The sequence below is a fragment of the Phodopus roborovskii genome, unplaced genomic scaffold (genome assembly GCF_943737965.1).
Source record: "Phodopus roborovskii unplaced genomic scaffold, PHOROB, whole genome shotgun sequence".
In the NCBI taxonomy this organism is placed as follows: Eukaryota; Metazoa; Chordata; class Mammalia; order Rodentia; family Cricetidae; genus Phodopus; species Phodopus roborovskii.
This window is the reverse complement of record NW_026125391.1, coordinates 15,658,312-15,946,669: the sequence shown is the minus strand read 5'-3', so window position 1 is coordinate 15,946,669 and position 288,358 is coordinate 15,658,312.

Genomic DNA, 288,358 nt, shown 5'->3' with positions numbered 1-288,358 from the left:
AGTATTTGGGAGGTAAAAGCTGCTGACTGTGGTCTGAGAGCCCCTTCATTTAGTCTGTATCTGAAAGCTCTTATAGTAAGGCTGGGTCTGGAGTGGGAACTGGTATATAGTGGTTAACTGGATCCCTGAGATACTTCTGACACAGGCCCCGTAGCTTTTCTAGCTGCCTCTCCATTCCTCCTTAAAAAGCGCCGCCTCTCACATTCACAGTGTCTCTGTGCTTCATAATTTCTTCTGAAGCCTCATCCAGATGGGTGTGTGTTGACCACAGCTTTTTGTTTACTGGCTTTGGCCCAGCCAATGTAAGTGGGATGGAGCAGGACCATTTAAGTCATTTTGCTTTTGCCATCATTATACTAGCATATGCCCATGGACGGCCCTTTTCTTTTGAAAACACATTTGTGGTATGTGCATTTTAAGGGATGAAGTCCTTTTATCAAGGCCTGTTTTATATCTCCCCTAGCTCTCTTTGTGGGCTTTAGTGTTTGGCTGATGTCAGGTTCAGATTTCAGGTAAGTGGGGAAGAGGAGGTACAGGCAGTTCCCACTTTTTTGTCACTGTGACTATCTCCACTGTACTGCCGGTACCTCAGTGGCTGCTGCATCAGTCCAGACGGTGGAAGCTGGCAGCCTATCAGCAGGCAGAATCATACTCCATGGAGAGAACATCTTCCTTTAGGGTGATTGAAGACCTGGTTTTCAGAGTCCATCTAAAGATGGATTAATGTGCTACTGAGGGTTGGTTCTGTATCTTCATCAGCAAATGAGGCCAGCTAAGGGGCTGTTTCACATTAATCACACACGATATCCTGGAGCAAAGTGGAAAATTTAGTACTTTGAAGATATTACTGCCACTTTTTTTTTTCAGTTTTCTTGGTGGAATATAGCTTAACTCAGGTAAAAAAATGTACAGGAAGAGACAAGACAGGAGAAACGAGGGGACTGAAGGCAATCATCTTCTTCGGGAGAAAGCTCAGCTCAGTGCTTGTCCAGGAGGCCTAGAAGGCGAGAAGTCCCAATTAAAAGGGAGAAGTCAGTGTTCTTCAAGAAGAGAAATGGGATGAATTCAGTGTAACAGATAGCATGAGTAAGGGACTGGGATCCACTTACAATACGGAAAAGAAGGAGGTGCTTCTCATACAAACGCTGGCCACCAAGGCCAAAATATTCTACCAAAGTCAGAATCCAAATATGCAATTTGTATTTTAAAATTTAAAATTCGTAGAGTAGAGAGTGAAAACAAGGATGCATTTGATGCATTTTCAGTGGCACAGGGGCTATGATGGCACCACACAGCAGGAAGTCACATTTGGAACTGTTTCTGCTGTCACTTCTGGTCCTGGGGTGTCTGACCACGGTGAATGAATCACGGTACCTTATTGATTTCCTTAACTCTGCTCACACATTTACAAACACTCCCTCACCATCCCTTCTTTCCTTCACCCTCTAAGAGCAGCTATTAGTGCCCGGGATAAAGAGAAGGAACTGATTCAGTGCCCACTGTAGGCTGTGAGGTCACATGGGAGGCAACTGAAGCATGTACCTTACTTATCCTCCCTCAGCCAGGCTCAGCCCCCATGACCATGAGCTTCTCATACTATCTCTCCTGTGTTTGCTTATCTTTTAGAAGCGAACAGACCCTGAGAGCAAGCATATTGTGTTAGATAAACATCAGTCAGTTCCAGTGGCGACTCAATGCATTTAGAGGCTGAGAGCTAGTAAATGAAAAACTCCTCTCCTCCATTGTGTCAACAGGCAGGCCCAATCCATCCCCACTCTGCACAAGTCTGGAACGCTTGTGCAGGGAGGGCTTGCTCTCCACTCTTTCTTCTCTGCATTGGAGGACATTGCTTATGTTGGTTTTGAGGTTTCTTTCTCTGCACTGTGTGTGCCCGTGTGAGTCACTCCTCAGGTGTCATTAGGCTTGTTTCTTGAGATGGGGTCTCTTGTTGGCTCACCGATAGGGCTAGGCCGTCTGATCAGCTGTCTTATGGGATCCTCTCGTGTCTGCCTCCCTAGTGCTGGGATTACAAGGCTGTGCCTCTGTGCTGGGCTTTCTTTTGTGTATGAGTTCAGGTGATTGCGCTCATTCTCATGTTGCAAGGTACACCCTTTAGTAGTTTAGGCATCTGCCTAGCTCATCAGGACTTTCTGAGGAAGTGTTCATACTTGGGAATGGTGGCCAGAGGCATGGAGCTTCCCACATTGGGCAATACTGCTCTTCTCTTTCTGTTTCTCTTTCTACAAAGTTCCTTTTTTTTTTTTTAATCAGGTCTTTGAACTTGTCTCTTAGTTCTTCTTTTCTGCTTCAACTCTTTCTTCACTTCCTCAGAAATAAAACTGAAACCATTCTGCATTCCTTCTCTATTCCTGGAATTGTAGAGTCATGTCTCTTAAGTTTTCGTATATTGACTTCCTAGAGCAAGCTACCCGTTTTCTCCATTTTGTTCCATCATTCTTTGTATTTTCACATCATCAAATGCAGTTTTATGCTTCTTCCTATTTCAGTCTACTCTCTGGTCCTTTAATGACTTCTCCCCATTTGATTGACAAGGTGGGGTAGCCAGCCCACTTATACTTTTTTTGTTTTGTTTTGCTTTGTTTTTTATGACTCAATTAGGTAGACAATTTTAAGCCTGGGCCCTTTTCCTCTTCTGAGGTTTGAGGTATAGTTCCTGTTGGCTTCACTATCCTTATTTTTCCTAGTAAATTATACAAAGGTTATACAAAAGTTATTATATAAAGTTATCAGGTTCATCTAGAGAATTTTCCCAAATAAACATGTCTTATCTTCCTAATATTTCAGGTTTCATCTTGCTATTCTAGTGTAGGGGTGAAGAACAGACAGAAATATATATGTTCATTATAGTATGTTATCTCTGTTATAATCATCTCCTTTCCACCACTCTACAGATTGAGACCCTCTTCTCTAGAAGCTTCATTTCCTGAGTTAGAAATACATCAATTTGTCCAAGCCACTAGCTGCTAGCTGATAAAGAGGCTGTCTTAGTTACTTTTCTATTGCTCTGAAGAGATATCATGACCAAAGCAACCTATAAAGGAAAGACTTTGTAGGGGGTTTACAGTTGAAGAGGGTGAGTTCCTGACCATCATGGTGGGGAGCATGGCAATAGGCAGGCAAAGATGGAACTAGAGAAGTAACTGAGAGCTTACATGTCACAGACAGGTGTGAGGCAGACCGAGAGAGAGACCAGGGAGGGGATAGGGTAGGCTTTTGAAACCCCAAAGCCCACTCTCAGTGACACATCTCTTCCAGCAAGGCCACACCTTCTAATCTTTTCCAAATAGTTTTACCAACTGGGGACCATTTGGCAGCCATTCTCTTTTAGCTGTCACCCAGGTAATGGGTTTAGAAAGCACTCCACTGAAGTACCTGGGATCAAGATGTGAATGGCACACAGGAAGGGGAAAGGAGCCTGTCTGATGAAGGAAAGCTCATCAGGTGCTGATCTGAGATTCACCATATTATAATCAGTACTGATGCCCTGCAATGGAACTTACTGAAAATTCAAGTGAGAAACGCTTTCAAAAGTCAGAATGTCTAAAGTAATAAACAATTAGCTTAGTATACAGTAAGTGTGTCCAGTGAAGCCTGTTGCCATGGATGCAGTGTTGCATACCTGTACCACTAACACATTTGAGTCTGAGGCCAGAAGGGACATCTGTCTCATGTTAGCTAAAGGATCCTTAGGTCTTATTTATAGGTCTCTTAATTGTATCATGAGACTACACAACAGTGATTGCATTTGCATTTGTCCACATACATTTCACGGAGTGGCATATATGGCTACAGAGGATAAGAAGTTCAAATTCCATAGGGCAGATCAGTAGACTGGAAATTTAGGTGAGAGTTGATGTTGCAACATTGAGTTGAAAATCTCCAGGGCAAATCACACAGCCTGGAAATCCAAGAAGGGCTCTTAAACCCCAGTCTTTAGGTCAACTCCTGTCTTTTAATTTTAGTTTAATTTTTAGTTATGTGTCTCTGTGTGGCTAAGTACACAGAAGTGCAGTTGCACCATGTAAGTGAAAAGAATCAAACATGGGTCCTCTGCAAGAGAAGTGCTTTTTCTAAACCACTGAGCCATCTGTTCTGCCCATCAAATTTCTGCTTTGAACAACTTTGATCTTAAGATATGCAGTGGGAAGGACGAGCCAGAAGGGCAAATTGGAAGAAATCTCTAAAGCTGGTTCCATCGAATGTAAATCTTGTTTAAAAAGGAGCTTCCCAGTAGGGCAGGATAGTCTTTGACCAGGACACTTACAGCTCCTGAGGCTGAAAAGGCTGAGGCTCTAGCACAGACAGATGGCACAAAATTTTAGAAAATAATCCATTTTCAAAGTTTCTGTAACACTGAACTTTTTTTTTTTGTATAAACAAGGTCAAATATATTTATTCATTGTAGAAAATCTTCAATGAACAACCTCCAAGTGGAGGCTATAGTTTGCATAGATCCTTGGTATATATAATCAAATAATGACTAAATGTGTGTATGTGTGTGTGTCTGTTTGTGTGAGTCTATATGTATATGTGTGTGTATCTGTGTGAGTCTGTGTGTGTTGTTTTTTGTGTGTCTCTGTGTATCTATGTAAGTTTGTGTGTATGTGTGTTTCTGTATATATGTCTGTCTGTGTATGTGTCTGTTGTGTGTCTGTGTATATCTCTGTATGTGAGACTATGTGTTTGTGTATGTCTCTTTGTATGCTTCTGTATGTGTGTATATATTGTGTATGTGTCTGTGGAAGACTTTGTGTTTGTGTCTGTGTTTTTGTGTTTATATATGTGGTTTTGTGTGTGTATTTGAGTATCTCTGTTGTCTGTCTGTGTTTTGTGTGTTTGTGTATGCATGTGTGTATGTGTATGTCTGTTTGCATCTGTGTCTGAGAGTATATTTGTTTCTCTATGTGACTATAGTATATATGTGAGTCTGTGGGTGTGTTTGCTTCTCTCTGTGTATTTGTATGTGTTTGTCTGTGTAGTGTGTGTCAGTCTGTGTGTCTCTATGTGTTTCTTGTGTTTGTGTGTGTGTTTGTGTGTATTTGTGTTTATTTCTGTGTGCCTTTGTGTATGTGCTTGTATATTAGTCTTTGTGTGTCTGTGTCTATGGCTCTGTGTATGTGTGTGTGTGTGTGTGTTTGTATGTGTGTATGTGTGCTTGTGTGACTATGTGTGTTTATGTACACATATGTATACATATATATGCATCTTCTTTCAGAATAAGTGTCTTTTGAGGAATCTAGAGAGATCAGAACAAATCCCTTTATTTTTAGCCTAGGGAATTGAGGCAAAAAGAAATGCTGAGTCTGGTTACAGTGTTCTTTTCAAATGCAAAACATAAAAAGCTGATTGTCAATGACGAGAACTGGGTTCATTTCTGGTGAGGTGTTATACCCAGGCCAGATAACAGTGATTGACTCTGTATCTCTCTAGTATTGCTCTGTAGCTGAAGGGGACATGATTAATAAGTTTAGAATATATGGGTAGAAGGTTTGAGGGGCAGGCTCTGCTTATGGTCATGTGTGTAGAGTATCTGATGATAGAATCATCTCCTTTGTGTCTGAGTCTAATTTCTCTGATAGGCAGATCTGTACCAGCAGTAGATGGTAGAGGTTGAGTGAACCATTTTTTGAGTATAAAGGGATCATCTGCTCTTGCTGCCTTCAGTCTGGTGATGGTGGTAATTTCTAACAAAAATATTTACAGAAAGCTTGAGAATTGGTGATGGCCTGTCAATGTGATTGCTATCAGAATTAAGACCAATGTGTGACTATCTCCAAAATTACTTCCCAGAAAGGCAAAACACTTTCTTTTAAAAGGGATTTATTATTATTATTATTATTATTATTAAGAGGCTTATTTTTATTTAATCATGTGTGTGAGTGTTTGGTTCTGTATGTGTACATGAATGCAAGTGGCTGCAGAGATCGGGAGGCTTTGGGTCTCAGAGTTACAGATAGTTGTGTGCCACCCAGCACAGGTATTGGAAGTCAACCCTGAGTCCTCTGCAAGATAAAAATGCACTTTTAACTGCTGAGCTATCAGTCTAGCCCTGTATTTATTATCTTTATGTGAGTGTGCTTCTCTGAGTTTATATGTAACACATGTGTGCAGGAGCCTGCAGAGGCCAGAAGAGGGCACTGGAATTGTACCTACAGGGGGTTGTAAGAGGGTCCTTTGGGACTGTAGTTATAGGAGGCTGTGAACTGCCATGTGGGCATAAGATTCTTTTTATTTATTTATTTATTTATTTATTTATTTATTATTTTACATATTGATCCCAGTTCTTTCTCCCTCTTATCCTCCTGCGCCCCCTCCCATCCCATTCTCCACCCACTCCCCAGGGAGGGTGAGGCCTTCCAGGAGGGATCATCAAAATCTGTCAAGTCATTTGGAATAGGAACTAGGCCCTCCCTCCTGCCTCTAGGCTAATGGAGTAACCCTCCACTGGGAATGTGCTCCCAAAGTCCTTTTATGTACCAGGGATATAACCTGGTTCCACTGTCAGAGGTCCCTTAGACTGCCCAGGCCTTCTAACTGAGACCTACATACAGAGGGTCTGGGTCGGTCCTATACTGGTTTCCCAGCTATCAGTTTGGGGTCCATGGGCTCCCGCTGATAGCAAGTATTCTTAACCATGGAGCCATCTGTCCTGCTCCTCAAAGCATCTTCTCATGTTGATCCTTTTCCTTGATTACTGAGTTGCTAAGCAGATGATTCAAAACCTATGACTTCAAACTCGTCATATTTCTTTCCAGATACAAATATCTTAATTCACTTAAATAATTACTTATATATTGAAAAATAATGTATTGAATCCACTCCACAGGAGCACAGCTGTGCAGTGACTGTATATTCCTTCTTTATTTGCATCTTTATAGTAATCTCTTGGGAAGCCTTTGGTGTCCCTAGTTCACAAAGTATCATATGGCCTTTTCCCTTTTTTTTTTTTTAATCTCAGAAGGACCAAGCATCAATTCTATTACTCAGATATGTAAACATTTGACCTAATGATTTCACATGACTGTGGCTGGGGCTGGTATACATATTAAAGGTATTGAATTTTCCCATGGAATCTGGTTGTAACTACAGACAAATGCTTTGTCAGAAAGTGGAGTGTCACAGTTCTTCAGAAGCCAACCTTGAAAATTAGGGACAAGTAAGTTATACATTCTTCTTTTCCTGTTTATAATGTGTTATAGACTCATTACCTGCCCACAAACCCTTAGCTCTTTACTCATGAGTTCTAGTTTGATTTTGAGATGGGATCTTATTACACAGGCCAAGCTGGCCTGGAACTCTATCCTCCAGGTTCAAGTTCTTAAGTGCTGAGATTAGAGGTAGGTGCTGCCGAGCTTGGCTTGTCCTCAGAACTTCTTCAGTATCTGTGATATTTCTCAAGAATTTTAGCTTGAAAGAGCCATTTTATCTATTAAAGTATTTTTTAAGATTCATCAATTTTAGCATTTTCTGTTTTGTTTTGAGACAACCCTGTGTATTTCAAGCTTCCCTTAAACTCAGAATTCTTTTGCCTCAGGCTCCTGAGAACTGGGACAAAGGCCCAGTACATGAGGTTCTCAGTTTCCTGAGTACTGGGGTTACAGGCAGGTCCTGCCCCCCCCATGGTTCAATTGCAACAGTTCTATGATTCTAGGGCCATCTTTTCTTTTTCTAACATTTCAAACAAACCCATACTTTGCTCGTTACTAATTTTTGTGCTTGCCTGATGTTCTATGCTCTCTTTCATCTTTCCCCAGGGAGCTCTGAACACAGGGCACACCTCCTACCTTCCTGCATTGTTTACTACCCACTCGGATGTTTTGCATACTGTCTTAAATATTTCTAAATGAATTACCTTCTTCTAAGGTGGCAACCCTGGGACATGGATGTATTTCAGCCTGAGCTGGAACTGTAAAATTTGGCTAATTAGTTAAGTAAAGGCCAGATCCAGACAACAGAGGGGACCCATGTCTGAGGAAACATAGGCTTTTGACTTAAAGTTCCCCTTTGTAATATCATGGAAGGATGATTTTTGTTTTCATGGTGGTAAGATTTTGTTTTGTTTTTTTTTTATTACAAAGAGAACTACACAAAGATTTTTATAAAACTCTGCTTGGACTTTTGAGACACTGGTGAGAATTCGGCTAAGTTTGAAGATGCTGCCACCTTGCTCTGTCCCCATATCTGTGAAGTTTTCCATCTATTCTGAGGCAGATGAAAGATGGTTGCTACTGATGTAGGTAAGACTCTTAAGTACCAGCTCTCTTCCCAGTATATGTTGACAGTGACTGGGAAAAATGGAAGAACCTACAGTTATCCCATGATCCCTATGGTCCACATTCAGATACAACAAATCCGTGGATGTCCAAGTCCCTTACATGAAATGCCATAGTATTTGCATATATCCTACTTACCTCCTCTCCAATACTTTGGATCATCTTGAAATTACTTACAATACCTAAAATACAGATACTATACAAATAGTTCTCATACCATCTCGCTGAAAGAAAAATGATAAAAACGATCTGTACATATTCAGATAGATACAATCATTTCCCCAATGTATTTGATCTATACTTGGTTGGGTCTATGGATGAGGAACCATGCACAGAAGGGCTGCTTGTACACAGTTCAAATACGAACCCTACTAGACACCCCACACTGTCCCTTGCTTAGGAGCATATTAAAGGAAGGACTGCGTGTTACTCACCTCTCATTCTTTACTCACGTTGCCTGACTGCTCAAAAAACCTTTCCAGTGCTCTCTTACTCAAATAAAACCCAAAGGTTGTGTCTTGGCATTTTAGACTTCCAATTGGCATTTATACTTCAAATTACCTTATCAAAAATAGTACTCCTTTTCTGTCTCCTTACACATCACCTGCACTTTAGACACATGGGTCACTCACTACGGTGCTTATATATACCACAGTACATTAAACTCTCCCACTGTTCACATGTGGTTAGGGGTATGCTTCCCCTGTCCGAGATGTCATCAGTGCTATGCTGTGATTGGTGAAAACACCCCTTTCTTGTCAATATAAGCAGGCAGTTCCACTTACCTGGTGAGTGGCTGGGACATACTCTCATGTGCTGCCTACCCTGAAGTTATGAAATCAAACAGCTACAGGGACCCAATAGGTACAAGTGTTATAGTTTTTATGTAGGTATAGGTACAGGGGTCTTATCCACATAAGTGTTACAACTCCTTTAAAAACAGTTTTTATTAGCACACATACACACATGGGTTTCACTGTGATATTTTCATGTATACATTTTTTTTAATCATATACATCTCTCTTGGATCCCCTTATTTTTCAAACCTGTTCCCAAAGAGCTTCTCTGGAGTGGTCTTTTCTGACCTACTTTTAGTAGAGCAGGCTGAGGTGACACCACGAAGAAAGAAACAATGCTGGCAGCAGCAGTCCTGTGGTGGCAGGGTTAGTGTTGACAGGAGGGTAGCGGCAGAGACGTTAAACCAACCAGCTGCTTTAATGGCAGCAAAGGAGGAGAACTATGGGGACCTTAAGCTGCTTGGATACTTGCAGGGGTGGAGCCATGGAAACTGTGAGGCTCTGACAACCAGGAGGACAGGAGCAGAGCTGCTGGGATAGCTGGTGGCCTTGGTAAATGGTAGAGGTGCAGCAAAAGCGGTATGGTGGCAGGGTGCACGGATAGCTGCAGAGGAGGTGGGGCTGCAAGCCTGCTAGTGGACAGCACAAGCCCCAGCAGCAGCAAGAAGCATGACAGTGGTGGCGGCTGTGGTGGCAGCTGCCACAAACTATAACAGCAGCCAAAGTCTGCAGAGCCTGAGTACTGAAGCTCCAAAACTGCAATTCCAGTTATTATCAAGTGCTGGAGTTCTCAGCCTAGATCTACCTCTACAGGACTTATTACACTTGTGGAGCCAAAGGTTCCTGTGCAAAGACCTTGGAGGGATAAGGGTTTTAGCAGCCAAGACATGCACTAGTCCTGTGACACCTAGCAGAGCCACTTGCTGCTGTCTCTGTCAGATGCCTCTACTTGTTATCAAATGCAGAGTGTCACAAAAGCTGCCAGAGACAGCCCTGCAAGAGCTTCTGCTGGCCTACTCACTGTATCTGTCCAGGCCCAGTTAAAGGGCCCCAGCTAGCTGATGGGTGGCATGGCACAGACCTTGCATGGGCTACAGCTCACCAACCCTGCTTGCTACATCCTCAGCTATGTAAGGAGGGCAACCAGGACTACTTGAAACAAAACAACAAGAAGTTACAAACAAATCATTAAAGTAATGAAAGAAAAACTATATATCCAGATTCTATATGAAGACAAAGTGTCCTTCAAGAATGAACATGAATAAAGGTATTCCTTACTGCCAGAATGCCAAAGGATATTCCTGAGGCTAGAGATAAGGGATACTAGATAATGGTCATATCCTCATAACAGAACAGATAATATTTAAAGAAGCCAGTGCAAGAGATTGCTTTTCTTTAATATTTCCTCTTAATTGTCTTATATGAATCATAACTCTAAAATGATAGTACACACAATAATAATAATGCAAATAATGGAATGATAATGGCCATAACAGATGGCTTCAGGGTTTCTGTATTTTACATGAATGATGCAATAGTAAATGTAAGTAGACTGTGAAAAACTAGGGATTTATGATGCACTCCTACAGCAATGACTAAAATAAAATACAAAGAAATATAGACAATTTTAGCAAGATGGAACAATGGTCTGGTTTTATTGTCTTTTCTTTAATAACTAAAAGTCAATATGAATTGTCTTTTCTTTAACAACTAGAAGTCAATATATGAATGTCAAGTTCATATGAAGGGTCAAGTAATGAAGGACAGGGGGATGAGTGAACTAAGCTGTACAGTTTCCCCAGCTTATTGCCTAGAGTTTTCAGGCATTGGTTCAGGAAAGGGGAAGTCAGGAGAGCCCTGCTGTCCATCTGAATTGAGGACTCAAAGCTGAGAGAATGGGGAGGGTGAAGGGCCTATGACATTTAACACATGTATCAGGGAGGAAAGAGCTGTACAGAGAGAGACCTCTGCCTGTAACAACAGATATGCTGAGCCTTTAATTGAACACTGGTAAGTACACGCTAGAAGAAATTAGCAAAAGTTGGGGAAAGAACTAGCTAGATAATTATAGGACTCAGTATGTGGAGCTTACATTATGGCCTGAAAAAAAATTCCTGTTCCTAACAGCCAGAGTGGAAAGTGTGATTTAATTTGAGAATTGATAATATCTTCAGAAGAAGATTGTCTCAGTACTCATGAGAAAAACATCATCCTAAGCTAAACAGTTTTACCTAAGAAAGCTTAACAGTAGCCTATAAAAGATTAAACTGTTGCAAATAACTCAGCTGTGTTAAGGGCACAACATATATATAATTAACTAGCAATTAATTAACTGTTACCAAGTTACCAGTAAGGTTTTTCCTCCCGGGGCTGGTCTGGTCCCACCCCCTTGTCAACCCCAATAAACACACAGAGACTCTGTATTAGATACAATGCTGTTGGCCTGTTACTTGTTTCTTATCAGCTAGCTCTGTCTTAATTATTAACCCATTTCTATTAATCTAAGTACTTCCACGTGATCTCATCTTACCGGAGAGAGGGGGCTGGTGGTTCTGCTCTCTCCAGTCTCTCCATGTTGACTCCTCCTTTCTACTTCCTCAAATCCTCCTTGTCTCCTAGTCCTGCCTATCTTGCTTTCCTATTGGCCAACAGTGCTTTATTCATTAACCAGTATGAGAAACATATTTACAGAATGACATTTCCCATCATTACCAGGCATTTAATTAACTATTCCCAGGAGAAGTCACTTCCTGTTGCTTCTAAACTAATTACACTAATATGGACTGGGTGCTTTTGTTCCCCTAAAACTTGTATGTTGAAATTCTAACTGCAGTGGAATGGTGTTTGTTTGGAGTATGAACTGGATTGTTTACTTCATTGTTGGTATGAGAAAATACCTGGTAAAAGCAGCTTAAGGAAGGGTTTATTTTGGCTATCAGTTTAAGGGGTTCACAGTTTGAGGTCCAGCCCATGATGCAACAGAAGTCATGATGGTAGGCACCTGAGGCAACTGGCACACTGTATTGCTAGAGAGACAAGAGTTGGTGCTTTCTCCTTCTTATTTCAACCAGGATCCCAGCCTACAGAAGCATGCCACTAACATGCAGGGCTTGTCTTCCAACCTCAATGAACACAGACACTCAGGGAGCTTTGTGTATCCTTGGACATTCTGGGCCCCGTTAAGTTGTCAGTGTCAAGAACCACAGGAATCTTCAGCAGATGATTTGATTGGGAAAAGAATTACTAGCTGTATAAAAGGGACCCCAGTGCTTGGTCACTCTCATCTACCATGTGAAAATACAATTGGAAGTTGGCAGTCTAAAAACAGAAAGACAGTGTCACAAAATCCTATTCATGAAGGCTCCCTGACTATAGGCCTCCTGCCTCCAGTACTGTGAGAGATTGATTTGTGTAGTTTGTGCCTCAAAACATTTTTTCTCAGCCATACCAGACATGTAAAAAAGTAGAGAAATATGACTCATATTTTAGGATCATAATGGTTAGAAACCAAAGTATAATGCAGATGCAAGAATTAATAATGGAGGTATTAAAACAGTCATTTTGGCTGTATGAGTGTAAGGAACTAGAGGATAGTTGTGCAGGTTTGGTAGTGATCAGGAGACCACAAGTGGCTAAAAGACACAGATGTGTCTAAAGGGAGGAAATGGCAACATGTGAGATTAAAAAGTGTGCTGGATGGGATTAAAAGCAGATTAGCTTCTAATCTTGACAATTTGTTCATCTAAATTATCCAAATAAAACAAAGAGCTACACAATAATAAACTGCACATGGCCTTCTAAGAGGCCAGAAAACCACATTTGGAATTCTGAATTAGCTAGCTACTCAGAACAGAAAGAGCACTTAAGGAAATAAGGCTATGTATTCTCAAATTTTGATGAAAACTAAATAAACCCATGGATACAAGAGACTCCATCGGTCATAGAATATGAAGGAACTGGCATCATTGAACTTCAAAATTCAAACTTTAAATCTAGTGATGAAGAGGAAAATTTAAAAGCACCCAGATTAAAAGTTTACAGAACAGGATAAGAAAGACAGCAGATTTCTTTCTTTCTTTTTTTCTTTTTTTAATTTGCTTCTCCCCAACCCACTCCTCAGAAAGGGTAAGGATTTCCATGGGGAGTCAATAAAGCCTGGCACATTAAGTTGAGGCAGGACCAATCTTCTTCCTGCTTTGCTCCATCAAGGCAGAGCAAGGCATCCCACCATAGGGAATGGGCTTCAAAAAGTCAGTTCATGCACCCAGGATAGGTCCTGGTCCCATAAACAGTTAGGCTATAAAACTGTTGCTCACATGCAGAGGGCCTTGTTGGTCCCATGCAAGCTCCTTATCTCTCAGACTAGAGTCCTTGAACTCCTGCAAGTTCAAGTCAACTGTCTCTGTGAGTTTCCCCATCATGGTCTTGATCCCCCTTGTTCATATAATCCCCCCTCCCTTGATGGGAAATGTCATTCTGTAAATATGTTTCTCATACTGGTTAATAAATAAAGCACTGTTGGCCAATAGGAAAGCAGGATAGGCGGGACTAGGAGACAAGGAGGAGGGAGGAAAGAGTAGGGAGGGGTGAAGATGGAGAGATTGGAGAGAGCAGAACCGCTGGCCCCCTCTCTCCAGTAAGATAAGACCACGTGGAAGTACTTAGATTAATAGAAATGGGTTAATAATTAAGACAGAGCTAGCCGATAAGAAACAAGTAACAGGCCAACAGCATTATACCTAATACAGAGTCTCTGTATATTATTTGGGGCTGGCGTGGCGGTGAGACCAGACTGGCGGGGAAAACCTACTGGAATCCTGTAGCTTGGCCTGATGCTTGGATGTGGATCTCTGCATCTGCTTACATTAGTTACTATGATGACAGTTAGAGTAGTCATCAACCTGATTACAGGGAAAGGCCAGTTTAGGCACCCTCTGCACTATTGCTAGAGGTCATGTCTGTGTCATCCTTGTGAATTCCTGGGAATTTCCCTAGCATCAGGTTTCTCCTTAACCCTGTAATAGCTCCTTCTACCAAAATATCTCTTTCCTTGCTCTCCCACACCATCCCTCCCCCAACTCCATTGTCCAGTTCCCTTATGTTCTCATCCTCCATCCCCTTCCCTTTACCACCTTCCCACCCCTATTTTCCAAGGAGATCTCATCTATTTTCCCTTCCCAGGGTTTTCCACGTGTCCCTCTTAGGGTCTTCCTCATTACCTATCTTCTCTGGAAGCTATGGATTATGGTATGGTTATCCTTTACATCTAGTGTCTACTTATGAGTGAATACATACCATATTTGTTTTCCTAGGTATGGGTTACCTCACACAGGATGATTTTTTTCTAGTTCTTTCCATTTGCCTGCAAATTTCAAGATGCAATTTTTTTCAGCTGATTTTTACAGTTTAACACTTTATTGCGTAAGTGTACCACATTTTCTTTATCCATTCCTCTGTTGAGGTACACCTAGGTTGTTTTCAGGTTCTGGCTATTAAAAATAATGCTGCTATGAACACAGTTGAACAAATGTCCTTGAGTGTCCTTTGAGTATCTGCTCAAGGGTGGTAATGCTGGTTCTTGAAGTAGATTGATTCCTAGTTTTCTGAGAGACCACCCTACTGATTTCCAAAGTGGGATAGCAGATTTCTTATGGAGATAATGCAAAAGAGAAGATGACAAGGACATATTTCTAAAGTATCAAAAGAAAAATACCTCAGTAAGTTAAATTTCTATATCAGGAAAATAAGTTTGAAAATACAAAGTTTTTTTTTCTGATACACAGTAGCTGTAAAACATGTACTGTGAGCAGAGCCTCATGAAGTCATCCAGTTATAACCAGTTAACACCAGGAAAATACACTTGGACTATAAATTCTTAAGTAACAGAAATGCAAAGAAGTTATTATAGTCAGCCAGCAAAGGACTCAAATATAATCATAAAGTTGTATAAAAACAAAATCAAACTAAGCCATCAAACAGTGACAAGTGCTGGCTAGAGCATGTACACGTGTGTTTATGTGTGTGTGTGTCCCTATACACTACTAGTGGGGTGTAAAATCAGTACGTCATTTCATCAAAAAGCTAAAACTGAATGTGCCATGTAACCCAGCTGTATCACTCTCCTAGGTATTTGACCAAGGAATCTAATGCAGTTTATAACACAGATACCCACTCTTCATGTTAGGCCAAGTTATGGAGTTAGCCCAAGTGTTCAACAGTGCACAGATGAAGAAAAATGAGTTACACACACACACACACACACACACACCACATCTCATCACAATACACATCTCTCTCTCTCTCTCTCTCTCTCACACACACTTTGTAAAGCCCATTACAAATATGTAATAATAAAAAATACAGAAAATTTGGAAAATTTAACAGATAGCAAATGCCCTAGTTCTGTGTGTATTTCTATGAAAGTGGATTGCTGGTTAAATTAGTGACTAAGTAGTAAGATGAATATTGAATTCAATCATATTAATAGTCATGTTAAGTCTAAATAATTTAACCATTATAATCAAGAGGTGAGCTGTAAGATTGGATTAAACAAAAGAGCAGGGTATTTTATTTATTTTCTGCCAATATTTGCTCTTCTTTAAGTATAATACATAGGTATAGGAATAAGAATGAGAATATATATGCATCAATGAATACTAAGTTTATCTAAGTTGGAGATAATTTGTTAATGTCAGATAAAGTAGACTTCCAAAGGAAAAAATAGTACTCCAGAGAAAGGGATGGCTTTCTTTGTTTTTGTTTTAATAACAAGAACATTTTCCAATCATGGAGAAAGTATAATAATCACAAATGCTTTACTGCCAAATATTCAGTTTCAAAATACATAAAGTAAAAACTTCCAGCACAAATAGTTTCATACGTAAACCTACAGATACAGGAAAAAATTTAAAAATTCCCCTAATGTAAACCTGACAGAAGGGTAAAGGCTGGAGCTCAGTGGCAAAACACTTGCCTGGTTTACACAAGTTCTGCTATTTAATCCACAATAGTAGCCAAGACGAAAAACACAAGACAAGATGAAATAAAAAACAAAAAACAAACAAAACACCCACAAGAAACCCTGACAGAACATTAATACCTCATGGCCTCACCGACCTTTAACCTACATGCCACCCAACAACAGACACAGGTCGTTCAGCAAACTAGATGTTCTCCTTGACCATAAAAAAACCCTCCTAGGACTACTGTAATTGTCATCATAGAGCCTTCATCCAGCCAAAGAGAGGGAGGAGTGATAATATGAGCAGGATGGAGAAACCCACAGAAACAGCTGACCTGAGCTAGTGGGAGCTCATTGACTATGGACTGACAGCTGGGGAACCTGCATAGGACTGAACTAGGCCCCTGAATGCAGGTGATAGTGGGTGGGTTGAGCAGTTTGTAGAGACATTGGCAGTGGGACCAAGATCTATCCCTAGTGCATGAACTGGCTTTTTGGAGCCCATTTCCTATGGAGAGATACCTTGTTTAGACATGGGGGGGTTGCCTCAACCTGATGAAGGGACAGACTTTATTGATTTCTGTGGGAGGCCTGGAGAGAGGGAGAAATCGGATTAGTATATAAAAAAAGACACCCTCCCAAAAAGTCCTATTAGGTTTCAAATGATTAACATATTACTAAAAATATTCTATGATGCTAAAAACAATAGTTGAGAGATTAACAGAATTCTCTCTGGGAAATCCCCAAACATTAGAAAACTAATAAATGAGACAAAAGCCAAGACACAAAGGGAAACTACAAAAGTCATTTAAACTGAGTCAACGTGAACATGTAACATAGCAAAGTGTGTAGGAAGAAAGAACTAAAATAAGAGTTATGGGTAAACTCACACCAGAAGGAGGAAAGCACTTGTGCACCATGGCATTAGAGTACAGAAGAAAACCCAGCTGAATGGGATCAGGAGAAAAGAAACGAATAACCAACTTACTGACAGTAGGACATGAACACAGAGCTGGGCGGTAGGGGCACACACCTCTGATCCCAGTACTCGAGAGGGGGAAGAGGCAGAGTCAGGCGGATCTCTGTGAGTTCAAGGCCAGCCTGGTCTACAGAGTGACTTCCAGGCCAGCCAGGGATATTACACAGAGAAACCCTGTCTTGAAAAAACAAAAAGAAAGAAAGGAGGAAAGGAAGAAAGAAACAAAAGAAATGGATACCCCAGTCAAAGAAAATGTTAAATTTGAAACACGCTTGGAACAAAATGTCCAGGAAATCAGGGACACTATGAAAGGATCAAATCTAAAAACAAAGAAAGACTATTAAAAGATGAAAGGGAAAAGACCGAGTAACATATGAAGGCAGACCTATTAGAATTACATCTGACTTTTCAATAGAGACGCCACAAGCCAGAAGGGCCTGGACAGATTTGATGCAGACTCAAAGAAAACACAAGATACCAGCCTGAATTATTATACCAGAAAAACTTTGACTCAGGAAAGAGAGAGGAAAATAAGGTATTCCACGATAAAATAAAATATAAGCAATATCTACCTGTAAAACCAGCCCTACAGAAGGTGCTAGAAGGAAAATTCCAACCTAAAGAGGTTGACTATACCCAAGAAAACACAGGAAATAAATAATCCCAGACAAGCAAATCAAAAGGAGGGAATTGTGTGTGTCTTCCTCCACAACCACCACTACCAAAATACTAGCAATTAACAACATTGCTCATTGATTTTTCACTATCAATGGTTTAAATACCCCCAATAAACAGACACAGATTAACAGAATGGATATGAATACAGGATCCATCCTTCTGCAGTATCCAAGACACACCTTAACATCGAGAATAGACATCACCTCAGCATAAAAGAATAGAGAAAGACATTCCAAGCAGTAAATGCAAGAAGCAAGCTAGTGTAGCCATTTTAATATCTGACAAAATATTCTTCAAATGAAAACGAAACAGAAGAGATAAGGAAAGGACACTATATACTCATCAAAGGGAAAATCCACCAAGAGGACATTGTAATTCTTAACATTAATGCCCCAAACACAAGATGCCCACATTTGCAAATGAAATACTTCTACAGCTTAAATCACATATTGATCCTCACAAATTGATGGTAAGTGACTTTAATATCCTACTCTCACCAACAGATGGGTTTTCCAGACAAAAACTATACAGAGAAATGCTGGAGCTAACATGTTGTAAACCAAATGGACCTAACAGATACTTACAGAACATTCTACCCATACACAAAAGAATATACATAACTTATCTCACACCTCATGGGACTTTTTTCAAAATTGGCCATATACTTGGACACAAAGCAAGTCTCAGTAAGATAAAGTTGAAATAACACCCTAAATAAGGTGGATGTCTGTGGTGATATGTTGATATATTATTTATGATTTATTAAAGCTTGCTTGAGGATTCAGAAAGGCAAACTCAGCCTCAAACTATAAAGATCAAGCAGTGGTGATACATAACTTTAATCCCAGCAGCCAGAAGCTAGGAGGTGGTGGTATACACCTTTAATCCTAGGACTCAGGATTTAAAGGTAGGTAGATCTGTGAGTTCAAGGCCACCCAGATCTGCACAAGATTGATCCAGTCCTAAAGAGAAACAGCTCACACAAAGTCTCAGCACCTGGGTTCACATGCCTTTAATCCCAGTACTAGAGGATGGGATCATTCTCGAGCCACATTGAGGATAGGAAGATATCCAGTCTCAAGATTCTCTAGCCATTCTGAGGAGAGGCAGCAGGTTCATCCCATTCAGCCTGAGGTACTGTAAGAGCTAGTGGCTAGCTATTTTGCTTTTCCGACTTTCAGCTTGAAGTTTGAACCCCAATATCAGTCTCTGGGTCTTTTATTCATATCAAAAACAAGAGAAAGCTTATAAACTCAGGGGGGAAAACCCTCATTATTGAATGGTAACCGTTTAAGGCAGAAATAAAGAAATTAAAGACTTTCTAGTATCTAATGAAAATGAATACACAACATACCCAAATTTATGGGACATGAAGGAGGTTCTAACAGGCAAGTTCATAGCTCTGAGTGCCTACATGAAAAGAATTTGAGAGATCTCATATAGTAACATAACAGCACACCTGAAAGCCTTAGAATAGAAAGAAGAAATCACACCCAAAATGGGTAGGTGACAAGAAACGATCAAACTCAGGACTGAAATCAATAAGACAGAAACAAACAAACAAATACAAAGAATCAATGAAACAAAGAATTGTTTCTTTGGGAAAATCAGTAAGACTGACAAACCCTTTGCCAAATCAGAGAGTGAAAATCCATATTAACAAAATCAGAAATAAGAAGGGGATATGGCAATACCCCACATGAGAACTCTAGGAAATCCTGAGAGCCATTAGGACAAATTTTTATTTTCTTAAAACAAAACAAAACAAAACAAACAAACAAACAACAACAAAAAAAAAAACCAACCTTGGTTTGCCTTAGACAATTATAGTTCTGGGAAGAGGCCATACATAGGCTTCCTCAGTGTCGTTATTAAGGATTTTTTTGTTTTGTTTTGTTTTTGTTTTTCAGACTGAAAAACTCTTGGGTATGCCTTTATAATTGACTTGAACTTCCTGTCTCACAACTTTCAATTGTTAGCATTCAGGCATTATGCTGGCCTGCCCCTTGGGGACTTGGCAGGATATACTTGCCAGCACTCAAACACTCTGACTAGCTTAGGGTCCTGGCAAAGTCACCAGCAATGTCTCTACAGCACATATGCTACATCCCCTCAGAAAAGGCAGGCCTTACTCACCTCCTGTCTCTTTCTTCCTCTCTTCTGCAGCTCCTGTCTCCTGTCTCCAGATGTCAGCCTCCCCCTCTCTCTTCCCCATTTCCTGTTCTCCTCAACAATAAACTCTCAACATGAGCCATGAGACACACCAGGATGTCTTGTACTTCCATCTGCCTGCTGGCAGGCTGAGGGACATTGGGACCCTGTAACCCAGGTCACTTGAGACAGCCTCACTTTTTCAACTAAGGGATCACTGGGCCACCTACACAACACCACCAGAATTGGCAGGTTTACCCTCTTCAGGTCAATGTAAATGTTTCCCTGGATCCATGGGAGTGACCACTGAATGTCTGTCACCCCTCTGGTGTTTTTGGAAATGGAGGAACCCCCAACCATGACCTTTAAGGCTATGGTTGACCCTCTTAGCCGATTTTTACCTCGGGTCACTTCCCACAAGTGAGGCCTACTCTCTTGAGTGTGGTTTCTTGCCTTTGGCCCCACCTGGAAATCATGGTACCAGGCAATCGTGGCTCCCTCAGATTCAGAGTCGTTGGCCCCTGTTCTTTGCATGATGACACTCAGGACAGCCTGTGCCCATTTAATCTGATCCTTTCTGAATGTCTGGGATGCTAGGAATTGCAGGCTCTTGGGTCTTATTTCTCTATCTCACTCATGGGAACTGCATTCACCTTTGCAGTCAGATCTGACCCAAATACCCCTTAGATATCAACTCAAATGGCCACTTCCTGGCATCTTATATCCAGATATTTTATGGGACCTTTGCAACATTCTGCCAGTGATGTGATAGGTGGAAGGAGGTACCCAGTTTTCAAACTTTTCTCTTATCTTTGCTCCAAGCCCTCTCTCTGTTCTTTCTCCCTGTTCCTCTACTTAGCTCTTGCTAGTTATGAAGCCTATTGAGCTGTATTTACCCTTTTCAGTAACTAAACCCTCTCAAAAAGAGAATAAATGGATCTTTTGTATGTCTAACTCTGCTTCTTTCATTAAATAATCCTGACGTTAGTTTCTGAAGCAGCAGCCTGCCTCTGCCCCTGGAGCAGTTACATGTTGCCAGGCCCCTTTCTGCCATCTGCTATGTGACATGCGCACCCTTTAAAAGTGCCTGCCTGGCAGAGCTTGTTCTTTTTTTTCCTTATCTCTTCCCTCTTACTCCTTCATCTCTAATGTCCTCTCTTGTCTCCTCTCTCTTACTTCTCTTCCTCTTGTCTGCCTGCCTCTCTCAAGTCCCCACTCCAGTGGGGCCTAGTAGTCTTTCACTCAGTTGCTCTCCCCGTTCCAGTAAACCTCTTGCACTAACTCTGTTGCATGTGGCATGTTTGTTTAGCAGCAAACCTCGGCAGGGCCCATCAAAGAAACCCACTTCACACAGGAACCCTACCTGTCTGCTCCACCCACAACAGAGCTGCTCTCTTCCACCTGAAGCAAATCTTCTTTCTCGTTCTTGGACAGCTTTGCCTTTCATTCAATACTGGTGATTGGATGCCTGGAGGGACTAACTGGCTCTCACCATTCCCCTGAGTGTGAGACTGGCCTCAGTATTCCTTGGATCAGGCAGCCAGGAAACTGAGACAGAATTCTCCACTTTCTTTCTTTCTTTTTGTTCACAAACTTGCTCATGTCTGTCTGCCGTCCCTCTTTAAATGTCCTGTCTGCAATGTGGGAGTCAGAGATGGAGACAGTCCTCAGGAAACAGAACAAACTAACTGTTTCTTTAAAAACACACTTGTTAAAACGTCACAGGAACTTCACCTCGAGTGAGGCCCAGCTCTTGTAAGCTTCAGAGGACACCAAGAATCAACTGCCTTGTCCTCAATTCTGGAAGAATGAAGCTTCACCTGCAGCTGCCCTCAACTCTACTGGATTGGGAACCCCATACGAATGCTTTCCTTCCTGACCCCTGTCCTCATTCTCCAATCCTTAACAACCACACCCTGCTTCATCATTTTCTTTCTCTATACATCTCCAAAATTCGTTCAAAAATCTCTGATCAAACCATTTACCAGCTATTGTTACAGGACTACCAACTGTTAGCCACAGAGCTGGAGGCGCAAGATTACCAACATGTCCAGGCGTCAAGAACCAACAGCACCTCAGGGGTATCCACATTCCCCCAGATTTGGAAAAAGAGATGCACAGAACGGATTTTAATGCAACCATTTACTATTCCTTTATTTAAAAGGTACTAACTCTACAACCACTGCCCGAAGTAATCAACAATCTGTGTTTCCTGGTAAATTGGATGGGAAGAGGGTGTCCAGGCAATGCTGTGGTGATGGGAAAGGATCAAGTGCTTTAAGATTTGTTTCTATAAAGATAAGAAAGCTTAGTTGGTGACAAAGAAAAGTGACTTAAGATGTTTAAAAGAAAGAAATATGATCCAGATTTCTCTCTCACTGTGCTACTGCTATATGAGGACTCCAAAAGTTCACAGTTTTAACATTAACTTGTGGAATTCTGATAAGCTACTAGTGTGACAGAGTCCCATTGCTGTACTACCTTTTCTGTAGTATGGATTTGGATACAGATTGCAAACAGTAGGAATGATAATACGTCTAAAACTTATCTTTTCACAAATTCAAAGAATTATTGTAAGCTCCAGGGAGTCAACTTGGATCCTCCTAGAACAGCATCTTGCCAGGTCCAAGAGGCACCAGACAGTTCCACAGAGCCTTGGCAGCAAAGTGAAACAGCCAGCTATTCCTAGACTTGGCCAGCACTCCAGCTTTCTCAGGTCCCCCAAAGATTGAAATGCCCCCAGGTTATCAGGAAGTAGTTTCGAGAATTCTGGCACCCTCATTCCTGCCTTACCTACTTATTTACCTCCCCATCTTTTTATAATAAACAAGGGAGGGATGTTAGCATTCAGGCATTATGCTGTCCTGACCCCTGGGGACCTGGCAGGATGCGCTTGCTAGTACTCAGGAAGCATTCTGACCTGCTCAGGGTCCTGACAACGTCATTATATATGTCACTACAGTGCATGTGCTAGGTCCCCTCATAAAAGGCAGCCCTGCCCACCTGCTGTCCCTCTCTTCCTCTTTTCCAAAGCTCTTGTCTCCAGAGGCCAGCCTCCTCCCTTCAATCCCCCCTTTCCCATTCTCTCTTTCTCTCAATGTGAGCCCTGTTGCATGCATGATGTGAATCTTTCTCCTGTCATTTTTTTTTCTTTAATACCAGTACTCATTCTTTATTCTCTTTTTAATGTTTTTTTAACGGTTATGGAAGTATCTTTTCTAGTTGTATCTGTTGTTCTGTAAGCCCCTTGTACCTAGATGAACTCTCTTTCTCTGTGTTTGGCAAATTTTCTTCCATGATAGGACAGCAAGAAAACAAAGTCTTCTGAGTCAACGCAAAGCTCATATGAACTCATGGAGACTGGGGCAGCATGCACAGGGCCTGCATGGGTCTGCATGCACAGGTCCTTTGTGCATGTATGATGGCTTCCAGCTTAGTGTTTTAATGGGATTCTTAAGTGTGTGATTGAGTGGGTCTCTGATTCTTGTGCCTTCTCTTGGGCTCTTTTTCTTCTGTTGGTTTACCTTGCCCAACCTCAATGTGATAGTTTTTATTTTATCTTATGTTTTATTTTGTTACATTAAAAATGAATTAATGAATGAAAGAAAACCTGGCCACTAGGTTAAAGGTTAACAACAGAACTGTTACCTATGTCTGCTGGAAGAGGGAAAATTATTTTTTTTTTCCATTGGAGTGACACTGGGTAATCAACCACTCCAGGGCAGGTCTCATGTTCAGGAGTAGTTGACCAACATATAATTGGACCTCACAGTATTTAAGTGTATGTGTGCTTTTACTTGATTTAGTGTTTGTTTGTCTTTTTCTTTTTGGATGTGATTTTATTTTGTTTTCTGGGTTTTGGGTATTTTGGTGTTGTATTGGGTTTTTTGCTTTTTTTGACAAAGAACTTAAAGTTTTTTTTTTGTGTGTTTTTTTTATGCATATAGAGTATTTTTTATTTAATTTTATATAACAAAGTCCAATTAAATGAAAACAAACATTTATACACAATATTTGGGAATTTGGGCGTCGTTCTTTCCAAACTACTTCCTGCTGGTAAGGGGCGCTGTCTTGGGGGATTCGAAGAAGATTCAGATATCCTAGCTGTAGTCTGTAGGGCTGTTTTGTCCAGCTGTTTGGAATGTAGGATCAGCTTGTACTCTGTTTCAGGCGGTCTGGTGTGATCAAACCACATTAGTCTGGAAGGAATCCACATCTTTTCATTTTCTGTGGAAACAAAAATAGAAATACTTTTCCCCAGTAACTTGTTCTTCAACTTAAATTTTGGAGTCAAAGCGTTTTTTTTTTTTTTTTTTTTTTTTTTTTTTTTTATTATTTTACATGTCGATCCCAGTTCCCTCTCCCTCCCTCCCTCCCTCCCTCCCCCCAAGCCCTCTCTCCCTCCTTCCCTCCCTTTTGCCCTCTCTACCCTCTCCCATGCACTCTAAACACCCTCCCCTCCCAACCCCCCCACCACAATACAATATGTAGGGGAATGCCATCCAGTTGGGGTCATGTAGATCTGACAGGTCCTGTGAAGTAGGGACTAGGGCTTCTCTCCTATCTCTAGAATAAGGCAGTTACCCCTCCATGGGGGATATGTTTGCAAAGTCCTTTTGTGCACCAGGGATACATCCTGGCTCCACTGTCTGAGGTCTCTTAGACTGCTCAGACCTTCTGGCTGAGACCCATATTCAGGGGGGTCCGAGTCAGACCCCTGTTGGCTTCCCAGCTATCAGTCTAGTGGCCCTTAGCTCCTCCTTAAGAACTTAAAGTTTGATGAGTAGGGAAAGGAAGATTTGGAGAGACTTTGGAGAAGGGAAGAGCACGATCAAAATATATTTGAATTTAAAGAATGTTTTAAATGATAGAAAATATAACAATAATAAACAGAAAAATATTCTCTATGCCTTCACTATGGTGGCTGCAGTCTCTGCTGTCTCCTCCTCCTCTTCCTCCTGTCCTATTCCTTTATTTATGCCCATAGTTCAATCATTAGTTCTTTTCATAGTTTCCAAACCTCTCCAGTGTTTTGTTCATGTGCTTTAAAATTTTCTTTTTGATATTTAATGAGTGGTCGAATTCCTCTGTATTTTCAGCCCTGACTTTTCCCCACATGATCCACTCTGTTGGTGACACTTCCTGGCTTATTGGGTTCTTCTTTTCCAGGATCATTTCAGTTTGGTTTCTCTTCAGCAATTCTATCACTTTATTAAATTCAATTTTCATATCTTGGATTGGCTTGCTTATTTCATTGAGCTCCTTGTTTTTGTTTTCTTTGAGTTGTTTGAATGTGGTTGTAATTGTTCTTTTTGATTTTCTGTCTGGAAGACCTTCCAGGTCATCTCAATGGAGTTAATAGTATGTGGTATAGTCAATGTTCTATTGCTGAGAAGAGACACCATGACACAGCAGCTCTTATAAAGGAAAATGTTTAATTGCTTACAGTTTCAGAGCTTTAGTCCATATCAGCATGGCACACAGGCCAGTATGGTGCTAGAGGAGATTAGAGTTTTACATGTGGATCCGCAGGCAGCAGGAAGGAGATTCAGCCACCGGGCCTGGCTTGGGCTTCAGAAAACTAAAAGCCCACTCTCAATGACACAGTTACTCCAACAAGGCCATACCTCATAATCCTAAGAGGTGCCACACCTGATAATTAAGTATTCAAATATATGAGCATATGGGGGCCATTCTTAGTCAAACCACCACATTCCACTCTTTTGTAGCCATGCCATATAGACTTGTAGCCATATCAGAAGGCAGAAAAAATGCATTCATGCAAAGTTCCAAAGTCCCCATCCATAATTTATCACAGTATCAACACTGTTTAAAAGTCTAAAGTTCAGAATCTCTTTTAACTCTAGTTCCCTGTAAAGCCAAAATAAAAACCTAGATCACATACTTCCAACATATAATGGCAAAGGATATACATTATCATTCCAAAAGACAGGAAAAAGCATAGTGAAAAAATACGGGACCAAAGCAAGACCTAAAACCATCAGAGTAAACTAAACTCTGTGTCTCTATGTCTGATGCCAAAATGCTCTTCACATCTCCAAATCCTTTTAGCTTTGTTGTTTCCAACACACTTCTCTGTCTTGGGCTGGTTTCGCTCCCTATTAGCAGCTCTCCTTGGCAAGAATCCAATGACTCTGGCATTACAAACGTCTTAGGGTCTGCAAGGTATTCCAGGATTCATTTTCACAGCTTCACACAATGGCCTCTTAGGTCCTCCAGGAAGGGACACTCCTGACACATGCCTGGCCTCAGCAGCTTTTCTTAGCCACAGAGATTCCGTAACTCCTTTCTACTATCCTTGACTCTAAGGCCAGAATCACATGGCCAAAGCTGCCAGGTTCTTCAGTTTGCTGGGCCAGGAACATGACCCTGTTGTTAAATACACTTTTACTAGTTTTCTGTTTTCTATGGTTTCCTTTCTCTACCTAAGCTTGGCTATCCTAAAACTTGCTCCATAGGCCAGGCTGGTCTGGAAGTCAGAGATCTTCCTGCCTCTGCTTCCAGAGTGTTGGGATTAAAGGCTTGTACCACTATGCCCATCCCTAAGCATTAAAAAAAGTTATTTTTCACGAGTTGGAGGCTTAGCTTGGTGGTGTAAGGCATTGTGCATGCCATGGACATGCTACCACAGTCTCTATGAGTTCATGTGAGCTTTGCCCAGTTGATTTAGAAGGGCTTGTTCTCTTGGTGTCCTTTATCTCTTCTGGTTGTTACACTCTTTCTGCCTCCTCTCCCACCGGGTTCCCTGACCCCTTAGGGGAGGTATTTGATGGAGGCATGTGTGTTTCAAGGTCTCTCACCTGTAGCATAATGTCTGGCTTTGGGTCTCTGTATTTGTTCTCATCTGCTACAGGAGGAAGGTGATGGCTGAACAAAGCACTGACTTATGATTATTTTAATTTTATTTATTGCTAAATTTAAAAAATTTTTGCTTTTACCCTAGTCTCAGGTTCTTGGTTGCCCAAGCAATGTCAGGTAAGGGTTGCATCTCATGGAGTGAGCCTTAAGTTAAATCAGATACTGGCTGATTACTCCCACAAACTTTATGCCACCATTGCCCTAGAACATTTTGCAGGTAGGTCAACATTGTAGATCAGAGTGTTTGTGATGTTCTCTTTTGGTAGTGTGCAGAATACCTTCCTGTACCAAAGATACTAGCTAAAACATAGGGGCGACGGTTTTATGTAGGTAGCAACTAGACTTCCCCATGTTCAATGAGTTGTGTATGTGTTGTCTTCAGTAATGAGGACTTGCTGTCAGATTTTAGAGAGCAACCTATATATTTGGTAACATCTTGGATAGTTAGGGGATTTCCATGGAACCCCTTTGGCCAACAACTCAATTATATGTAACTCAATCCTGGTACTGGAAGCTTCATTTGGTGACAAAAGATGTCCACTTGGGGGACTGTCTTCTTCAGTATTGGCAATTTCAGTTAGCTTGCCTTCATATGTGTATATATTTTAGGAAGCTTCTATTGTATGAGGTTTCAATATAACCTTTCAAATGGTCCTTAATTTCAGTTGTTTTTCCTGTATTCCCTCCCTCATCTCCCTCCTCCTCCCCACTTGATCCCCCCATTACAACCCCTGCCCTGGCCATCCATAACAACTCCCACCCCATCCATCCATAACAACCTCTGCCCCATCCATCCTTTACTATCAATTCTATTTCTTTTCCTAATGAGATCTGTGTGTATTCCCCAGTCCCTTACTCTACCTAACCCCTGTGGTTCTATTGTTACAGCTTGATTGCCATTTACTTAACAGCCAATATCCACACATAATTGAATACATGGCATATTTGTTTTTATGGGTTTGAGATACCTCGGTCACGATGATTTTTTTTTTTTTTTAGTTCCATCCATTTACTGTGAATTTCATGATTTAAATGTTTTAACAGCTGAGTAATACTCCACTGTCTAAATGTACCACATTTTATTTATCCAGTCTTCTGTTGAAATATAACTAGGTTGCTTCACATTACTGGCTATTATGAATGAAGTAACAATGAACATGGTTGAGCAAATGTTTTTGTGGTGGGATGAGGTGTCTTTTGGGTATCTGTTCTAGTGGTGTAGCTGGAGCTTGAGGAAGATGGATTACCAGTTTCACGAGGAAGTGCCACACTGGTTTCCATAGTGGCTGTACAAGTCCCAGTACCACCAGTAATGGAGGAACATTCTTTGTATTCTACATCTTCACCAGCCTGAGTTGTTTTCTTTATTTTTGTTTCATTGATCTTAGCCATTCTGACAGGTGTAAGATGAATTCTCAAAGTAGTTTGGATTTGCGTTTCCATGATAAATAAGGATGTTGAACATTTCTTTTAGTGTTTCTTAGCCATTTGAGTTTCTTATTTTGAGAGTTCTCTGTTTATGTCTATACCCATTTTAAAATCAGATTATTTGTTTTCTTGATATGTAGTTTAAAACAAGATTCTTTTTATATTTTGGATAATAATCCTGCATCAGAAGAAGAGTTCATAAAAATCTTTTCCCATCTATAGGCTGCCACTTTGTCTAAACAATGGTGTCCTTTGCTGTACAGAGCGTTTCAGTTTTGTGAGGTTCCATTTATTAATTATTGGGCTTAGTGCCCGTATTAATGGTGTTCTTTTCAAAAAGTCTTGTCCTATGCCAATGAGTTCAAGGCTATTTCTCACCTTCTCTTCTACCAGGTGTTATTAGTAGGTTTTTCACCTGCCTGGTCCCAGAGCTGTGCCAGCCCCAAATAACACACTGAGACACTGCATTAGATATAAAGCTGTTAGCCTGTTATTAGAATTACTTATTGGCTAGCTCTGTCTTAAATATTAACCCATTCCTATCAATCTAAGTATCTCCACGTGGTCTTATCTTACTGGAGAGAGGATCCAGAGTTCTACCCTGTTGGTCCTACATGTTGAAAACTCCTTCCTACCTCTCCTTGAATTCTCCTTGTCCTCTAGTCCCACCTATCTTGCTTTCCCTATTGGCAAACAGTGCTTTATTCATTAACCAAGAAAAGAAACATTTATAGAATGACATTTCCCATCATCTCCTCTTTTCTGTCTAAAATAAAAAGAAGGGTTTTAACTTTAACATAGTAAAATATATAACAAAACAGTTAACAAATAAGAACCACAGTTAACAATATTTAGTCTATTAACATTTAGCAAGATTTAAAGAAAATATTCCATCATCTATCCTATCTTTGTGAGTCTAAAGTCCTACATGAAACTTATCTGTAATCTATGACTAAAACTATCTGTCTTTAACTCCATCAAAGACCACAGAAAGATAGTATATAAACTCTAGAAATGACAGAGACAACTTACTGCCTGGCCAGGCACCTAAAGTTCTTCTGCAATGTTTTATCTTCAGCCTATAAGCCATAGTGTGTCTGTCAGACTCCTGAGCAAAGCAGGACACTTTAAACTGTCCACCTGTATTAGCACTTTGTCAGTCACTTTTCTCTGTGTCCTGCAGACTGTCTGGCAGACTCTTCCGTGAAGCAGGAATCCTGTAGCAATGTTCATCTTGTATCATCAGTCACTTTCCTGTGGGTCCTGTATGTCCAGTTTATACAGCATAAAGTCAAACAGCCCCAGTTTCATAGCTTATGGATCTGTTTAAATTGTTTATATATCTTGACTTAATTGGATTAGGTCATAAGAGTTTAAGAATTTGTACATATTCTAGGTTTTCCAGCTTTTTTGAATATAAGTTTTCAAAATGTTCCCTAATGTTCTGGATTTTATGGGTGTTTTTTTAAATAAGAATCTCTTTTTATTTCTAATTTAATTAATTTGGAATTTATTTCTCTTTCCATCTTAGTTTGACTATAAATTTGGCAAACTTGTTGACCTTTTAAAAGAAGCAACTTTTTATTTGATTGATTTAGTGCATTGGTCTTCTAGTCTGTGTTTTCATTTCTTTCTAATATTCCTTGCAATTTTTTACATTAGAGTTTAGCTTGGTGTCTTAGAAAAATGCTGTTTGTTAGATTAAAAAATATATAAAGTTAAACAATTGACAGGGACCTTATTACAAATATTTAAATCACCAGTGGCTTCATGTTAGGTATTTTATGTCAGCTGACTTCCACACTTCTCTGTTTGGTAAGCAACAAAATGTTTTCATCACAGTAGCATTGAACATTACTGACAAGACATTCTGCCACACCTGTAGTTGACTTCAGAAGATTGATTTTAGACAATCATTTTCAACACACCAAGGGTACTAATTTAAAGTACAGAAGAGAAATTACTTTTTATGATATTTTTAATTTAAATTTGAAACAAGCTTGTTTTACATGTCAATCTCAGTTTCCACCCCCTCCCCTCTTCCCTGTCCCTCCCAACCTCCATTCCATCCCCTTACTGGTCCCCAGAGAGGGTGAGGCCTTCCATGGGGAGTCTTCAAAGTCTGTCACATCATTTGGAGCAGAGCCTAGGCCCTCCACCATTTATCTAGGCTGAGAGAGTATACCTGTATGTGGAATGGGCTCTCAAAGTCCATTCATATATTATGGATAAATACTGATCCACTACCACAGGCCCCATAATCTGCCCAGTCCTCCCAACTAACACCACATTCAGGGAATCTGAGTGGGTCCTATGCTGGTTTCCAAGCTATCAGACTGGAGTCCATGAGCTCCCCCTTGTTGAGGTCAGCTGTTTCTGTGGGATTCCCCAGCCTGATCTTGGCCCCTTTGCTCATCATTCCTCCTTCTCTGTAATTGGATTCCAGGAGTTTGGCTAGTGTTTAGCTATGGGTGTCTACTTCTGCTTCCATCAGTTACTACATGAAGGTCATAGGATGGCATATAAGGGAGTCATCAATCTCATTTTTGGAGAAGGGCACTCTGTCAGATTATGGGGTTGGTGAATATCTTTTCCCATTCTGTGGGCTGCTATTTGTCTTGTTGACTGAGTTCTTTGCCTTAAAGAAGCTTTTTAATTTCAGGAGGTCCCATTAATTAATTGTTAATCTCAGTGTCTGTGCTACTGGTGTTATGTTCAGGAAGTGGCCTCCTGTACCAGTTTATTCAAGGGTGCCTCCCACTTTCTGTTCTAAGAGGTTCAGTGTGGCTGAATTTATGTTGAGGTCTTTGATCCATTTGGACTTAAGTTTTATGCATAGTGATAGATTTGGATCTATCTGCAGTCTTTTACAAGTCAGCATCCAGTTATGCCAGCTCCATTTGTTGAAGATGCTTTCTGTTTTCCATTGTATAATTTTAGCTTCTTTGTCAAAAATCAGGTGTTCATAGGTATGTGGGTTAATATCAGGATTTTCAATTTGATTCCATTGGTCTACCTGTCTATTTTTGTGCCAATACCAAGCTGTTTTCAGGACTACAGTTCTGTAGTAGAGTTAAAGTCAAGAATGGTGATGCCTCCTGAAGTTCCTTTATTGTATAGGATTGTTTTGGCTATCCTGAGTCTTTTGTTTTTCCATATAAAGTTGAGATTTGTTCTTTCAAGATCTGTGCAGAATTGTGCTGGGATTTTGATGGGGATTGAATGAATCTGTAGAGTGATTTTGGCAAGATTGCCATTTTTTAGTCAGTTGATCTTGCCTATCCAAGAGCATGGGAGATCTTCCCATTTTCTGGTATCCTTAATTTCTTTCATTAAAGATTCAAAGTTCTTATTTTATAGGTCTTTTACCTGTTTCATAAGCATTACCCCAAGATATTTTATGTTGTTTGTATCTATTTTAAAGGGTGATATTTCTCTGATTCCTTTCTCAGTTCCTTTATTGTCTATATATATTAGGGCTACTGATTTTTTTGAGTTAATCTTGTATCCTGCCACTTTGCTGAAGGTGTTTATCAGCTATAGGAGTTCCCTGGTAGAGTTTTTCGGGTCACTTATGTAAACTATCATATCATGTGCAAATAGTAAAAGTTTGACTTCTTCCTTTCAAATTTGTAATCCCTTGATCTACTTTTGTTGTCTTATGGCTTCAGTTACTACCTCAAGTACAATATTGAAGAGATATGGGGAGAGTGGGCAGCCTTGTCTTGTTCCTGATTTTAGAGGAATCACCTTAAGCTTCTTTCCATTTAGTTTGATGCTGGTTTGCTGTACATTGCTTTCATTATGTTTTGCTATGTTCCTGTTATCCCTGATCTCCCCAAGACCTTTATCATGAAAAGGTGTTGGATTTTGTCAAAGGCTTTTTCAGCATCTAGTGAAATGGTCATGTGATTTTTTCAGTTTGTTTATATGGTGGATTACATTGATGGATTTTTGTATGTTGAACCATCCCCTGCTTCCCTGGGATGAAGCCTACTAGGTCATGGTGGATGATTTCTCTGATGTGTTCTTGGATTCGATTTGCCAGTACAATATTTTATTGAATATTTTTGCATCAATGTTCATGAGGGATATTGGTCTGTAGTTCTGTTTCTTAGTTGTGTTTTTTGTGTGTCTTGCTATCAAGGTAATGGTAGTCCTGAAAAAAGAGTTTGGCAATGACCCTTCTGCTTCTATTGTGTGGAACACTTTGAGGAATATTGGTATTCATTCTTTGAATTTCTCGTAGAATTCTGTTGAAACCATCTGCCTGTGGGTTTTTTTTTGGGGGGGGAGACTTTTGATGACTGGTCCTATTTTATTAGGGGTTATAGGTCTATTTAAATTGCTTATTTGGTTTTGATTTAATTTTGGTCAGTAATATTTATCTAGGAATTTGTCCATTTCCGTTAAAATTTTCAAATTTTGTGGAGTACTTGTTTTCAAAGTATGACTTAAAGATTCTCTATATTTCCTCTATGTCTGTTGTTATATATCCCTTTTCATTTCTGGTTTTTTATTTGCCTGTTCTTTCTCTGTCTTTTTGTTAGTTTGGATACAGGTTTGTGTATCTTGTTGATTTTCTTGAAGAACTAACATTGATTCTTTGTATTGCTTTCCTAGTTTTTACCTTATTGATTTCAGCCCTCAAATTGATTATTTCTTGGTGCTTATTCCTCTGGGTATGAGTTTGCTTCTTTTTGTTCTAGAGCTCTCAATTATGCTATTAATTCTCTAGTGTGACTATTCTCTAGTTTCTTCATGTGGGCATTTAGGGTTATGAACTTTCCTATTAGGACTGCTTTCAAAGTGTCCCATAACTTTGGGTATGTTGTATCTTCATTCTCGTTGAATTCTAGGAAGTCTTTAATTTCTTTATTTCTTCCTTGACCCAGGATTGGGGCAATTGCCCATTGTTCAATTTTCATGAGTTTGTAGATTTTCTGCAATTTGTGTTGTTGTTGAATTTTAACTTTAAATCATGGTGGTCTGATAAGATACAGGGTGTTATTCCAATCTTTTTGTACCTATTGAGGTTTGTTGTATTGCCAAGTTTGCTATATTTAGAAAAGGTTCCATGTGGAGCTGAGAAGAAGGTATAGACTTTTGTGTTTGAATGGAATGTTTTATAAATGTCTGTTAAACCCAATTGGGTCATAACTTCTCTTAGTTCCTTTGTTTCTTTGTTAAGTTTATGTGGTCCTGTCTAGTATTGAGAGTGGAGTATTGAAGTCTCCCCCTATAAGTTTGTGAGGTTTTATGTGAGATTTGAGTTTTAGCAATGTTTCTTGTATGAGTGTGGGTGCCTTTGTATTTGGGGCATAGATGTTCAGAATTGAGACTTCATCCTGATTGTTATCTCCTGGGATGAATATGAAATGACCATCTTCATCTGTTTTGATTTATTTTAAATTTAAAGTCCAATTTGTTAGATATTTTCTATTTCCAGCATTCTCTCAGACTACTTTCTTTCTTTCTTTCTTTCTTCCTTCCTTCCTTCCTTCCTTCCTTCCTTTCTTTCTTTCTTTCTTTCTTCCTTTCTCTCTTTCTTCCATTCATTCATTCTTTTTTATCCCTATTTCAGCTTTCAATCCTTGCACTGTTTGAAGTATTGCAATTTTTGGTTTGGTTTTTCTTCCATTTCTTTGAATGCTTTTCTCCTTTCCTCTTTTTGGGCCTCTATCATCTTCATGAAATTGTTTTTAGGGTTGTTCTCTTCTGCTTTATCTGTGTTGGGAAGTCAGGTCTTGCTGGTGTACAGTTGCTAGACTCTGGTGGTGTCATGTTGATCTTTCTGTTGTTGACTGTGTTCTTATACTGTCGTCTACCCATCCCTTTTTTTCATTGGGTACCAGTGAGGTTTCTTCTTCTTTTCATGGGTATGGGGCCAAGGTTCTTGTCTGATGGGTGTAAACAGGTCTAAAATCCTGATGGCTCTCTTCTTCCAGTGGGTGGTGGTGGGACTAGGGCACTGGCAGACTCTGGTGGGACAGGTTACTCTGTTCGAAGTCCCTAGTCCTCAGGAGGTTCTAAATGGGGCACTAGAAGGCAGGCTCTTCCTGTGGAGGAGGTAGTACCAGGAAGCTGGCAGACTCTGGAGAGCATTCAGCTAGGATAGTCTCCCCTGTGTCTGCACAGACCCCAGGCCTCAGGAGGCTCTGAACAGGGCCCCAGAAATCATCAAAAAATTATTTTCTTAATTAGAGGAACTTCTGCTGGAAAGAATGCTCTATTGAGGCATAACATTGCCAGACTTGTTATAACAGTTTCTTCTTATAAATGGGCAATAAATTCCAGGACTCTTCATTAATTCTTGAAACTGTGGCCACTTCCACTGTTTCTGTAGAGGAAATTATAGTTTTGAACTCAAATGTATCCCCAATCCCCATGTGTTAAAATGCCCCAGAGTGGGGGCATTGGGAATTGGTAAGTGGTAGAATCTAGTGAGAGGCCACTAGGTCTTAGCTTTTACTTCCTGTCCATGTGAGCTGCTTTCTTGTATCATTAAGTTTCTTCCATGGTGTACTGTATTGCCATTGGTTGAAAGCTAGACAGCCAATGGACCATGCACGGAAGCTAAATGTGTGAGCCAAAATAAGCATTTTTGTTTTATAAGGTAACTCCTGAAGTATATCATTATAATGATGGAAAGCTAATACACAGAGCTACATATGAAAATTTAAATTAATAAATTAGGTAAAGCCAGGGGTTCTCAATAATGAATAGTAAAATAGAATTATTTAAAAGTTTACACAAATTTACCTCTTCTCTCAAATATCTTATATTTTTATACTTTTTTTATACTTACGATACTTACGATAAGTGATTCAGTGCTTGTGTGATGAAATGAAGTCAGATAAATGTTATAGGATTGGTAACTCCATAATGGTCACTAGAATACAAGCAGTATAATCTGCAGGCATATGTGACAGTTAATATGTGACTTCCAAGAAGGCAGTGCCTCAGTAAGGACATACCAAATAAGGATGAACTGTCCTGTAAGGTAGCATGATGAGGACTAGCTAGCCTTTGGCTCTTTACCCAACACTTACCTTACAACTGCTGAATATATATCTCACAAGATAAGCATTATCCTGTTTCCAGAAATTTGCAAAGATGGCTTCTGATGCAGAAGTAGTACCAATGGGAATGGGGACATGAACGTTTTGAAACATTTGGGAGACCCTATGAAAATTCACTTATTATGAAAGCAATACACATTTACTATGCATTTAAAAATAAGACCATATAAAGTATGGGGCAGAAAGTTGTGGTAACTTAACATTCACTTTTGAAATTATTGTGACAGAAATATACATGGGGAAGTATTCTGATGTCATGGATCTCTATCAGTGGGTGAAAGGTTTCTTTCTCTTATTTTAAGTCTGTTACCTTGAGAAATTGCTGTTACTGGATTGGAATGAATTTTAGGCTTTCTATTAGAATGTATGTTCACTAAATGCACCATTTTTATGGCTGATTACTAATCCAGTATAGAAATACACTGTACTTCATTTAAGCTATCCTTATTCATGAACATTTGAATAATTTTTCACTATTATGCACTATGTCCAGATGTAACTTTATTTTATGTGCTTTTTTATAGTTTTGCATGGACTTCTGTGTATAAATGTTAGAAGTAGAAATGTTAGTTTATTTAGGACAAAAGTAGGGATAATCAATTAATCAACTTGGGGGTCGTGACCCCTTTGTGTTGAACAACCCTTTCACAGGGGTCACCCAAGACCATAAAAAAACACAGATATTTTCACCATGATTGAAAACAGTAGCAACATTCTGGTTTTGAAGTATCAACAGAATAATTTTATGATTGGGGTCACCACAACATGAAGAGCTATATTAAAGGGTAGTGGCATGAGGAGGGTGAGGACCACTGCTAAATTAAAGGGTCATAGCATCAGGAAGGCTGGGTACCACTGGCTTTTAAAGCAAAAGGCAGGGCGCTCAAGTTCTGACCAATTTTGGAGAATTTCCCTGTTCTTTTTAATGACTGTGGTAAAGAATGAAACTGAGTTGTTCACCCAACGCACTGTGTTCTGAAAGGCAGGTAGAGGTTTGGTCAGAACCAGAGGAATAACCACCAAGGAGAAGCAGGGTCAGTTCAGATAAGAAGAGCAGGCTGTGATAAGGAGCAGACCTGGCCACTTCCCTATCTATCTGGAACATCAGACACTGTTTTCTGGAAAGGGCATGGACCAAGTGCAAAAGGGTGGGGGAATCTGGAGAAGTACCAGTCTGATACACATACTGTTGAAAGACTGGGGATCACTAGGCTTTCTTAGTGTGGGCATTCTGGAAAGTATGAAAGTATAAGAGCAAAGATGCCAGTTTTATTAGACAAGCCCTCCACCCCCCAAAGGAGACATGTGACCCTGTGCAAGTATGATGCTATATACTTCTTGCACAAGGTAATGTTTGAAACTGAACTATTGTCATGCCACTTCACAGATGAAAAACCAGAAGAAAAGTAATTTGTATGGTTCCACAGCTAGGGAATGGGGAATCTAGACTGAAACCCACACTGGGCACATGGAAGGCATCAGATAGGTCTGAGTAGGCTACTGAGACCTTCTGATTAGGAGATGATATTAGAATGTGGATTTCAACAGGGTGAGGGCTTTGGGATACATCACAGCTATCTGGTAATAGCTGGAAGTCTGAAATTCTCACAGAAGAATAGGGGCTTCTGTGCCCAAATCATGGTACTGGTCAGGGGCATGGAACCACACAGGTAGTGGACTCTTGGTGTGGGCTCCTTTCTAATCAAAAGAAAGAGGGCTTGCCCTTTTACTTGATCTGTCGTTGTGTCTTCTGCTCAGAACCTAAAAGACACAACTCCCAAAGGGCATGTGGCCAGATTAGCACTTTATGTGGGACTTACTGGGCACTTGCTGTGCATGTGGCCCCAGGATGACCCATTTGTATGATACCTTTTGTATATTTCAGCTCCATTGTGAATTTCCTCCAAGTCTTGGCTATGACATATCACTCGGAGATAATTCCAAAAGGAAGAACAGTTCCTAATGAGGAGATGATGGTAGTCATGATGAATTTTGCAGCAAGAGTGCATCTCTCTTCCATTCCTTCTGTCATGGGAGTACCGGTGTTGTGATCAGAATTACCAAATATCCATTCCAAACGCAAAGTTGGAGTTGGACACAACCAGCGCTGCTCCGTTGCCACTTTGCTGACTCCCGAGGAACAATATTAACATTCAGTCTTGTAATTTGTCCATTAATTCATTGGTTTCACAGGGATTTATTGACCAAGAGCCAGGCTCTTTGCTGAGTGCTGTAGACACAGGAATGGGACTTAATGTTTCCAGCTTTAAACACACACAAATCATATCAAGGCAGTGAGATGACTTGGCAACCTATAGTAACAAGCAATGCTTCTGGTTTTCAGCCCCCAAGTACTGAGGTGAAAGAGACAAGCATTTGCAAAACTGTAGAAAGTCCCTAGGTTCAATCCAAGCCATAAGCTCACAGTTTGGTTGCTTAAAATTGTCTTTCCCTTTCTTTATGACCTTCAAGGAAAGAAGCCATTGCCTCCAATGTTTTCATCATGCTATTGCGGTAGCATAATTTCTAAAAATCATGCTTTCAGTGGACACCTTAAACCTGATGTCCACAGGAAACATTTGAGCCTTAGCTTCCTCTATCAGCTTCCTTTTGGTTGCCAAATATTCTACTTTTCATTAATGATGGAATGTGTGATTGTCTTCAATAACTAAGAGAGATACTCAGTCTCAAATGTCTAGTTGGCCCCAGACCTCAGGAGAAAACTAGGAAACAATGGATAATCATGAAAACTGGGGACCTTAGACAAGTAGAGTTTTTCTCAAACACAAGTAGAACTCACTGCTTGTAGACCTCAGCTACCACCATAAATCTCTGTGCTTCTTCACAGGGTAAAAACTTGGCATCTCAGGCTAGAGCCACTGACTGGCCAAATCCAAGCCTAGTAGTCAAATCTTAGGTTACAGGGAGACAAGAGAATTGTGAACCAACTCTCATCAGGACACACACACACACACACACACACACACACTTTCTTCAGCACAGTCAGGGTCCTAGTAGAGCCCAACGGGTAGTGTCCTTTACAAAATAGGAGCAACATGATTTATGTGTACCTCAGAAGGGCAGTTTGGATGACACGTTCTAAGTATATAAAGGGTGGTCATTGACTAAAATCCCTGTAGAATCCAGTAAGATAGAGTTTAATGATTTACTGGATGTAAGGAGAGTCAGAAGGGGTGGTGAGAAGGATTGGCATGAGAGTAGGGAGGAGAAGTGGGGGGAGATGTGCTGGACTCTATGTTTCTGAATTCTAGAGCAGGCAGTCTGGAGGAAGAGGCTGTGGTACAGCTTAAAGGAACAGTGGAGATGCTTTTGACTCAGGATGTGGGACTTACCCAACTTGTGTTTCAGTTTTCCCTGTTATAAAAAGGGGGAGTACTCCTTTGTTTTTGTCTCAAAAAGTCAGGTGGAGGGCATGTGAAGGCTGAAACATTGCCATGTTGCCAGACATTGCAATGGGCTTCATAGTTGCTGTTGTTAGTTATTTGAGGGGCTCTACAAATCTCTTCAAGTTTATTAGTCAAGGCTCCATAATTGAGAAATACAAATCAGCTTGAATATAGTTATAGCCACTTATAACAGGTGGGACAGTGAGGGCATTAGTTGAAAACAATATTCTGGACACACTAATTAGAATCAAGAAAATGTTTTTTATTTTTGCAGATCTGGCTAAGGCAATGTTTTCACTGTGTTCTGCTCTTACTTTTAGAAACCGCCAAATCATAAGTCACTTTGACCAGGGGAATGACACAGCATTAAGAAGCTCCCACACTCTCATGAGGGCGTCAACCTGGCTCCTTACATAATGAGGACTTTGGCACCTCACCCAGGACTCGGTAGCTTGCCAGTCCTCCACTCCGCAGAAAAAGGCATCAAGATTACGAGGACAGTTGGGTGTGATTCAAGCTTAGGGCATGGGACAATGTGCAGGCAACACAGCAGGAGGGAGGGCAACTCTTCTGCCTTGAGGAGACCCTGGGAAATTCATGTTTACATGCAAGTGAACAAGCAAATGCTTTGAGATTAGTGGCCTTTCCAATTCCGTAAGACCATGCTGGAGGGCTACCCACGTCTAGACCTGTCTTGGTTTCTGTGCAACCTACAGGGAGCATATGTCTTTCAGAGTTCCCCGAAGGGTCCTCAGCTCTCTTAGTCATAAAAAGTGGAGATGCCCTCAAGAGCCTTTCATGATGCCCCTAACTGAGGGAAACTGCATGGAGCACTTTAACCTATGAAAAACAGTTTGCATAAGAGTCTAAGTTTCCTAAGGGGAGATGGACTCAGAGCCAAAAGAGATCAAGATCAACTTTCCATCTGGAGAAGCAATGACCTTCGGTGCCAGCAATGCAGGAACCAGCTAAGTATTAAAGTCCGGCACAAACATTCCGTTCATTTTTTTATTTTGCTCTGTTGCACTGAGCACAGGACTCTCATTCACAGAGTCTGGATGCCTCTGTAGCACCCAGGGTCACTTTACCTTTACGAGTCCTCTAGCTCCAGTGAAACTAAACGCTTGTGTGTGTCCTAATGTAGTGTTACTTTTATGTTATAGAAATTAGTACTCCAGGATAGTGCTCTTTCTTATATTTCATTGGAAAAGGTGGCTGAATTAATGACACATAATTGAAAACAAATTTGTTTTTATAAGCGTTTGCTCTCCTAGTTCCACTGGGAGAGGTCTTACTGAGTAGATTTTGACCTTAATCCTGCAGATGGTTGTTATTGATGTCAGGTATTGTCCTTGGCATTTTCAACATTTATCAGAATTTCAACAGCAACCCTTCCAAGTCCATGTTATTGCTCCACAATGTGGATGAGGAAACCTGGGTCAGGGAGGTGGCTTTGGCTAGGAAAGGAGTTACAAGGTCCTGGAGGAGCTGGCTTGCTATCGCAATCACCAACTCTTTGCTGTTTGTTGTCACTAGGCTGTCTTTCCCTACACAAAGAGGAGGCTCCTGTACTGGGATTTCTTCTGATTTAAGTAATCCAGGTAAGATCCAAAACTTCATTAGAAATTTCCCTCAACCTTTTGCCAAATGGCAAGTGATTCTGAAGTGAAATGATACTTTCGTGTGAGGGTCAAAGTTTCATGGTTTAGCCTGGCAAGACTGTTCAGTGGGTAAAGGTGCTGGTTGCACAAGCCAGATACTCTGAGTCCAATCCTAGAAACTCACAGAAGAAGGAGAGACCTAAATTCCAAATGCTGCCCCCTCCATACACACCAATATTAAGGAAAAAATAAAACTGAAAAATCTCATGGTTTTATTTCTTTCCCTCTCTTGGTTTTGGACAACTAGTTAGAATGTATCAGGTATGGCTTCCCTTGCCATTTGCTAGCAGATCTTACAAAATGTCGCTGAGAGCAGAGTCTAGTTCACTCTGGCCTTGTCCTCAAGTAGGGAGACACTCAGCCAGTAGCTGGTGGCTTTCTTCAGGGGGAGTTGCCAGCAGTGAAACAGTTTATATCTTTCTTTTTGTGCAGAAGAGATAGCTTACCAATGAAGTAGCCCCCACCCACTTCCCACCCCAGCCCATCAAGAGGAGAGTTTAGGGAGGAGCAAGCACTTCCCATGCTGATTTCTAAGCTCCCTGTATCTAGAATGGTCCATACACTTCCAAAGCAATCTATTGCCAGTGTTCTGCAGAGCAGGTGTTCTGCAGATGTCAGCGGTGGTCAACAACAGAAGCATCCCTGGTACAAGTAGCTTTGGGGAATTTCAGGTTTCTACATAGCAGGTCATCTCAGCACTTCTACAGTGCTGATACAGATCTCATTTCGCTTGATGAGCACACTGACTCCATTGCTATCTTAGTAGATTCAACCACGTAATTATTTTAGGGAAAACAAACTATGTTGTCAGGATCTGGGAAGTGCTTCCTTAATCTTACTTTATCACCTTCTTTCTGATTTCGATTCCCTCATCTTTGTGCCTTGGACATTATCAGTCATTTTTATGTTCATCTATCCTATGCTATTAATTCTCTGCTGGTATAGGGCAGTGTAATATACCTGATGGGTAGTCATAGGATATTTGGGACATGGTGCCTTTTATAATTTAGAGTCGAGCTTGGAAGGTAAAAAAGACACACACAGATAAAACTCCATTCTAAACAGAAAAAAAAAAAAAGGCATTTCTGCTGGCTGCAAAAGATAACTCAAATTAGCTCTTGAGAGTTGAAACTAAAACAAAAAAGTTCTTTAAATAAAGGTTGTCTGCTTTCTACATTTCTTCAAGGAGCCAAATTGGCATTGAGAGTGAAGAAGGCATCTTGTGGATCAGGTTTCTGGGCAGAGCTTCCGTCTGCACAGCTGCCCATGACCTGCCATCTCCTTTGCTGATCTGAGCCCATTGCCACATCACCTTGCTGCGGTTCCAGGAGTTTCTGAGGGCAGCCTCTGCAGGCAGTGGAGGAGGAGTGGGTGGACTCACTCCAAGCACTTAGTCTTAGCTGGTAAAGGCTTTGCAGAACAGTGGAGGGTAGAATGGTGGCACATGCATCCACTGGCCTCTCACCTAACTTGGACATGAGTTTCCTGGCTGAAGAACCCTCTCCTTGGAGTTTGTTTCTAGCTTCTGTCCATTGACCATACAAATAAACAAAAGACTGAGATATTCCAACCCATGCACAGCCTTTAGAGGAACCAAAAATCAGCCATCAAGGCCAAGGTGAGAAGTGATCTCATCCTTAAATAAATGTGTCAATGTGACCTGTGAGGCCGAGAAGATGCAGCCTCTTCTCAGTTGGACCCTGCACTGTTTTCTTTATGGCCTTTGACTGGTTGGATGAGCCTCTCCCACATTATGCAAGATCATCTGGTTAGTCTTTAAAAAAAATACCTTCACAGAAACACCCAGGCTAGTGTTTGACTAAAGCCTAGCTAAGCTGATGCACACAGTTGGTCACACACACACACACACACACACACACACACACACACACACACACACACATCCTCCCTCACCTAGAGATGATAGATCTCAAGAACCCTAGTGTGTGCCTAAAATTATGGATAGTACCAAATCTTATACATACTGTACCCCCAATATAAACACATGACTGTAGTATGTGAAACTTGTAAGTTTCACATAAATAAGATTAACCATAATAGCTCAATAATAAAACAGAGCACTTACAAAAACATACTATGATAAAGGTTATAAGAATGTGCTTTCTCTCTCAACTGCTACAGGATAGGTAGCATACAGGGTAGATACACCCAAAAGAAATGACTTCCACCCAGGCAGGATGGGGAAGGACAATATGAGGTTTTATCACACTGCTCAAAACATGGAACTCAAAACTTTTAAGTTAGTCATGGACTTGCTTGCTTGTATCTTCGGACCAAGGTTAACTAGAAACAGCACAGAAGCACTGTACGGTGTGTGTGTGTGTACTGGGTAGAGAAATAAAATGTATTTCTCATAATGGATTGTAGCCAGGAAGATTTAAGGCTTCAATATGTTCCCAAATTCACTCTTAATCCTGCTACTGCTCCCCTAAATGTTCCCTTGGCCTCCTACTGTTTCCCCACTGCTGGTAAGGCCTGCTTCTCAGTGTCACCTCAGACAGTCTTGCTGCGGAGCTGGCTCCAGGCAGCCTCTCTGATTCCTTCTTTCACAGATGCACATGGGTCCTCACCTCCCAGCCCTTGTGGTTGTGGTTGCACATTCCTCTACAAGGAAGTCCTGTTCCAGGTTTCTGCAGGGCCGACTCCTCTTCGGATCTCTGCCCTACTGCTCCTATTCCTGCTCAGAGAGGCCTTCCTTGCTAGCTCCTATAAGCTACTCCTGGTCCAATCCTCACATGCCCAACCTGTACCCACAGATTTGTGGATTGCCCAGTATCTTACCACACAGTGCTATTTTTATCCCCTGTACCCATCACAATGTGAAATTAGATATAAATCTCTACTTTTTCATCTTTCTTGAACAAAGGTAAGTACAATGCATTTCCTATTCCTGCTCAGCTTTGTCTACTTAGTGCCAGAATAACACTGGCCATGCGTAATATTCCCAGAATCACTTATGGAATGAACCAATGGCTATAGAGTGGACATTGTCCATGACTTATCTGATATCATATAACTGTTCTTTGACTTTTGGAGTGCACCCACTTATGGATATAGGTGGGAGAAAGAAGTAGATAACTGTCTGAAGTGTCAGCTTCCCTTGCTGAGAGACTTGGACATGTGCCCAGGTAGCCAGATATGTTTGCCTTGCAAGTGGCACTAAGAAGCAGGCATAGGACATCGTGGTAGCTGCAGCAGACTCTTCGGTGTTCATTGATGTGGGAAGGGGCTGTGAGGAGCAGAGGCAGTGATGCAGGGGATGCACTGGACTGACATGGTGGTGGGTTGACTCAGTTTTGGTTGTATTAACCCCTCCTCTCTGCACTCGTGAACCACATGTCCCTTTGACTGTGAGCAGCCCATAACCCTGTCTGCGGGCCTGCCAAAGCAGTTGCTGGTGCCAAATCTCTCTTTTCCTCATTCTCATCTCTCTCTATCCTATCTTGTCTTTCCCCTTCATCACTTCAGCCCCTCAGAGTCATCTTCATGCATCTCTCCATCACTATATCTTATACTCATCAGTGGTTCCTACAGCCCTGGCAGGAAGCCAGTGTCTCAGATGAGTGATGGCCTCTATTGTACAGCTTTGCTCTCTCCTGTGAGTTGGGGCATTTGGGGATGGAGATACTGAGAACACTATGTGGTTTTGAATCAGCCACTGGAACTTCTTTAACTCAGCATTCAGTGAATAGAATCATAAGCCCTTGGGTTGTTTGGGACTTTTTAGGGAGTCCATACTCCTGACAGCCTATGCTGTGTAGTTAGGGGTTCTCATCACTATATAATTTATCTTTCAGTAAAGGGCAATGTAAAGGAATAGAGAAATAGTGGAGATCTCCCCATAGCATAGTACCAAAGATAGTATGTGTCTTCTGTATATGAGACAGCAGTGTCTTTGTATGCTTTCGCAAAGCTACTTTACCAAATTCCAAATCCCATTAAGGCTCAGGCTTTCTCCACTTCAGTTTAGGAAAGTTATGAGACTGCTTTAAATAACACAGTTTCAGTACGGCCTTGCCAGCTTCAGGGATAGTCCTTAACTGGCTAATAGAATCTTCTTTCTGATGTTTAGGAACCTGTTATCGTATAATAAATGGAACACACAGAGAGTATTTACTGTGAGAGGCTCAAGCCCTATGTAGAAAGGCTCTAGAGGATGTGGTACTATGAGTTCATGCTCTGTTACTATAACAAAACACTTGAGGCTCAGTACTTCATAAAGAAAAGAGGTATTTTAGCTCACAGTTTTGGAGGTCTGAGTGTTTCTGAAAGCAGGTTAACCCTGAGAGCATGTGTAAGGGCTCCTGGACCTGAGTTTGGAAATAAATAGGCCTGGTAAGATCTGTTGGTCTGTGTACTCCACACCATGCCTCTACCTGGACAATCAATCAATCAGTCAAACAAACAAACAAACAAACAAACAAACACAAAGTCAGCTATCCAAAATTCCAATCCTTTTATCTATGTTTGATTCAGGAGGCAGTTTTGGCCCATGAGGCAAGATGTGAGCATTGAGAAAGTTCTCTCATTTTAAAGTAGATGTAAAAAGAAAATATACCTTCATTCTTACCTTCTGCTCTTTGATTCCTATGTGAAGGCTTGAATCTATAGCAGTACCATCATCTTTACCACCAGTGCTAGCCTGAGAAGAAAGGTCATCATGAAAACCAGAGTGGCTACAGGGGGAAAATGTCTTTAACATATTATTGAGTCATTGAATTAATTCACTTAGGACTTGACATATCTCCAAACTCCTTGGAGTGACATATATATATATATATATATATATATATATATATATATATATATATATATTTTTTTTTTTTTTTTCCCTCCGTCTTTATGACACTTTTAGGTGGCCTTTTTTTCCTTTTGCTACAGCTGGCAACATCTTAATATGTAATAAAAATAACACATTGCAGATGACAGCTTACATACTAGAGGACAACAAGCTACTTTTGTTTGTCTTTGGGGAGGCAAGATAGCATGAACTGTTAGAAAAGTACAGCTCTAAGACTGTGTACCAGGCTGTGAGCTATACGTGAGGAGGTCCATATCAATTACAGATACAGAGGAAAGTCTCAGCGTCTTCTGAGCTTATCTCAGTTGAAAATCTCAAGTTAAGGAACTCAGGAACAATACAGCTACTGTCACAAATCATTTCTTTAAGGCCTCATTAGCTAGTGAGGAAACACAGAGTATTTGGAAGACCTGAGAACCCTCCACACCCATGGAGAACACAAGCCTGGGAACCTTGGCAAATATGCAAGAGGATGAGGAAGGTTAATCCCCAGTTTTTCAGACTCTAGTTGTGTCTGCTTGATAAGAATATATCTTACCATATCTCATTCAGCAGAGAGTAAAGGAAATCTTTGCAAAACATCTTCTCAGGACAGAGAAAGCTGTCCTGCTCCAACTGACTGATCTCGGACACTTGCTACAGGCTTCCAGGACATGCATCAGTAATCTGGATTATGTCTCAGACACATCTGTCATCAGCTCCTTTGACAACTCCAAGAGTGATAAAGGAAAAAAAAAAAAAACAAAACAACAAAAACTCCCCACACTTAGAACAGTGTGAATTTTGATTCATTTGTCACAAGATACATGTATTACAGGTATATTTTGAATCATGTGATTTATTTTTTGGAATGAGGAAACATACATTTTCAAATCTGTGTATAACAACTTAATATACAGAAAAGGCTAAAATGGAAGATGAGCCCATTATCACTCACAGAAGGGCAGGGATCTGGTGTTCCATTGAATGTGAACTGTTTCCTATGTTACCATCAGACAAAGGCAGCTTATGACTGTGATGTATCAGGACAGATGCCAGATTGTTGATAACCACAGCTGAAAACAAAATATGAACATTACCTAGGCTATAAGACACCAAGCAGTCCATTCTCCTGGCTCCTCAGAAACGCTCTGCTTCTTTGTCGGTCGGAGCCTCAGTTGCCCCAAGCTTGCCCTTCCTCTATGTGACAGCTGCAGAGACGTGGTGTCAGTGCACTAGGATTGCATTTAGAAATTATGTCAAAAGATATCAGAACAATAGAAAGTTATTTTGTCACAGTTCTGTTAGCCAGAAATTGATGGGAGATGCCATTATGTATATATGTTTCTCATACTGGTTAATAATAAAGCACTGTTGGCCAATAGGAAAGGAAGATAGGAAGGACTAGGAGACAAGGAAAAAATAGGAAGTAGTAAGGAGGAGTCAAGATGGAGAGTCTGGAGAGAGCAGTATACGGCAGCCGGCTCCCAGTAAGAAGAACACGTGGACATACATAGATTAACACAAATGGGTTAATAACTAAGACAGAGCTAGCTGATAAGAAACTAATAACATAATATCAAATACAGAGTCTCTGTGCATTATTTGGGGCTGGCGCAGCAACAGGACAAGACCAGCGGCGACAGGTAGAAAAACCGTACTCCTTACAAGAAATCTAAATGTCAACATCAGCAGGACTGGGTCTTCCTGCACTTCCTGGACGATTGATCTAGAAGGATTTGCTCCAGGTCTCTCTTCCTGGTTCTAGTGCCTTGGCTGGTAAATAGCACTCCAGTCTTGGCCTCAACCTTCTGCAACTTCTCCTCTTTATTCCCTGCCTTTTATAAAAACTCTTGCCAGGAGATTTAGGCTCCACCGAACACCTGACAAACTCATCTCCCAGACCTTCCTTTACCACTATGTACAGAGACGGTTATCTCCAAGTAATATCACATTCCCAGGCTCTGGGTGTCAGGACTTGGGCATATCTAGTCAATTCACTACAGATAACTATCTCAGAGTTATCCTAGCTCTAAATCTAAAACAAATCCTATCCATAAACTTTCTTCAGAGAAAACAAATTCCAATCTTGTAAGTCTTTGGGAAGACCTGAAGTGGCCTTTACAAAGTGCATTCTACTCCTGTACTGTGTAATGCATCTGACTTACAACCCTATGGGTGTACGTTCTGTGGTCCCTGGCTGGGGACATTGCATTCCTTCACAACTCACATTTGTGAACACCCTAATGTGTTGGGAGCAGAAGAATGCTCATTTACATGAATTCACTGGATCTTGGTAGTAGACCTGTGAGTAAAAACAACTGACCCCTATATTCTACAGGTTAGAAAATCAAGCCTTTGAAATGTTAGTAGCTACTTCAGTCAAGGTTTTCAGAAATACAGAACCAACTATGTGTGTACATGTATATGTAAGGGTGAGGAGAGCTAGATGGGAATTGGTTCATGTGATTATGGAGTTTGGCAAGGCCCAAGCTCTGCAGGCTGAACTGGAAGCTGGAGAACTAGTGGCTGTTGTTCCAGTGTGGGTGTGGAGGCTTGGGAACTAGGGGACCCTTGACATTGTATCTGCAGGCCGGCAGTTTTGTCTTGGAGAGAGGTAATGTTTCAACTTAAGTCCAGAAGGAACTTGGTATTCTGGGTAGAACACAGGCAAGCAGAAGCAAACACTCTTCTTTAACCACTTTGAAAATACCAGTCAGACCATAAAAAGATGGGATGAGGCCTAACAGGTTTGGGGTGCTCTTTTAACTTTATCCAAAACCATTCTCAGACAGCCAGAAGATGAGCAACCAAGTATTGGTGCTGTGACCTGAAGTGGGAAGTTTGCATTCGTAGTCCTGGTGAGCTGAATGTTGAAAAATGACCGGTCCCAGCGTTAGCCCCAAGATCCCACTGCTGGTAATTGGTGAAGCCAGAATTCAAACATTGTACTACGTAATGTTCATGCCTCTCCTCTTGATCAGAGCACTCAGCCACCATGTTCCCTGTCCTACTCTGTTACATATGAGCCTCAGCCAAAATGGCTTCTCTGAATCTCACTGATCTAGAGTCAGGGCAACACAGTTTGGGACCGATTTACACATGCCTCATGTTTTTTGCTGTTGTGTCACAAGTGGTTTCTTTGTACCTCTCATTATATTCTAAGGAATTGGGGGGACCGAGGACTATGTCTTATCTATAATAACAGCCAATGTTATTACCTATGGTAGACCATGAACCTAAGTTGTATGTATCCACTTAATGTAACAATTCCATGAATCAGTTGCTTCTTTTATCTCCACTTTCCAGAAGCCTGCAGACTGGATTCTCATTGGTTTGCACAAAGTGGAACCAGGATTTGAAGCCAGGCAATCTGGCTTCAGAGCATGTTGTCCTTAACATCACTGAGATATGTTCATGAATCCTTTCCACAAACTGGCCTTCATTTTCAGAAGCCATTTCAGAGATGACACATAGGCAGTGGAGCTCTCTTTGAGAAGTCATTATAAAGGATCAAGAGGTCAAATGGTTTGGAGTTGACTAACAGAGTATGTATTGCAGGGGTAGAGTCTGACCTATGCTGTGGCCCTCTCCTGCCTAGGTCCACTCACCCCAGTTCCAGGGCACTTCCTGGGGAATCAGTGTGGAGCCCTCACCTCTCATACACGAGGCTGTCCTTACCTGCCTGATTGCTGCATCCAAGACTGGGCTTTGAAAATGCAGTGTCACCTCACTAAACACTGACTAACTGCTGTTCATTTGAGACGATGCCCCACTGGTCCTGTACAAACAGGTTCTTTGCATAAAGGCCACCATCAGGCTTATCCTTGGGCTGGCACAGTGCCAACTCGTGGGTTAGCAGATTGGCACATCTAGTCTTTTTTCTGGAGATACTGGGATAGTATCTTAGGGCTCCAGGGACTCACAACTGCAGGGAGCCATGCCTCACTCTCTCCAGACTTTCGTCCATCTTTCCTAATGAGGAGGCAATATTTAAGTGACCCTAAAACAAGTTCCTCATCTTAGAGAGCTCTCTAGCTTGTCAACAGAAAACAGGGATTCTGGTTTTCAGTGGGAATTGCTTTGACTTGGCTTCCCTGAAATATGCAGATGTCCGTTCACAGCATTGGGTCCTAGTCTTTTCCAGTGGCTGCACTGTGAGCTCTTTTATGACTGAAGCAGGCTTTACAGTTGTCAGTACCTGGTACAGTGTTTGGGATGTAGGACTCCTTCAGGAATAGTTTTCCCACCAACAAATTGGTAGGATTTCCTCTTGATCATATTGCTTTGTCAAATAGACAAATCCTTGATAAGGCCCAAGAAGGGTTGATGGCTTGTCCCAGCTCTGGAATGAACCAGCAATATGGCCTGCACATTTCTCTATCTGAAGGAAGGACAAGGTCCAATCCCCCTGGTTAGATGCCCTGCAAAGAGAGGACATTATGGAACATGTCATCTGGATTGTAAAGATAAATGTGATGACATGGGTAGACACACTGACAGGGTTGGGAAGGAATGGAAGTTTTCTAGAGCCTCCAAGGAGGTGGGGCTGGAACTGGTGACCCCACCTTAAATCACAGCACTTGTACCAAGGCCCTGATGCTACTAGGATGCCAACCGAGGGACCACTAGAGCTGGCCTGCTAATAAAGCACAACACAGAGGTCCCCTTCAGACCATTCACTCGGGAACATCCTACTTGGGGCCTTCATGGGGAAAAGAAATCTATAACTCTTTGATTTTGATCGACAACAAGGCATTTTCCTTAATAACTTTGAAGTCTTGGAGAAACAAAAAGAGAGACCTGAACTTTGAAAGCCTATCTTGTTTGATGTAATTATCCTCTGGGGTAAATTTCCTTGTTCTGGGAAAATACTACAATTGATATTTGGTTCTTAAAGGAAAAAACAAACAAACATTATCAAAGGCAGAAATCCAAGCCCTGTTTTCCCAGGGGCTTGTGTCATGCACTATCAAAAAACAGCTGTTTTCTTCATGGACAGCGTTGCAAATGTTTTCAATAGGAAAGCCTTTCATCTATAAGAAAGGTTTAGTCTGCAAAGAATAAAGCTGTGATTGTTTCTACTATAGAGGAAACTGGGTGTTCTTGGAGGTGGGGTGGGGCATTGGAGACCTGTCCTACTCTAGGCCAGGAGGCTAGACAGGACAGCTGAAGGCCCACGTGGGTGGGCTTTTTTGGAGCCTGGTTCTGTAATACGATAGACTTGCAAACCTAGACTTTGAAAATGGACTCATGATTTCATTATTGCATTATTGTCTAAGATGAGACTAGCCTCTAGATGGTAGAGGCACCCAACTATTAATTGTGTTGGGCCAACTATTAATTGTATTGGGACATGCCCCATGAGAAGAGATAGGGATTTGGGAATATAGAGACAGAATTGTAAGCAAGGATCAAGGGAGAGTGTAGAGATTGCAGAACCTAGACCTGATAAGGTGGGCTGTGAGGTGAATTTGAGGGTGCCCAGTGGTGGCTATACAGAAAGAGGATTTCCTTATTTCCAGAGCCAGTTTTAACTGTCAGAGCTGCAATGCCTGTCTGTCTTTTATTACCAAATCCTTGTTAAATTTTTGTCATGCATGAAAGCTTGGGCTTAGACATACTGTTGGAAGAACTATAGACCCAGCTGATCACAACACAGCTCACAATATGGGGGGAGCTGGCATCAAAGTGAACAGAGTCCGAGTAGGAGTAGTAGGTAAAGAGGTTGGAGTGAAGTTTGGAGGTGAAGGTGGGGTGTAGATTTTAATGTATGTATGTATGCATGCATGTATATACATGCCAGTCCGGAATTGCAGATTAACAAGGCGTCAGGTAATGGAATAGCCATATATATATGGCGAGACTTTCAAAGATGGAGCTTAGGAACTATAATAAAGCTAGTGGGGACATTGATTCTGCAGGCAGGTTGGTTATGATTAGTCAAATGTCTCTTTTGTGCATAACACACAAGAACAAAGGTTTGTGGGGCTCTCATCTTTTGTGAAAAGAAGGGAATTTGAGGAGTGGTGAAAAGCACTTACAGGGCAAGATGGACTAGCTGGGATGATTAAAATAAGCATGTGGGAGAGGAAATATGACAAAGTCACATTTCCATCTGCAGCACAGCAGAAAGAGCAGCAGAGATGAGCATCCTGCTTTGACTTAGCCCTTACAGTTGCCTAGATTTCCATCTCCCTGCATGACTGGCTTATTTGTTCCAGTTGCCTCTGGTGCTCCCTTCAGTATTCTCTCTTCCAGGAAAACCTGCCACCACCACACAGCTTGACATCCTGTCTAGTGTTTGTTTTCTTTTCAGACCTTTCCAGACTCTATCTGGAGCAACCCTGATCACAGTGCCTGATGGCCAATGGAAGCATGGTCTTGTTATTTCATTTGGATTTGGTGGGTCAGGTAAAAGAGCTTCATGTGGGTGATATGTCCCTTGCAATGTAGTTACTATGATGATTTTCTGGTTATAGACCCACTTCAATGTTACACATTGAAACTTGTTGGAGAAACTACAGAGGGCTACTTGCCTCTCCCTGCAAGTGAGCTGGTGACCTCTATGAGCAGTTGTGGGGTTTATGCTTCTTCTAGATGTGAGGGACAACTTGGGCAGTATCACTTACTGGCTTAAACACTGGAGCTTGGATATCATTTTGGAACTTAAGAGGTATGATAGAATTTTAAAACTCAAGGATGTTAGGTCAGGTTTAATGGTGTACATCTTTAATCTTAGCACCCAGGGAGGAAGAGCAGGTGGATCTCTTGTCAGTTCAAGGCCATCCTTGCCTACATAGTGAGTTCCTCTCTCAAAAACATCAAGAAAACCAAAATAAAAACAAGAAAGTGTAGAATGGCTACATAGGACTTTAGTGGTTTCCTGGTTTATCACATCTACCCAAAGGCAGGCCTATGCAAAGACCTGAAGAAGGTGAAAATTATCCTGGTTTTGGCTATTCTTTGAAGTTTTCTTTTCCACCTTGTGCCAGGGTTTCAGTCTCTCTAGGCTGTGCTGGACTCTGCTGATCATTCCATTTCCTGGTGTTGGCAGAGGCCCTGAACTTCCCTGAAGCTCCTCTTTGCTGTTATTCCTCTGTGGTCTGAAAGGCACTTCAGCAGCTTGTGCATAACTTCTGGTGTGTTTCTGCTGGTACTTTCTGGTTGAAGGAGGAGAAAGAAATCACCTCACTCCACCACACAGATTAGGAGGCCAACAAATGTACTCTGGCCTTGAGACCTGTTTTTCCCCAGCCAGGAAGCCAGCTGTATGCCCTGACATAGCATTGAGGACAAACTTACTTTTTAAGAATTTTAAGGTATGCATCCCTCTTTCTAGAGGAGGATGGGACATATCTTTGCTTCCTAAGTCTAGCTGAGGAGTCTGAAAGAGGATTCTGAGGTATTTGAAGGTGACAGAGCCACCATGGGCCCCATAACAGGGTTTGGATGTGATTTTTAGCCTGATAAAATGTGCATCTCACCTTTCCTTTACATATGTTGCCCCAATCAGTTGCCATACTGGTTTTTCCAGTAAGTGTTTTGTAGGCTTTATAGGGCAAAAGTTGGGGAGGCAGAGCAGTTGAAGATGGAAGGTGCCCCTAAGATGCCCATGTACCCTTCCTAAGCTTTGGTTTCCTTATCAGAAAGATACCCACCAAATACCTACCTTGAGGAGTTACTACAACTAAACCCAATTAAAAGCCTTTTCCAGGGATGAGGGCTAAGTATCTGCTGCCATTGTTCCAGGCAATCCTTGATTCTCTGCTTTTCCAGGACAGTCACATGATCCTAGGGGACAAGAACTGGGGACTATGTTTTCTTTTGGCCTAATGTGAAAGGGAATTCCGGTTCACTGCTGCCTTCGAGGGTCCTGATTATAAGCAGATGAGTTCGAACTTAGCACCTAGTGTATCTTCTACTCAGGAAGGTTATGTTGAACACAGTGATTATGCACTTCCACTCACCCCAGTGTCATGTGTCCTATATTAACCCTCAAGTCTCACAGAGTAAAAATAACTCAGTTTATATATTTGTTTTGTATCAAATAGAGACAAGCTGTCACAAACCTGAGCTCAAATTGTCTGTAGTCTCTCATGTTTAAAGATTTAATCTCTAAGCAATTCTCTTTAAGATGATTAAATCATCCCTCTAGGGTATCTGTCTTGGCACCCTGCTTTGGAGAGCATATTGCTATTATCTTGGCAAGGGAACAGACAGTGTAGGAATTACTGGAACCAGAAGGCCACATCTTGTGTTTGGTTCACTCCCAATGGGAGAGGCAGTATCTTAATCAAATGATTATCTAATGCCGATTGGAGATCTGTGACTTGAGCATTCCTTCTTGGTGGGGGTGGGCTGCTCATAAGACTTAGGAAGCTAAGGACCCTTTTAGGTAAAAGGCTCAGTAAGTTCCTGTGGCTTAGGTTCAGGAAACTCAGAAAATTACAGGTTTTTCAAGGCCCCTCCTCAATGCTATATAAACAGACAATACTTGCTGGGGACAGCAGAATAGGCAGGGAGCTCTAGGGATGTAGCTTTCATGAGTTGTCACCCTGGTGATGCTTGGAGGCTCCCACTCTTCAGTAAGAAGGTCTTATCAATCCATTCTTTGTCAGGTTGGACATGGGTGGAATTGCTTCTATGTCAGCTATTGGTACTTTATCTGAAGTGAACAGTCATTTGCTCATGTCTATCCACTTAAAAATCATACAACAGAAATAAAGCTGTTCATGCCAAAATGCTTGAGATAGGGGTTAAGAGAAAAAGTAAATGTGAAAAAGCTGACAGCATTGGGTTAATAATTAAGACAGAGCTAGCCGATAAGAAACAAGTACCTGGCCAACAGAATTATATCTAATACAGTGTCTTTGGGGCTGGCAAGGCATTGGGTCCAGGCTGGCAGGAAAAACCTTACTTATAACCCAGCATGACTTGGGTGGGCATGTGTATTTACATAATCACTGCTTCTTTAAATACAGCCAGCCCAGAGGGTCAGTAGAAGGGATGGACTCTCTGGCCTGCCAGGCCCTAGGATCAGGAAAAGTAACAGTGCTTAATCTGAGGCCAGGGCCTTGTATTCCTAAAGAACACTCAGGAAACACTTGAGGCAAACTCATGATTCCAGTGTACTTTTCCACACTTACACAGACCTATACACACTACTCCATACGGCCTCCAGCAGAACATGCAGCTCTTAGCTATTCAGTCCTCAGACCACCATATGGAGTAACCATACCTTAGAAGCAGACTGATGGAATTGCAGTTTTGCCCATCTGTTTCTCTGTTATCTGTGAGGCACAGGCCAAGGCTGGAGGCCACAAGTGTACATAAGTCAGACCTGAACTTTACCCTCATGATGCAGGCCAGTGGAGGGAGACAGAAAGCCAGGAACCGTTCAGTGCAATGGGTTCCATGATTAGAGTGGTGCAGGGTCCTTTGAGATGCATGAAGAAAAATATACTAGGTGTGAGCATCAGGGTCACCTTAAAGTGCAGGTGAAGGATGAGGAGATGAAGAGCTAAGGAGGTGGAAAATAAAAAGAATTCCAGGGCAAGGAAGCAGCAGGTGGCCAGGGGTTGGGCAGGAGAGAAAATGGCCTTTAGCAGGACACAAGCAAAGAGTGTCACTTAGTAGGTATTTAAGGACAGAACGGATTCTTGGGAAGAAATAGGATCTTGGTTGTGTTTGGACCTGGAACTTGTGAGAAGCCATTTGATTTAACTCAAGCTTACTCTAAACAACTGTTGCAAGAGCAGAGCAATTAGGAAAAGCCATATTGGATTCCAGATGTCTCATTAAGAGTTTATTGTAGACAAGAAAAGAGTGATCTCTGTGTAGGGAAGGCCTGCTATGTACAGACAGACAGTATCGCCACACAAAGATAATAAAATAATAATAAATAAGAAAGTAAAGTCAGGTGGTTTCACTGAAAACACCTTTACTTCCTCATGAACTTTTATTTTCTCTTTGTGTTAGGCTTGTTCTTTATTTTTCTAAAATGATCTAAAATATGTTTTCCAAAATATTTCTGTTTTAGACAAAGGCAGGCTCTGCAACAAAATCTTATAAGCAATTTGTTCTGTTAATATTCAATGTTATGAAAAATGTGTTTTCAGCAAGCATTTACAGATTGTCTTCTGTGAAGCAGCTAGGTTCTAGACATTGGAGATACATAAGGGGTCAGAACACATCTGATATCTGATGCCACAAAGCTTTTCTTCTTGTTGGTGGTAGATTCTGTACCAAAAGCCAAGCAAGTATGCAAATAACATCTCCTATGGGATTGGTGTTAGGAAGAACAAGATGAAGGGGTCAGGAGAAATAAGGATGCTCTTTTTGGAAAGCCAGGAGCTGTTTCTAAAAATGGCCTCAACTTGAAGTGAGATGTGTATGGTTGTTGTGTGTTTATGTATGTTGAATGTAGTCAATAGATTTGTGGAGGACTAGAGGAAGGCAAGTGGACAGATGACTTCTGGGTTATGGCATAAAAGAGGAGAATTTGCCTATTGAGAAAAGTTATGTTACTGCAAAACAAAGAAACAAACAAACAAAAAACAATACAGGAGCTACATACATGGCACCATGCAACATCCCAAGAGAAAAGCTGCTGTGGGGCCCACAGTGGATAAAGGGTAGAAAGACTGGACCAGTCATGTCATGCCTGCAGAGGCCAAGGCTCAAGTGTGACACTAAGGCTGAGACTCTCCCTGCCATTGAAACCAATAGGAAGCCCAGCAGTGGCTAACCTTCCTAATGCTGCAACCTTTTAACACAGCTCATACTGTGGTGACTCACAGATGTAAAAGTATTTTTGTTGCTACTTCACAACTGTAATTTTGCGACTGTTACAAATCATAGCGTAAACACCTGTGTTTTCTGGTGACCCCTGTGAAACATTGTTCCACCCCTAAAGGGATCAAAACCCACAGATTGAGAACCACTGATGTATACTCTAAATCTAATTTTACAGGCTTGAACAGGAATTGGAAATTGAACCTTTACTTATCAGGCCCAGGTTGATAAATGATATATTTCAGAGAAGAAAATAATTTTAAATCCACCCCACCAGGGGGGAAACTCTGACTGATGTGACATTTATAAAACTAATGTACATTTATTATGCTTTGTTTTTTTGTTATTCTGAGCATTTGGTTTAGAATATCTTGCCCAGTTGGACTTTAGGATTGTTCAGTTTTTTCCTAACCCAATCTGCTACAGTGTACACTCTGCTATTCTTTCTATGTATAACTCACATATTCCCCCTCTCATTTCAACTTCATTCTTTCTTCTTGTCCTTTTTATCCCCTACTCTCTTTACTTCTCAGCTACAACCGCCCATGCAATAGTCTTCAAATCCTGTGGACCATAACAGCATCCCAAATATTCCCCTTCCAGATACCATCCCACTGCATTGCCTTCTCAGTTGGCTTAATATCAATCTTTAGCCTTACTCAACCCTTCCACTCCAGATCTAAGTAACAAACTTCCTAGCCTATATTTTGTTCCTTTATTCTTCAACAGTTATGAAGTTAAAGGGATGAGTGCTTTTAATTGGCTACAATGGCATTTGCACATGGTCCTAAATAGCAGTTTGGGTCACTTCTGGGGATAATATTTTATTCTGGGAGTAATAGGAGGGATCACATCTGACACTGAGTGGTTAACTTTTGACATGTGCACTACAGCAGCTGACAAAAACCAAGAATTAAAATAACCCCAGGTGAAAAAGTACCAAGGCAGAAATATAAAATTTAAAAAAAAAATTGAAAAGTCAAGGCTTATTACACTACCTGAAAAATATACCAATTCCATAGTAATAGTTCCTAATGTGAACAAGTTTGATTAATTCCCCCAAATTTAAAGTGATTATAAGAATATTTAACAAGGTGAAAAGGCCACAAATTCCTAAATGAATTTAAATACAGTACAAACAAGCAGCTGAAGGGCATAGAGGATATGAAACAGAAATTCACAATAGAGATATAAATACTGAAAAAAATCAAATTGAAATTTTGGAAATTAAACCACATTAAGTCCAATAAGAAACTCAGTAGATAGATTTGATCAAGTGGGAGAAAGAATACCAGTGACAGAAGACAATAGATAGAAATTTGAATATTCGGGTAGTGATAAAGTTAAAATAATAAGAAAATAGGAGTACAACATGTGAATTCTGTGGGAGATAATTAAAAGATCAAATTTATAAATCATAATAATACAAGAAGAATCTCAGCTAAAGTCATAAACAATATACTTAATAAAACCATTGTAAGGAAAAACAACCAACCAACCAACCAAACAAACAAAAGACCCAAATGTAGAGAAAGAGGTGACCGTTCACACCCAGGGAGTCTTTAGAGCATCAAACAAATAAGACTAGAAAATATATCTCCACATCATAATATAGCTATAATTCTAAATGCAGAGAATGAAGAAAACTACTGAAAGTTCCAAGAGAAAAATATGAAGTCATGTGTGAAGGCAAACCCATCAGTGTCACACAGATTCCTGAACAGAAGCCCTAAAATTTAGGGGAACACAGAGTGATATATTCCAAGCATTCTAAGGTAACAATTGCCTGTAGTGGGTGCTGAATGGAGATATGGGTTCGAATTCCATTTCTGACACCAGATATCTCTTGGGAAATAAGATTCATTGGGACAAAGATAGGTTGACTGATGTTTATTCAGGGAGAAATCACTTACATCTGAAACAGATGACTGCCTTGGGTTCCCACTCCAAGCATGCCAAACAGATGCTCTCTGCAACCCAACCAGGAACCAAGAAATCGAGCCCAGACTTAGCCTCCCACAAGTCACATCTGCACAATGGGCGTGGTCAGTGCAACAGGTGCAGGCAGGGTGGATATCTCACTACAATTGCCAATCTACATTAGTGTATTAAGCAAAACTATCTGTTATAATTGAAGGAGAAAGAACTTTCTATGGGGGGGGGCGACCAAACACGTTCAAAGAAGTCATTACCACTAGTTCTACAGAAGATACTTGAGTGAATTCTTCAAATCAGAGAGGAAGATGAACATATCCGTAATGCTACAGGAAAAAGAAACCATTTTTAGAAGAGTGACTAAATGAATGATGATGAGGAGGAGAGTAAATGCTACAAAAATTAACAGATAGGAATTAATATATGTCCATTGAATATTAAGGAACTAAATTCTTAAGTCCAGACACACAGACTAATTGATTATATGCCAGCAGACAAGTGCAGCTGTTAGTTTTAATCAGTGAAGACCATAACAGAAAGCCACAACTGATCAAAAGGCAGAAAACAGCTAGTTGACCCTGTGGTGCCCAACCTCAATGGTTACATCTACATCACAACCACTGCACCTAAGGCTCATGGAAGAAGAGAGGGCAGGAATATTGTAAAGAAGTCTGCTGTGAGATTGTCTCCTAGAAATGGCAGGGAAACTTCATCCATAATACCACAACAATATGAGTGTCTAGACACTTGAGCAAAGACAACATCCACAGACATGTTAATATGGAAGGAGGGAGTCCCATAGGGTGCCAACTCTGGACAGACAACTACAGACAACTAATGAATGCCAGGAGTTGGAAAAATTCTTTCCCAGGGATAAGCCTTCTGACTGGTTATCCAATACCAATTAGTCAGCTCTGAAATCGTATACATAAAAGGAACACTTAGTGGACTGAGCAAATTGTATTTATAATTTGTGTGTGTGTGTGTGTGTGTGTGTGTGTGTGTGTAAAACAATTATAATTAAAGAAAAAATACCATGAATTTGAGAGTGATTAGGGTGGGGCATAAGAAAGGCTGGAGGGAGAAGAGGAAAGAGGAAAATGATATAAGTATATTTTAATTTTATTTTAACTTCACAAACATGTTTAAAAGGGTGCATTTATTTGTTGTCCCTAAGAAACATACTTTATGGCCCTCCTCAGAGCCTCCTGGGGACTGGAGACTGCTCACTATGAAGCCTGTCCCAGCATACCAGCTCGTCCAGAATCTGCCTGTATCCTAGTCCTACCTCCACCCACAGGAGGGGGTAAGCATGGGCCTGTTTCTTGCCCACCTTCTGGTGTCCTGTTCAGAGCCTCCTGAGGACTGGGGACTGCACATGGAATAACCTGTCCCAGTGGACCATCCCATCCAAAGTCTGCCAACACCCTAGTCCTGCCACCACCCACTGGAAAAGGAGAGCCACCAGAGTATTAGACACCCACCAGAAAAGAACCTTGGCCCCATACCCACCAGGAGAGGGAGAGACCCCATTGGTATGCATTGGAAGAAGAGGTGGGTAGACAACAGTATAAGAACACAGTCAACAACAGAAAGATCAACATGATGCCACCAGAGTCTAGAGACTACACAGCAGCAAGATCTGAACTTCCCAACACAGATGAAGCAAAAGAGAATAACCCTAAAAACAACTTCATGAAGATGATAGAGACCCTAAAAGAGTAAATGAAAAAAAATCCTTTAAAGAAATGGAAGAAAAGACAAACCAAAAACTGCAAGAACAATTCAAACAGTGCAAAGTTTGAAAGCTGAAATAGAGACAAAACACAAAACAACAAACAAACAAAAACACCAAAAAAACTAAAAAACAAAAACCAAAACCAAAAAACACAGTCTGGAATAGAAAAGCTGGATAAATGATCAGGAACTGCAGATGCAAGAGATGGAAGAGAGAATCTCAGGCATTGAAGATATACTAGGAAAAATAGATTCATCAACCAAAGAAAATCTTAAGTCCAACAAATATGGAAATATGGGACACCATGAAAAGGCCAAATCTAAGAATAATAGATATAGAATAAGGTGAAGAAACCCAACTCAAAGGCACAGAAAATATATTCAACAAAACCATAGAAGAAAACTTTCCCAACCTAAAGAAAGACATGCCAATGAAAGTATAAGAAGCTTACAAACAACAAATAGAGTGGATTACAAAACAGTCTCATTGCCACATAAGACTCAAAACACCAAACATACAGAAAAAAAAAGAAAGAATATTAAGAGCATCAAGGGAAAAAGGCCAAGTAACATATAAAGGCCAACTTATCAGAATTACACTTGACTTCTCTATGGAAACTCTTTAGGCCAGAAGGTCCTGGATAGATATTCTACCAACACTAACAGACCATGGATGCCAGCCCAGACTACTATACCCAGCAAAGCTTTCAATCACTATAAATGGAAAAACCAAGATATTCCATGAAAAAACAAGATTTAAACAATACTAATAAACTAATGCAGCCCTATAGGAAGTTCTGGAAGGAAAACTCCAACCCAAAAAAGTTAATTAAACCCACAAAAACATAGGCAATATGTAATCTCACTTTACCAACAGTCAAAAGAAAAATGGGAGGGGGGATTGGCATACAATACCACCACCAAATTCAAAACAAACAAGAATTAACAATCAATGGTCATTAATATCCCTCAATATTAATGGTCTCTACTCACCTATAAAAAGACACAGGCTAACAAAATGGATACAAGAACAGAATCCATCCTTGTGTTGAATACAAGAACACATTTCAACCTCAAAGACAGATGTTATCTCAGAGGTAAGGGTTGGGAAAAGGCTTTCTAATTAAATGGACCCCCCCAAAAAACAAGCAGGTGTAGCAATCCTAATATCTAACAAATTATACTTTAAAGTAAAATCAACCAAAACAGATGAAGAAGGTCATTTCTTATTCATCACCGGAGAAATTCATCAGCACTAAGTCTCAATTCTGAACATCTATGCCCCAAATACAAAGGCACCCACACTCATACAAGAAACATTACTAAAACTCAAATCACACATAATACCTCACACACTTATAGTGGGAGACTTCAACACTCCACTCTCACCACTAGACAGGACCACCAGACAGAAACATAACAAAGAAACAAAGGAACTAACAAGTTATGACCCAATTGGATTTAACAGACATTTATAGAACATTCCATTCAAACACAAAAGAGTATACCTTCAGCTCCACAGGGAACCTTCTCGAAAATGACTACATACTCGACAATATAGCAAACCTCAATAGGTAGAAAAAAATTCGAATACCCCCCTGTATCTTATCAGACCACGGTGCTTTAAAGTTGGAACTCAACAACAACACAAATTGCAGAAACCCTACAATGTCATGAAAATGCACATTGCAATGCATAATTGCACCATTCCTGGGTCAAGGAAGAACTAAAAAAAGAAATTGAAGACTTCCTAGAATTCAATGATAATGGAAGACATAACATACCCAAACTTATGGGACACTTTGAAAACACTGCTAAGAGGAAAATTCATAGCACTAAGTGCCCACATGAAGAAACTGGAGAATAGTCACACTTGAGAATTAACAGTACAACTGAAAGCTCTAGAAAAAAAAAAAAAGCACTCCTCCTGGAGGAGTAGACACCAGGAAATAATCAAATTGAGGACTGAAATCAATAAGGTAGAAACTAGGAAAACAATGCAAAGAATAAATATAATAAAAAGTTGGTTCTTCAAGAAAGTCAGCAAGATAGACAAATCTTTTCCTAACTAACCAAAAGCCAGAGAGAGAACATGCAAATTAACAAAATCAGAAATGAAAACTGTACCCTACAAAATTCAAAAATTGAATGGAAATGAACATTTTCTGGATAGATATCACTTACCAAAATTAAATCAAGAACAAATGAGCAAATTAATTACACCTATAACCCACAATGAAATAGAAGCAGTCATCAAAATCTCCCCCCCCCAACACACAAACACACACACACACACACACACACACACACACACAAAGCTCACAGTCAGATGGTTAGATGGTTTCAGTGCAGAATTCTACCAGAAATTCAAAGAACAGCTAATACCAACATTCCTCAAAGTGTTTCACACTTTGAAGCAGAAGGGTTATTGCCAAACTCTTTTTACAAGGCTACAATTACCTTAGTACCCAAGCCACACAAAGACACAACTAAGAAAGAGAACTATTGACCAATATCCCTCATGAACATTGATGCAAAAACACTGAATAAAATACTGTCAAATTAAGCCCAAGAACACATCAGAGTAATCATCCACCATGACCAAGTAGGCTTCATCCTAGGGATGCAGGGATGGTTCAAATGTAGTCTACCATATAAAGAAACTGAAATAGAAAAACCACATGATCATGTCACTAGATGCTGAAAAATGCTTTGACAAAATCCAACAACCCTTCATAACTAAGGTATTGGAGAGATTATGGATAACAGGAACATATCAAAACATAATAAAAGCAATATACAGCAAACCAAAAGCCAACATCAAACTAAATGGAGAGAAACTCAATTGGATTCCTCTAAAATCAGGAACAAGACAAGTATGTCCACTCTCTCCCTATCTCTTCAATACTGTACTTAAAGTTCTAGTTAGAGTAATAAGAAAACAAAAGGAGATCAAGGGGATACAAATTGGAAAGAAGTCACACTCTCTCTATTTGCAGATGATAGGATAATTTACATAAGTGACCCAGAAAACTCTACCAGGGAACTCCTACAACTGATAAACACTTTCAGCAAAGTTGCAAGATAAAAGATTAAAAAAAAAAAAAAAGTAGCCCTACTATACACAGATGATAAAGGGGCTGAGAAAGAAATCAGAGGAACATCATCCTTTACAACATAAAATATCTTGGGGTAACACTTACCAAACAAGTGAAAGACCTATATAATAAGAACTTTGAGTCTTTAAAGAACAAAATTAAAGAAGATTTTAGAAAATGGAAAGATCTCCCATGTTCTTGGATAGGTAGGATAAACAGAGTAAAAATGGCAATCTTGCCAAAAGCAATCTACAGATTCATGCAATCCCCATCAAAATCCCAGTACAATATTTTACAGACCTTTAAAAGACAATATTCAACTTTATGTCGAAAAACTAATAATGCAGGATAGCTAAAACAATCATGTACAATAAGGAACTTCCAGAGGCATCACCATCCCTGACTTCAAGCTCCATTACAGAACTGTAGTCCTGAAAACAGCTTGGTATTGGCAGAAAAACAGACAAGTAGACCAATGTATTAAAATTGAATACCCTAATTAACCCCCACACCAAGAACACCTGATTTTTGACAAAGAAGCTAAAATTATACAATGGAAAAAAAAAAAAAAAAAAAAAAAAAAAGAAAGCATCTTCAACAAATGGTGCTGGCTCCAGTCTGATAGCTGAAAATCCAGTATAGGACTGACCTAGATTCCCTGAATGTGGTGTTAGTTGGGAGGACTGGGCAGTCTATGGGGCCTCTGGTAGTGGGTCAGTATTTGTCCCTAGTATACTAAGGGAATTTGGGAGCCCATTCCACATAGAGGGATACTCCCTCAACCTAGACACATGGTGGAGGGCCTGGGCCCTGCTCCAAATGATATGATAGACTTTGGAGGCTCCTCATGGAAGGCCTCACCCTCCCTGTGGAGCAGAAAGGGGATGGGATGTAGGATGGTGGGGGAAGGAACATGGGAGGACAGGAGGGTGTGGGCACTGGGATTGACATGTAAAACAAGCTTTTTTTTTTTTTTTTTAAATTAAATCAAAAAATAAAAAAAAGAAGATAAATGGGCTGGATCAGACCTATAGACTCACATGGGCAGTTCAAGTACTGAATAGTCAGTGAGCTATCATACCAAACTTGACTTCTCTTTAACATGAATGGGATGCTCTAACTCTGCATATCTGAAGGATGACTTAAAGGGAAGGCTGTCTGCTTAGTGGGTATGTCCAGATCACTTGCCTATCCTGAAGGGACAGACTAGGAAGTAATGGATTCCATGAAACATCACAGATGTAAGGATGTATATGGGGTATGTGGTACTCAAGGGACCAGGTCAACACCAACTGGGAGTGAATTCAGGGGGATGGAGAGCATATGGAACTTGGCCTGTAACTGGCGTTGGGAGTCCTCAGCTGGGTGGAGCTTGTGAGGTTCACATATGTCTGTCCTTTCTCTCCTTACTTTGTTCTAGCCCAGGTGGTAAGTACTGGCTCTCTAACTCAGAACCCACTGGAAACTTTTTATTTTTCACTTTGGCCCTCTGCACAAAACTCACTAGTCAGCAAATCAGACTTTAATTCATGGGTTATCATTACTCTATCTCCTGGAATTCTTAGTAACACAATACACAGCAGCAGAGAGTGCTGTTGACAGTGAGAGATACCCTTCTGATTTTCTTATTACCTGCAGCCAATTATCTTCCCAAAGTAATATTTCTATTTCCGCATGTTAGAATACAGGTCTGGTGCTGATTGTGGAATATTTAGATGTGTTACATTCGTTCATGCTGTGGAACATTTGTTTATTGGTGCAAAGATATGTTGTATCCTTTTACATTGCATTTGTTTAACTCTGTAAAGCTATGTTACTTTGCCTGCCTGAAACACCTCATTGGTCTAATAAATACCTAAATGGCTAATAGATGGGCAGGAGAGAAGTAGGCAGGGCTGCAAGGAAAAGAGAATAAATAGGAGGAGAATCTATGTTGAAAGAAGGGCAAGGAGTGAGAAAAGGAGGAGAGGAGGACATGAGGGGCTAGTCATCCAGCCACAGACAAGAAGTAAAGAAAGGTATATAGAATAAAGAGAGGTAAAAGACCCAGCAGCAAAATGTAGTTAAAGAGAAATGGGATAATTTAAATTAGAAAAGCTGGTCAGAAACAAGCTAAGTTAAGGCCAGGTATTTATAAGTAAGAAGACATCTCCATGTATTTATTTGGGACCAGGGTGGTGGTCCCCAATGGCATACAAACAACTATAGCTAAGGCCATGGGTTACCCAGCACATAGAGAAAATGAATGCTTTTATTGCAAGAAGCCATGGGGAAGGAGTTAGGGCAAATGCAAGTCTCACTTTACCCATAACATCCAATTCTATGACCCCTGCCCCACTTGGCCATTTTCCCAGTGTGAACATCTCTGCTGGGAGGATCATCTACATCTAGAAGTTGGGGGGCTCCCTCCCAACCAGTTTCCTATTTCATTTCCTCATGTCCCTCCCCTTTATTACAACTATATTCCCGCAATCTAGGCTGAGTCCAACTGTACACTTACCAGGAAAGTACATATTTGGTAAGTTCTGTGAAAAACTAATTTACTTAATTTAAGCATTGTTCCCACGGGCTAATCATGCATGCCTGATGGCAGAAGTAGCTAATCCTCAGAGAGTGGGGAGTTACTTGACTTCACATGGTCCCACTATTATTATATAGTGGGTATCTTGAACTCTGTGGATAAGAATACATGTTCTTTCTGCAAACAACCAAGTGGTAACCTTCATTATGGTGTTTCTTCCTGCTTCCCAAGGTTCTACTTTTGGCTATAGTCTTTCATAAGCTGCTATCCAATTATTCCAATGTCTATGGCAGTTTACTCTAGTCTGGTTAAAAAAAAATCAGTAGAAGACAGCGAAACAAAAGTGTCAATTCCACTGATAAACTGGTCAGGTGCATCCAAGTTAACTTTGGTTAAATGCTCCATGGACCGCACACTCTTGCCCGTGAGTTCACTTGCAGAAAAAAAAAAAAAAAAAAAAAAAAAAAAAAGACCTAGGTAACATGTGGCAATACCACCACGTGTGGTGATAGAGGAACCAGTGCCTGCAGAACTAGAAACTGAGGACTGTCAGTGATCCAAACGCCAGAGTATAAGACTGTGAAGGCCCACCACCCCACAGCCCCACAGACCCCCTCTAGGAAATGTTGCTGGCATGCAACTTTCTCTTGAGAACAATTTTAAGAAAACTTATCCGACACCACTAAATACAATGGCTATATGAGCCCATCCTTCTCCCGCTTCTATAGAAGTCCAGAGCTGGATGATTGGCAGATGAGGTAAGAACTGACCTCTATATACACATTTTTATTACCTGTCTTTAATATTCATCATTTTTAATAAATTAATAATCATGTATACATTATATGTTTAAGCAACAAATCATGCCTTAGTTATTTATAGATTCTACAGTGTTTTTGAGCTCTCTGAAAATAGAATCTCTAAACATGCTTATGGTTTGACTTTCACATACATTTTTAGAAACTCATTAGACATAAAGACAAGGAGACCTTGCTGCCTATGATTTATGGGGAGAAGAGCTACCCTTTTTGTTAAGAATGCTGGTGTTCCTTTGAAAAGAGTTTTCTCTCTCATAATGTAAAACATTGGATCTGATTTGTTTTTTGTTTGTTTGTTTGTTTTTGTTTTTGTTTTTTTTTTTAAATAAGCCAATAAGTCGGTCTCTTTAGGATAAAGGCCAGTCACTGCTCATGGACAAAATTCTGTTCTACTGACTGCTTGCCCAGAGACATTAAGTGACAAAGAGACATCCCTGTCCATACACAGACAGTCATGGGTCTATGGGTTAGGAGAAGTGCCACTGTGATTCATGCTGAACCATTTTATGTGGAAGAAACTAAGAATCTAGTGGATGCTGGTTTAATATTCACAGGCAAAATGGGTCCTACTCTCATCGCAAAGACTTTCAGGTTTGAAAAAAACAAAAATATTAAAAAACAGGAACAGCTGACCTGAGCTTGTGGGAGCTCACAGATTCTGGACAGACATCTAGGGAGCTGACATGGGACCAAGCTAGATGCTCTTCATCTGGGTGACAGTTGTGTAACTTGGTCTTTTGTGAGGCTCCTAGCAGTGGGGCCAGGACCTGTCCCTGATGTATGAGCTGGCTCTTTGGAACCTACTCCCTATGGTGGGATGCTTTGTTCAGCCTTGATGTGAGGGAGAGGGGCTTGGTCCTGCCTCAGCTTGATGTGCCCTGCTTTCTTGATTCCCATGGGAGAACTTTCCCTATCTGAATGTAGAGAGAGTGGATGTGGGGAGGAGTAAAAGGGAGGGGGGAGGGGATGGGAGGGAAGGAGGGAGGGGAAATTGTGGCTGGTATGTAAAATAAATAAAAAACTGAGGAAAAACACCCCACTGAATTGATTTCCCAAGTTTTCAAGTGTCAATTCCTTCTCCAGTTGAGCCGTTTATACTTCCAAAAAAATGTTTCAGAGCTGCCCTTGTGCTGGAAATATCGTGTAGTGATTTATTTTTCAAAACCCTTCTAAACACACAGGTTTCTAACTATGCATTTTCCTTGTTTATAGCTTGATTTGGACTCTCTAGTCTACAGCTAAATGTTTAGAGATTTTGAAAGAAAATGCCTAGAAAGGTATTTCCTGCTTGGATTTTGAAGAGGCTGGCAGCATACATTTTAAAGCCTGAGTGTGTAATATGTGCTTCTGTGTGGTTTTCCGGGTTGGGTGTGTTTTGAGAGTGCTGGGCTCATTGGACAGGTTTTCATTATGCACTTGGCGATTGTTATGACAGAGAGCACAGCTGCAGTGTTATGAGAGATAGCAGAGTACAGACTTAGGGAAACGTTCAAAACTGTGAAAAAGCCTCAAAATGCATGTAATACACCGATTCTGAAAATATGTAAACTTACAAGAAGAAAAACCTAGAATGATATATACCCCAGTTTTATGAGTGGCTTTATAATCAGGTGATAGGATTACAGCTTCATTTCATCCTAAAATCCCTACAACAGAGTTTGCATTTTTAGTGTGAAAACGAACAATACCACTGGAGTATTGTTCCCTGTGGTATGTGGGAGGCAGTGCCGCCAGGCCTTCTGCTCCACCTCTTCTCAGATTTCTTGAATTCAAACAGGCTAAGTGGACATTTAAAGAACAAGGGCCTGGGATAGGCTCTTCTGACTGTGAACCAATCCGGTGATGCTACATTGTTCCTTCAACAATGGAACAGTCCCACATTGTACTGCACCTGGGCCAGGTTTAGACTGCATTCTTTACACCTGGGACAGAGTTTAGAATCACCCAAACAGCTCCAGTCCTGAGACTTGAAATTTGAATTAGATCTCTTCAAAGCTTTAAGCTTTATATAAGAATCTTCAGAGCAACACTACAGGGGGCCCGTTTCTGTTCATGCATGATTAGACACATACAGATATTTGCTACTGTTGAAATGCACTTGGAAGCCTGAGAGTCAATCTAAAAACATGAGGGAATGAGTGAATTGAGGAACTTCTTTGGACTTAGCATTTTTAACAGGACCTCAAAGGTGAGGATACCAGTTGGCGGTTTTAGCTTGATTTTTTTCCATTTGTAACACAGACTTTCAGGATGTTTTGCCGTCAGAAAAATTTGGTTTCCTTGTCAAAGCCTGTGGAGAAACTCCTGATGCTGTCTACAGACTCCACCAGTTGCTGAAGTGCCCAGGGTGTCTTTAATAACTGTATGCTAGCCTACACTGCCTTTAAGAATCTATTCAACTTCTAGCTCATTTCATCTTGCTAGGCACGTAATCTTAGTTTGTTCTGACAAAGGCAAAACAATACAGTTGACCTATTTCATCTTTCCCAGGAGGAAGCATCCTATGGAATTCAGTTGATTTGATTTTCTCACAGATTCAGTTTTTTATAAGTTTGAGGAAAAATATGATTTAGTAGCTGGAGAGATAGCCTCATTGGTTAAGCGTGCTTGCTAATGGTGCACATACATACACTGAGGCGTCCACGCACGTATGCGCGCGTGCGTGCACACACACACACACAAACACACACAAACACACACAGGGGGATAAATCATGATTTAGTAGATGAAATACTCATTTTATAAACAAAAGAATGCCTTTCTCACTGATGAGACAACAAAGGCATTCTGCAGCTCCCCCAGCTTCTCTGTTCTGATTGCAAGCAGCCTGCATCTTTCTAAGCTGCTGAGTTGCGTTCTGGAGGAAACTGGATTCTCTATTCCCACTGGGTTGGACCCCATACTTCTTCATCTTTGCCAGCCACTTCCTTTTGTCCTCATCTCTTTCTTGTAATTTAGGGCAGCTGGTCCATGCTATGGGTTGTATAACAATTATACTATATTAAAATGCTTGGACTGGAAGAGTTTCATATTTGAGATTCCTGTATATTTTGGAATATTTCCTTGCACATAGCTACAATACATCTTGGTGTTTTTGCTTTTTTTTCCCCTTTGTCATTGCTGTAAGAAAATACCCAACAGCAACTTGACAAGGTTTCTTTTTTCTTTTCTTCTTCTTCTTCTTCTTTTTTTTTCTTGGCTCATAGTGTGGGGAGATAAAACCCACTGTAACACAGAAGGCATTGTGGCAGAATGGTAAGGTTAACACTGCATTGGCATTCAAGAAGCAGAGAGAGAGCAACACTGGTACCCACAATGCAGTCTCCTTCTTATCATTCTGTTGAGTCTGGGAACATAGGCCCTGGAATGGTGCTACCTATACAGGGGTGGCCTCCCCTTGACAGATGTGGAGGCATCTTTTCTAGTGGTGCCAAATCCAGCTGAGTTAACAATGTAGATGAAGCATTATACCTGAGAATTGGTTCCAAGTCCAAACATGACATTCACTTATGTTTCATATACATCTTATGCAGTAAGCTGAATGCAATTTTATTTGTGTGTGTGTGTGTGTGTGTGTGTGTGTGTGTGTGTGTGTGTGTGTAGGTCTGAAGTTAACATAGGATGTCGTCTACCACTCTCCACTTTATTTACCATCTGTCTGTTACTGGACCAAGAATTCATTGATTTGGCTCATTGGCTATCTTGTCTGGGCACCCTTGTTTCTGCCTGTTAGTGCTGGGATGAGTCTGTTCAGTTTTTACCAGAGTTCTGAGAGGTAAGCGCTTTATCCCTGAGAACTGTAGCCCCGCCTCCTGAAGACAATGTTATACAGTACTTTTAGTGTTCATGTGTTTTGTATGCAACTCACCTCTTGGAGTCAGCTATGGACTCTCTCTCTCTCTTGTGACACAATGCTGGTGCTCCAAGAGCTCAGTTTGGGAGCACTTTGGGTTGGGGACTTCTAGAGTAGGAATACTTTGCTTGTGTTTCCGTGTTTTCCAACAGTTCCCTCCAGAAATGCTGACAGCCTGCACTATGGTGCCATCCTCATGTCAGGCAGAACTATTTAGAGACAGTTTTGTAACTTTTCTTACACACAGAGGCATGATATCTTAGTCTCTAGTATCTGTCTTCAATGACTTTCAGTGAGGACAGTGCCATGGAAATGCCTCAGGTTTTTGTTATGCATTATCACAAGGGACAAACTTCTGGTCAAAATGAGTTCACTGCTATGGAAACCTCAGAGATTCAATGTAGAATGTTTCTCTCTCATGAAGTGTGACATGTATTGAGTGTGTGTGTGTGAAGGCCAAAGGAGAACATCAGGTATGGTATCCTTCTCTATCACCCTGCCCTGTTCCTTTGAAGAAGAGTCTCTTATCAAACCTAAATCTCATGATCTCATTCATGTTTTTGTTTTTTCTGCTTAGATAGAAGCCCGTAAGCCTCAGCGATCCTCCTTACCTCTGCCTGCTTCTTTAGCAGGGTTAAGGATGTGTGTAGGGCTATAACTGCCTTGCTTTGTGGGCAAGTTCTCATGGCTGTGCAGCAAGCACTCTTATCCCCGAGTCATCTCTCCGACAGCAAGAACTCACTTATATCCTGTATTTTGTTATTGTATTGTAGTACCATGCTGGAACAAGATCCTTTCTCTTATTCTGATAACTGGTAGCTAGCAGGTATTATTCAGGTAATATGTAGGAGGGTGCCTTCTGCTCCCCCCTCTAGGCTCTATTTGCTTATGAGAATTCAGTAGAAGTAATATTGGAGAATACTTGAGCTCATACAGCCCCTCCATGCTTATAAATCACAACAAACCCATTCAGTCTAATAAGCACTGAAAGTCAGAGGTGACACAGAGAGGCAAGCATAGTGGCTGCCTTTGTTTAGTTTTCTATTGCTGTGATTAAATACCATGGCAAAAAACAGCTCGGGGGAAGAAAGGATTTATTTGGCTTGCACACCACATGATAGTCCATCATCACTGGAGATCAGGGCAGATATTCAACCAGGAGCCCAGAAGTAGGAACCAGGGGGGGAATAAGACCATGGGGGTAATCCTGCTCACTGGCCTTCTTAGCTTGCTTTTGTGTTCAACCTAGGACTACCTGCCCAAGGGTGGCACTACCCACAGTAGGCTATGCTCTTCCACTTGAGTCATTGATTGAGAAAATGCAGCCAGCATGGTGGTGCATGCCTTTAATCCAAGCACTTGGGAAGCAGAAACAAGCAGATACACATAGTGAGTTCCAGGCTGCCACTAAGACTATGCAGAGAGACTGTTGTGAGGTATTTTGATGACACTTGGACTCACCTGAGACTATCAATAAAGTTCACTTTGAATCAGAGGGCACAGCTAGCTACTAAGTGGCCTAAATTAGCCATAGAGGTGTTAGAGGACTGAGGACATATAGAGAGTCAGGAAGTAGTGGAAAGAGGTTTAGAAAGATTCTCAGCCTTTTTGGATTGAGGAAGGAGAGACAGAGGAGGTCACTGGCTTCTTATCTGCTGCTTCTGTGATCATACAGGCTCTTACTCTGATATCTGACTCCCAGTATTTTATTGATAAAGAATAATTAAATAAACTCTTCAGTGAGACTCTGTCTAAACACACACACATACACACACACACACACACAGAGAGAGAGATTGAGAGAGAGAGAGAGCTTGTTCCTTTTCTCAGGTGATCGAAGTTTGTAACATGTGACAAAAATAGCTAGCACAGTGGTGCCACTGCTGTTTACAGCTGATAGTTGTTTTAATTGGTTGAATACCCACTAGGCTGGGCTAGTGCCAAGGCCTAATGAATACCGATGATAAAACTATCACCCATTCATATAATTCAATAGCTAGATCATTACCTCATCCTCCTGCTGCATGTATGTGTGTCTATTTAAAGAAACATTAACCAAAGTCCCAAAACATGACAACAATGTCCATATTTATGTCATGGTTCCTTGGAAGGCTTGCTCAGCAATTACTTGCATTTGCACATCCTTTCCTTATCTTATTCCCATCACCCCAAGGATTAAAAAACATATGTTTTTAAAAAGTATTTCTTACATGAGTACTGTATTTACACCATTTCTATTCCTCCACCCTCTCCCCAATTCAGCTATTCCCCTGTCCATCCCCACTCCACACACATCCTCAACTTTGTGGACTTTCTTCTTTATTATTATGGTTACACAAATTCTCTCTCTCTCTCTCTCTCTCTCTCTTTCTCTCTCTCTCTCTCTCTCTCATATACACAAATGAACCCTGACTTCACTTAGTATATACACGTGATTAGGACTAATTGTGGTTGCATGATTGATTAGGGGCTCCTCTCTGGAGAAGATAGATTCTCCCTCAATAGCCATTAATTTCCTGTAATTCTTCATCTAAGGATGGGGGCAGGGGCTGGTGAGACACCCACATCCATGTTGGGTGTCAACTGGTATCCTGCAGGTCCTGGTTAGTCAATTTTATTGTTAAGACTTCATGGGTATAAATCCCTGTCATTTATAGAAGACACTTGTAGCACACACCTTGATTTACTGGCTCATAGTCTAGAAGACACTACCTTGTAGTGGATATCCTGATCTACTATGAGGGTTTTAAACTCTTCTTTTTCTCTTTGTGTCTCTATTCTGCCCATGTCCTCTGGTGGTGTTTCTAGTCATATTCTTTCTCTGTCTTGACCTCTTCATACACTTTATACATGTTCCTCCTTGCCACACAGGGTTCTGTGGGAAATGACTTGGTCCTACTGATGAATATAGCCATTATTTCTTTTTTTCCCTTCCTTTTTCACTCTTTGGTCATTGCTGGCCTGGAACTTGTTATGTAGACATGGCTAGCTTGGAACTCAAAGAGACCCACCTGCCTCTGCCTTCCCCCCATGCCTGGCATAGTATTTGCCAGTTCATGTGCCACTTCTTCTAACAACAGTACTCAGACTGCAACAAGACAACTGCAAGGGGACGTTGTTCTTAAGAAATTTACTTTTTGTGCAAGTAGTGGCTGTACAACATTTCCCACATTTCCATTTTGCCACAAAAATAATAATATACTCCTCTCAAGATACTTAAAAATTGTGTTGCAGGTTTACCATATTATATCAAGCAGCTTTCAGATGCAGGCTGTGTCCATCTTACTCACTGCTAGTAAGGTCTTCCAGGATCTGCCAACTTCATCTCAAATATGTACAAACAGCAGATTTCCCTGCTGCAGACATGCGTGCACTGCAGATGGTAAATAGTGTTTCCATTTAAAAGTGTGGGCTTATTTCCTGGGCTGTTAAATTGCAAATGCTCGGAAGTGAACACAGCTCCCAATTTCTGTAGCTTTGCCAAAGCCATTGTTCTCAAACCAATCTTAAATATAACTGCCCTTTGAGGAGTTAGAGGAATTCCCAGACAAAGGAAAATTGAATACTCAAAAAATTTTATTTTGTCCATGATGCTATCATCAAAACTTGAGAGAGAGGAGAGGGAGGGAGGAGGGGAGGAACGGAGAGAGAGAAAGAGAAAGAATACCCAGGGGCCCTTCCCAAGTAGGTGTGACCCCTTTGCATTCTAAAAGGTAAATACATCAGCAATCATAACTATGTCAGTTAATTGATATGCCACCCTATCTATGATAGGTTGAAAAAGAATTACATAATAGATATAAGGGATAGCTGCACAGTAGGCTGATGAGCCTGTGTAACAGAGAAGCAAGCCTTAAGAGACTAATACTCACTAAATCACTCAGAAGGACCAGGGAATCAGCTTAGGGAAGACAGCTTAGTCTGCCAGTCCACAACTTTAAAACTAATACCTTCCCTCAAAGGTCTGGTATGGCCATGCACAGTGAGGAAACCTGAATATCTTGATCTTTGTGAGCAGGGAGAAGAATGTTCCAAGTATGCAGGGGTGTCCAATCCCACCGTGCCCCTGAAGAACTCCTCCCTCTGTTGCAAGCAGTGGGTGCTCTGCATACCACCACCATGTTCCAGCACAGGCACTGGGACATCTGTCTTCAACACTGACAACACACACAGGAGCAAGGCTGGGAAGTTTTAGCATGCAGCTTAACCCTCAGTGCCAGGACATAGAGGATGGGATGGGTAAACAGTTCTATTCGTCACATGGGTTTCATCATGGAGAACAGATCCAAGGAAGTAGATGACCTGGGAGGGTGGAGATGACCTGAGAGGGTGAGGATGACCTGGGGGATCTGGGAGGGTGAGGATGACCTGGGTGATCTGGGAGGGTGAGGATGACCTGAGAGGGTGAGGATGACCTGGGGGATCTGGGAGGGTGAGGATGCCCTGAGAGATCTGGGAGGGTTAGGATGACCTGAGGGATCTGGGAGGGTGAGGATGACCTGAGAGGATGAGGATGACCTGGGGGATCTGGGAGGGTTGGGATTACCTGGGGGATCTAGGAGTGTGAGGATGACCTGAGGGATCTGGGACGGTGAGGATGACCTGGGAGGATGAGGATGACGTGAGGGATCTGGGACGGTGAGGATGACCTGGGAGGATGAGGATGATGTGAGGGATCTGGGACGGTGAGGATGACCCGGGGGATCTAGGAGTGTGAGGATGACCTTGGGGATCTGGGAGGGTGAGGATGACCTGAGAGTGTGAGGATGACCTTGGGGATCTGGGAGGGTGAGGATGACCTGGGGGATGAGGATGACCTGGGGGACATGGGAGGGTGGGGATGACCTGGGGGCGCTGGGAGGGTGGGGATGACCTGGGTAGGACTTTGCAGATGAGGTGAAGTTCCCAAAGCTCCAAGCTGGTTGAGGGAGAACCCAGAATATCTGAGCACCTGCTCCAGTCTTTCTTCCTTTGTGTTCTTCTAAAAGATAGGCTGACATCCCTCATCCCTCTGAATAGGATATTTGAAGATATGTTCACAGGTTCAAATAATGATATTTGGGATTCATGCAGGCTCTAATAGAATGACTGCCTTCATAGCCTCTATGGGGTAGATGCACTGCTCAGAAGTGAAGAATGCTGATTTTTCTTCCAAAGGAGCTGGGTTTGATCCCCAACACTCCATGGCAGCTCATGACTGTCTATAGCTGCAGTACCAGGGGAATCTGATGCCCTCTCTTCTGGCCTGTGTGGATACCAGGCACACATATGGTGCACTGACACACATGCTGGAAAAACATTCATACATAGAGGCAGGTGCAGGTGTGAGCCAAGAACGCCAAGGATTGCTGGCAACCCCCAGAAGTGTTCACATAGCTTCTAGAAGGATCCAGCCTGCTGACACCTTAATTTTGGATCCCTCACCTCTAGATGTAAGAAATAACAAAGTTCTAATGTCCTGTTGTGGTTTGTTATAGGTGCCCTAAGAAAGAAAGCCACTTGTGCTATAGCTGCTGCTGGCAGATGAGGCAGAGCCTGCTGCTAGAGAGCTACGTCTAGGCTTCATCAGTGGTCCTGGAGGTGGGGTGGGAGAGATCCAGAGGTTCCTGAATCGTCCCAGGAGGGATGTAACGAGTGATGAAAGGTTCTCCCAGAGAACCCCAGATGTTAGGAGTGTCCTTAGTACTTGTCAGTGTCGTATTTCCTCCTGCCCCCATGTGTTACCTTGCCTTTCAATGCACATTTCCTTTGCTACAAAGGAGCTTTTTGGTTTTGTAGTCCCACTCTTTAATTTTTGTTTTTGTTGCCTTCCTTTGGTGTCATGACCAAGAAGCCATTAATACAGCCAATGCCATTCAGGTTTTCTCTATTTTCCTCTAACAGTTTTATAGTGACTGTTTTTATGTTTGAGACTTCAATCCATTTGGATTGATTTTACTGTGTGGCATAAGACTCTAATTTAAATCCTTTGCATCTAAACACCCATCAGCGGATGAATGGAAAAGACTGCAGTATAGTCATGCAAAGAAATCTTATTCAGCAATAAAAAGAATGACATCAGCGTGATGAACCGTGAGGACTTTGTGCTAAGTGAAATAAACTAGTCAAGAGAATGAACACTGCCTGATAGCATTCCTACAAAAGAGTCAAATATGAGAGCCCAGGAGAGGTTTCCGTGGGGGAGGGAGGGCCACTCAGAAGGTCTACAGTTGTAGTTATGTAAGATGATTCAGCTTTAGAGAATCTCTGTGTAACACTGTGTCTACAGTTAACAGTACTCTATTATATACTTAAACTTTTGTTAAAAACATATGTACATAAATATGTCTATACACACATACATATGTATACACACACACACACACACACACACACACACACACACACACACACACGAATCTGCAGCACCCAGTTAGTGGGGAGAGCAACCATTTTTTGTTGCTTATATCAAACTAGTAAACCTAATATTGGACTGAATGCTGGGATTTCTGAGGAATATGCAAAGAGAAATTGCTGCTCACACATCAGAAGAGATGAGATATTTACTTCCGAGAAACAGTTTGACCCTGCAGGGAGGGAGTAGCATAGAATAAGGGGCTTCTCCCTGTCACACATTGAAAGCTTGTATGTTCCTGCTGTGCTCACATGCTATCTGGGGAAAAGGACAGTGGGTAGAAGGCAGACTCCCTGAAAAACTGAACAATCAACCAAACAGAGCTAAACTGACCTGAAATAGACCCCGAAGTGGAAAAAGATCAGGCACCTTGAAGGCGTGAGCCTCATTTATTCTGCTACCAGTGTCTGCTGGAGCAAGGTGGGATAGGGGATTGTGTTGGCCACTGGCTGCATGGGTGGGGTGGGATGGTGGGAGGGTTTTGAGTTCTAGATAAGTTCCAGAAACTAGAGAAAGGGACAGTGCCTCTCACATCTCAACTGCAGTGCATGCAACCAGACACATCTCTCCCTAGGAAGCAGATGCAGAATTATCTCCCTCAATCCCAGAGGAAAGGCTTCGCCTGGAGTGGTGGCAACACACATTGAGAAGGGAGTCTTTTGGCATACAGCTACTGAGCACTCACTCCACACAGGTCTTTACAGGAAGGCACCTGTAGAGATCCTAAGACAATACAGGCGAGAGCAACAAGAGGCCCTTTCTTATACCCAGGACCTATCTTTTGCCAACGACCTCCATGAACGTCTCTTTCCAACTGCCAGCACATATCAGCAGGAAGAGCTAGAAGCCTGGGCACAAACTTTTGCACAGCTTTAGTAAAGACACATGATGTCCCATTATGCTACCCTCTGAAGATTTTCTAGGTCTTTCCTTTGGAAAGGACAAAATGAACAAAAGTTCTACTTTGCTGAACACAATCTGATAGAATTGAAGTCACAGAAAAGATAACTGGCAATGATAACATCAGATGTTGTGGGGAGGAAGCGAAGGGGGGGTGCAAAGGAGCAGGGGCAGGACACAGATGTCAGAAGAAAATCATTCTTGTCCAGCCCTTCCTAGGCTTCCCTCCAACAAGCTCTCTCACCTCAAGCTGGCCAGGCAGCCCAGCTGAAGCAGAGTAGGCTATCAGAACTGTTTGTAATAAAACCCTGGAGGAAAGCAGCTCAGATTGAGTGGATGATTTTTACAATCTTGAAAGCCACACATCACCTTAAATGAGTTTCTGGGGACCCTGAAGTTAGCCAGGTGGCATCCTTTTATAAAACATGTCATTTATTCAAATTCCTGATTGAAGATTTCTGCCTCTTAAGGATAAATGAGCATTTCATTAAAAAAATATGTAATCTAGTATTTTAGTTTGCATAGGAAAATATGTTTTTCAGTTTATATGCTAAGTACAGATTGCTGCAAGTTTATTTTAGGCATGACATAGATAAAAGTATTCCATAGATAAGGAATAGGAATAGGGAGTGCAACCTTTCTCTCTATATGGACAGCTGCACTCTAGAAAGAACACAAACTAATATTTCATAACAAATCAATAGTAGAGCCAAAGAGATTCCTGTAATTCCTAGAATAAATAATGATGACCCTGAATTTCATGGGGGAAGCAAGAGCTGGGTCACAACTGGCCATTTCTTTGAAGTCTGCTTTGCTGAACACATTCTTTAATGCAAAGGAGGACTGTGATCCTCCTTACCATGGAAATACAACAAAAGGAAAGGCATTTTAACATTTGAAACAGCATCTATGGGATCCTCATAATAAGCAATGACAGAAGCGTTGTTAACAACTTTGTCATCCAGTAAACTGATGGGAGCAGATACAGAAACCCACAGCCAAACACCAGGCAAAGTCAGGGGGACAAGGACAACACAAGAACACAGCCACAGAATCAACTAAGCAGAGCTCATAGGGGCTCACAGAGCCTGGAGTGACAAACACAGAGCCTGTATGGGTCTGAGCTAGGTCTCTGCACATACCTGATAGTTCTGTAGCGTGGTGTTCTTATGCTACTCCTAATAGTTGGAGTGGGGGGTTGTCTCTGACACTTTTGCCTGCACTTGGGATGCTTTTCCTCCTACTGGGTTACCACCTCCAGCTGTGGTATGAGGGTTTGTGTCCAGTCTTATTGTATCTTGTTAGGCCATGTTTGGTGGATAACCCCAGGGGACCTTCTCTATTTTTTTTTCTTAAGGGAAATGGAGAAGTTGATTGGGTGGGGGGGTACTGGGAGGAATGGAGGGAGGGGAACAGCACTTTGGATGTAATGTATGAGGAAGGAATAAAAGTTTTAAAGATCAAAAAGAACTTTGCTAATGAGAAAGAAAAGCTGGTGTCTTTAGATCCAGAGAGAGAGAGAAAAAGGGAGAGAGGGGAACAGGAGAGAGGGAGAGAGGGAGGGAGAGAGGGGGGAAGAGAAGAGAGAGGTAGAGGGGGGAGAGAGAAGAGAGAGGGAGAGGGGGAGAGAGAAGAGAGAGAGGGAGAGGGGGGAGTGAAGATAGAAAGAAAGAGGGAGGGAGAGAGAGGGAAGGGGGAGGGAGAGAGAGAGGGAGAGGGAGAGAGAGCTTAGATAAAATTAAGGTGTCTTGGCAGTCTGGTCATGTCCAAGACCTACTCTCAGACTGATAGACTTCTTTCTGTGTGTGCATGCAGGATCACCATCCAAGGGATGGCACCATTCACAATGGGCTGGGCCCTTGGCCATCAATCACCAATTAAGAAAATGGTGTTCAGGTTTGTTTACACTCACTCTTTAGGAGGCATTTTCTCAACTGAAGTTCCTTCCTCTCTGATGACTCTAGACTGTGTCCAGTTGTCATTAAAACTAGCCACCACAACTAGAAAAAAGTGATGGGCTAAAAGAAAGTAAAAGTGCCCAGCAGTTGAGGGTGGCAAAGGAAGAAAAATGTGCCAGGGTAGCAATTCTACTTCAGACTTGGAATCCCACAATCCTAAATCAGCCCTGTGAACACTTCTGGGTAGCAAGTAATTTAATCTTAAACCAGAGAAAAACAGTGGGTAAAGGCAAAGACTTTCCATGAAGTGCCTGGATCCCTACTCCCTGATGACATCATCTTTCTGAGCTTGACTGCAAAGCTAAAGGGGTAAAACATGTGGCTGACAATGGACCTCTCTGGAGGGCCTACTTAGCTTCAGAGGGGATGGGATCCCAGCACCTACATCAGGTAGAGCTTTCCAGCAGAGCTCAGGGTTCTTGTGACTGGGGCAAACCACTGTGTTAGGACTGCTTGCCATACACCTTTGTCCAGCAGCTAATGTCTGTAAGCATGTGCCATCATCTCCAATTCTCACCTGGAAGATGTGGAAAGGGAGGATGTCAACCTGTTCCATTGTCTAATGGGATGCTGTACCTGATTTATCTGTGTCCTGACTGATAAATGGCTTTCACTGGGCATCACAGAGACTTTTCCTCTGTGTATTTTCTTGGTGCATAACCTTTTACCACCTAAAGCTATCTTTTTATCTGATGTCAACTGAGATTCTTCTAGATTGCTTCCATAGTACTTCTAAGTAAAGCAAATAGCTTTCTATTTTTTGATACTCACACACAATATTCAATTCACAGAACTGAAGAAATTTGGGTTGTCAAAGACTTAAATGAGAAAAGGAAACTTCTTTAAACCTTCCTACCTTATGTTAGTATTTGGGGTTATCCATCACTAGGGGTGGTTTATGTTTTCCATGCAACTTCCTTGCTAGGACTTTCTCTGTGTCACAGTCTATAGGGACAGATAGGTTATTTCCACAAAAGGGAACACTTGCCTAACAGCAGAGCTCTGAGCTGGTCCCAGAACAGAACAAATGTAGTAGCTCTGGGGCCTTCCTTTTCCAGACATAGTGGTGACCCTGGAGGATGCCTGGGACTTAAGAAAAATGTTCAAAGCATGCAGCCAGATGGTGTGCTTTTATCTACTCAAAGATGGGATGGGCTTGCTGGCTTTTTACCTACAGAAATGGGAAATCAGGAGCATGGGCAAAGTTTGAATCCCCTTGGCTCTAAGGTTTGTGGTGCTTATGTAAATCAAAAGCTTTTCAGTAACTTAAGGTCATGAAGCCAGCAAACAGGTAGTCACAAGATTTGGGAGTGATGATGATTAAAATTGTTTAGGTTATGAGCTGTCATCCAGAAGGATCAAAACCAGAAGACAGTAGACAATTGAATTTGTTCAGCAGCTTAGAAGAATACCAGGTAGTTTCGTGTTTTCCTAGACAGAAATGGAAGGAGATGGCAGTTTGACCTTTTAGGATCTTGCCTGATAGAACAGAGTTAAGTGGGGGCCAAATCCATATGGACTTTCCCTACTTCATTTCATTCAATCCTTTCTGCCATCCAAGCAAGTGGCACTGCCTTGCTTGGGCTCAGCAGCAAGGCTAACTGCTTAAGCAACCTGGATCCTGGAATCCAGCACAGGTTCACTTATTGTCCAGGCAGAAGCTCAGTGTGGATGCAGTAGGTTGGATGGCCATTCTGGTTCCATCTATAGGCTTAGCATGGCAAGGAGAGTGAGCAAAGGGATTCAGGTGGCATACTTACACTTCAGGATCATGTGTGACCATACCTTCCTGGGTGGAACACCATTGCATCCAGATTTGAGGGCAGGTTGGAAACATAGACAATTACATATCCAGAAGGAGAGTAAAGCTAAATTCTGGCATGTATGAGAACTGCCACACAAATTGGCTAAAAGGGGTACACATTTATTATTGGCTGTCTGCTTCCTTTAAAAGAGGCCTAAGACAGAGCATATAAGACACATGGTTGACACAGCAAGGATTGGAAACCAGGCTCACCTGGGCCCAGGTCCTGAGGCCCTACTCCAGGGCTTTCCAAGCCAAACTGCATGGTGGGAAAGGGGTATTATGCTTTTACAGACATCTAACAGCCTAAAGCACATTTGCATGTTGGAACAGGGCAGTTCACTTCGAAAGCCTCTTGGAACACGTCAGAGATGAAAGCAAGTGAACTGTCCATGCCTCATCTACAGGGCCCGGTGCTGGGAGGGTTTCCTTTCAAAGACAGAGCCATGGTGGCCTTTGCTTCCTTTGCTGTGTTTTGTTTCCTCTGAACTTCATCTCCTTTTGTTTACCCACACCACTTAGACCTGAGGGAGTCCTACCCTCTCCCTTTTCATCTAGGTAGAACAGAGCGCTTCGGGCTTCCGGAGGGAGTGCTTAGCTCCTTGAAGTTTGATTTTAGATAATTAAAGGCTGAATTCCAGTCAGTTTGGTTGGACACAACTCCAGTTTTTCCATATACCTAGGATTAAAAAATGCTTTTCTTCAAAGACCAGCATTTTCCTCTTATCTCAGCTCCAAAGAGTCACTCAAAAGACACCCATGGTGGTCAGAGAGTGACACTCCTCAACACCCTAGGGACATTCCTTCCTAATCCAAGGGCAGCAAAGGTAGAGTTTAGCAGTAATGCCTACCCTTGTTCTAAATCCTTCATTTTCAAGAACTTGAAAAGAACCACAGTCTTTCCTCACATCTCTGTTAAATTTGGTAAAAGATACTTGGTGAAACCAAATAGCTTTTCCACAAAACAACAGTGAAAAACATTAGATTTGTGCAGAAGAAAGTAGGCAGCTGTGAATATCTCAAGGCTTACTCACAAGAAATGATGAAGGCCAGTTCATGGAATACCTTAGAGGGATAGAATGAAAAGACAGAAAAATTCTCTCTCTCTCTCTCTCTCTCTCTCTCTCTCTGTCTGTCTCTCAATCCTTCAATCCTGTAAACACACAATTCTACATTTGGTGAAAATATCCCTTCAAATTGCAAACAAAAGGCATTCTACATTTCTTGAACATATGCCTTCAAATTGCAAGCAGAGGATTTTTCAAATAAACCCGGATGAGAGAAATTGTGGAGACACATGCATTCCCAGGAAATGCTAGAGGGAGTGCAGAGATTCCAGGGTGGATGCCAGATAAAAATCTCAGCTCCAAGGAAGAAATGTCGATCCAGGAAACAGCAGTCCAGCCACACGGCGATGCAAAGGTCTAGTTTGTTGTCACTTCCAACTTATGAGTTTCTTTATTATACATGAAACTAAAACAGAAACAAGTGTTGTAGAGTTTCAGGCATGCAACGATAATACATATCATTACTATGTTATAAAAGACAAGAGCTGGGGAACAGACCTACATGATTTCATGATTTGTCTATGCATCACAGGAAGTGCTAGGGTATTTATATAAACAATGAGTTGTGGAAAATTAAATATTATAATCTCTAGAATAGTCACTAAAATATGTAATGTAGCCGGGTGTGGTAGCACATATCTATCATTCCAGCACGCAGGAAATAAAGGAAGGAAGATCATGAACTTGAGGTCAGCCTGGGGTACACAGTGAGACCCCCAAAACAGTGAGAAAAAACCCAATACAACTCAGTGGTAGAAGAGATTACCTAGTATATGCAGGGCCCTTGCTTTAATCCCTAACATTGGACATAAGAAGTAAAAGAAGTAATTCAGAGAAGTACGGTAAAAAAAAAAGTTTGTAGAAAAATTGAAACAAACTAAAATGCCATACTGGGGGAAAAAAAGACAGGTAGGGAAGAAAAGAAGGAGATATTATGAGAGCTAAAACAAAAAAACTCTAAAACAATAGATTTAAATTTAACTATATGAATAATTATGGTAAATGATAATGTACTAAACAATCCAACTGTGAGCTAGAAATTGTCAGTTAAAATCTATGAACCAATTACACCCTATCTATAAAAGGTACATTATAAGTATAAAGCCCCATACAGGCTGAAGAGAAAGAAATAGTAGTTATACTATTCAGACGAATAGTAGTTATACTATCAGACGAAACAGATTATTATAACAGTCATCAGATATAAATAAGGTGTAATTAAATTATGAAATTTCAGTTCTTTAGGGGCAACAAAGAATAACAAAAGTGAATTCATACAATAAGAGTTTCCAAATACAGGAAACATAAGCACAGACTACAATGAGAAAGATGAATTTCACTGTCACAGATGGGGTTTAATAGCAGAGGTCTAAACACAATACAAATTTCCTTGGTATTTATTGAAAAGTACATACATAGTGGAAAATTTGGACTATTCAAGTTCACATAGCATGCTTACCAAAACAGGCCACATGCTGGACCATAAATAAATGATGTCTTAATATTTACTTATTTATTTAGAAAACCTTTTATCTATTCTGGAACAAAATTCCTCAACCTGATTAGGAATAACTACAAAAACCAAAATCCAAAACACAAAGTCCCAAAGCCCACAGTTAAATGCATATCCAGCATTGAGTGTCTTACCTTTTCTGTGTAAAGTCACCGACTTTAACCATTATTGTATAAAACTGGAGGTCCAAGTCAATGCAATAATGAAAGCAAAACACACTATCTCTATTTAGAGGTGATGTGATATCACATAGTCAGAATACTAAGGAATCTATCAAATTCTAATAATTAAGCAGTAAGCCTAGCAAAACCTTATAGGACACAAGGTAAATTAAAAAAAAAAAAAAGCTGTATTTCTTTTTTTTCTCTCTCTCTCTCTTTTTAATTTATTTTATATAACCAAGTCCATTTAAATGAAAACAAACATTTATAGACAATATTTGTGAATTTGGGCGTCTTTCTTTCTAAACTACTTCGTGCTGGTAAGGGGCGCTGTCATGGGAGATTCGAAGAAGATTCAGAAATCCTGGCTGTAGTCTGTAAGGCTGCTTTGTCCAGCTGTTTTGAATGTAGGATCACCTGGTACTCTGTTTCAGGTGGTCTGGCTTGATCAAACCACATTAGTCTGGAAGGAATCCACAGCTTTTCATTTTCTGTGGAAACAAAAATAGAAATCCTTTTCCCCAATAACTTGGCCTTCAACTTAAATTTTGGAGTCAAAGCATTTTTTTTTTAAATTTAATTTATTATTTTACATGTCGATCCCAGTTCCCTCTCCCTCCCTCCCTTCCTCCCTCCTTCCCTCCCTTTTGCCCTCTCTGCCCTCTCACATGCACTCTAAACACCCTCCCCTCCCATCCCCCCACCCCAATTCCATATGTAGGGGAATGCCATCCAGTTGGGGTCATGTAGATCTGACAGGTCATGTGAAGTAGGGACTAGGGCTTCTCTCCTGTCTCTAGATTAAGGCAGTTATCCCTCCATGGGGGATATGTTCGCAAAGTCCTTTTGTGCTCCAGGGATACATCCTGGCTCCACTCTCTGAGGTCTCTTAGACTGCTCAGTCCTGGCAGAGACCCATATTCAGGGGGGCCTGAGTCAGTCCCATGCTGGCTTCCCAGCTATCAGTCTGGTGGCCCGTTAGCTCCTTGTTCAGGTAAGCTGTCTCTATGTGTTTCTGCCACCTGGTCTTGTCCTCTCCATCTGCATCTGGGTTCTAGTTCGACTCAGTGTTTATGTATGGGTGTTTCCAACAGGCATTAGATGATGGCTCCATGGATAAGTTAGTTGTTGATCTCACTATCCAGGAAGGGCATTTATGGTAGCCTTTCCACGGATGCTCAAATTGTTAGTTGCCAGCAGTCTTGTAGTTCTCTAGACCTTTCTTTGTGTTCAACTTTATCTTCAAACCAATGTTGGCTCCCTCTTTTATGTTCTCTCTCTCTCTCTCTCTCTCTCTCTCTCTCTCTCTCTCTCTCTCTCTCTCTCCTTTCTTCTATTCATAACCAGGCTCAATCTTCCTGGTCGCACATATTTCCCTTTCCTCCCCCTCATTTTCTCCTACTTCTCTCTCCATTCGCTGCCCCCTCCACTTCCCCTGAGCTCTGGGGGACTCGTCCCTTCCCAGTTCTGTGAGAGACTTTATATGAATCTCTTAGAATACACCTTGTATCCTAGTTCCTCTGGTGGTGTGAATTATAGGCTGGTGATCCTTTGATCTAGGTCTAAAATCCATACATGAATTTGTATATACTGTGTTCCACTTTTGTGACTGGGTTACCTCATTCAGGATGGTTTCTTCAAGTGCCATCCACTTGCCTGCGAATTTCAAGATACCATTATTTTTTTCTGCAGAGTAGTATTCGATTGTGTAGATGTGCCACATCTTCATTAACCATTCTTCAATTGAGGGGCATCTAGGTTGCTTCCAGGTTCTTGCTATTACAAACATTATGAACATAGTTGAACAGATGTCTTTGTTGCATGGATGTGAATCCTTCGGTTATATGCCTAAGAGGGGGATTGCTGGGTCCTGTGGTAAACTAATTCCCATTTTCCTGAGGAACCGCCATACTGATCTCCAAAATGGCTGTATGAGTTTGCACTCCCACCAGCAGTGGATGAGTGTTCCCCTTTCTCCACATCCTCTCCAACATTCGTCATCATTGGTGTTTCTAATTTTAGCCATTCTGGCAGGGGTAAGATGGTATCTCAAAGTTGTTTTGATTTGCATTTCCCTGATAGCTAAGGATGTGGAGCATTTTCTTAAGTGTCTTTCAGCCTTTTTGATTTCCTCTATTGAGAATTCTTTCTTCAGTCCTGTACCCCATTTTTTAATAAGGCTATTAGGTGTTTTGTTGACTAGTTTCTTGAGTTCTTTGTATATTTTGGAAATCAGCCCTTTGTCAGATATAGGATTGGTGAAAATCTTTTCCCAGTCTGTGGGCTGCCATTTGGTCTTGTCAACTGTGTCCTTTGCCTTACAGAAGCTTCTACGTTTGAAGAGGTCCCATTTATTAATTGTTTCTCTTAGTGTCTGTACCCCTGGAGTTATGCTCAGGAAGCGGTCTCCTATACCAATTTGTTCAAGGGTACCTCCTACTTTCTCTTCTAAGAGGTTCAATGTGGCTGGATTGATGTTGAGGTCTTTGATCCATTTGGACTTGAGTTTTGTGCATGGCGACAGACATGGGTCTATGTGGAGTCTTCTACACACCCTCATCCAATTGTGCCAGCACCATTTGTTGAAGATGCTGTCTTTGCTCCATTGTATAATTTTAGCTGTTTTGTCGAAAATCAGGTGTTCATAGGTGTGTGGCAACTGCCAACATTAAACTGAATGGAGAGAAACTTAAGCCAATTCCTCTAAAATCAGGAACAAGACAAGGCTGTCCTCTCTCTCCATATCTCTTCAATATCGTACTAGAAGTTCTAGATAATGCTATAAGACAACAAAAGGAGATCCAAATTGGAAAGGAAGAAGTCAAACTGTTTCTATTTGCAGATGATATGATAGTTTACATAAGCGACCCAATAAACTCTACCACGGAACTCCTACAGCTGATAAACACCTTCAGCAAACTAGCAGGATACAAGATAAATTAAAAAAAAAATCAGTAGCCCTACTTTTTTCAGACGACAAAGAGACAGAGAAAGAAATCAGAGAAACATCACCCTTTGCAATAGCCACAAGCAACATAAAGTATCTTGGTGTAACGCTTACCAAACAAGTAAAAGACCTATATAACAAGAACTTTGTGGCTCTAAAGAAAGAAATTAAAGAAGATACCAGAAAATGGAAAGATCTCCCATGCTCTTGGATAGGTAGGATAAACATAGTAAAAATGGCAATCTTGCCTAAAGCAATCTACAGATTCAATGCAATCCCCATTAAAATCCCACCACAATTTTTCACTGACCTTGAAAGGATAATAATCAACTGTATATGGAAAAACAAAAGACCCAGGATAGCCAAAACAGCCCTATACAATAAAAGTACTTCAGGAGGCATCACCATTCCTGACTTTAAGCTCTACTACAGAGCTATAGTTCTGAAAACAGCCTGGTATTGGCATAAAAATAGACAGGTAGACCAATGGAATCGAATTGAAAATCCTGATATTAACAGCTGTATTTCTATATACTAGCAATGAACATTTTGAAAGTGAAATCTCAAATTTCTGTTTACAATAGCATTGAACTTATCTACTTTTTGTGGCTGTGATAAAACAGTGAGAAAAAGCAACTGGGAATAAAGGTGGTGGGGGCATAGCTTTTGGCTTACAGTGTACAGTCCATCACCAAGGGAAGCCAGGGCAGGAACTGCAGGCAGGAACCTAGAGGCGGGAACTGGAGCAGAATCCTGGGGGAGTGTTTGTTGGCTTGCTTCCTTTCTTATATGTTCAGGGATGGCACTGCCCACAGTGCTTTGGGCCCTCCCACATAAATGATCAAACAAATGTTCCATAGACATGTCCTCAGGTCAATCCGATGGAGGCATTTCTACAATTTTGAGGTTCCCCCTCCAGTGTCCAGCTGACAAAACCCAACCATCACAAGTATCAAGCAAACATACTTAAGAATAAACGTAGTAACAGATACACAACATACAATCTTTGGATATTACAAGATGCTGAAAAGGGCAACCAAGGAAGTCCCAGACAGAGGGCAGCATCATGTTCACTGAGTGTGAGACTGGGTGTCTTTAAGACGATTATGAGGGGGAATTTGTGTATGAAAGAAAATGAAGACCCAGCAAAGGCAGGCTAGTCTTCACAAGGTACAAGTCAGTCAAGGGGGCCATATTTCCTCACATGGGATCAAACTCAGAGCTTCGCAGATGCTCAGCCAGTGTTCCCCCACTGAAATCTCCCGTCCTCCACTAAGTATTTATAGCACAATTTAAGAGTTTCTCCAAGAAATTAGAAGTCAGCAACCAAAATAATAGCTAATATCCATATTCATCCAATTACGTCTCTAAAGAGTGTTAGAGGCCTCCCTTCTCCCCAAACCCCTAAAGCATAAACCAATCCCAGAGGACAAGTCAATCAGAAGAGAAGCGGAGGAGTGGGGTGCAGCCATCCCAGGGCCTGTGCTGCTTACAGCAGCAGTGGCTGCACTGGGCAGCTCAAGGCAGGAGCTGGTGCAGGTGTGTGTTCACAGGCAGACAGATGAAGAACACCGAGAGTGCAGGAAACACAGGCTCCATGCATGGGGCCTGAGAAGTTACAGAAGCGATGGAGCAACAGTCAAGATGAAGCCAGCAGCCAGAAACTGAGACTGCTAGGTCCCCAGCATGCGGGGAATAGAGGAAGGCTGAAGAGTCTTTTCTTTTGCTTTCAAGATGGTTTTATAGCACAAGCAAAGTTCAGAGGGCTTCATTTCACTATGAACTCTGGAAAGAAAAAGGATGTTCAGAATTTCACACAGATAGGTGTGATATTTTGTTTACGATTTAACGAATAAAGCTTGCCTGGAGATCAGAGTGCAAAGCTAGGCACACCAGTTAGCCACAGAGGCCAGGTAGTGGTGACACACTCCTTTAATTAATCCCAGCACTAAGGAGACAGAGGTAGATGGATCTCTGTGAGTTCAAGGCCACCCTGGGCTACAGGAGACTGAATCTGTCTAAAAGAGAAACAGAACTCCCACACCTTTAATTCCAGCACTAGGAAGGTGGAGACATGACTGATATGATTGGGCAGAAAGGAATATAAGGTGGGAGAAGACAGGAGCTTTGAGTAACAGTGCAGTCTGAGGAGCAGTTGAGTCTAAGCAGTCTGAGGATGCAGTCTGAGGGCAAGATCTCCCCTTTAATCTGAGCATTGGTAGAGACCTATTAGTACAGATAGGTGCCTTCGGGAGGCAGACACAATAAGCAGTAGCTGAAATGACAGTTTTATTAAAGTGACTGGCTGGCGGAAACTGCAATCGATTCCATAGATGAGCTGAGAGCAGTGTGTCATGTCTTTTGAGGACTTCCAGGGACTGGTGTGAGTAACGTGTTTCAACGGAATGAGGAAATTAAAAGGGAAGGAAAGAAAACAGAGCCATACGGGCTGGCACAGAACACAAGGAGACTGAGAGTTAAAGCTTGGAACCATTTCCATAATATTGATTTGGGTTGCTAGAGAGTAGGACATTAGTTGTAAATCAATAGAAGGGTGATTAGGAAATATGGCAAACCATCAATTTAAGAATCCAAAAAGGTGCTGCCAAGGTTTTCCTTTTACTGTGATTCACTGATAGATAATAAATACATCTTTCCCCCAAGAATTTTGTCCCATTATTAATCTTATTTTTAAAATAAATGATGACATCCTGAATGAAATGCACAGAATGGGTGTGAGCAGGAAAGACAACAGAGTGGACAAGAGTTAGCAAGTTGATGCTTATGTTTCTAGAAGTCAATGTGGTCAAAGAAAATGAATGAGTCATAAAATTATCGTGGGGCCAGGCATAAGTGGTCATGCCTATTATCCAAGAACTCAGGAGGAGGTAAAGGCAGGAGGACTGTCATGATTTTGGGTTTATACTGAGCTACAAAGTGACTTTCAGGGACACTCGAGCTATGATATACAGCCCTGTTTCAGAAACTAAAACAAAGAGTATCATGGGAAGTGGGCTGTGGTGGTCACACCTGCAATCCCAGCATTTGAGAGGAATAGGCAAGAGGAGTCTCAGGGGTTCAGAGTCAGCACAGGCTACTTAGTGAAGTGCCAGGCCAGTTGGGACATGTCAAAAACAGATCATGACAGACAGGGTTGAAGGGCGTGGCTGGAGAATGAAGATGGGTGGGTTGGAAGTTTCATCAGGACATGGGCTTTGTGAGAGAGCTCATGGGAAAGGGAATGAGGGTTGTGCAGGTGTGTGGTGAGACCACACATGTGACTGAAAAAGCTCTGTATCTTAATGTATTACCAGGCATCTACAGACACCTGAATTTTCCTTGATACGAAAATTTGCACATTTTATTTCCTGTCCAGGCCCTTCCACAGGCCTTTCATGGCCTGTGGTCCCTGATATAATGTTCTGGGAAATACTTTTTTTTTTAATACAAGTAGAATGGCCAGTGAGATGGTTTGGAGGGTTCAGTTATCTGCTGCCAGATCTCATGGCCTGAGTTCAATCCCTGGGACCCTCATGGTAGAAGAAGAAAATCAATTTGTGCAAGTTGTCCTCTGACCTCCACATGCACACTGTGTTGTATGTGCCCCCCAATAACTACCTACCTACTTACCTAAATAAATAAAAGAATGTAGATAATAGAATGCAACTTTTAAAACAAACAAGTCACCAAATAGTAGTTATCCACAAAGCTGAATTGAAAGCTGAGCCCTTGGGAAAAACAAAACAAAATAAAAACAAAAACACACTTATTCCTCTTAGAATATAGTTCCCATTTCACTCCTCATTTTGCTACATAAAAGTATCTTCCCATGAGTTGTAACGAATAAATTTCAACAAATTGGCATCATACTATAAATAGAAATAAGAAAAGCAAAAGATTAGATCTTTGGATGGAAGATCCATACCTGCCTAAGTCAGGATTTGATTGTCTGTGGTTGATAGACCTGTCTGAAACCTGAAGGAAGCTTATTTCTCTATCAACAAGTTTTGGAGAGAGAATTCCAGGGCCTGGCTGGGGATTCTGCTCTTTGAGGGCTACAGAGACCTGGCTTCATGGAGCTATCCACCCTCCTATTTCCAGGCTGTGTGCTCTTTATACTCAAGGATGAAAATAATAGCCAGAACTCCAGCTTTCACACTTCAGAGAGGAGGATGAAAGAAGAGTCCAGAAATAAAAGTGTGCACAGGATATCTTTTAGGAAAGTTCCTGGCAATGGCCCAATGAATTTTGTTAGTCAGAAATTAGTCATATGACACTCTTGTTATAAGAGGTCCTGGAATTTTTTTGTTCTGAATGGTCACAAACTAGCAAAACTGTATGATTTCTGTCATAAAGGAAGAAGGGGGAGAAATTTGGGAAGGCTCAATGGGGGATGTCCTTCTGTATGCTGTGAATATGTTTCTCTTACTGGTTGATGAATAAACATGAATAAAGATGTGTAAAGGCAGGGTTTAGCCAGGTGGGAAATCCAAACAGGGATAGAGAAAGGTAGTAGACAGAATCAGAGAGATGTCATGTAGCTTTGGAGGAAGCAAGAGACTCAGGCATCACCAGTAAGCCAAGACCATGTGGAGATACACATATTAATAGAGCTAGCCAGTAAGAAGCCTGAGCCATCAACCAAACAGTTTATTTGGGACCAACCGGCTGTAGGACCGAGTGGGACAGAAACTTGTTCACTGAACTGGTATGACTCAGACCGAACTGAACACCATTAAAACAGAGTCTTAGATTACACTTAGAAGTGTGTCTGGTCACAGTCAGCAGGCTTCTCCCATTTGGGACACATATACTGTCCTTCCCTGTTTCTCTTACAGTAAGGTTTTGGCAGCCATCCAAGTTTGGTAACAGTTTACACAGAAGGGACAGAATAGGCTTGTGTCACAGAAGGGGCTTATGTTACAGAAAGGACATGTTTCACATAGTGGACTTGTTTTGAAGAGTGGACGCGTGTCACAGGGCCAACATGTGTCACAGAAGGGATGTGTGTTATATAGTGGATATGTGTCACACAGTTGTGGTGATATTTTGTTCATGATCTAACAAATAAAGCTTGCTTGAAGATCAGAGTACAAAGCTAGCCACACTAGAAGCCAGGCAGTGGTGACATACACCTTTAATCCCAGCAGACACAAGAGTTAGCCATAAAGGCCTGGGGATGGTGGTGCACACTTTTAATCCCAGTTCTTGGGAGACAGAGGCAGACAGATCTCTGTGAGTTCAAGGCCACCCTAGGCTACACAAGAGTGAATCAGTCTACAAAAGAGAAACAGAGCTTACATAAAGGTGATCTCAGCACTTGGGATTCCATACCTTAAATCCTCCACAAGAGAGGAATATAAGGCAGGAGGAGACGGAAGCTCAGTGTGGTCTGAGGTTTGTTGTAGACAGGTGCAGTCTGAAGAAGGATCACACTTTTGGTCTGAGCAGTGGTAGAGGTGAGAACTCTCTAGTGGCTAGCCCCTTTGCGTCTCCTATCTTCAGCTTTAACCCCAATATCTGTCTTTGTGTTTTTATTATTTATGCTACACAGAGTGGACGTGTGTCACAGAATGAAGGGGCATGTGTCACAGTGGAAATGTGTCACAGAGTGGACGTGTGTCACAGAATGAAGGGGCATGTGTCACAGGGTGGATGAGTGTCACAGAGTACACGTGTGTCACAGGGTGGATTAGCAGTAGATAGCTTCCCCACTCCCTTCTTTGCTGGATGGTTAGAGCAGAATGGGCCTCTTACAAACCTGGAAACCACATAGCAACCATCCAGAGCCAGCAGCAGATGCCCTTGCATTTCATATGTATTGTAAGACATGACTGGCCACTGTGTGAATCACTAGCCATTTCCCAGGGCTTCTGAATTTGTTACTCCATTCTAAGACAAGAAAAGTGATAAATATCTGACAAAACTTCCATAAAGGTTCTGTTGCACATATTTAAGCTTAAACATGTATGACTCCCACAGCTTAAATACGTGCTATTTGGCTTTTTTAAAGTGTTCCAGTAGTGGGTGCTGGGGCAAGTTCTCAGTGGGTAAAGTGCTTGCCTTGAAAGTATTAGGGCCTGAGTTCAGATCCTAGGCAGCACATACAAGCTAGACATTGCACTGTACATCAGCAATCTAAGAGCCAGGGAGGTTGAACCAGGCAAACCCTTGGATGCACTGCTGAGCCGGTATAGACAATGAATGAGCTCCAGATCCAGTGAGAGACCTCTCTCTAAAAGATAAATAAGGTATATATTGACAGGAGACCACAGACATTGACCTCTGGCTTTCACACTCACAAGTGCAAACATGTGTCAACACCTCTCTTGCTCTCTCTCTCTCTCTCTCTCTCTCTCACAAACACACACACACACACACACACACACACACACACACACACACACACACACACACACCTGTGCATTTGCCAGCCTGTATTAGAGGCCTGGACTGTATTAGGTTTTTTCCTTCCCTCTCATTCACCTTTTTTCCTTTCTCTATTGTCATTTGAGACAGAGCTTCATGTACTCCAGGCTATCCCCAAGCTCACTATGTAGGTGTGGATGACCCTGAACATCTGATTTTCCTGCCTCTAAAGTTTTGTGAAGGCTTCTTTTGATGGATTCATTTTATTAAAGTATTTGGATTTTCTGATATAAAATGCCAGAACTTATCTCCCTATCATCCTGAAAATATCTGTGGAAAGTAAAATTGATGACTTTTATTTTTATGTATTTGTTTCTTCTCATTTTTCTCTTGATAATTCTTTGGTGTGTGTGTGTATGTGTGTGTGTTGTGGCACATTGCTTTCTATTACTTCTTCTTTGGATAATTATTTTATTAAAATATGTAACAAGCTTGTTTTACATGTCAATCCCAGTTCTCTCACCCTCCCTTCCTTCCCCAACTCCCATCCCATCCCCTTTCTGCTCCCAGGGAGGGTGAGGCCTTCCATGGGGATCTTCAAAATCTGTCATATGTATCATGACAGGCCCTCCCCCATGTGTCTAGGCTGAGAGAGTATCCCTCTATTTGGGATGGACTCCCAAAGTCCATTCCTATACTAGATTACTAGATATAAATACTGATGCACTACCACAGGCCCCATAGATTGCCCAGGCCTTCTAACTGACACCCATATTCAGGGGGTCTGGGTCGGTCCTATGCTGGTTTCCCAGCTATCAGAATGCAGTTCATGAGCTCCCCCGTGTTGAGGTCAGCTGTTGCTGTAGGTTTCTCCAGCTTGGTCTTGACCCCTTTGCTCATCATTTCTCCCTTTTTGTAACTGGATTCCAGGAGTTCGGCTAGTGTATAGCTGTGAGTGTCTGCTTCTGTTTCCATTATCTACTAGATGAAGGCTCCAGGATGGCATATAAGGTAGTCATCAGTCTCATTTTTGCGGAAGGGCATTTAAGGTAGCCTCTCCACTATTGCTTAGATTGTTAGCTGGGGGTCATCCTTGTAGATCTCTGGACACTTCCCTAGTGCTCCCTCTATTATGATCTTGTTCTCCTCTATTCTTTCCCTGATTCAGTCTTCCTGCCCTGTCATACCCACCTCCACCCTCCTCTTTCCTCAAACTTCCTCTCCCCCCCCCCTTGCTCCCAATTTGCTTGGGAGAGCTTGTCCCTTTCCCCTTCTCTAGGGGACCAGGTATATATCTTTTAGGGTCCTCTTTCTTTCCTAGCTTTTCTGGTGGTGTGGATTGTAGGCTGGTAATCCTTTGCTATATGTCTAAACACCATATATGAGTGAGTACATACCATATTTGTCTTTTTATGACTGGGTTACCATACTCAGGATATTTTCAAGATTCTATTGTTTTTTTTTCTCACTGAGTAGTATTCCATTGTGTAAATATACCATATTTTCTCCATCCATTCTTTAGTTGAGGGGCACTTAGGTTGCTTCCAAGTTTTGGCTACTACAAATAATGGTGCTATGAACATAGCTGAACAGATGTCCTTGTTGTATGAATGTGCATCCTTTAGGTATGTGCCTAAGAGTAGAATTACTTGATCTTGTGGTAGACTGATTCCCATTTCCCGAGGAACTGCCATACTAACTTCCAAAGTGGCTGTACAAGTTTGCACTCCCACCAGCAGTAGAGGAGTGTACCCCTTTCTCCACATCCTTTCCAGCATAAACTGTCTTTGGCATTTTTTATTTTAGCAATTCTGAAAGGATCTCAGAATCATTTTGATTTGCTTTTCCCTGATGGCTAAGGATGTTGAGCACTTTCTTAAGTGTCTTCCAGCCATTTGAGATTCCTCTATTGAGAATTCTCTATTTAGTTCTGCACCCCACTTTTTAATGGGAAATGGGATTATTTGGTGTTTTGGTGACTAGCTTCTTAAGTTCTTTGTGTATTTTGGAGATCAGCCATCTGTCAGATATGGAGTTGGTGAATATCTTTTCCTATTCTGTGGGCTTCCATTTTGTCTTGTTGACTATGTACTTTGCCTTACAGAATCTTTTCAATTTCAGGAGGTCCCATTTATTAATTGTTGATCTCAGTGTCTTTGCTACTGGTGTTTTGTTCAGGAATCAGTCTCCTGTATCAATTCATTCAAGGGCACCTCCCACTTTCTCTTCTAAGAGGTTCAGTGGGGTTGGATTTATGTTGAAGTCTTTTATTCATTTGGACCTAAGTTTTGTGCATGGTGATAGATGTAGATCAGTCTTTTACAAGTCAGCATCCAGTTATGCCAGCTCCATTTGTTGAAGATGCTTTCTGTTTTCCAATGTATAATTTTAGCTTTTTTTGTCAAAAATCAGATATTCATAGGTTTATGGGTTAATATTAGGGTTTTCAGTTCAATTCTATTGGTTTACCTGTATATTTTTGTGCCAATACCAAACTATTTTCAGGGCTATAGCTCTATAATAGAGCTTAAAGTCAGGGATGGTGATGCCTCCAGAGGTTCCTTTATTGTACATGGTTGTGTTAGCTATCCTGGGTCTTTTGTTTTTCCATATAAATTTGAGTATTTTTCTTTCATTTTCCATGAAGAATTGTGCTGGTATTTTGATGGGTATTGCATTGAATGTGTAGATTGCTTTTGGCAAGATTGCTGTTTTTACTCTGTTGATCCTACCTATCCAAGAGCATGGGAGATCTTCCCATTTTCTTCTTTAATTACTTTCTTTAAAGACTCAAAGTTCTTATTATATACTTCTTTCACTTGTTTGGTAAGTGTTACCCCCAAGATATTTTATGTTGTTTGTGGCTATTGTAAAGGGTGATGTGTCTCTGATTTCTTTCTCAGCCCCTTTATCATCTACATATAGTAGGGCTACTGATATGTTTGAGTTAATCTTGTATCCTGCCACTTTGCTGATGGTGTTCATCAGCTGTAGGAGTTCTTTGGTAGAGTTTTTTGGATCATTTATATAAACTATCATTTCATCTGCAAATAGTGAAAGTTTGACTTCTTCCTTTCCATTTTTTTTATCCCCTTGATCTACTTTTGTTGTCTTTTGGCTCTAGCTAGTACCCCAAGTACAATATTGAAGAGATATGGGGAGAGTGGACAGCCTTGTCTTGTTCTTGATTTTAGAGGAATCATACTGAGTTTCTCTCCATTTAATTTGATGTAGACTTTTGGTTTGCTGTATATTGCTTTTATTATGTTTAGGTATGTTCCTGTTATCCCTTTTTCTCCAAGAACTTTATCATAAAGGGGTTTTGAATTTTGTCAAAAGTTTTTCAGCATCTAGTGAGATGATCATGTGGTTTTTCTTTTTCATTTTGTTTATGTGGTGGATTACATTGATGGATTTTCTGATGTTGAACCCTCCCTGCATCACTGGGATGAAGCCTACTTGGTCATGGTGGATGATTTCTCTGATGTGTTCTTGGATTCGATTTGCCAGTATTTTATTGAGTATTTTTGCATCAAAGTTCATGAGGGATATTGGCTGTATTTCACTTTCTTAGTTGTGTCTTTGTGTAGCTTGGGTACCAAGGTAATTTTAGCCTCATAAAAGAGTTTGGCAATTGCCTTTCTGCTGCTATTGGGTGGAACACTTTGAAGAATATTGGTATTAGCTGTTCTTGTATTTCTGGTAGAATTCTGGAATTCTGCACTGAAACCATCTAGCCCTGGGCTTTTTTTTTTTTTTTTTTTGGTTGGGAGAATTTTGATGACTACTTCTATTTCTTTAGGAGTTACATGTCTATTTAAATTGCTTATCTGTTCTTGATTTAATATTGGCAAATGATATCTATCCAGAAAATTGTCCATTTCCATTCAATTTTTGAATTTTGTGGAGAACAGGTTTTCAAAGTATGACCTGAATATTCTCTATATTTCCTCTTTATATGTTGTTATGTCTCCCTTTTCATTTCTAATTTTGTTAATTTGCATGTTCTCTCTCTGATTTTTGGTTAGATTGGATAAAGTTTTGTCTATCTTGTTGGTTTTCTAGAAGAACTAACTCTTTGTTACATTGATTCTTTGTATTGTTTTCCTAGTTTCTACCTTATTGATTCCAGCCCTCAAATTGTTTATTTCCTGGCATCTACTCCTTGGGGTGATTTTGCTTTGTTTCATTCTAGAGCTTTAAGTTGTGCTGTTAATTCTCTAGTGTAACTATTCTGCAGTTTCTTCATTGGGCATTTAGTGCTAATAATTTCCTCTTAGCACTGCTTTCAAAGTGTTATGTAAGTTTGGGTATGTTGTGTTTTCATTTTCATTGAATTTAAGAAGTCTTTAATGTTTTTCTTCATTTCTTCCAGGAATGGTGCAATTGCACATTGTTCAATTTCCATGAGTTTGTAGGTTTTCTGCAACTTGTGTTGTTGAATTTTAACTTTAAAGCATGGGGTCTGATAAGATACAGGGGTTATTTCATAGTTTTTGTACCTATTGAATTTTGCTATATTGATGAGTATGTGGTCAATTTTAGAGAAGGTTCCATGTGGTGCTGAGAATAAGATATATTCTTTTGTGTTTGGATGGAATATTGTATAAATGTCAGTTAAACCCAATTGGGTCATCTGTTAGTTCCTTTGTTTCTTTGTTCAGTGTCTCTCTGGTGGTCTTGTCTAGTGTTGAGAGTGGAGTGTTAAAATCTATCACTATAAGTGTATGAAGTTTTATGTATAATTTGAGTTTTAGTAATGATTCTTATGAATGTGAGTACCTTTGCATTTGGGGCATAGATATTCAGAATTGAGACTTTTTCCTGTTGGATTTCTCCTGTGATGAATAAGATATGACCTTCTTCATCTCTTTGATTGATTTCAGTTTAAAGTCCAATTTGTTAAATACTAGGATTGCTATACCCGCTTGTTACTTGGGTCCATTTGATTGGAAAATCTTTTCCCAACCCTTCTTGTTTCTTGTATGCATCAGAAGGTGTGTTTCTTGTATGTATCAGAAGGATGGATTCTGTCTTCGTATCTATTCTGTTATTCTGTGTCTTTTTATAGGCATGTTAAGACCATTAATATTGAGGGATATTAATGATCATTGATTGTTAATTTTTGTTTTGGATTTATTGTTGGTGGTGATAGTGTGTATGTATTTTTCCCCATTTTTCTTTTGGCTGTTAATAAAGTGGGATTATTTATTGCCTATGGTTTTGTGAGTGGAGTAGACTTGATTGGGTTGGATTTTTCCTTTTAGATTTTTCTGTAGGGCTGGATTAATGGATAGGTATTGTTTAAAATGGTTTTGTTATGGAATATCTTTTTTCTCCATATATAGTGATTGAAAGTTTTGCTGGGTATAGTAGTCTGGGCTGGCATCCATGATCTCTTAGTGTTGGTAGAATATATATCCAGGACCTTCTGGCCTTAAAAGCTTCCATGGAGAAATCAGGTGTAGGTTTGCCTTTATATGTTACTTGGCCTTTTTCCTTTGCTGCTCTTAATATTCTTTTTAAAATCTGTATGTTTATTGTTTTGATTATAATGTGGCAAGGGGACTTTTTCGGTGGTCCACTCTATTTGTTGTTCTGTTAGCTTATTGTACTTTTATTGGCATGTTTTTAGGTTGGGAAAGTTTTCTTCCATGAATTTGTTGAATATATTTTCTGAACCCTTGAGTTGTGTTTCTTTGCCTTCTATACATATTATTCTTAGGTTTGGCCTTTTCATGTGTCTCATATTTTGTGTCAGGGATTTGTTGGATTTAAGATTTTCTTTAGTTGATGAATTTATTTCTCCTAGCGTATCTTCAATGCTTGAGAGTCTCTCTACCATCTCTTGTATTCTGTTAGTTATGCATGCAGGTCCAATACTCCAATAGCTTTCCTTTCCAGTGGGCTGTGTTGGGACTCCTTCCTTGGGTGGGGTGGAACCACTATGCTGGTAGACTCTGGATGGGCCAGTCTGCCAGGGTGAGCTTCCCTGTGGGCAGTCCCTAGTCCTCAGTAGGCTCTGAGGAGGGCACTGGAAGGTGGATTCTTTTTGTAGGTAAAGGAGGGACCAAGACACTGCCCTGCTTGGAGCCCAAGTTTACCACCTACTCTCTCTTGATAATTCCTAAAAATTTTATTCATCTTTAAAAACAGTAACAGCTTTGGAGGCTGTCGAGATGACTCAGTGGCAGAGGGTAAATGGTTCTCTGTGCAAACATGGGTATGAGAGACTTTCTCCTTAGCACAAACGCCAAAAGCAAAATTAGCAGAGCCTGTGAGCCAAGAGCTGGGTGATGGAGATAGGCAGCTCCTGGACTCACATACCAGCCAGGCTGGCCAATTGTGAGCTCTTGGTTCAAGCAAGAGACATTGTCTCTAAAACTGAGATAGAAAGCAATTGAGAAAGATACAGAACATTAGCCTCGACCTTCCACATGCACAAGCACAGGCATATACACACACATGTGCACACACACATGCACATGCATGAATGCTCCTGTACACAGACACACACACACACACACACACACACACACACACAGAGCTTGTAATTTAACTTTCCCCTACTATTTTCTGTTTCATTCTTTACTGTTTTTTTTACTTTGAATTTGATTTACTCTATTTAGCTTAAGTTATTTTTGATATGCTTTTATTATTTTTTTTAATAAAAAAGGACTTAGAACTATGAATTTCCCTCAGACATAACATCCTCCCCCCAGTTATATATCATATTGTTTGGTATATTGTGTTATTAGTATCATTTATTTAAAAAGGCTTTCCCAACTTTCCTTGAAAGCTTGCTTTTAATCTCCAGCATATTTGTGAGAATGTTGATTCGTTTCTAAATACTTCATGCTTCTGAAAGTATCTTGTTAATTATATGTGATTTAATTATCTATCAAAATATGTGAGCCTTGGAGAGCACATTACACAGTCTGTAGGACATTCTGTAACCTCTAGAACAGATATGTGTTATTCGGGAGATGAGCTTGGTTTTCTATGGGTTAGGTTAATCTTGTTAGTGGAGGTTTAGCCAGCCCTGATTACTTCCACTGCACTTTGGTGCCACATCTCATGATGTGAGAGAGCAAAAGTATGCAAAGTGGGTTGACTTGCCAGGTACTGTCTGCTCCAACACAGCACAAAGGTCAAGGAGCGGAGCCTCATCCAAAGACCTTTGTTGGGGAATTTGAAGAAACTCATGTTTTGTTTGTTTGCTTTTGTTCCACAAAAACAGCAAAAACAAACTGGGCTCTCTTTTGTCCATTTCTAGCCCTGGTGCAAAGGCAAGGAAGAGAATAACAGTTCATGAACATAATGGCCATGAGCTTCTTGCACCTGTGGAGTTTCAGTTTTATCTGGATTCGTCTAGAGGTAGGAGTAAACTGCTAATGAGGAATTTAGAAAACACAGATTAGCACACTGAAATTTAAACACATTTAAGCAGGTGTGTTTGTTGAAAAGCACTCAGAGACCCTTATGTGGATCCAGGAGTGAGGGATGAATTTGCTGAACTGTCATTTTACCAAGCTCCTCCTGCTGTGGTGTTCTTGACTGAATTGCGGGCTGACCAGCACAAAGCACCATTTGGTCTCCTGAACATCTCTACATGGACCTGGGCTGAGGACAATTTAAATAAGGTCAAACTCACACTGATCTAAAAGCATGGAGCTTTGTGTTACGAGTAGAGTAGTTTTTTTTCCCCGCCTAGCTACCGTCGGTAGAACATGAGACTCTTAATCTCAGGGTCATGGGTTCATGCCCCACGTTGGGTGCCATAATGTTATGAGTAGTTTTTTCCTCCACCGCCAGTCAGGTCCCAATTCTGCGCCAGCCCCAAATAACACACTGAGACTCTGTATTTGATATAATGCTGTTGGCCAGTTACTTGTTTATTAGCTAGCTCTGTCTTAAATATTAACCCATTTCTATTAATCTAAGTATTTCCACGTGGTCTCATCTTACCGGAGAGCAGGCTCGTGTTCTGCTCTCTCCAGTCTCCCCATGCTGATTCCTCCCTACTACTTCATCGAATCCTCTTTGTCTCCTAGTCCTGCCTATCTTGCTTTACTATTGGCCAACAGTGCTTTATTCATTAAGCAGTATGAGAAACATATTTACAGAATTACATCTCCCATCAGCTTTGCATTTCCAGTATAGCTATGGATGCAGTGTAACACAAACCCTATGAACATGGTAGAGAGAAGGACCCAAGGCATTCTGAAGCCCAATCTCTTCCCTGTAAATCTAGTTGCTCTGTTCATTTTCTGGGTATAACTTGACTGGAATGGCCAAGCCCTGGTTTCTTTAGAACTGAATCTCAGCTATATCTGACACCTCATTGTACAATCAAAACCAAAACCAAAACCAAACAACATCAAAACCCCCAACAATTATTCTTCCTAAATTATTCAGATTGCCATGAAGTTGTAGGTGTTGGGAAAGTTAGGAATCTCAGAAGGAACAGAAGTTTGTATTTCTAAAAATGAAGTAGCAAATAGTCATTTGCTTTGTCACACTTTTGATTAGATATTTATATTAGAGGCATTATTTTCAATATCATGGAGAAGTGTTCTTCAATAGCTAATTTTTTCAGAGATCCTAAGTGCACTTATTATTTCACTGATGCTAATATATTGTTTCTTATATTTGTTGTATAAGCATGCATGTGCTTTAGTCCCTGAGAGATTCTAAGGTAACTCACACTAACAACAAAACAAATTAATCTAACAATTGGTTCCCACCACAAACACTGAATGAACTGTGTGCCTGAATTTCCCATCTTCCAACTGTTGGCTTGGGTAACACATTTCCAAATACTTCCATGTCCTAACTTACCAACTCACAGGATTCATTTAGGGAGAGAGCGGATACTTATCAGGGTGGCACTGTAATAGCCTGTGGAATATATACCGCTTCAGACACATGGGGTTATCTGCTCCCAGAACATGAGATCAAAAACAGATAAGCTGAGCACCAAAGTTCTGTCTCTGAGAGTGAAGATGCTTTATGGAAAACAAAGTCAGGTGATCAGGGGTGAGTTCCTGATATCTGACTAGGAGCCCAGCATTCCTGATATGGGAACACAAACAAGCATTCCTGGGCCAGAATCAAGCATGAATCGATGCAATCAGCTATAGAGGGATCCCAACCTCTGTTCTGGAGCCTGAATTATCTGGATAACAGTCTTACAACTTCCCAGCCCTGTGCTCATCCCTACATCTCCATCTGGCTATTCCGGCTCCTCAGGGGAACACTTCTCTAGCTACTTGGCTCCACTGCTATGCATTTCCCTCCATGCTTTCCAAGAAGGGCTCTGGACATGCACTTCCACACCTGGCATGTGTTGGCTGTCAGTTTGCTCACTCCCTAGACCTTCAGCCAAGTGCATTTGATGTCCCAACTATTTCCTCATAAATCTATGATTACTACCAGGTCAATTGACTTTGTCCTAGATGATTCAATGTTGGTAGCATAGGTGATTCCGATCTTATGGACAGGAAGGGATGGGCATGTCTTCTATGGGTTTACACTTGTGTTCAAGGCCCCTGAGGCTCTGCTGTAGGAATTCTTGACAGGGGAAAGATCTGGAAGCTGTTATGGCTTTTGGAATTTCTGGGCTGATTGCTTTGCAAGGGTTTCAATTTGCTCAGTTGTTTCACTTGTTTGTAGCCTAGACTGGACTTCTGAAATTTTCAAATCAAATATCAAGTTTTCCTCAGAATTCCAGGGATCTGTATAGTTTACTCTTTGATCATTGTTGGACTTGGGTTTCTTCCTGTCTCTTTGAAATCTATCCCAGTCTCTGGGAAATTTGGTGAAAAGAAGATGCACCATTTGTCAGAGCCACTTTACATGAGAGCAGAGCTATGTAATAGGTTTTCTGGCCCCCTCTCCACTGATGTTGTAAGACAGATGAAGCCAAACTGAAAAAGTATAGCAACAGGTATATTGAGCAAAGCAACTCCCAGGCAGGTTCCCTCGTCGCAGAGATCAAGGCCAGAGAAGTCGCAAGCCTGAACTAAAGCAGGGAGGTCATATAGGCTGTAGGTGAGGGATGATGCTAAATCCACCACAAACTGGGTTTGTGGCCAAGTATGGTCAAAAGCTACATGCTTAGGCAGGGGCTTGGGCAATTGGCAGCTTCAGGGGAGGAGGCTGCAGTAGAGGTCAGGAATTTGGAACTGGGCTTTTGGTGCCCTTCTTTTATTCAGAGACTCTGAGCAGAAAGGTTTGGAGAGAGACCGAGACAGGAATGGGGCTTCCTGGAGTGTTCAAGGGTGAGCCAGAGGCTCCAACCACACCCTTTCTTTTAAAATTATTCCCTTTGAAATATTTAAAACCCCACTCACCTCAGTCTATCACCTTCTCCCCTCACCAGGTCTACACATTGGATTAAAAAGTTAATTCCCTTCATTTCATTCTCTGTCAGCTGCTGGAATACATTTCCACATGGCAAATCTGACATGCCTGAGCCCTTCAGTGGCTCCCTTATTCCCTGATAAAGACAACACATGCCTTCCTATGTGCTCCAGCACCCATCACACCTTCATGCCAGCCACTTTTTCAGAGTGATTGACTTGATGTGTCAATCTAGGTGATTCTGTTGCCATCCCTGAGCCAAAGGTTTGTTTTAAGTTACCTGACAGGGACTGTGACACTTATGAGCAAAGGAGATAATGTATACAAAGGCCTGCTCAGGTATGGAGCTGAGGCTGTGTGAGAACAGAGACGTAGAGGCTGTTATACCACTTAGCCTTGACATCTGCTTCCTGTGGTACTTTGCCTTAGCAGCCATGCCTTCTGGTATGAGGATGCTGATCATACAGACCAGCACTTGTCCACATGGCTTCAACCCTTGGGATATGTTTCTGACCGCATCTAGTGAATTCTTAGCAATGGTTTTATATCCTATGAAAAGCCTAACAAAAGCCCTGGCCCTGTGCCAGATCTCAATGTTTTCCAATAGGAGGTACCAGCAACACAAGCTGCCAGCTGCTTGTCCCTGAGAATGGAGCTGTCTTAGTCACTGTTCTCTTGCTGCGGAGACACCATAACCACAGCAACTCTCATAAAGGAATGCATTTAATTGGGGCTGGCTTACTGTTTAGAGGTATAGTCCATTATCATCAAGGCAGGGAGCATGGCGGCATGTAGGCAGACATGGTGCTGGAGAAGGAGCCGAGAGTTCTACATCCAGATCCCCAGGCAGCAGGAATAGAGAGAAACATTGGGTCTGGCTTGAGCATTCAAAATGTTGTTTTTTTTCTTCAGTTTTCATGTTTTTTATTTAGATATTTTTTTTTTAGTTTTTATTTTTTTATTTTACACATCAATCTCAGTTCCCTCTCCTTCCCTCTCTCCCTCCTCATCCCCCTCCCTCCATCCTTCCCTCTCTCCCTCCTCTTCTCCCTCCTCTTCTCCCTCCTCTTCTCCCTCTCTCCCTCCCTCCCTTCCATGCCCCCTGACCACTCTTCCATCCCATCCCTTCCCAACTCCACAGGGAAGGTGATGCCTTCCAGGAGGGAGTCAACAAAATCTGTCAAGTCATTTGGAGTAGGGACTAGGCCCTTCCTCCTGACTCTAGGTTAGAGGAGTATCCTTCCATGGGGAATGTGCTCCCAAAGTCCTTTCATGTACCAGGGATACATCCTGATTCCACTGTCAGAGGTCCCTTAGACTGCCCAGGCCTTCTAAATGAGACCCATGTTTAGGGGGTCTGAGTCAGTCCAATACTGGTTTCCCAGCTGTCAGTCTGAGGGTCCATTAGCTCCCCCTTGTTCAGGTCAGCTGTCTCTGTGGGTTTCTGTAGCCTTGTCTTGTCCCCATTTTCTTATCACTCCTCACTCTCTACATCTGGATTCCTGTTCAGATCAGTGTTTAGTTGTGGGTGTCTGCTTCTGTTTCTATCAGCTACTAGATGAGGGCTCTATGATGGTAGATAAATTAGTCATCAATCTCATTATCAGGGAAGGGCATTTAAGGTAGCCTTTCCACTGTTGCTCAGATAGTTAGTTGGGGTCATACTTGTAGGTCTCTGGACATTTCTCTAGAGTCAGTTTTCTCTTCAAACTTATAATGGCTCCCTCTTTTATTCTCTCTCTCTCTCTCTCTCTCTCTCTCTCTCTCTCTCTCTCTCTCTGGCCCTTGTCTACTCCTCCCTCTGACTCAACCTTCCTAGTCCCACATGCTCTCCTCTCTTCCCTGTCTCTTTCTCCTAGCTCCCTCTCCACTCACAAGCATTCAAAAATGTTAAAGCCTGCCCCCAGTGACACACTTTTTCCAAAAAGGCCATACTTACTCCAACAAGGCCACACATCCTAATAGTGTCACTCCCTATGAACCTATGGGATCTATTTTCATCCAAACTACCACAGGGGTAGAGTTAAGAGCAAGCATAAGACTTGGGTCATGAGCTTGGTACACCTGCCTCCTGATTGCCTAAGAGGACTGCTCATTCACAGCCCTTGACCTTGTGGCTTTGCAGTCATCTTGGTACTATAGATTCTTTTGTTATTTCTTGCTATGTTCAGTAGCCTTGGACTTTAGATGGGTTGCTAAACATTGGAGGCTCTGATTTGTAGATGGTCAGGTCTGAGCTTCTAATGAAGCTGAACTCACATGAACATTTTATCTCTGTCATCTTGCAGCCTAGTTATTGATTTTTTCATTTCTTAACTGAGTGCCAAACATCTCTCTGATACATAACTGACCAAGTGATTTCTCTCCAAGCAGCCAGAACTTGAACTAGCAGAGCTCTGGGAAATTAACGTTCACTAATGAGATGTTCAGGGAACCAGCTGCAGAACTCCATCAGGCTACATCCATATTCCTGAACTGGAAGTGAAGCCCAGCTCAACATACATCATTAAAAAGGATTTCTGACCAACCAGCATCTACAGAGTGCTTTATGTTTGTGAAACCTCCCAAGCTCTGCAATCATGATTTCCTCTTTACAGATGAAGAAATGGCCACTGAGAGACTCAATGACTTACCCAAGGTCATGAGACTGTTAACATAGGGCTTGACTTAGAGCATATTATATTACTGGCATGCCTACAACACTCCCATCCTCCCTTCCCTAAGACCTCATGAACTGATCGAGTAAATCCAATGCACTCCAAAGAGTACTAGCAGTTCCTGGCAAGGAATGAGCACTTAGTAATGGACCTTCCATTATTAGAAAGATGATGGGAAGAGTTGGCTCTTAGCCGGGCAGCTGGCTCTGCCACCAGGTACACTCCCTTGGGCAGTGGCTATCTGTCCAACTTTTCATCTGCTAACAGCAATAATACTGTAACCTTTCCAGGGTTGACATGAATATTAATTGAGTTAATATATGCACAATACTGAGAACAAAACCAGAAAATTTCTAGGTACTGACTTTGTTAAGATGTCTACAGGCTGGGGCTAGAGACGGGACTTCATTGATTAAGTGCTCCTACTGCTCTTGGAGAGTTCAGTTCCCACCATCCCTGTTAGGTGGCTCACAATTGTGATTCCAACTCTAGTGAATCTCCTCTGGGCTCAGTTGGCACTATACTACACACACACACACACACACACACACACACACACACACACACACAAACACTCTAAAAATAAAACCTTAAGATGCCTGAAGGTACTTGCGCGTGTGTATGGAACAGGGTGGGAAATGGAAACTGATGCTCTCAAATGTTTATGTTTCAAACTTGTTGTTGCTGTTCATGTCACCTTGGATAAATCACCTGCATCATGTAATCCCTAGTTTTCTTCCTTGTAAAACAGAACTAAGAACTAAGATATGCCTCTAGAAAGCTTTTATAGGATAAGCAAGCTATTCAGTTTGGCTGTATGTTCGTTGATTCTGCATCCTTGATCCAACCTCCCATGGATCAGAAAGAGTTATTTTTTGGTTGCTGTTCATTTGTTTTAATTTAATTTTGTTTTAATTATAGTCTGTCCTGGCTAAAGACTGGCTTTTGAACTTTTCCTGCCATAACTTCTGAACAATACAGATTACAACTGTTTTCATAGCACTTGCACAGCATAAGGGAAGCGTGAAACGGAATCTGAGATGATTTAAAGCCTGTGGGAGGACAGCTGTAGGTCTTTGAGCTAAGGGATATGAGTATCTGGAGGTTTGTTCTCTGCAGGGGTCCTGGGATTATAACCCTCCCATTTTGGGTCCGCTGTGCATGACAGGACAAGCAGCACAAATGCTCCATCATCTTCTCTTTCCTCTATCCCATTTCTCCATCATCTTCTTTCCTCTATCCCATTTCTCCATCATCTTCTCTTTCCTCTAGCCCATTTCTCCATCATCTTCTCTTTCCTCTATTCCATTTCTCCATCATCTTCTCTTTCCTCTAGCCCATTTCTCCATCATCTTCTCTTTCCTCTATCCCATTTCTCCATCATCTTCTTCCCTCTAGCCCATTTCTCCTGGCAGTCTACAAGGGCATATGCTGACCTCTGATGCCCAAGCCTTCCTTACAATTTACCTAAATACTCTTATATTTTGCTGTCCTCATTGGTCTCTGTTCTGTTTCCTTTGTAACAATTCTTGCTCCAACTCTAGGAACTCCTAGAGCATTTTTGTTAGTTTTTGGAGATGTTTGATTACAGCAGAGGACTTTACAGAGCTGGAAGAGGTTAGGGCACTGTATGGGAATATGAGGGTGTCTCAGGGGTGGGACTATGTCTGGCTCTCCCAGACCAGGTCTCCTTTCAGTCTGTACTGGACATTCTAACTGTGGCAGCACAGTGGGATCTATCTAGTTCCAGTCTCTCTTGGCTTTTTGCTTTGTGATTATAAAAAAAGAAGGGAAAAGCATAAAGAACTATTTTTGTACCTTCATAATTCACTATCATGCTGCATGTTATGTATTCACATTTAACTACCAGATGATCAATTTTTATTGGGTTTGTATAACATGAGATTATCAGTCCCTTTAACCTTCACACTGAGACATGTTTTGGAGAAGAGTTTCTCAAACCTGGATGAACTTTCTATCTTCAGGTGACTGTAAGTCAGGGTGAGTTAGCATGCTGGACCTGTGGTCAGTCATAGGCCCGTGGAAAAATGATTTAGAACCAGTGACCCTGTTTCCCACACCTGGGTGTCACTTTGTAGAGCACAGTCCCCTCAGTTCCTCATCCGACTGGAGGTCATACCCTCTATCTCTGTGCATCTCCATCTTCCTATGCCTCATTCTCAGCCTGGCACCTGTCCCTATGCCCTTCAGAGCTGGGACATGGCATCTGGGACAGAGAACCAACAAGCAGGATTTTCCTCCAGAAAATCTAGGTAACAGAGACGGATTTCCTGTAGCTGTCTAACCTATAGCTTGAAATGCTACATAACTTTCTTGCTTGGATTCAGCAATACACTGAAAATGCCTGAACTTCATCTAAATCACTGGATTTTATTCTTATTCAGATCTTGTATTGTATTCAGTTTGTATTCTAGGGGACTAAGTCTTAAGGAGATGGGCTTCTGACCAAACAAGGACATTTGCTTGACTGCGTTTCCTAGCACAGCTCCTTTCTTCTGCCCCCTTCCAGGCTTCATCCCTTGATTGTAGTTCATTTACCACCACTACCTCTTCCTCTTCATCCTCCTCCTCTTCCTTCTCCCTCCTTTAAAATGTTGGCTCTATTCCAGTTGTTTCTTACAAGGCCTCTGTAAATTCCTTTTGGAGCCCTGTTAGGCTTGATAGGCCCAAGTTAAGCCTGTGTTCTTCCAGAGCAGTTGCCTGTAGTGAGGCAAGATCTTTGTGAAATACACAAACCACTGTTCTCAGGACTTACCTAAAGCCTGTCTGGCAGCTTCAATCACATAGCTCTGTGCAGCTTCATCCCTGAAGCCTGAAGTTCCCCAGGGATACTGACAAACCAGAGAATACCAGACTGCACTAGTCTTCCCCACTGCTGCTGCTGCTGCGGTGCCTGTGACCTTCCCCTTCACCCACTTCTTATAGAGCATCTGTCTCCATTGCCACACTTGTTCCCACCCTGCCCTTGCCAAAGCTGTACCCGCCCAGTGTCAAGTATGTCCAGCCTGGTCTAGCTTCTAGGGCTGGTTGTGGTAGAATATTATTTTCAGGTGTGTGGATTTTGTTTATGCTGCATGCTTAACTCTATGGAGCTGTGATTCTTTGCCTGTCTAAAACACCTGATGGCCTAATTAAAGAGCTGAACTGTCAATATGGAGGCAGGTACAAGGATAGGCGGGGCTGGAAGGCAGAGGGGCTAAACAGAAGGAGAAATGAGGAAGAAAGGAGCTGGTGATCAGTCAATAGAGAAAGAGCCAAGAAGGGACAGGGTACAAGACAGCCCTTCAAGGCAAACCCCAGTGACCTACTTACTTCACTGGGGCTCCACCTCTAACAGTCAATCAAACTATGCACTCAGCAGTGGATCACTCCGCAGATGAGGTTGACAAGCTCAGGATTCAGATGCATCTCAATAGAACCATGAGCCAGGGGCCGAGCATTAATGTGAGTTTTGGGGGTCATTATTTCATATTGAAATCATAACAACAGCCAGCATTGCTATAATCTCTGGTTTGTAGATGAGGACATAAAAATATTTTGATTTTGAAACCTCCTGATCCCTTTTCTTGCGTCAGTCACTGTATCATGAAAATGTTCCATGCAAGTTTGCTGAGCTTCATTCAGGGACCATTGAGTAGTGCCTGGCTCTCTACACTCCTGCTTTCTGCCCTGGGATGACTCTGATCTCTTACATGTAGACTTATGGCATCCACTGAAAGCTTCCATATCACAGAGTTTGGAAATGGGCCAACAGATAATGCTTCCAACAGTCATCTGAGACCCTTTTTGTAGTCTTCCTTTAAGGTCAAATAGTCTGTTGCCTGTAGTGATGGCTAGCCCACCAGTGTACCATAGCATGGCTTTTCCTCTGTTCCCATTTTCACTTCCTGAGGAGTTACTCCCATACGAGTGACCTTCACAGTCTTCCTTCCTCAGATTCTGCTTCCAGAGAACCCAGACAAAACTAGGTTTGAATTCATGGATACTCAAGAATCTATTATCTATGACAAACTAGAATTCATAGATCCTCTGACCCAAGATTCCATGTGATGTTCCTTATCTTTATCAACTTGAAGGATTCAATAGTCTCTATGAGCAGAGACTTGGGTAAATAAACAACTGGTGATTTGACAATTGGTGTCAAATCAAATCAGCAAGGTCTGACTTTGAAGCACACTAGAAGTGATTAATTCTCTAGGCCAAACCCTTGAGCTGTCCAGGAGGCAGTCCAGAGAGCAGCTAGCAGATTGCCATTCCCTAACATGCAATATGGTTTAGGCTCTCTTGTTATTTTCTCTCACACCATCGTCATTTTCTTCTTAGCAATTTGCACAATGTAAAAGTAAACAATGCTATTTACTTTCTGTGTGTCTCCTACAAGAGCAGGGACCCTGTCAGCTTTGTTCATAGACTTTTGAACACTGCATTCACAGTGACTAACACAGTCCCTAGGTCATAATGGTAATCGCTGAATTCGTCAGTCCAAGGAACAGGTCTTAATTGTTAAGTTCAAAGTTTTGTTTTTAAATGTTGCTGACTTTTGAGGGGTAAGGGTGGGCAGCTTGCATTGAGCACTAGGGTAAATAAAGAGACTCTCTTATCTGAAGGTAGTGAGACTTTTCTCTCCCAGGGGAAAAATAATCACACAACATGCTTTCTGTTGGTGTCCTAAGAAAAAAAGGAACAAGCACACTTCGTGATGGGAGCCTTCTCTTTACTTCAACCTAAGTGGATTCTCTTTCTTGACAATCTCTCTTTACACACAAACATCTCTCCTGCCCAGTTACATGTTTCTATATCCAGTTACAGTAATAGATCTCACACAGCTTCTCTATGTAGCAGCCCCTCTTCACATAGCTCTCCACTCACACACACACATAAATACTTCCATGCATTCACTCATTCTTTACTCACTCCCACTCATTCATTCTCTCATGCTTCTTCTTCATTCCACACACTTCTCTCTCCCACAGCATCCTTCTGTCAACACCACCGCTCCTGCCCTGCTGCCTCTCTTTCTCACCCTCCGCCTCCGGCCCTGCCCTCTGCCTCCTCTCTCTCTCTCTCTCCCTCTCTCTGCTTCTCTGACCTCTCCCAGCCAAACTCTGGATAATACTAATTTATTTTTCAGGGCCTGACCCATACTTAAAACCCAAGGTAAGTCACATAGTTTCTCTCAGGCTAGGAATGTCACAATGACTGGCCAGTGAGCAACCATGGCCTTGCATGTAGCTCTAAGTTTGTGAGGGTTCCCAGAAAGTAAATAAACAGTTGGCTGAACCTAGCAGACTAAAATTGCTTCAGACTCTGACCTTGAATCAGTGAAACAACTTGAGAGAATGACCTCGTGTGTTTGTCTTTAGGGGCAACCAGATACTGTTCTCTAGGGGAAACCAGCCTGCTTGAATATGCTCCGAAGACTCAAGTAGCTGCCTGTGTGAAAGTCTGTCTGTGACTGAGAATTTTAGGTCAGTCTGAGTTATGTAAAATATCCTAGTATTATTTCTGTCCATCAAAATTATACAGCCTAAGGATCATCTTCTGACCATCCATAGCTAATATGTGTGCCCAACAAGTATAAAACACAGCACCAAAGGGGTGTGGAAAGAAGCCCGCAGCTGTTTTTATTAGGGAGGCAAAGCAGAGGTACCCAAGAAACTTACAGACAGAAAACAACCAGTCATCAACAGTCAATAACTCGATGGCTTTGCCAAGTGGGGGTCTATGGTGATACTTTCTTGCACAAATAAAGCATATCTGGGGGTCAGAGAACAGAGCTAGCCACTAGCTAACCATAGAGGTCTGGACTTCTGCACAGACAGGCAGGAAGTGACATAGCTGGGCAGTAACAGGATATAAGCAGGGACAAACAGGAAATCACTCTCAACTTCCTCAGAGACCCAAGAAGGAAATAATATTAACTGACTAAACAGGAAGTGCGAGTAAGCAACTTAAAAAAAATGTGAGAAATGACAGAAACAGCTGGCTGCCTCTGCCTACACCTCCAAGAATCTTCCTCATCTCTTAGACCCGCCTATCTTCCTACTTCATTGGCCACAGTGCTTTATTCATCAATCAATAAGAGAAACCTATGTACAGAAGACATCCTCATCAGGAGTCCCCAATAACTCCTAGTGATCGGCTTTGCAGAGTAGGACTCTCCAACAATGTCTAGTTGACTTGCTAAATACCAGTTGTCCTTGCTGTATAAGTCCCATGGCCTCTCCACTTAAAATACTGAGAGACTTAATGTTATTAAAGGTGAACTGAACAACATAAAGGAAACCATAGGAGGGGAAATTATTGCCTATTCAAATAAACTATGCAATTGGGGCATGTAGGGTATATTTATTTGAAAGGTGGAGAGAAAGGAAGTGACAGGGGAGATTATTTAATATTAAAGCCAGATAATTATTACGGCTCCATTTTTTTCTTTTCTTTTCTTTCTCTTTTCTTTTTCTTTTCTTTTTTTCCCACATTGGATGGTAGCATTGCTTCTGCCTGATAACTTGTTACATCATTTGATTTCTTCAGCTCTATTGCCTGAACTGGGCATATTTTCTCTCTGTCAGTGTGGGTCTTCTAATTCCAGATTAGCTTGTATATTGTCTGAGCTTGATTATGTGTTGTCACTGACACCAGGTGTATCTTGTGAGGTTAGGTGTTGACAGATCCTGGCCTAAGCCTCAGCCCATTGGCTGTACTCCTGGTTCTGTCTACCTCTGAGAATTAATGTTTAAGAGCTTGCTCATCTTCCTTCTGTCCTCACTCGAATTCTTAAACTATTACCATCAGCCTTCAGGTCCTTAGCGACAAGAGGAAAACTTCTCATTCATTTGTTCAAACATACATAATAGAACAGTGGGCTGAACACATACATCTGATTGTGAACTCTGAGCTGTTCAAATGGTGTGTGTGTGTGTGTGTGTGTGTGTGTGTGTGTGTGTGTGCTGAACACATGCTGTCTTGTAACTCCTAATCTTGCCTTAGTTTTCCAGTACTGAGTTTACCAGCAGATGCTCCTACATTCAGTCTCAGACTTATTGCTGATTCTTTAGTGATTGTGAGATTAATTCCTTAGACTCAACCCTTATCACTCAACCCTGGTTACAAAAACCCAAGTCCCTAGATGCATGTGTATTAGACAACGAAAGACCGAGTTCCATAAGCCTTCACTTAGCTCAACTTTTAAAAATTAATACATTCTGAATGTTCAGTAGCTCCTAGACTGTTTCTCTGATCTTTGCAGAAGTCCAGTTAGAAATAGATAGCTACCTGTTCCTTCCCAGCTCTTAGGAAGACACATCACTACCCTTGGTCTGCTGGCATTTCAGGAATCAGCAAAAAAAAAAAAAAAAAAAAAAAAAAAAAAACACCTCAACACTGCCTATTTTTAGTGTCTCTGCATTTATATTTAGAAAGAAAGATTGGTCAAGCCTCTGGAAGCATCATTCTTTCAATTTTTGCTGGATCACAGGGAGGCCACGAGAAGAGAAAATTAGTAGCACATTTAACTCTCCATTTATTTCCTGGAGCCAGTGACCCAGCAGAGGCACAGTGCCAAACATGCAAGGACAAAGCAGGAGGTCTGGATGACCTTCAGTTGCTTAGACAAAGCTATTTACTGGTGGACACGGGCTTGCCGCTGGACTTGGCAGGGATCCCTAAGAGGAAGGGCGCCTAGGAAATTATGGAGGTCAACAGAGATGCTGCAAAGAGCTGAAATAAAATTGCTCCTGTTTTGCAGTATGCCACACATTTTCTTTTCCTTTTTGTTCCCATAAAACATATTTATGAACATTTAATTTTTAAAAAGTGACATTTATGCACATTGACAAAAATCCCAAAGGAAGAATTTCTCAAATATATGATATGAAAAGGACTTGTATTTCTAATATTTAAGAACTGCTAAAGCCACTCTCTCCATATCTATTCAACATAGTACTTGAAGTTCTAGCTGTAGCAATAAGAAAGTAAAAGGAGATAAAAGGGATACAAATTGAAAAAGAAGTCAAACTGTCACTATTTGCTGCTGCTGATATGATAGTTTATATAAGTGACCCCCAAAATTCTAACAGAGAACTCCTACAACTGATAAACACCTTCAGTAATATAGCAGGATACAAGATTAACTCAATAAAATAGTAGTCCTCCTATATACAGATGACAAACAGGCTGAGAAAGAAATCAGAGAAACATCACCCTTCATAATAGCCACAAATAACACAAAATATCTTGGGGTAATTCTAACCAAACAAGCAAAAGACCTGTATGACAAGAACTTCAAGTCTTTAAAGAAATTTAAGAAGATATCAGAAAATGGGAAGATCCCCCATGCTCTTGGATAGGTAGGATCAACATAGTAAAAATAAATAAATGGAAACTGCAGATTCAATGCAATCCCCATCAAAAGCCCAGCACAATTCTTCACAGACTTACTTCATATGGAAAAAACAAACAAACAAACAAACAAACAAACAAAAACAAAACAAAATTAAACAAAAAACAGGATAGCCAAAACAATCCTGTACAATAAAAGATCATCTGGCGTCATCACCATCCCAGACTTCCAGCTCTACTATAGAGCTATAGTAATGAAAACAGTTTGATATTGCCATAAAAACAGATAGATGGACCAATGGTATCAAATAGAAGACCCCAATATCAACCCACACCTATGAACACCTAATTTTTGACAAAGAAGCTAAAATATAAAATGGAAAAAAAAGGAAATACATTCAACAAATGGTGCTGGTATAACTGTCAACATGTAGAAGAATCATTCACAAAAATCAAGTCCAAATGGATCAAAGACCTCAATATAAACCAATTCACACCGAATCTCATAGAAAGTGGTAAATACATTTGAATACATAGGCACAGTAGATCATTTCCTGAATAGAATACTAGTAGAACAGAGAGCACTATTTAATAAATGGGACTTCATGAAACTGAGAAGCTTTTGTAAAGCAAAGAACACAGTCAAGACAAAATGGCTCCCTATAGAATGGGAAAAGATCTTCACCAACCCCACAACTGACAGAGGGCTGATCTCCAAAATATACAAAGAACTCAAGAAACTAGAAGTCAAACCACCAAGTAATCCAATTTTAAAAATGGGGTACAGATCTAAACAGAGAATTCTCAACAGAACAATCTCACATGGCAGAAAGACACTTAATGGAATGTGGTATATTTACACAATGGAGTACTACTCAGCGGTACGAAACAGTGGCATCCTAAAAACCACAGCTAAATGGACAGAATTAGAAAAAAACAAATCAAAACAAAAACAAAAACAAAACAAAAAACAAAAACACCACCACCACTACCACCAAAAACCAAAACATTCTAATTGAGGCAACCCAAAACCAGAAATACAAATATAGTATGTACTCACCATATACCGGATATAAAGCAAAAAGATGCATTGACAACAACCCACATTTTCATACTTAGATTGGTGAAATGAAGGAAGAAGAGTAGTGCAGTGGGACAGGTATAAACACTTTGTGAACGTGAAGGGCACCAGAGTCATCTGATATGAAGACAGCTGGAGAATATGCTAAATAGAGAAAGTAAACTACGGGAAAAGTACCTGCACTACCTTTGGAATTGGGGATATTTCTAACATTTTTATCTCAGAAACAATACTGTGGCAAATGCTTCATTTATTGAAGTTGCCTTAAAAACTCCTAAAATTGGAATTTCTAGCCAGGCAGTGGTGACACAGACCTTTAATTCCAGCACTCAGGGGGCAGAGGCAGACAAATCTCTGAGTTCAAGGCCAGCCCGTTCTACAAAGCAAACTCTAGGCAGGCAGGGATATGCACAGAAACCCGTCTCAAGAAACCAAAACAAAAAGACTGGAATTGCTGCCTCAGAATGCCTGAAGATTTTGGCCTGTTGTTCTCCATGGTGGAGTGCCAGTCATTTCTGCCATCAGTTTGGGGACACCCACTTCCCCACTATGAGCAGCACAGTTTGTAAATTTATTTTGTAAATGTAGTAGATGGGAAAACAGCTTGATATGATTTCAGTTTGGATTTCTCTTTTTCTGAGTCAAGTCCAAGTGCCTTTCATACATCTAAAATTGGTTCTTGTTTTCCATTGTGCCTTATTGAAATAAGGATGGAGGAGACTCAGGGAGCAGAGAAAGCGCTGAGAGAGTGAAGTCTGTCATGGGGTATTCACCAGAATAGACTACTTGGACACTGGTTTAACCAATAGGAAGTCTTTATTAGCTGGCCAGTAAGCCTTTCTCAGGGTGAGCTTATAAACCTATATCTTGTATTGGCACACCTCAGTTAGAAAGAACCGTTAGCTAGACACAGAGGTACAGAAGCTAAAAAAGCAAGGCTAGTACATTTAGAGACTTTTGATGAAATATGGACTTTGCTGAATTAGGTCTTTGTTTTAGTTTTAGCAGGTGTTGCTGTCTATGCGCTGGGTTCATAGTCTGAATGGCACTTCCATCATGGTGTTAGTTGTGCTAAGGTCTGGGAGCCTGTTACAAGGGAGCCTGTTACAAAGTCCTAAGTCAATGTTTATTTTGAGACAGGAATGGCTTGTCAATGACTCCAAGATCAATTGGCCCATAGGGGCCAGACTCAAGAGGGATGGCAAAGTTCTCCTCTAAAATGTCAGTATGAGTGTTTATGAGTGTGTGCAAAGACTAACAGCTGTGGCTTCTTCCTTCTGGATGTCACAGCCCAAGACACCTTATCACAGAGACTAGTACTCGAGAAACAATCTGAGGTGTCTGGGATACAGTGGTTAGAGAAGCTCACTGGATCCCACCTTCATTGTATGCATCTTCATGTCTGTCCTTTCTCCATTCCTTCAGTGCCCCTAGCCAGGGTTTCAGGACCCAAGCCAAAGGGACCAGACAGGAAGGTGCTCATTGCTATTTCTTTGATATAATTATAAATGTAACAAGAAGGTTGAGACGTAGATATGATTGCTACCATTTCTCATATTTAAAGGCTCAGGAAATTTTCCCAGAGTTAGTTACTCTTAGCTAAGAATCTCTGTTTGCACAGCTTTGCCCAGGGCTATTTCTGTCTCCTAGGTAACTATGAGGAAGGGCCCTTTTTCTCAAACATTACTGCAGAATGGTACTTCTACTTCACTGGCAGGTGAACTTTGTTTTCAAGGGTTAAGTTACTGCACTTCTGTCCTGGCGGGATGCTCTCTGTTATTTCATCTACTGACTGGTTCCAACTGCACCATTTCTCTTTAAATATTACTAGTTTCATGTCCAGGTGTTCAGACACAATTGAAGAGGAAGACATTTAGAAATGGAAAGGAAATCTAGTACAAATCATCACATATGTTAGAGAACTTGGTTACATTCATCCACAAGCCTTTGATTAATGATTTCCAAGATCCAGTCAGCCCACAATGGAGAGTCTGGGATCTAGGAGAAATGTGTTGCTGGGCCCTGCCCCTTGCCTCATCCCTGAGTACAAAGTTTCTGCTTCTTTCAGAACTTTCACAGGCAACTCCCAGATACACTATCATGTATGCAACACAACAACTGCCACACAAAATGCATCAGACAGACCTGAAGCAGTTGCACCTTGTAGATGTTTTTAAGGCCCATAGCTTTGGGTCACCTTACACACCCAGCAGAAAGAACCTGCAGCTGCAGGCCATCCTCTTGGGAGTCACAGCTCTTCAGAGTTCAAGAAGCATGGCTCTTGGGTGAATTAGGAAAGGAATTAAACACCAACTTTTTGGGTTTTGGCATGCTTTCTAAAAGTATGTTTCTAGGACACACAGTGAGCTGCACATTTTAAACTATACAATCATATTTGATACATTTTTCTCATGAAAACATCATCACAATGAAGAGAGTAAACGTATCATCTCCAAAAGTTTGGATCTTTATCACTCTTCCCTTCTACCCCTCCCCCAGCTTCTCAAGTCCAAGTAGATTCTATTCTGTCATTAAATGTAAACTCTAGAAAAGCACTCATGCAGATATGGTGTGTACCCTTTTCTCAGCATGGACAACTTGGTTTTTCTTTCAGGATATCCATTTTGAGATTACTCCATGTATTTCTCTATACTATTGGCATATATCGGTGGCTCATTTCTTTTCACTGATGACAAATACTCACTTGCTTGGATAAGCAGAAGAGCACAGTGATATCACCTTGCTGTATTAATTGAGAGTACCAGACTAGCAAGAATTCCCAGAGTGTGGATTTTCATTTCTAACACCAGCAACCATGGCTGGTTGAAGGACTAGGTAGGAAATATACAAATGAACCTAGAATATTTTGAAATCTCAGAAAGTATGTGAAAAAGTAAACAAACAAAAAACACAAAAGAGAAAAGGAAAGAAGAAAGAGGAGGGGGAATAGTAAACAAAAGAAAATGCCCCCATGAAAGGCCCAATCACTGCAGCCAAGCCTAGAATAATTTGAGTAACAAACTAAAAAGGTAAGACTTGATTATAAGAAACACGATACAATACAACAACAAACAAAATCAAATCCAACAAATACATGTGATTCCATAGTCAAAGTTACTGAATAATCACATAAGATACAAAGGAATCTCCTGCACAAAAGAGTTGTCATTTTACAAACAGTCAACTCCAGGGAGGTGATCAATAACCCTCTACTCCTCAAGTGTTGTTTGTGCATAGTGACTTTCCTCTAAAGCATACAATGTGGAGAGATGAAAGGGGTAGATTTGTACTGAAGAAACCTAACAAGTTCTTTCAGGTGATCAAGGTCACTGTCAGCTAAATCCTGCTGATAGTATGTACTCTTGACTCAATTTAATGGTATGACACTTTACCTCTGGGGTGTTCCTTCCCCCAAACCCACACTGTTGTATAATCATGAAAAGAAAGGCCTAAATCTGTATTTGTGGACATCCCACAAGACCTCTGACCAGTATTCCTCAAAACTGTGAAGTCATCAAAAACAACATCTGGGATCCAGAGAGAAGGATCAGTGGTTTGGTGTGCTTCCAGCTTTTACAGAGTATCAGAACTCTCTTCCCAGTTCATAACTACCTGTAACCTAGAGCTAGGGTATCTGACGCCCTCTGTGGCATCAGAAAGACACACATATACATAAAATCAAAATTAAAATCTTTAAAACAAAAGATCTGGCAACTGTCAGACTAAGAGGAGCCTAAGGGGCTCCTCTTATGTGATGTGGTGTCCTAGAAGAGGTCTTGGAATAGAAAAAGGACATTAAGTACAAATTAAGGAAATCTGGGTAAAGTATGGACTTTGTCTAATAATAACATATTCATTAAATTCATTGTGAAAATTCATCACACAATATAGATATTAATAATGAATGACTGAACTTTTCTATAAGTCTACAACTACTTAATACATAGGGCAATCTAATGACTAGAAGAGTAATTGAATCAGATTTGGTCCTTGACTCAAGCAAACTAACTTAAAGCATACAAGACTTTAAAAATTACACCCATTGAAACAATTGAAAATTTAAATTTACCACATTTTGAGATATAATAGAATTATGTTTACATTAGAATCTTTGAACTTTTGGGATACATATTAAAATAGTTACAGAAAAATAATATGAGACCCGGGGTTTGTTTTAAAATAAATAAAGATAAAGGATTGGCTAGTAGCATTGTTGAAAGAAAGTAAAGGGGCAGTTTCTGATACTTCTTGAATTTACAGTTTATGGAGTTGAGTGATATTTACATCTGTGTTAATCAAATTGTTCTCTCTACCATTGTAAAAAAAGGGGTGTGTGTGTGTGTGCGTGCGTGAGAGAGAGAGAGAGAGAGAGAGAGAGAGAGAGAAAGAGAGAGAGAGAGAGAGAGAGAGAGGAGGGAGGTTTGAGCAATTCTATTTCCTGACCTTAGAAGATAAGAAACTCTCAAATCTTTCCTTGATTTTTCTGACCTTTAGCATTGCTCACCAAGAGCAAGCAGACATTCACTGAAGTTCATGAGCAGAGAGACTATGGAACATGAAAGACAGGTTTGCCAGAGGAGAAAAGACAGTCTTTCTCCAAATTCTAAGAAAAACCTGGAAGCCTCAGTATTATCCAGGAGTTTCCAAGAGCTGGTAGATTCTCAGTAATTCAAGCTTATCCTGCAGTTTCCATTATGGTGCCAAGTTGACAAAGGGTGCCTTTGTCAGTGGTAATACAAGTCCATCTCCAGATCCGACTTCCTTAACATATGAAGGTGTAAAAAGAAGGGATTATAGAAGAGAAAAAAATGAGAGAATGATAGAAAGAACCAGCTAAAACTTTTAAAATCTATTGAGACATAATTTACGCACAGAACAATTCAGCCTTTATGCGTAGTTCTGAGTTTGAGAAATGTACTTAGTTGTGTGTCTGTAACCACCATCAAGACACAGAACAGTTGCTCCCTATCCTCAAATCTCCTGTGCCTCTTCTTTGTGGTTAATCCTTCCCCTATCCATCTCTTGGTAACTATGAAACTGCTTGTTTTTTTTTTTTTTTTTTTTTTTTTTTTTTTTGAGAGTCACACAATGGAGAACTTGGTTTGGCTCAGTCACAATGGATTTGAGATTTAAACAGGTTATTTGTATATTTGGTTGTCCACGTATTGTTTCTTACTAGAGAGTAATATTTAAGTTTGTTTATCTATCCACTGTTTTGTTGGTTGAGATTCAGTTGTTTTTCAGGCTTTGATGGTTGTGAATAAAGCAATTATAATGAACATATGAGTGGGCATGTGGTTAATCAATTGTCCCAGAATTATCAAATAAAAGATTTTTCTTCTCCATCGGACTGCCTTGTCTCACTTGCTAGACGTCAACTGGCTGTGCATGTGGGGATCTTTCCTGATCCTTTGAACTTCTTGGCTTATTGCTAAGACAATGACCCCCTGTATCCATTGCTGCAGCCTCACAGCAAGTCTTGAAATAAGGCAACATACAGCATAGACCCCCCACTACTGTGAGTCTTGAAAAGCAAGCAAGCAAGCAAGAAAGCAAGAAAGAAAGCAAACAAAAAACCCATAGACCCATTGGATTTCTGTCAGATTTTATTGTCAACATGTCAACATCCCCTAAATATTCTTACTGGGATTTTGATTGGGATTGTGTTGGATATATAAATTAAGGAAAAATTAGTAAGTTAACAATACTCTCATCCATAAACATTTATTTTTCATTTGTTTAGCTCTTTCTTATTGGGGGCTTATAATTAGTAACATATAAGATGTATAGTTTTAGTAAACTTATTATCAAGAATTTAATTTTTGAGGCATTTTAATGTTTCTGCATTTTAAAATGCAATTTTCAATTTTTAATCATTCATTGCTGGTAGGTAAATACACAAGTGATTTTTGAATATTACTCTTGCATCCTAAGATCTCTGTAAGCTCACTTATTAGTTTTAGTCACTTTTTGTAGATTCCTTGGGAGTTTCTTCATATAATAACATTACCTACCAATAAATAAAACAAACCAAAGAATGGGAAAAATATTTACAAAATGTCACTGCATACATACTGGAATTAAAATGTCTGACCATAGCAGTATTACTAGAGATGTGCCAAAGTGGAGAGCTTGGACATTGTTCAGTGCTAGACCTACTTTGGAAAATAGTTGGGCAATGAATATACATGTTTAATTTTTAAGGTATATAGAAATACCTACTGAAATATGTATTATGTTTGTTTGCATGTGTACACACACACATACACACACACACACACACACACACACACACAGTATGATCCAGCTATCTATTTATAGGTGTTTATTTACTCCCAGCCAAGGAGAGTTTATTCTATATAAAGACACACACTACTGTGTGAAGTAGCGTTATTTGTCACAGCCATACACTGAATACAGCCCATCACCTACACATCAGTGGATCATCTCTGGTCTAGCCACATAATGGAGTGTTATGCAGTAATAAAAGGAAATGGACTATTGATAATGCTAAAAGTGAAATGGTCTCAAAATAAGCGAGCCCAAAGGAGAAAAATTATTTATTGATTCAATTAAACATGATTATAGAAAATACAAACTAATGCATAATGATGGAGGGTGGGTCAGTCAGTGGTTGCCTGGAGATAAGAAGGTGTATGGGAGGAGAGACGGGAAGAAAGTAGTACATGGGGCACAAGGAAACTTCTTAAGTGATGAGTGTGTTCATTGTCTTCATAATAGATTAAAGCTTAAGACATTGTATACTTTAAACATGTGTGGCCATTACATATTAATGATTACTCAGTAATCAAAGTCATATAACTCTTCATTAAAAACACTGTTTCCACAAGTGTATCACTTTCTAGTGCCTATTAATGGCCAGCATATTAAAATTGCAGTAAGTCATTTTTTTCTGTCTCATTCATTGCCATTCTCTAGTTTATTGACAGAGAGAGAAAGAAAAGAGGAGACCAGTGAGGGACATTCAGATACTACTTCTAGAATGAATACAGAATATTGACAGCCTCCAACTGACACAGGAGGACACACAATCTTCTTTCATCTCAAATATAAAGTCTTTTTGTTAGTTCAGATAATGGACATTACATGGTTTCCTATTATGAACTTGGTCCTCAGGATGCCCTGATAAAGACTTAGTTTTTATTTTATCACCATGCTCTCAAGCCTTAGAGACATGTGAGTGAAGAAATTGTGTCTTATCAATGCTGTGATAAAATCAGCAAAGGAGGACACTTGCCCTCTTGGGACAGCTGCAGAGACCTCCCAAAAGGCAGGGTGCCAGGACTGGGCACTGAAGGACTGGCACCTGCATAAGGAAGGATTGATTACATGGGTGGTGTCCATGTGTCTGAAAAATAAAGAACACCTGACCCAGAGGCAATAAAGAATGAACAAGAATGGGTGGGAAATATCATAATCATAAACATTCCAACCTGATCCTGTGTCAACAGCAAAGCTGGCTGTGACAGGAGGATCGACAGAAAGAGAGGATGAAAGGTTACAGAGAACACTGGGAACAAATTATGAAGACTGGTGGGGGGACAGACTAGAAGTAAGCCATATTAAGTAGTGAACAGGCTATGAAGTTGTTTTACACTATGAAGCTCTGTCAAGTTGGTTTTTGAAAGAGAGCATGACTTTGCTTGGGCAAGGGGGCTGGTGCTAAGAAAACTAGAAGACTGTGACAGTCCTTAAAGTACTTCAGGTCAAAGAATAAATGACAGGAGCAGAAGAATATAAAGGGGGACTTGGTGGCCGATTTTGGACTTATGGGAGTTAAGTCAGCTGGCTGCAGTTTCTCTATACTCAGATACACCTTGTCCTCAATTCCCAAGAGGACCACACCTACAGATGTACAATAATGTTCAATCTTCCCAAACCTGCAAACTTTCTAAATTCTCTGAGTTGTGTTGTCTGTGATTTACTTTTACATATCTTGGCGTAGATGCTGTATAATACATTGATACATTGCTTGTAATTCAAGTCCTAGGGCCAGTTAGTTATTATCTGAAGAAACCTAATCAGAAAGAAACACTGAAGGGAGTAAGTATCTGAGATAGTTTTAACTAATTCAAGCCTGCAAAATAGGCTCTACTTCATCACTCTCCATCAGATCTGCACAGCAGGTTGAGTCAGTAGCCATGTATAAATGGGATTAGAAATATAATTTGCTCCTTATAGACATGGCTTTCAGATTCACATGTAGCTGGCATGGCATATAGGAAGAGCACATAAAGAGGTAATGTGTCTGTACACCTGACTATCAGACTACAGAAACAGTGGACCCCAAAGAAAGGTGAATTTCTCCAAGAAACTCATGTTGGGAGAAAGAAAAGGCCCCAGTACTTTGGGAAGGGGAGGACAGAGTGGGACTTTCCTTCAAGAAGATTTCTCACAATTCTTGTGAGACCATCTTCCAGGATAAGACTGATGGGTCAATGGTGGGCGGGACCACAGCTTGACCAAAACTACATAAATGTGCACATTCTTGGTCCTCTATTTAAACATTAATCTCAGCTCATAGTCCTGAAAATGGACTGGAGAGGATCAACATATTTCTTTCTCTCTCTTCCCAGTGTGGTCACATGGAATAAATCCCCCTTTCCTGCCTACCTTAATTGGCTTCTTGAGACAGGTGGTGGAACTTGACTTCTTAGGAATATAGACTGTGATCTGAAGTTTGATAACACATGGATTCAACCAACTTTAGACTAGAAATATTTTGGGGAGAGAAGTTTCATGTGTACTGAACATGTAGGGCTTTCTCTTGTCATCATTCCCTGACTGGTTCAGTATGACAGCTACTTACATAGCATTCACATTGAATTGAACATTATGGGCAATCCAAAGATGACTTATTATATAAAGAATAAAAAGGTATGTGTAGGTTTTATGCAAACAATACATTATTGTATATAAGGGATAGTAGCATATATACATTTTGGTGTCCAAGGGGGTCCTGGACTCATTCTCATGGATACCCACTCACTGGCAATGTTTCCCAATTGAAGCAAACCTTTGATGCCAAAGGTTAGAGATCCAGAAGTGAGTTCACGAGGACAGGTAGGTGTATTCATCCTCCCTACCCAAGGTAGATTTATCTTTGAAGTCAAATTCCCCATTCTTTTATGGTAGCGCAGCTCTGGGTAGTGAGATGAGGGAGAAGAGTTCTAGATGTCTTACTCCTGATCACTAAATCACATGGTCTAAAAGCAATAAACTATCAGCTAGCAATATCTTTCCTCTCAGGAACTTCTTGACTTCCCACATTATCTCCACTAAGTTTTGCTCTTGTAGTTGCCCCCCCCACCCCACAAGCCAGTCTTCTCTAGAAAATGTTTTGTGATCTCCCAATCTCCATATAGTTCAGTCTCTAACTCATATCTCACCCTCTTTAGATGTCTTGATTGATACAGCTACTGACTCAGGTGTTTGTCATTCTCAAGTTACCTAGTTTGAGATAATAGACCTCTCCCAGTAGATGACAAATTCTAAGATATCAGGAGTTCTCTCTTGCTTCTTCCATCCCAAACTTTACTGACTGGACTGGACTAGCACTACCCTTAGTATGGTACACCATACTGGTAAATAGGGAAGACATTATAGTTCTAAGAGAATGTCCAGTTGAATTGGGGGGTAAAACAAGGAAATGGGTGATTATAAGAAACAACAGTTAGGAATCCATCCATCCATCCATCCCATTCTTTGCTTCTTCTCCAATGCATACTTTATGTTTGTCCCGTGAGTGACTGGGAAGTATATCTGTTCACCATGGACTCCTCTTTCCTTGTTGGCTGCAGTCCAGGAAAGAGGCAGAACAGGAGAGGGGAGCTAAAGTGGGTCAACTGTGAAACATGAAGAGGAACCCTGAGGAGGCGAGAATAGTGTGCTAAGATTGTTTTCACCTGTTAGTTCATGCTGAACAATACCCAGAGCTTCACCTGTCTTGAGCACAGGATTTTTTTTTCTTCCCCGATCTCCCTTCCCTACTTTTTTCCTTCTTCTCTTTCCTCTCTCCTCCTCCCTACCTTTCTCCCTCCCTCCCTTCCTTTATAGTACTCAGGATTAAGTACCAGGGCCTCACACATGCTTTTTAAAAAGCACTTTGCCATTGAGCTACAACCCTAGCCCCAATTTAAGGTCTATTAAAGAAGAAATAGATAACCAAGCAACAAACCACATAGTACCAGCTCATCTGTTATGTTGCATATATGGTGAGCTCTCCTGCTTTTTCAAGTTGGACTTCCTTTGGGGAGCAACATTTGATGCCAAAAATTTTCCAGAAAATTGGCTGTTTGGGGAGGTGTAGTGTGAAACTCACTTTAAAGCTAGAGTGGGGTCAGGGGCATTGGGGTATGGAAAAACCACCCATCCCTGTGAACAGCTGTGTGTAGGGGGTGTGGAACAGCCATTCTTCCCTGTGAACAGCTGTGGGGGGGTGGAAAAGCCACCCTTCCCTTTGAACATCTGGGGTGTGTGTTGAACAGCCACTGTTTCCTGTGAACAGCTGTGCGGGCTGTGTGTGGAACAGACATTCTTCCCTTTGGGCAGTTGGCTCCTGTGCATTGGAGTTTGGTAAGAAGCCTTAAATTAAACATCTATCTCAATGCCTAGGATTCCCCTAGCACCACATAGCAGGACTAGTGGAGTCATGCTTTTAACCCCTCATGTCTGTGTCCTGGTGTAGGATTCCATGTTCTTGTGACTACTGTAAGGTAGAGGCCAGGAGGCATGGACAGAGTGAGGTCCTGGCTATAAGCCAGGGCACAGGGCACAATGAAACTGAAAGGTCTAAAGTTTCCCCACTTCACAACTGGGCCTGAGTTTCAGTTTCCTAAAATGACAAGAAAGATAGCACACACATAGAAACGAGGGAGATACCATGTACTATGCCTGAGCCAGCTCCCATGGTACCTCAAGGCAATGACCAAAGAGGGACTGGTCCTGGGACTTGTCACCTGCCATGGGATCTGCCAAGGTCCCTCTCCAGCTGTATTCCAAACAATCAGGAATTAGATACCCTTGCCTGAGGTGGCTGACTTTTGTTGTGGATCAAGGGAGTTTCCTACTAAACAGAACGTGCCTAAGCAGGAGGCTTGTTACCCCTACAGAGTCCAGCTGTTTAGGGAACTAAGAATGTCATGCCAAGATGAATCAGCAGAATTCGGCAAAAGGCCGAAGAGGAACTGGCCTTGACCTCTGTGTCATGACTGGGCATCAGGAAAGGGCAGTCTTAAGGTCTCTAGAATTCCTTATTGAAGAGCTGCCTTCTGATGGGAGGGGCCAGTTGTGAAAGCTCAGTCCCAAAGCGATATGATCCGGGTCACTTTTAGTTCTGAGCCAACTGCAGTCTGCTCCCAGGAGAAAGGCTTCCCGTGGGACTTTACAGATCTACTCAGAATGCCAGGCAGGAGAACACACAGTACCTGCTAACAATAAGCAACTTCCCAAGGATTTTCTACAAAGTAAAATGCAGTTTTAGAAGCTGGAAGACTCAGCACTGGCAGATGACCTGAGGACAAGATACTGTGGCTTACTTCTGTAAGAGCAGTTAATTGTGCTTTTCTACTGCAGTTGATCTTACACAACACAGTACACTTCCTGCTTTTTGTGGTTACTTTCGTCTGTTTGCTTCCAATGGGATACATTCAACAGACTACAGGACAGACATTGGCAATCCCAGTGTCTCAGAGGGGAACAGTGGTTTTAGTCTGCTACTACATGATTCCAACCATTCTTACCTTTTGCTATCTACTCTTGGTGGCTCCAACAGCCCAATAGACTAGACATTGTCACCCCCCCCACATGACAATTAAAAGGAGAAGTGATGATGAAACGTATGAAGAGGACATTTATCCAATAAGCCTCTCTGGGAAGAGAGCAGATGAAGTGGTCCAGGGACACTGCCCATCCTTCAGGGTCCTGACATTAGGTTTAGAGGGTAAGAGGTATGTATGATTAATCAAGAAGTCCTACTCAAGATATGGTCCAGCCTATCATTGTCCCATCCTCTCAGATCTGGTCTGATTAGTTGTTAATTTACTGATTGCTGTCCTTACCCCAGGGAAACAATGGGGCTCTTACAAAATGATTGTTTTCTGTTCTAGGGTTCAGCCCCACCATCACATAACAGGATTGTTTGTTCTATGAGGTTGGCTCTTCCCGGAATCCAAAGGGACTGAAGGTTTTAAACAGTGGCTTACATCAGCCTTGAGGGGAGATGAGATAGGTTAGGCATGCAGTTACGCAGAAGTCTGAGCCAAAACAGACAACAGACACAGAGTGAAGGCTGACATATGAGGTGCCCATCCTTTAACCACCTTGGGTGTCTGAGGGAGGAACCAATGTTTTTTAACAGTATAGCACAACCAAGTGCTTATTTCAATTTCCCACTTTGTGTTTGAACGTTCCTCAACTTTGAAGGAACTGGGGCATTGGTCAATCTGACTTTATAGCTTTCCTATCCTGGAGAAATGCTAGTACATGTTAAAGGCACAAGCTGTCATGGCTGAGACATAGAGAGGGTTAAGTATGGGAATGCATGGACTACTATAAAGGCAAATGACAAGAGAGCCTGCATGGTGTATGGCGCCTCTGCTCAACAATTTATGGGTGGTATCTCATATTAGCATTCAGATTTTTCTTGAATAACCTGTGGCTTCTGAGAGCAGCTGCATTCTAGAAGCCACCAGAATATCCAAATTCAAAATACTTTTTAAGAAACAGTTTAAAAAATAGATTTCCACATCACTGTCTCATCCTTTGTTTTCAATTAGTACTGCCCACATCATCTCACTCATTCCCCAGCCTCTATACCCACTGAAATCTTTCCACAATGTGGTTTAAATGAGAATATTCTACATAGGCTCATATGTTTGAACATTTGGACTCAGTTGGTAGAACTGTTTGGGAAGTATGAAGAGGTGTGGAGAAGGCATGTCAGCAGTGGACACTGGGGTTTCCCATTGTCCCTCTCTTCCTCCTATATGTGGATTAAGATGTGAGCTCTCATCTGTTCCTGACACCATGCCTTTGCTCTCTCCCTCTATTTAGACCTCTGACTCCTTTATAGCTTTCTTGACTCTCGTGATGCTACAAGCTATTCAATCAAATCTGAAAATTTGAAACCAAGGTCTACATACAAAAAAGAACATGTGACATTTGTCTTTCTGGGGCTGAGCTGTCTACTCAGAACATTTTTCCAGTTACGTTCATTTACAAGCAAATTTCATTTCAATTTTAGAGGTGTGTGTGTGTGTGTGTGTGTGTGTGTGTGTGTGTGTGTGTGGTGTGTGCAGGGTCAGATATTATAATCTGGTTTTATTTTCATTTAGTTCTCATTTTCTCAGCACCATTTGTTAAAGATGGTTTCTTTTCTCCATGTGTATTTTCATCAACTTTGCCAAAGATCAGGTGGCTGTCACTGTGTGAACCTTCATCTGGATCTTCCATTTGATTCCATTAATGTACATGTCTATTTCTATGCCAGTATCATGTTATTCTTATTACTATGGCTTTTAAGTATAATTTGAAATCAAGATTGGTGAGACCTGCAGTAGTGTTTTTAATTGTTCAGGATTTTTTTTGCCTGTCTGGGGTCTTTTGTGCTTTCATAAGAATTCAAAGGTTAGCTGGACAGTGGTGGCACAATCCTTTAATTCCAGGACTTGGAAGGCAGAGCCAGATGGATCTCTGTGTGTTCAAGACCAGCGTGGTCTACAAGAGCTGGTTCCAGGGCAGGATCCAAAGCTACACAGAGAAATCCTGTCTTGAGACAAAAGAAAACAACAACAAAAACAAACAAACAAACAAAAAAACCAAAAACAAATTCAAAGTTTTTTTTTTGTTTTGGTTTGGTTTGTTTGTTTTTTCTGTGAAGAACTGTGGTCAATGAATCTGTGGATTGCTCTTGGTAGATAGCCATTTTCAAACATTAATATCAACCCATGAATGTTGAAGTCTTTCCGTTTTCTAATGTATTCTTCAATTTCCCTCTTTGGTGTGTTAAAAGTTTACATTATAGAGAATTTCTACTTCCTTGGTAAGGTTTATTGCAAGGTACTTATTATTGTTGAGGCTAATTTTTAAAAATGGGATTGCTTCCTTGATTTCTTTCTCAGCTATTTATCATTGGTATATAGGAAGGCCACTTGGTTTTGTGTGTTAGTTTTGCATCTCATCACTTTGCATTCATCAGCTCTGGTCAAGTAAGGCACAAGAAGTTCTGTTTTTCTGTGTTTGTTAAGGGTTTCTTAGTGTCAAAAACCAGAATCTATTATAGAATAGTGTTTGCGGGCTTCTGGGAAGACTGAGTTCTGCAGTGTTTGGAGGCAATGTTTTCAGTCTGTTAGGTTCATTGGAGCTATGGTGTCAATTAACTCCAATGTCAGCTGTTTGACCTCTTTTCAAATTCATTGAGGCATTTACTAATTTCTGTGAAAATGTTTATCATCATTCTTTTGAATTCTTTTGTCTGGAATTACATCTTAGGCACTCTCGTCAGGGCTGTTTACTCCAGGGTTGGTAGATTGTAGAGGAGATACGTCTTGATTTTCATACAACTTGTGCTTTTACATTGAGTTATATCATCCAGAGTTATAAATGTTGCTAGGGTCACCTTTCTTCTTTCAGTTGGGTACTTGCAATGTTCAGAGGGACTAGAGTGTAGTAGGCTTTAGTGGTTTTTCTTCTGTGAGATTAGTGTTCAGGACACCAGACTCCACCCCTCCCTCTCCCCTGCAAAACAGTTACTACTCACATGCAGATCCCCAGAAAACAAGTAATAATGAATTATACAATAATCCCCCCTTAAGTGGTGTGGTGGTTTATATAAAAATGGCCCCTGTAGGCCCATGTGGCACTATAGCGAGGGATAGCCTTATTGGTAAAAGTATGTCGTGGGAGGTCGGGGTCTGGGGGGCTTTGAGGTCTCAGAAACTCAAGCCAGGCCTAGTGGCTTACTGTCTCTTCCTGCTGCCTACAGATCCAGATGTAGAACTCTCAGCTACTGCTCCAGCACCATGTCTGACTGCGTGCTACTTTGCTTCTTCCCATGATAATAGACTAAACCGCTGACCTGTAAGCCAGCCCCAATTAAGTGTTTTCTTTATAAGAGTTGCTGTGGTCATGCAGTCTCTTCACAGCAATAGAGACCCTAGCTAAGGCAAGTGGTAATCATTTTATATAGTACAGGGGCTTTGACCGTACAGTGTATTCTAATACTTTAGTTATTGAAGGTATTAGTTGAAAGAAAAAGGAAGAAGGAAGGAATAAGTCACATATGATGGGTGGTTGTCAATGGACAGAACATAGTAGAGGGGAATGTAATAAGAGGGGAAACCCCAGGGGCCAAAACTAGTGTGTGTGTTGGGGGTGGGGGCAGTGGATAAGGGATTTTGGCTAAAAGTAGACTGAAGAGGAAGAGTTAAGATATGCTATCAGATGGCAAAGAAGTCCCATGTGTCAGGAGGCTGAGGCACAGGAATCACTACAAATCAGGCTAAACTATGCTATTTGGAAGATGAAAGGGCCAAAGGAAACTAAATGCAAAGAAAGATGGAGTAGAAAAATGAAAAGTAACTACAAGAACACAGAACAGGTTAGAAGGCCTGCCAAAAGACCTTGTATATTAAACACAAACGGCATACATGTAGACAGAGAAAGAAATATGCATGTAGATATAGTACATGAAGACTGACCCAATTGTTGTCTCTCACCCCCTTGAGCTCCTTTCCTGGTACTGGGTGGTCTTCTGTGATGGGCAATCCCATTCTCTCATGTGGGAGCTTTCTGATGACTGGACCATTTGCAGTGTTTCGCAGGTGGAGCACTGGTCTGGTTACATCCCTGTGAATTCCTTTTGAGATGGGCTCTGCCTCTGGCCAGCTCTGGCTAATGTCCTACAGACTGCTTGAAGTTGGTGTGGTTTCCTATGTAATTTTGGTTTTCGATAGAGACAGAATCCTAGAGCAGAATCAAACAAGGATGACAAAAAATAATGATGATGATGATTTTAAAAATCAATGAAGTGATTCCTAATAAAATTCTGTTATGCTCATAGACCAGTGCCTTGACCAGTTGCCATCAGAGAGCCTTGCTCTGGCAGCAGATGGGAGTGGGCACAAAGACTCATAGCCAGACATTTTTTGGAGAGTCTGAATTGAAGATATCATCCTGTACATCCCCTAGGAGATTGTGGAACCCTGCAGAAGAGAAGGAGGAAAGATTGTAGGAGTCAGAGAGGATGGAGGACACAGGAGAACAAGGCCACCAAATCGACTAAGCAGGCCACATATGGGCTTACAGAGACTGAAGTAGTGAGCACAGGGCCTGCTTCTGCATATGTTACAGCTGTTAGGGTTATGCTTTGTGGGACTCAAAACAGCGGGAATGAGTGTGTCTGATTTTTTCCCACTCTTTTGCCTCCTATTGGGTTTCCCTGTTCAGCTTCAATATGAGGAGTTTTTCCTTGTCTTATTGTATCCTGGTTTGCTTGTTTGTCTGGACTCTTATAGGCCTGCTTTTCTGAAGAGATAACTGATGGGGAATTGTTCTGGGGGAGAGGAAAGGTGGAGAAATTTGGAGGAGTGGAGGGAAGGGAAACTGTAGTAGGAATGTATTGTATGAGAGAAGAATCTATTTTTAATAAAAATTTAATTAAAAGAGATAAGTGATAGCGAGAAAGAGAATGGTAGACTTATTGAAGTGTGACTTCATTGGGAAGCTCTAAAGTGCTCTAGTGGTCAAATTAAGAGTTGTTGCTACTCTTGGCAAGGATCCAAGTTCAGTTCCCAAGCTCTCAACCATCTGTCACTCCAGTTCCAGAAGTTTTAATGCCCTCTTCTGGCTGTTGTGGGTATTGCATACACATGGTGCACAGACACATACACACACAGGCAAAACACTCATGTACACATATGTGTATATTTAATAGATAAATTTGTGTGTGTGTGTGTGTGTGTGTGTGTACAAATATACATACATACATACATACATACAAACGTACATCTTTTTTTAAATGAAAGAATGCCTTTAATTTGTGTCTTACAGTTTTTAGAGCTTTTGAGTTTGTGCCCATCACAGCAGGGAACATGGCAGTAAGCAGGGAGACATGGCACCAGATCAAGAGCTGAAAACTTTTATCTCTTTTATCTTTATCCAAAATCCACCAGGCAGAGAGAGCTATCTAGGACTGGCTGGGCTTTTAATTTGATTGTTGCTATTTTGTTTTGTTTTCTTTTCCTTTTTGAGATAGGTTTTCACTGTGTACCTTAGCTATCCTGAAACTTGTTTTGTAGGCCAGCCTGGCTTTGAACTCCAATTCCTTCCTGATTCTTTTCCTAAGTACTGGAATTAAAGGCATGTGCCACACTGCCCGGCATGGCTGGGTTTTTGGAATATCAAAGCCCCATCTCTAATGACACATCTTCTCCAATAAAGCTGTACCTCCTAATCCTTCCCAAACAGTTTTCTAACTGGGGATCAAGTATTCAATTACATAAGTCTGTGGAGGGTATTCTCAGTCAAACAGCACAGATGTAAACGAGGATAGGCACAGGGCAAGCTTGTGTAAGGGAGCTCTGTTCTAACATGACATGTGTTGACATTTGGTGACTAGTCCTGATCTGAGCTGCCTGAGAGCCCTCAGCATCTTGTTAGCTCACCAGATGCCATTATTACTTTGAATACCTGAAGCTCTATGTCAGGAAACAAGAAAGACCATGCATGTGTCACATACATTTTATATCCTCCCAATAAGATGCCACTGTTGTAAATGACTCCCAATGGTTTTGTTCATGCTGGAATGTCCTGTATAGTTCCTTTTGTAATTTTACACACAAGGAAAACACTCTAAAGCTTTAAGCCAGTGTCTTATGCCTCCTTCGTCTTTAGTCTTTGTCCATTTTCCTTTTATTGAACATAGACTCTTTTCTCATACTATTATCTTGATTATAGTTTCCCTTCGCCCCACTCCTCCCAGTTCCCCACATCCTCTTTCCTCATGTGTAAGGAGTAGGTTTTTCCACCTGCCGCTGGTCTTGTCCCGCAGCCGAGCCAGCCCCAATTAACACATAGAGACGCTGTATTTGATATAACGCTGTTGGCCAGTTACTTGTTTCTTATCGGCTAGCTCTGTCTTAAGTATTAACCCATTTTGTTAATCTAAGTATTTCCACATAGTTTTATCTTACCGGGGAATGAGGCCGGCATCTGGTTTCCCCAGTCTCTCCATGCTGACCCTCCTTACTACTTCCTCGAATCCTCCTTGTCTCCTAGTCCTGCCTGTCTTGCTTTCCTATTGGCAAACAGTGCTTTATTCATTAGCCAGTATGAGAAACATATTTACAGAATGACATCTGCCATTATTCATGATCTACTCCCTTTCTGTCTCTCATTAAAAAAGAAAAGGCTGCTAAGAGATAAAAACCCAGAATAACAAAATAAAATATAACAAGATAAAGCAAAAACTATCATATCAAAGTTGGACACAGAAGGAAAAGAGTCCCAAGAGTAGGCAATATTGTCAGAGACCCATTTATTCTTACAGTCAGGAGTTCTACAAAAACAAAAACAAAAACAAACAAACAAAAAACTAAGCTAAAAACTATAATATATACACAGAGGACCTGATTCAAACCCAAGTAAGTCTGGTGCTTGCTGCTTCAGTCTTTGTGAGCTCATATGTGTTTTGCTTAGTTGGCTCAGTAGAACATGCTCTTCCAGTGATGTCTATCTCCTCTGGCTTTTACAGTCTCTCTGACTTTTCTGTGGGATTCCATGGGCTTCAGGGGGAGGAATTTGATGGAGAAAGCAGGATAAATGCACAATGAAGTAGTCCTGGTCAAGAAGTGGTCCTGCCCACATCATCGGCTCCCCCTGTTATAATGACTGTTATCCCTGGAGTGGGCCAATCTTACTCCTGGAAGATAATGGTTTCTGTTTCTTTTCTTGGCCTCATTGATAATTGCCCTTATCTGAAGAGTGGTTGTCTGTCTGTCCTCTGAGATGTATTCTTCCTGGAGTCCAAGATGACTAAAGGTTTTGATCAATCTAGTTCTGTGTCTTCAGCCTTGAAGGGAGATAAGAGGTTAGGTATGCAGCATAAAGGAGTCAGAGCCAAAGCAAAGACAACTGAAATAGAATGAAGCCTAGAGCAAGACTCTCATCCTGCTTTTGCAACCTATGGGCCAAAGTGAGAAGACAATGGCTTTCAGAAAAAACAAAACAAACAAAAAACCCATAAAAAACAGCTTTTAACTGTGGTATTAAGTGGTATTAAGAAGGAATGAAATGATACTCTATATAATAATAACATTAATAATATGATAAATAAGTATAATATAGAGCTTTAGAGGTAGAAGCAGGAAGACCATGGGGTGTAATTAGCCTAGACTACAACTGCAGGCCCATCTTCAAAAAAGGAAACAAGAAAGCAAACAAAAAAACTTCATGTTTAGAATGAGACCACATTATTTGGTATGGCAATGCATGCTTATTAAAACACTTTAAACTCTCATTATGAGCCTCATAGTGTTTTTCTTTTGAGATCAAGATATTATCTACATTTTTTTCAGAAAGAAACTAAGGCTCAGAGATTTTGTATGATTTAGCTAATGTCATAGAAGTTGAAAGTAGCAAACACAGACCTAATTTTTTTTTTTTTGTATTCTGTCTGTGCTGGCTAGTCTTACATCAACTTAACAAAAGTCACACAGTTATTTGGTAATGTTCTGGGTCTGGGGTCATTAAGAGGTTCACCATAAATACTTTTTTACTCAGATACTTCTGCCAGGTACTCATTGGTGCCAGAACTGTACCTGAAAATGTTCTCAAGATACAGGTCTAAGATATATTAGTCAGGGTTTAAAAAGGCAGAGCTCACAAGACCATGTACTTCCTGCACAGCTGTAACTGGGCACGCTTTCCGCCTACATGTTGTTAAGGGCAAGCAAGCTTGTTTACAGAAGTGAAAACACATGATTTGTTATCTTACACGAACAAGTCCAGGCTTATGAGCACAGACCCCAGCATTCTAGGAAGTTATCTGTCCTTGTGCAAATGGGAGTTATAGGATAAAGGCATTTTTGATTTATAGTTCTCTCTTTCTTTTATCTATCTATCTATCTATCTATCTATCTATCTATCTATCTATCTATTTATTTTTCTTATTTTACATATCGATCCCAGTTTCCTTTCCCTCTCTCCATCTCTCCCTCCCTCCCATGCCCCCCGACCTCACTCCCATCCCATCCCCCCCCAACTTCACAGTGAGGGTGATGCCTTCCAGGAGGGGTCAACAAAATATGTCAAGTCATTTGGAGTAGGAACTAGGCATACCCTCTTGCCTCTAGATTAAGGGGGTATACCTCCATGGGGAATGTGCTCCCAAAGTCCTTTTGCACCAGGGATACATCCTGGTTCCACAGTCAGAGGTCCTTTAGACTGCTCAGGCCTTCTAACTGAGACCCATGTTCAGGGTGTCTGACTCGGTCCAGTGCTGGATTCCCAGCTATCAGTCTGGGGGCCCATTCTCTCCTCCTTGTTCAGATCAGCTGTCTCTATGTGCTACTGTAGCCTGGTCTTATCCTCCCTCTCTGCATCTGGATTCCAGTTGTAAAAGGTGATATTTCTCTGATTTCTTTATCAGCCCCGTTGTGGTGTGTATTTAGTAGGGCTACTGTTTTTTTGTTTGTTTGTTTGTTTTGTTTTGTTTTTCTTTTTCTTTTTGAGTTTATCTCGTATCCTGCTAGTTTACTAAAGGTGTTTTTCAGCTGTAGGAATTCTCTGGTAGAGTTTTTTGGGTCACTTATCAATACTATCCTATCATCTGCAAATAGTGACAATTTGACTTTTTCCTTTCCAATTTGTATCCCTTTGAGCTCTTGTTGTCTTCTTGCTTTAGCTAGAACTTCACTAGTACAATATTGAAGAGATATGGAGAGAGAGTGCAGCCTTGTCTTGTTCCTGCTTTTAGAGGAATCGCCTTAAGCTTCTCTTCATTCAGTTTGATGTTGGCCGTTGGTTTACTGTATATTGCTTTTATTATGTTTAGGTATGTTCCTGTTATCCCTGATCTCTCCAAGACCTTTATCATGAAAGGATGTTGAATTTTGTCAAAGGCCTTTTCAGTATCTAGTGAGATGATCATGAGGTTTTTCTCTTTAATTTGTTTATATAGTGGATCACATTTATAGATTTTCGTATGTTGAACCATCCCTGCATGTCAGGGATGAAGCCTACTTGGTCATGGGGAGGATGATTTCTCTGATGTGTTCTTGGATTTGATTTGCCAGTATTTCATTGAGTATTTTTACATTGATGTTCATGAGGAATATTGGTTTGTAGTTCTCTTTCTTAGTTGTGTCTTTGTGTGGCTTGGGTACAAAGGTAATTGTGGCCTCGTAAAAAGAATTTGGTAATGAACCTTCTGTTTCTATTGTGTGGAATAATTTGAGGAGTGTTGGTATTAGCTCTTTTTTGAATTTCTGGTAGAATTCTGCACTAAAGCCATTTGTCCCTGGGCCTTTTTTTTCCCCGTTGGAAGGCTTTTGATGACTGATTCTATTTCATTAGGAGTTATAGGTCTATTTAAATTGTTTATCTGTTCTTGATTTAATTTTGGTAAGTGATAGTTATCTAGAAATTTGTCCATTTCCTTTAAAGTTTCAAATTTTGTTGAGGACAAGTTTTCTTAGTATGACCTGAAAACTGTCTGGATTTCCTCAGTGTCCGTTGTTATGTCCCTCTTTTCATTTCTAATTTTGTTGATTTGCATGTGCTGTCTCTGCTTTTTGGTTAATTTGAAATGCCAACTCTTTGTTGAATTTTTTTTTGTATTGTTTTCCTGGTTTCTACTTGATTGATTTCAGCCCTCAAATTGATTATTTCCTAGAGTCTACTCCTCCGTGGTGAGTTTGCTTCTTTTTGTTCTAAGGCTTTCAGTTATGCTATTAATTTTTGAATGTGACTATCCTCTGTTTTCTTCATATGGGCACTTTGTGCAGTGAACTTCCCTGGTATCAGGGCTTTCAAAGTGTTTCATACGTTCGGATATATTGTATCTTCATTCTAGTTGAATTCTGGGAAGTCTTTAGTTTCTTATTTCTTCTTTGACCTAGGTATGGTGCAATTGTGCTTTGTTAAGTTTCTGTGAGTTTGTAGGGTTTCTGTGATTTGTGTTGTTGAATTCCAACTTTAAAGCACGGTGGTCTGATATGATACAGGGGACTATTCTAAATTTTTTGTATCTGTTGAGGTTTGTTATGTTGCCTAGTATGTGGTTGATTTTAGAGAAGGTTCCATGTGGAGCAGAGAAGAAGGTATATTATTTGTGTTTGGATGGTATGTTTTATAGATGTCTGTTAAACCCAATTGGGACATAACTTCTGTTAGTTCTTTCATTTCTTAGTTAAGTTTCTGTCTGGTGGTCCTGTTGTAAGAGTGGAGTGTTGAAGTCTCCCACTATGAGTATGTGATGGGAGATGTCATTCTGTAGATATGTTTCTCATACTGGTTAATGAATAAAGCACTGTTGGCCGATAGGAAAGCAAGATAGGTGGGACTAGGAGACAAGGAGGATTCGAGGAAGTAGTAAGGAGGAGTCAACATGGAGAGACTGGGGAGACCAGAAGCTGGCCCCACTCCTCGGTAAGATGAGACCACGTGGAAATACTTAGATTAATAGAAATGGGTTAATACTTAAGACAGAGCTAGCCGATAAGAAACAAGTAACTGGCCAACAGCGTTATATCAAATACAGAGTCTCTGTGTGTTAATTGTGGCTGGTACTGTGGTGGGGCCAGGCCAGCAGGGAAAACCTACTCGTAACAAGTATGTCAGGTTTTATGTGAGCTCTGAGTTTTACGAATATGGGTGCCTTTCTATTTGGGTCATAGATGTTCAGAATGAGGCTTTGTGCTGATGGTTTTCTCCTGTGATGAATATGAAATGACCTTCTTCATCTCTTTTGATTGATTCTGGTTTGAAGTCTAACATGTTAGATATTAGGATAGCTATACCTGCTTGCTTCTTGGGTCCATTTGATTGGAAGATTTTTTTCCCCAACTCTTTACCCTGAGGTAATGTTTGTCTTTGAGGCTTAGATGTGTTTCTTGTATGCAACAGAAGGATGGATTCTGTCTTTATATCCATTCTGTTAGCCTGCGTCTTTTTATAGGCAAGTTAAGACCATTAATGTTGAAGGAAAGTAAGGACCATTGATTGTTAATTCTTGTTTTAGATTTGTTGTTGTTGTTGGTATTGTGAATATATTTGTCCTGCTTTACCCTTGGGTTCTGGTGAAGTGGGATTATCTGTTGCCTATGTCTTTGTGAGTGTAGTTAACTTCCTTGGGTTGGAGTTTTCCTTTCAGCACTCTCTGTAGGGCTGGATTTGTAGATATGTATTGTGGGAATCTGGCTTTGTCATTGAATATCTTGTTTTTTCCGTCTATAATGATTGAGAGTTTTGCTGGCTATAGTAGCCAGGGCTGGCATCCGTGGACTCTTAGTACTTGTAGAACATCTGTCCAGGACCTTCTAGCCTTGAGAGTTTCCATAGAGAAATCAGGTTTAATTTTGTTGTGTCTGCCTTTATATGTTACCTGGCTGTTTTCCTTCACTGCTCTTAATATTCTTTCTTTATTCTCTGTGTTAGGTGTTTTGATTATTATGTGGTGAGAGGAAAATTTTTTGGGTCCAGTCTATTTGGTGTTAAGTATGCTTCTTGTACTTTCATTGGCATGTCCTTCTTTAGATTGGGAATGTCTTCAACGATTTTGTTGAATATGTTTTCTGCCCCTTTGAAATGGGCTTCTTCGCCTTCTTCTATGCCTGTTACTCTTAGGTTTGGCCTTTTTACGGTTTCCCACATTTTCTGGATGTTTTGTGTTAAGGGATTTTTGGATTTAAGATTTTCTTTGGTCGATGAATCTATTTCCTCTAGTTTATCTTTAGTGCCTGAGATTCTCTCTTCAATCTCTTGTATTCTGTTGGTTATGCTTGCATCTGTAGTTTCTGACCATTTGCCCAGTTTTTCTATTTCCAGCATTCTCTCAGTTTGTGTTTTCTTTATTGTCTCTATTTCAATTTTCAAGTCTTGAACTGTTTCCTTCACCCGTCTGATTGTTTTTTTTCTTGTCCTTCTTTACTTTCTTTAAGAGATTTGTTCATTTCTTCCAATTTTTTGTTTGTGTTTTCTTCCATATCTTTATGTGATTTTCTCATATCATCTTTGAGGGCCTCTATCACTTTTATTAAATTATTTTTTAAGTTGTTATCTTTTGCTTCATCTATTTTGGTGTGTTCAGGTCTATCTAGTTGGTGTAGAGTCCCTAGATTCTGGTGGTGTCATGCTTGTCTTTCTATTGTTAGGTTTTTTTCCTTTGTATTGCTATCTTTCCATTCATTTTTCCAGTGGTTGCAATTGGAGTCTCCCTCTCTCTACACTACTCTCTCGGTGGGTGTAGGTGGGTCAGGAGTTTGATATCTGTAGCTCTGGGTGGTCCAATTTCTCTAGGAGGTCTCTCCTCTGGAAGAGGCTGGTGATGGGGGTCAAAGATTAGGCTGGTAGGGTGGTCCATGGCAGAGGCTTGGTGATGTGGGTCTGGTTTATAGTTCTCTTAAACACAGTAAATTAATGTCCACCATCACAGGCAGAGGGAGCCTCACGTAAGAAAATGCTTCCTCCACCTGTGTTGTATTTTCTTCACTAGTAATGTGGGAAAGACCAGCCCACTACTAGGCTAAATGCCAGGATGCATTTTTTTTTTTTTGCATTAAAAAATGCTGTGCCCTGGACACTTGGTGTTATATTTAGGTTCCAAATACCTTAGTGTAGTCCTAGCTGGCTGGAATAAAATGTTCAATTGTTTATAAGCTCTATATGAGTAGTCTTCTCTGGTTGGCTCTCTGTAACATTTTGAAGGCCCCAGCAAGACACACAGAGACTGGACCCCAGTACTTAGGAGCTGAGAAGAGTGCTTCAGCTGGAGAGGATGCCTGGAGGGAGTGTATGTTTATCCTGAGAGGTTCCAGAGATCTGGGAAATTATCTCTGACCAATCACTGCCCAGTGCTTTGGAGGCACCCTGATACCACCACCCTAAAATACAAATAGAAAGTCATCTTTCCTGAATTTACCCAGAGTTAAGTTTGGTCTGTAGGAGGAGACAACCTGCTTAGCATACAAGAGGGGAAGTCAGATGTGACCATAGATCTTTGTGTCCACAATCCATGTGAAATATCACCAGTCCAATGCAGTATATGAGTTTTAGGTATATGAGTATGTGGTGCCCACCCCTGGTCTTCTTTACTGTCTCCCTGAATATTTTATTTTATTTACTGTGTCTTTTCTGGTGTGTCTCTCTGCCTATTTCTGTTGGTATTGTTGGTTGGAGAAATAGACTTAAAATGTAAGGGGGGCATGAGCTGTCCCAGGACAGAAGCCAACCATGCCCCCAAGATGATTTCCTGTAGGCTTGTGGCCATGCTTAGCTTTCAACCATGCTGAGGTACTCCATATCAAGCAGCAGCTGTAGCTGGGCACAGCAACTGGCTGCTGCTTTTGCTATGGTGATCGTAGGGTAACAGGCCAGTGAAAAATCATCCTTCCCCTGGCTTGCCCCAGAGCTCTGGGACTTGGAAATCCCTGCTTCTGTGACCCAGCATCAATGACCAACAATGTTTCAGAGTTAACTTCTGAATAGCCAGACAGTACTTCTGGCTACCCTGTACTTTTCTATTAGCTCACTGTGGATAAAAATCTTACACTTACTTAGATATGCTCTCCTGATGCTGATGCTCCCACTTGGGGTCTGAGCTGCACTATGACTGTGGTTGTTTGAAAGAAAATGACCCCCCGAAAGGAGTGGCACTATTAGAAGATGGGGCTTGTTGGAGGAAGAGTGTCACTGTGGATGCAGGATTTGAGGTCTCATATATGCTCAAGATACCACCCAGTGTTTGAGTTTACTTCTTGTTCTGTTCAAGATGTAGATAGCACCATGTCTGCCTGCATGTGGTCATGTTTCCCACCACAAATAATGGACTGAACCTCTGAACCCAAATAAATATTTTCCTTTATAAGAGTTGCCATGGCCATGGTGTTTCTCCACAGCAATAGAAACTAAGACAGAAATTAGTACCAGGAATGGAATATTGTTGGGATAGGCCTAACAATGCTTTTGTTGGAAGAAATATGGATCTTTGGACCATGGATTAGAAAAACAGTTGAGTGCTTTAAATGCTGACTAATGGGCCATACTAGCAGTAGCATGGACGGCAGTGGTGTTGAATGTGATTTGATGAGCTGTGGGTGGCTACCTCAAGGGGTTTCAGAGGAGAAGAATTTTATTATATTACCTAGAGATGGTTCTTGTGATAATTTGGTTAAGAATGTAGCTGATTTTTGTCCTTATCCCAGGAGTCTGCCTGAGGCTAAATTAAAGAGATTTGGATTAAGTCCATTGATAGAGGGTATCTCAAATTAACCTAGTATAGATTCTATCCTGAGGTTAATCGTGGAAACACTAATGAAGATTTATAATAGAAAGGAATTAGCTGAACAAATAAAGATACAAAATGTACAAATTGAGAAAGAGGGTACCAGGAAGTGGACTAAGTCTCAACTTTTGGAAATGGTTCAGAATGTTTAAAAGCACCAAGGTACAGCTGGAGAGAGACAGGGAAAGAAGCTCTCCCATTCTGTGATCACTGCCTTTGGGGAAATAAAGATGAGAGGGAATAGGGGAGATAAACCAGGAGAAGGGGTTCAGGGGCTCACCAACATCATCTGATAGGGCCCCAAGTGCAGACCTGTTGGAATTTTGTTGAAAATATCTGTAAAGCACCCTGCTCCAGTGTATAGGTGGCCTCCCCATAGCTCCAATCACTGAAGAGAAATATGGAGGCCTCTTAGAGGCCCTCCAAGCTCTGGGGTAGAGAGTCTTAGCTAAGAAGGCTCAGCTTAGATAATTTGCTTATGCTAAACCTAGAGGAAGGAAAGCAAAAATTTTTCCATGACCATTTTTCAGCTATCCTGCAAACCCCTGCTCAGACATAAAAAATAAAAAAGTGTGGGAATTCCCGCAAGTGGTAGATACTGCTTGTTATGAATGGTGGGATTTACTGAGAGATAGCTGGGGCCTTCTATGCCAATGATATGCAAGTTTTGGAATGGACTGAAATTGAGCAAAGGGCCTTCAAGGCCTTGGAAAGACCCTGGTGTCTGTCCTGGTTCTATCTTGTTCTCCTGGAGTTACTAAACCATTCTGCTTATAAGTAGATGATGTGAGAGGCATTACTTAAAGAATTCTCATGCAAGCCTTGGGACCTTGGAAAACACTGGTGGCATATCTTTCTAAGAGACCTGAACTAGTCACAACTCAATGGCCAGCATGTATAAGGGCCATAGCCACCACCACTTTGGTGGTAAAAGAAGCTGACAAATTAACTTTAGGATAAGAACTGTTCTGATGGCACCACACAATATTGGGGCCCTCTTGAGGAGACCACCTTTGAGATGATGTTCAGCTCCCAGTGTCCCATTGATCCCTGTTTCTGGATCAATGTGCTTTCAGCTCTATAAGACATCAGCCTTCAACCCTGCTGATCTCCTGTCAATGATAGCCTCATGGGTCCCCTGTATGACTGTCTTAAGGTGACTGACCTGATTCAGTCTATCAGGCTTGATTTGACTGACAACCATTGGTGACACCAGATGAGGCATTGTTCACCCAAGATGGGATCAAGTATGCAGGGGCAGCAGTGATTACCCCAAAATAAGACTATCTGGGCATAATCTTTAAGCAGAAGGATCCCAGTTCAACAAGCTGAGCTCTTAGCTTTGACTCAAATATTCCCCGTGGGGGAAAGACAAGACTATCACCATGTACACTGATAGCCAATATGTTTTCCCCATGGCCCATGTCTATGAGGCTCTATACAGGGCAAGAGGATTGCTAACTTCAGCAGGAGAAGAAATCAAAAATAGAGAAGAAACCTTAGATCTTTGGAAGTTATTTGGTTACCCAAGAGAGTGTCCACTGTCTATTGCAAATGACACCAGAAAGGGGAGTCCCCAGAAGCCAGAGGTAACAGAGCCATTGACTTGACTGCCCAGGAAGTAGCCTTAGAACCAGAGGAGCCTCTCCAAGTCTTGGTAGCTCTGCAAGAGTCCAGATTACAAGTACACCCAAAATATAACCTGGCAAAATTGACTGGGTGAAATGAGAACTAGCAAAACAGGATAAATGAGGAAATTGGATGCTGCTAGACAACTGACCCATCTATTACATGAGTCTGGGAGGATGACTGGTTAGGAAATTCTACTAAGACACCCAACCTAGTGAACACACAAAACCTGAATTCCTCAGATCTGAGTATCATGTCTCAAATCATAGAAGCCTGATTAAAGACACCATGTTTAGATATGCCACATATGCTCAGGCAAACCCCAATGGGAAAAAGAAAGATTCCACAAAAGATTCAGGCTCCAGGAATGGGTATGGGAAAGACTGAGAGTTGGGCTTTGCTGAAATAAGACCTACTGTTTTTGGCTATAAATATTTGCTGGTGTTTATAGAACTTCCTCAGGATGATTGGAGGCCTATCCCACCTGAACAGACACCACCCTAATAGTGCCCAAGAAAATTCTTTAGGAAATAATTCATAAGTTAGGACTGCTCCTAGACTTGGGGTCTGACAATGACTTAACTTTTGTGGTGGTTTGAAAGAAAGTGGTCCTCAAAGGCAGTGGCACTATTAGTAATTGTGGCCTGCTTGGAGTCAATGTGTCACTGTGGGAGTGGGCTTTGAGGTCTCTTTTGCTCAAGCTTCCCTCAGTGTGACAGTCAGTCAACTTCCTGTTGCTTTCTGCTCCAGCACCACATCTGCCTGCATGTCCGCATGCTCTCCTTCATGATGATAATGGACTGAACCTTTGAAGCTGTAAGCCAGCCACCCTTAATAAAATGTTTTCTTCATAAAAGTTGCTGGGATCATGGTGTTCTTTATAGCCATAAAAACAGAAGTTGGTACCAGGGACTGGGGTATTGCTGTGATAGGCCTGACCTTGCTTTTGTTTAGAGTATAATGGACTTTGGTACTTTGGGTTAGGACAGCAGTGGAATGCTTTAAGCACTGCCTAATGGGGCATGGAAGACTATGGTACTGATAATGATTTTAAATATCATAAGTTGGCTCAAGAGATTTCAGAGAAGAATTTTAGTGTGCTGCCTAAGGAATCACTCTTCTGATATTTTGTTGAAGGAAGTGGCTGCCTTTTGCTCTTGTCCAAAGAGTCTGCCTAAGGCTAATGTGAAGAATTTTGGAGTAATTCCATTGGCAGAAGAATTCTGAAAATGGTCCAGTATAGACTCTGTTCTGTGGATGTCAGTGGTAACTCTAATGAAGACATGCAATGAAAAGGAGCAAACTGAGCAAGGAAAAATATCTGAGGAGAAAAGGAGCACCAGGAAGTGTAATGGAGCCAAATCTACTGCTCAAGGACATAAATAAGGGGAGTGGTGACCTCAGGACAAGGACTACCCAGCTAAATTTCAAACCTGTACAAAGGAACTAGTTTAGAGTTGGGTGTGGTGGGGCATACCTTTAATTTAATCACTCTAGAGAAAGAGGCAAGCAGATTTTTGAGCTCTAGGACAGCCTGGCTTACAGACCAAATTTTAGGGCAGCCAAGCTTAGGCAGTAGAAGGACAGAAATTTGGTGAAGATGTAATTGAATAAGAAGGTGTTGTGCTCAAACTCTGAACCCCCAAATCACCAAGAGAACCAATCTGATGCAGAAGAAAATAGTCTTTGACTTGGTTTCCCCCTTTCCCCATTCATCTGACACAGGGGGGTGAAGCAGGTTGGGACCAGGAGGGTCCTCGAGCAGCAGTGGGTCAAGGAATATATTGGGGTAGAGTAAGGGGTGTGTCTGATATCTGCAACAGTTTCAAATTTGGTGCACTTACAGGCTTGGGCAACCTGTCCTGAGTTGATTGGTTAGCTGTAGCTACAACAAGGTTACTATGCCTAGATGTCATCCCAGGGCAGTTGTTATCCTCTGCATTCCAGAGCCCACCAGATAACTTCTGATTGGTTCCTTGCCACATGTAGGCTATCTAGCTTCCTAGTGACTAGAAGGTTGGGCGAAGTCAGGAGCTCAGCACATGTCACTGGGTCAGAGGCCTTTGTCTTGCTGGGTCTTTTCTGTTGCCTGTCATGGCTGCCAACGCAAGGGACTGGGTAAGGGTCTAGTCCCTTCAAAAGGCATGTTCTAGTAAGCAGCAGAACTTGGGGGCTCTAGCCATGTGGTTCTGGCTTTAGAATTAAGGATAGAAGAAGGAAGTTATGAAATAAAGCAGCTGAAGCCAGGCATGTGTCAGGGGTGTTCCCATATGGAAGACTAGAGAGGCCATTGTGTGAAGCTGTGAAGTTGAAGCCTGGATTGTCTTGGAGAACCCAAGATGTTAGAGATGCCAGAGTTGGATACCTGCAGAGCAGAGGTGTTAACAGGGAGTGGGACCAGCTCAAGAGAAAGAAGTATATTGTAGACAACAAAGCTGAACAGATTTGGAGTTCTGAGTGGATTGGTGGGTTCCTCATAAACCTTTGGTCAAAGATTTTTGTCACAGAAAATAGAAACTCCCAACCAAGATGGAATTCTCAAGATTTATTTTTTTATTGAAGTTTAAAAAAAGGGAAAAAATAAGGAAGTAGATAATACACAATGAGACTATAAGTCTACTGAATACATTTAGAGTTTGTCAGATATCCACTTCCTCATATGTGCTCCCATTTAAATTGTAATGGTGGGCATGGAATCAACATTGTTGAAACCAGGAAACCCTGGCTCTGCCTCTTAGGGACCTGGCAAAATGTGCCACCTCTGTACACAGGTATGAAGATCCTTTTAAGAGGCAAACTCCATTCAGGCCCAGAACAATGTCAAGGGAGCCAGGAACCTCAGAAGTGAGGCACCAGCCTCAGACCTGGGAACAACATCTGAGGTGGGTTGTAGCTGTAGACCCTGAACAGCATCAGTGAGAAGCCTGAATCCCAGCCTGGAAGCAGCATCAGAGGAAGGACCGAGCTTCAGTCCAGAAGCAGCGTCAAGGGAGCCATGATCCTCAGAACCAGGAGTGGTGTCAGAGGGAGGCCCCCGCTTTAGCCCCAGGAGCGAGGAGTGATTACTGCATGGGAATCAATATTCACTGGACTCGGTATAAATTTAGTGAGGTTTATTTGGGGAGAATTCACTTACACATTAAACAGATGACTGCTGCAGGTTCCCTCTCCACAGATGCCACCCTGCCACCCAGATGCTCTCCACTACCTGACCAGGAAGCAAGAGAACAAGCAGAAAGCAAGATGGAGTCTGGAACTCAAGACCTAGCCTTCCCCATCACATCCACACCTGTGACCATGCCCATTTGGGCATCGTCAGCGCAACAGGTGCAGGCAGGGTAGACATCTAACAACAGGTGAAGCAAGGGCAGTGGTTTCGGTTTCCAGCAGTAGCTTCCAGAAACTATTGCAGATGGGAGGGGAGGTAGTGGGAGTAGTGGGAAGAGAAGAGGGGAACTAGGATTGGAATGTAAAGAATAAATTAATAAAAACAGAGGCAAGCCCCATCACTTCTTGTCTTTCTTTCTGCCATTTCTGTGAGGAAACAGCTGTCTCTGTATCTTTTTCTCTTTTCTTCTCTTACTCCCATACCTTGCTCCAATAAACCTTCCACATAAGAAGTTGTGTCTGCTGGCCTCTCTCTCTGTCCGTCACCCACCATGGGTTCCACCAAACGTCTCACCTTGTGCCTTATCATAACAAACAGAACCCCTCGGATAACCAACAAAGGAAGCATAAAGGGGACCTAGGGGAGATGTTTCAATTTTTAATAATATTTTGGCATCATTCAGTATAATTATCCAGATTTTGTCCGCAGACATCACAGATTATTTCTGCAATTAGTTCAGTTGATAACTGTAATAGCTGATCAGTTGACACTACCCCCAAGGTAAAAGAGCCTGGATTATTGAAATCTGAGATGCAGGGGTTTATCTATCTACTGTGTCTTGGTAAGCAGAGAGAGGGCACAGGAGAAAGCAGGAGGGTGTGGAAAGGGGATCAGTGTTGGCAAACAGAATGCCCCCTATTCTCCTTCATTGAATGGAGTACAGAGCCACCGAGGCTCTCCCTGCTCTACAGACTGGTGTTCCCTCTGGGTTCCATGAAGCCATTCTGCTTTGTCTCTTGGCTGCAGGTCTTTGATGAGAAAGGGATGAACACCAGCCCATGCTTTGTCTGCCTGACACCGTCTTTCCCAGTCAAAGCCTTGTGACCTTGTGGGTGCCTACCCATGTACCAGATGAGACATTATAGTCCCTCCATGAAGTTTTCTGGAATAACATTTTGCCCAACACCCCCCACCCCAGTCCTTGAATATTTTGTGAAAGAGCTTACACTTTGTGGGGGAAAACCGATATGTGGAAATCTAGTATTTATAAGGGATGAATCCAATGCAAGAAATCTTTGCACAGAACTCTGGGGTCAGGTAGACAGGGTGCTGTCTACCTGAGAGTGTTGAACAAAGCACTGCAAGGACTGTGTGCTTGCCAGACACAGATGCAGATGAGCAGTCCAGATAGAGGAAATGATACAAGAAACAGATGAAAAAAAGGAGGTATATTTGACACAGCAGCAATGTCAGTCCTATTGGAATGTGTACAGGTTGTGAGACAGGAAACGTCCCTGTGTGCCACATTCTGAAATGCACATTTCATCTCACAGCTAATGATGTGGGCTTTTAAGCTGGGAGTCATGGTCAGTTCTGACATCTAAGGAGGTGACAGTGACATCAGCAGGAAGGGGCGGGGAATGAAGCTGGACACTCAGGAGACAGTGTGGAACAATTGGAGTTGTCTCAGAAATCCCAAAGGATGCCAGTTTCCCAAGATGGGCCATGGCTCAACTGTGACTGTGCATGTGTGTATGAAAAGGAAACTCCCAATGGTGATTGTTCAACTGATTGATAGTGGTCAAAAGCTTGACCTTTCTGGTGGGTATTGAACCTAGAACAGATAGGACAGGCATTCATTGGGAAGACACCAGCAAACTGTGTTCAGAAACATTAATCAAGCCGTAAAGGAGTCCCCGCATGCTTCAAAGGGATAATATGATTAAAAGGATGCGAGTTTATTTAGCAAATGTAACTTTTGATCAAGGAAGGGACCGTAAAAGCAGTGTGGAGATAGAACCTTCTTTGAATACTCGTACATTTTACTTCAGTTGAAGCCATTTCTCTATTGTTTTTGAGCTTGGATTTCTTTCTCCTGCTATTAATCTGCCACCTCGTGGTCTAATGAGAAACTTCAGTCTTAAAGATGAGAGAGAGGGCTTAGGAAATCAATATCCTTTTGGCAAATACAAACATTGACATAGTATTGGCTGTGAAAAACATTGTAGCAGAGCAGGAATACCCTTCTTCCCTGCTGTCCAATGATGTCATGTGATAGGAATTCACAGAGTAAAAGGAAGACCAGAGTCACAGGCACTTACAAATCTGTATGCTTTTGATCCTAAAAGGCAAAAGGTTGGATAGTGTCTTCACATTTTAATGGAGAGGTTAATTGTTCTAAAAGCTAAATAGGCAGGTGAGATTAGGATGAACATCCAAAACACTGTCTAGAATCATAAGACAATTTTGCAAACAAATAACAGCTAGACACTGAATAAACACTTTGTAAAGTAAAATTAGTGGACTCCACCATATACCTCCCAGCCTCTACATGGCAGCTCACAATCGTTTGTAACTCCATTCTGGAGGACTGGATGCTCTCTTCAGCCCTTCATGGACAACAGGCACACACATAGTATTAATATACACATTTAGGCAAAATAATTATACACACAAAGTGAAAATGAATAAATCAATTACTAATCAAATGGCAATTAAGTCACCTCTATTGTTATCTCTATTTTAATCTGATGCTATTACTTTTTAACTTTCTTTTCCAGCAATCTTTGTATTTTGTTTTATAGGTTTTATAGGTCCATTTTTTTTTTTTTTTTTGGTTTTTTTGAGATAGGGTTTCTCTGTGTAGCTTTGGAACCTATCCTGGCATTAGCTCTGTAGAGCAGGCTGACCTTGAACTTTCAGAGATCAACCTGCTTCTGCCTCCCGAGTCCTGGGATTAAAGGCATGCACCACCTCCACCCGGCTCAAGTCTGCTATTCTTTTTCTTCTTCTTAATATATATATATATATATATATATATATATATATATATATATATTTCGTATTTTACATAAGAAATATATATATATATATATATATTTCTTATTTTACATACCAATCCCAGTTCCCTCTGTTCTTAATTACTGTTATTTTTATTTCATGGGTTCTCCTTCCAAACAGCTATATGTCTTACTATATGTCTGAATTAGTGGTGCACAGCTTCTTCCTGAGTAGGTGGCTATTTATTATAGCAGAACATTCTTGGCTGCAGTTAGCCACAAGCCTCAGCTGCTTTGTAATGTATGGAGGGAATATAAAACCTCTGGAACACTGCAGGCTTTCTACTCTTTTTCTTACTAATTTGGAATTCTGGCCCCTTCTCAGCTCAGATTTTACTATGACCTGTTATTTTAATTTTGTATCTTTTTGCAATGTAACAAAGAATGTGAGGGCTGGGGGGGGGGGGGGAAATGGAAGGTAATTGTGTCTACCTGGCTGCCATTGGCACTAACAGAATGCCTGTCTAAACACTAGACTTGATGTTAATCTGTTCTGTCACACACAAAAAGATATCCAGTTGATATGCGAAGAATCATGAGGAGAGTAGCTGCAGGTGTCCTTCCATGTCCTTGGGATCCACACTTGCAGACTTGGATAAGCACAGATAGGAAATACTTTGGAAAACAAGAATTGTACCCATTGAACATGCAATAGGTCTTCTTTATATTATTTCCTTTAAAAAACATAAAACTATTCACATAACATTTACCTTGTATCAAGTACTATTAGTAATCAAGAGATGAGTTAAAACATATGGTAAAATGGGTCTAAGTGATAGAAAAATACTATTAATACATCATTTAATACAACGGGCTTGAAAATGAGGACTTTCATATCTCTGCATATGATGAGGGATGCAACTAATTCTCTAGGGATACCAAAGGTTGTCTGTATCACACAAATGATATAGAAACTAAAGTGACTATAACTGAAACAAACTAAGGCACCATCATGGCTTCTGGCTACCTGAGACAGCAGATGTTGAAGTAGGTCCTCTATTAGTTACTTTTTTGTTGCTGTGGTAAATACCCTGATAGAAAGCAAGTTAGGGGAAATAGGGCTTGTTTTGGATTATGGTTTCAGAGGCTTAGAGTCTATAATGGTGAAAAAGGCATGGGAGAAGAGCAGGAAACAGAGGGGGGCTGAGGCCATAAACCCTCAAAACCCACCCCCAGTGATGTACTTCCTTCAACAAATCTCCATGTCCTGACAGTTCCATAAATTCCCAAACCATTGCACCAACTGGAGAGCAACTGTTCACACACATGAGCTCAAGGGGGGGCATTTCTCATACTGTAACAGTCCTGAGTCACACAAGCTATGTTGGTGACGTGAATAACCAGAAATGAAAGTGATCAGAGGCTGTAAAACCAGGTGGGAGTTCAGAGTTAAGCATTAAGCTTGGGAAGGTCACAGTGCTAATGTCTACCTTAACTCTATCCACTTTACCTTACCTACTGCTGAGAATCATTTATGCAAGAAATACATCTTCCTTTGTCTGTGTCTGAGCACATGGAAAGGCTACAATGCCTCCTAAACAAAGGTGAGATGCAGCTGTTGGCTTGTCTTTTTGGCCCAGTATCATGTGATCTACTCCCCCACCTCACCCAGACCCAGGCTGTATTGGATGTTCAGTTCCCCCAGCAAGGAGAAGTGAAATTAATTCTGCCACCCTCAAGGAACAACTGAACACTAAGTCGCTGCTGGTTCTCAGAGTTATACTTCTTTCTCTTTCACTACCCTCCTGACTTTCACTTTCTGGGCTTCATTTCCCTTTCTCCTGGGAACAGAGCCAAGCTAAGCACACCACCCAATATCACTGCTCTCACCTTTCTTCTGGAGCAGGACCATGGTCCCTGTTATCCTCAGCTGCGGAGGGCCTGCCTGGTGGCATCTCACCACAGTGGATGATATCAGTTTCATTATGGAGAGAGTTGAGGTCACAGAATTGAAAAGAACAATGGGATTTTCTGTCCTCTCCTTTTGGAGGCATTCAAGAACATTTTCCAAGCCTAGACCTCCTGGCTACTTGGCTGTCCCCACCCCCTTCCAGAAGCCTAGTGCTACCTCAACACTGAGCCCAACTCTGAAATCAACCTGGCTGTAAAACACTGGTATTCCTTCAGGAGTTCAGATGTTTGTGGCAGAGAAGTCTCTGTGAAATTCACTGTAGAATACACACAATTTATAAATGAATTAATCACCCAAGACTACAAATTTTCAGGTTTAGGGTTCAGGAGTGACACCAAGGGGGGTTTCTTTTGGGGACTAGCAGTTTATTGGAGAGATGGTAGTGTACACACTATCCATTTTAGAGACAGTGGGAGGTTCTATGTCACAGCACTGCTTGAAGCCTAGCTGTCTGATTCCTGGTCAGCAGGGGAGGTGGTCTTTTAGTCTAGGGCTACAAGGATGGGGAGAGAAAGAATCTAGGGAAATAACCAATGGAGGAGTTTCATAAATAGGAATAGCCCTAATGAAAGCCCTTCCCCAAAACTTTCCAAAAGAAAGAAAAGATGGGAACAAGCAAGATCTGATCATGAAGAGTTAGGAAGAACGGAAATAAGAGGGTGTTGTGTTCAGAGACTGTAAGGAACAACAGCGATCCGGACTGCAGTCAAGGCTGGGGTAAATCGATGCAGAAACACAGCAGACTTCCTCTGCTTTCAATATTTTTACTTGCTGTCTTGAACTATCTCTATATTGGCTTTCCAGGAAGAGCTGCCCCAATAGTCAGAATTGTCACGCCATTGTGGATCTAAGTAAGGCAGCATCTTTTTCTTAGGTATCAATACAACATAAAATTCAAGTCAGAGCAGCAGCTGGAGAGGCCTGGTCTCTGTGGAAGTAAAGGGACCTGCTAAGGTCATGTGGTGTGGGAAATCAGTGCCTCTTGTGTTTAATTGTGTCATTCATACCACCCTTTGTTTTCTTCTCTCACTCCCTATTAGCTCCATTGCCTGTTCCTTTCAGTGCAGTCTCCCCGTGACCCTCTGGATCCTTTTCTTTCTTTCTTCACAATTAGCCCCGTGTGCTGTTGAACTGAAAACAAAAATGAGCACAGCTTCCTGGAAGCCCCAAGACCCCCAGGCAGCCTGCCAAGCTGAAAACAGGGACAATGAAGCAACCAGGGAGCCAACAGGATTCAAGAGTGCCTCTCCATGCTGAGTGTTCATTTGTCCTTATTTGAAGGTAATTTGTGATCCTTTCCCAGCTCTTGCAAATGCTTTAGGTTCTGCAGGCACCAAATGTTCCCTGAGTATGTTAAACAAAAACACAAGGAAAGAACAGAAGGTTGACATTTTACCCAACCCCATGAGCAGAAAGGAAAACACTCAAAGCTGAAAAATGGCTTTCTGTGCCTGCAGTTCTGGGAAGGTCAGAATAAGTTAAATAGCCTTACCAGCCCTTAAAAATATAAAAGTACAGTCTTGTTTCCATCTTCAATTAAAACCGGGCCATACTCACACACATGGACATGTGCTACCGCCATTCTCATTTAAGCCTCCATGAATGTGTGTTACCACCATTCTCCTGTTTCCCGCACATGCCTCAGAGTCCCCATGATGCTACTTCATTTCCTATCTTGACACCTAACTGATGACACATGGTCTTCTCAAAATGTCTCTGTATCTACTCCCCTCATCCCCCCATCACTCAAGCCCCCTGCCCTTGACTTTACCTCTCCATCCCTGGGTTGATTATTGCAGCCACTTTGTCTGACTCATCCCATACCTTCAACTCCCTCCAAGGCCAGACTGATACTTCTCAAAGTCAAGTTTCATCTTTTCAATACACTTAGGAAGCCTCCAGGATGTTTGTGCTGGAGCTCAAAGCTCAAAAATGCAGGCCACTGTGAAAGTACTAAGTAACTGGCCACCCTATTTCCCACTTGCATTGTTTCTATCCCTTTCCTAACAGTATCACTGTGTCCCCCTGCCTATTATTTTATTAACCAGAATGGCCCATGTGAAGTACAGTTTCTGAAAAGAAACACACATTAGGAAAGGCTGATTAGAACCTTAATGTGGAGAGGTTGGAGTGTTGCAAATCAACAGCCAAATTATCTTGGGAAATCTTTGAACCCATTAATTACCCACCTCGGCATGTGACCTAAGTCTTTATGACTATCAGGGAAATCCTTGGGAATGTAAAAGCAGATCCCCAGTCTCCAATTAGCTGGATGGCTAAGAATGCTGTCAGACAGCATCTGAGACCTACGGCTGAATTTCCCCACCTTTGCTTGTAACGGGGCTACCAAACATTTCCACCAATGTGTTTACAGCATGGCTTGATTTCTGATTTCTGATCTGCTACCATAAAAATGTTACCATTACCACGTTGGAGCTTGGAATTTGGGGGTAACCTACACCCATGTTCTTGGCCATGGTCACTCATATTTGGTTCCAGAATAAACTATCTCTTATCCCCTTTGAGGTGAAGATTTGTGCTAACAGCCACATTCTTGGTGGCCCATTTGCTTGTGCCTTTGAGTCCCAAGCAGGGGTTCAAGTGAGACACCCAGAGCTCTGCATGTATCTTGTAGGATCCTCCTGGCTCTTGGCTGACCTCCTCGACTTTGTGTCACCCCTGTCACCTTGCTGAGTGGAAAAGATGGATATTTTGAAGCCATCAGTATCCGCTGGAACACTGGGGAATTAGTGTGAAGATAGAGCTGTATCTGTAGAGAAACTGTCTTGAGTCTGTGACTGAGTGCTGATTTGTGAATTTATATGAGGAAACTGCCCAAAGTTTGTAGGGAAAGTCACAGGAAAAGAGAAGATGGAAGCTTATATCTCAGAGCCCAGAAAAAAAATACCTGCAACAGCTTTAATAGAAAGATCTCCCAATATACAGAACCAAGTAGTGTGTCCCTAGTATGTTGCTCACTTAGCTGGGCTTAAGCCTAGAAGGGAACTGATTCTAAGTATCTTAGTGTGTCCCAAAAATAGCAAAAACAGATTAAATATGACACTCAACAACATAACATTTATAATCTGACATCCAATTTAAAAACAAACCAGAAGTTCAAGGAAGCTGTAAAGTATGACAAAATGGGGTGGGTGGGCTATCAATAGCAACAGACTCAAAAAGCACACAGACAATAAAATGCACCCACAGTAAAAGCACTCTACATCCTCAGGGACAAAAGCCAGCAGAGTGTGGAGTGGAGTTAAAAAAGACAAAAGGCTGAGGTCTTGTCTTGCTCTATTCTCTGATGTTGTGATATCACCATGGCCAGAAGCAACTTGGGGAGGAAAGGCTTGCTTTACTTCTATATCTCAATCACAGTCCACCACTGAGGGGGAAACAAGGGCAGAAACTCAAGCAGGAACCCAGAGGCTGGGACTAGAGCAGAGATCATGGAGGCATGGTGCTTTCTGGCTTGTTCTCCATGGTTCTTTCAGCCTACTTTCTTATACAATCCAGGGCCACCCACAGTGGGCTCGGACCTCCTTCACCAAGCATTAATAAAAAAATACCCCACAGACTTGTGTAGGACATTCCAGTCTAAGGGACACAATCTCTCAACTAAAGTTCCTTCTTCCCAGATGGGCCTGGCTTCTGCCAAGTTGACAGAAACCTAAACAACACAGGGTATAAAACTACAAGAATTTAATATCTGCCACTGAACAGCAGATATTAAAAATATTCACATTGACTTTCTAGAAATACAAATATTAGACTGCCTAAGTGGAAATACACTGAATAACACCAGTGCCATATTATATGTGGCAGAGAAAGAGCGGGCACAACACTGTGGTTACTATTTATGTATCACACGCTCGTAAAAGAAATGATGAGATTAAGAACATCTTAATTTAATTTCCTCTTCAATCGACACCCTTGATTCCGAAACCACTTTTATTATCTTCATGTTAGGTTTGAAGCTATTGTCATTGCTGTCTGGTGTCTGTGACTGGGAGTCACTTACAACCCAACTTTCCCTACACTGCTGTTGGAAGGTTTTCTCTTTATATTTCTTTGGCTGTCAACAGTCCAACTATGACATGGTGGGGGATGTATATGTTTGTCTTATTGGTTGATGAATAAAACACTGTTCAGCCAATGAGGCAGGAAGATAGGTGGGACTAGGAAACAAGGTGAATTCTGGGAAAGGTAGGCAGAGAGAGCCTGCCAAAGATAGTTGCCATGTAGTCGATAGAGGAGTAGAAGGTCTTGACATTCTCTGGTAAGCCAAGAACACATGAAAATACATAGTTTAGTAATTATGGATTAATAATTAAGAGAGAGCTAGAGAGTAAAAAGCCCTAACCATCTGCCAACAGTTTTATAATTAATATATGCCTTCTTATGTGGGGTGAGAATTTCCACATAAAACCTTACAAAAGTTTTAAAAGGATTCTAAGAACAAAAGGACACCACAAGCACTGCTTCTTGGGAGCAGCATTCTCTAGGGTGGGCTCCGTTTGCTAGAGACAAGCAGAGGCTCGAGGATCCTTTAAAGGAGGTTTACTGACTCAACACAAGTGGCAAAAACCACACGGCTCTTTTGGCAATGCTCTTTAGGAGATAAGACTCATGGCCAGAAAGAGATAGAGATGTACAGTAAAGACATATTCAAAAGAAAAAAGAAAACTGTCTAAAGGGTTTACAATGTGTTTAAAAATATATGTAGGCTTGGGAGAAAAAAAGAAAAAGGATAAAATGGTTAAAAAAGAAATAGAGTAGCTGGGTGTGGTGGCACATGCCTTTAATCCCAGCACTTGGGAAACAGATGCAAGCAGATCTCTGTGATTTCAAGGCTAGCCTGGTCTACAGAGTGAATTCCAAGACAAAGTAACATAGAGAAACCTGTCACAAAAAAATGAAAAATAAAGTAAAAGAATAATAATAATAATATAATATATATAATATATGATATATATTATAATATATAATAAATATATAATTATAATAATAATAATAATAATAATAATAATAATAAAAAGCCATGTAAAGATGGGAAATGCACAGAGAGTCTGGATACTGTATGCTATGATGTCTTTAAATTGTTTGATTACTGAGGAAAGAACAAAAGCTACCAATATACTCTTGGTTATAAATATTGCTGGATTAATCCAACATATATATTTTTAAAATGCCTTTTTAATAAGTCTAAGGACATGTTGCTTTGAACAAGAGATTTTGTTCTTGTTTCCACAAAAGATGAAAAGCTATGGGTTCCTTCCAAACTAACATGGTTTGATCAAGCAAGACCTCTTTGAAATGGTGGCCCAAATGATCCAACATCCAAGACAACTGGGGTGATACAGCTTTACAGACTACTATAACAAGGACTTGGCCAGGTTTTTGGGTTTTTTAAGTATCTGCGTGGTATCGATAGCGCCCCCAATCAGCAGGTAGCAGTTTTGTAGAGAACAACGCCCAAAATGTCAAATATTGTTTGTAATTTTTTTTTCATTTAAGTGGGGTTGGTTATAAATGGTTAATGATCACAACCAATCTCTAAAAAAGAAAAGGGAATATGATATAGAAATGAATAATTTGTATTGGTATAAATTTTGGTTTATTGATACAAATTTAAGGTCAATTTTGTTATGTATATTTCTTCTCTTGCTTAGGTATTATGTTTATACAGCACTTTTAAAAATGTAATGTATAGTTAAATACAAATTGTAGTCACCTATAATAGTCAAAACTTACAGTTACATTAGTTAGATTTTTTTTTTTTAGATATAAAGAGATATTTGAGATGGATAGACAGTCTTCAGACCTTTCAAAGACCTTCAGAATATGACATTTAAAATGGTTTAGGGTTTCATGACAGTGAGACACAATTGCACCTGGCAACACCAATTACTTCAGAGAGAAAGATGGCATCAAAGAAACTCAATATGGAATTTGTTTTCAATATGGGGAGAATAGCCATTTGGGCAAGAACTGCTCTTGCCTGGACTGTTTGACTGCTAGCTGTATAAACTGGATGTGCAGAACCCCAGAAGGAACTGACTGTTGACTTTGCCAGAAAAAGACAGGACAGTCCTGCAGGGGCCCTGCTTCATGGAAGAATCTGGCAGACATTCTGCAGGACATGGAGTAAAATGACTGACAAACTACTAATCTGCCGATATAGGTGGGACAGTTTCAAATCTCCTGCTTCACTGAGAAGTCTGCCAGACATTATTGGCTTGTGGGCTTACAGTGGATGCTCCAACATTATAGAAGAACTTTGGGTGACTGTCCAGGTAGCAAGATGTCTCTGTTAATTCTAGAGTTTATATGCTATCTGTAGCCTTTGATGATGGCATTAGACAGATAGTTATGGTTTTCCTTAGTTATGATAAAAGATAAGTTACATATAAAACTTTGGGATCACAAAGATAGGCTAGATGGTGGGGTATTTTCTATAAATTTTGCCAAATATTAATGGACTAAATATTGTTAATTATAGTTCTTAACTTGATAACTGTCTTGTTATACTATGTTAAAGTTAAAACTTTTCTTTTTATTTAGACAGAAAAGAGAAAATGATGGGAAAATATCCTTCTGGGTATATGTTTATCTTATTGGTTGATGAAGAAAGTTTGGCCAATGAAGCAGGAGATAGGCAGGGCTAGGAAACTAGGAGAACTCTGAGAAAGGTAGGCAGGACTCCTCAAGAGATGCTATGCTGTAAAGGAGCAACATGCTGGATTATTGGTAAGCCACAGCCTAGTGGCTATACACAGACTAACAGATATGGGTTAATAATTTAGAAAGAGTTAGCCAAATAGAAGCCCAAGTCATTACACAATAGTTTAATAATTAATATAGCATCTGATTGTCTATTTGGGGGCTGAAGGATCTCGGGACAAGAAAATCTCAAGCAACAATGACATGTGGGGATGGAGTGCCGAGTCCCTACTGGGGTTTGTTGAGTTTCTTAGACATTTCAATTTTCTTTCCCTTGTGGCTGAAGTGATAGCTGAGTGGTTAAGAGCAGTTGCTGTTCTTGCAGAGGACACAGGTTCAGTTCACAGCATCCACACAAAAGTTCACAACTGTAACTACAGTGTCAGAGGATTTGACATACTTTCTGACTCCAAGGGTATGTGGTGCACATACATAAAAGAAAACTTTTTTAAATTATTTTTTTCTTATAAATTGTGGTGAACTGTGCAAGTTATTGCTTTATTTCACCCTCAATAAACCTATTCCTAAAAACCCTTTCTACAGATGAGGAAAGTAGATCTAGAAACTTTCATTCATAAAAAAAAATGGAAATGTTCAAAGGCTTTATCAGTTTATCTCCAAACATTACCCACTTTCTTTAAAAAGCATATATAATGTATTCTTTGACAATTTCATATATGTATACAATGTGTTTTGATTATTGTCCTACCCTTCCTCTGTAGCACAACTAATAAAAAACCCAGAGACAAATATTAGAGTTAAAGCTGAAGATAAGAAAAGCAAAGCAGTCAGACTTGTAGCTCTTACCTCTACCAAGGCTGGAGCAATGCTGTCCTCAACTCATCTGTAGACAAATTGCCAGAACACAGCCTAAGACCCTGAACTTCTTCTGTCTTATATCACTCTCTAGTGCTGGTATTAAAGACATGAGCTCTGTTTTTCTTTTAGACTGATTCACTCTCATGTACCCCCAGGTGGCCTTGACCTCACAGAGATCCATATGCCTCCTTTTCCTGAGCCTGGTATTAAAGGTGTACACCCCCACTTCCCAGCTTCTATGGCTAACTAGTATGGCTGCTAGGATTAAAGGTGTGTACCATCACTGCCTGACCTCTATGGCTGTGGCTGGCTTTGCATTCTGGGTTCCAGGTAAGCTTTATGAGATCAGAGACAACATATCACCACACACCTCCATCTCCTCCCACTCCTGGAAGCCCCTTCTTATCAGGTTCCTCTCCCACTTTCACACTTATCTGGCTTGTCACCCTCCCTCCTCTTTAAAATAGCTCCCTGACTTCACTTAGGGCTCGGATTCTGTGCGTGGGTGCTAAGTTGTTTACTTCATGGGTACCTTGCCGGCAGCTACACTCTGAAGACAAGTAGCCATTACCTGCCAATAGGTATTTATCTTAAGGGTAGGTTCTCACATGCCCCTTCATCATCCACATTGGAAGTTCAGCCATTTCTGTTAGATTTTCCAATGTGTTATGATATGTGTGATGGGAGATGTCATTCTGTAAATATGTTTCCCTTATTGGTTAATGAATAAAGCCCTGTTGGCCAATTGGAAAGCAAGATAGGTGGGGTTAGGAGACAAGGAGGATTTAGGGAGAGGTAGAAAGATTCAAAATGTAGGACCAAGAGAGCAGAACTCCAGACCCTTTCTCTGGTAAGATAAGACCATATAGAAATACTTATATTGATAGAAATGGGTTAATATTTAAGACACAGCTAGCCAATAAGAAACACTAGTAACAGGCCAACAGCTTTATATCTAATACAGAGTTATTTGGGGCTGATTCAGATGTGGGACCAGGTTGATGGGAAAACCTGCTCATAACATATGTGCTCCAACTAAAGTTGTGATATGTGTTCCAATATTTTCTAAATTTCATTGGTATCTGATATAATATCTTTCACCTCTATTTTGTTAAATGGGGGTCTTCTCTTGTTCATCTTTTTATACAAAATAACAGCAACTGCTGTTAATTTCTTGGTATTATTTTTCATTTCCATACTGACTTTTCTTATATTAATTTTATTTATTTTTCTTATTTTACATATCAACCCCAAATGCCTCTCCCTCCTCCCTCCCTCTCTCACAACCTCTCATGCCCCCACCACCACCGTCACATTCCATCCTCCCCCCAACCCCATATGTAGGGTGATGCCTTCTAGGAGGGGTCATCAAAATCTGTCAAGTCATTTGGCATAAGGCTAGGCCCTCCCTTCTGCCTCTAGTTAAGGGAGTATCCCTCCATGGGGAATGTGCTCCCAAAGTCCTTTTGTGCACCAGGGATACATCCTGGTTCCACTACCTGAGGTCCCTTAGACTGCCCAGGCTTTCTAATTGCGACCCATGTTCAGGGGGTCTGAGACAGTCGAATGCTGGTTTCCCAGCAAAAAGTCTGGGGGCCCACTGGCTCCTCCTTGTTCAGATCAGCTGTCTCTGTGGGTTTCTGTAACCTGGTCTTGTTCAAACTCTCTGCATCTGGATTCCAGTTTGGCTCAGTGTTTAGTTGTGGGTGTCTGCTTCTGTGTCCATCAGCTACTAGATGATAGCTCTATAATGGTGGATAAGTTAGTCATCAATCTCATTATCAGGGAAGGGCATTTATGGAAGCCTTTCCACTGTTGCTAAAATTGTTAGTTGGTGTCAGTCTTGTGGGCCTCTGAACATTTTCTCTAGAGTCAGTTTTCTCTTCAAACCTATAATGGGGTTCCCTCTTTTATGGTCTCACGATCTCTCTCTCTCTCTCTCTCTCTCTCTCTCTCTCTCTCTCTCTCTCTCATTCTCTAGTCCATTCCTCCCCTGACTCAATATTCTTAGTCCCACATACTTTTCTCTTCTCCCCTTCTCTTTCTCCTAGCTCCCTCTCCACTTGCTGTCCCCCCTCCCACTCCCAATATGCTCAGGAGATCTTGTCCCTTACCCCTTCTGTGAGGGACCTTGTTTTAATCTCTTAGAGTCCTCCTTGTATCCTGGTTTATCTGGTGGTGTGAATTATAAGCTGGTGATCCTTTGTTCTGTCTAAAATCCATATATGTGTGAGTATATATCATGTTCCTCTTTTTGTGACTGGTTAACTCATGCAGGATGGTTTCTTCAAGTTCCATCCATTTGCCTGTGAATTTCAATATTCCATTGTTTTTTTCTGGAGATTCCATTCCATTGTGTAAATGTGCCACATCTTCTTTATCCATTCTTCAGTTAGGAGGCATCTAGTTTCTTGCTATTACATATAATGATGCTATGAACATAATTGAACAGATGTCTTTGTTGCATGGATGTGGATCATTTGGTTATATGCCTAAGAGAGGGATTGCCTGGTCCTGTGGTAGACTGATTCCCATTTTCCTGAGGAACTGCCATATTGATCTTCAACATAGCTGTGTAAGTTTGCACTCCCACCAGCAGTGGAAGAGTGTTCTTCTTTCTCCACATCCTCTCCAGCATAAGTTGTCATTGGTGTTTCTAATTTTAGCCATTCTGGCAGGAGTAAGATAGTATCTCAGAGTTGTTTTGATTTGCATTTCCTTGATAGCCAAGGATGTTGAGCACTTTCTTAAATGTCTTTCAGCCTTTTTTATTTCCTCTATTGAGAATTCTTTCTTCAGTTCTGTAGCCCATTTTTATTTATTTATTTTTTATTTTTTAATTTAATTTTATATAACAAAGTCCAATTAAATGAAAACAAACATTTATACACAATATTTGGGAATTTGGGCGTTGTTCTTTCCAAACTACTTCCTGCTGGTAAGGGGCACTGTCTTGGGGGATTCGAAGAAGATTCAGATATCCTAGCTGTAGTCTGTAGGGCTGTTTTGTCCAGCTGTTTTGAATGTAGGATCATCTTGTACTCTGTTTCAGGTGGTCTGGCGTGATCAAACCACATTAGTCTGGAAGGAATCCACATCTTTTCATTTTCTGTGGAAACAAAAATAGAAATCCTTTTCCCCAGTAACTTGTCCTTCAACTTAAATTTTGGAGTCAAAGCATTTTTTCTTTTTTAATTTAATTTATTATTTTACATGTCTCCTCTCACTCCCTCCCTCCCTCCCCCCACCCCTTCCTCCCTCCTTCCCTCCCTTTTACCCTCTCTGCCCTCTCACATGCACTCTAAACACCCTCCCCTCCCATCCCCACCACCCCAATTCCATATGTAGGGGAATGCCATCCAGTTGGGGTCATGTAGATCTGACAGGTCATGTGAAGTAGGAACTAGGGCTTCTCTCCTGTCTCTAGATTAAGGCAGTTATCCCTCGATGGGGGATATGTTTGCAAAGTCCTTTCTGTAGCCCATTTTTAATAGGGTTATTTGGTGTTTTGTTGACTAGTTTCTTGAGTTTTTTGTATACTTTGGAGATCAGCCCTCTGTCAGATGTAGGATAGGTGAAGATCTTTTCCTAGTCTGTGGGCTACCATTTTGTCTTGTCAACTGTGTCCTTTGTCTTACAGAAGCTTCTCAGTATGAGGAGGTCCCATTAATTAATTGTCAATCTCAGTATCTATGCTACTGGAGTTATGTTCAGGAAGCAATCTCCTGTACAAATTTGTTCAAGTGTACCTCCCACTTTCTCTTCTAAGATGTTCAGTGTGGCTGGATTTGTGTTGAGGTCTTTGATCCATTTGGAGTTGAGTTTTGTACATGGCAATAGACATGGGTCTATCTGCAGTCTTCTACACACCATCATCCAGTTGTGCCAGCACCATTTCTTGTAGATGCTTTCCTCCTTCCATTATATACTTTTAGCTATTTTGTCAAAAATCAGGTGTTGGTAGATGTGTGGAATAATATCAGGATTTTTGATTCTATTCCATTGGTCATCTATGTTTCTGTTTTTTGTGCCAATACCAACCTGTTTTCAAGACTATAGCTCTAAAGTAGAGCTTGAAGTTGGGGATGATGATGCCTCCTGAAGTTCCTTTATTGTACAGGGTTGTTTTGGCTATCCTGGGTCTTTTTTTCCCCCATATAAAGTTGATTATTATCCTTTCAAGGTAAGTGAAGAATTGTGCTGGGATTTTCATGAGGATTGTATTGAATATGTAGATTGCTTTTGGCAAGATTGCCACTTTTACTTTGTTTATCCTATCTATCCAGGAGCATGGGAGATCTTTCCATTTTCTGGTATCTTCTTTAAATTCTTTCTTTAAAGCTACAAATTTCTTGCTATATAGGTCTTCCACTTGTTTGGTAAGTGTTATGCTAAGAAACTTTATGTTGTTTGTGGCTATTGTAAAGAGTAATGTTTTTTCTGATTTTTTTCTCAGCCCCTTTGTTGTCTGTATATACTAGGGATACTGATTAGTTTACTGAAAGTGTTTATGAGCTATAGGAGTTCCCTGGTAGAGTTTTTTGGGTTGCTTATGTATACTATCATATTATCTGCAAATAATGAAAGTTTGACTTCTTCCTTTCCTATTTGTATCCCCTTGATCTCCTTTTGTTATCTTATGGTTTCAGCTACTACTTCAAGTACGATATTGAAGAGATATGGAGAGAGTTGGCTACCTTGTCTTGTTCCTGCTTTTAGAGGAATCGCCTTAAGCTTCTCTCTTTCAGTTTGATGTTGGCTGTTGGTTTGCTGCATATTGCTTTTATTATGTTTAGGTATGTTCCTGTTATCCCTGATCTCTCCAAGACTTTTATCATGAAAGGGTGTTGAATTTTGTCAAAGGCTTTTTCAGCTTCTAGTGAGATGATCTTGTGGATTTTTTTTGTCATTTTGTTAATATGGTGAATCACATTGATAGATTTTCTTATGTTGAACCATCCCTGCAATCCAGGGATGAAGCCTACTTGGTCGTGGTTGTTTATTTCTCTGATGTATTCTTGGATTCAATTTGCCAGTGTTTTACTGAGTATTTTTGTATCAATGTTCATGAGAGATATTGGTCTGTTGTTTTTTTTTTTTTCTTAGTTGTGTCTTCATGTGGCTTGGGTACCAACGTAATTGTGGCCTTGTTAAAAGAGTTTGGTAATGAAACTTCTGCTTCTATTGTGTGGAACAATTTGAGGAGTATTGGTGTTAGCTCTTTGAATTTCTGGTAGAATTCTGCAGGAAGCCATCTGGCCCTGGCCTTTTTTGGTTGGGAGGCTTTTGATGACTACTTCTATTTCATTAGGGGTTATAGGTCTATTTCAGTTGCTTATCTCTTCTTGATTTAATTTTGGTAAGTGATAGTTATCCAGAAATTTGTCCTTTTCCTTTGAATTTTCAAATTTTGTGGAGTGCAGGTTTTCAAAGTATAACCTGAAAATTGTCTGGATTTTCTCAGTGTCTGTTGTTATATCACCCTTTTCATTTCTGATTTTGTTAATTTGCATGTTCTCTCTGCTTTTTGGTTAATTTGGATAAAGGTTTGTCTCTTTTATTGATTTTTTTGAAAATCCAACTCTTTGTTGCATTGATTTTTTTGTATTGTTTTCCTGGTTTCTACTTTATTCCTTTCAGCCCTTAAATAGATTATTTCCTGATGTCTACTCCTCCAGGATAAGTTTTCTTCTTTTTGTTCTAAAGCTTTCAGTTGTGCTATTAATTCTCTAATGTGACTATCCTCTGTTTTCTTCATATGGGCATTTAGTGCAATGAACTTTCCTCATAGCACTGCTTTCAAAGTGTCCCATAAGAGCGTGTCTTTTGTGTCTTCATTCTCATCGAATTCTAAGAAGTCTTTAATTTCTTTCTTCCTTCTTCTTTGACCCAGGTATGGTGCAATTGCACATTGTTCAGTTTCCATGAGTTGGTAGGGTTTTTGTGATTTGTGTTGTTGTTGAACTCCAACTTTAAAGCATGGTGGTCTGATAAGATACAGGGGACTACTCCAATTTTTTGTTATCTGTTGAGGTTTGTTATGGTGCCTAGTAGGTGGTCAATTTTCAAGAAGATTCTATTTGGAGGTGAGAAGAAGGTATATTCTTTTGTGTTTGGATGGAATGTTCTATAAATATCTGTTAAACCCAATTGGGACATCACTTCTGTTAGTTCTTTAATTTATTTGTTAAGTTTCTGTCTGGTGGTCCTGTCTAGTTGTCAGAGTAGAATGTTGAAGACTCCCACTACCAGTGTGTGATGTTTTATATGAGCTTTGAGTTTTAGTAGCATTTCTTTTACGAGTATGGGTGTCTTTCTATTTGGGGCATAGATGTTCAGAATTGAGACTTTATCTTGATGGGTTTCTCCTGTGATGTATACGAAATCACCTTCCACCTTCTTTAACTCTTTTGATTGATTTTGGTTTGAAGTCTAACTTGTTAGATATTAGGATAGCCATGCCTGTTTGCTTCTTGGGTCCATTTGACTGGGATATCTTTTCCCAACCCTTTACCCTGAGGTAATGTCTGTCTTTGAAGCTTAGATGTGTTTCTTGTATGCAGCAGAAGGATGGATTCTGTCTTCCTAACGATTCTGTTAGCCTGTGTCTTTTTATAGGCGAGTTAAGACTATTAGTTTTGAAGGAAATTAAGGGCCATTGATTGTTAATTCTTGTTTGTTTTAGATTTGTTTTTGGCAGTGGTATTGTGAATAATATTTGCCCTGATTTTTCCTTTGGGTTCTGATAAAGTGGGATTATCTATTACCCCTGTCTTTGTGAGCATAGTTAACTTCCTTGGGTTGGAGTTGTCCTTCCAGAACTTTCTGTAGGGCTGTATTTGTAGATACGTATTATGAGAATCTGGCTTTGCCATTAAATATTAATCAATAGTGATTGAGAGTTTTGCTGGGCATAGTAGCATCTGTGGACTCTTATTAGTTGTAGAACATCTATCCAGGACCTTCTAGCCTTGAGAGTTTCCATGGAGAAGTCAAGTTTAATTTTGATAAGTCTGCCTTTATATGTTACCTGTCCTTTTTCCTTCGCTGCTCTTAGTATTCTTTCTTTATTCTGTATGCTAGGTGTTTTGATTATTATGTGTTGAGGGCTCTTTTTTCTTTGGTCCAGTTTATTTGATGTTTGGTATGCTTCTTGTATTTTCATAGGCTTGTACTTCTTCAGATTGGGATAGTTTTCTTTAATGATTTTGTTGAATGTGTTTTCTGCACTTTTTACCTGGGCTTCTTTGCCTTCCTCTATGCCTATTATTCTTAGGTTTGGCCTTTTCATGATATCCCACATATTCTGTATGTTTTGTGTTAAGAATTTGTTGGATGTAAGATTATTTTGATCAATGGATCTATTTCCTCTATTTTGTCTTCAGCACCTGGGATTCTCTCTTATATCTGTTGTATTCTGTTGGTTATGCTTGCTTCTGTAATTCCTGATTATTTGCCCAGTTTTTTTATTTCCAGCATTCCCTCAGTTTGTGTTTTCTTTATTGTCTCTGTTTCAGTTTTCAAGTCTTTAATTGTTTCCTTCATCTGTTTGGCCATTTTTTTTCTTGGCTTTCCTTACTTTCTTTAAGAGAGTTGTTCATTTCTTCCAACTTTTTGTTTTTTTTTCCCTCCATTTCTTTAAGGTATTTTCTCATATTGTCTTTGAGGGCCTCTATCATTTTTATAAAGTTATTTTAAGTTATTCTTTTCTGCTTCATTTGCTTTGCTGTGTTCAGGTCTAGTTGGTCTAGCCTTCCTAGATTCTGGTGGTGTCATGTTCATCTTTCTATTTTTGAGCGTTTTCTTGTATTGTTGTCTTCCCATTGCTTCTTCCATTGGGTGCAGGTGGAATCTCTCTCTCTCTCTCTCTCTCTCTCTCTATTATACTCTCCCAGTGGGTTTAGGTGGGTCAGGAGTTTGATGTCTGTAACTATGGGTGGTTCATGCTCTCTATGAGGTCTCTCCTCCAGCAGAGGCCCAGTGATGGGAGTCAATGATCCAGTTCACTGTTTCCTACAAGCTCATGAAGTTCAGGATTAGAGGACCTGGAAAGCATCTTCCCCAATCTTTTTTTATTTTTTTTTAGTAGGGTCATACCTTGTACCCTGGAACTTGCTATGTGCATCAGGCTGACCTGGAACTTACAATTCACAGAAATCTGCTTGTTTCTACCTCCTGAGTGCTGGGATTAAAGGCATGACCCTCCATTCCCTGCTCCTTTTATTAAGTTTTAAAAAAATTTTTAGTGTAGATTTTACTTAAAATAGTATGCTTTTATTTTTATTCCTCTTCTTTACAATAGCTTCATCTATGCATTTACAGGTTCATGATTACCCATTATTTCTTTCATTTTTACTTCTTGTTACTCATATTTTTCCTTTCACCTTTTTCTTTCCATGAGCAGTGTACTTTGCCTTGTATGGTTTTTTTTCCCTACCTTTTTGGTCTTCTTTTATTATAACCTCTAATTTTAATTGCATATCTTGTTGTACATTGTTTTCTCTTTTTCCCCATTGGTGGTGTAGATGCTATCTTTAATTGGTTTTTATTGCATTCTAATATCTGGTTTTGGTCTTTTTGTTTCCACTTAAGTTTGTTTTCTCCCTTCTGAGCAGTGTTGGGTGCTGAGCCCTTAGTAGAAAACTTCTCACTAAGATAGCTTCCATGTAAAACAAGAGAAGTTATCTCTTCAAACACATGGACAGATCACAACATAGAAAATCAAGTAGTATGACAAAGCGATGTAACAAGAGTTCTCTAAAAGTTCATTGCTTGAACTCAGAGTCATTGAAATGGTTAGAATGCCAAAGAATCTGGAAATCTACATTTTATGATGATTGGTCATCTTAAAGAGGGGCAGATAAATTGATAATAAAATAAAAAAGTTAATGAAAGTCTTGGTTGAGAAAGTCAACAGCTTTGACAAATTTAACAACAACAACAACACACACACACACACACACACATATATATGTATGTATATATATATATATATATATATATATATATATATATATATATTATAGCTAACCAAACCAAAACCTCTAAGAAGAAGTATAACTCTTAGAAAAGAGAATTCAGTAAATCAAGACTTAAAAATAGATTAGACCCAGTGAAGAAAAGATGGTAGGAACTGAAAAGAATGACTAAAACAGACTAGACCAAGTGGAAGATAGGACTGCAGGAACTGCAGACAGTTAAAGAATCAGTGAGATTAGAGAACTGTCAAGAAGGAGCAAAAAGCGATCACAATATCCAACACCCAAGTGTTCTGGAACACAGCCAAGAGAAGAAACTTGAGTATGTGGTGTAAAAGAGGAAGCCAAGATATAGACCACAGGCTCAGAAATTCCATTTAATGCACCACAGCAGAAAGTTCCCCAACTCTAGGGGAAGAAATGGACATTCATGTATTGGCAGCTTTTAGAAGGCCAAGTAGATGTGACCAGATATGGCCTCTCCATGCCATATTATCAAAACGCCTTGAGTGCAGAACGAAGAGCGAACATTGAAAGCCATAACTGAGAGGCACCAAGTTACATACTAAGATAAGATTAAAAAAAAAAGTGGGCTAAATAAAAGACGAGAAAAGGAAAAGAATGCAGGGAGGAAAAAAAGAGCCAAAACATAAAATCTAATTATAAAAAAACATAAAATCTAATTATAAAATAAGGAAAGGTACATAAAATATTAAGTAAAGAAGGGTTGGTCTGGTGGCTGAGTGGTTAAAAGCATTTGCTGCTATTCCACAGGGCCCACTTGGGGGGCTCACAACTACCTACAACTCCAGTGCCAAAGGATATTGTGCCCTCTTCTGGCCTGGGTAAGAACCTATACCCCATCCCCCCCCCCCCACTTACACACAATTCAAAATAGAAATAAATCTTGGGGCTGAGAGAGGCTTTGTGGTTAAGAGTTTGCACTGCTCTTGCAGAAGACCCACATTCTGTTTCAAGCACCCACCTTAGGTTGTAACCTTCACTGCAGTAGTTCTGATACCTCTGCTTTCCTAAGACACCTACAGTCTGTACACACACACACACACACACACACACACACACACACACACACACACACACACACACAGAGAGAGAGAGAGAGAGAGAGAGAGAGAGAGAGAGAGAGAGAATACAATCTTTTAGACATTAAAAATACATATTTTACAAAATTCTGGAAATAAAAGGGATAGGGCTGGAGGTACAGCTTAATGGGTAAATATGTTTGCCATCAATCCAGATTATCTGAGTTCTACCTGAAGATCCTACATGACAGAAGAAGAAAACTGTTATGCTTTGACCTCCACATGTGCTATGGCATGTGAGTGTGCACACACACAGGACACAAAAGAAATAAGTAAATATTGAGGAACACCAAGAATATTAAAGCAGAATATTATCAGCAGTCTCAGCTGAGATAATAAAGCACAGAAACCCCAAAGCTGCCCAGGCCTAAGATTGAGCTGCATGCCAGAGTCACTGCAGCAAAAACATCACGGTACTGACAGAAAACAGGCATATGCACTGTGGACTAGAACAGAGAGCACTAATCCTACACAGTCACAACTCTCTATTTCTTCACAAAGGTGCCAAAAAAAAAAATGTATGCTGGGGAGAAGACAGCATCTTTAATAAGTAAAAGGTGTTGGAAGGGCTGGTTCCCACATATAGAATAGCTCCTGTCTCTCACATTGTACAAGAACTGACTCAAAATGGTTCAAAAAATCCTCCAGACCTGCAACTTTGAAACTGCCATAGGGAAACATAAGGGAAATACTTCAAGGCATATGCACAATCAACAGCTTTCTGAATAGGTTTCCAACATTTCAGGGAACAATGGCAGGATTGTTAAATGAAACTGCATCGAGTTAAAAAGTGTCTGCTGCAAAGGGAATAACAGCCAGAGTGAGGAGAGAGTTTAAAGACAGGAGAAAACCTTGCCAGACACATATCTAATACTGGGTTTACATCAAGAATACATATAAATTATGTTGGTTATAAGAAGTAGTTGAAACTGGAGGTCATCATGTTAAGTGAAATAAGCCAGACTGAGACATATAATACTGTTTCTCTCACAGGCAAAGGCCATATTTACTATTTTGATTTTGATTTTGATTTATGTGTCTTGTGATGTGATGTGATGTGATGTGATGTGTGTGTGTGTGTGTGTGTGTGTGTAGACCAGAAAAATGGTTCAGATTCTTTGTAGCTTGATCGTGCAAAAGTGTCTTAACCACTGAGTCATCTCCCAGACCCCCCAGATTCTAGATTTTAAAAAAGGACAGGGAGAGATTCAAGAGTATAAAGCACTTGGCTATCATGCACAAAGTTCTGGGTTCACTCTCCAGAACTGTGAACAAGATGGAGGTACACTGTCAGAAGTTGAACTGCTGAAAGAAAGAATTTTAGGGTCCCCAGCCTTGAATGGGAGATAGCGGATGTCAGAAGAAAGTTCTTTAGTAGTAGAGAAGGGTTGAAAGATGATAGCACTCTCTTAAAGCCTGTGACACACTGGACAGTGAGCTGTTTAACAATGCTGGACACAGTGCAGCTGCAAGCTGTAAGATGACTCTGCAAGTTCACAAGCAGACTTTCTGGCTAACCTGCTCCTCTGCCTTTGGTTTCAAGGAAAGTATTTGCACAGTGTGCACATTGCTGGCATGATTCATTGTTCCTTTCCTCAATTCCATTTGATGTTAAATTAATAATTATAATGTAGGGTAAAATGGCTAACCAATGAAACCCACCCTGTCACTGAAACAACCAGAGTCAGTGAAAGAAATCCACTTTGTCCCTGAAGCCAGAGCCAGTGAAACACACCCTGACCCCAAAAACAGGGCCAAAGAAACACACCATGGCCCTGAGACCAGAACCAAAGAAACACACTCAGCATGAAACCACTGAGTAGGAAAACCAGCCAAGCCCTGAACCTGAAATTTAGTCAATCTCAAGCTCAGGTGACTGAAATCTGACCAATTCCAACTCTGAAAGTCTTCTCCCTGGAAAGAATCTGCCCCTAAGAAGCCATATATAATCTCCGTGCCTGTTCAGTTGGCAGCTGCCCTTTTCCACCCTAGCAGAGGCAGCCACACACCTGGTTTCTTCCCTCCCAAATAAAACTCTTGGAAGAGTTTTGGGTGAGACCTTCTTTCTCTGGAGCAGAGCATAAACTCTGCTGGGAAACTCTCTTAGCAGAGTAGAGCAGAACTTATCTGTAACATACATGGTCCCCCACAGAAGGGGAAATGGACAAGATCTCCTGGGAAAATTGGGAGGGGGAGGGAGTTAAGAGAAAGAGAAGGGGAGAAGAGGAGGGGAGAGGAGAATATGAAGGAGCAGGAATATTGAGTTGGGGGAAGAATAGAGGAGAACAAGAAAAGAGTTACCATAATATAGGGAGCCATTATGGGTTTAAAGAGAAATCTGGCACTAGGGAAATGTCCAAAGAACTACAAGGATGACCCCAACTGACAATCTAAGCAAATGCCCTTCCCTGATAATGAGATTGATGACTACCTATATGCCATCCTAGAGCCTTCATTCAGTAGCTAAGGGAAGCAGCAGAAGCAGACACCCACAGCTAACCATTGAGCCAAACTCCTGGAATCCATTTGCAGAGAGGGAGGAATGATGAGCCAAGGGGTCAAGACCAGGCTAGAGAAATCCACAGAGACAGCTGACCTGAACAAGGGGGAACTCATGGACTCCAGACTGATAGCTGGGAAACCAGCATAGGACTGACCCAGACCCCCTGAATGTATGTCTCAATTAGGAGGCCTGGGCAGTCTATGGAACCTCTGGCAACAGAACCAGGATGTATCCCTAGTGCACAAATGGACTCCAGGAACCCATTTCCCATCGAGGGACACTCCCTTAAGCTAAAGACACGGGGGAGGGCCTAGACCCTACCCCAAATAACTTGACAGATTTTGGTGATCCCTCATGGAAGGCCTCTCCATCCCTGGCGGAGTGAATGGGGAATGCAATGGTGGGGGGCATCTGTAGGGAAATGGGAGGGAGAGGGACAGATATGTAAAATAAAAAGGTATTAAATAAAAAATTAATTAAAAAAAGAAAAAAGAGGCAAGATCTACCTACTTCTATTCTCTCCATCATTTCTCTGAGGAGGCGGCCCTCTCTGTATCTCTGTCTCTGACCCTTTTTCTCCTTCTTCTCTCTTCCCTTCCTTTACTCCCTTACCTTACCCCAGTAAAGCTTTCCAAGTAAACTCTGTCTGCCTGGTGTGTTTGTCGTGACAGCTGCCAAGGTCTTTCTCATCCTCACGCCCTATTCTTGTATACAGCAATAACACGTGTTCACAAACTTTCCACCCATTCTAGTGACCTACCACAGAATGTCCCTACTTCATCTCTGACTTGTCATTGATTCATGCCCTTCCCTTACTGGGGAAGCTTAGTTATTTATTATCATTTGCTTACTAACTATCCATTGTTTATAATAGCAGTCCTTGTCCATGCAAAAATTTAAACTTCAAATGGTTCCCCACACATTTGAATTGTGAAAGTGGGAGACAGCAAAACTAAATGGCCTTTCACCCTAGATTTCATGCTGGACTTGGCTTTGCTCCCATGGGGCTGATACCTCTGTGTTTCTTATAAACAAAATTCAATCTAATTTACTGACAAAGTGTGCTCCTGTTAGCTCACTCAGTAATTTTAGAAATCTACCTGCCTTTCTCCAGAAGAATGGAAGCAATTTCCCAAAATGACCAAGAAACAATACCAGCCAGGACTGGAAACCTCCATTTCTACCTTCACTTCCTGGCTACATGCTGAGACTATGAGTAGATAAACACATCCTCCACCATACAGGGCAGTGTCAGCATGTGTATTTCTCAAGGAATAAAACAGCCCCCAGTCCTGGTTTTTACTCACAGGCATGTAAGCTCATTACTGAAGTTCAAAGATAATCTTTTCAACACTGTTTTCTCTAACTATAGTCCTTGGTACTTGGTGTACAATGGAACAAATTAGTCAGCACATTTTCTGGCATTGATTGTATTCTATTGATTACTTTTCCATAGCTAACCTACCATTTTCAGCCGGATTGTCTAGCACTGGTAGTCTATGTGAGATCTTTGATTTTTCCCTCATGGCTTCTTTGCCAGCTACCAGGCTTGAAGGCTCATCCTTTCCTTAGCAGTGTGTGAGACAAGAATTTGGCCTTGATTTTCTCATTTTTGGACAAGTGTTTTGCTACCTCCAGTTCATGTTTTTTGTTTTTTTTTTTTTTTAAATCTCTGTTAATAACAATTCCAAAGCTCAATGAATGGAAAGCCATCTAACCAAATACTAAGTATAGGATTTCTTCAACAATGCATACTGGTGCATACTGGTGAAAAGTTACATAAGATAGCAGGTGTGTATGCCTCCCCAAGTGTCTGTGTCTAACATGAATTATCAGGTATGTATGTCACCCCAAGTGTCTGTGTCTAACATGAGATAGCAGGTATATATGTTACCCAAAGTGTCAATATCCATTGTTCCTGTGAGGAGGGAATGCATGATGGACATTTGAGCTTTCCATCCTTAAAAAGGTGTTGCTACCTATGATCAAAGTGGTATCCTTTTGGAATTCTATTCCTGCTGGAGAGATTGATTGATATGATAACATATATCCTTCAGTGTTGGTCTTTTGCAATGAAAGGCATACTTTATTAGGAAGGTTATTGAAGAAAAGCCTTATTATTAAGTCATCATATATTATTGCATCACTCTCTAAGCATCACTCTCTAAAATTTACTGAGACTTAAAATGTCTTTGGACAATGAAAAGGCCATTCAAACTGTAAGGTAGTTAAGACATGTGCTTCTGTCCTTAAGAAATTCTGAGTACTTTTGGAAATACTTGATTTTGAAAGAAAATGGCAATGATTTCAGAGGAGAAGAATGTGACACTGAGAACAGATGTGATTTATGATTTACGAGTTAACTAGGGACAGGGCTAGAACTAGAACTTGGCTCTTCATATTCTGAGTTCAATGAACTTTTTATTGCCCAAATTGTCTTCCTGGTGTGCAAACATTTAAAGTCAATTCACCCCAAGAGAAGTGTTTCATCAATTTCCACCTTGTTAAAAATACAATTAAGACATACAAAGAGCACTAAGAATGATATATTGATTTTCTAGAAACCACATGTCTTAAGAAACAAATTATTATATTACCCACTACCTAGCTTAAGAAGTGGGCTGGAGGGATGGCTCAGTAGTGAAGAAGGCATACTGCTCTTGCAGAGGACCTGAGTTTGGGTTCCACTACCCATGTCAGACATTTCACAACTGCCTGTAATTCTAGGTCCAGGGATGGAGCTCATCGCTTTGACCTCTGTATCTCCACTCACAGACACACATGAATGTATTAAAATAATGAAAATAAATTTTGAAAAACTGAAGAAGTAAGACATAGATGCTGTGGTGATTTGAAGGAAAATGGCCTCAAAGAGAGCAGTACTGTTAGGAGGTGTGGCTTTGTTGAGGTGGGTATGGCCTTGTTTGAGGAAGTGTGTCACTGAGGAGACAGGCTTTGAGGTCTCATATATACTCAAGCCATACCCAGTGTCTGAGACCACTTCACATTGCTTGAATAAAATTTAGAACTCCCAGCTGTCTCTCCAGTACCATGTCTGCCTGCACCCTGCCTGTCCCACCATGATGATAATGGACTGAATCTCTGAACTGTAAGCCGCCACCTCAATTAAATGTTTTCCTTTATAAGAGTTGCTGTGGTCCTGGTGTCTCTTCACGGCAATATAAATCCTAACAAAGATGGGCATTTAAAGCTCTTTCTGTATGCCTTTTGGGAGACCCTCCTGAGAGAGCCATTATCTTGCATTTGTTATTATTAATTTGGTGACTATCTTAACGTTTGTTACACATATATGTACATAAATGACATGGTATTCTTTGGCCTTTTAAAGCTTTATAAATGATATTACACTATATCTTATCCTGTACCTTTTTCCACTTCACCTTTTTTGAGATTTATGTATATTAATACATACATTCTAGCTCAATTTGGTTGCCCTTCCTTTATTATAAGACTATGCAACTACACATTTCTCTATTCTTATATTTATTCTTCACAGATACACAGATTGGGTCCAAGTTTTTGTCATTTCAAGAACATTTGCATTCTGTCACCTCAGGCATATTCAGGATGAATGTTGGTCAAACTGACATGCCATATAGTATGCACACCCTATAATGTGCAGGGTATTAGCATCCGTTCTATTCTCCTTGGATTTCCTGGGCTTAGCCTTGTAAATCTACTTCTTTACTGCACAAATTTCTGGCTTTTCATTTGAGTACAAGCTTGAGATATAATAACAGAAGAACATGTATCTGCTTCCTGAACTTAGAAGGCACAGGCTTAGTTTGTTTATAGCTAGCTTGTTTGAAGCTACAAAGAGGTGGGAGTGTTTATATTGAGCTCATTAATTTTTAGGGTTTGTAATGAAGTTCAAAGGGAGAATCAACAGGTGTATTTTCCTGTTGACCTAGAAGGGGAAAGAAAACTCTCTCACTAATGCAGATGGAATAGACTTCCTATAGTTACAGTAAAGGAATGTGAATTGTGATAGAAGTTGGTGAGTAGTACACACATCTTTCCAAATCACTTTCCATATGGTAGTATATTCACTTAATGTCTTCCATTAGATCAATAGCAAATTGACTTCTTTGTGCTTGTGGGATTAAGATTTTTGTGTCCAAGTGTTGCTCTAGATTCCTACAGGCAGCCTGACCACATGATCTCTTCTATCTTCAAAGATGGATATGAAGAAACATCCACAGCATCCACCTTACATGTCAAGTCTAATTTTGGCCTATACTTTCTAGAATCCCAGTTTTACACATTTATGCAACCAGCCTAGTCTCTTATCCAGATAAACTTTCTTTCTAAATGTAGCTGTGTCATATGAATCCACCGTATTTACAATTCTAGATATGATGCAGAAAATACAGATATGATGTAGAGAATTATAGATGTGATATGGAGAATATGTAGGTCTTGGATGGCTCCTTAGATTCTGCCTAAGATATCAACATATCCATGGGTGCCTTTTAGATGTGCTTCTGTTGCTTTTCGGGGACCTACAAAAGAATCACATACATACATACATGTATATATATATATATACATGTATGTATGTATGTATTTGTATACACACACAAACACACACACACACACACACACACACACACACACGGAAGCCACTCAAGGAGATGTGATAAAATTTCAGTGATTTATTACAGTGATGGAATTGGGTGACATTTTTTTCTTCCAAGTTGCAGTGATTAAATCACACTGTGATAAAACCAGAAGGCAAATGTTGAGAGGCACTATAAAGCCTGGGTCAAATTTCTGGCAGATACCTTTCTCACTCCCAGGGCAGGGCAGCCAGTCATATGTCACCAGCTGTATATAAAGCAATCTAGTAAGGTGGCAATGGTTTTCCAATGTAGATGGTGGATATCTGATATTGATTCACTGTGTTTTCAATTTTTCATTCTAACTGCAAACATTTATAATAAGAAATTGTAAGGCTCATTTGTCATCTGATACCATCTGTTTTACTTTTTATGTAACCAAGTGTCTTGGTTAAGTCAAGCTTCCAAATGTAGTGTGTCTTGTAGTTGACCAATGCTGGGTAACATTTACAAATCCTGTTTAAGGGCATCAGAAGTTGCTGTGGATTCTAGAACAAATAAAAGGTGTGCAGTCTTATCTTTGCAGGCATTGACCAAAGCCTAGCTCAGACCAGCAGGCTGAGCACTCAGACTTTGCAGGGGCAGCAAGTTGCCACATGGGCACAGAGAAGACAGAGACCTTGAGAAGACTTGAGGCTGAGAAACAAAACCAAGGCTGGACATGCAAGGGAATGGAAGAAGATGGAAGGCTGAACAAAGATGATATCCCCTCCCAGATATTTCTGGAATTGTGAGGCTGTGTGAAAAACTAGGCCAAACAGCTAAGGAGCAAGGTTGAATGATATTTTCAGCCTGGAGATGTGGAAGGGGATTGGTGTTCATGTCCACCAGGAAAAATGCCTTAGCAAGACAGGCTACACTCAGTCAAAAGACCCAGAATACTGTAGGCATAGAAGGGAGCCAGAGGTCAGCATAACCATTCAGAAACTGAAACCAGCCTCTGTCTTGCCTATTCCCTAAGGTTAAGGGGATAGTCTAAGCCTCTATCTGCTGATTAGAAGAAAGAGTAAACATCCCACAAAAGACACAGATTTCAATGCCATAGGAGGATGGTAATGTCTAGCAGCCACCTTCAAGAACAAATGAAGATTTTCCATATCAAATCCTCACAACTAACTTCTGCTTACATGGTTTGTTTATGCCTAACAAGTCACTGGATTAGAGAATAAGCTGACAAAGCCTGGATCAAACCAACTAAGGCTTGCAGTGCCTTTTATGTCCACTGAGGCTGAAAGGGCTCATTGTTTCTACAAGACATGTCTACTTGGAAGAGAGTTACATAAATTATGGCTCTTATTTCAAAGCCATTTAGCAGCTACTAGCACACCTCCTTGGGCAACCTACTTCATCTTTTTGAGTCACAATTTTCATATCTGTAAATTTTAAAGTTACATTAGTGCCTCAGAAGAATTTTCCAGTTAAATAATAGCTTTTCAAAAATGAGTTGTCTAGGACTCTAGTGTTCCAATCATGTCAGTTATGTTTGAAGGTCCTCCTTTGGACACATTCCAAAGGCTATGGCCCCTTTCTAAGTTTAGCAGAGTTTTTTCTTGGAAGAAACAGGAATGATAGGAAAGGATGTAGCAATAACGCCCGTGGGAGAGGGAGTGATCCCAACAGAGCTGTGTAAGTACCTGGGGTTGGAGGAATAGCAGACATGATTTTTCCTAGGTTCACTCTCTAGATTTGCTGAGATTTCATGTTGATCAGGAAGTAGAGTGTTAGTTCATCACCCTACCCATTTAAGAAGTTGGTCAGAGCATATGCTACCATTGGAAACTTGGCACCCCACCTGGCAGAAGAAGTGAGTGCTGGACCTTATCCTGTCCCCTCCCCCCTCACTGGAGGATCTTGACTGGGCCTCAGCCTGTCCACCAAATCCTCAGAGACCTGGGGGCAGAAAAAACCTTCCAGGATCTGACACCTTCCAAACCTTGGCCCCATACCCACCAAAAGAGTAGCTGCCATTGGAGCCTTGGTCCTGAACCCACTGGGAGAGGCTCTACCTGCATCCACTGGAAGATGAGATGGGAAGACAACAGTATAAGAAGACATTCAACAACATAAAGAGTAATATGACACCAGAGTCTAGGGGGTCTATACCAGCAAGTTCTGAATATCCCAACACAGATGAAGCAGAAGAAAATGATCTTAAAAACAACTTTATGAAAATGATAGAAGTCCTTAAGGAGGAAATGAGAAAATCCATTAAAGGAATGGAAGAAAAGACAAACAAAAGAATTGAAGAAATGGAGGGAAAAAAAATGAGCCCAAAATGCACGGAATCCAAGAAAAAACAAACAAGTGAAAGAAACAAATCAAACAGTTCAAGACTTGAAAATATAAAATCTGGGTAATGATCAGAAACAAACAGAATTCAAGAAATGGAAGAGAGAATCACATGTGTTGACACTAGAGGAAATAGAACAATTGACTAAAGAAAATATTAAGTCCAATAAATCCTTAGTAGAAAATATCATATGACTATGAAAAGGGCAAACCTAAGAATAAAAAGTCTAAACTAACAAGAATAAACAATCAATGACGATTAATATCCCTTAATACCAATGGTCTTAAGGCACCTATAAAAAGACACAGGCTAACAGAATGCTAAGAGAAAAGTTCATAGAACTGGAGAATAGTAACACTGGAGACTTAACAGCACACCGGAAGGCTCTAGAACAAAAAGAAGCAAACACACAGGAGGAGTAGATGCCAGGAAATAATCAAATTGAGGGCTGAAATCAATAAGGTAGAAACAAAGAAAATAATACTAAGAATCAATGAAACAAAGAATTGGTACTTCAAGAAAATCAACAAGATAGACAAACCTTTATCCAAACTAACCAAAAGGCAGAAGAGAATATGTAAATTAACAAAATCAGAAATTAAAAGGGGAATATAACAATGAACATGGAGGAAATCCAGAGAATCACCAGGTCATACTTTGAAAATCTGTACTCCACAAAATTGGAAAATGTAAAGGAAGTGGACAATTTTCTGGATAGGTTATCACTTACCTCTGGTGATATCTTTCTTGCACAAATAAAGGCTGTCTTGGGGTCACAAAATGGAGCAAGCCACAGTATACCTTACCTCCTAAATGTCTCAGGGGAGAAGAGAGTGATTTCTATCACAACACTTACCAAACTTAAATCAAAACCAGATAAGCAATTTAGATAGAAAATCAACAAGATAGAGAAACCTTTATCCAAACTAATCAAAAAGCAGAGCATGAACATGCAATTAACAAAATCAGAAATGAAAAGGGGGACATAATAACAAACACTGAGGAAATCCAGAGAATCTTCAGGTCATACTTTGAAAACCTGTAATCCACAAAATTCAACAATTGAGCATAAGTGGGTAATTTTCTGGATAGATATCACTTATCACAATTAAATCAAGGACAAATAAGCAATTTAAGTAGACCTATAACCCCTAATGAAATAGAAGCAGCCATCAAAAGTCTCCCAACCAAACAAAACCCAGGGCTAGATGACTTCAGTGTAGAATTCTATCAAAAATTCAAAGAAGAGCTAATCCCGATACTCTTCAAATTGTTCCACACAATAGAAGCAGAAGGGTCATTGCCAAACAATTTTTTTATGAGGCTACAATTACCTTGGTACCCAAACAATACAAAAACATAACTAAGAAAGAGAATTACAGACAAATCTTTCTCATGAACTTTGAGGTAAAAATCCTCAATAAAATACTGGTAAATCTAATCTGAGAACACATCAGAAAAGTCATCCACCATGATCAAGTAGGCTTCATCCCAGATACAAGAATAATTCAACATATGAAAATCTATCAATGTAATCCACAGCAATCCAACAGCCAACATCAAACTAAATGGAGAGAAACTCAATGTGATTCCTCTAAAATGATGAACAAGACAAGGCTGTCCACTCTCCATATCTCTTCAATATTGTACTTGAAGTTCTAACTAGAGCAATGCAACAAAAAGAGATCAAGGGGATACAAATTGGAAAGAAAGAAGTCAAACTTTCACTATTTGCAGATGATATGATAGTTTACATAAGTGACCCAAAAATTCTACCAGGGAACTCCTACAGCTGATAAACCACTTCAGTAAAGTAGCAGGATGCAAGATTAACTAAAAAAAAAAATCAGTAGCCATCCTATATATAAACAATAAATGGGCTGAGAAAGAAATCAGAGAAACATCACCCTTCACAATAGCCATAACTAATATAAAATATCTTGGGGTAACTCTAACCAAACAGGTGAAAGACCTGTGTGACAAGTCCAGTAAGCATTTAAAGAAAGACTTTGAGAAATATTTCAGAAAATGGAAAGATCTCCCATGCTCTTCCATAGGTAGGATCAACCAAGTAAAAATAGCAATCTTAGCAAATGCAATCTACAGATTCAATGCAATCCCCATCAATATCCCAGCACAATTCTTCACAGACCTTGAAATATCAATACTCAACTTTATATGAAAAAAAAAAAACCCAGGATAGCCAAAACAATCCTTCCAGTGGCTTCCAGAGTTATTGCTATCCCTGATTTCAAGATCTAATATAGAGCTATAATAATAAAAAACATTTTGGTATTGGCACAAAAACAGACAGGTAGACCAATGGAATTTAATCAAAGACACTGATATTAATCAACACACCTATGAACATCTGATTTTTGACAATGAAACTAAAATTATATAACGGGGAAAAGAAAGCATCTTCAACAAATGGTGCTGGCATAACTGGATGCTGACATGTAGAAGACTGCAGATAGATCTGTAACTATCGCCATGCACAAAACTTAAATCCATATGGATCAAAGACCCCAACATAAATCCAGGCACAGTAAACCTATTAGAAGAGAACGTGGGAAGTACCCTTAAATGAATTAGCACAGGAAAACCACTTCCTGAACATAACACTAGTAGCACAGTCACTGAGATCGACAATAAATGGGACCTCCTGAAACTGAGAACCTTCTGTAAGGCAAAGGACACAGTCAACAAGATAAAATGGAAGACTGGGAAAAGATCTTCACCAGACAGAGGGCTAATCTCCAAAATATAAAAAGAACCAAAGAAACTAGTCAGCACAATACCAAATAATCCAATTAAAAAGTGGGGGTACTGAACTAAGTAGAGAATTCTTAATAGAGGAATCTCAAATGGCTGAAAGGCACTTAAGAAATTGCTCAACATTCTTAGCCATCAGGGAAATGCAAATCAAAACAACTCTGAGATACCATTGTATTCCTATCAGAATGGTTAAAATAATAAAAAAAAAAAAAACACTAATAATAGTCTATGCTGGAGAGGATGTGGAGAAAGGAGAACACTTCTCCACTGTTGGTGGGAGTGCAAACTAGTCACTTTGGAAATCAGTATGATGGTTCCTCAGATCAATCTTCCTCAAGATCCAGGAATTTTACCTTTGGCATATGCCCAAAGGACTCTCATTCATGCAACAAGGACTGTTCAACTATGTTCATTATTTGTAATCGCCAGAACCTGGAAGCAACCTAGATGCCTCTCAACTGAAGAATGGATAAAGAAAAATGTGGTACATATACACAGTGGAGTATTACTCATTTGAAAAAACAAACAAACAAACAAACAAACAAACAAAAAACCAATGACATCTTGAAATTCACAGGTAAATGGATGGAACCAGAAGAAACCATCCTGAATGAGGTAACCCAGACACAGACAAACATGGTATGTACTCACTCATATACAGATATTAGACATAGAGCAAAGGATAACCAGCCTAAAATCTACAACCCCAGAGAAGCTGAGGAAACAGGAGGACCTTAGGAGAGACATACATGGGCCCCCATAGAAGGGGAAAGGCAAGACCTCCTGAGCAAATTAGGAGCTTTGGGGGAGGGGGAAGGAGGGAAGAGAAAGAGGAGGGGGTAGTAGGACATGAGAGTGCAGGAAGGTTGAGTTTGGGGAAGAATAGAGTAGGAGAGCAAGAAAAGACATTCCTTAATAGAGTGAGCATTTATGGGTTTAATGAGAAATCTGGCACTTGGGAAATACAAAGGATTCACAAGTTTGACCCTAACTAAAAACTTAGGCAGTAGGGACAGGCTACCTTAAATGCCCTTCCCGTACAATGAGATTGATGACTACTTTAAATGCCATCATAAAACCTTCATCCAGTAGCTGATTGAAGCAGAAGCGAAGACCCACAGCTAAGCACTGAGCCAAATTCCAGGAATCCAGTTGTAGATAGGGAGGAGTAATGAGCAAAGGGGTCAAGACCATGCTGGGGAAGCCCAAAGAAACAGCTGACCTGAGCAAATGGGAGCTTACAGACCCCAGTCTGACAGCTTGGGAACCAGCATAGAATCAAACCAGGCTCCCTGAATGTGGGTACATTTGAGAGTCCAGGACAGTCTGTGGGGCCTCTGGCAGTGGAGCCAGTATTTATCCCTAGTGCACAGATGGACTTTGGGAGTTCATTCCCCCATGTAGGGATTCTCTCTCAGCCAAGATACACAGTGGAGGACCTAGGTCCTGCCCCAAAAGATGTGGCAGATTTTGATGATTCCCCCATGGGAGGCTCACCCTCTCTGAGGAGTGGATGGGGGGTGGATGGGAGGGACTTGGACTGGTATGTAAAATAAGTTTGCTTATCATTTAAATAAAATTAGTTAAAAAAAGAAGTTGGTCATGCTTCCAAATTCCACAGCCTAAAGAAATCAGGCCATGCCCATCCCATATGACTCTGTCTTTGTCTCTCTGTCTCTCTCTCTCTCTCTCTCTCTCTCTCTGTGTGTGTGTGTGTGTGTGTGTGTGTGTCTCCCTTCCCTCCCTTCCTCTCTTTCTCTGGTGCAGAGTTAAGAAGTCACAATGGGCTGTGCCTTACCAGGTCATAGTTTAAGATCCTGCCCGCCCAGTACTTTGCTTCTCCATGCTTCTTGTCACATAGGCTGTTTCAGGTTAAGTTACATGGTATGGAAGTTCCCACTATTACTTAAAAGGATATCAAAGCCAGGCATTTCTCTTTGTTCACAAGATTTCTCTGAAGACTCTTTTCTGGGTTCTCCTGGAGGGTGGGGACATCTCATGAACCTATGGGGGCGATCAAGAGCTCTTGTGTCTGGCACAACAGCAGATTGTAGGAGTCTCTCCCTAGTAGTATAAAAAGGAATAAACAACTGGGGAGGGAGGAGACCCTTACCTGCACAGCTGCAGAAAGGAGGATCCTGGATGTTCCACCGCTAGCTGCCTGAAAATGATAGAGTCAGCTTCAGTGCCTTCTCCCATGTTGGGGTGGGTTTTACAGTGAAGCAACTTTTGAGTCATCCTTGCTCTCTGAAAATAATCCCTGACCCATATTCCTGTCACTGACCCCAGTAAAACTCACTGTTTACCAAGTTACTGGTGTCAATATTACTTTGGTTTGTCACAGTTTTCCTTTTGGGCCTGAAAAGTGCTCCCTCCTTCTCTCTCCCTCTCTCTGTCTCTGTCTCTGAGCATGTTGCATCACCCTAGCAAAGGTCTGCCAAACAACATACCTCTTGGTGAATGTAATCTGAGTCTTGAATCTTTCTACCATGCAATGAGTGACACAGTCCCTCTTGTGTTTCTGGTGAAACTCAAGTGAGGACTATAAAGTAGGCAATGTTTTTAACACAGTTTCTGACATTACTACATGTGTAGTAATAGAGTGCCCTTTAGAGCTTAGCTTGTCAAGTAGAGGTCAGCCCCTCAAAGCCTCTTTTCATAATTGCTGAAATTAATGTCTAAGCAGCAATTAATTGATCAATAGAATGGTAATTACTCTTCCCCCATCAAGTGTACACCATGCTATACATGGCTTATACAAAGGATTACCGTGAGAACTGAGGAGTTCAGGCTTATCCTTAGTCATTTCCATAGCCCATCAAATTCTAAACCCACCTAAATTCTTAATGAAGCTGATCCTCCCCTCATGGTTCCATGTGCTTTATTCTATCTAAAGGGCTAGTCTCAGAGTAGAGGATAAGGGGAACCTGCTAGTTCAGTTGTTTGCTAATCAGCAATTGTGAACCACATGGTTTCATTATTCTGTTTCTGTTGCTTATTTTCCCATTTAATAATAGCAAACTATTAAACGGAGTCAAGTGAATTAAAATTTAAACATATTTGTTTTCGAAGATTAAAAAAAAAAGGCTACAAGTGTCCCCTCTTCAAAGACAGAATGTTAAGGAGTGGGGGTTTAATCTCCCTCACTCCTTATTGAACCTTAATCAACTCAATGAAAGCCTATTTTACACCAACCATTACGGCTGCTAAAATCCATATAGAACATACATGGGTACCTGGCTTCCTTCAATTTATATATTTTCTTCAAATTCTTAAATTTGAATAAGAAAACTTCATTTTCAATTTTCACTAGTTCTACAGATTATGCAGCTGCGGTGAGAGTCAGAGTTACATTTTAATGTTCAATTACTAAGTCCAAGAGATCCATGAAATAAAAAGGTCTCTTATCTGTAAGCGCCTTGCTCAAGGGCAGATAGTTCTTAGAATGCTGGAAGCTATTTTTATTGGAGATGACAAGCCACATAACCACATGATCACATAACCACATAACCATGTGTTGTCACTGGGTCTTTCTACATAGACATAGAATTTAATTTAGCCAGGTGTGGAGCCACACCATTGTAATCACGAAGAAGAGTGAGGCAGAATGAGGTTGCATAGTGAGTTCCAGCTGATCTAGATAAGACTGTGAAATCTTATTTCTTAGTGTCAGGTGTTGTGGTGATTTGATTAGAATGCCCCCCCCCCAGTAGGCTCATATGTTTGAGTATTTGGTCCCTAGTTGGTGGAACTGATTAGAAAGGATTGGGTGCTATGGCCTTGTTAGAAAGGCAAATCTCTGTGGGTGGGCAGTGATGCTTCAAAACACCAGCACCATTTACAGTGTCTCTTGCTCTCTGCCTGCTACTTGCACGTCAAGATGTAAGCTCCCTTCTGTTCTTGCTACTGTGCCCTTGTTCTGCCATTATGAATTTGAACACTCTGAAGTTATAAGCCTAAGTGAAATACTTACTTTGTAACTTGTTTTGATTATGGTGTCTTATCATTTGATGGACAAGTAACCAAGACAGATGACAACTTGACCTAGCCCAGGGTAATCTGAGTCTCAGCTGAAGGATTGCTGTGATCAGATTGGCCAGTGGGCATGTCTGTGGGGCACTTAATTGAAGGAGAGCCCAGTCCACAATGGATAGTAGTATCCCTAGGCTGGGGGGGTGCAATATGAAAGCTAACTGAGCCAGGTGGTGGTAGCACACGCCTTTAATCCCAGCACTCAGGAGGCAGAGACAGGCAGATCTGTATGAGTTGGAGGCCATCACGGTCTACTGAGTGAGTTCCTGAATAACCAACATTACACAGAGAAACCATGTCTTGAAAAACAAACAAACAAACAAACAAAAAACAAGCTAACTGAGAAGAAGCTAGGGGACTTAGCATTTTAATAGGTACTTAAGTCTACATTCGTGTAAGGTGAGCACTTTGCCTACTGAGTTGTTTCTCCTTGAAAAAGTGGTTCTAAGAAAGAAAGATGGTGGGAGGGTGGGAAGGAGGAACAGAAGGAAAGAAGGAAGGGAGGAAATAAAGGAGACAGAAAGGAAAGAAAGGAAGGAAAGAGAGACAGAGATTAGAGATACAGAGGGCGAGGGAGAGAAGGAAAGAAAGAAAAAAAGAAAGGAGGGGAGGAAGGCAGGCAAGCAGGCAGGCTAGAGGTGTACCGGGATTTAAAACAAACACAGTACCAAGCTATAGTGATTAAAACAACTTGGCATGTAGATCAATGAAACAGGATAGAGAAACCACAAATTAATCCATGCTTACACGGGCAATTGATTTTTACTGGCATATATTTATTGTACAAGTACCGAGTCCCACAGTACATTTTTATGCAAGAATATAAAAATAATTTGAACACATTCCCACACATCCTTCTCCCCTGACCATGCTCATCCCCATGGCTCCTTTGTTGTCCTATACAGTTTCACTTCTATTTTCATGTCATATAGAGATATGTGGCTGCGTACCTTTAGAAAATCTAGAACCCACAAACGAAAGAAAACAAGCACCTGTTTGTGTTTCTAAGACTGACTTGACTTATTTCATAGGATAATCTCCAATTGCATTCAAGCAAATCAATAATTTTGTTTTTCTTTGTGGTTGGATAAACCCTTCTCTTCTCTCTCTCTCTCTCTCTCTCTCTCTCTCTCTCTCTCTCTCCATGTATGTGTGTGATATATGCACACAGGTATATACACACATACATACATACATACATACATACATACATATGTTTTGCTCAAGCCTACAGGACAGTAGGACAGATAGACGGAGAGCCAAGAGGGAAGAAACAAAGGCATAAAGAGTATGAAGTCAGAACTTCGTTCAAGCTGGAGAGAAATGTAGGCAGAAGCTGTGACAGGCGCCTTGCCTCACCCTTGCAAAGCCTTGCTGCCACTAACATCATGTCTGGTTCCACAAGGGAACCTGGAATAGAAAAGAAAAACATCCAGCTACTGGATGTTCCAGTCAGCGAAGAGATCTTTTTATTTAGCAAAACTATGAGCTAGCATCTCATTTTATCTTGCTTCTCCAGTCTCAACTTGAAGCTGTTGCTACAAAATGATGCAAGGAGGGAAGAAAATTAGATTAGGGTGTCCCTTTTTATTGATATTGAAAATGTCTCACTCTTAAATGGGAACATAAAAATTATTCTTCTAATACAAAGTATTTTGAAATCTATTTCATGTCTCTGCAGGCTTAAACAGAAACTGCACATATTATTTGGGGAAAATGCAAATATGAAAAGTCTTAATAACTATCCTGACAAATAGGATGTTTTCCAACAACCTGGCAATATTACTAACAACTCAGGCTTATGGCTATGGAAAAAAATGTTTGCACACTACAGAAATTTTTCTGTCAAAATCAAGAAGGTTCTGGGCTCACCAATCAAAAGCTTATAAGGTTAAAATGGTTCAGGGTTGCTCCACTGTGTGTGAGTACTTGCTCTGCTTTCCCTATCTCTTAGCTTTCTTTGTTGACAATGCTTTTCATGGCATGATAGAGAAGCATAGTCTATCTGTAGGACATGATGGAGAAGCCTGAGCTAGCTGCAGGATATGATGGAGAAGCATGAGTTAGCTATAGAATAGGGATGTTTTCTCACAGGCAGCACTAACTGGACTAAGTTACAAAAAATAAAAAAAAAGATGATATGCAGGAGTGTGCTGGGGCTATCAGAAGTAGTGGGAGTGGAGAGTTGGAGGTGGATGAGATCAAGATGCATTGTATAGCTGCATAAAATGTAAAAGAATGAATGAAACCATGCTGCAAGAAATTCATTGTGTGGGCAATATAGGAGACAACCTAGAGAACTATAGCCAACCATACCCTCCCTCGCCCACTCTGCCTCCCCTAGGTCTATAGAAATGAGATGTGAAATTCCTTTCCAGCTTTGGTTTTCATGCCCAGACAGAGTGTGCTAAGCACAGCGTCAGCAGGTCTCACTTGGGAGGAGCAGGGACACCGTGTTCTATAAACATCTGTCATCATTAAAACCAAAATATCTCCAGTCAGGGGTGGCCAGTTTCTAGCAGCTATAAGTCACTTTGTAGTTTCAGTTTAGAACCACTGACAAAAAGCTCATTTTTTTAAGTTGCCCTGTTTAAAAACTTGAGAAAAATAAATACAAGGTAATAAAATACATATTATATATGTGTATAGTATATCAGGAAATACACAAGTGTATGAAGAAGAAATGAAGTCATCCTTAATCTCAATCACCCACTGAAAGGCACTTATGAGCAACAACCACTCATCTCCATATTTTCCTTTTTGTTTCGAGTCACATACTGTTCTATGTTGAGACTACTTCCTCATGTTTTGTGTTTGTGATAATAAGACATCAAATGAATGTCTTTGTACCATTATATAACACTTTCCCAAATAAATGTTAAAGTGGTTTTTAAAAATCTGAGCACAGATGTTCAGACTTCTTCCATCTCAGATAGTATTTTCATTTCTTGTTCTCTTGATTTCTTTATTTTTGGCTCTGTTCCTTTATTTTCCCATTTCAGTGAGACCCGTGTTCTTCACTCAAGGGCCAACTTTTTCCTTTCACTAGGAAAGTCCAGTCTCACACTGGCTCAGCCTATGATGCTGACATACATTCAGCCCCTTGTCCCTTTGCTGTCTCAGCTTCTGCTCCCAGAACAGATTTCTGCCACCTAGCTCTTTTGAGAAGGGCAAGTTGCTATCATGTATACAAAGTCTAACACAAAATCCAGTATTCTCACATTTTATTTGAATTGTTTGGTATTTTGCTGACTAGCTTCCTGAATTCTTTGTTTATTTTGGAAATCAGCCCTCTGTCAAATGGGGGGGTTGGTGAAGATATTTTCCTAGTCTGTGGGCTGTCATTTGGTCTTATTGACTGTGTCTTTTGCCTTACAGAAGCTTCTCAGTTTCAGGACGTCCCATTTATTAATTGTTGATCTCAGTGTCTGTGTTACTGGTGTTATGTTCAGGAAGCAGTCTCCTGTACCAATTTGTTCAAGGGTACCTCCCACTTTTTCTTCTAAGAGGTTCAATGTGGCTAGATTTACATTGAGGTCTTTGATCCATTTGGACTTAAGTTATGTGCATGGTGATAGATATGGATCTATCTGTAGTCTTCTACATGTCCACATCCAGTTATTCCAGCACCATTGTTGAAGATGCTTTCTTTTTTCCATTGTATAGTTTCTTTGTCAAAAATCAGGTGTTTGTAGGCGTGTGGTTTAACATCAGAGACTTCACTTCAATTCCATTGTTCTACCTGTCTGTTTTTGTGCCAATACCAAGCTGTTTTCATTACTATAGCTCTATAGTAGAGTTTGTAGTCAGATGGTGATGCCCCTAAAAGTTCCTTTATTGTACAGGGTTGTTTTCGCTATCCTGGAAACAGAGAATTCCCAATAGAGTAATCTAAAATGGCTGAAAGACACTTAAGAAATTACACAACATCCTTAGCCATCAGGGAAATACAAATCAAAACAACTTTGAGATACCATCTTACACTCATCAGAATGGCTAAAATGAAAAACACCAATGACAGTTTATGCTGGAAAGAATGTGGAGAAAGGAAAACACTCCTCCATTGCTGGTGAGAGTGTAAACTTGTACAGCCACTTTGGAAATCAAATCAGTGGTTCCTCTGAAAAACGAAACCAGTCATGGAGAGAAAATTAAGCCAATTCCTCTAAAATCAGGAACAAGACAAGCCTTTCCTCTCTCTCCATATCTCTTCAATATCATACTAGAAGTTCTAGATAATGCTATAAGACAACAAAAGGAGATCAAGGGGATCCAAATTGGAAAGGAAAAAGTCAAACTGTCTCTATTTGCAGATGATATGATAGTTTACATAAGTGACCCAATAAACTCTACCAGGGAACTCCTACAGCTGATAAACACCTTCAGCAAACTAGCAGGATACAAGATAAACTCAAAAAAAAATCAGTAGCTCTACTTTTTTCAGACAACAAAGAGACAGAGAAAGAAATCAGAGAAACATCACCCTTTATAATAGTCACAAGCAACATAAAGTATCTTGGTGTAACGCTTACCAAACAAGTAAAAGACCTATATAATAAGAACTTTGTGACTCTAAAGAAAGAAATTAAAGAAGATTCCAGAAAATGGAAAGATCTCCCATGCTCTTGGTTAGGTAGGATTAACATAATAAAACTGGCAATCTTACCAAAAGCAATCGACAGATTCAATGCAATCCCCATTAAAATCCCACCACAATTCTTCACTTACCTTGAAAGGATAATAATCAACTTTATATGGAAAAACAAAAGACCCAGGATAGCCAAAACAACCCTATACAATAAAAGAACTTCAGGAGGCATCACCATTCCTGACTTTAAGCTCTACTACAGAGCTATAGTTCTGAAAACAGCCTGGTATTGGCATAAAAATAGACAGGTAGACCAATGGAATCGAATTGAAAATCCTGATATTAACCCACACACCTATGAACACCTGATTTTTCGACAAAACAGCTAAAATTATACAATGAGGCGAGGACAGCATCTTCAACAAATGGTGCTGGCACAATTGGATGAGGGTGTGTAGAACACTGCAGGTAGACCCATGTCTATCGCCATGCACAAAACTCAAGTCCAAATGGATCAAAGACCTCAACATCAATCCAGCCACATTGAACCTCTTAGAAGAGAAAGTAGGAGGTACCCTTGAACAAATTGGTATAGGAGACTGCTTCCTGAACATAACTCCAGGGGCACAGACACTGAGAGAAACAATTAATAAATGGGACCTCTTCAAACTTAGAAGCTTCTGTAAGGCAAAGGACACAGTAGACAAGACTAAACAGCAGCCCATAGACTGGGAAAAGATTTTCACCAATCCTATATCTGACAAAGGGCTGATCTCCAAAATACACAAAGAACTCAAGAAACTAGTCAACAAAACACCAAATAACCCTATTAAAAAAATGGGGTACAGAACTGAAGAAAGAATTCTCAATGGAGGAAATCAAAAAGGCTGAAAGACACTTAAGAAATGCTCCACATCCTTAGCTATCAGAGAAATGCAAATCAAAACAACTTTGAGATACCATCTTACTCCTGCCAGAATGGCTAAAATTAGAAACACCAGTGATGACTTACATTGGAGAGGATGTGGAGAAAGTGGAACACTCCTCCACTGCTGGTGGGAGTGCAAAATCATACAGCCATTTTATCAGTATGGCGGTTCCTCAGGAAAATGGGAATTAGTTTACCACAGGACCTGGCAATCCCCCTCTTAGGCATATACCCAAAGGATTCACATCCATGCAACAAAGACATATGTTCAACTATGTTCATAACAGCACTATTTGTAATAGCAAGAACCTGGAAGCAACCTAGATGCCCCTCAATTGAAGAATGGTTAATGAAGATGTGGCACATCTACACAATGGAATACTACTCTGCAGAAAAAAATTAATGGTATCTTGAAATTCGCAGGCAAGTGGATGGCACTTGAAGAAACCATCCTGAATGAGGTAACCCAGTCACAAAAAGAGGAACACAGTATGTACTCACTCACATATGGATTTTAAACCTAGATCAAATGATCACCAGCCTATAATTCACATCACCAGAGGAACTAGGATACAAGGTGTATTCTAAGAGATTCATATAAAGTCCCTCACAGAACTATGCAGGAATAAGTCCCCCAGAGCTCAGGTGAAGTGGGGGGGGCAGCGAATGGAGAGAGAAGTAGGAGAAAATGAGGGGGAGGAAAGGAAAACATGTGTGACCAGGAAGATTGAGCCTGGTTAGGAATAGAAGACAGAAAGAGAGAGAGAGAAAGAGAGAGAGAGAGAGAGAGAGAGAGAGAGAGAGAGAACATAAAAGAGGGAGCCAATATTGGTTTGAAGATAAAATGGAACACAAAGAAAAATCTAGAGAACTACAAGACTGCTGCCTACTAACAATCTCAGCTTCTGTGGAAAGGCTATCATAAATGCCCTTCCCAGAGAGTGAGATCAACAAATAACTTCTCCATGGAGCCCTCAACTAATGACTGTTGAAAACAGGATCAAACACCCATACATAAACACTGAGTCGAACTAGAACCCAGATGCAGATGGAGAGGACAAGACGATGTGGCAGAAACACTTAGAGACAGCTTACCTGAACAAGGAGGAGCTAACGGGCCACCAGACTGATAGCTGGGAAGCCATCATGGGACTGACTCAGTCCCCCCTCAATATGGGTCTCAGCCAGAAGGACTGAGCAGTCTAAGGGACCTCAGACAGTGGAGACAGGATGTATCCCTGGTGCACAAAAGGACTTTGCGAACATATCCCACATGGAGGGATAACTGCCTTAATCTAGGGATAGGAGAGAAGCCCTAGTCCCTACTTCACAGGACCTGTCAGATCTACATGACCCCAACTGGATGGCATTCCCCTACATGTGGAATTGGGGTGGGGGGATGGGAGGGGAGGGTGTTTAGAGTGCATGTGAGAGGGCAGAGAGGGTAAAAGGGAGGGAAGGAGAGATAGAGGAAGGGAGGCAGGGACGGTGGGAGGGAGGGAGAGGGAACTGGGATGGACATGTAAAATAAAAAATTAAATTTAAAAAAAATGCTTTGACTACAAAATTTAAGTTCAAGGACAAATTAGTGGGGAAAAGGATTTCTATTTTTGTTTCCAGAGAAAATGAAAAGATGTGGATTCCTTCCAGACTAATGTGGTTTGATCACGCCAGACCGCCTGAAACAGAGTACAAGCTGATCCTACATTCAAAACAGCTGGACAAAACAGCCCTACAGACTACAGCCAGGATATCTGAATCTTCTTCGAATCCCCCATGACAGCGCCCCTTACCAGCAGGAAGTAGTTTGGAAAGAATGACACCCAAATTCCCAAATATTGTGTATAAATGTTTGTTTTCATTTAATTGGACTTTGTTATAGAAAATTAAATAAAATAATAATAAAAAAATGAAACCAGTCTACCTTAAGATCCTGCAATTCCACTCTTAGGCATATACCCAAAGGATGCACATTCATACAAGGACATGTGTTCGTATGTTCATAGCAGCATTATATGTAATAGCCAGAACCTGGAAGCAACCTAGATGCTCATCAATGGAAGAATAGATACAGAAAATGTGATACATTTACACAAAGGAGTAGTACTCAGTGGTTGTGGGGGGGATGGAATCTTGAAATTTGCAGGCAAATTGATGGAACTAGATGAAACCATCCTAAGTGACGTAACCCAGTCACAGAAAGACAGACATGGTATGTATTCACTCATATACAGATATTAGACATAGAGCAAAGTTTTACCAGAATAAAATCCACACCTCCAAGAAGCTAGGAAACAAGGAGGACCATAAGATAAACTTACATGGTCCCCCAATGAAGGGGAAAGGGACAAGAGCCCCTGAATAAATTGGGAGGGGAGGTAGGAAAAAGAGGAAGGGAGAAGAGGAGGGGGAAGAGAACATGAGGGATCAGGAAGATTGAATGGAGAGATGAATAGAGGAGAGCAATAAAAGAAACACATCAATAGAGGGAGCCATTATAGGTTTAAAAAGAAATCTGGCACTAGGGAATTGTACAGAGATCCACAAGAATGACCCCAACTAGGAACCTAAGCAATAGTGGAGAGGCTACCTTATAATGAGCCTATAATGAGAATGTTGACTACCTTAAATGCCATCCTAGAGCCATCATCCAGTAACTGATGGAAGAAGAAGCAGAGATCCACAGCTAAACACTGAGCCAAACTAGTGGAATCCAGTTTTAGAGAGGGAAGAGTGATGAACAAATGGGTCAAGACCTTGCTGGGAAAACCCACAGAAACAGATGACCTGAGCAAGTGGGAACTTATGGACCCCAGTCTGACAGCTGGAAAACAACATAGGACCAAACCAGGCTTCCTGAATGTGGGTGTCAGGTAGAACTGGCTAGTCTATTGGACCTCTGGCAGTGGAACCAGGATGTAGATCTAGTGCAAATGGACTTTGGGAGCCTATTCCCCATGGAGGAACACTCCCTTAGTCTAGAGACAAGGGGGAAGGCCTAGGCCCTACCCCAAATGACTTGACAGACTTTGATGATCTCTCATGGAAGGCCTCATCCTCTCTGGGGAATGGATGGAGGGATAGGATAGGTGGCTTGTGGGGGGCATGGGAGGATGGGAGGGAAAGGAAACTGGGATTAATATGTAAATAAGAAAAATATTAAATAATAAAAAATCCATTTTCTCCTCCCAGTCATGCCTCCTAGTCTAATTTTCCCCAACTGATTTCCTTGGTAGATCCTAATGTGTGTTCAGCAAATATCAGTACAATGTGTGAACAAAGCTGAACTTTGTCTTTGATGATAGCATCGTGGTCTTATCGTTTTGTAGACTCCACTTAAATCAGGGATAAAGATCAGCTTGTTTATTAAGCAACTCTTTTGTACAAGAATAATAGAGCCCTCAGTGCTCAACACCATACAACAGAGTTGAAAGGAATGTTAGAGTACAAGATGGTTAAATTTTCTTTTTAGTATGAAAAAATATTTTTTAATTTTCTTTTTTTATGTTTTTTTCTTTTTTTAATTTAGTTTATATAACCAAGTCCATTTAAATGAAAACAAACATTTATAGACAATATTTGGGAATTTGGGCATCGTTCTTTCCAAACTACTTCCTGCTGGTAAGGGGCGATGTCATGGGGGATTCAAAGAAGATTCAGAAATCCTGGCTGTAGTCTGTAAGGCTGCTTTGTCCAGCTGTTTTGAATGTAGGATCAAAGATGGTTAAATTTTCAACTTGATTGGATTTAGAAATGTCTAGATTGATGAGGCACACCTGAGGGTTTGCGCCAGAGGACTTTTTAAGGAGGTGGTTAGGTCATGAGTACTCTAATATAATGAGTAGTTTAATCGACTAATGAAGTCAAAATCTGAGCAGATTATGTATTGGGAGGTGGTGAGCTGTTGAAGATGGGGCCCACTGGTCTGATGGTGACATCTTTCTTGTCATGGCTCTTTCCCATTATCCCCATACTTTGCTTCCTGTCTGTCATTGGGTGAGCTGATCCACCATACCTCCCACCACATTGGTTCTAAACCTGTGAGTGATTACTCCACTGGGGGTATCAGATATCTTCCGTATCAGATATTTATGTTACAATACATAACAGTAGAAATATTATAGTTATGAAGTAGTGATGAAAATAATTTTATGTCAGCACACCATAAGGAACTGTATTAAAGGTCACAGCATCAGGAAGGCTGAAAACCACTGCCCTATCATGATGAACAGGGACTTCTTCAACTTAGAACAAAATAAACCATCTCTCTCTAGTTTCTTTCAGGTGCTTGATCACAACAGTGAGACAGTCTAGGACCCGGAAATTGTGTATAAGGAACTGTTCTCCATCCCCATGAAAACTTGAGTATCTCCTGGCACTTTTTCAACAACCTTTACCCTTCCTCCTTAACACACCAAGTCAAAGTTCTTAAATGAGCATCTACCCTAACCTTAGCAAGAAGGTCCTATAATAGAGATTCACCTATTTTGGAATAACTTTGGCTATGGCTAAACTTTAATGTGATTCAGGATCTGCAGGACTGGTGAGATGCCTTCATTTTCCATTGATACTGGAAAGAAATATTGCTATTTTCAGTCCATCTTGGTTTACCAGGTAATCATTTGTGATATAGGTTTGTATGTCCAGATGGACTCAAATTGTTATTTCCCATAGCCAATAACCGAACTACAATTTCTAAATCTAGACATCTGCTATCATTAATAGGGCCAGTCTAGTTGAGACAATGATGCTGGGTAGTCAGAAAAGGTAAAACAGTTGAGTATAGGATAAACCATACTCAACTCTGGAAAACTTTACATCTGTCCCACTATCATTTTAGTCCAGTATGAAAAAAGATTGGATTACATGATTTTCATCTCTACCCCCACCCCACTCTTTCTCCTCTCCCTTTTCTTACTGACAAATGAGTCTAAGGCCCTACAGTCAGGCAAGTGTTCTACCACTGAGTCACACCCCAGGCCTAGCCTACAGAATCCCTAAGAAAACTTTACACTGTTGAATGGATAGTTACATACTAGCATGCATGCTAAGATGAAATGTACAGTATTATCAAACAACGAGGAGGATAAGGAAAGGTGCTGAAGTTGCTAGCAAGAGACCGGGGAATGATAAAGAGGGTTGAATTCAAGAAGCAGAGAAGCTGCGTGCAACCTCGTCATGATCAAGAACTAACAACAAAAGAGGACAAGACCACAAAATTTAAAATTACCTTTGTTGAATATTTTTTAACCTTGTATGAAGCTTTGTTATGAAAAATACCTACAGTTGTACTCATGGGGGTAAGAAATTGACAGCGTATCAAGCTCCATTTTCAAAAATCTTTATATTTTGTTTGTTATCTAATATGTGTACATGTATAGATGCATGTATGCCGTGGTGTGTAAGTTAAGAGTCTGTTCTTTCATTCCAACTGGGGTTCCAGGGATGGAGCTCAGGTGTGCATTGCAGGCACTTTTATCAGGTGGACCAATTCCCTGGACCTCCACTGTTTTTCAGACAGGGTCTCTCTGAACCTGGAACTCAAAATCTTGCAAAAAGGAAAAGCCAGATACCAGTAGGTATGTACACATTGTAGCCAGCACCCGGCAAATACAAGCTGTAAGCAGACAGCTTTGTTAAATATGAATGCTTGCTGTGGAGTTAAACTATCCTCATGGCTTGTTTTTTTTATCACATGTGGTTTATGTCTGTTTCAGTCACATTTGGCAGTGCTGGTGTTCTGTTACCATGACAATTCAATGTTAATGAGAATCAGTGTGGGGAAAGGGAACTGAACATCAACATAGTGAGAATTGACCTACTAGCACCGCTCTCAAAACATGCTATCACTGTAGTTGTGCTGGCACATTTTGACAGTTCATAGCAATTATTTACCAATAGCCATAACACTTCTACCAACAGGCTTTTGTAAAACTAGTTTTAATCAACATCACAGTGTATGAATTCCCAAGGAGCTCTGGGAAAGTGGAGAAAGGAGCTGGAGGGAAAGCTGAGGTCACAGGTGGGACAGCTGATATCAGGTATACCCTTGGACCCCTTGAAAAGAGTAGAGGGGGAAACCCTGCCAAAGTCAACATCAAGGTTATTGGGTTTTGTATTTTTTAATGTGAATGACAGTTTGTTTGACAGGGTATGTATTCTACTGGCCCTGAGTGACTGTTTACTTGTGCCCCTGTCTTCTGTCTTTTAAAATAGTTTTTCTTGGGGCTGGAGAGATTGCTCAGTAGTCAAAGGCATTAGCTTCTCTTCCAGAGGACCTAAGTTTGGTTCCCAACACCCACATGGAGTCTTGCAGCCATCTGTAACTCCAGTTCCAGGAGATACAATGCCCTTTTCTGTCCTTCACAGGCACCAGGCACGCATGGTGCATAGACATATTAAGGCAAAACACTCATACACATAAAAAACAACTGGTGATAATAATTTTATTTTTTAGGTGAAGGTATATTTTAGTGCTACTTTTATAGTAAGTGTGCCACTAAAAGCCCTGGGAAATTTAAGCTGAAATGGTAGCCAGTAGTTTTTCTGAAGAATGGTCTCCTGTGTCATTCTCACAGTTCATACTCCTCTGACAACCATACCTTCTGTGTTAGCTAGTGTTCTAAAACTATGGTAAAATACCTGAGACAAGTAATTTATACAGAAAAAAGGTTGTTGTGGTTCACAGTTTTGGAGCTGTAGTCCAAGACCAGGGAGAACCATCACTTTGAACCTCTGGTGGGAGGTAGAGAGAAGATGGCATACAAAACTGCTCACTTTGTGGCCAGGAAGCAAGAAACTGAGAGAGCAGCCAGGGCTCCATAATCCCCCAAGGGGACTCTTGGAATGACCTCCCATTATGGCTCAGTTTCTAAAAGTCCAACCACCTCCTAACAATACCCCAGTGACCAGGACCAACACCAGCCTGTGGAACATATTCAATGTCACAGCCATAGTGCCTTCCTACCTCATGCCCAGTGTCCCTACTCTGACCTGCCCCCTTAGCTAATACCCCATTGGAATCTAAAATCATTCACATCCAATCAATCTCACTGAGATATGACTCCAGTTTCCCAAGAACTGGAGAATTACAAGGAGTTCCTTGGATGTTGTTTCCAGCTCCACGAATGATTCATCTATTTAACAGATATATTTTTGGGTGTTCATTTTATCATCTATCTCCTTATACTTAAATGAATTTACAACTTATGAATCTATGATTACCCACATCCATCCATCAAACACCATGTTCTGTTTCCCAATAATAGGTTTCTCTGCTGACACAGTAAGTTGGATCAAGTCAATTTGAAAGAGCATAGGAATAGGTTTATTTGAGTGAAGCAACTCCCTGGCAGGTTCTCCAGTCTAAGGAGGCAGGAGAAGCCACACCCACAAAGGAAAGCAGGAAGATTTTATAGGTCATAGGCAAGGTATGATGACATGTCCACCACAAGCTGAGTTTGTGCCCAAGTATGGCCAAAAGCAAACACTTTAGGTGGGGACTTGGGAAGCTAGCAACTTCAGAAGAGGAAGGTGCAGTAGCCACCAAGACTGCTGTACTGGGGGTTCTTTTTGGCACCCAGGAGGTTAATTGCCACCCTTGAGACCTCATTGTAGTTCGAAGCTTTCATGAAATCTTCCCAGTCCCTCTGGACTGGTTTCTTTCACACTGGGACCCCACAGCTGCTTATGAAATAATCACCCAGAGGCTAATATACTAAATAAAATTGTTTGGTATATAGCTCCCACAATTAAATTAACCAATTTCTATTAATCTATGTACTGCCATAAGGCTGTGGCCTACCACTGATGCTCTGGCTGTTATTCCTTCTGTGGCTGTATGGTATCTCCCTGACTCTGCTTTCCTTCTCTCTGCATCTTTGTTTGAAATTCTTGCCTATCTATATTTTGCCTGTCCATTGGCCAAAACAGCTTTATTACCAACCAATAAAAGCAACTCATATTTGCAGCATACAAAAATATATTCCACATTACCTCATGAATCTGTTCCCAGAAGATGTAGAGAAAACAAGTTGCTAGGAGAGAAAAAAAAAAAAAAGACAGATCATTCCCTCCAGCCCTTTTCATACCTTTCCATGGGAAGAGTGAATGTTGCCAGAAAGAATGGAACAGAAATGTGCTCTGACTGTATTGGTAAAGTTCTTCAGACATTTGTGGAGTGACTTGATATTATTTTCTACCCGGACAGATTCACTGATACAGTAGCAGCACTCTTTCCCCAGGAACATGCAGGTATCTGTAAAACAGCTGGAGCAGATTTACACCTTGGTGTCATAGCAGAGGATATAGTTTTTGGTTAAAAGGCCTGAACGTTTTCCCAATGTCTAGAGAGGCTGGTTTTAGCCTGAAGAAACACACCTTCAGGTCCATACCTAGAAGACAACCAAAGGAAATTTAAAATCTTGAAGCTTGCGACTGAATAGCAAATAGTCAGTGTTCCATCAGTTTGTCTGAACTCCCCTGAAATTCCAGTGTAACAATAGCAAAGAAAGGAGACAGAAGCCTGAAACATCTTTACACACTTACGTCATTTACTTATACTTACACTACTTGCGTTTATACATCTTTATATAACTTTATAACTCATTTTCTGTGTTCCTTTAATGGAAACTTACATCTAAAACCTTTATCCTTAGTAAAGGAAGTCTGTGATCAAGGTAAACCTGTCTGTATTTTTAACAAGAAACACAAGTAATGAACTAACTAATGAACTACCAAGGTGATTGCAGCCTTGGGGTAGGGGAGAACTGTTAAACTGGAGATGGCAGCAAAGTCACATGATCTCCCTCTTCCCAGAGCTGGAAGCAAATTCTGAGGTGCCTAGTTGCAATAGTAAAAGCTGAGCTACCACCAACACACATGGACACATAATAAACTCAGGCATCCAATAGCAGTTAGAAGCAAACATGCAGTGGCCACATGTGTTCATATATTAGACTAAGCCTGATGTCATTTTGTGTGGCTCCCGTGTCCGCAAGCAAACATACAAGCACATATTTATCCAAATATACAAAATAGACAAAACTTCTCTAAAAACAAAACTTTCCACAGGAAATAGACTTTGTTACAAACCTTACAGATTTTAAGCAATGCCAGATGAGCAACTCACAAATCCTGAGATGTAGAGCAGTGTGCAAAGAAACCATAAATGTGAGATTTTTAGGAGTGAGGAAGTAGAGCCTTAGACATAAGGAACTGTGGCAGAGCAAGGTTAGGTATAAGGTTTTTTTGCGGAGAACTGGTTTGCAGCAGTAGCAGTTTACAATTTGTGAGAATTTGGAAATGAAGTTTGCCGATTTTGGCCATTTGTTCATATTGAGGCCAAGCAGATAAAATAAAATCTGAGTGCATGGAGGAAAAGAAAGAAGGTATCAAAGTAGAACACCATGGGGGTGGTCAGGATGACTGCAAGGCAAAAGAAAACCAGGAGGGAGAACAAAAGGGAAGCAAGGTGTCCATGTGGATCAGTAGGCCAAAAGAGCCATGTGGAATATCTCCCAGACTTCTGGGAGAGGGGAGAGAACAGGAGAGGAGATGCCCACTTGAGTGCAACAGGCTGTAAGAGCCAGACAAGCATGCTAGTGTCCACATGGATGATAACACAGGACAGAGGGAAGCAGCAGCTAAAGATGTGGAGTCTAGAATTTGTAATCAAATTTACAGACAAATGGTCCATACATACCTTATTGAGAGTTAGATCAATAGACACTGTAAAGGAGAACAGGTGTTGCTGAGCACAAAGCAGAATGCTGGGAAGAGGAACAGAGAGAGTAAGTGGCAAGGGAGATGTCATGCAGTTACCAGGAAGAAGGATGTAGGACATTCTCTGGTAATTCAAGACCATGTGGAAATACATAGATTAGTAGAAATGGGTTAATAATTAAGAGAGAGCTAGCCTATAAGAGGTTTAAGACATCTGTCCGGCTATTACTTCATATCTGTCTGTACAGACCACCAGACCTCTATGGTTAGTGGCAAGCTCCATACTCTGATCCTCAGACAGGCTTTATTTGTACAATCAAGAAATCACCACAAACGGAATCCCCAGAGACCCAGGAACAGCCCTAAACCTTCAAGCAGAGCATCTGCTACCATCTGAGCCTTAGCCCCGCCCCCACTGTGACAGGTGAGTGCCAGGCCTTCTCCTGCCCCCCAAAGTCCCCAAAGGCCCTTGACTAGGACCATAACACCCCCATCCCACCAACTGAAACCTCAGAGACCTGGGAACAGCTCCAAACCATCGAACATCACATCTGCTTCCATTGAAGACCTGGCCCTGCTCCCACTGGGAGAGGAAGATCAACCCCCTAAATAAAACACAAGGCCCACCTACACAAATTGGAGCAAAAGAGACCCTTTGAATTACAGGCCCCTTCACCAACTGGAGGTAGAGATGGGTAGATGACAGTATAAGAACAATTCAACAGCATAAAGAGTAATGTGACAACACCAAAGACTAGGTGTTTTACAGCAGCAAAACCTGAACAACCCAATTCAGATGAATCAGAAGAAAATGACCTTAAAAATAACTTTAGGAAGATGACAGAGTCCCTTAAAGAGGAAATGAGAAACTCCCTTAAAGAAATGGAGGGAAAGACAAACAAAATAATGGAAGAAATGAAGGAAAAGACAAACCAAAACATAAAAGAAATCAACAAATCTCTTAATGAAAGCAAGGAAAGCCAAGAAAAAAATAATCAAACAGGTGAAGAAAACAATTCAAACAGTTCAATATCTGAAAACTCAAATAGAGACAATAAAGAAAACACAAAATGAGGGAATTCTGGAAATAGAAAATCTGGGTAAATGAGCAGGAACTACAGATGCATGCATAACCAACAAAATAAGAGATGGAAGAGAGAATTTCAGGTGTTGAAAATATGACAGAGAACACAGGATCATCAACTAAAGAAAATGTTAAGTCTAATAAATCCTTAACACAAAATATCCAGGAAATATGGGCCACCATGAAAAGACCAAACTTAAGAATAATAGGTATAGAAGGTGAAGAAGTCAAGCTCAAAGGTACAGAAAACATATTCAACAAGATCATAGAAGATAACTTTTCCAACCTAAAGAAGGACATGTCTATGAAAGTACAATAAGCTTACAGAACACCCAATAGACTGGACTCAAAAATGTCTGCTTACCAAATAATAAGAACACCAAACATACAGAATAAGGGAAGGATATTAAGAACTGCAAAGCCAAATAACATATAAGGAGAGACCTATCAGAATAACACCTGGTTTCTCAATGAAAACTCTGAAAGTCAGAAGGTCCTTGGTATATGTTTTATAGACCATGGGTGCCTGCACAGCAAAGCTTTCAATCACTATAGATGGAGAAAACAAGATATTCTATGACAAAACCAGATTTAAACAATACATATCCCATAACCCAGCCCTACAAAAAGTACTGGAAGGAAAATCCCAACACAAGGAACTTATTATCTACACTCACAAAAACACAGGCAATAGATAATCCCCCAAAGGGAAACACACACACACACACAGTACCACCACCAACAAATCCAACAATAAGAGGAATCAACAATCAATGGTCATTAATATCTCTTAATATCTATGACTCAATCACCTGTGAAAAGACACAGGCTAATAGAATAGATAACAAGACAGAATCCATTCTTCTGATGCATACAAGAAACACACCTCAACTTCAAAGACAGACATTGCCTCAGAGTAAAGGGTAGGAAAAAATTTTTCCATCAAATGGACTTAAGAAACAAGTTGGTATAGCTATCCTAATGTCTACCAAATTAGACTTCAAAATAAAATTAATCAAAAGAGGTAAAGAAGGTTATCTCATATTAAACACAGGAATATCCATTAAAATGAAGTCTTAATTCTAAACATCTATGCCCCAAATACATTGTAAAAGAAACAGTACTAAAACTTAAATCACACATAAACCCCAACACACTTATAGTGGGAGACTTCAACACCCCACTGTTGCCATTGGACAGGATTACAAAGACAGAAACATAACAGAGAAATAAAAAAAAAAAAACTAAGAGAAGTTATGACTCTATTGGATATGTATAGAATATTACATCCAAACACAAAAGGATGTACCTTCTCAGTACCACATGGAACTTTCTCTAAAATCAACTATATACTCCCCTGTATCTTATCAAATCACCCAGGTTTAATGTTAGAATTCAGCAACAACACAATTTGCAGAAAGCATACAAACTCATGGAAATTGAATAATGCTCAATTACATCACTCCTGGGTCAAGGAAGAAATAAAAAAAGAAATTAAAGACTGCCTAGAATTCAAAATGAATACATACATACCCAAACTTAAGGAACACTTTGAAAGCAACGCTAAGAAGAAAGTTCATAGTACTAAGTGCCTAAAGAAACTGGAGAATAGTCACACTAGAGAATTAACAGCACACCTGAAAGCTCTAGAACAGAATGAAGCAATCTCACCCAGTAGGAATAGATTCCACCAAATTGAGGGCTGAAATGAATAAATAAATAAAGTAGAAACAAAGAAAATAATACAAAGAATCAATGAAACAAAGAGTTGGTTCTCCAAGAAAATCAACAAGATAGACAAACCTTTATCCAAACTAACCAAAAGGCAGACAGAATATTCAAATTAACAAAATCATAAATAAAAAGGGGGACATAACAATGGAATTGGCAGATGTCCAGAGATTCATCAGGTCATACTTTGAAGACCTGTACTCCATAAAATTTGAAAAATTAAATTGGAAAATTTAAAGGAAATGGACAATTTTTTGGATAGGTATCACATACTAAAATTAAACCAAGACCAGAAAAGCAATTTAGATAGACCTATAACCCCTAATGAAATAGAGGCAGTAACCAAAATCTCCCAACCAAAAACAGCCAAGAGCCATATAGCTTCAGTTCAGAATTTTACCAGAAATTCAAAGAATAGCTAATACCAATACTCCTTGAAGTGTTCCACAGGATAGAATCAAAAGGGTTATTGCCAAAGTTTTTTTTTTTATGAGGTTACAATTACTTTGGTACCCAAACTACACAAAGCTACACCTAAGAAAGAGAATTACAAATCAATCCTCTTCATGAGCCGCAATGCAAAATTCCTCAATAAAATAGTGGCAAACCAAATCCAAGAACACATCAGAAAAATCATCCACCATGATTAAGTAGGCTTCATCTTAGATGTTGGAATAGTTTAATATATGAACATCTGTCAATGTAATCCACCATATAAACAACTGAAAAAAAAAAAGATCATATTATTGGATGCTGAAAAAGCCTTCCACAAAGTTCAACACCCCTTCATGATAAAGGTTTTGGAATGATCAGGGATAACAGGAAGATATCTAAACAAAATAAAGGTAATATACAGCAAGCCAACAGCCAACATCAAACTAAATGGAAGTAACTCTAACCAAACAAGTGAAAGACCTGTATGACAAGAACAGTGAATATTTACAGAAAGACTTTAAGAAATATTTCAGAAAAAGGAAATATCTTCCATGCTCTTTCATAGGTAGGATCAACAGAGTAAAAATAGAAATCTTAGCAAATGCAATCTACATATTCAATGCTATCTCCATCAAAATCCCAGCACAATTCTTCATAGACCTTGAAATAAAAGTACTCAACTTTATATGGAAAAACAAAAAACCAAAAAACAAACAAAAAACCCAGGATAGCCAAAACAACCCTGTACAACAAAGGAACTTCCAGAGGCATCACTATCCCTGACTTCAAGCTCTAGTATAGAGCTATAGTAATAAAAACAGCTTGATATTGGCACAAAAACAGACAGGTAGACCAGTGGAATCGAATCAAAGACCCTGATATTAACCCACACACCTATGAACACCTGATTTTTGACTAAAATTATACAATGGAAAAAACAAAGCATCTTCAACAAATGGTGCTGGCATAAATGGATGCTGACATGTAGAAGAGTGTAGATAGATCCATATCTATCGCGATGCACAAAACTTAAGACAAATGGATCAAACAGGCATAGTGAAACTCTTAGAAGAGAAAGTAGAAAGTACCCTTGAACAAATTGGTACAGGAGACTGTTTCCTGAACATATCACCAGTATCACAGACACTGTGATCAATAATTAATAAATGGGACCTTCTGAAACTAAGACACTTCTGTAAGGTAAAGGATACAATCATTACATTTATTTGTAATATCCAGAACCTGGAAGCATCCTAGATGCCCCTCAACCAAAGAATGGGTGAAGAAAATGAGATACATTTACACAATGACACACTAGTCATTGATTAAAAAAACAAACAAAAAACAATGAAATCTTGAAATTAACAGGCAAATGGATGAAACTAGAAGAAACCATTCTGAATGAGGTAACTCAGACACAGAATGTCAAACATGGTAAATACTCACTCATAAGTGGACAGGAGATATGAAACAAAGAAAAACTAGCCTACTGTCCACATCCCAGATAAGCTAGGATACAAGGAGGACCCCAAGAGAGAAATATATGGGCCCCCTGGAAGGGGAAATAGACAAGAACTCCTGAGCAAATTGGGAACATGGGGGAAGGGAAGATAGGAGAAAGAAGGCGAGAAGGGGGAGAAGAACATGAGGGATCAGTAATGTCTAGTTGGGGGAAGTACAGAGAAGGAGAGCAAGAAAAGAGATACATTAATAAGGGAGGCAGTATGCACTTAAGGAGAAATCTGGCACTAGGGAAATTCACTGTAATCCACAAGGATGACCCCAACTAAGAATCTAAGCAATAGTGGAGAGGCTACCTTAAATGCCTTTCCCCTATAATGAGATTGATGACTAACTTAAATGCAATCATAGAGTCTTCACCCAGTAGCTGGTGGGAGCAGAAGCAGAGATTCACATCCAAGCACTGAGTCAAACTCTTGGAATCCAGTTATAGAGATGGAGGAGTGATGAGCAAAGGGATCAAGACCATGATAGAAAAACCCACAGAAACAGCTGACTTGAGCAAGTACGAACTCACAGACTCCAGACTGACAGCTGGGGGACCTGCATAAGATCAAACTAGGCCCCTTGAATGTGGGTGTCATTTGGGAGCCCTGGACAATCTATGGGGCATCTGGCAATAGAACCAGTATTTATCCCTATTGCATGAATGGGCTTCTAGAGTACATTCCTTATGGAGGGATACTCTCTCAGCCTGGATATAGGAGAGAGGGCTTGGTCCTGTCCCAAATGATGTGAGACTTGGATTATTCCCCATGGGATGCCTCACCCTCTCCTAGGAGTGGATGGGGGAAGGTAGGATGAGGGGTTGGTTGGGAAGTAAGAGGACAGGAGGGAGAGGGAACTGGGATTGGTTTGTAAAGTACGATTGTTTTTAATGAAAATATAAAAAGGTATCACCACAAGGGTGAGACTGGAGAGAGAGAAATGTGACTTTCCAGATAAAGCAGGAGTGAGTTAGAGGTTCCAGCTAAACAGTGTCATTTACATTCTTTTGCAACTGTGTGGAGATAGTAAGTGGAAATCATCAAAACCCTACACATGTCCATTAAAAGAGAATGAAATGTGAGTCTCCCCTGAGAAGCCCAAACCCACAGCTGGGTGTGTCTTATTCTTCCTTTTAACCCTTTGTGCTTAAGGTCTATATGTTAAAAGAACATTTTCTAATAAACTCCACCTCTGTTATGTATTGGTTGATTCTGAAATTCTTTCCTGTAGGGAAGCTAAGGATCTTGCTTTATCTGGGTAGATTGCTGTTGAAAGAACTGGACAGGCTGCTGGCATCAGGCAGGTCAGTGTCCTGCCCTGCCATCATTGACACGATGATTTTCTCCCCAGACTTTTCTGCCACCCACCCTTTTGGACTCATTGTGCTAGGCAACCTGGCCTTTCTCCCAGTTCTCAGCTAGGGAAGTGTCTCCCCACTTGAGACCTTTGCACATGACTTTCCCATCCTCTACCTCATAAATGCCCCTGAACTAATTAGTTGGGTCACCAGGCAGCTTATATTAGGACTATGTCCAAGGGTCTCCTCCCAGGATATTTTACCACAGTGACCACCCTGACCGGTGTCTACCAAGCTTCCTTTATCATATATACTTTCAGAATATGCTATACTTTTCTTTCTGAAAACTTCAACATGTGATTTTTATCTATGCAATGTGACGGTGTCATTAATATACATCTATCATGATGCTTCTGACTTTGAATTCTTCTAACATGGTTTCCTCCTGTCTGGGTCAGTATCTGTATCCTGGTGGAGTGGTGAGAATGCTTGTGGGAAGAGTAAATGAATCAATACTTCTAATTCCTTCTAACCATCTCAGCCTTTTGCTAGACACCAACATTCTAAACACAATCTGTGCATTAGTTTTAAATATTATTTTCTCTCCACCCAGAGTTTTTCTTTAAGTAACCTTTCATCTAAAACACCTGGTACGTGGTTTAGCTTGGGCAGCACTGGTTTCATAACATTTTTAAAAATGCATCTATGTTTCCTGGTGGGCTTCATCAGAAATGCAGATTCCTGGATCCTCTGCTGAGCTAAAGAATCTGTACACTTCTGAATGTGGCCAAGAAATGCTTTCGTTTGCTTTTTTTTTTTTTAACAACTTCATTACAAATAGTGCTGCTATGAACATAGTTGAACAGATGTCTTTGTTGCATGGATGTGAATACTTTGGGTATATGCCTAAGAGGGGGATTGCCAGGTCCTGTGGTAAACTAATTCCCATTTTCCTGAGGAACCACCATACTGATCTCCAAAATGGGTGTATGAGTTTGCACTCCCACCAGCAGTGGAGGAATAGGCCCCATTCTCCACATCCTCTCTAGCATGAGTCATCATTGGTGTTTCTAATTTTAGCCATTCTGACAGGGGTAAGATGGTATCTCAAAGTTGTTTTGATTTGCATTTCCCTGATAGCTAAGGATGTGGAGCATTTCTTAAGTGTCTTTCAGCCTTTTTGATTTCCTCTATTGAGAATTCTTTCTTCAGTTCTGTACCCCATTTTTTAATAGGGTTATTTGGTGTTTTGTTGACTAGTTTCTTGAGTTCTCTGTATATTTTGGAGATCAGCCCTTTGTCAGATATAGGATTGGTGAAAATCTTTTCCCAGTCTGTGGGCTGCCTTTTGGTGTTGTCCACTGTGTCCTTTGCCTTACAGAAGCTTCTAAGTTTGAAGAGGTCCCATTTATTAATTGTTTCTTTCAGTGTCTGTGCCCCTGGACTTATGTTCAGGAAGTGGTCGCCTATACCAATTTGTTCAAGGGTACCTCCTACTTTCTCTTCTAAGAGGTTCAATGTGGCTGGATTGATGTTGAGGTCTTTCATCCATTTGGACATGAGTTTTGTGCATGGCGACAGACATGGGTCTATCTGTAGTCTTCTACACACCCTCATCCATTTGTGCCAGGACCATTTGTTGAAGATGCTGTCTTCACCCCATTGTATAATTTTAGCTGTTTTGTCAAAAATCAGGTGTTCATAGGTGTGTGGGTTAATATCAGGATTTTCAATTCGATTCCATTGGTCTACCTGTCTATTTTTATGCCAATACCAGGCTGTTTTCAGAACTATAGCTCTGTAGTAGAGCTTAAAGTCAGGAATGGTGATGCCTCCTGAAGTTCTTTTATTGTATAGGGTTGTTTTGGCTATCCTGGGTCTTTTGTTTTTCCATATAAAGTTGATTATTATCCTTTCAAGGTCGGTGAAGAATTGTTGTGGGATTTTAATGGGGATTGCATTGAATCTGTAGATTGCTTTTGGCAAGATTGCCATTTTTACTATGTTTATCCTACCTATCCAAGAGCATGGGAGATCTTTCCATTTTCTGGTATCTTCTTTATTTTCTTTCTTTAGGGCCAAAAAGTTCTTATTATACAGGTCTTTTACTTGTTTGGTAAACATTGCACCAAGATACTTTATGTTGCTTGTGGCTATTGTAAAGGGTGATGTTTCTCTGATTTCTTTCTCTGTCTCTTTGTCGACTGAAAAATGTAGGGCTACTGATTTTTTTGAGTTTATCTTGTATCCTGCTAGTTTGGTGAAGGTGTTTATCAGTGGTAGGAGTTCCCTGGTAGAGTTTATTGGGTTGCTTATGTAAACTATCATATCATCTGCAAATAGAGACAGTTTGACTTCTTCCTTTCCAATTTGGATCCCCTTGATGTACTTTTGTTGTCTTATAGCATCAGCTAAAACTTCTAGTATGATATTGAAAAGATATGGAGAGAGAGGGCAGCCTTGTCTTGTTCCTGATTTTAGGAGAATTGGCTTAAGTTTCTCTCCATTCAGTTTGATGTTGGCAGTTGGTTTGCTGTATATTGCTCTTATTATGTTTAGGTATGTTCCTGTTATCCCTGACCTCTCCAAGGCCTTTATCATGAAAGGGTGTTGAATTTTGTCAAAGGTTTTTCCACATCTAGGGAGATAATCATATGGTTTTTCTTTTTCTGTTTGTTTATATGGTGGGTCATGTTAATAGATTTTTGTATGTTAAACCATCCCTGCATTCCAGGTATGAAGCCTACTTGGTCATGGTGGATGATTGCACTGATGTATTCTTGAATTGGGTTTGCCAGTATTTTATTGAGTATTTTTGCATCGATGTTCATCAGGGATATTGTTCTGTAGTTTTCTTTCTTAGTTTTGTCTTTGTGAGGTTTGGGTATCAAAGTTATTGTGGCCTCATAAAAAGAGTTTGGCAATAAACCTTCTGTTTCTATCTTGTGGAACAGTTTGAGGAGTAGTGGTATTATTTCTTCCTTGAATGTCTGGTAGAATTCTGCGCTGAATCCATCTGGCCCTGAACTTTTTTTGGTTGGAAGGCTTTCGATGACTGCTTCTATTGCATTGTGGGTTATAGGTCTATTTAAGTTGTTTGTCTGTTCTTGATTTAATTTTGGTAAGTGATAGTTATCCAGAAATTTGTCCATTTCCTTTGAATTTTCAATTTTTGTGGAATACAGATTTTCAAAGTATGACCTGAAAATTGTCTGAATTACCTCTGTGTCTCTTGTTATGTTCGCTGTTTCATTTCTGATTTTGTTAATTTGCATGTTCTGTCTCTGCTTTTTCGTTAATTTGGGTAAAGGTTTGTCTATCTTGTTGATTTTCTCAAAAAAACCAACTCTTTGTTGCATTGATTTTTTGTATTGTTTTCCTAGTTTCTATTTTGTTGATTTCAGCCCTCAAGTTGATTATTTCCTGGCGTCTACTACTATGGGGTGAGTTCGCTACTCTCTGTTCTAAGGCTTTCAATTGCACTGTTAATTCTTTTATGTGACTATCCTCTGTTTTCTTCATATGAGCACTTAGTGCAATGAACTTCCCTCTTAGCACTGCTTTCAAGGTGTCCCATAAGTTCGGGTATGTTGTATCCTCATTCTCGTTGAATATTAGAAAGTCCTTAATTTCTTTCTTTATTTCTTCTTTGACCCAGGAGTGGTGCAATTGCACATTGTTAAGTTTCCATGAGTTTGCATGTTTTCTGCTATTTGTGTTGTTGTTCAATTCCAATTTTAAAGCATGGTGGTCTGATAAGATACAGGAGACTATTCCTATTCTCTTGTGTCTGTTGAGGTTTGTTATGCCACCTAGATTGTGGTCGATTTTAGAGAAGGTTCCATGTGGAGCAGAGAAGAAGGTATATTCTTTTGTGTTTGGATGGAATGTTCTATAGATGTCTGTTAACCCCAGTTGAGACATAACTTCTGTTAGTTCTTTTGTTTCTTTGTTGAGTTTCTGAGTTGTGGTCCTGTCTAGTGTTGAGAGTGGTGTATTGAGGTCTCCCACTATAAGTGTGTGAGGTTTTATATGAGCTTTGAGTTTTAGTAGTGTTTCTTTTACGAATGTGGGTGACTTTGTATTAGGGGCATAGATGATCAGAACTGAGACTTTGTTGATGGATTTCTCCCGTGATGAATATGAAATGACCGTCTTCATCTCTTTTGATTAATTTTGTTTTGAAGTCTAACTTGTTAGATATTAGGATAGCTATGCCTGCTTGCTTCTTATTACCATTTGATTGGAAAATCTTTTCCCAACCCTTTACCCTGAGGTAATGTCTATCTTTGAAGCTTAGATGTGTTTCTTGTATGCAGCAGAAGGATGGAATCTGTCTTCTTATACATTCTGTTAGCCTGTGTCTTTTTATAGGTGAGTTAAGACCATTAATGTTGAGGGTGAGTAAGGACCATTGATTGTTGATGCTTGTTTGGTTTAGGTTTGTTGTTGGCAGTGGTATTGTGAATATATTAGTTCTGCTTTACCTTTGGTTTTTGGTGTAGTTGGATTATCTGTTGCCTACATTTTTGTGGGCGTAGTTACCTTCCTTGGGTTGGAGTTTTCCTTCCAATACTTTCTGTGGGGCTGGATTTGTAGATATGTATTGGGAAAATCTTGTTTTGTCATTAAATATCTTGTTTTCTCCATCTATAGTGATTGAGAGTTTTGCTGGATATAGTAGCCTAGGCTGGAATCTGTGTTCTCTTAATACTTTTAGAACATCTATCCAGGACCTTCTGGCCTTGAGTGTTTCTGTGGAGAAGTCAGGTGTAATTTTGATAGGTCTGCCTTTATATGTTACCTGTCCTTTTTCCTTTGCTGCTCTTAATATTCTTTCTATATTCTGTATGCTAGGTGTTTTGATTATTATATGTCGAGGGGTCTTTTTTCTTTGGTCCAGCCTATTTGGGGTTCGGTATGCTTCTTGTACTTTCATGGGCATGTCCTTCTTCAGATTTGGAAAGTTTTCATCGATGATTTTGTTGAATATGTTTTCGGCACCTTTGAGCTGGGCTTCCTCACCTTCCTCTATGCCTATTATTCTTAGGTTTGGCCTTTTCACGGTGTCCCACATTTCCTGGATATTTTGTGTTAAGGATTTGTTGGATTTATGACTTTCTTTGGTCGATGAATCTATTTATTCTAGTTTATCTTCTGCCCCTGAGATTCTCTCTTCCATCTCTTGAATTCTGTTCGTTATGCTTGTGTCTGTAATTCCCGATTTTTTGTCCAGTTTTTCTATTTCCAGCATTCCTTCGGTTTGTGTTGCCTTTATTTTCTCTATTTCAGTATTCAAGTCTTGAACCGTTTCCTTCACCTGCTTAATTGTTTTTTCTTGGCTTTCTGTACTTCCCTTAAGGAATTTGTTCATATCTTCCACTTTTTTGTTTGTTTTTTTCCTCCCTTTCTTTAAGGGATTTTCTCACATCTTCTTTGAGGGCCTCTGTCACTTTTATGATGGTAATTTTTTAAGTCATTCCCTTCTGCTTCCTCTGCTTTGTTGTTGTGTTCCATTCTAGTTGGTGTAGATTCCCTAGATTCTGGTGGTGTCATGCTTGTCTTTCTGTTGTTAGGTGTTTTTTTGTATTGCCATCTTCCCATAGGTTCTTCCAGTAGGTGTTGGTGGGGTCTCCCCTTCTCTCTATGGTACTTCCCCGGTGGGCTTATGTGGGTCAGAGATTCAATGTCTGTGTGGTCCAAGCTCTGTAGGAGGTCTCTCTGCAGACAGGGACCCAAGGATGGGGTCAGGGCTGAGGATCCAGTAGAAGATGCCACAAGCCAATGGCTCTAGCCAGTGGCTGGCAGAAGAAGACAAAGGCTGAGCTGAAACTTGGGAAGATTTTGCAGGATATTCGGATCTCACTGGAAACTGGAACTCTCCAGCTGAGGCCTCTTTCTTTAGCAGAGGCCCAGATTTGGGGGTCAAGAATCTTGCCAGCAGGAACTCAGAGTGGACCTGCAGAGATAGGCGGATCTCTGGGAAGGGCCCGGGACTCCAGCAGAGGACTGGAGGTGGGGTCAGAGACCAAGCAGGTGGAAATTACGGGTGGTCGCATGTGGATAGGCAGGTCTCCTTTGTTCAGAGTTGCTCCGAGAAGTCTCCAAAGTAGGGTAGACTGTTAGCTCCACCCTCTGTCCCAGTGCTCAACCAGAGCAGCAGGACCATGGGCAGGGTAGGGCACAGGGTGGGTGGGGGCAGGCTCGCGGTGGGGATGGGTGGGGGTGTATTTGAGCTCCAAGGGTGCTCTCGATGGGGACAGGGCACAGAAGCAGCAGGATCAGGGGCCAACCCCATGTGTGTGAGTTTAGTTGAAGAGAGAAGTAGATGGATCACCAGGGGGCAGGAATGGATGTATCTTTACACTGACAGATGGGTTGTTATGCAAACATTAGACAATGTGCATGTACACAGACTATATATCACATAATCTTAAGCATATACCCCATCATACTCACACTGGAGATGGTAAATAGAGATTTTCCCTTGATACATTGCTTCAAGGACAGATTTGCCATCACTATAATTGTGTCCAATGTTAATTTAAGTTGGCTTCTGTCTTAGTCAGGATTTCTATTGCTATGAAGAGTCACCATGACCATGGTAACTCTTATAAAGGAAAACATTTAACTGAGACAGCTTATAGTTTCAGAGGTTTAGTTCATTATCTTCATGGAAGGTCTTGGTGGTATGTAGACAGACATGGTGCTGGAGAAGAAACTGAGAGCTCTATGTCTTGAACTGTATACCACAGAGCACATCTTGGGCAAAGGAGACTTCAAAGCCCACCCACACAGTGACACACTTCCTCCAATAAGGCTATATATACTCCAACAAATCTAAACCTCCTAATAGTGCCACTCCTTATGAGCTTATGGGGGCCAGTGACATTCAAACTACCATATTCCCCCATAAGCTTGCAATAATATCATAATACAAAATGTATTTAGTCCAACTTCAAAAATTCATGTAGTCTATCACAGTCTCAAAAATGTTTTAAATCCAAAGTTCAAAGTCTCTTCTGAGATTCATGCAATCACTTACTTAATTGTAATACCCTATACAATTAAAATGAAAAAGAAACATCACATACTTCTAACATATAATGGCACTGGATGCATGGTGAGGAAATATTAGAGCAAAGCAAAACTGAAAACCACTGAGGCATACTCCAAACTCTGAATCTCCGTGTCTGATGTCAAAAGGATCTTCAGACTGCCAATGTTGCTGACGGCAACACACTTCTTTCTCCTGGACTGGTTTTACTCTGTGTTAGCAGCTTTTCTTGGTAGGTAGTCCATGACTCTGTTATCTCTAAAATATTGGGGTCTCCAAGGCAATCCAGGCTACACACCTGGCCTCAGTGACTTTCCTTAGCCTTGGATGAAGATTCCATACTCCTTTCTTTTATCTTTCATTCTAAGTCAAAGTTGCCAAGTTCTGCTCCTTCCTGTGGCTAGAACATGACTCACTTATTCAGTTACATCATTGCCAGCTTTCCTATTTTCCATGGTTTCCTTCACTGCCTAAGCTTGATTGTCCTGGAATTCAACCTGTAGACCAAACTGGCCTCAAATTCGGAGACCTGCCAGCCTCTGCTTTCCAAGTGCTGGGATTAAAGGTGTACACCACCATATATGGCTCCAAGTTTTCCATTAATCCCTTTTCACATATTGGAAACTTAGCTGGGTGGGATCTTGCCCTGAGGTCACCACTTCCTTTATTCCATTTCTTAATTTGTTTGTTTCCTTGAACACAGGAGTTAGTCTCATTTCATTTTCTGGTGCCCCCTTTCTCCTCAAATTGTACATTTGTATTTTTCTTACTCAGCTTTCTCCTTTTCATTATATATTTTCATGAGAGTGACTGCTAAAAACCATATGACAGAATCATTACTAGGCTATTTTGAGATTTCATCTGCAATGGAATTAATCAGTTTCAGGCAGACATTTTAGACAGGGGCAAAACAGCCACATTCTTCACCAAACTATCACAAGAACAATCTCTAGGCAACATACTAAAATTTTTCTCCTCTGAAACATCTTGAGCCAGGCCCCTACAGTTTAAATCTTCCATCTCCTACTAGAATATGCTATTAAGCAATGCTTTAAGCATTCAACTGCTTTTCTAACCAATTGCTGCAAGATTCATATTCCTTAGGACAAAAGCATGGTCTGGCTTATTGCAGCTATACCCCAGTCTCTGGTACCAACTTCTGTCTTAGTTAGGGTTTCTATTGCTTTGAAGAGGCACCATGACAATGGCGACTCTTGTAAAGAAAAAAAAACATATAATTGGGGTCACTTACAATTTCAAATGTTTAGTCCATTATCATCATGGCAGGATATGGCAACATACAGGCAGACATTGTGCTGGCGAAGGAGCTGACAGTTCTGCATCTTGATCTATAGGCAACAGGAAGTGAACTGTGTACCACACTGAACATAGCCTGAGCAAAGTAAACCTCAAAGCCCAACCACACAGTGACATACCTCCTCCAGCAAGGCCATACCTATTCCAACAAAGCCACACCTCCTAATAGTGCCATTCCCTATGACATTATGAGGGCCAATTATATTCAAAGTACTACAGCTTCCTTTTTCTACCCTACTACCAGGGAATGTTAGACCCTAAATTACCTTTAAGAGAGGAGATACTAGGTGTGGTCTTGCCTGGAATTGGCAAACACATTTTATAAGAGGAGTTGCCTTGACTCTATGGACTATTCCTATAACATGTCCTACCTTAAATGAGACTCAGGAATTGATAGCACAATAAGAGGCACATCCGTAAGCAAAATCTCAAGTATCCTCCCCTTAGCCATGTGAATACACTAAAAATAACCAGTGAATGTCTAAAATTTTGGGCAATAATAACTCCTGCATAATTTTTCCTATATGCCCTGCAATGTTACAACATAGTTACAGAGATCATTTGTTGTTCCAAGATTTACACCCTAGAGTCTTCTCAGCATGTAGGACTATTATTGACTAAAATAATGATTAATTGAATACTATAATACTGTGACAAACTGATCTGATAACAGATAGATGTAAGTATCTAACAGTGGGTAATATACATAGCGGGGAAATGTTGGACAAAAGGAAGACTCATGTCTTGGCTTGGGCAGGGAAGAACGGTTTACAGTAACATCACCCCTAGAAAAGTGTGTAGTTTAAAACACATGACTTGTTTAATTCTGGAATTTCCCATTCAATGTTCAGAACATGGATAAGAGAGACTCTTGTGCTCATCTCTCTTCCATGCTCTCACTTGCAGTGTGTGTGTGTGTGTGTGTGTGTGTGTGTGTGTGTGTGAGAGAGAGAGAGAGAGAGAGAGAGAGAGAGAGAGTTAATAGGAACACATAGCTTACTAAAGAAATGCAACTGGATAGATAGATGTTCATGTGGTACAAGAAAAACATCTTCTGGGGATGGAGAGATGACTTAGCTGTTAGGAGAATGTACTACTCCTGAGCTGAGTTCCTATCACTCATACCAGGTGGCTCCTAACAACCTGAGTTAAAGTTCCTGGGAATCTGATGCCCTCTTCTGGATTCTGCATGTGTGTGCCCCTACCCTTTCAGGCATACACACAAACATATAGTTTAAAAAATTAAAATAGTAAATTAAGAACCCTCAATTTTTTTGAGCATGGTCTCACTCTGTAGCCCAGGCTAGCCTTGAACCCACAGTATTTTTTACTTTTCTAAGTACTAGGATTAAAGACATGAGCTACCATGTCTGGTTAAGATCTCCCAATCTTAATAATTTATAGAAATGAGAAATAGTAATAGTAGGTCAAAACCAAGCTTGGCTGAAGCTGAAGGTCATTAAGGACATTAACAGTGCGAAGATGTGAGTCTTTTTGTATAGTACCAGTTTGATGCACATCATTCTGCAGCTAAAGTTTCTCATATTTCTTATGTTTGCCTAATTCAATTTCATCTGCTCTGAGGCCTCATTAGGTCACAGTCATTGTTGTGATATTTTTCTCCTTTTATCCATGTTCAGTAAAGTTACCTAGATCAACATGCTTGTGGAAGTGCTTGCTTCTACTTAAGGACCAGTCCACTTGCAACACAGACTACAATCCCCTGATTATTTTATAACCACCAAAGCTTCCTTAATATTCTTCCTCTAGAGCTCATTAGAACTCCACAGAGCCTCTTCCTACTTGGAGATGATCCTTTGTAAACAGAAGTCCTCAAAAACTCTGGCTCTTCCTTTGGTGGGTAGGCACATGGGAGAGATTAGCTGGAAGTGAGGAAAGGACTTCTACTGCTTTCTTGACTCCACTGAAACCAGAATACAACAGAATCGGTGTCCTAGCCAAACATCTTCCACTCCCAAATAAGCAAAGAATAAAGGCCCAGTGACTGTCTGAAAGCAGACAAGAAGCTCAGTCCTGAGAGACACTCATCCTCCAGGCAAAATGCATTGAGCCAGAGCCAAAGCTTTCTTAGCAATAATAATTAAACCAGAATCTTTAATGGTTTTTAAAGAAGAAAGAAAAGAAGAAAAAGTCCCTAAACAGTCTCAAGGTAGTTTAAGGATAATAAGCTGGATGCAATCTATGTTTGTCTATATTTGGCAGAAGAAGAATGAAGAGCATGTGGCAAGGGGACTCTGACAATTGAGAGTGAGTGTGGCCAGCCCAAGTAGGGCAGAGATGAGGAACATGTACCTGGGTTTTTACTGGAGCTGCAGGAATGACAGCTTAAAGCTGAGAGAAGAGTCTGAAAGCAACCACCAAGGTGAAATAACAATATAAGACATTATACAGTACATTCCCACCTTTTATCTGCCATTTTAACTATCTGCACTCAATGGTCTGAAGTATTAAATGGAAAATTCCAGAAATTAGAAGTACATTATCTTTCAATTCCACCCTTATCCTAGAGGTATGATGTTCTCTTACATAGTGCCATTCCACCTAGCTATGGGCATGCATCATCCTCATCCCCTTGTCCAGTGTCCCAACACTGCATGAGCTACTCTCTCCAATTGTCAGGCCATCTCTCTACGTGGTACAGCATGTGAATCCAGAATTCAGTGAGAAATGGTTCCAGGTATCCACTAAGGCTTTAGGACAAGCCATAGACAAGCAGGGACTAACACACTATGTTTTCTAAATGATAATTACATTTTTCTGAAAGGCATCCCCCTCAAGCCCTCCCTGCTTAATTTCTCTTCACAGCACCCAGTTTTTGTCTAAGTTTTTGTCTTATCCTTTGGTTCCTTGCTTTACTGTCTGACCTCATTCAGCACCATGCTGGGACACCATCGTTCTCAGCACATTCAGTAAAACAATGAAGTACAAAAAGATCTGGTCAGATTTCTTACAAAGGCTCATGTTTTAGACTTTGCAGGCCAAGAAACAAAACAGAAGGAGCTATGTAGGTACTTATATAACAGCTATTTTTAAAATGTGAAAATATTTTTATCTTGCAGGCCATATAAAAACAGGCAGCAGGACAGATTCAATCTTCTGGCCTTCATCTGCCAGCTCCTACACTAGAGGATTAACTACTCAACAAAAATGTAAAGTACCCTGCAAGTAGCCTTTCTTACAAGCCATTCCTGGTAACATTCAGGAACTCAGCCAATCACTCAACCATGGCACTCTCCATCTCCAGTTCTACACCTTTGTAGAATAAGGAATGCTATTTCTTCACATCTAAACGTTATGCGGTGTGTCAGATCCTAGTAGGTGTTTGCTACTAAAGACCTACTGTGTGTTCTGTATAATGCAAGGAACTAGGAGCACACTTAGTTAAAATCTAACAGCAAGTCACAAATACAGATTATTAATTCTTTTAGAAAAAGAAGAAACTAGATACAATCTACTTAGAAATATGAGTCAATCTTGTGTTTCAAATTTGCACATATGGGATGCATTATGGAATGTATCATCCTAATTCTGAAATGGCTGTGTGCACATATTTTGATGGATCTCATCTTTTACATTGTTCAGAATGTCTCTAAGTTAATCTTCGATTCTCTGTGTGTATGAATCTCATTGCTTGTAAGGAGCATAATGTCCCAGAGTATATAGCTGCCACATTCAACTTATCGCTTCAGACATGGTCCCTTGGTTGTTTCCAGTTCTCTAAAGACACCAACCTCATGCAGTCTCCTAGTAGACCTGGGAAATCTTTTCTCAGAATGTGTCCACAATAGGTACTGTTTTAATGTGCTGCTACTGTGGGTTTTCAGTCTTGCACATACTCAGTAATGATTTGCTTGAGCCTTCCAATGCTTGCCATTTTCACAAGTATGAATCACGACTCTTTAATTTTTCTTTACACTCTCATCTGCCATTTGGGTCTCTGCTTCAGAGACCAGCTTGTTAGTCACTTTGCATCACTGTGGCAAAACAGTTTATATGGACACATGGTTTCACTTAATAGTCAATTAGCCCCATTGCTTTTAGGCCTGTGGCATTGCACCAATATGGTAGCAGCATGCTGCTAGTCGCATAGCAGCCAAGAAGTGGAAAGGAAGGAAGATGAAAAGAGACAGAGGGAGAACAAGGTCTACTTTCTCCAATGAGACATCATCTCCTACATTCACCAATGGTTTAACCCATTGATGGATCGATCCCTCATGATTCAACCATCTTTGAAAATAGTTATGGAATTAAAACTAACACCTAACCCTTTTGGATTATCATTTCATGGATAAAATATAATATATACTTATAATTTCTGCCTTTTTTCTGATGTGTTTCTAAAATTTTTTTGTTCTTTTAGAAAATTCCTGGCTGATGATCCTTTGACATTTTTGTGGTAGGATCAGAATCCTCTTGGGTACAAAAGATGGAGAAATTATTTGGCTGTAATACATAACTTGTGACCCACTGAAAGTACAGCCCTTAACCTCCTTTGTGGACAATGCATGGAATGTGCACTGTCTCTTATCATTTTTCTCTGTGCACAAGGATGAAAAGCCACTCAGTTGCACTTTGGCCCCAGGATGTCTGTAAAGAGGCAAAGTAGCTACTGATCCAAACCTCACAGAGGAGCAGAAAACGCTCCTAAGATGCCAGGAAGAGGTTCCTTATGATGTTCCATCATTGTGATAAGTAGAAAACTACTGGACCCCCAGTCTGTACAGTGTTAGGTGGTGCTGGATCTTAGTCAGTATGTCCCTTTCTTCTTGGTCTCTTTATTTTATCAATTAAATATTTTGCTTGTTATGTTCATTTTCTCTGCTTCAGTTGTATTACTATTATCAGCAGAACAGAAGTACCTACATGCCTGTAGTTGGCATGACATGCTGTAAAGAATTTCTCCTTAATAGCCATCCATATCTGTATGTGATGACCTTTGACATACTTAACCCTTGATTTTCAAACTGTAAATTTTTATGCTTTGGTTAGTTTTGCTTTCAGTAATGTACATGGCATTGGAAGATGGATGTGGTTTTGTAGGGAGGAAACCTGGGGGGGGGAGCTGGAGGGGTGTTGGGGATGGGCATGATCAAAATACATTGTGAACATGTATGAAATTATCAAGTAATAAATAAAAATGTATTTAAAAAAGAAAGTTGGAAAGCTTGCTTGCAGTTAAAAGTGTTTGCTGCAGAGGACTTTAGCTCAGTTCCTAGCACATACACCAGAACACTCAAGAGCATCTACCACTCAGGCCCAAAGGATCTGATGCCCTCTTCTGGCCACCTTGAGCACTTGCCCCCACTTTCCCACACACAATTACAAATAAAATAAAATCATAAAGGCAAACTCTTCCTCACTCTGAAGTCAGATTTCTCCTAACTTTCCCCTCTGCATTAGCTTGGTCATTTTACTCTCATGTTTAGTGGCTGAGTTCATCAGTAATCTTCTATGCCACAGCAGATCATGTTCCATTATTGTTGGATGTTTCTACTTTCCTCTACCAAGCAGACACCAGATATACAGATTCAATGTGCTTCTGCACTTATTTCCTCACCTCAAACTATTTGCAAGAAAACTCTATTATCTTTCAAGCTATCACTTCATAAACTCCTTTTATATCTAAGAATGTAAATCTTCCTTGAGTTTTCTGGTTGTTCACTTGCCTTTGTAGAATTCTGTCCTTTCTTGCATACAAAGAGACAATTTATCCTCTGCCGTCTCTCCCTGTCCCAAGACCATCAAGGAAAACCTATACTGAGGTTTTCCTTTGAAACTACAGATGAATTTGGGAACTAAATTTATATGAAAAGTATCACATCATTTCATCTGTGCATTGCAAATCTCTCTGCTTCTGTTGTATGGATAAAATCTGGGACCCAAAGAGTCCAACAATCAGGTTTTGGCTGGAAAGACAGAAAGCTGGAGGCATTTTAGCTGTGAAGGAACTTAATCCAGGAAGTTAGAAACCTATGAAGTGTTTGGGAGAGGGAGACTATCAAGAAAAATCATTCCTGGCTGTGAGGAATTCAAAGAAGAAGTTGGGGATTCTAGAAGTTCTGAGACTTCCACAACACCACAGAAGACACCACTGTGCTGCCCAGGCTTGGTCTACCAGTTGCCACACACATTTGCCAACTGTTGCCAGCGATTACCAGCAAATGACTACTTTTTCTTACATATCCTTGTAAATTCCTCTCATTGGCAAATCTAACCCAGAAGTAGGCATAATGCCAAGTTTTCAGCACAGTGCAAAAGGAAGGGAGAGGTACCTGCTATTGAGGAGGGATTCTTGACAACCTGAAGTTTTAGACACATTGTATCAACACAACTTTAGGTATGATTCAAAGAAAGCATGATTAATTGATTCAATGATATGGCACATATTTCACTTGAAAAATACCAGAAATATTTTTAACATCTGCATTTATTCTCAAGATTGGATGGCTTTTCCTTTCTTTCTTTCCTTCTTTCTTTCTTTTTTTCTTTCTTTTCTTTTCTTTTCTTTCTTCTGTCTGTGTGTCTGTCTGTCTTTCTTTTTTCTTTTTCTTTTTTTAAAGAAATGGTAACTCTAGGAAGACCACACAGTCAACAAGGTGCAGTACCCCTCATTGCTCAGCCTCCCAGACTTTTTTGAACTGTAGGTAGTTCATTAGTTCAGCTCCTGTTGAGACAGTGATGAGTGCCCCAGCAGCACTGCAAGGATGCAATTCCAGGTGAGTGGACTTTATCCATTTGTGTGAGTATGTGAGTGAGTGACATGTCGATGCACCTAAAAGTAGGTCATTATATATCAGCGATCTCAAAGCATTTGTGGTCACAGTTCTTGTCAATAAAGATGCTTTGACCATGGATGAATAGGGAAATTAAATTGATTGAAGCAAAATTACAGTTCCTAACATTCCTTCCAGTGTCTCTATGGATCACCTTACATAGCCCCATGGGTGCACATCTGTAGAGAACCCTGACTTTCTGAGATTCCCATGCTATTTTATATTTTCCATCAAGTTGGCCAAAGTCAGAAACTTCATAAAAGTTGTCTGTTAGCATGAGGTGCTCTGCTTTGACCAAGACTTAGATGCAGTAACTTAATCAGGGGCAAAACTGACCAAGACATTTTGCTCCAGTGGATCACAACTGCCAAGACGGTGATGGCAGCAGACACCAAAGGGGGTATGGGAGACCCCTCCCCAAGAATCAATAACAGGGGAAACATGTGCAACAGAGGGGGCACAGGTTCTAGAAGGCGTAATGAAGTTAACAGGTGGAAACACATGAATAGGATAAGAAATGAGGTCCAAAAACATCAGACTAAACAGACAGAAATAGCCAGCACAGACAGACTAAAGAAAAATGCTGGGATTAGGGAAGCTAGGCTGCATATGGTTGGGGAACACGGTTGACACTGTTGCTAAGATCGCTAGTTCAGATGCCACAAGCCTCAAAATAGTAGTAGAGGGTGGTTCAGACAGCACAGGATCAAGTTTCAGTTGGTAGCAGCAAGCACTCTCAGGGCTCAAACACAGTGAGAAAATTGTCTTAAACAAATGCCCGGGAATAAGAATGGTTTCAGAAAACCAACTGCTATTCTCTTTGTTTCCATCATGGAAAGGCATGTAGATCCCTGGCAGGATCTTTGTGTAAATGATACAGTTCTAAAGGGGAAAGCTTTCCCGATAGAGGTTTTGTAATTCTGAAGGGAAGGTTTCCCTAAGGGAGGTGTTACTACACTGCTCTGAAGAGAAAGGTATCCTGAAGATCAGGAGCCAAGGACTCCTACAGAGGCACACCACCCAGCAAACTTCACACACAATTTGCTGGGACAGATGCAAAGTGGTCTTCTCTGCTAGGGAACAAAGCAGGGAACTGGGCAGGAGGCAGGCTCATATAGGGTTTTGTGGGAGTTTTCTGGCATAAAGATTTCTGGGCTGGGGATTGGTGAGATTTCAAGACTTGAGCTTGGAGGGAGTCCAGGGATTGGTGAAATTTTGTGCTCAGGGACTGGTGGGTTCTGATTAGGAATTTTTCACCCAGACCCAATCACCCAGATGTCCCCTCTCCCCCCCCCCCAAAAAAAGCTTTTGTGTTGGTTTGGTTAGCGTTAGGGTTAGGGTTAGGGTTAGGTTAGGGATAGGGTTAGGGTTAGGGTTAGGGTTAGGTTTTTTGTTTGTTTGTTTTGTTTTTGTTGCTTTTACCCTACACTTAGAAATTTTAGAACTCAAAACACATGTTAAAGTCAGAGTAACTTGCATGGCAGAGGACTCACATTCACTGGGATCTTAGAATTGATTTACCTGGATACACAATTCCCCACAGAGGGCCACTGTTGCAGTTTGAATATGAACTATTCCCAGTAGGCTCATGTGTCACAATTCCCCACAGAGGGCCACTGTTGCAGTTTGAATATGAACTATTCCCAGTAGGCTCATGTGTCTAAATTCTTGATCTCTAGCTGGTGGTAACCCTTGAAAACCTTTAGGGGGTAGGCCCTTTCTGGAGGAAGTAGGTCCTTGGAGGCAGGCATGGACGTCTTAGAAATGGATCCTACTTCCTGTCCTATCTTTGTTCCCTAGCTACAGATACAATGTGTCTAGCTTTCTTACTGTCCTGACTCTATTCATGTATCACTATGATGGATTGTATTCCCTGGAACTGTAAGCCAAAATTAACCCTCCTACCCTTAAATTGCTTTTTGCCAGATGCTTTGTTATAGCAATAGCAAAGAAAGTATCTGATACAGACATTATCCCTATAGAGCATTCAGGGACCACAGTAAAGACATACTGTTGCTCTTTAGGGGCCAAGTGTGGTTCTTGAACCACAGCCTTGAGCCAGAGACAAAGTCACTGCCCTCATGAGACTTCATCCTGATGATGAAGCTGACATAAGTGAAGGATAATCCATTCAGAGAGGGAATAGGTGTGCTGGGGAGGGGGAAGAAGGTTGACTTTTGTGTACAAGGTAACCAGGAAAAAGACTATGCATGAGCAAGTCACATGCGTTTCCAGGAGAAAAGGTTTCCAGAGGGAGGACAGTTTGTGCATTCTAAGAACGAGACTCCCGTATGTCTGAGAGCAGGGTTGGATAGGAAATGTGGCTCAAGAGGTCTAAGGAGGGGAAGCAGGGTAAGAAAGCAAGAATGGACACAAAAGTGGCAATCCTTAAAGGCCATGTTCAGGGGCAAACAGCAATTTAAGTATAGAAGGGTTAATTTTAGCTTACAGTCCCAGGGAATACAGTCCATCATAGTGATACAAGTATAGAGGCAGGACAGTAAGAAAGCTAAACACATTGTATCCGTAGCTAGGGAACAGTTTACCTAGTTTGTGAGTTTTGAAGGTTATTTTGGCTGAAGTTTTGGGGAATCTTAATTGTGAAAGGCTGAGGAGAGGAAGCAGTGTACTAGAGCATGGTAGCTGATTCAGGTTATTTGTGAGTCAGTTGTTAAACCCACCATTATTGAAACTTGAGTTATACAAATGTACAATAGATGATAGCAAAAGATTGTAAACAATGAAAATATAGCTTTCTGATTGTTTTACTGTAGTCTACTCTTGTCTGTGCTCTTGAGGTCTGTAAGGCATAAGGTTTTTCCGCCTGCCACCTGGTCTGGTCCCGCCGCCGTGCCAGCCCCAATTAACACACAGAGACTCTGTATATGATATAATTCTGTTGGCCAGTTACTAGTTTCTTATCAGCTAGCTCTGTCTTAATTATTAACCCATTTCTATGTATTTTCACATGGTCTTACCAGCGAGAGGCGGCTGGCGGTTCTGCCTTCTCCAGACTCTCCATCCTGACTCTCCTTCCTACTTCCTCGTTCCTCCTTGTCTCATAGTCCCTCCTATTTTCCTTTCCTATTGGCCAACAGTGCTTTATTCATTAACCAGCATGAGAAACATATACAGAATGACATCTTCTATCAGAGGTCCCTTATATTTTTCTTAAAAGATGTGTTCCATTATTTTTAATCATGTATATGTTCATGTATGGTGTATGGGTATGTGTACATGTGTGTTGGTGCCCACAGAGACCATTGGTGTGGGTACCTAGTGCTAGAGCTAATGATCATTTGTGAGCTTCATGACCCAAGTGCTGATTATCTTTTACACAGACAACAATAACTGATAACAATGGAACATGAATGCGATAGCTGTGTAAAGGCAGGGTTTGTCTTTATTTTCTCAGAAATTAATGATGTGCATAGAAACACATTCTCACTCATGTGACAGGACATTATTTTACAATTATAAGGACTTACATGAAGAACCATAATTATTTCACCAGGAGAACCTATCACATCAGTTTCCTTGAAATTGTAGGTGAACAGATTCTAGTCAATGAAATCTGGAGCTCTCCATCCACCTTGCCTGCTACATTTGGTGGGCTATGGTTCTTGGTAACGATGGGACCACTGCAGTGGGGTTATCACACAATAGGAGCATCTCCCTTTTCTTTGAAGGAAATTAGAGCAAGATGTGTTTGTGAACTAGCACTCCCATAACATATGTGAATGTGTATTAGTTTATCATAGGAATCTGCTGTGGGGAATGGCTAAAATTAGAAACACCAGTGATGACTTATGTTGGAGAGGATGTGGAGAAAGTGGAACACTCCTCCACTGCTGGTGGGAGTGCAAACTCATACAGCCACTTTGGAGATCAGTATGGCGGTTCCTCAGGAAAATGGGAATTAGTTTACCACAGGACCCGGCAATCCCCCTCTTAGGCATATACCCAAAGGATTCACATCAATGCAACAAAGACATCTGTTCAACTATGTTCATAGCAGCACTATTTGTAATAGCAAGAACCTGGAAGCAACCTAGATGCCCTTCAATTGAAGAATGGTTAATGAAGATGTGGCACATCTACACAATGGAATACTACTCTGCAGAAAAAAATAATGGTATCTTGAAATTCGCAGGCAAGTGGATGGCACTTGAAGAAACCATCCTGAATGAGGTAACCCAGTCACAAAAAGAGGAACACAGTATGTACTCACTCATATATGGATTTTAGACCTAGATCAAATGATCACCAGCCTATAATTCACATCACCAGAGGAACTAGGATACAAGTTGTATTCTAAGAGATTCATATAAAGTCCCTCACAGAACTGGGAAGGGACAAGTCCCCCAGACCTCAGGTATAGTGGGGGAGGACAGCTAATGGAGAGAGAAGTAGGAGAAAATGAGAGGGAGGAGAGGAAGGCATGTGCGACCAGGAGGATTGAGCCTGGTTAGGAATGGAAAATAGGAAAGAGAGAGAGAGACAGAGACAGAGAGAGAGAACATAAAAGAGGGAGCCAATATTGGTTTGAAGATAAAGTTGAACACAAAGAAAGGTCGAGGGAACTACAAGACTCCTCCCAACTAACAATCTCAGCTTCCGTGGAAAGGCTATCATAAATGCCCTTCCCGGAGAGTGAGATCAACAACTAACTTCTCCATGGAGTCCTCAACTAATGCCTGTTGAAAACAGGAGCAAACACCCATACATAAACACTGAGTCAAACTAGAACCCAGATGCAGATGGAGAGGACAAGACCATGCGGTAGAAGTACATAGAGACAGCTTACCTGAACAAGGAGGAGCTAAGGGCCACTAGACTGATAGCTGGGAAGCCAACAGGGGTCTGACTCGGACCCCCCTGAATATGGGTCTCAGCCAGAAGGTCTGAGCAGTCTAAGAGACCTCAGACAGTGGAGCCAGGATGTATCCCTGGTGCACAAAAGGACTTTGCAAACATATCCCCCATGGAGGGATAACTGCCTTATTCTAGAGATAGGAGAGAAGCCCTAGTCCCTACTTCACAGGACCTGTCAGATCTACATGACCCCAACTGGATGGCATTCCCCTACATATTGTATTGTGGTGGGGGGTTGGGAGGGGAGGGTGTTTAGAGTGCATGGGAGAGGGTAGAGAGGGCAAAAGGGAGGGAAGGAGGGAGGGAGGGCTTGGGGGGAGGGAGGGAGGGAGGGAGGGAGGGAGAGGGAACTGGGATCGACATGTAAAATAATAAAAAAAAAAAAAAAAACGCTTTGACTCCAAAATTTAAGTTGAAGAACAAGTTACTGGGGAAAAGTATTTCTATTTTTGTTTCCACAGAAAATGAAAAGATGTGGATTCCTTCCAGACTAATGTGGTTTGATCACACCAGACCGCCTGAAACAGAGTACAAGCTGATCCTACATTCCAAACAGCTGGACAAAACAGCCCTACAGACTACAGCTAGGATATCTGAATCTTCTTCGAATCCCCCAAGACAGCGCCCCTTACCAGCAGGAAGTAGTTTGGAAAGAACGACGCCCAAATTCCCAAATATTGTGTATAAATGTTTGTTTTCATTTAATTGGACTTTGTTATATAAAATTAAATAAAAAATACTCTATATGCATAAAAAAAAATAAACAGTCATTGTGACAGTGGAAAAAAAAAAAAGGAATCTGCTGTGGGATAATCCTGGTGTACACTGTGAAGATATGTGGCTGTGATTGGGTTAATAAAGAAAGTGGCTGGCCAGTAGCTAAACAGGATAAAGTTATGTGGGAAAGCCAAACTGAAAAGGGAAGAAGGGTGGAGTCTGGAGACACCAGTAGATGCAGAGGAAGCAGGATGTGTAGAAAGTGAGTTAACAAACCATGAGGCAAGTGGCGATACAAAGATTAATAGAAATGGGTTAATTTAAATTGTAAGAGCTAGTTAGCAATAAGCCTGTGCTATCAGCAGAGAACTTATAATTAATAATAAGACTCTCTTGTGGTTATTTGAGAAGTGGCTGCAAAAATCATGCATCTCTTTTCAGAGGGAGGCCCTTCTAAAAAATATTTAAATGGAGATTATGAGTATGCTACTTGGTGGCAGTGTGGACCCAGCATTTGGGAAGCTGCTGTGGGAAGGGAAAACTTCACCTACAGAAATCAACCTATGTTGTTTTTCTTTCACACACACACACACATACACACACACACACACACATACACACACACACACACACACAGAGAGAGAGGGGGGGGATAAGCTTTTTGGTTGTATCCAGGACTTCAACAAATACAGTGATGTCCACCCACAGTACATAGGGAAGGAATTTTTGTTCTTGTTTTGATTTCAGTGTTTTGAGACAGGGTTTCTCTATGTAGCCCTGGATGTCTTGGAATTCATTCTGTAGGCCAGGCTTGCCTTGAACTCACAGAGGTCCTCCTGACTTTGTGTGGGATTAAAGGTGTGTGCCACAACTGCCAGACAGGAAAGAAATCTTTATGAAGTTAAGTGTACTGAGTACACCTTCAGACACCTTAACTGACACATCCAAAAGTATGTCTGATGAACTATTGGGGCATTACAGAGTACAAATTATATCTGTTCACTAATACTTAATATCACCCTTATCACCCTCTTCCAAAATGAATTTTACCTGGGTATGGTTAATGTCAGAGTTAAGATAAGAAATGGGTCCCAAACAAAGTGGAGGAAATGCCTTCCTTTAGTTAGGCTGTACTCAGCATGTGAGAAATTACCAAAAATATGAATAATGGTCAGATAAGGAAAAAACACAACACAGGTCAAGGACAGTTCACCAGAGTCGACCCAAACCTCCAGATTGTAAGTGTACTATCATGAGTAAAGAGAAAATAAGTACGTCAACACAATCACCTCTCCACTGTGACAACAAAAGCACATTTATTTTCTGTTAAGAGTGACTTTCTTCACTGCTAAATCAGGCTTCAAGCCCAAGATCTATAGGTGATACATACCTATCCCCTAATTCTGCTATGATTATAACTGGCTATTCCATTTCTTTCCTTTTAAATTTTCTTCTCTCTCTCTCCCTTCCTCTCTGTGTATCTCTGTCCTACATCTCTCTCTTCCCCTCTCTCTTTTTCCCTTTCTCTCCCTCCCTCTCCCTCTTTTTCTCTCCTCCCCCTCTCTCCCTCATTCTCTCTCTCTTTCCTTCTCTATTCTCTCCTTTTCTCTCTTCTTCCCTTCCTCCTCTTTTTCTTCCTCTCTCCCTCTACATCCCTCCCTTCCCCCCATAGGAATGTGTGTGTGTGTTTGTGTGTGTGTGTATGTGTGTGTGTATGTGTGTGTGTATGTGTGTGTGTGTGTGTGTGTGTGTGTGCGTGCACCCACACAAGCATGTGTGTATTTTTTTATACACATTTGCTGTAGCCTGTGAATGCCGGTTGAAAAACAGCCTGTGAACATTATTTCTCTTCTGCTACAATGTGGGACCTGGGTATTGAACCTAATTCATCAGGCTTGGCAAAAGTTCCTTTACCTCTTGAGTCATCTCAGTGGTCCACATCTGAATATACTAAATCCAATAAAATGCCATATATTAACCAGTAAACTATATTTTTAATGGATAAAGGAAAATAGAAAATTAAATGCAAAATATAGGTAGATACCATTATCCTTGTTTTCGCATCTGTTCTCAAGGCTATGTTTGATCATGGGCTTTTTCTTCATTATTTGTCATATGTCTCTCTATCCTCGCTTATCACGTTGAATGGTCAGGGTTTTCTTAATAAGCTGGCACTTACCACCTTTTCTAACATACTAAGCCCTGAGTATCCTTGCCTGTTTGAGATTGATAGGATTTTCAAACCACTCTTTGATGCTAAAGGAACTCCACAGAGAACACAACACACTATTAATAGCAGAAAATTAGCAGACTCAAATCTATTCCCACCATATATCAAGAATGTTGTTTTTCCTTAGGAATTAAGCACTCACCCCAGCCACATTATGCCAAGACCAGACAATGCTGCATTTTTTAATGTCTATTAATCCTTTACATTATAGCATTTTGCAAAAGACTGTAAAATGAGCCATGCCTGTCTCATTCATCCCGATATTCACAGTCTGGTCAGTGCATCACTTACTATGCACTGATCCCCTGTGATTAAGAGGTAAGAAAGACTCCACCTCCCAGAGGCTGTGTTCCTATCTGAAGAGAGAATGGCATCCTTATCCTCTTGGGCTCTTCTATAATATTCCCTTTTATTAGCAGTCTAAGAATGGTTGATTCTGGGGGACAGTGTTTTGGTGAAAGAATAACTTTCTATACCCTCAAATCATTCCAAACAGCCTTCCTCTATCACCACAGAGGTCAGTCTCAATAAATCCTCCATGCTGCTTTTGGAGTCTATCATATGGTCAGAACAATCATATGACATTAACTACAACCTGATGGGAGATATCATTCTGTAAATATGTTTCTCATACTGGTTAATGAATAAAGCACTGTTGGCCAATAGGAAAGCAAGATAGGTGGGACTAGGAAACAAGGAGGATTCCGGAGGCAGTAGGGAAGAGTCAGCATGGGGAGATTAGAGAGAGCAGGAATGCTGGCCCCACTCTCCGGTAAGATGAGACCACGTGGAAACACTTAGATTAATAGAAATGGGTTAATATTTAAGACAGAACTAACTGATAAGAAACTAGTAACTGGCTAACAGAATTATATCTATCACAGAGTCTCTGTGTGTTATTTGGGGCTGGCGTGGCAGTGGAACCAGACCAGCGGAGGAAAACTACACCTAACAACAACCTTCTCTGAATCCATTAGAACAGCATCTTCTCATGGAAAGTGTAACTTGGGCCAGTGTTACTGGAACTCTCAGATTTAGGAATGTTGGCTAGACACAAGAATTAAGTGTGCTAATTCTGAGAGAGCAGGACTATGAAGATATGCAACAGAAACAGACATGTTCTGTAGACCAAGAGAACATGACAGGAAAGCAGGCTGGGTCACTCCAGATGACTTTATGACAGTCAGAGTCTGATTGTAGAAGTAAAGCATAGCAGCTACTGGGAGAAAGATCACATTAGTCACTTTTGCCATGACAAAACATCTGACAATGGTAACTTAAGGTAATGTCAATCTCAAACAAAAGTTTAAGGAGATGCCGTCTGTCCTATTGGAGCAGGCAAGATGATAAAATTATCAGGCATCATTGCATCTACAGTTATGTGATAGTTTGAATGTAATTGGCCTCCATAAGCTCATACGGAGGTGTGGCCTTATTAGAGGAAGTGTGTCACTGTGTGGAGTGGGCTTTGAGATCTCCTGTGCTCAAGCTACACTTAGAGTATGGTACACAGACTCCTTTTTGTTGCCCACAGTTCAAGATGCAAGACTCTCTCAGCTTCTTCTTCAGCTCCTTATCTGCCTGAATGCCACCATGTTTCTCACCATGACAATAATGAACTAAACCTCTGAAACTGTAAGCCAGTCCCAGTTAAATGTTTCCCTTTGTAATAGTTGCTGTGGTCATGGTGTCTCTTCACAGCAATAGAAACCCTAACTGAGACAGGTTGGGAAACACAGAGAGGTGGAATATTGGTGCTCAAATGACTTTCTCCTGTTCTCTTTTTTTTTTTCTTTGGTCTGCAATCTCTATTCGTAGGATGGTGTTACCCTCATTCAGGGTAGACCTTCCTCCCTCAGTTAAATCTCTCAGGAAAAGCTCTCAAAGGCATGCCTTTGCCCTTTGGGTAATTCTAAATTCAGGTAAGGTGATAACTAACATTTTACTATCAACAAAATGAGGGAAGCTTGTCATGGTTTTTCTAAACCTCCATGAATCTTGCTCAGTATAGAGTTTGGGAAAATCTGAAGTCAAGCCAGTTTTCCTAAATCACTATGAAGGCTTCCAAGAGTTGAGGATTTCTTGTATAATGATACTTTTATTATGTCCTAGTAAACTAGAAAAATTCCAGTGACGGTATATGTGAATAATATACATGTACTTGACATTCTGAGACTGGAAGAAATAAGTTATACCCAGATAGGTTTGAAATCTCTTTCTCAAAAGCATACCAGTGATCCCAGGACCCCCTCTAGCCTTCCAGGAGAACATCTAAGACCAGTCCTTTAACACATGAACCTTCAGAGAGAACATGCTGTTCCAGAAACATATAATTTATTAAATAAAAATTGAATATTTCTAACTGAATTCAAAAATTTGGAAAATTTAATAAAAAGTAAAAAAATTAAAAAAAAACATGAGCTTTGTTAGTTGTGTTGCCTGTGATTGTCCAAGTAATTCCAATTTCCTTTGAGATTTTGCCACTAGCAAACACATGATTTTATATGTGTATGTGTGTGTGACTGTGTGTGTAGGCTACAAAATGGATAAGTTCAAATATGCTTTACTAGAGGTAGATGCAGATTTAGTACAAATATAAAGAGAGTTGCTCAGTGTGTCTGCTTAACCAAGCCCTGAACAACAATAACAGTAGCTGATATACCAACATGGATAGGGAAATTCCCTGGATGAAGAGCTATGGACAACTAATGAGCACTGAGAGAGTGGTCACTAGTCTTCCCCAGGGATGAGCACCCTTATTGGTTATCCAATACCAAGTAGTCAGTCTTAATAACCGTATATATTTAAGCAAAACTAAACAGACTCAGCAGGTTGTGCTTATGTATTTATATATTTATTCATATATATGTAACAATAATAACTAAAGAGAAAGAAGAAATGAATATGAGGAGGAAAGGGGAGGGTACCAAAGGGGTTTGAGGAGTAAAGAAAAATAATTTAATTATATTTTAATTAAAAATAAAATTATTTTTGAAAAATAGATATGATATTAACAAATTCAGTTGGGGTGCTTGCTGAGCCCCAGAGTCACAGGGTCAAGTTTGGTGGTTTAACTTCAAATCCTTGGGCATAAGACACAGAAGTGGCAATTTTGAGTCAAGTACTAGAGACTCATGCTGGGCTACTACCTCCAGGGGATGATAGGGAGTTTCTGCCTGGATCCCTTTATATTTGCACTGTATATTTCAATAACAAGTTGGTAGATCAATGGTGCTATAGTCACCTTAATGCTGTTTGTGCTCTTCTGCATGGGATCCAGATGAAGGTTGTTTCCTTCTTTGGTCTGCATGTTCCATAAGGTCTCAGGCAGGGCTTTTACCTCCTGGCTTCTCTAATGTGGTTTTAATGCACCCATGAGCCCATGTGCTTCCAGCTTCCCTTGATAAAGTTGATGGACAGGTAGGGGATGGCATCTGCATCTACCAGATAGAGTCATCCTGATCCTATAGTTCTTTAAAAAGAACCAGATGTTGCTGTAATAAATTGTGTCACCAAGGCAAGATATCACCTGAAGCCACTGATTTCCACACCAAGGGGCACAGCCGGGAGCCCCACAGTTACATATCTCTATGCCACAGTATGTTTGAAGATCCCAGGAGTTATTTATTCCCTATTCTCAGAAGTAGGCACGCTGCTCTGGATGACAGCACTATCCCAAACACGTTGAATTGAAGTCAGGCAGAGTTGCATTCTCAACACCTGGGAGGCTGAGGCAGAATGATCAGATGTTCAAGGCCAGCTAGTCTACAGAATGAGACCTCACCTCAAAAAAAAGTGTTGAATTGCTGAGACCTTTTAGAGTACAGTTGAAGAAAGGCTTATAACTATCTGAGGGCTGACTGGTGGGGAAAAGAAAGAGAAGGAAGGTAAATTTGTCAAAGGAAAGCTTTAGCATCTATACTTTTCCTCCATATAATAGCTGATTTATATTGTACTTACTGTATCACATGACACTACTGTGGATTTCTACATGTAAGACTAAAACCAGGCTAAGTTGGTAGTTATGTTTGTAATTACTGATACTATTTCATTCTTGTGGAATTAAAGCACAGAGGGGTGAAGTAATTTACCCCACTCTCATTGTAAGTATCAGAGTTGGAATCTGAGTTTGGGTATCTGCCTGTCCACCTGGCCTTCTCGTGTGCTATTATGTGACCATTTGTGCAGTAATATGATACTGCAGGTTCATGACACTATTAATAGGACTAGATTCAATTTAACTACAGAAAATACAGATACAGTCATCAACCAATCAGTGCTTATTTCATTCTCTCTCTAATTATGTAAATGGAAGATGAGACAAATGTCAGCTCACATGTCATGTCACAGGACTTTCGAAACCAAAGCATTTAATCTTTCATCTGTTCTATAAAGCAGGTACTGTCATCATCCCTCATGTAAATAACTAAGGCACGGAGAGGTTAGGAAATCTGCCCACACAGACAGAGCATGATGAGTCAGGAGCTGCACCCGGTCCGCCCCTTACTGCTCCACTACCAAGCCTTCTTCTTTGATGGGTTTGGAAAGAAAATGGTTGTAGATTTAATTTTGTTGTTTTAGTTTTATTACTACGCTCCTCCTAAGTTTGGCATGGGAAATAAATTGCCAACATGCAGAACACATTTTAGAATAATGCCTGACATTCCACAAGGGTGGTGTGAACTGATGCATTGTTTTGCAATTTTAAACAGTCCATCTGGATTGTTTCACAAGCCTGTCCTCATAAGCCCTATTTGAAAAACAGAATATCAGAAATTTTTTCCTGTGGGGATCCAAAGGTCACACTGGCTCTCCCAGAGCAGGAAAGCAAACCCACTTTTTCTCTTTTCCTCCAAATAATTGATTGGGGGTCCTATGGAATCATGTATTTTGTTAATTCCAGTGCAGGTCACTGAGTGAAACAAGCACCTCTCCCACAGTGGAAATGGTGACTAACTCAGGGCACAGAGTGGTGCACACAGATCCATGCACACTGTTGACCATCTGTCATCAGAAAGCCCATTGTAACCACAGCCATGACTTCAAGCTCTAAAGAGTCCCATTATTCAGAGGGAATGAGATCACTTATCTTTAGCACCTTATTTTTTTCTTAAATTCCAATGACATTTGCTTTTCAATAGACCCTGTGACCTCACTGCCTTTAGCTATCACCTCCAAGATACTGGTTGATCTCCACTAGCAAAAACTAGAACACCACATGTTCATCATTCTGCTTGTCCTTAGATTTCTCCTGCCAACCTTCCTTTCCCATGTATCCAGCTTAAATTACAAGCCTTTCTGCACAATATTTCACCCAAGGGAGCATGACCTTGGATATAAATGGAGGGATGAACTCTTTTACTGAAGACCTTCATGGAGTCTACTGGAAACAGGTGACAGGTCATGAGTCCAGCAGCTAACTTACCACCTCCACTCTCCAGATGAGGAGCTAGAACAATGATTATCAACTCTGTCATTGAAGCAGGATTTAAAGTGAGTCTTGTTAAAAATACAGACAGATGTTCCAGTCTCACCAGACCAATGAAATAAGAATCTACAGACAGCACAGTTTTCTGATAGAAAAAACTAAAAACAAATGACTTAAAAACAGTTGTTAGCAGTGGAAAAAGTCTTAATGACTAGCAGATCATGACCTAATACTGGCCAGGTGCTCATCTCTGGGGGTGCAGTAGATTGGTAAAGAATGGGACCCATGGACCAGGTTCCATGCCTGATATTTGTGGATACATTTGTCTGAGGCATCAGACATACAAATAGTATGGCAGAGATATGATGCACATTTAAAAGGAAATGGCTTGGGGCTGATTAGTGGTTTGGCTTATTTTTTTTTCCTTTGAGCGGACAATATTTAAAGACAAAAAAGAGAAATAGAGGTGAAAATATCAGAGAATATGTCAAAACACTAATGAAGAAATTAAGCTTTACTCAATAAAATTGGAGAAAATATAAAGAAATAAAGAGAGATACTGTGCTCTTTGATGTTAAGACAGTAGGTAAAGGGGGTGTTTTATTCCCTTAAATTGATTTATATACTTGAAGAATTAATTTCCAGTTCAAATCATAGGATATAAAAGGACATAATTTTACAAAGTCATTCTCCAGTTTAGCCAGGAAAAAAAAAATCACTGAGATAGACCATATAAGAAAATAGTGAAGAGAGTGAGAACTGAGATAATAGATTCAATGTGGACAATTTTAATGTATATTCTAAATCCTCCAACAAGAAAAATAGTATACCGTTTGAGACTATGCATTAGAATAAGCCAGAAGCAAAACTATGGGAGAAAACCTAGTGAGTGTTATTCTATGGTAGAGTGTTTCTTTCAGCTTCTGTCTTAGGGTTTCGATTGCTGTGAAGAGACACCACAACCACAGCAACTTTTATAAAAGAAAACATTTAATTGTGGTGGCTCACTTAGAGCTTAGGGGTTCCATCCATTATCATCATGGTAGGTCATGGTGGCATGCAGGAAGACATGGTGCTGGAGAGGTAGCTAAAAGTTCTACATCAGCTCAGGCAATAGGAAGTAAACTGAGACACTGGGTATGACTTGAGCCAGAAAATCTGCCTTCACAGTGGCACACTTCTTCCAAAAAGCCCACACCTACTCCCACAAATTCACACCTTCTAATAGTGACAGTCTCCTTGGGGGCCACTTTCTTTCAAACCCCCACAGTATTCTGTAAAGGATAATTTTAAAAATATGCTGGCTTACTTAGTACAGTATTTGGAAACAATTTTTAATGCCCATCTTAAACCATACACCAAAATAAGAATGAATGAGGGGCAACATAACTTAATACATCACAAGAAAATGTAAAAATAAAAATAAGATATTTAAACATATATTTGCAAACAATGACCTAAAATGCTAATAAGTCCATGGATAGTATCCAAGGACACTAGTTATCCACAAAGTAAAAACTCAAACCCTAATGACATGTCCCATCACAACAAATGGTTAGAATTTAAAACACCAAAACCTATCAGAAATTAGTAAATATTTACAGCAGCTCAAACACACACACAGTGCTGGTTGGGGTAAAATAATCAACTGTGTCTTCTAAATAAACCTCATCAGCACTTCTACAATAAAATATGCATATCTCTAATAGCTTGCCCACCCTCCCTCTAGATATTTGGCCATGAGAAATAGGAGACTACCCCACAAGGCTATAGAAACCACATAGCAGGGCACCAGTGTAGAAACACACTGACAGAACAGAATCCATCAAAAATAACACAGATTTATGGTTCATTGAATTTTTCAGAGATGCCAAGAACTCAAACCAAGGAAATGATGGTCTCTTCCATAAAGGTCAAGAGCTAGATATTATCTGGAGCTTTTCCCAATCAGAGGACCTGTGTTTGATCCCAAGAACTGTGCCAAGTGCGTGTAATTCCAGTACTAAAATAGCAAAGATAGGTAGATTACTGAGGTGTTCTGGCCATTTAGCCTGGCTCAATTGGCAAGTCAGAGAACTTGTCTCAGAAAAACAAGGTGAATGCCCTAGATAAATACTTAGTTTGTCAAATGACCTTCACACATATGCACATGTGTACAAGTGTGTATACATAAACACATATGCAAGAAAAAATAACTCAAAATTTGTGGTAGTTTGAATGAAACTACCACACCTTTTGAGTGGCACTATTAGAAGGTGTGGCTTTGTTGTAGTAGATGTGGCCTTGGTGGAGGAAGTGTGTCACTGTGGGTGGACTTTGGAGTTTCAAATTCTCAAGCCAGACCCAGTGTCTGTCTTGCTGTCTCTTCCTGCTGCCTGTCAATCTGGATGTAGAACTCTCGGCTACCTCTCCAACACCATACTTGCCTGCACTCCACCATGCTTCCTGGCATGACGACAATGGACTAAATCTTTGAACTATTACCCAGTCCCAACTAAATGTTTTCTGTCATAAGAGTTGCCATGGTAATGGTGTCTTTTCACAAAAATAGAACAGTGACCAAGACAAGAGGCTTAAAAGGGCCTGAAACCACTAGAAGATGTTATATGAGGAAAGTTCCATGGCATCAATTTGGGCAATATTATTTGAGGTATAAACCCCAAAGCACAGGTGACGTAAGAAGAAAGAGCCAGATGTGACTACAACCAACTATGAAGCTAGAAAAACAATGAATGGAGCAAAAGGGTAACCCATAGATTGAGAGAAATGTCTGTGAGCCATATGTCTGATAAGAAGCAAATGTCTAAATAAATCAAGAATAAAAACAACCAATAGCAAAACAATGAAAGAAAAATCCTAATTAAAAGCCACCCAAAAGCCCAACTTAAAAATGGGCAAAGGTTCTAGCTTGACATTTCTCAAAAGGAGACTTATAAATACCCAACAGGCAAATGAGCAGATGTCCATTGTCACTGAGCAGCAGGGAACTTCAAAGTGGAACCACAATAAAGGACCTCTCAGAGTGGAGATTCTAAAAACAGGTGAAAATGCCAAGTGCTCTTATGTATGAGTGTAAAAAATGCCCCCAAGGTCATGACTGGCCTTCACTGCTAGTGGACTGGCTTTGGAGGGACAATTGGATGGTAATGGTTGTGACTTCGTCAGTGAACCAACACACTGGAAAGTCCACAGCTAAATGGAGTAGTAAGTTGTGAGACCTAACTGGAGGATGAAGAACACAGGATTGGCCGGTGAAGGGTATATTTGTTGAGGAACCCTCATCCCATCTTTCCCTGCTTCATAATTGCAATAAAGAGAGAAGTTTCTCTCCAATATGGCCTTCTTCCCTGTTGCTCTGCTTCACTGTAGGCCCAGAAACAGATACACATTGTTTTAGTTACTGTTCCCTTGCTGTGAAGAGTCACCACTTATTTATAAGGAAATTCTTATAAAAGAAAGCATTTCATTGGGGGAAGGTTTACAGTTTCAGAGGCTTAGTCCATTATCAACATGGTAGTAAGCATAGTGCTAGAGGAGTGGCTGGGAGCTACAACCCGGTCTACAGGCAGAAAGAGACTCTGGGCTTGGCATAGGCATTTGAAACCTCAAAGCCACCTCTGGTGACACACTTCCTCAAACAGGACCACACCTAATCATTTCAAATAGTGCCACTCCATCAAATCTATGACTCTTTGGGGCTGTTCTCATTCAAACCATCACATACATCATAAAGCACAAATTGAAAATGATTAGGTTCTATAAAATGTTTAAATCATGGTATATAACATGATTAACAATTAAGAAATGGCAAACTTGAAAAACACTGCAATTTTAATAAAAATATATCCTTAATATAGTAAAAAATGTATAAATCAGCATAAAACACCAGTAGAAAAAAATTTAAAGGAGAGAATGACCCAAAAAAGTTGGTAATCATATGAAAAAAGCGCCCCTTTCCTGTGTCAGATACATGCAAATGAAAAGGGAAATATTCATTTAAGATGTATACTGATGTACTCTGGTGGAAATGAAAATATTCAAGCTTATTAAATATAAATTTTTAATATGAAAGGTTGTCATACAAATAAAATTTGGCATATATGGGTGTGGTAGTTTGAATGAAGACAGCACCCACAGGCTCTTAGGAAGTGGCATTCTTTGAAAGGATTAGGATGTGTGGCCTTGTCGCAATAGGTTTGGCTTTATTGGAGGAAGTGTGCCACTGGGAATGGGCTTTGAGGTTTCAGAAACTCAAGCCAGGCCCAGTGGTTCATTCTCTCTTTCTGCTACCTGCTGATCCAAATGTAGAACTCTGGGTCTACAGCACCATGTCTGCCTGTATGCCACCATGTTCCCTGCCATAATGATAATGGACTAGACCTCTGAATTGTAAGCCAGCCCCAATTAAATATTTTCCTTATTAAGAGTTGCCATGGTCATGGTGTCTCTTCACAGCAGTAGAAACCCAAAGACAATAGGCAGCAGAGTGTTGCTCAGCCATAAAGAAGAGTGAAGTTTTCTCATCTACAGGAGAATAAATAGAACTGAAGATCATCACATTAAGCAAATACTCAGAATGACAAATACCACATTTGTTTGCTATCATATGTGGAATGCAGATTTTTATCATGAGAGAAGAATGAGGGTAGTGAAGGGGAATGAGGCCAACAGGAAACATGAGACAAGTAAGAGTAATTGGAGGACATGAACATACATGATCTAAGTATATTGTATATGTGCATGATGTCACGAGACACATTCTTTTGTATAACTAATGGATATACACTAATAAAAATGAACAGAAAGCTACCAAGGACTTTCTAGTCCCTGTGTACTGGAAATTCAGTTTAGAGATCATGTCATAGGAAAATATTGGAAATTCAGTTTAGAGATTATATCATAGGAAGATATGAAAGCAATCTATATACAAGTCTATTTATTGATTGGAATATGCTTCATGCTTAAAGTGGAAAACAGTACTGGATGACTCTGAATAATAAAATGTCTTACTGACACTGAATGACAAAAGATGATACTGGCTGTGGTGGCACAGGCTTCTAATTTGTGAAGCTGGACAAGAGGACTGTTGAGGGTTTGGGACCACCCTGTGTAAATAGAGTTTCTGTACCACCTGGTTCCATGGCTGTTTAGTTGCAAACAAACACACAGAGACTTATATTAATTATACACTGTTTGGCCGATGGCTTAGGCTTCTTACTGGCCATCTCTTTCTTAATTATTAACCTATAACTATTAATGTATGTATTTCTACATAGCCTTGTTTTATCAGAGAATGCCTGGAGTCCTATCTCCCTGGTAGCTACATGGAGTCTCCCTGGTGGCTTCTCTGGGTCGTCTCCCCAGAATTCTCCTTATCTGGTAGCCCTGCCTATACACCCTGCCTGGCTATTGTACAAGCAGTGTTTTATTCATCAACCAATAAGAGAAACATATATTAACAGAATACAGAAAGCATTTCCCCGTCAATCCTGGGCTAGAAAGTGAGTTCCAATAACCAGAGCTATAGAGTAGGACTCAGTCAAGTGGAAAGAAAGATACCAAGTGTTTAAAACAGTCAGAACATGATCCATGAGTGAAGCGAAGCTGTGTGAGGATTTTGAAATAACTTCAAGGAAACAAGGCATATGTCTGTAACCTGTTCTCCATGACATGGGTCATTCTTGGAAAGTGCTTTCACGCCTCTCCCAGGTGTAGTAAATAGGAGTGGGATTGCTTTAGATTACCCATCATCTTATCCATCATTATTCAGAATGATGTTTCCAAGCATGAGTTGTCCTAGTAAATTCATGTGACCTTTCCCTTGTGACTATATACAGCTTGAACTCAAGTGAACATTAATTATATGACTTTGACAAACCCTAGATTTTAAATTGTCTGATGCTTTGAATAAAGATGGCTACTGCTAGAGACTTTAGGATGCCTCATTTAGGCTCTACTCTCCAATGTTCATTTTACCAACTAGAGTGGTAACATAAAACTATACAAACTGTCATATAATTTTTGGGTAAAACTACTGTGTACACAAGGGTAGTGTACCTAATTCTAAGTGGTGACTGTGTAAAAGATTTTTTTTATTTTTGTTGTTTTCTTTTTGATTCTTTATATAATATTAGTCTATTAAACTCCTAGAGTGTGGGAACCATGTCTTACCAGTACATCTTTGCTTTTCGTTAGTGTCCAGTATAGAGAATGTGTACAACAAAACTGAAATAATCACTGAACACAACACAAACATCTTAAAGACAAAAATGACTAGGATTTCTAATTAGAAATTATGAGAAATCTTACTATCACATCTTCGAAATTGTATGTGAGGAAAGGGCTTGGGGAATACTGGAGAGTGACCGTTATACATTAAGGAAAAGCAGGATACAAAACTCTACATGTAATATGATCTCTGTACATAAGAGAAAGCATAGAAAGAGACAAAATAGAAGATTATGAACAGTTGTTCCTGAATGCTTGGAATTATTTGTTATTTTATTCCTTTTTAATTTTCTTTCTAAATATCCTTTAGTACAAATGTATTGTTCATACAATTATAAGTTTAGGTTAAACCTTTAACAGGTAAAAGACTATAAATAAGGGGCAGAAGATTGTATACATCCTGACCCTCAAATACCAGGGTCTTTGGCTCTTCTGACCTCCAACAAGGGACTGGAGTCTTCTGGAAAATTGGAAAATGGAGGATACTGCTAGAGCCTGCCATAGATGATTGCTGCCAGGATGCTGTCATTTTTAAGTCAGCAAGCATTCATACAGCACACAGGGTTTGAAGCAAACCAGCCAATAACAAAGCTTACAGAGTTGCTGGCTACTGTGGTGATTTGAATGAGAATGCCTCCAGAGGCTCATATGCTTGAATGGGGAACTTGGTCCCCAGTTAGTGCAACAGTTTTGGAAGGAGTAGGAGGTGTGGCCTTGTTGAACTAGGTGTCAAAAGCCTGTGCTAGGTCCAGGCTCTCTCCTCCCTCCCTTCCTTCCTTCCTTCCTCCCTCCCTCCTTCCATCTCTCCCTCCCACTGTTCCTCCCTTCCTCCATTCCTCCCTCCCTCCATTCCTCCCTCCCTCCATTCCTCCCTACCCACCCTGCCTGCTGCCTATGGACCAGGATATAGGCTCTCAGATACTGCTGCAACACAATGCCTGCCTGCCTGCTGCTATTCCATGATGGCCATGGACTAACCCTCTGAAACTGAAGCAAACCCCTAATTAAATACTTTTCTTTTATACTTTTTTTTTTTTTTTTTTTTTTTTTTTTGGTCACAGTGTTTCTCCACAGCAATAGAACAATAACCAAAACAGTTCTATTTTCTAGATTTTTTTAAAAAAGGGCTTAAAATTCAGTCCTCCTACCCCAGGTGGGACTCAAACCCACAATCCCTGGCTTAGAAGGCCAATGCCTTATCCATTAGGCCAGTGGGGTTGATTCAAAACAGTTCTATTAAGTAGCTACTGAAGCATATTAAGAGAAGGGAGAAAGATGAGCCTGGTTGGCATTCCTTCTTTTCCCACTTACCTTCTCTTCTTTATCTCCCTCCTCCTTCATTTGTCCCCTCCAGGGACATATTATTAAGAGAGATGATGGGACTTATTATTGAAAGCAAAGACAAAGCATCAAACAGAGGCCTTAATAACAGGAGAGAATGGAGTTATGTGGGCTTTAGTAGACTACACAGACAATTGCTGTCCTTTGGAATAATTTCTGCTAGTGATAACATATTCATCTCAGTTGTGTGAAGACAAATTATGATGCCTTACCAACAACAAAATTGCCTAGGGACAGAAAGAATTTACCTCTGACACTAAGCAATGCATGGTTGTATTTATAATCAGACTCACTGTACTGGTGTGCCTGTGTTATATTTGTGATAAGGGTGAGGGAGTAGGAAGAAAAGGTGGCTAGGAGAAAGTCAGAGACTTCGGACTTGGATAATATCATACACCTGGGGGAGCTTAACTTGGGCCATTCTGAATGTTAAGAGCTGCCTGCCTCACTCTCATGCTAGGCAGGCATTGAGTTCTGAGCACCGTGTGTGTGTGGAATGGAAGGCACTATCCCGGTTCTGCCAGCTCTTGGAGCCTGGCACACTGGCCAAGTATCTGGGGGCATTTCTCCATTCTTCCAGCTCTCAAGCAGTTACAGGGAGGTTCCAGCAACCTCCTCTACAGCACAGTAGCTCTAACCTCTTCCCTCAGGAAAGGGGGAATGTATGTCCTAGATTGGTTCTGTATCATCCTACAGGATGGCCACTTCCTTTTTCTGTAATAAAATAAAAGCTGGTACCATTAAGTACAGCCACATTGTTGTGTCTTAAGTACACTTTCAAACAATTCATATACCTTAACTAACGAAAAAGAAGATATGAAGTCAGCAGCCACAATAGACAGACCTTAAAAAGTCAAGGTGGGAGAGTCATTTAATCGGAAAGTAAATTACACAGGACCACTAAGGACCTGTCTCTCCCTCCATCCCTCTGTCCCCCTCCTTCCCTCCCTCCCTCTCTCGCCTTCCCTCTTATTTTCTCCCTCTCCCCTCTCTCTCCCTCACTCTATCACCCATGCTCTTCTTCCTTTCCCACTCCTATTTTCAAATTACATACAAGCTTTGGGTTCAGACCAAGACTACAGAATGCTTGAATGCTAGTTCACTTGGACACTAGTGTGATTAGATTATATCACTCCCTTTTGAAATGTCAAAACAGAGGCACAGCACTTCCTGAGAGCCTTATATCCTCAGCCTGCATGGACTGCCTGTTGCCTAAGGTTTTGCAGAAACTGTTTCCAACAAGGTTTCTTCTTGTTCCTACTGTTTGTATAGTAGTCTACAGATTGAAGTTAATTTGTACACTTGTCCAGACCATTTTCTTTTTAAAGATTTTATTTATTTATTTATTTATTTATTTATTTATTTATTTATTTATTATCTATACACAGCATTCTGCCTGTCTATATGCCTACACACCAAAGGAGGGCACCAGATCTCATTATAGGTGCCTGTGAGCTGGGACTTGAACTTGAGACCTCTAGAAGAGCAACAAGTGCTCTTAACTACTGAGCCATCTATCTGCCCAGCCTATTGCCCATATAATTTTCATAAGAATTCTTAAACTCACCTTCCTTTGCACCTTTGAGGAGGACTTTGGGGGTTCATAGTGGTATCTGCCATATTTTGATGAAAAGAATGTTAATCCATGCTCTGTAATTCTTAAGAAAATCCCAAGAACCCACCAAAGTTACAAATCGGAGAGCCACAAGCTAAAGGCACAGGATTTGTCCTGGGTGCTGAGAAATGTCTACAGAGAGAAACATCCAGCTCAGAGGCTTCTCAAATGTCATTCCCCAAAGCAAGATTTCAGAGAGACAGAGAGAAAGTCAGTAGTGACAGTGCTGGACTTCATCTCGTGCTGACATCAACACCACCCATGGAGTACACTGGAGAGAGCCCAGCACAGGACAATATTGCCATCAGTATGTAGGAGAGAAATTTGTAGGGCTGGAGTTGTTGGCTCTCTATCCCAAGCATGCCACACCCTGCAAGGCAGGGTAGCATGTAATTATTACTTTTGGACCAATTAAACTTAATTAAATGATTAAGTTTCATTAAACTATAATCTAGGCTTTTGATTTTCCAGCTGTGGGCTTGGCTTGGGAGATTTGAATTTTAATGTATAGTAATATCGATATCTGATTTGTTGTCAGCCAATAGGAAGAACATTGGGAAAATTACTCAGCTGGCCCACTTGGCTCATTTCACTCTGGCAAAAGGTATAAGTGTATTTGGTGGCCCATGATATTGTTCTACTTTGCTCAGGAACCTGACATTTGTAGGCAGCTGGCAGTGGTAGTGACCACATCTCCAAGCAGGCAGCATGCTGCTTGATGGCAGCATAGGCCAAGGCGATGAGCATAGCTCTCAGTGCTGGCAGTAAATGTACCCCTGCCACATTGGAAAAAATGACTAAAACAGCCACCACTTTAATTTTAGCAATGCTGTTTGTCAGATACAAGACTTACAGCAAAAAAAAAAAAAAGTTAGAAATATACAGTAAAAGCAGATTCAGATAAAGTAAAATCTAAAAGGTTTTTTACAGTGTGTTAAAAATATACATAGGCTTGGGAGAGAAAATAAAAAGGATATTTGGCTTGAAAAAAAAGTGACTGGACAGTGGTGGCACACACATTTAATCCTAGTGTTCAGGAGGCAGAGGCAGGCAGATGTCTGTGATTTAAAAATGAACCTGTTGTATAGAGTGAATTTCAGGACAGACAAAAGTTCACAGAGAAACCTTATCTGAGAAAATGAAAAATAAAAAATAAAAAGAAAAGAAATAGAGTAATAAAAACCATGTAAAAATGGTGTTGTCTTTGAATTGCTCAATTGCTAAGGAAGGAATAACTGCTAAAATACACTTGATTATCAATGCTGCTGAATTAATCAAATTTATATATTTTAAAAATGCTTTGACTTCAAATTTTAAGTCTAAGGACAGGTTACTGGGGGAAAGAATTTCTATTTTTGTTTCCACAGAACATGAAAAGCTGTGGATTCCTTCCAGAATAACATGGTTTGATTAAGCAAGACCCCCTGAAACAGTGTCCCAGGTGATCCAACATTCAAAACAGCTGGGACAAAGCAGCCTTGCAGACTACAGCCAGGGTTTCTGTGTCTTCTTAGGAAGTCCCAAACAATCAGGAAGCAGTTTGGAAAGAACAATGCCAAAATTCCCAAATTTTGTTTATAAATGTTTTTATTCATTTAAATGAGGTTGGTTATAAATGGTTAATGATCACAACCAATCTCTTTTTAAAGGTAAAAGAGGATTATGATATAGAAATGATTACTTTGCATTGGAATAGCTTTTCAGTTATTGATAACAAATTTAAGGTTAATTTTGTGATGTGTATGTTTCTCCTCTTGTTTAGGTATTGTGTTTGTATAGCTCATTTTAAAATTTAATGTATAATTAAATACAAATTATAGGTAATTACCTATAATAGTCAAAACTTTTAGTTAGGTTTTCTGGATATACAGAAATGTATTTGAAGTGGATAAATATTCTTTAAACCTTTCAAAGACCTGCAGAATATGGTGTTAAAAATGCTGTAGGGTTTTTCTTAACTGAGGCACAACTGCTCCTGGCAATACAAACTGCATCAGAAGGGAAGAGGACATCGAAGAAACTCGTTATGGAGTTTGCTTCCAATATGGCAAAACAAGATACTGCTCTTGTCTGGATTGTTTGACTTTATTCTGTATAAACTGGACATGCAGGACCCACAGGAAAGTGATTGCTGATATAAGATGGTCATTGCTACAGGGTTCCTGCTTCATAGAAGAGTCTGCCAGACATTCTGCAGGACACAGAAAAAAAGCAACTGACAAACTGCCAATATAGTTGGACAGTTTAAAGTTTCCTGCTTTCCTGAGGAGTCTGCCAGACACTTTATGGCCTATGGGCTGAAGATGAAACATTACAAAAGAAGTTTGGGTGACTGACCAGGCAGTGTGTTATCTCTGTCATTTCTAGGGTTTATATACTATCCTTCTGTGGCCTTTGATGGAGTTGAAGACACTTGTGATTGTAATTTTCTTTAGTTAAGATTAAAGATAAATTACATGTAAGACTTTAGACTCACAAAGATAGAATAGATGATAGAACATTTTCTTTAATTCCTAATAATGTTAATAGACTAAATATTATTAACTATAGTTCTTATTTGATAAGTGTTTTGTCATATGTAATTTTACTATTAAATTTAAAGCCCCTCTTTTTACTTTAGACAGAAAAGAGATGATGGGAGATATCATTCTGTGAATATGTGTCTTTTATTGGTTAATGAGTAAAGCACTGTTGGCAAATAGGAAGACAAGATAGGCAGGACTAGGAGACAAGGATGATTCTGGGAGAAGTAGTAAAGAGAAATCAAGATATAGGCTGTGAGAGGAATAAGAGATCCGGACTCTCTCTCTCTTCGGTAAGACCACATGGAAACACTTAGATTGATAGAAATGAGTTAATAGCTAAGACACAGCTAGCCAATAAGAAGCTCCAGCCATTGGCCAACAGCTTTATTACTAACAGAGTCTCTGGGTTATTTTGGGGCTGACACAGCTGTGGGAGCAAGCTGTCAGGAAAGTGCTTACGATATTGAAGGAACTGAGAATTAAGGATCAGTGTGATAGTTAGGGATATATTCTCTGTCCTTTGCCCAGATTCCATGGGACACAGTCTTCCTGCTGAAATGCCCAGCCCATACAGCCTCACATCAGCCACTTACCCCATGTGTGGTTTTTAGTCATTTGGCTCTCATTTTATGATATAGGATGAGCATCTGTCTATGTGGTCTGGTTTAGTTGTAATTCATTTTTTATTGATGGCAAAACACTCCTTTGTGTGAAATAGTGCACAAATTATTAAGCCTCTACTTGGCTGCTGGATATCCATCCTCTTTCCCCGACTTCTTTCCTTTGGACAGGTTGGAAAGGCACTGTGCAGGCACATTGCTAAAGTCACTACCTTCCTCTGCAGGCTGCACAGACTTCCAAGGGCACAGCTGTTGGATCAATGGGTACCTGTACTTTGAGTCCAAAATGCTGTGAAATCTCTTTCCCAGCAGATTTGGGCAGATCACAGATCACCAGCCAAGTATCAGCGTACAATTTCCCATCCCTTGTCTGAGCCCCCACAGCATTCGATAAAGCCATTTACCTCTCAAGTGTAAAATAGTTCTTCACCATTCACTTCATTATCTTTGACATCTAGTGAATTTGAGCATCTTCTCATACTCTTGCTGGTCATTTAAATTTATTCTGTGAATTCTTTTTTTCTTCTTCACCATTTTGCTGTTCGTTTACCAACATGTGGTTGATATAAATGTCTTTTAAATCAGTAGTGCATTTAACCTATTGACTTCACAATTTTTAAAATCAAACTAACTGTGCTTTCTTTTAGTCTCTGGTCTTAGTTTTAAAATGTCTGTCCCTGTGCCAGTAAGGTGACTCTGTGGGTAAAAGTTCTTGCTGCCCAAGTCTGATGACCTGGGATGTATACACAGCTTCTATAGTAGAAGAACTAAATCCCACAAGTTGTCCTGTGACCTCTGTATATGGTTAACCAGCCCCTGCCACCAAGAAAATAAAAAAGAAAGTTCTTGAGTTAGCAACATGACTCAGAAGGTAAAGGCACTTGTTAGCAAGGCTGGGGGCCCGAGTTCAATCCTTGGGTTCTACATGAACTTTGAAAGTCTCTTCCACTCTTACTGTGTGTGTGTGTGTGTGTATGTGTGTGTGTGTGTGTGTATGTGTGTGTGTGTGTGTGTGTATAGAGATAGATAAATGGATGGATGGATGGATAGATAGACAGATAGATAACCTTCTCAGATTCTTTTTTAATTATTTTATTTTATTTTTTGTGTTTTTGAAACATGGTTTCTCTGTGAAGCCCTCGATGTCCTAAAACTTGCTCTGTAGACCAATCAGGCTGGCTTCTGCCTCCCAAGTGCTGGGATTAAAAGTATGCAACATCACTGCCTGGCTGAGCTGTCCTAGATTCTTAAAAACAAACAAACAAACAAAAACTTCATTGTTATTTTTCACATAGAAAAATAAATGTAATCTACTTGACATGGGTTTTCTATAATTAGAAGAAAATTCACTTGTTTTCATGTGTTTGTGGTCATATTTCAAACAGAGAGCTAGCTGAGCTAGTGCTTGGTAACATACTACACTGTTCTTCATTTTTTTTTGTATCGAATTGTCATTTGTCTTGTATCTGGCTTGCTAGCAATGACTGCAGACACAAAGCAAAATGACTGGATGGATGGGCAGTAGCATCTAGCTATGATGGTGAGAATTTAAGGATCTTAACTGGTTTTCATTTTGCTTATCTGTATATTCTTTTATTTTCTCCAGTGATTGTGGATTTTAGCAACAACAACAGCAAAAGCGGGGGTGGGGGTGGAGGGGTGGGGGGTGAGGGAGTGGGAACTATAAACACAACTGGTTCCTGTGCATACTGTCCCAAGGCAAAAACAAAGATAACCAGGGCACAGAGCCACTGTTCTTGGAGACTCGAGGTTTCCCCTCAGGGAGAAAGATGATAGTTCTGTTCTCAGAGCTTCTGGGATATCTCTTTAGAGGCCAGCCTGCCCACAGGTGGAACATTGCATTCTGCCAGCAAAGTCTAAGCTAAGCCTGAGGTGGTGAAGGCAGGTGTGACAGGCACTACTGTTATTAAAGTGAGTGTTTAATGGATTGGAAGGGTACACTGAACACTACCAGGGTTCAGTGTATTGTTCACAACCAGTGAAATGTTGGAACAGTGCTGCTTCTGAAGCAGCTTTGGTGCTTAAGAGAGTTCCAATTGGTGATTAGAGAACACCTTTGAGTTAAAGTAAGTGCAGCACCTGTGACAATGATCAGCATTTCCACAGCTCCCTAACCGGTAGCATAGCGCAGCTCAAGTGATCTTGATATACTCCACCATCATTTCAGGTCAGATGTAGTGTTAGACCAACGCCTTTCTCACCATTCAGCTTCCCAAAGCCACCAGGCGTTGTGGGCATCTATAGATTGCATGCTGGAATTGTAGCTTGTGGAAGAGAAGCCTGTAGGCAGGGTGGATGAGTCTTCCCAGTCCCTCTCAGAGTTAAGTGGAGCATTGCGTTTCTTGTCTTCATCCTCTACCCTTGGAGTTCGTGAATGGCAGAATGCCAATGCAGGGCTCAGTAAAACTCACTCAATCGGAAAACTAGAGCTCTGTGGAACAGACAGTTCCCCCCCCAGAGGTCTATGAGCCCACATATGTGTTTAAGATGTCATTCTCCTGTAGGTGGATCTTTCTGAAGTCAGTATTCCTCATGCCGAGACCATGGCTGACTCCCTGGGTTTAAAGAATGACAATTTATGACACTGAGAAGCAAAGCTCCCCATCTGGGCAGTCAGTTGTACCAATGAAGAAACTATTGCTGCTAATGTCAGCCACACCACGAGGTCTGAAAACAAAGGGTCGCCTCTGAAATGTGGCCCAACAGTCTGTGGGGAAGGAGGGAGGTCATTGGGGATGGAGTGATCTTTCTTGTAGTCCCCAAGCTGGGCATGAGCCTTTGGGGTCTAATCTCATCCAAGAGACTGCACACCTGCAGTCTCTTCCATCTGAGAACAGGTGTTCTTACACATCCAACTTGGCCATAAGGCAATGGGAGATGCTCCCAGTACTTGTAACTTAAACATACAATGGCACTAACTGGAGTACATTCGGAGACACCCTGGCTGGGAGCTAAATGCCAATGGAGATTGAGATTGCCGGTGTCTAACAAGCCTTCCTGGGATTGTGACACAGCATATAGAATGATCTATATTGAATGTATCATTTCATTCAGAACTGGGCAGGACCAATGAGTTTTTTCCTCTTTAGGTGGCTGCCCTAAACCTTGGTGGTCTAGTTCTGTTTTGAGAAGAGGCTATAGTTGAGGCTGGCCTCAAACTCACGATCCTACTCCTCTGCTTTTCCTTGCTGGCTTGGAACCAGTTTTAATCCCACCCTAAATGAAGTCCTCTGAAGTGTTGGGCTTTGTTGTTTTGAAGTTGCTTGCATTTTTTTTTTATTATTTTTTTTCCTTGCCTGGCTGTTCGTTTTCTATAGAGAAGCTTGCCCTTGAGATGTACCAGGCTGTCCTCTGTCCTGCAGCCTTTAGTTACTAGAGAAACATCTAACAGCAGTTGATAGACTTTTTCTTCAAGATACAGCAAATGGACTCACTCACAGAAAGTTTAAATGGGGCCGAGTGGGAAGAACTTAATCCACTTACAAACCAAGACAGTTCCCCCGTAATCCGCCCCCATCCTGCCCTCCAGAACTGAAAATTCTGTCTTCCCAAGCAAACATTCCAACCTCCTAACGCTGGAGAAATCAGATTTTCGTGGTGAGATAACATAATAAGTTGGGCAAGCCTCCAGCTTCTTCCACCCACGCACTGCGCTGGGCCCCTGGGGGCCTCTGCAGAGATCCCTGTGAGACCCACTCAAGAGAACTAACCGTGGAAAGACAGGCGTGCGTGCGTGCGTGCGTGCGTGCGTGCGTGCGTGCGTGCGTGTGTGTGTGTGTGTGTGTGTGTGTGTGTGTGTGTAATTCTCTAACCCTCGGGTGGAAAAGGGCAAAAACACCTTTTGTCCCGAGCTGAGTGCCACACTGCGGGTGTTTTCACCACTCAATCCTTTACTTATTCTTCAGTCCCGCCAAATCGTGGGGAAGAACCACCCCACATTTAAGCTCCCCCACCACCAGGGGAGGATGGAACAGTCAGACTGAGAGGCCAGGGACAAAACCAGATTCTTAGCAGCATGTTGTGAATCCAGGGGTGATTGAAGTCGCACTCCAGCTGTACAACTGCATTAATAAATTTCCATTTAACTGGTTTTTGTGTCCCTGTCACCCTGGGAGGGTGAATGTGGCTTGGGGTTTCCTATCAGTACAGCTCCCTTGGAATAAATGATCTCTTCTCCTGGGCAGGTGACTCCTTGCAATTCCCTTTCCTACCACATTCTCTCTCTCTCTTTAAATGCTTCTCACAGGCAAAGGCTATCAAGCCTTTTGCTCCCCCCCCCCCACATTTTAAGTATCTTGTATCAGCCCTCATTCCATCTCACACAGTTTTCAACACTTGAACTCATGCAACCCTCACTTAAACCATTTCATAGGTGGACCATTGTGCACCAACGGGTTTATTAACCTGCCCTGGGTCACTACTCCTATCAGAGGAAGAGGGAACCTCTGAGCTCACCCCTGCCCCCTACCCATGCTGTTTCTGCAGGACATGGCATATTCCACTAAACAAGTGTCTTTCTGTCTGTCTTTGACTCTATGAGAATGTGTTCGCCCAAATTGTTTGCAGCAGTCCAGCTGTGGTTGGGGCTCTAGGGTGCTGGATCCTTCTCTGGAGATTCCAGCATTTGCAAATGTTCCTGTGACAGCCTTGCTGGACTTTGAGCTACCAGGGGCCAGTGTTCTTCACCTGGTTCATATTGCACCTCATGGGGCCCATCTTTCCTGTGCACTTGGTAAGGCCGTTCACCTTGTGGCCTGTCTTAAGTGAGACCATTTACTAGTTGGAATGTGCTTTATTACATCTGTGAGCAGACATGTGATGCACTGTTATGAGTAAAGTTTTTTCAGCCTGCCTGCACCCACAGCTGTGCCAGCCCCAAATAATATACTGAGATGCTGTATTAGATATAAAGCTGTAGGCCAGTTACTAGTTTCTTATCTGCTGGCTCTGTCTTAAATATTAACCCATTCTATTAATCTAAGTATTTCCACTTGGTCTCATCTTACCAGAGAGACCTCAGCATTCTCCTCTCTCCTTCCTCCACCTTGAATCTCCTCCCTACTCCTTCCAGACTCCTCCTTGTCTTTCAGTCCCGCCTATCTTGGTTTCCTATTGGCCAACAGTGCTTTATTCATTAACCAATAAGAGAAACATATTTACAGAATGACATCTCCCATCAATATACTTTATGTTGGGTCCTGGATAGATGGCTCAGAGGTTAAGAGCACTGGCTGTTCTTCTAGAGGAGCTGTTTTGTCACAAACTCCTTTTCTGGTCTCCACAGGCACATAAATAAATCTTTTATTTTAAAAGTAAGTTTGAATGACTTAGAAAAGATAAACATTTCACGTGAATGCCAATGTTCTCTCCTACTAGCATGATTTAGAAAGGGACAGAGGACTAGAGCTAACAGACAGGGTTTGTGCCTTGTTCCAGGCCCTGACCTGGAAGCTGAAGAGGGGATTGGATATCATCTAGCCTTGTTTTGTAGTGGGAGCTGGAGTCTAGCAACAGCAGGCAGATAATGTGCACACGTTAATGACAAGCAGAATGGCGAATGGGCAACCATAGCAAGGGGGGCAAGTTCTGCTGCATTCTTCAGATAGTAAGGAGAGAAACTGGTAAAAGGTGAGATTGGACCATGGGGAAAATGGTAGAGGAGAAGACACTGGGGACAGATAATAGGTGACCCTGGATGGTGGTAAGAACTGAGGCTGTACTAGTGGCATACATCCTACACAGTGGCATGAGAACTGAGCTGGGCATCAGGACTATCAACCTAGTCCAACTACTTACTAACTCAGCTACTTCCTCTTGAAGACTTCTTTCCTCTCAGAGCAAACCATACTTGGACTTATTCCCTGTTAAACATATTCAGATCTGACCTAGAGGCATGCAACAGGCTATGGAGAGCCCCTGGCAGGATTTACTGCCCCTATGGCCATGGTGTGTCTCCTGCTGGTTCATGGTACTAAGTGCTACATGCATTAGTCTTTACCATCCACTGACCCTCCTCCAGTTCTGAGACTTTCATATGTGTTGTGTGTCTCCATGATGCTTGGAATAGCAATCAACTGAGGGCCCATGAGGATTTTGTTTGTCCCTTTAGTGTGACTCTTTTTTATGGAATGTAGTATACCAGGATTTCTTTTGGGCCACCAAACAGCTCCCAAATCATGACACAGAGACTTATAATTAGTTGTGAATGCCTGGCCTAGCTTAGATATGTTTCTCTTCATCTAAATTTTCCCTCTGGCTTTTTACCTTTCTTCTGTATATATCACTTTAACTGTTTTTCATGTCTGGCTCACTGGTGGCTGCCTGGTTTCTGCCTGGGGCATGCCCCTCTCTTCTCATTCTCTTCATTCCTCTCATTCTTCTTGAAACTTGATTTCTCCTCCTACTTGTTCTCTCTGCCTGCCACCCCTGCCTATCTCTCCTCTGCTTAGTTAATAGCTGCTCTGACTTTTATTAGACCAAATGGGTACCTTAGGCAGGCAAGGTGAAGCAGCAACACATCTTTTCATAGTCAAATAAATGCAGCATAAGCAAGCGTAACACATCTTTATGTAGTTAAAATATTCTACAGCCAGTCCCGTAAGCAGAAAGACTTTCAAAGTTGTCCCTGTTCTAATCCCAGGGCTCGTGAGCTCACATGGCCAAGGACACTTTGCAGATGTGGTTAAAGCAAGGAATTTCAAACAGAAGATGACCGTGTAATGTCTGGGGACTTGCAATGTACCCACCAGGCCCTTCAGAAACAAGTGAGGGGAGGGAAGAATATTATTAGCAGTTTTCCCGCCAGCCTGGTCCCACAGCCACATCACCCCCAAATAAAACACAGAGGCAATGTATTAGATATAAAGCCATTGGCCTGTATTAACCCATTTCTGTTAATCTAAGTGTTTCCATGTGGTCTTATCTTACCAGACAGAGGGGCCAGACCTCTTCCCTCAAGTCCCTACATCTTGATTCTACTCTCTACATCTCCCAGAATCCTCTTTGTCTCCTAGTCCCACCTATCTTGCCTTCCTATTTGCCAAAAGGGCTTTATTCATTAACAATAAGAAAAACATATTTATAGAATGACATCTCCCATCATCTCTTTTCTGTCTAAAATAAAAGAACGGTTTTAACTTTAACATAGTAAAATTACATATGACAAAATAGTTATCAAATAAGAACTATAGTTAATATTTAGTCCATTAATATTTAGCAAGATTTAAATAAAATATTCTATCCTATCTTTGTGAGTCTAAAGACTTATATGTAACTTAACTTTAATTCTAACTAAGAAAAACTATAACCATAACTATCTGTCTTCAACTCCATTAAAGACTACAGGATAGTATATAAACTCTAGAAATGACAGAGACACACACTGCCTGGTCAGTCACCCAAACTTCTTTTGTAATGTTCCATCTTCGGCCTATACATGGCCATAGTGCATCTGGCAGATTCTTCAGCAAAGCAGCAAACTTTAAACTGTCAGATGGTATTGGCAATTTTTCAGTCACTTTTCTCTGTGTCCTGAAGAATGTCTGGCAGACCCTCCCATGAAGCAAAAACCCTGTTATCAATGTCCATCTTGTTTAAGCAGTCATTTTTCTGTGGGTCCTGCATGTACAGTTTATACAGCATAAAGTCAAACAGTCCAGACGAGAGCAGTATCTTGCCCAAATGGCTAGTCTTGCCATATTGGAAGTAAACTCCATAATGAGTTTTTCGATATCCATCTTCCTTTCTGATGCAGGTGGTGTTGCCAGGAACAGTTGTACCTCACTGTTAAGAAAAACCCTACAGCATTTTAATGCCATATTCTGTAGGTCTTTGAAAGGTTTGAAGAATGCCTATCCATTTAAGATAAATTTCTGTATGTCTAGAAGATCTAACTATATGTTTTTACTATTATAGGTGACTATCAATAATCTATACTAAATTATACATTACATTTTTTAATGAGCTGTATGAACACAATACCTAAACAAGATGAGAAATATACATATCATAAATTGACCTTAAATTTGTATCAATAAATTAAAATCCATTCCAAAACAAAGCATTCATTTCTATACTATAATCCCCTTTATACCTTTAAAAAGAGATTGGTTGTGGTCATTAACCATTTATAACCAACACCATTTAAATGAAAACAAAGATTTATAAACAACATTTGGGAATTTTGGTGTCATATTTTCCAAACTGCTTCCTGTTGGTAGGGGCGCTGTCTTGGGGGATCCTAAGAAGATGCAGAAACCCTGGTTGTAGTGGTCTGCAAGGCTGCCTTGCCCCAGCTGTTTTGAATGTTGGATCACCTGGGATACTATTCCAGGAGGTCTTGCTTGATCAAACCATGTTAGTCTGGAATGAATCTATAGCTTTTCAGTTGCTGTAGAAACAAAAAATAGAAATTCTTTTCCCCAGTAACCTGTCCTTAGACTTAAAATTTGAAGCCAAAGCATTTTTAAAATACATAAATTTGATTAATTCAGTAGCTTTGATAATCAAGTGTATTTTAGCAGTTTTCCTTCCTTAGCAATTGAGCAATTCAAAGACAACACAATAGCACACAATATCCATACTCTATGTGTATTTTCCATTTTTACGTGGCTTTTTTTTATTACTGTATTTCTTTTACTTCTATTTTTTTTTTCATTTATTGAGACAGGGTTTCTCTGTGTAATTTTGGCTGCCCTGGAATTCTGTACACCAAGTTCACTTTGAAATAGCAGAGATCTGCTTGCCTCTGCCTCCTGAGTGCTGGAATTGAAGGTGTGTGCCATCACACCCAGCTACTCTTTCTATTTTTTTTTAAAACCACTTTATCCTGGTTTTTTTAATCTCTCACAAGCCTGCATATTTTAAAACACACTGTAAACCTTTAGAGGTTTTCCCTTAATCTGAATCTGTCTTTACTGTAAATCTTTAACTCTTTATGGTCATAAGTCTTTTATCTGATAAACAACATTGCAAAAATGAAAGCCACAGTTGTATTAGTCACTGGCTATTCAAGATAGCTGGGCTACATTTACCACCAGCACTGAGAGCTGTGCTTACTGCCTTGGTCTATGCTGCCATCAAGCAGCATGCTGCTGGCTTGGAGATGTGGTCACTGCCACTGTCACCTCTCATACACACCATTCAATTGCTAGCAGTTTTTTGTTGCTTAAACTGAGTCAAGAAATCATCCTTAAAGGAGCTGCACAAATCTCTGCTTGTCTCTAGCAAAACAGAGTCCAATTGAGAAAAATGCTGCTGCCAAAAGACTTTATCTTTGTTATTTTGTTTTTAAAATCCCTTTTTAAGCATTTGTCAAGTTTTAAGTGGAAGTTCTTAGTACCCATGTTGCAGGCACCATTTTGTTACGAGATATTTTCCCACCCGCCTGGTCCCACTGCAGCATCAGCCCCAAATAACATACAGAGATGCTGTATTAGATATAAAGCTGTTGGCTTGTTACTAGCATTTCTTATTGGCTAGCCCTGTCTTAAGTATTAACCCATTTCTATTAATCTAAGTGTTTCCATGTGGCCTTATCTTACTGGAGAGAGGGTCTGGACCTCTTCTCTTAAGTCCCTACATCTTGAATCTACTCTCCACATCTCCCTGAATCCTCATTGTCTCTTTGTCCTGCCTATCTTGCCTTCCTATTTGCCAACAGGGCTTTATTCATTAACCAGTCAGAAAGACATATTTACAGAATGCCATCTCCCATCAGAAGAAGAACGAGAGGATCCTCAAGCAGCAGATCCAGATGTAAAACTTCCAGCCCCTCTCCAGTACTGTGTCTTCCTGCATGCTGCCATGCTTCCTGCCAAGTGATAATGGACTAAACCTCTGAAACTGAAAGTGAGACCCAATTAAATGTTTTCCTTCATAAGAGTTTATCCTGGTGGTGTGGACTGTAGGCTTGTGAGCCTTTCCTCCATGTCTACACACACACACTGAGTAGTATTCCATTGTGTAAATGCGCCACCTTTTCTTTTCAGTTGAGGGACATCTAGCTTGTTTCCAGGTTCTAGCTATGGAGGCCTGATGATCCCTCATTGAAGACCTCACCCTCCCTGGGGAGTGGATGGAGGATGGGATGGGGGGCTCTGTGGGGGACATGGTAGGATGAGAGGGAGAGTGAACTGGGATCGATATGTAAAATAAGAAAAAAATTTAAATAAAAAATCAATTAAAAAAAAGAGTTGCCTTGGTCATGGTGTCTTCTCACAACAATAGAAACTCTGACTACAACAGATGGTATCATGGGAGAGATTCCACCGGGACCATGGCTGGCTTTGGCAAAAAAAAAGGCCCTGGACCTGACTGTAGATGCCTGCCAGAAGCTGAGAATGCACCCTCCCTGTGGATTCAGAAAGATCACATCTTTGCTAATGCCACAAGTTCAGGCAGTGAGATCCTGTCTGATACCTCACTGCCAGTAGTCTGTGTGTGTCATGTGAAGTTATAATATAATAGTTTTCTCAGCAGCAGCAGGAAGCTGATAAAGAAGTAGATGTGAATTCTATCTGCAAAACAAGCACCTCCATGCTGATTCTTGACTCCTGAGGTGCTCAGTTCTGGCACACAAGGGACCCCTGCTTGAGTCCTGGTCGTCACTCATGTTATTAATCATAAAACAAGAATATGATCATGACTATCAGAAGGTGCTGGACCGCCTCCTACTCTGGCATGTCGATCTGTTGGTTGACATGATTTGTTCTCTAATTGTCTGGACAATTAGGGGTTACAGGAGACTCTCTACAAGGCCACATTCCCTCTGGGAATCAAGCTTCTGTGACCAGTTGGCAGTGGCTCATGACACAGTCACCTTCATAGAAGTAGCACAGTGGTTCTCAACCTTCCTAATGCCCTTTAATACAATTCCTCATATTGTGGTGACTCCAACCATAAATTGCTACTTTGTAACTATAATTTTACTAGTGTTATGAATCATAGTGTAAATATTTGTGCTTTCCAATGGTCTTAGGTGATCCCTGTGAAAGGGCCTGCAGCCCACAGGTTGAGAACCACTGCTACATCAGCTGTTGGTGTCCCCATAGTTCCAGGGATAAGAATAATTCCCAGTGTCCTTTCTGCCTCCCCCCTCTCTCTCTGGTAAATATTTTGCTCAGAATGGGATAGTAACCAATCAGTGGTTTTAAACTGCTGGGGTAGTATCAGCAGACAGAAGCAGGGTGCCTGTATTAGGCAAGATGTGAACCACTCAGAAGGAATTCTGAGTCCTTGGTCCTTAAATTTGCCATATAAATCCACTGACAAAAAAGGCAAAGACCTAGATTCCCTTCAGCACCAGTGCCATGTTTATTAGAGATAGCTGACAACTGTGTCCTCTATGGCAGGTTAATGTTTTGTTTGTTGTTCAATAAGCAGCTGATGGATGGCACTCTTCCCAGTGTCTTCCCTTCTGCTGGATCCTGATGAATACCAAGGTCAGAACACTTAGTTTCTATAGTATGTATTTTCAAAGTGAAAACACTCATCTCTAGACTTACAACAGGAAAGAAGGATGGAAAGGGAATAGCACCTTTTCTTGCGATTACAAAACAGATGTTAAATTTAAAAGTTTACATGTTTTAACTGTTTTAAGTTGCTTCTGTATCCTCTAATCAATTATTTAATAACTCCATGTTGCAGTGTGTGAAGTAGGTTTAAAGTCCAGCTAAGAAGATATTAATTGCCCTTTTAGTATACCCAGTATATAAAGTATTTTAAAGTAGTCAACTCATAGCATTAAAGTTATCTCACACTAACAAAAATTAGCTCGGAGTACATTAGGAAAACCTGAAACTGTAAAACTACTTGAGGAAGGCACGGCTCCATGATGCAACTCTTCATGATAATAATAAGTTGGGGAGAGTTTTGGATGTGACTAGAAAACCCTGGGAAACTAAAGGAGAAAGACTGTATCAAAGCAAAAATCTTAACAGTCAAGAAAACCTGAGAGCATAGCGACAGCCTAGAGCTAGGCATAGTGATGCACATTTGTAATGCAAGGACAAGCCAGGAGGCTTGTAAGGTTGAAGTCAGCCTGGACTATGCAGCAAGATCCCTTCTCAAACAATAAACCAGTCAAACAAAGAAAAGAAAACCTATGAACTGAGAGAAAATACTTCCAACTCATACATCTAATAAGGGAGTTTATGTATAACTTCAATAATAAGGAAACTCAACTGAAAATAAGCAAAGATATAAGCAGATATTTCTTTAAAAACACCTTCAGGACAACAGGTATATGACTAATCACTCCATGACTAGCTGTTCTCAAGGGCACAAATGTTTTTACTCTTAGGCACATTTCTTGAGATTATACTACAATTATACAACCCCTCTCCCATTTCCTCCCTCCAAATTCTCCCATAAAGCCCACCTCTCTCTCTTTCAAATCATGGCTAACACCTACTCAGCATTTGTTGTCAGTTGTTTTGTTGCTCTTTGCCATTCTGTCTGGTGTAAAATGAAATCTCAAAGTTGTTTTGATTTGTATTTCCCTAATTGCCAGGAACAATGAACAGTTTTAAAAAATATTTCTCAACCATCATTTTTCTTCTTTTCTTGGAATTATGTTTTGGTCCCGGGTCCATTTAAAAAAAAAATGGGTCAGTCTTCTTCTTCTCCTCCTCCTCCTTCTTCTTCTTTCTCCTCCTCCTTCTCCTCCTCCTTTTCCTTACTGTTTTAGTTCTTTATATATTCCAGATATTAATCTGGAGGCAAAGATTCTCTCCCACCATGTGGGCTTCCTCTTTGTTTTCTTAGGCAGGCAGAAGTTTTTAGTTTTATGAGGTCTTACTTGTCAATTACTGATGTTGGGCAAATGGAGTCCTATTCAGGAAGTCCGTTCCTACATCATGTAGGGCACTGCCTATATTCTTACAGTTTTAATGTTTTCTAGTTCACATTTATATCTTTGAACCTTTTGGAGTTAGTTTTTATGCAAGGAGAAAGATGCAGGTCTAATTTCATTCTTCTCCATGTGGACATCCAGTTTTTGAAGATTATTTTATTTCTTCAGCTTATATTTTTGGCAACTTTATCAAATATTAAATAGTTTAGGTTATGTGTAGCCCTGTCTGGATTTTCAATTTGTTCCATTGGTCTACATGTCCATTTTTATGCCAATACCTTATTATTTTTATTATTATGGTTCTATAATATATCATAAGATATTGAATGCAAATTCCTCCAGCATTGTTTTCTCTATTCAGGATTATTCTGGCCATCCAGGGTCTTTTGTGATGTTATATGAATTTTAGATAATTACTTTATATTTCTCTGAAGATTGAGATGGGGATTTTAATTGAGATTGCACTGATTCTGTAAATAAAATTAAACATCATTTTTATGATATTAATTCTACCAATCCATGAACACATTTTCTAATAGCTTTGTCTCTTTCTGCAGAGAGTTAAAGTTTTCATTGTAGAGGTTCTTCACTTTCTTGATTAGGTTTACTCCTAAGTATTTAATTTCCATTGAAGTTATTATAAATGGGAATGTGTCCATGATCTCCTCTATATGTTGGGTGTTGGTATACAGAAAAGATATTGATTTGTGGAAGTTGATTCTATATCCTGCCACAGTGCTGAATTTGTTTATAATTTCTAGAACTTTTCTGGTAGAATGTTTGTGATCTGTGATGTACAGATAGCAACATATCATCTTCACATAGGGACGGTCTGACTTCTTTCCCCAGCTGCATCCCCTACATTTCTTTCTCTTGCCTTCATTGCTCCAGCTTGTACTTCAAGCACAATATTGAGAAGGAATGGGGACAGTGGACACTCCTGTCTCATTCCTGATTTCACTGGGATTGCTTCAAGCTTTTCTTCATTGAGGACCACACTGGCTGTGGGTTTATCATGTGTAGCTTTTATTATGTGGAGGTATGTTCTCTCTAGCCCTAGGTACTTTAATACTTTTATCATGAAGGTCTTTCAGATTTTGTCAAAGGCCTTTTCTGCATCTATTGAGATCTGCATGTGAATTTTGTCTTTAAACCTATTGTGTAGTTTATCATGTGTATTGCTTTGCATATATTGAACCATTTCAGGGATGAAGCCAACTTGATCATGGTGAATAAATTTTTTTGATGCATGTCTGTACTGTTTGCAATTATTTTATTAAGTAGTCTCACTCTATGATATTGGTCCATATTTTTCTTTTTGTTGTGTCTTTGCCTACTTTTAGTATTAGACTGATACTGACTTTTTAGGAGTTTGGGCACACTTCTTTTCCTTTCTCCTTCCTTCCATCCTTCCTTTCTTCCTTCCATCCACCGTTCCTTCCTTCCTTTCTTCCTTTCTTTCTTCCTTGTTTCTTAGTTTTTCTTTCTTTTTCTTCTTTTAACATTTTGCTGATTCTTTGTGGATTTTAATCATGCATCCAGATCCTATTTATCTCCCCATCCTCCCACTTCCTTGCTCTGTCTTTGCAGAGTCCCCCCCAACACAAAATTTAAAAGTAAAAACAAACTAACAAAAATCTCTCCTTGTGAAAGCTGTAGGATGTCATAGTGAGCCACACAGTTTACCCTTTTGTCTATACATCTTTATTTATAAGTGTTCATTGCAATGAGTCATTGTTCTGGCTCAAATCCTCTGGCTTCTGGTACTATCAATACTGGGCCCTTTCTGGGACTCCTCTTGGATATCCTGTTGTTGTCCTACGTCATGGTGATCCTGTAGCTTTTTGGGTGTAGGTTGGGCCCCTCCACATACTCTAGCAATTTATAAATGAGTTGGATATTGGGGTGAGCCAACTTATACCCACAGTTCTTGGCCTGGGTGGTAGATGGATTGGTTAGCTCAAAAGCTTTTTCTCATTATCTCCCCCTGGGTCATCTCTCCAGCATTGCCCAGGCTAGCTCACCCAATGTAGCAGACAGAGTGTAGGGCCAGTTCTCCTACTCTCACACCCTTGCGTCCATCTTTCCCACATCCCACAGGTGAAAAGGGATGGGAGGGGGAGGTCATCTCTCCCTCCCCTATTCCACCACATGGCAGATGGAGAGTCAGATCTCCCATGCCCCATCAATGGAGTCAGCTCTATTGTGCTTCCTGGGTTAGGTGCAGGGCCCACTCTCTTGAGTGCTGCAGTCAGTGTGGGAAGGGATCAACTCTCCTACTCTCATGACTCTGGGACCAGCTTTTCCTACCTATAGTAGGTGGCAGGGGTGAGGAACAGGTGCAAGGAGGATATCTCTCCCTCACTCACACCACTGTCTGAGATGCTATGGGGCTCTCTCTCTCACTCTCATGTTTGGTGCATGTATGCTTATGACAGCAATGTCCTTTGCTCAACTGCATTCTTGATTAGAATGAAGTGTCCCTCTGTACGTACCTCTTGGATAGTTTTAGTTTGAAATCTGCATTGTCATATTAGGACAGGGATGTCTACTTGCTTCCAACCTCATTTGATTAGAATACTTTTGTTCATTTTTTCACTCTATGGTGGTACCTATCTTCAAAGCTATATGTTTCTTGTAAATGTCAGGTAGATGGATTTTTTGATCCATGTAGTCATCCTGGGTAAATTGAGGCAATTAATATTCAAAGTTGTTATAGAAACATGTATGTAGTGTGGCCATCATGATGTTGGTTTTTGCTGTTGTTTGTGTTCTCTTTGCATTTTATCAATTTCTTTCCAGAGTCTGTCTGCTATGCTTATTTCTCTTGCCAGCCTCAAATACTGCTTCCAGTATTCCAGTAGGATTGACTTGTTGAACATATTTTTTAGGCTGTTTACATCAGGAATTTTTTCTTCTTCAATTATGGTGGATAGTTTTTCTGGGTATATCAGTCAAGGCTGATCACCATAGACTTTTAGGACTTTGAGTGCATTGCTTCAGGCTCTTCTGCCTTTCAAAATTTTCATTGAGAAATCAGCTGTTAGCTTTATGAGTTTTCCTTTATATATGATGAGTGTTTTTTTTTCTCTTACAGCTTCAATACAGCTTCTTTGTCCTGAACACTTGGTGTTTTGACTATGATATTCCATGGGATTTGCTTTTTTGTCTTATCTATTTTGTGTTCTGTGTTTTTATTGTATCTATATGGATGTATGTTTCCTTAATTTGAGAAAGTTTTCTTCTATGATCTTGTTGATCTGGTATATGCATTGGTTTGGGATTCTTCTCCCTCATCTATGTCTTTAATTCGAAGTTTTAGTTTTTTCATGGTATCCCAAATTTCCTGTATGTTCCTTCACTGTATTTTTAATTTTTTAAAAAAATATTCATTGCTCAGTTGGTCTAGATCCTGAACTTTATATTTGAGACATGCTATTCTATCATCTACTTGATTCATTCTACTTGCACGTCTTTCTTTTTAATTTTCTAGTTGAGTTACTGGGTTTTCAATCTCATTTTAATTTCAGTTTGAGTCATCTTCAGTGCTCTGTCTTCATATTGAATTCCACTCTCAATGTTTAATATAATTCTATTCCATTGCCTTTCATTGTCCTTTCCATCAACCTTATGTTTGTGTTTTCTTGGGCATAACTCAGGCATTTATTCAGAGTTCTTTATCCTCAATTTTGTTAAGTTATTTCTTTGTATCTTCTTTATACTCCTTAAATACTCCTGGGATTCACTGAGATAATTCTCATTGGCAAACATTTCTGCAGAACTGGTAGGTTTGGAAAATAAATACTGGCTTGATCTTTCATATTGTTGGTATTTTTGCAATGTGATCTGGGCATGTGGACTCCTTTAGTTAGTTCTAGGTCTGATATTTACAGAACAGATTGGGGCTGAAAAAGAGGATGTATTGGTAGACTGGGCCTAAAGGTTAAAAATGGCTTGGGTTGAATGAAGTCAGGTGGACAAACGGGACTGGACTGTTATACAGAGAGTGCCTCCTGGCCCAGTCCTGGAATATGGGAGTAGATATGGCTGGGCAGAAAGGTTGAATGTTGTATGGGAAGGCCTGTATAAGGACCTAGAGGTTGGTTTCAGCACAGGCATGGGAGTCCAGACTAGGATGAGTTGCTAGATGTGGGACCAGGGCTAGATCTGGTGACTTAGGGAAAGTATATGAATAGGAAAGTTCAGGGAGACTCACTGGGATAAGCCTTGGAGGAGGATGTGGGAGATCTATCTGGGTGGAGAGGTTGGGTGTTGTACAGGAGAGACTTGTGGGAGGTAACCTGTGTGTGGGGGGGGGGAGGTTCTAGAAAGAAAATCCAGGACTTGAGAATGGAATTTAACAAGAAGATAGAACACTAAAGGTGACTCTAGCTGAAATAAAAATGGACTTGAAACCTAGTAACTCAGCAGAAGCCTATTGGTTGGGTGTGGTACAGATAGAAGTGGATTCACTAGGATGGGGCACTGGATGTGGGACCTGAATGAGACATACAGGTTGGAGAAAAGATTTGGTTGGAGAGGTCAGGGAGTATCACCAGGCTAGACCCTGGGGAAGGAACTGGGAAGTCTGGCTGGGTGGAGAGGTTAGATACATCACTACTCTTGGGCTTTTCTCTGTTCTTTTCTCTCTCTGCCACAACCTTGGGGATAAGGAGAGCTCATTTCCAGAAAAGAGGGCTTGGAGGACACTGAAACAGACATGCTTGATTCTGAAATTGTCAGGGGAAGGTAAAACTCCATTTATAAAACCAGTTTCTTTGTGAACCCAAACACCACACAACAATTTACCAATATCATGTACATTCATTACAACTTGCAAAGCAGAGACAAGAATCTCAAGAGAGACTCAAATGACATTTGTGGAGAAGAACACCATAATGTCTAAGATAAAGAATACATTCGTTGGGTATTTGGTAAAATTAGACATTTCAGAAGAAATCAATAGTAATCTTGAAAAAAGAAGAACAGAAACTATACAAAATAAAACTAAAACACAAAGAAAAAATAATGGAAAAAGAATGCCTGTAAATGGTAAGACAACTTCAGGTGGTTTAATGCAAATGGCACTGGATAACTGAGATTCTCTCCAAAAGAGTGAGGAATGACATGTTCTAGATTAAAATTAAAATAATAGCCAATGTTTTACAAGCATGATAGAATTATAAACCCACAGCCCCAGAATCTTAATAAAACCTAAGGATAAGAAACAGCAACAAAATTGTACAAAGTTTATCACAACCATATTGTTCAGAGTTCAGTGAGATCATAATCAAATCCATCAAAACCAGAGATAGAAGATGAGAAGATCTCAAAAGTTGTTAAAAATAAAACACAAGATGGGCAGTGGTGGCATTCAGCACTCAGGAGGCAGATGGATCTCTTTGATTTTGAGTCCAGCCTGGTCTACAAAGTGAGTTCCAGGATAGCTAGGGCTACACATAGAAACCCTGTCTCAACAAACAAACAAACAAAACAAAACAAAAAAGACAAACAAAAACAAAACAAATAAAGAAAGAGTAAAATATGAGGATGGGGGACTCTTCATAGAAATCATTGCAAGGAAGATGACTGTAAAATGACATTGTTGACTCACTGAAAACAAAGTCTGATTATGATTCTGTACCCCATGACAAAAGCAGCAAAGGGTAGATGTTTACAAACATACAAGGCTGAAGGATGAAATACCAACACATCTACATAGTAAGAAATGTGGTAGTGTTAAAGAAACTGACCTCAGGCAGATGGAAAGCAACATCATAGGGAAATATGCATCTACAACAACAGAATGAGGAGCACCAGATGGTTGATGCCTTCATAGGCTGAATACTGAAAAAAAAAAAGCAACAGTCCTCATCATCCCATATTTTTAAGACTTTGTCAAGCAAAGTGCCTATGTAGTTCATAAGGTTGTCTTCTGTGATAGCTTGCTCTGATGGGAATTTATTTAGCCAAATCAATTCAAAGGTTCTTATCACATGTGCCATGTATCTAAGAGTAGATATATTTGACCTGCCCAACTATTGGATTAAGTGAACACATTCATCAAATGTATAAATGATATACATATACATACATACATATATATATATATATATATATATATATATATATATATATGGCCCAATTATAAATTCTGCCATTCCTATTTTCAACAGAAGGATTCTGAAAGAGACAAAATCAAAAGGTTTAGAAAGGTTTAGAGAGGAGGACTATTGGACCTACCAAAGATTCAAGATTCAAGATAGTGTGAAAGTCTACCAATTTTCCACAGAGATATCTCATCTCAAGATATCTGCCTTTTTACTTGGTCACCAAGTGCTCAATACTAGGAGTCATCAGTCCATCTAACTTCATAGTTGGCTGAGTTGCTGTTCTAATTACCTGAAGCCATGGGGTGTGGTGATATTTTGTTTATTATCTAACAAATAAAGCTTGCCTGAAGATGAGAATACAAAGCTAGCTATACTAGTTGTACACAGAGTAGTGGTGGCACACACCTTTAACAACAGCAGTCAGAAAACATAGGTAGACAGATCTGTATTAGTTCTAGGCCTGAGCTACACGAAATTGATCCAGACTAAAAGAGAAATAGAGCTCACACAAAGGTGATTCCAGAACTAGAGAGGAGTATAAGATGGGAAGAGACAGGAACTAAGTGCAGTCTGAGGTTTGGTGGATAGCAGAGCAGTCTGGGCATTCATGGAGACACGAGTGTCCATTTTGGTCTGAGGTAGAGGTAAGAGCTAGTGGCCGGTTGCTTTTCTTCTCTGCAGCATGAACCCCAATATTTGTCTGTGAGTTTTTATTATTAATAACAACTAGAATTCATGCTACAGTGCAGTTGGCCTAAATCACCACTGAGCTAAGGCATGTGTTCTGTCCTATGTATTCCCCACTACCACTTCAGATGCCCCAATCACTGAGCCACTGTTTGACCCATGGCCATGTTATCCCTGCTAAGGAGATCTCTGCCATGTTCTGCTCCACATTTCCATAGCTACCAAGCATTGTTGTCAGAGTTACCAGAGAGTTCCCACCTCTCTGGCTGAGTAGGTACCATGCAGACACCTGGACTTCTAGAGTAGTCCAAGGCCAAAGTTACTTTGGGAATAGAAGGGATCTCTTGACTCTATTATCATATATCCTGTACATTAAGTCACTAATTACAGTCAAAGAAGATATACAGAGACTACATTATGGTACCTGATTGGAACCAAAAGCCAATCTAATATTACAAAGTGACACTCAAACACCCATTTTCAGAAAAATGTGAAACTAAATGAAAAATTTAACACTGGTCAAAATTTGGAAATAAAGAACTCAACATTAAAAAAACTGGAAGCTTCAACAACACACTCATTTAAACAGAAAATATAATATCATAACTTGAAGACAGGGAGTTTGAAATATAAGTTGAAAAAAGGCAGGAGTGGGAGAGAGAGGGTTAGTGAACAATCACATGAGAGACAAAAGTTTGAGACTTTCAGAATGCCACTGAACAAAAGAGATACTCAGTGATACATGAAGGCAAGAAAACATAGGCATCATATACATATACATATATATGCATATGTATAAGTATATGTATATGTATATAACATATATGTGTGTGTATGTGTGTAATTATGGAGAACTCAGATTTATTAATAACCTTGAGTTGAAAAGGAAAAGCAGGTCATGGTGCTATGGGGGTTTGAATGGGTCCCACAGGTTTGTATGCCTGCCAGTTGTTGGAACTGTTTGGGAAGGATTAGGAGGCATGGCCTTGTTGGAGGAGGTATGTCACATGGGATGGGCTTTGAGGTTTCAGAAGATTCTTGCCATCTTCAGTGTCTTTTTCTGTCTTGTGATTGTGGCTCAAGATGTGAAATTTAGTTGTTCCTGTCAGCTTGTATTTGCTCTGCTATTGTAGACTATAACCCTAAGCCAAAAAATTAAATGCTTTGTTTTATAAGATGCCTTAGTCATGGTGTTTTATTACAATAATAGAAAGGTAACTAAGATAGATATCACAGTGGGAAACTTTACCAGCTCATTTTGATCATCCCAACAACAACAACAACAACAACAACAAAATACCAACAAGGATGCATGAATTAAATTTTACTAAGAGCAAATGTCTTTCACAGTTACAGTATATTTTATCAAAAAGTTATAGAGGGGACATTTTATTTTATCAACATGTGAACATTCTCTAGAACAGAATATACATTGAGTCATAAAACCAATGAAATCATGTATCTCTTTTGATCTCATTGTTATTAATATATTATAGACTACAAAGAAACTTTAGAAATTTTGCAGATTACACAAAACAGTATTGAATGAACAATGGGTCACTAAATAAACAAAAAAGGAAAAATTTAAATTTCTCAAATGAGAGATGCCATTATGTATATATGTTTCTCATACTGGTTAATGAATAAAGCACTGTTGGCCAATAGGAAAGGAGATAGGAGGGACTAGGAGACAAGGAGGAAAGAGGAAGTAGGATGGAGGAGTCAAGATGCAGAATCTGGAGAAAGCAGAATGCCGGCCGGCTCCCCGGTAAGAGAAGACCACGTGGAAATACTAGATTAACAAAAATGGGTTAATAATTAAGACAGAGCTAGATGATAAGAAACTAGTAATGGGCCAACAGAATTATATCGAATACAGAGTCTCTGTGCGTTATTTGGGGCTGGCGCGGCGGCAGGACAAGACTGGCGGCGGGAGGAAAATCCTTACTCCTTACACTAAAACAAATTAAATAAAAAAATATGCTATACCAAAAGTTATGACATACAATATAGTAATAAGTGTGTATATCAAAAATACAAAGATTTCCAAAAACCTGGCAGAGAATCACAAGGACCTAGAAAAACAAGAATAAACCATGCCATGAATTAATATAAGAAAAGCAAAAACAAATCAAAGCAGAAATGAAATAGAAGCCAAAAATTATGAAAGACAAGCTGGAGAGATGTCTCAGGTCATTGCACTTCCTGCTGTTCCAGAGGATCCAAGTTTGGTTCCCACACAGCTCTCAACCACCTGCAACCCTAACTCCAGAGAGATCTGAAGCCTTTTCTGATCTATGTGGAGAGTTGCACACATGCGGCATACACATAGACACAGACCTACAAGTAAACAAAAATAAAAAGAGAGAGACCTTGAGAATAAAATCTGCAGTCTCCTGAATGCCAGGACAGTTATGGTCTGCTGTCCTCATTAACCACAGAGAAGTTTATCTGACATCTTGGGAGCATTCTCTCCTACAAAGTACAAACAAAGTCTCTCTCTCTCTCTCTCTCTCTCTCTCTCTCTCTCTCTCTCTCTCTCACTCACTCACTCACTCTCTCTCTCTCACTCACTCACTCTTTATGGATTTCACACAATGCATTCTGATCCCATGTACCTCTCTGTCCCCTCGAATCTACCCCTATGACCTTGCAACCTCCCCTGAAAACAAAACCAAATTTAAAAGAAAGACAAAAACCAAACAAAACAAAGAACCAAAGCAAACAAAAAATAATAACAATCTTGTGGAAATTGTAGTGTGGTCCATTGAGACACAGTTTATCCATTAGTCCATTCATCTTTACTTACAAGTGTTCATTGTCACATGTCATTAGTCAGACTATAGGCCTCTGGCCTCTACTACACCACCAATAATAGGCTCTCACTGGGGCTCCTCCTGGATATCCTGTTGTTGTCTTATGTCATGGAGATACAGGTGTTTGGCATCTGTAGGTTCATCCCCTTCATATGTACCAACAGCTCATAGATTCAGTGGATGTTGGGGAAGGCCTATTCAAAGATCTTGCTCTGTACCTGGGGGGTAACTGGGTTTGTCAGCTTGCTAGCTTTCCCTCATCAGCTCTTCCCCAGGAGAGCTCTCCAACATTGCCTCAGCTAACTCACCCAGAGCAGCTGCAACAAGGAGTAGGACCAGTTTCCTGCTCTCAGGCCCTCAGATCTGGGTGCCCCTCGCCATATTGTCGGTACTAGCTCTACTGTTTTGCCCAGGTGAAGTGTAGTACTCTCTCTCCTGATTGCTGTGGGGAGGATATCGGGGAAGGCAAGTCAGTTGTCTTGCTTTTATGCCCTCAGGACTCACCTGCATCCCCAACCACAGGGTCAGCTCTACTGTGCTTCCCAGATGATGTTCATGGCTATGGTGAGAGGTATGGCCATCTTTCCCTAGTGCAGAGGAGAGAGGGGTAGTGGTATGAGAACTCCCCAGAGGGAGGGCCAGCTTGCTTGCCTGCTGCAATGTCCAGAGAGGGGCAGGACCAGCCATCCTAGGGCCAGGGAAGGTCACAACATGGTTCCAATGACCCCTGTGCTAAAACAAGCCACGAACATCACCACAGACAACAGCTCTAGCAGGATCATGGGCCCAGACACAGTCCTCAGAAGCAGCTTGGGCTCAGATGTCACCATAGTCCCAGCAGCAGCATGGCCCCTGGGCATCAACATGGTCCCAACTGGATGTCTAGACTCTGGGTACCTACAAGCCCTTGGTGGCAACTGAAGCCTTGGACCTCACCCCACACAACCATGTACCCAGACATGGCCCCAGGCAGTGGCCTGTACCTCTGCATCTCCATGGCTCTATGTGGCAAAGCCATCCACCAGGTCATAGCGGCCCTATGTGTGACACAGTCCTTGGACACTGACATGGTCCAAGGTGGCTGACCAGACTCTGAGGGTCATCTGCATGGCCCTCATTGACAACAGTATTCCTGGACACCAACTCACACCTTGATTGCTATAGGGCTCAGACATAGCCCTTTTGTAGTATACCTGGCCCAGACAACACCATGGCCCTGGGCGACAACACAGGCCACTCAGATCAGGACATTCATTCCTGGTGGCAGCAAGTCCCTCAGATGCTCTCATGCCACAAGTTGTGGGCCAGATCCTAGGCATCTATGTGGCCTTTGGTGGCAACATAGGCCATGGATATCAGCACAGTACCTGGCTGAGGCAGGACCATGGACCCAGACATGGTCCTAGGCAGCAGCCCAGGCCAGGTTGTTACCATGGTCCCAACTGCCCAGTGCTAGGGTTCTTTCTTGGGTCACAGATGGTACTTGGTTGAGTACTGCCCACCCCAGACATAAGGGATGGTACAGAGCTATTGCCTTCCCTCTCCCCTGTGCCCAGGCCTACAGACCTTGAACAACACTTGATAGGAGTGTGCCTGATCACCTGGTGCCAGTTGATTATGACCTCCACAGACCCAAAGTATGCGGTGGTGGGGGCACCGTCTGTGTTGCAAACAATGTTTTAAAGCAAGTTTTATGTGCAGACTGTTAGACTAGCAACAGCATGGCAGCAATTCTTTACCCTTCCTGGTAGCCACACCCTGGGCAATGAGTCTGCCCCCCCCTTTAAGCAAGAAATGGTCTATCTCCCCAGCTCTTGAATCTGGATTAGTTTTGAGACTTACCCTGACTCAGATGTGATCAAAGTGACAGTGTGCAGTTCCATGCTTAGGCCACTAGAGACCTTGCATATTTCTCTATCTGAGCCAACTCACCACTATATAAACTCACCCAGGCCATCTCGAAGGATAATGAATGACACATGGCTTGGCCACCTATTGATAGCCAGCCAACTGGTTGATAGCCAGCCAACTATTAAACACATGACAGGCAACCACAGAAACAGCTATCTGATAACATGAAGAGTATTTGCAAGCTGGGTATCTTCCCCTACTTGAATACATAACTCTGATAATTAAATTCTACTTTCAGCCAGACAAAGCTTTCAATAAAAAAAAAATTCCAAGGGGGAAAATAATTGAGCCATCTTCATGTTTTTCCTGACTGACTTTGGGGATGGGCTCACAAGAGTCCATCTACTTTCTGAATGGGGAGGGATTAGAAGGGAGGCAAAGTAGTGTTATCAACTGCACAAAGGGCACCCTATGCAGTGAAGACAAGACATGCAGCTAGCGCTGGGTGCACTCAGGAGGCAGAGGCAGGCTGATCTCTTGAGTGTGAAGCCAGTCTGGTCTAAGGTGTGTGTTCCAGGACAGCCAGGGCTACAACAACAATAACAAAACACACACACACACACACACACAAACACACACATACACACACACACACACCAAAACAGATGAGTGCAGGTTGTTTGTCTCTCCCTGCCTGAAACAGCCAGGGCTAAAGAGGCAGGGGTCCAATGAGGGCATGATGGTACCCTATGTCTACACTAAAGAAATGGACTTCCTTTCTAAGGCCCTTATCTAACATTCTGATTGGGAGAACTAAGGCTGTCTGAAGGAGAGGAAAGATTAAGACCAAGCTTCAGAACATTCTAACTTACTCCCCCCCTTTAACTGTGGGGCCCATGCTCCCAGAGTCCATATATCCCTATATATCCATCAAAACCACATGAAGGGCAATGTTGAGCCTGGGGAAGTCTCTCACCTCTGACCCCAGCTTTCATTAACGCAATGGCTCAAACCCCCAGTCCTCACCTGAGCAGTGCCTGTGTGTGAGACAAACATAGTCACAGCTCTGAAAACACAGATTCCAAGAATAGAGAAGAGAGCAAAGCAGAGACAATGAAGGGATTGAAATTTGAAGCCTGACCAAAGTTCAGTTGTGTCATTTTTAGACTTCTAAATCACCAGTTTCTTGAGCTATTCCAACAACAGAAATTTCTGGAATGATTTCTTTTGGCAGTTGATGTCATTTTCTGCTATTGGTGACAGATGTCCTTCGTGATTACTGCTGTGAGCCTTGTGTCTCTGAAAGCTATTGATTGATGCATCTGTCTGTTCAGCCTTGGAAACCTCTTCCCTAGGCTGCCTGGTAGGGTCAGTTTAAAACCTTTCTTCCCATTTCCACAATCTCTGAAAATCCAGACTGTTCTGTACAGACCACATGAAAGAGGGGGTGGGTGATGGAAATTTCCAGGACAGATTTTAAATGGATTTAACTTCTTTTTCAAACAGTTCTTCAGAATTCTGCTTTGCTAGCTGGAAAATTGATACACCAGCATCGGTTAAACTCACTTTACACAAGGAGGGATAGAGTGGCTACCTGCCTGTGTGCTTCATTTTAGAAGCAGATTTGATTTCTTCCAAGAAATTGGGATTTCCCTCAACTTTGGCCACCCCATAGAGGGTCCTCTGAATTTTTCTTTGGTTGCATACAAAATGTCACTGCCTTTTATTTTTCACTAAATCAACAGCCACCAGAACAGTCTTCTATTCATAACACCTTGAGCCACTTCTGCTGGAGGCTGGACACCCTGGGAAGGCAGGAACAGCCTGCAGTTCAGTGTTCACACAAGCAGATGCCTCTGCTCAGAGAAGATGGTTTGCAAGTGCAAGATTCAGGCTGTTGCCAGCAAAGCTCAGTCTCCTCTTCTGGATGTCAGATACCCACTATTTCCAGCTTCTCTTTCTTCCCCTGTGCATTTCCTATCAACCAGCAAAGCCTGCATTCAAGTTCTAATGCTTCCTCTCTGCCCAAGAATGTAGGACTATTCAAAGCTACATTTCCTACTAAGTCCCTTAAAACTCAAATGTATCCATCTAGCTAATATCAGCAAAATTTGCTATTTGGTTTTGTTCCATTAATCAGATGGGCTGGGTTTGTAAAAACACATAAAGGACAGTAGTAATTAATAAAAATTCATGCTGTCCAGCACAGGGGTTTGCTTTCCTTTTGTTCATAGTACATTTCAGTCTATAGTGGCTCATCCCATTGTTGGCCGAGTGAGAACACAATTAGATCCTAGCAATGCTGAGGATGCAGCTCACTTGGTAGAGCACTTGCCCAGCATGCATGAGCCCCAGGTTCCATTCTCATATCTGCATAAACCAGGTACAGTGGGGCATGCCTGTAATCTCCATACTGAGAGGTGGAGGCAGAAGCATCTGGAGTTTAAGATTATCCAGGCTGCATGAGACTGTAGCAGGCTTCTTTCGGGCCACCAACCAGTTCCCAAATCAAAACACAGAGACTTATTATGAATTATAAATGCTTGGCTTTATCTTATGCTTGTCCCACTAGCTCTTATAACTTAATTTAACCTGCTTCTGTTCATTTACATTCTGCCTTGGGGCCTTTTACCTTTCTTTCATTCTGTATGCCCTACTTTTCCTGCTTCTTTCATGTCTGTCTGGCTGATAGCCACCAGGCCTCTCCTTCTATTTCTCCCTTGATCTTTCTTCACCCTTAAACCTAGATCCCTCCCCTTATTCTCTCTGCACCAGCCCTGCCTATCCCTCTACTGACTAGCTATTAACCATTCAGCTTTTTATTAGACCAATCCGATGCCTTAGGCGGGCAAGGCAAAACAAATGTAACATATCTTTATATAGTTAAACAAAAACAGCATAAATAAAGGCAACACACCTTCACAGAGTTAAAGTAATATTCCACAAGATGAGACCGTGTCTCAAAAGACAAATCATCCTGGGTGCAGGAACAGGTAGCAGAGGAGGGCCATTTAGAGGTCAGAAAGGAAATAGAGAGGAGAGGGCCAGAGTCTCAATGTCCTCTCTAGAGCAATGTCCTCAGTAACCTAACCTCTAGATCCACTAGGTCCAGTCCCAAATTTTTCACTTCTTCCCAGTTCTTCCACAGTCTGGGTCGAAGCCTACCACATGGATCTTAGAGAGACAGTCCAGACCCAAGCCATAGAAGAGGAGGAGAGCCTTGATAAGCTGAGCAGCCTTTGGAAGCCTTTGATGAGGCTGAGAATCTGTGTGAAAACTCAGATCTGGACAATTCCTCTTCCAGAGTCTAAGTCTCACCCATTCTGACTAGCAAATAGCACCAAACCATCCCCACTTTCTGGCCCCTCTGCAATCCTGTCTTGCTTGATCTTCTACGCAGAGCTCCTCTCTGCTCCTGGTCATGCTTCTTGAGTCTACTCTATGTGCACATACAGGGTGGTCTTCCTAGATGCAGGAATTAACTAAAGCTGCTCTGTTTTGTTTGCAGGCACTGTTACATACCCAGCAACCACTTCCACTCTCCATTAAAAGGTCTATATTCCAGTCAAAGATTCACTGAAGCCATAGCCCTTCCTGGTGCTGTTCCTTTGGTCTGGAAGCCTTTCATGTCCAGTCTTCCCCAGCATTGTCATACCTGGCTCAAGAACTTGAGGCTTTTCTTGCAGTTCACTTTATAATGGTGCCCTGAATCTTTGTTACAAGAATCCTCTGACCAACACTGTGAATACAACCCTGTCACTTTTCTAAGTCAAAAATGATAGGACATCAGTGGCTTTACATTGCTCACCCCAGCACAAACCTTCATTGTGAAGTCTAGATGTTAGCTTCCACCTGCCAGGTCCATGGTAAGAAGGTTCAGAATTATGATCAAAACCTTAGGTGGTGGGTTCAGAACTGGATTAGGATTCCAGATCTACTATGCATGTATAAACTTGTACAAGTTATTTAGCTTTCTTGAATCTTAGTTCCCCCCTTGTGTGTAGAACTAGAGTGAATGCATGCCATTTTCTTATCATCATTAGCTGAGGTCATTTGCAGGGAAAGCTGAGTTCGCAGTAAACACTTTGCAATGGAGAGGCCATCACCATAAACACCAAATGTGATATATGTGGCTTACCTTATGAAATGCTCTGCAGACATGAATTTTAATTCATATAGCTTAATAATATAGCTAATTTCTAATATTATTGCTTTGCAGATGAACAGCATCTTTGGAGGCTGGATACATTTTGAAGGGTCCCTTCTCCCTATCTAAGATCTTCCATTTGCTTTGAACATTGTATTTCCTGGATGAGATACATCTACTTTTGTCCCTTCTTCCTGCATAGCCCATGTGCCACCATCATTACTTCAAAATGTTGGAACAGAATTACCAGACACCAGCACCTGCCCTCACAGACTCCTACAAATTCCTTGGGTGTTTTACATGTCCAAGTACAGTGAAACTATGCCAGTTGCAAAGCTCTCACAAGTGGCCATATTCCTTGGGATGTATCTCTTGGAACAACCTCCAGGTTTATAAAGTCACATGGACCACAAGCCTCAGTCACCTAACTGTCTCACTCACTGATGCTCCTCCTCAGTGTAACACAGATGATACCAAGGAACTACCAATTCTGGCAGCTTGGGTCAGGTCCAGTGTCATAGAGCATTCTCTCTTTTCTTCCATTTTATATGTATATGTGTGTATATGCATGTGTGTGTGCATACATATATGTGTGTGTACATATATACATATGTACATATATACATATGTATACACACACACATATATATATATACATATATATATATATGTGGGCTTGTATATATGTGTATGTGTGTGTGTATGTGTGTGTGTATGTGTATAGACTGATAAGTACATAGATAGCTAGGTAAGTAGATAGATAGGCAGACAGACAGTTATTTTCATGTGAGTGGGCACACAGAATCATTTGTGAATGTGGAGACCAAAGATTGACTTCTAGAAACATCTTTGACAATTATTCCACATAGTCATGGTTTCAGAGTCAAACCCAGAGCTTGACAATATGGCTTATCTCTCTACCCAGCTTGCTCTGGGGAACCCTTGTCTCTACCTCTGAGAGTGGAAGTGCAGGAATTTACATGAGATTGGCCCTAGACCCACAAAGCACTTTTGTGCATCTCTGTTGTCCCCTCTTTCCTGGCCCTGAGCAAGTACACATTGGGTTTGGAACATTTCTTACATAGCATGAAGGGCCTGTGAGTGCCTGTTTTGATGAGCACCTGTTGTCTTTCTAAAAAGCTTTCCTCCAGGTAGAGAAAACTCCCCCATCCTCCCAGGTGATCCAAAGTCCATGTACAAGAAAACAATAGTATCAGCTGCATGAACGTTCAGGCTTCCTCTTGTGCCTTCTCAGTGCTCTTTGAAACATCGCTACACCACAGCCTCTTTCCTTGCCTACTCCAGAACAAGATAAGATAGAATTGTGATGACATAGTCTGAAACCCCTGAGGATGGCAGCATCCAGCTCTGCACACCTATCCTCCCTAGCCTGGCTCCTGCCCTCAACTGTGGACAGGTGATGCCAAAAAGCCTGTGTTGAAGCTTGGGTAACTCAGCAACTTCATCCTTGCCTGTTCTGCATTATACCCTTCCTTTGATAACTTGTCCACACATGAGGATGAGAACAGGTCTAACCTGTTTCGCAGTTGTACTGTCTTGATAACATGATTGAGTCTAAAGGTAGATGCCTGCTTAGATCCCATTGATTACAGTCTCCATCCTTAAATACAGCCAGAATTGAAGACAGTTACCCCAGGAACCATCTGATGTGTGATATGATAGTACAGAAAGCAGTCCACACTCCCTAATGGAAGATAGTATAAAATGTGTTCACACATGAGACAGACCAGAACAGCACAAAAGAGGGAGCAGAAAAGAACACCAAGGAGGAAGAGAAGAGAAAAAAGAGTCACAAGTCACAGGATTTACTTACTCAGCTCTTTAGTGTCAAGTTGTTCAGATGGAAGGGCGCTAATGAAATCTTACTCATCTGCCTTATTCGGGACTCCCATGCCTCTGAGCTTCAGCAACAAGAGCAGGAAAAAAGCAGCGAGCTGAACTGTGCATTCTTTCTCAGTTTTCTGTTTAGTGCGAGGCAGCAGGATGCTCCCAAGTACTACCTCCCAAAGGACCTAGCTTGGTTTCCAGGTTTCCATACCCTGGCCTTCCTAACTTCACCAAGATGAACTCTTCAGCATGGCTTGCTGGGGTATGCTCTCATTCTGATCTCAGCTACTATGGCAGGTTGTTCTGTTGAAGGGGACTCTAGAATTGTGCTAGCCAGGACTCAGCAGCTATTTTTGGTAGCTCTGAATTTGATGCCATGGTTTCTCCCTCATAAAGATTACTTTAATAGGGTTCATTTTCTGTGTCTATTCATATTTTTAAAAAAATCTTTAGTATTCCCATGACCCATTCTCTCTCTCTCTCTCTCTCTCTCTCTCTCTCTCTCTCTCTCTCTCTCTCTCTCTCTCTCAAAGATATTGATGGGTGTGTGCTTGCATAAGTTCGTGTGCGCATGTGTGCACGAGCCTGAGAAAGGGCATCAGATTCCCTGTAACTGGAGAGTGTGCATTCTTGGAGGTAAACTCAGGTCCTCTGCAAAAGCATCAAGTACTCTTACTGGCCGAGCCATCCCTCCAGCCTTGAGACTTCTTTTTAATCTCTTCCTTCTGTCAAGATATATTTCTTGTAGTCTTTTATTTCTTGCCACTTCCCATAGCAAATCACTGGGATCTGGGTCTATGAACACAATGATAATAATGACCATGGCAGTTGTATTCACCAAGAACTTCCTCTCTAGCAGGCATTGAGCCCTTGGCGTGATCTCCTTAGTCAGTTGGGGTTGTAACCCAGTCACAAAAAAGGAACATGGTATGTACTCATTCATATATGGATTTTAGACATAGAGTAGTGGATCACCAGCCTACAACTCACACCACCAGAGAAGCTAGGATAAAAGGAGGACCCTAAGAGAGTCATACAAGGTCCCTCACTGAAGGGTAAAGGGACAAGATCTCCTGAATATATTGGAAGTAGGGGAATGCAGGAAGTAGAGATGGAGTTAGAAGACAAAGAAGAGGAGAAGAGGAGGGGAGAGGAGAACATGAGGAACCAGGAAGATTGAGTCTGGGTACGAATAGACGAGAGCAAGAAAAGAGATACTATAATAGAGGGAGCCATTACAGATTTGAAGAGAAAACAGACACTAGAGAAATGTCCAGAGAACAAGGATGACCCCAACTAACAATAGTGGACCAACAGTGGAGAGGCTACCTTAAATGCCCTTCCTTGATAATGAGATTGATAACTAACTTATATGCCATCCTAGAGCCCTCAACTAGTAGCTGATGGAAACAGGGCTAAACACTGAACTGAATTCCTGAAGTCCAGATGAAGATAGGGAGGAATGATGAGCAAAGGGGTCAAGACCAGGCTGCAGAGACCCACAGAGACAGCTGACCTGAACAGGTGGAGCTCATGGACCCCAGACTGATAGCTGAGAAACCAGCAATGGACTGACCCAGATCCCTGAATGCAGGTCTCAATTGGAGGGCCTGGACAGTCTAAGGGACCCCTGACAGTGGAACCAGGATGTGTCCCTGGTGCACGAAAGGACTTTGGGAGCACATTCCCCATGAAGGGATGCTCCCTTAGCCTAGAGATAGGAGGGAGGGCCTAGGCACTATTCCAAATGACTTGGCAGATTTTGATGGTCCCTCCTGGAAGTCCTCACCCTGTAGAATGGGTAGGGAATGAAATGGGGGGAGGTCAGGGGGACATGGAAGGATGGGAGGAAGAGGGAACTGGAATCAATATGTAAAATAAGGAAAATAATTTTAAAAAGTTTATTAAAGAAAAGAAAAAGCTAGAAAAAAAGTTGTGTACTGGCAAAGGGAGACTACAAAGAAACTGTCCTGTTTTGACCAAATTCTGGTCTGAGGACGAAGATGTCTATGGGATTTATACACACAGCCCCTTCCCCCTTACACTCTCTCTCTCTCTCTCTCTCTCTCTCTCTCTCTCTCTCTCTCTCTCTCTCTCTCTCTCTCATTTCCAAGCTAATAAGAGAACCAAGTAGGACAAATCCCTGCTTGGAAAGATCTCTAAAACATATGACAGAAGCAAAGAACATATGACAGACACATTGACTATGACTTCTCACTGTCACAAGATGCACCCTGATAGCTGAGGCCAACACTCAGAGTGCTCAGAGTAACGTCCACAGCCATCCTTTAGGGCACTATAAGCAGCAGCAGCAGCAGCAGCAGCAGCCCCTAAGAGCTTTCTAGAACTCACAGGACCAGAACAGCCAGCACCAGGGTATTAAGCTCTGCAGGTGACTTGGATTGGCACTCAAATTTCAGAAAATTCTTCCCATTCTTCCCTCTAAGAACTACTGCCATTACAGAACTTTCTGTGCTTTAGTACATTCCTGCTCTAGATTGTAATTTTATCTTATGCCCACCAAACCCTTTTTAAAGGCACTTATGAGCTGCTCAGTGTAGATATTGGGAACTGGACTCAGGTCCATTTTCAGACAGAAAACATCAAATGCTCTTAATTACTGGCCCATCTCTCTAGTCCCAACAAGCAGAAATTTTTAGAACACCAAAGTTTTTCATTTTAAAACACTGGTACAGTTCCAACTAGAAAATGAAATTCTCTCCTTGATTACTTATAATCTATTTACACAATAATTAGCATAGACTGAGATACAAATTGCCTTCATATGAATAGGGCCCCATTTGCATAAATTATAATTCTAATAATCTTCTATTTTCAGTTCAAAATTTGGATATGTGTATGCTGCATTTTTACTTGGGTAGAGAGAACCAACATCTTAAACAGATTGACGATTGATTCTGTTGCTTTGATGATATGAGTAATTTTGAAATTTGATCATCTTGCTTGGAATACATTAGACCATTTAGACACCTTTGATTCCTCACATTCAAGTTATTCATTCTCATGGTTTTGTGTAGTCAACTCCATAGCAGTCTAAAATAGGAAAAGCCCTTATTAAAATAAGAAATTTATTTGGTAGCTTAGTATCATTGGAAATTTGGGGCTATCATGACAGACTTGCCACATGTTGCCAGAAAAATTTGGGTTCCCTTGTAAGGAACTGAGTCTCATTAATACAAGAATTTAAGAAGAAATAAAAAGAAAGCTGGATGACATCTTTGTTAGCATTTAAAAGAAAAACTCCAGTGTGGTCTGACTTTTTTGTTGCCACTGTTGGCTCCTCAGTAACAACACAGACTTAACTATTAATTATGAAACTCAGCTGGTAGCTTAGACTTGTTTCTAACTAACCCATAATTTTAAATCTACATCCCTCCACTCACCTGTTACATCATTTCCGTTATACCCATCCGGGTTATTCTGTGTCTAGCTGGTAACTCTGCCTTTCTTCTTCCCAGATCTCTCTTTGTCTAGAAGTCCCACCTATAACTCCTGCCCAGCTACAACCAGTTAGCTTTTTTATTAAACCAATCACACCTTCACACAGGATAAAGGGATAATCTACAACACTCCAGGGTAGCCAGCTGTAAATATTGGCTACAACCTGAAGGATCACAGAGGAGAAGAAGTCATGCTACTTAATATGCAGAGGCCGACCACCCGGGGGGAGGAGCAGCCACATGTTGCAGAGACAGAGAAGAGTGAGGCTCCAACTGGTGCAATCAGTGATCAGCATGGCCTCCTACATGATCCACTTCTATACTTTCCACATAAGCACAGTAATACCTCCAGTTGGCACATGTGTGACACAGATAGGAGCAAAGCCACTGGTGAAAAAAGAATGGCTCTGTGCACTGCATGCTCTGCCCAAGAAGCCTTCGCTAGTGATTCCACTGCAACCCAGGTCCCTTCCCTGTACATCTCTCCTTTATCACCATTCTGTCAGGTCCCTCAGATATGTCTGTTACTGTGAAGGCCTACTTGTCTTTGGTGAGAAGATGGGGTCCCCGGGCTTTCAGGCCAGTTCCGACCCTGTCATTTCATACCAAGTGACAGGATGATGAGCCGTTGTGAGGACGGCTTCAACTCTAGCACCAGAACCAGACACATCCCACACACCACATTCACTAACAACTCTTTCATGTAAACATATCTATATTCACTATCATCAGCATCCCCATTAGCATCTCAGCGGTCATAGCCCCAATACAATGGCTATGACCTCAGGTGTCATCACTGCATTTCTATGTGATAAGAGATGGTGTATACAACAGAAAGAGAGAGGAGCTTAGAGATCAGGCTGGTGCATACATCAGGGAGGGAGAAGGAACTTAGAGACCAGCTGGTGCACACATCAGAGGGAGGAGTTTAGAGACCAGGCTGAAAAATTTCAAATCAAAGCTGTAATTTCTGATATTATGGGATTTTAAAAATTATTATTATTATTGTTATTATTATTATTGTGAATTTTATTTTTACATGAAAAGCAGGGATGTAACTTTTTCCCAGTGTGGGTATGCAATGACTCTGGAGAAATGAGTTACTGGTCAAAGTGGGAGAGGACAAGCACATTTCATCTGGGCTAGCATTTTAAACATTAAGTGGTTGTTAGTGGCACACACCTTTCGTAGAGGCAGAAAGTCAACATTGAAAAGAAGGTTGAACCTGTTTCCATTAAAGCAAGGAAGGAGGAGTCCTGGAACCCCTGATCTGTGCTGTTTATCACTGCAGACCAGGCACCCTTGTCTTTGGACTTGAGAACAGTTTGAAGAATTACAGACTTGGACTGTATATCAAAACTAAGCTATCCTTCATCTTCGTTCCACACAGTTTTTCATTAGTTATACTTTCTTTTCTACTAATAATACAAATAAGAGCTTTATCATATTTTATAACTTGTACTATTGATGACACCTTGGAAAATTAACTTTTGATGGTGAATAAACTCAGAAAAACCCTTCAAGTTTTGTTCAGTTTATTCTACCGGTGTTTTTTTAGTATACACTCACAGTCACCTGATGCTTTTCTAGTATACAATCACATTGGTTCCAAGTGATGGCTTTATAGACTCCTATTCTTACCTCTTCCTGTTTTGGTGTGTGCACCAGAATTTCCAAAATAACTTTAATAAAAAAATGTCTTGGTGTGCTTCTTGTTAGTTCTCAACTTTGACCAGTGATCTTCTAGACCAGATAATCATGCTGTGTCTCCAGAGTCATGTGCCCAAGTCTCCAGTAATCAGGTTAGAGTACACCTCAAGCATTGGAAGTTTTCAATTTCCCTCAGTGGTTTTCATGCTCAGAAAGCAGGGCTTCTCCAACCCAAGTTATTACCATGAAACCTGAGTTCAGCAGCTCATTGAGAAGACAACTCTTCTCTTGTTTAGGATGAGTGTGCTATTTGACTATCTAAGATTTGTCTGGTTTTAGCTTAGAAAGTATGTTGCAAAGACCATTGCCTATTTTTACATAATAGTTATTGAATATATAAAAGTTATAAATGACCCCCCACTCTACTGTTTCTCAGTTTAATTCAGCTTGGCTATGAAAGTAAGTCCTTCATTTTATTATTTTGTTCAGTTTTCCCTTACAGTCAGCATTTAGAGCAGAGGTTCTCAACCTGTGAGTTGTCACCCCTTTGTGGGTAGAGCAACCCTTTCACAGCAGTCATATATTAGATGTCTTGCATATCAGATATTTACATTACAGTTCATAATAGTAGCAAAATTGCAGTTATGAAGCAGCAATAAAAATAATTTTATGTTACCACAACAGGAAGAAATGTATTAAAGGGTCACAGTATTAGGAATGTTGAAAGCCACCACTTTAGAGCCTTTTTATGCCTTGTCTGTCCTGTTTTAAGAAATTGAGCAACAAATGGACTAAATGTCTTGCCAGGGTCATACAGCTGCAATTTGGAAGCTGAGGACATGCCTTAGGAGACTATCTAACTCTCTGTTATATAGGTGCCTCTTGTGTGACTTTCATAACTTAGTCCCCACTTCTTCACTTTCTGAGCTGTATAATGAGAATAATTGTTAGGAGATTGTGTGAGTGTTTGTGAAATTGCAAGACCTTTGCAGGCATTCAGCAAGTGAACTAAGGGTTACTAGAACACAGCCAGGTGTCCTGGCTCCGGGGTCTTAGCCGTCTGTCTAGTATCCCGGTTATTCCAACCTTTTGTGCTTTAATGTCTTGAGCATCTTTCATAATTGCTGATCTCAGAATCTTACTGGAAGAAATTATTTAATTACTTCAAACAAATTTCTTCCATAGTTGTTTGTAAATAAGCTTTATATTTTCCTTCAGTCAATTTTTCTCATTTATATTCTTTATAAATAATTGACTTTCTATTTTATTAGCATAGACATGTGGATTTTTTATAATTATGAACTGTGTATACTATGTTGATCTTACAGTTATCTAATTTTGATTAATTTTCTGTTTACAAAACACTGGCTTAATTTTAGAGAACTTGTTTTGGATCCTCCCTCCACCCCAATAAGATGGCCCTTGTATTCATTTCTATATACCATTAATATTCATTTTCAACAGACAACTTCTGGTTTTTCAAGTATATCTTCTTGAACAGAACACTTCACTTATCTAGTTTTGACTCAATTGTTTGAAATAATAGGGATCACCCAACACTATGAATTTGTAGGCTTTGCTTGGCTATGCTTGGTTGCTTACATTTGTGGTGGGCCTCACATGCTGTGGAGGAATTACCCCAATCACCACACTCACACTCCCAGTTAAAGTTACTTCTCTCATTTTGTCCTCCTGGGCCACCATATTTGTTACTTTTTCTGTTGTTGTGTTCAAGCATCATGACTGACAGGGACTTATAAAGAGGTTATTTTGGCTTGGGGGAGAAAATAGCAGCAGGCCTCCAGAGCAGAAAGCTGAGAGCAAACTTTCAACCTCAAATACAAAGCAGAGAGAGAGCAAATTAGACACAGGATAAAGGCACAGTCTCTCAAAGACCACAAAATGATGAACTTCCTCCAGCCAGACTCCCCAAATAGCACTACCAACAGGGACTGAGTGTCCAAATAGTGAGCCTATGGGGCACATTCCTCATTCAAACCACCACAGGCTACTTTGTTACCTGGGATCTTTCTTTTGAAACAGGTATCTCTTGATTTTGTTTATCCCCCTTCACCATAAGGTGATTGTGTGTTATTGTGACAAAGGAGAGGAGAAAGTTTTCTGCTGTAGTTACAGGAGCTAGACTCACAAACAATTAGTAGCCTTCCCATAATCATCAAAAGAACACAAGGAGGAGGAGTTGGAGGAGAAGGAGAGATGGAGGAGGGGGATGGGAGAAGAGAGGAGATGAGAATCAAGGGTAATAGCAATAAACTACATGAATTTTATAGGGACTACACAAGGAAGACTTTCAGAAAACCTTAACCAGGTGTTGGTGATGCAAACCTGTAATTATAGCACCTAGAAGAACACCCAGGAGGTTGAGTTGGGGGTAATACAAGTTACAGGCCAGGCTGCACTATGTAAACAGCTCCAGGCTGGCCTGAATTACATAATGAGAACCTGACTTAAATCAAGCAAACAAAACACAACCAGGAAAAAAATGCCACAAAAACCCAGAAACTCTCCTGAGACCTAAAGAAAAAAAAGAACAGCTTGAATAGAGGGAATAGAAAAAAGTTAATATTATAGGAGAGTCAAGTCTCTCTAGACAAGTTTGAAAAATTGTTGCAACCCTAAGAAAATATTAATTTTTAAAAATTGAAGCAGCTGGTTCTAAGATTTTTCTTATAAATATAAAAACCCAAGTTTTCCCAGAAAATTCTGCAAAGGAAGCATAATGAATTAATATATTAGGCAAGTTCTGTTAGCTAATAAAGAACATTATAAATTAAGTGTGATTAAGCTACATGGATTAATCAGTACAGAGAATCCAGACTAGCCTCAAACACATGCAAATTTAGTCTGAGACAAAAGTGAAATTTCAAATCAAATGTGTTATTTGAATAATAGCGATACTGCCCATACAATTATATTTCCTTCCCTAAAGTGTTGTGAATTCTGTGGTTGTAGATTTCTTATACGTTAGAAATTTAGTTACATTTTATAAATGTAGTTGTTAAGTCCCAGGAGAAGTCATTTTATATTAAAGATTTTGAGCAAAGGTCTTTTTTAGCATTTGCCCAGCACTGCTGCCAGCCAAGTAATTTTTAAATACTTGTATATATTTATTCAAGTAATTGCCACATGGTGTTATAATCTTTCCAGATGAGAAACCAAAGCACAAATGGTTAAAATGGACCTGATATTGGACCCTGCTGCTCCTCGGGAGGCGTAGGAGTGCAAGCTGCTGCCTCTGATGCTGACATGCTGGAGAAGCTCCTGAATGAAGAACCAGGGCTCTCTGGCTTGAATGGCTGGTCTCCAGCCTTCCATGACACAGCGCGTGGCCCACCTCCACCTCTGTGTCGTTAGCGCAGCATGGAGCTTCATGGCATTGCTGTCTAACCTGGGTGCAGAGGACAGCATGGTCACAGTGGCAGAGGAAGGAATTGTGTTCACTCCCTGGAGACGAGTACCATATGTGTCATATGTGAAAAGCAGTTTGCAGCCTGGGGTGGGGGTGGGGATGTCATATTCCAGACAGGACCCTGCCCTGGAAAGGGAAAATGCCACTAGCAACAAGTTGTGTTTGCTGATGCTCACAGTAAACTACACAATTCCCAGGATCAGAAGGGTTTCCTCAGCCTCAACCAAGTTGACTGCAGAAGTATTCACTTTGTTCTGTGCTATTACCCCAAATTAAATACTTTCTGGATGGAAAAATTTTAACTATAAACCAAAATACAAATTCCTAGGAGGAAACATGGAGTGTTTTATAATATATATAGAGAGAGATGTTTCTTCAATCTTTATATGATATTCATGTATACTATATTTTATACTAAACGTGTATCTTTAATATAAAATGACTCCCTATACCTTCTTCTGTGACTCTATAGATTTACTTAAACAAAAATACAGAATGTGATAAATTTTCTAACATATAAAAAGTCTACAACAAGGTTCACATTTTAGACAAAGAAATATAATTCATGAGCAGTGTCACTATTATTGAACAGTGCATTTGGTTTGAGATGTCATCTTTTCGTCTCAGACTAAATTTGCATGTGTGAGGGGCTAGTCTGGATTATAGCTTCATCATTCCAAGTAGGGGACATTTGGCTCAGATGGGTCATTTTCAATATATAATGTTTAAATTTGTGTTTAGAAATCAAGTCAAAAGGACAAATGGACACCTGGGGAAAGGTTTTTAGAACCATACTGAATAAAAAGCCAATTCCATAATGTTAAAGCATTTTGGCAAAATAAAATAAACCCAACTCAAACAGGAATTGAGGATACTAATAAGAAATTCACTAGAAAACAAATGTATATGACTTAAATTATATGAAAACATACTCAACTTCATAATTAGAGATAGCAATCCAAGGATATAGAAAATATTAAGTTACTGGACAAAAAAAGCTCACCCTTATTAATGTTCACTTCTGATGAGGTAGAGAATAAAGATGGCTCTAGACATCACACAGACAAGTCCATCCCTGAAGGATAATTAAAGTAGCAATGTTAGGAATCGTAACAGTTAACAGCTCACATTGTCTCAGCACTTGCTCTCCCACACAGATATTGTTCATGGGTCTCACAGGGCACTTGATGCATAATCCAGAAGACAGGAGGTTAGGTCTCACAGGGCACATCAAACAGACACATTTTTATTTTATTATTTTATGTATATAAGGCCTTACCTGGTGCCCAAGGAGGCCAGAGGAGGGTGTTGGATCCTCTATAACTGAAGTTATAGATGGTTGTGAGCCACCATATGAGTGTTGAGATTAAACCCAGGTTCTTAAGAAAAGCAGCCAGTACTCTTAACTGCTGAGTCATCTCTCCAGCCCCTTAGATACCATATGTATTTAATTGATATCTATAATATATGTCTCAATTAAATATGTAAAGCTTTAAAAATTACTCATTGCCACAATATAAGAATTTCAAGTTTTATATTTTTGTACCCATTAAATGTTATGAATGAGCTCAGCTATATAGCAAAGAATGTAACTATATATCAAATTAATTTTTCTCCGAAATAAATGCAATCCAGAGGTGTGTACATTTGGGAGTGGCAGGACAGCTTTTACTCTGTGTGCCTCTCAGGAACCTTGTTCTTCCAGCCACACAGCATCACCCAAGTGATGTGGTCCTGGGCAGCATGTGAAATATACCATAGGTAAAAATATTTCACAAGGGACAAAGAGACATGTCAGCAGTCTCAGACAAAACTCCCAGGAGCTGCCACATGACACTTCCTCTTACATCACTTTGGTGACAAAGAAGTCTGGGAAATGTAGTCTT